Consider the following 288,358-nt stretch of genomic DNA (forward strand, 5'->3'; position numbering starts at 1 on the left):
TGGGCCACAGATTGGACACATCTGATATTTTCAGAAATTTTATGATGCAATTTTGTCTTGAATTGATTCTAAATATCTTGGTGTAGGTTTCATTTGCCTTTTAGTTTTATGTTTGATTTATTTGTGTATGTGTGTGCCACATGTGTGCAAGTGCCCACTGTGACCAGAAAAGAGGGTATCAGATGCCCCGTAGCTGGAATTACAGGCAGTTGTAAACTGTCTGAAGTCCACACTGGACTATGCTGGGAACTGAACTCTTACTCTCTGTGAAAGCTTGTTTTTGGCTATAATTAGGACACAATACATTTTGCTTTATGTAGTTTAGACACTCATTTCAAGATGGTAAAGGGAAGAAACAATAACAACAAAATGGGTAAGTGTCCTAGGATTGAGCTGTATAACAAAATAACACATCTCAGGCTTGGCTCTTATGGAGTCATGGATCCACGTCGCACAGCTTGGGTCCTTCCAGGGCCCTCACCTGTCCGTGGCCCTAGCCTCTGTGGGGTCATGGATAGATACTATTACACAGTGTGGGCAAGCATTGATGAATCATCAAGGAAAGTCAAAGTATTCATTTCACACTTTTGGAGAAGTGGAAGGATAGAAAGCGCACTAAAAAGTCAACCTTCAGCTAGTTGCTTTGGTTCTCTGGTAGATAGTAATCTACAATTCTTTCTATTCTACTCTAGCCTTACAGCCCCTAGACCTTTTTGACTTTTATTAGGCAGAATTAGCCCCAAGGGTTTCATGTCCTGAAGTTTAGTACCTTGGTTTGCATTTCCTCCCCCTAACTTTAATTTCCAGTGTAGAACTCAACTTTTACATTTTTGTATGTTGAATTTTGATGTAGTTTTTTTGAGGCAGGGCCTCATGTAGCCCAAGCTGGCTGCAAACTCCTTATCCTCTTGGTTCTACTTACTGAGTGCTGAGTTACCCAAACCCCAGTATTTCGGCACTTAAGTGGGTAGGGCACTGTCAAGGTCATATCCTTGTGTTTAACACTACAGACTCACTGTAGGTTCTCAGGTTTCCACCACTTACTAGTTGTCAGGTTCCTCATGTCATTTCTTGTTTACAATTCTAGACATTTTGATGAACCAAAAATTAAAATTGATAGAAGTTTAAAATCTTGGGCCTTAAATCTATACAGAGAAAGGGGACTTCTAGTGGTAAAGGGAAATTTAACTCTTTAAATCAGGAGTGCCATGGCTGGCACCTGAGCATCTTCTCAGGGAAGGGGAGGTGACTGTACACTACTTATGTCCATTCCAATGTCTGCTAATTGCTGGTCATAAAGGTCCCCTGAGTGTTGAAAAGATCCCTCAGCCCAGGGGATAATTGACAGACCCTGTGACCCTGTAACCCTGCAACCCTTACTCAAATGTATCTTGCTTAAAATATATAGTTACTGCTTTACTCTGTTCTTTGTATAACCTTAAGTAGCCATGGAAATTTGTGGCCTTCAACCTCATGGTCTTCCCCTTTAAAAGCTTCCTTTATGGCTGGTTGGCATCTCATTTCCCCCATCATGGAGTGAGAATCAAGCTGGCCAGCTTGACCAATAAATAAAAAATAAACTGTCTGGCTCCTTGGGTTGTTCTGGGGCTCTGCAAACCTGGCACAACACGGATGAAATGCCATCTTAGGACTTGTACTTACTCAAAATCGACTGCTCACTCCGTTTAGTACCTTTAAAGGCTTTGTGCTTTTTTAAAAGGCAATTTTAGTGCACCTTGAATTTTTAGTTTAAAATTCTCTGCAGACCTTCTCAAAAAAGTTGTGTCAATTTGCAAAGCCACCGAATGATCTGGTGACAGGAGCCTGATAGAGCTCTTGGGCCTGGGGAACATGTCTTGGCATTTTCTGTCTTAGACATGTATTGTGCTGTAGCAGCATGAAATGATTTTGTGCAGCTAAGAAATACTAAGCAAGTAGTCTTGGGGTTCTCAGCCTGCATGACCCACAAACTAAACTTCAGGTCATTCTCAACCCACAAACTGAGCATGAGCCTTGCTTCATTTTTCCCCTCAATCTTTGAGAACTGATTTGCGGTCCATGATAATTCCTGGAGAAGCTGAGATAAACCTTGTTTATTTTGGATTCCAAGCCTCTTCAGACTAGGATACAGCACACCAAGTTTAGGTACACGTTCCCTGAGCTTCACAGCGAGTTCTCTGGTTACTAAGGTAGCAGGGTAGGCGTCACCCGTCGCTATGGCGCTACTCTACCATGCAGCGTTGCCATTCCTGATTGGCTGAGCGCCTGGGGCTGTGGAGGAAGAAGTGTGAGCATTGGTTCAGTCCCTCTGGGCTAGGAAAGAAATTGACTGAAAAAACCAACAGGTGTCGGGGAGGGAGGTGATTTGAGTTCGCTGGGGTTCTGCTGTAGAATGAGGGAGATGACTTGACATTGGCCTGAAGGAGGGCTGCCCTCCTGTGCGGTGAGTAACCAGGGAAGTCGGGTGTCCTTATGCTCAAGGCTGCAGGGCCAGCCTCCCTTCCCCTGAGGCCATCTGAAGGGACCTTCCCTGAGGGGGCGATGTCAGCCTTGGGGTTAGTCAGCCAGAACCTGAGGAGTCAAAGTAGATAAGCCTGTGCTGGAGAGTGTGTGTTGGGAAGTGCGTTTCGCATTGTGTGCTCCTTCCAGGAGCAAAGGGCTGGGTATGAGTAAACAGCGCTTGTATCCGTCAGCTCTCTTGCCTCTGGAGGCTTATGATCTCCTTTGTGAACACACCCCTGCCTTTCTTTTACAGGGTGGGCTCTGCTCACTGCCACCTCAGTGTCTGCCTTTAGGTAACTTCTGTTACAGGTGTGAAGAAAGTTGTCTTCATCGCTTAGAAAGTTCCCTAAATTTAGCCAGCACCCACCACCCAGCTGCAGTTGTGACTGTCAGTGCAATCTGACCCCATCAGACCCTACTACATGGCTGTTTCCACTATCTACATTCCCCAAACCACATCCTTGGCACTGCCTCATGCCTCATCCTCTACAAAACCATCATCTCTACAAAGCTATCTCAGATTCCACCAATTCCTTGCTTAAACTGAATATATGTCTAGTGTTGCTGATTATAGTCTGTCCCTGTCCATCCAATCCACCTGCTCACCAATGTTAGACTGAAGCATCTTTTATTTTTTAAGTGCCAAGGAGTATTTTCCTTTCCTTCGAGAAGCCCATCTTCCCCACATCCCTATTTTCCAGTCTTTGGTTAGTCAGCACCAACTCCATCTTAGCTATGAACAGAACCCGCTTCTTGCCATATCTGGCTGTCTCAATTGTTCTTACCCTGCTGAGAATGTACTTCCTTTGTAGGGCAAGTACACTCACTTCTCCATCCTTGTCTCTGTGTTGCTGACTTCTTTGCTACCTACAAGTGTGAGAAGGCTGATTCATTCATGTCTACAATTGCCCACAATATGTACTTGAAAAAGAATGAAACTCTTAAGTAATTAGCTTTTTTAGAAGACTTTCATGACTTCTGGAAAAGTCAGAGATATCTTTAAAGTGAATGTTAATTTAGGGATCTTGCTTGAGGTGGGTAGGGCAGAGGGGAGGGAGACAAGAGCCTGGTATAGGGACACATGCCTGTAATCACAGCTTTGGGGAGGCCAAGGGAAGAAGATTCTAGAGAGTATGAGGCTAGCCTGGGCAACCTGGGGAAACTGTCACAGAAGGAAGGGAAGAGGAAGAGAATGAAAAGAAAACCAAACCCCCACAGTTCCTAACTGGCTGTTCTGGGGAATAGCAGACACTCCAGCCAAGCAATGCTCTGGAGGCCAAAGCCCAGCTCCTCCATTGCTGGACAGGGCATGCGTGGGTAACTTCTTACTCTTTTGGTATATAAGTTTCCTTACCTGTAAAATGGGGTGGTTATAACAAGTTTCGTAGACTGCTGGTTTCCTAGAAATACCAAGCTTTAACTATTTGTGTTAAGTTCTATGTAGGGGACAGAAGCAAGTGATTGGGGGCACAGAGCTATGGGATAAGAGAGACAGAGTGTCTGCTTAAAACTGTTCAGTTACGACTATCAGGAAGTATTTAGGCCTGGCATGGAGGAAAGTGAACTTTACACACAGTCAGATCTAAGATAAATCAAGATATTTTTTAAAAGCAGATGTTTTTAAAACATGGGTATTAGATCTGAGTGAAATGTACTACTTCTCACTTGTAAAAATACTTATTTTTTTAAAAATTGCTTCCTTTGTTATTTGAGACAGGATTTTGTTGTATAGGCTAGGCTGCCCCTTGAACTTACTGTATAGCCCAGGCTGGACTCAGATTCCCAGTGACCACTCTTGCCAGACTCTTAGCTGCTAGGGCTGCAGCCCTGAGCCATAAGAATCCTTATGTCAGACTTTCTCTTGTGTCCCCTAATATTGGTTAACAGTATTTTTTTATTAATTTATTTTTTTACATTTCAATTGCAGTTCCTTCTCCCCGCTTCACTCCCAATCTCTCCACTCCCTCTTCCTCCCATCTGCTCCATGGAGAGGTTAAGTCCTCCTCTAGGAAGTCTACTAAGTCTCTCCCATCCTCTAATTGAGGCAGGACCAAGGCACCTCTCCATCCCCCAAACCCCTGTGTCTAGGCTGAGCAAGGTATCTCTCCATATAGAATGGGCTCTACTAAGTCAGTTTGTGCATTAGTGTTAGATCTTGGACCCACCATCAGTGGCGTCATATATTGTCCCAGTCACATCATTTCACCTAATATTAAGGGAGTCTAGTTTATGCAGGTTCCCCATTTGTCAAACCTGAGTCACTGATCTCTCACTAGCTTGGGTCAGCTGACTCTGTGGATTTCCCCTATCATGGTCTTGACTCCTTCATTCATATTATCACTCCTCTCTCACTTCAGTTGTACTTATTCCAGGAGCTTGGCCCAGTGGTTAGTTGTGGATTTCTGCATCTGCTTCCATCTTTTGTGGAAGAAGATTCAGGCTTCTCTGGGGTTATGGATTGTAGGCTGGGTATCTTTTACTTTATATCTGGTATCCACTTATGACTGAGTACATACTATATTTGTCTTTCTGGTTTTGGTTACCTCGCTTAGAATGTTTTTTTTTTTTTTTTCTAGTTCTGTCCATTTGCCTGTGGATTTTACAATGTCATTGTTTTTTTTTTTTTTTAACCTCTGAATAGTATTCCATTGTGTAAATATACCACATTTTCTTTATCCATTCTTCAGCTGAAGAGTATCTAGGCTTTTTCCAAGATCTGGCTCTTAGAAATAATGTTGCTATGAACATAGTTAAGCAAATGTCCTTGTGGTGTAATGTGCCTCCTTCACATATAGGTCCAGTAGTGGTATTGCAGGGTCTTGAGGTGGGTTGATTCCTAATTTTCTGAGAAATCACCATACTGATTTCCACTGTGGCTGTACAAGTTTGCACTTCCACCAGCAATGGAGGAGTGTTCTCCTTTCTCCATATCCTCTCCAGCATAAGTTGTCATTGGTGTTTTTCATTTTAGCCATTCTGATCGGTGTAAGATGGAATCTCAGAGTGGTTTTGATTTGCATTTTCCTGATGACTAAGGATGTTGAACATTTCCTTAAGTATCTTTCTGCCATTTGAGACTGTTTTGTGGAGAATTCTCTATTTAGATCTGTACCCCATTTTTTAATTGGATTATTTAGTAGTTTGACTTCTAGTTTCTTGACTTCTTTGTATATTTTAGAGATCAGCCCTCTGTCAGATGAGGGGTTGGTGAAGATTGTTTCCCATTCTGTAGGGAGCTGTTTTGTCTTGTTGACCATGTTCTTTGCTTTACAGAAGCTTCTCAGTTTCAGGAGGTCCCATTTATTAATTGTTGCTCTCAGAGTCTCTGCTATTGGTGTTCTACTTAGGAAGTGGTCTCCTGTGCCTATGAGTTCAAATGTATTTCCCACTTTCTCTTCTATGAGGTTCAGTGTAGATGGATTTATGTTGAGATCTTTGATCCATTTGGACTTGAGTTTTGTGCATGGTGATAGATATGAATCTATTTGCATTCTTCTACATGTTGACAGCCAGTTATACCAGCACCATTTGTTGAATATATTTTCTTTTTTTCCACTTTATATGTTTAGCTTTTTGTCAAAAAAATAGGTGTTCATAGGTGTGTGGGTTGATTTTGAGGTCTTTGATTCTATTTAATTGGTCCCCTATCTGGTTTTATGCCAATACCAGCTGTTTTCATTACTGTAGCTCTATAGTAGAGCTTGAAGTCAGGGATGGTGATGCCTCCAGATGATCCTTTATTGTACAGGATAGTTTTGGCTATCCTGAGTTTTTTGTTTTTCCATATGAAGTTGAATATTGCTCTTTCAAGATCTGTGAAGAATTGTGCTGGGATTTTGATGGGGATTGCATTGAATCTGTAGATTACTTTTGGTAGGATTGTCATTTTTACTATATTGCTCCTATCCAAGAGCATAGGAGATCTTTCTATTTTCTGATATCTACTTTAATTTCTTGCTTTAAATACTTGTAGTTCTTGTCATACAGGTGTGTTATTTGTTTGATCAGAGTTACCCCCAAGATACTTTTATATTTTTGTGGCTATTGTGAATGGTGAAGTTTCTCTGATTTCCTTGTCAGTCCATTTGTCACCTGCATATAGGAGGACTACTGATTGCTTTTTAGTTCATCTTGTATCCTGATACATTACTGAAGATGTTTATCAATTGTAGGAGTTCCCTGGTAGAATTTTTGGGGGTCACTATCATATCATCAGCAAATAGTGACAGTTTGACTTCTTCTTTTCTAATTTGTATCTCTTTGATCTCCTTTTGTTGTCTTATTGCTATAGCTAGAACTTAAAATACTATGTTGAATAGATATGAAGAGAATGGACAGCCTTGTCTTGTTCCTGATTTCAGTGGGATTGCTTTGATTTTCTCTCCATTTAGTTTAATGTTGGCTGTTGGGTTACTGTATATTGCTTTTATTATGTTTAGGTATGTTCCTTGTATCCCTGTTCTCTCCAAGACCTTTATCATGAAGGGATTGTTAACAATATATTTAATGGACCTAAATTCTAGGTTCAAAACCATCAACAGAGCCAGAGTGACAAAATAATAGTAAGAAAATATCTACTATGAAAATTAATCTAAAATTAGATGTGGAGCAAACCAAGCCTGGGCCAGCAGCTCTGTGTTCATCATATTTTGACAGTGTTTGGGGTTAATTAATTTGAAAAAAATGGCTAGAAAAATGATCTAGTAGATTCTGGATCTCATCTATCACTATATCTGTCATGACTGTCCTGGCAGTCTAACCTGAGGGAGTCACCTTCTCAAATGTGTAATTCCCAAAGGTGAACCCTGACCTGCACAGAGAGACACATGCATGCTACACATGGTGTCTTTTCTTCGTGGAAGCGTACTGTGCTGTAAGGACATTTGAGGTAGCCTACATGTAACATAAATGTCATATTTTCTGTATCTATAAAGAGATTTTGCCAAGCCAGGACTGTAATCACTGGATAGTCATCAGCCAGGGCCAAGTTTTCATCTGCTGATGTATTTCATTATTTTCACTCTCATCTCTAGATAATGATGCACCAGTTATCCTTGGAGTGTATAAGCCATATTCTACTTGGGAATTTTCATTTTTATCTAGGGATCTCCTGAACCATCCAGGAGACGTGTCTCTGGAGAATTGGGTTAGGACACAGTGTGAGCAGCAGCTGGCTGCTGAGGCAGGGTCTTGGATCACAAAGAGCACCTCACCAACAGAAGGGAAGGCAACACAATGAGATGCTTCATTTTACTGTGGAGAGGGAGAAGTCACTGTAGTGAGAAGCAATGATGTAAGCTTGCACTAGGTCTTGGTCTTGAGACTAGAAAGAATCTGGCAAACAAGAACAATACTAGTAGAAAAGTAGTCAAGGCTTAATGACCAAATGCCAGATTTGGGGTTGAAGAAAGGGGGGTGGGATTCTATGCTCTGTGCCACAGGGCTGTCTGCTCTACTTGAAACTAACACTTAGATGTCTTCCTTCCACTTTTTAGTGGAAGGAAGTGAGTTCTATGATTTGTTTGGATTAAATCAGGTAAATTCCTCCTTAGACATGTTAGTTAGCAGTGAAGTAATGGAGTCACTCACATACAGACACTTTCTAATATCAGAGACACCATTGCTCCTACACCCGTTAAGCACTAGGAGGTCCACAGACAGGCCATAGACTCAAAGGCTGCCACTCTTCATTTTCTTTGGGCTCCTGTACTCACTCTGTCTCAACTCATCTTCCCAACTGTCTCCCAGATCACCTTCTACTCTACCTGACCTTAAGATGTGTCTACTGCTCCTCTAATCCTCCAGACCTTCTTCAGGTCCCCAAAAGGTGCATACTATCCAGAACCTTCCACCTCATCGTGACCTTCGATTTTGTTTAGTTTACAATCTTTTGGACATATTCCCCCTGATATTGTCATCTATATTGTTCTTAACTTCTTATAGTAAGCAAAAATTACTTTTGTAAAGTATAGTTATCAGGAGGCTGTGGTGGCTCCCTCCTATATAATCCCAGTGTTAGGGAGGTTGACACTGGAGGGCCACTGTGTTCAAGGCCAGGCTGGACTACACATAATGAGTTCTAGGTCAGCCTAGGTTACAGAGCAAGACTCTGTCTCAAAAACAACAATTTAAATAAAAAAGGAGCTGCACTTGGTGTCACAGGCCTGCAATCCCAGGGTTTGGGGGATAGAGGCAGGGAGATTGGAAATTAAGTATCGTCTAGCTATATAGTGAGTTCTCAAGTTAGAATGGATGGCATGAGTCCCTGTATGACCCTCCTTGCAGTCCACAAAGTTAAAAAGAATGATTCACAACAGTTTACTCTATATGTTCACGATTTTCATTGAGTTCTGTGAATAGTTTCCCCCATAAAACAATCTTTAAGAGAAATAGTAATCACTTCGTGATAATCACAGCCGATTCTTCAGCTCCAGCTGACTAGTGAAGTTCAGAGCGTCTCACAAAGCTGCCAATTTGTTTCTCAAGAAGCCCTTTCAGCTCCAGCTGACAAGCAGTCACAGATTCGTAACCCCAAATATTATACAAATAGCCCCACAGAGCCTTTGCTTTCCTTCGAAACTTCATAAGCCAAGCCTCCCTCATCTGCATTTCTCTCAACATCCTTATCCTTGAAGCACCCATAGAACATCCCATTAGGCTCTGGACATTCAATGGCTTTTCCATCTCAAAGTTCTAAATGTTTGTACAGTCCTCCCCAAAACAACACGTCCAGGTTACTTACAGCATTACCATGTGTACAGTGCCTTTCTGTTCTAGCTTGCTTTTCTTTGCTATGATAAAATACCATGAACAGAAGCAACTAAGGGGAAGAAAGTGTTGATTTGGCCTACACTTGCATGTGACAATATATTATCGAGGGAAGTCAGGCCAGTAACTCAAGGTAGGAGCTTGAAGAAGAAACCACAGAAGAACACTATATACTGGCCAGCTCTTTGCATTGCCCACTGCTAGATTTCTTACAGAGCCACGACCAACTGTGTAGAGGTAGTGCCACCCTCAGTGGGCTGAGTCCTGCCACATCAAACATCATCAATCAAGGCGCATAACCACAGATCAGTTCTTATCAAGGTTACTATTTAATTGAGGGTCCCTCTTCCCAAGTTACTCCAGGTTGTGTCAACTTGACAATAAAAACTAAATAGCATAAGGACGTAATATTTTTATTGGTGGAGTCAATAAATAAGAAATTATATTCATTAGTCAATGAAAATAACTGAAGTAGCATCCTAAATTAAAATTTCTTTCTATATTTTTCTGGTTTACCTTTCAAATATTATTGCTACTATATCCCCTATCCTTACACCAGCACCCAGTAGATTTGGACTAGTAGCCACAGCCTGCATAGTTAACAGTATTTCACACATCACCAATGACAATGGAGAGAATTCCTAGACTCTATATGGAGCTATCTCCCTCTGTAACAACGAAATCATGATAATTACAGTGATATCTGTTGTCATGTGCCCTAATTTTGGGCTGGTACTCACACTGACCTGGGTTCATCTTAGCAAACAAACGAAGGCCAGCATGTTAAAGAGCTCCTGCCATCACTACATGTAGTTGGAGGCTGCTACCAAAACACTTACCATTCATCAAAATTTTCAGTGGCCAAACTAGGAAGAATAAAAACAAAGTCTTAGTTTCTTTCCACTTTTTCTGTAGCATTGTTACAGTTTTACAGAAAACATTCAAGAGAGGCCAGGAAATATGCACAGTCTTTCAAAACTATTGCAATCCCTCCCTGGGAGCCTGCAAGGGATTCCTGGGAAAATGTCATGTGTTGGATCCATCATCTCAAAGCTTCAACAGCTAAAAAATGTCTCTTTTCAGTGTCTCCTCCCTTGCTTATGTATAACCATTTGAAGAATGAAGGGGAGAGGTCAGATTACTACTGAAATTTGGGTCTGCCTATCCCCTTCTATGTGTTTACATGGAAAATTGAAGTATAAACTATTTTCTCACACAGGTGTCAAGTAGTAAGTCAGAAGTAGGGCAGTGATAATATGTGCCTTTTCCTGGCCACTACTTCCTGACCGTGGAGGTTGTGCCAGCTGTATCTTTGTTTCCCATTGTATGAGGATATTAAAATACACCACCTACCCACTCCATATGAGGACCAGGATAAATGGATAGCTGTTTATAAGTTCCTTAGCATTCAGGAAATTAAGTTATGCAAACAGCAATTGCCTTGTCTTTTCCCTTTACAAAGAACCAGTTTCAACAGTTTCTTATCTTCCCATTATTTCAGAGTTTTTCATTGAACTGGGTTCTGTTTTTTTCTCTTCTAAAAGTACTGTGTGGTTTTGGTTAGATTCATTCTACTTCTGGTCCTTAGTTTGATCATCTGATAAATGATGGGTAGATTTCCTTTTCCTTCCTTTCTTTTCTTTTTTTAAATAGGGTCTCACTCTGTCTCTCAGCCTAGCTTGGGACTCACTATGTAGCAAGGCTACATACATACCTATATTTTTGTTTGTTTTGTTTTGTTTTTGCTTTTCAAGGCAGGGTTTCTCTGTATTGCTTTAGAACTTGTCCTGGAACTAGCTCTGTAGACCAGGCTGGACTCGAACTCACAGAGATCCACCTGCCTCTGCCTCCCAAGTGCTGAGATTAAAAGCATGCACCACCAACACCAGGCCACAACTAACTGGCTTTTTAAGAATAGAACCAGTGTGTTATGCTGCAATTTTTTTTTTATTGTTCTGCTTCATGTTATTCCTCAGGTGTGGCAGAAGCCATGTCTGCCCCTTTTCTCATTCCGTTTTGTGCTTGATGCTGAAATTGCTAGGCAGTGTGGTTTGAGGTTCTTACTTGCAGTAATGCCTTTCTTCTGCTACTCCACCCATATTTCCACTGAAGAAAAAGAAACCTGTAGTGTGTTATATGTAAGGCTAGAATGCCCACAGTCCTTTCTGAGCTGTGATCGTGTCTTCCATCTTCCAGTTGAACAACTGTAACTGAGCTCTCTGTATGTGGAGTCCGTACTTGGGACACACCTGGGAAAAGCTTGAAAGCTTGGAAAGATCCATTGTCACACCTCTGTTAGGAGATGTGCAGTCATTTTTTTTCTTTTGTAAAAAGGAAACCTCTGTTTTCAAATTGTTCAAGTTCCACATGCCTGTCACCCAGTTTTCCTTCTTAGCCTCATCCATTACCCCAATATAGTCATCAAATTAAGAAATCAGTCATTAGCCAATGAGCTAATGCATTGCAGTGTACTTGTTTTATTTGTGATGTTCTGTATGAATTTCACCTTTTAAAAACCTGAAAGAAGAGGAATACCTAGAACATTCAGTGGTTCTCAACCTTCCTAATACTATAATACTTTAAAACAGTTCCTCATGTTGCGGTGACCCACAGCTATAAAATTATTGTATTGCTCCTTCCTTACTGTAATTTTGCTATTGTTGTGGATCATAATGTAAATATCTGATATGCAAGATATCTGACAACCCACTTGCTGAGAGCCACTGATCTATAGTAAAGGAATTGGAAAGATTTGAGGCTTTTTGTGTTTTTCATTACTTGTTATGGAGGTGACACTTCTCTAAATTCCTTTAATTTGTCCAGTTGATTGGAGCTGGAACTGAACCTTGCCATCTGATAAGGAAGACTGACCACAATTCACCCAAAGGTGTCAAGAGCTAGACTCAGTAGGTGCATGTTTGTATTACACTAGAGGCGGAGGCAGGGTGATGGGGGTCCAAGGTCAGTCCACCTACACAAAACTAGATCTCAAAATCAAAGTGCAAATGACTGCAGACAGGGGAGGAGGGGGGAATATAATCATTATGGTAACACCTGCCGAGGATGTTTTGGTCTATTGGGATGCATGCTTACCTTATCTGCTACCTTTACTTCTTTAAGCCATACCGTGCTTCTGATTATTTTAATTTTAGGAATAATAATCCTATTATTTGTCTCATGTAAATGTTATGTCAGATGCAGTGGACAAAAAGAAAAAAGTCAGATCCATGTCATAAAGGTCAGGAGATTGTATCCAGTGTGTTTCCCTCAGTGGCTTTACCCATTGTTTCTCTTCAGAAGAATGCTCTCAGCCTCATTGCGTCAGATTCTGGGAAGGAGTCTTCCCAGCACTTCCAGCCATGCAGGGACAAATTAGGATACCTGGCCAACAGGAAGACTAAATTCTTGTTAAAAACAAAAGGCAAACAGCTGGTTGGTGGTGGTGCATGCTTTTAATTCCAGCACTCGGGAGGCAGAGGCAGGCAGATCTCTGTGAGTTCAAAGCCAGCCTGGTCTACAGAGTGAGTTCTGGACTACACAGAGAAACCCTGTCTGGAAAAAGCAAAAACCATCCAAACAAACAAACCCTGGCAAACCTGGCCCCTCTCTGCTAATAAAGCCATATCTGTGGGAAAGCAGAGGACAGCAGCCTGGTGTCTCCTGAGAGCCTGGGAGGCAGAGGAAACTCTGAGCTGCCAGTAAAGGAAAACAAACTTAGATTCTTGACTTGGGATGCATTTACATATCCAATAGGAAAGATAGTAGGGATTCTGTTTTTCTACAGTTCCTTCTTCATGATTTCTACTTCTTTCTTTGCCTCTTTCCTTCCTTTTGTGGTAATTGTATTAGTTTGCTTTTTGTTCCTGTGACAAGCACCATGACCAAAAGCTACTTGGGGAGGAAATGGTTTATTTCAGCTTACAAACCCCTATTATAGTCTATCGCTAAGTGAAGTCAGGGCAGAAACCTGGAGGTAGGATCTGAAGTAGAGACCTCTGAGGAGTGCTGCTTTCTGGCCTGCTTCCTATGACATGTTTTCTTACACAATCCAAGACCATCTGCCCAGAGCTGGTACAGTGAGTTGGGCATGCTCACATATATCATTAATTAAGAAAATCCCCCACAGACACTAGACTCAATTTGATGGAGATATTTTCTTAGTTGAGGTTCCCTCTTCCAAGATGACTCTAGGTTGTGTCATGTTGACAAAAAGCTAACCAGCACAGCAGTATATATGCTAAATGTATTTTCTACTTTCATACCTCACAAAGATATTTTAAAGCTCCTGAGTATGTTTTCTTTGCTTATGGTAGAATGGCATCCTGTGATAGGCTTTTATTTTCATTAACTTCAAACTGAGGTTAGTAAATTTTTAGTAACTAAGGTGTTATATCCTCACTAAACTCTAAAGCATTCATCTTGCCTCGTTTCTAGCTGTACATCAGTGACAAAATCCTTGGCCTCTAAATCTTGATTCCTACTCAATTGTTTGGTAGAAATATGGTAACTATCTTGAAAAAATTATTTTTAAGTCAATATACTGTATTTGTTCATTTCAAAACATTCAGTTTTCTAGATTCTGTTTCAGTGAAATACTCATCCATTGGCACTCCTTTGCCATTAAACAGCTCTAGATTTTCCCATGTAATTCTAAGACAATAGCACTTTTTTTTTTGTTCATGCTTGAATAATACACTGAAGTCTAATTGTGGCATGAAAAGAAATCAATATTATATTCAAATTTATATTTCTTATGTTATTGATACATATGTTTTGATATGAACTTTTTCATTCATGCAAACACTTTGTCCCCAACTGGTAGGACTGTTGTAGGAAGTTTGAAACTCTAAGAACTGGGGTATAAATGGAGAAAGCAGGTCCCAAATGGAATGGATCTGAAGGTTATGGCTGGTACTCATTTCTTTCTTGTCTCTGCTTCCTATCTGGGAGGTGAGTAGCCCACCCCTATAATGTTCTGCCTCACCAGAGGCATGGGGGGGGATAGAGTAATGAATAGAACCCTCTGAAACCATGGGAAAAAAAGAAAAGAAAACCCTTTATGTCTTAGTTAAGGTTTCTATTGCTGTGAAGAGACACCATAGCCACAGAAACTCCTACAAAAGAAAACATTTAATGGGGTGGCTTACAATTCAGAGGTTTAGTCCATTTTCATCATGGCAGGACATAAGAGCATGCAGGCAAACATGGTGTTGGAGCGAGGAGTCCTACATCTTGATCAGCAGGCAGCAGGAAGTGAACTGAGTCACTGGGCATTGTTTGAGCATATGAGACTTCAAAGTTCTCCTCCACAGTGACACACTTCCTCCAACAAAGCCACACCTTGTCCAACAAAATCATACCTCCTAATAGTGCCACTCCCTTTGAGCTTATGACATTCAAACTACCACAGCTTCCTTTTTAAAGGTGTTTTTGCCAGGTATTTTGTCACAGCAATGGAAAGTCTGTTGAGCACAGAAAAGTGGCACCGGGACCATAGATGTTGGCACTAAATCCAATCATGTGATTTTTAAACTCTGGTTTGTTGGAATTAGTTTGTGGGAGTAGTTTGGAAAGTGTGTACAGTTGGACTAAAGAAGCTATAATATGTTAACTAAGTATAATGATTATTCTGGAGGGATCTCAAAATGTTGACAGGAATATAGATAATAAAGGCCACAGTCATGAGGCTCCAATGGGAACATTGATTCTATTGGTAACTGGACTAGTGACCATTGTCTACTATTGTTTGTATCTTTAGACATTATGGAATGGTGATGGACAAGGCTTGAGGGATAGCTTATCTGTAAAGAGAGCTTAATGCTATTCTAGAGTACCTGAGTTTGATTTCTAGCACCCATGTCTAGTAACTCATAACCACCTCTGACTCCAGCTTCTGGGAGATCTGATCCCCCTGGCCTCCTCTGGCACCCTCATACACAAGCACATACACTTTTCTATACACATACATACAAAATTAAAACTAAAATAAAAAATATTATATTATAGACTACTTAATCTGAAGTAGGGAGCAAAGTTACCCTAACATTTGTGTGTGGAGCATGTATTGACAGATACAATTAGTGAACTTTATAGTGAGAATCGGGAGCAAATATGCAAATTAGAAAGACTTAAAGAAAAACTTATAATTATTGAAAAGCCTGGGGAAATTTGGAGTTCAGGAAGCCATACTTCCTGAAAAGAATAAAGCATGAAGTTAATGTTAAATACTTTGCATTGGAACTGAAAGAATGATTCCATGAGGACATCTCAAGAGCTGGCAAGACCCCCACACATACAGGCTAGCATATGAAAACTAAAGAGAACAAACACCGGTAGGCATATAGAGAGTTACCACAGGATTCATTTTACCATACTCAATTGCCAGGGTACTCAGAGGCTAACGTGACAGTAGTCCAGTGAGGCCTAGCTGTTGGTAAAGCTGGTGCCAGACCTTGGTGTCATTTATGAGGTGTTGCCTTTTACAGACATGCACAGTGCAAGAGTTAAAAGATCATCTAGGCTGCAAAGATCTTTAAAGGAAGCAGCCCTGAGACAGGGAAACCCAAATTGCAGAGGAGACCCAAGGGTGTTGGTGATGCCAGGAACATAAAATGTCCTTTGAGAAACATGGCAAGCAGTGTATGTGGGCTGCAAATGGTAACGCCTGTAGGGTGGTTGGAGCTCATATACCCTGGGTACTGGACATAGAGCTGGAAACTTCAATGTTTGCTCTACTGGCTTTCAACCACTCTTTGCTGGTCTCTTATCTCTCCATTTTGGAATGAGGATGTCTATTTTGTACCATTGTATCTTAGAGCTGAGTCTCTTATTTTGGGATATATAGACATTCATAGGTGTGAGTTGGCTTTAGCTTTCAGAGGAGACTTTTGATGATGAACTTTTCAACACTATTGGAACAGTTAGGGCTCTGGAGACTAGTGGAGATGGCTTAAATGACTTTTGCATTCAGAGATGACTATGAGCCTTAGTGGGCAGAGATGGAGTGTTGATCAGTCTCCAGCATAGGGAGTGAGGCCTGCAAAGAAAAGTCACTGGCTAAGGGGCTTGACTTTGAAGGCTGTATCTAGTGTCTAGTCACTGACTTTGAAGGCTATATATAGTGTTCAGTCACTGACTTTGAAGGCTGTATCTTATTCTTGGTCTCTTCTCTCTCTCTTGTCCAATAAGTTGTGAGTAGCTTCCCACATGCTTAATTGCCATGGAATTCTGCTGTGTGATGGCCCTGGAAGGAGCAGGGCTAAAGACTATGGATCTTTGTAACTGTGAGCCACAACCTTTCATCATGTAAGTTGTTTATGCCAGGTATATTGTAACAGTAGCAGAAAGACATGAGTATCTTCACCCTTCTGTTTCTGTTATGAAAAGAGTTGAGAATAAAAATCAATTAAGAGGGAAAAAAAGTCAACAATTTTGTGTTGGTGAACTCACATCCTTTGAGTAGAGAGAACTAGGATTAAGAATAACACTAGAACAGTAACCATGACAATATTAAAATTCTAAATGCAGAGTGTTGAAATGCCTATAGAGCTGTATTTCCAGGTAGGACACCTTCTTGCCAATACTCAGGTAAGTTTATGAACTGTGCAAGATTAGCCTAATCATAATTTTTTGGGGGGTGTGGTTTGAAACAGGGTTTCTCTGTATTGTTTGGAGCCTGTCCTGGAACTAGCTCTGTAGATCAGGCTGGCCTCGAACTCACAGAGATCCGCCAGCCTCTGCCTTCCCAGTACTGGAACTAAAGGCTGCCAGGGCACCTAACCATAATTATGAGTACTGTTAATAAATCCTGTTCAGATATCAGCTTTTACACTTTAAGAATTCTGGAAGGGAGCCAGAAAGATGACTCAGCGCTTCAGAGACCTTACTGACTTCACAAAGACCCTTGTAGTGAGATATTCACTTTGTCTGCGTCTGTGGCGCTGACCACGCCCATTGGGGGTGGAGACAGGGTGGAAGTGACCTGGGGAACTAGGTCTGAGGAGGAACCTGGGAGCTCTCTCTTGCTGGCAGGAAGTAGAGAGGAGAGCATCCGGGGGAACCTGCTGGTGTTCATCTGTCTAGGTTGTAAGTTATCTCTCCCTGAATAAATATCTATTCAGCCTATTTGTTTATCCTGATCCTTATTAAACCAAGATAGACCCTGGTTCCAGTCTCAGCCCATATCAGGGGGCTCGCACTGCTTCTAACCAGTTTCAGGATATCTGATGTCTTCTGGCCTACACCTGTTTGTTTGTTTTTGTATTTCGAGACAGGGTTTCTCTGTATTGTTTTGGAGCCTGTCCCGGAATTTGCTCTGTGGACCAGGCTGGCCCTGGTCCTAGTGCCTCTGCTTTCCCGAGTGCTGGGATTAAAGGTGCGCACCACCAATGCCCAGCCCTACCCAGGCACTTATACACATGCAATGTACACAATCTCAGGAAAGCACACAAACACACATTTTTAAAAAAATCCCTTAAGGAAAAAAAAATCTTTATAAAGAAAAATATAGTAATTCTGGAAGCTGAGCATGGTCACACTTAACTGCAATACCTGCACTGGAAAGGCGAATGCAGTAGAGTTCAAGCCAGCCTGGTCGACATAACGAGTTCCAGGACAGTCAGGAATACCTGACTGGTGAGACCTTGTCTTTAAAAAAATTCACAAAAAGTCAAGATAAAAAACTTCATAAAGAATTCTGGAAGTGTGGCAACATGGTGGCACTCACTGATTACTTATGAGTGAGTGTAGCTTCTCCCAGACACCTGGGGACACGGCCCATGACAGAGGACTCAGAATACTTACAGGGAAAGACAAGGGACGTTTCATAAAATTACTGTCAGTTAAGCTTTAAGTATTTGTTAGTTGACATGTCTTATAAATCTCAAAAACAATGTACAGAACAGTATCGTGAAAAATTAGCCTGAATACTTAAATCAAACATGTGCCAGAACGTTACGGCCTAACGTGACGACACGGCCTAAATCTATCCAAGAAAGGCTGTTTGAAGGTAAAGAGCCAGTAACATTCATTTTGCTACTTGCAGTTATTATTTTTTTTACATGTTTGAATAGACATCATGGATGAATTTTGTCTGTTTTAACTGAGAAGCCTTTGAATCACATAACCCAACTAAAAGCTGTCTCCATTTTCTTTGCAAGGAATGCAATGGTAATTCTGAGGCATTGATGTTTTACAATGCCGGATCAAGACAAAAAGGTGAAGCCCACAGAGAAATCAGCGGATAAAAAGCAGCAAGGGACCACCACCAGGTAACCAAGTGTTTGTGGTCATCCCCTAGGGCAGAAGTGTTGAGTGGATTTGATGCTTCCTGGAAATCAACTCCTGTGTTGCAGGGTTTACCCAAAACACTGGGCCCTTTCTAGAGTTTGGAAAGAAATGGTTGGCTTGCATGCAGTAATCTATGGAGGCCGGCTTCCAAGTGGCTGCACCATCGTGGTAATGTGACTTTGCCCACCTGGATTCTTCTCTGGGTTAATACTGTGCTGTTCTTTCTCCTAGGGACTATTCAGACCTTAAAAGACTTCGGTGCCTTTTGAACGTTCAGTCAAGCAAACAGCAGGTAGTGTTTTCAAAGGATGCAGCATTTGAATCATTACCACTTGCTTCTGAAAGGGTCCATTTCACATCCCTGTGTACACTCCCCTTGCTCTTCCATGGCTTCCCTGCTTCCTCTGGCCACTTCTAACCCCTGGCTCAGGCTCTGCCAAGACTTGACATCTGCAGACTTTTCATTTCTCTGCTTGCCACTATATATCCTATCCCAACCAGTAGAACTTGAATTCTTCAGTCGGTAAACAGCCGATTCTATCATCAAATGCCAATGTTTACCTTTTGGTGCTTCAGGGAAATTTATTCTCCAAAGCACAGTTTACTGCATCTTTGTCCCTGGAACCCTTTTCTTTAATAGAAAATGTCCCCAAAAGCTTCTCAAATTGCACCCCACCAATGGAGGTATGAAATTGTGGCTATTGGTGATAACATTTTTATGCTTTTATTAGTCAAGGAGGTAATGGCACTCCTGGTTGATCTCTAAACTTGACTTTTTAGTTTTACTTGTAGAAGAACTTGAGAGGTCATGAGAGTAGATGTTCTTGACTGGGGGCTTGGGAAACAACCTAGCAGTCTTAAGAATGGCAGCAGCAGACTGTCACACACTACTGCTGACTGGTCAGGGGTAGGGAATGTGCTTGACCTTGGTCTTCGGCCTCCGAAGGTTGTGTAAGATTTCATGAGATCGGTAAAGCTGCTGTGGTGATCTTACACATCAAAACTTGCCAGGGAATCGTGGCGTTCTTATCTGTTTATTCTAGAGAATGACTTCCTCAAGATTTGGTGGCATCTGAAGAGCAAAGAGGACAGTTCGTGCTTAGGGAAACCCTTGCTACCCACCAGTGCCTTGTCTGCACTTGTACCTTACTATTCGCAACATCCACTTTCACAGATGGAAAAGCCAAGGCATGCAGAAACGACTGTCCCAGGATGAGAGTCTGCTCATGGAATACAGTTCTGTAACTGTATATCTGCAGCCTTGTGCTGTATGCCCTAGCCATGGAGATGCCTTTAGATGAGCTGCAAAATTAACTTAGAGTGTAAAATACTTGAGTGAGTGAAAAATGTCCTTAAAATAGCTTTTCACTCTGAGCCCTTTCCTCTGTGTCATTCATGCTACAAGATCTCTGAGATTCTTCTAGTTCACTTGCAGCTCACTGCTTTAGGGTTCACACCAATAACTGGCCCAGATCACATCCTTTCTTCTGGGAGAGTCTCGAAGTGACCATGAATATGGTTTTGTCGTAGATCCCATTTTCCCGCTCTGTACATCCTCCAGTGTGATCACAGCATCCCAAGCTACTATTGGCTTGCTTTTTCTCCTAGACTTCTCTTTCCAATGAGGCCCAAACCAACTGTCCCATCCTCCACACGTGACTGCCTTCCCCAGCTAGAGCTCCTTCTCTAGAGTAGCACTTTTTTCTCTTGCCTTCTGGCCTTACTTCCTGATATGATCCATCCCCCTGCCAGCAACTTTGACTTTGCTTCTGATCCACTGTTTTATCTTTTCCGCGAGTTTGTGGTTGTTTTCCCTAAGTTGGACTTAGGGTTACCGTGTGCACGAGCAACTCCTGGCCAGGCAAAAGAAGTGTTTCTAGATTTGGTTTTGGGTGCCAAGCTTTCAATGTTGGCTACATGTATTTGGCCTCCATCTTACCACTCCCTTCTTTCTATCTGGCAGGGTTAATTAGAGTTAATTTAATCCTCCCGCTCCCTAGATTGGAATTCTCAATCGTTTGTCTGACAAGTTCGTATCTTTTTGCTAACTTTTTATACACAAATGATACGTATTCAAAATGCTTGAATTATTATAAAGCAAAGAGCTGTGAGAGCATGCCGTGACTAGCCTCACTTGGAGGAGGGTCCTAAGCTTCTCAAATTCTATGCCTCCTTCTGTTGTGGAAGTCCTCCTACCTCTGTCACCCTGATAACAAGAGTCACTCTGAGCTCTGTTCTCCTTTTCTGAAGCTATGTAGCTATGTGTGTGAGATGGAGGATCCTAGAATAGCTCAGACTTGTACCTACTTGTTCCAGGAAGACTGCAAGGAACACATAAAGATACACAGTATATGGAAGTTTAATATCATAAACCAAAAGCCAAAGATAAGATGAAAAACAAGGACTGAGTGAGACAGAGCAAGAAACCCCCTCTAGCATATGTGAGTAGGGACATGCTGGTTGTTATGAGGATGTTTTCCTGCCGGTCTTGTCCCTCTGCCACGCCAGCCCCAAATAACACACAGAGATGCTGTATTAGATATAATTCTGTTGGCCAGGTGCTAATTTCTTATCAGCTAGCTCTGTCTTAAATATTAACCCATTTCTATTAATCTAAGTATTTCCACGTGATCCCATCTTACCGGAGGCGGGGGGCGTTCTTGGATCTCCTCCCTACTACTTCCTCTCTCCTCCTTTGTCTCCTAGTCCCGCCTATCATGCTTTCCTATTGATCGACAGTGCTTTATTCATTAACCAATACTAGAAACATATTTACAGAATGACATCTCCCACCAGCTTGCTTCTCAGATTTTCAGTGGTCCTTTTAGGAGGGATATTTGTGAGTCAGACCACTTACCAGATCCTGCTGATGTGGCCTGTTTTGGGGTTTGTTTTAATTTGTATTTTGTTCATTTGATTTCTGGTTACAAATGGGCTGTGATAATTAGTTACTAGGAATTTCCAGGAAAAAAAAAAGTGCCTTCTGATTTGTGCAGAGTTGTTGAGAAGTGAAAGTTCTTCCTGATTCTCCCAGGGTTCTGCCTGCTAGCCTTTTATTGTGCTGTGTGCTTTGCTCACTGTCTTCATGTTTGAATAGCTGCTGTTTATTGGTTTTGTACAAAGTGCTAGGAACACAAGAACAGGCAGATGTGACTCCATCTTCAGGGTGACTGAATTTAGGGAGGTGGCAGATGTGTAGACTAGACAGCATACTTGACTGTGAAAAGTGCAGTGAGCAGGGTCCACTCTATGAGGAAGGCCTGAGCAGGCCCTACCCTGTATTCTGGGCTAGAGTCAAGAGCTCTGGGCTCATCTGACACAGTGGACCTGGGGTGCTGGGAAGGGGATGACAGGGGCAGGGAAACTGCTGTGAGTTCTGAAATGATGTTGATTTCACCTGAAGGAGCTGATTGTAACAAAGTTCTTATTGTCAAGTACCTAGGCCTTGCAAACATAGCTACCGAGTACAACTTACCTCTGCATCTCTCTGGGTTGATTCTTAGCACTGGCAACCTGCCAGTCCATGTGGGGTGTGTGTGTGTGTGTGTGTGTGTGTGTGTGTGTGTGTGTGTGTGTGTGTAGGGTAAGGTGCTGAGAGCCTTGTCCTGTCTTTCCTTTGAGTGGCTTAGACATATTTGCTCTGTGCTTTCTTTTTTTCTTACAGAAAATATTTAAGTGTTCTGCCAATGGCAAAGGGCTTTGAAATGCCTTAGGCCTAGGAAACCTACTTCCTAGTGTGTGTGTGTGTGTGTGTGTGTGTGTGTGTGTGTGTGTGTGTGAGAGAGAGAGAGAGAGAGAGAGAGAGAGAGAGAGAGAGAGAGAGAGAGAGAGAGAGATGACAGTTCCTATCTAACAGAAAAATGAACTTGTTACTATGACTTCATATCTAATGTCTTTTGGGTTATAAGCCCACATTTGGAAATCACCTAATTTGTAACGACAAACTTATTTACTTAGCAAATTTATGGTAGTGATTACCAGGCTTGTAAGAGTATTTATAAAGCAGTTAGAACTGGGCCTGCACATAGCAAGTGCTGTGTAAACAGTAACTCTCTTAACTCTCATAACCCGGAGTTACGCACTGCTATTCTTACTTCTATTTTAATGACATGGAAACCAGTGTACACAGAGATTAAATAAATCCTCCAAGGTCACACTGCTGGCTAATAGTGGATTCAAACCCACAGAACCTGATCGAGCCTGTGGTTCCATCACTAAACATTGTCTGTGCAAGTTCTTTTGTCCACTTGCTCACAAGGGGCACATATTGGTGCCTGAACTGATAAAGAATGGAATGTTTATTGTTGCTATTTTGAAAATTCAACTGAGGCTAGAAGATAAGGAAGCATCTTGGGGCTGGCTACTAAGCAATAACACCGTCGTAATGCTTTTTCCTACTGACAGCCTTATAGGGGGTAAGGAAAGCGCCTTTATAGAAGGAAATTGGGTTCTATATCAATTTCTGCACTCTAGCTTCTACAGCTGTGATTGTGCACAATGAAGTAACTTATTGAAAAATGGATCCTTGGTTGTGCTTTGTTTATATCATGTTCAATAATTGATTGTAGACCATATTTCACTCACACTTTGGAAAAGATGGGACATTTTCCCATATTACACCCAATTTCACATGGTGCCAAGAACAAATCTTAGGGTTGTCTCAACCGTAGGAACTATTGGTGTGAGAATCTTGATGACTTATGGAGCTGCTGGGTTGATCTTGTTAAGAGCAGCACAGATACACTCTAGGTATCCTGAACACATTTGTTTCATTATGGTAAAGTAGATATTCAAGTCAGTGTCTTAAGTCGTTCAAATTGAGCAACAGTGATGGATTCCTGCCTGTTCCTGAGTGCTGGGGCCTTGACGAACACTGTGAACACTGGTGACTGCAGGCAGAGGGACTCTCTTCCACACAGTGTGCGCTGTCTGGATTCACAAACTCTCCAGCTGCATATCTGCAGGCTCTCCTGGCCAGGCTCACCCCAAATCTCTGTCCTTCGCAACTGCCCAGGAAATATCACTGAACAAAAAATACACAGTTTCCTGCTCATGTCAATGTGAGACAGACTGAGCACAGTGAGCTATGGCCTGTGATATCACTAGTGATGAGAAGGGCCCAAGCTGGGGAGTGAATGTTTACATTAAAGATGTTTAAATCCTGGGAATGCCCCTCCCATTCACAAGGCTGAAATCTCAGTTATTGGTTTAGTGGCAAAGCCCTCATTCCTTTGTCCCTCCCCTCTGCCTCTCCTATTCTGTCACTTATTTTATCATGTGTTAAATGAACCATAAAGGCCATGAACTCTTTGTTTCCATTTCTGTAGCTTCCAGCCATTAACTTTGACAGTGCCCCAAATAGCATGACGAAGTCTGAGGCTGCCATCAAGGCAGGGGGACACAGAGCCCGCGGTCAGTGGCATGAGTCCACAGAAGCAGTTGAACTTGAAAATTTTAGGTAAGAAATCTCCCTTGCTATCAGAAGCCTATTAAATAAGTTTACTTATTTAAATGTATCACAGAAGTGAAAAATTTAAAGCCGGATATTCTTAGTTTAGTAATTTTAGCTAACATGGGAAATGTTCCTGGGGGAGGAAGAAAGCTGAAGTAACAGGTTGAGTAGGCAGGCATGGTGGACTTGTCCTGGGAGTTCAGGACACCTTGCTGACACAAAGGTCAACAGTTGTCCACTAAGGAAGTAGCTCCAAGATGTTGACATGGGTAAATCAGCGCAAGCTTGGTCTTAGCTTTTGTTTTGTCTCCAGTGATGAAAAGGCATAAAAGAATCTGTTGCTGTGAACAGATGTGGTGACTAAAGAAGATGTTAATTGGGATGCCTGGCAATATGGCTCAGTGGGTAAAGGGGATTGCCACCAAACTTTACAGTCTGAGTTCAGTACCTGGGACCCACATTGTGGAAGGAGAGAACCGACTTCTATCCTACACACTACACTACACACACACACACACACACACACACACACACACACACACACGAGAGAGAGAGAGAGAGAGAGAGAGAGAGAGAGAGAGAGAGAGAGAGAGAGAGAGAGAGAGAGAGAGAGAGAAGTGAAATTGCAGAGACTGTGTCTTGGCTTAACCAAGGAGTGTTAGTCTGTGTTTCTTTGTGTTGCTGAATAGAACTTCTAGAAGCATGCATTCTTATGGGCTACTCCCTTCCTGGGAGCTGGCCGTCAGCATTACATTGTGTTTGGGTCATTTGCTAGTAAATGCCATGTGTTCAATGAATGGCATAAAGCATCAGTGTGGATACTCTGGGACAATCATTACTTACTCAGTTTAGCTCATTTCTCTGATATTTTATGAACTTGAACAGCTCAGTAAAGTCATATGACATTTCACGCATTCATATTTTTCACTTATGAAAACTAAAATGTCTTGTTACATATTCAATTTATCAGTGATCTTTATACAAGAAACCATTGCAGCCCTTACCTGATCTCATAGCAATGTAGAGTTGAATGGTACAGAAAGTCCACTAAGACAGACATCATGACACAAGGCATAGAACCTACCTTTAAAGTGGTGTTCGTGTAATTTTACTTTATTTGGCCTTAATCTTAAAATTCACCATTTTTATGTTTATTTAGTGTGCATTTGTGTGTGTGCGTGCATGTGTGTAGGAAAACATGTGGGGGGTGGTTCTTTTCTTCCACCATCTGAGTTTCTGGCTTGAACTGGAACTCTCCAGGATGGTGGTGAGTACCCTCACCCAATGAGCCATCTCCTCAGCCTCCAGTTACCTTATGCATGAAAATCATGTCACAGACACTGTAGCAGTTTGACCTGTTTGTGTAATATCGTATGCTCTCCAGATAATAATGTATCAGTTGCTGGTTAAAGAAATATAAACTATCAATTAATCCATATTAAATACAAATGACAGCAGCTGAAATACATGAGACATTTGCTGATGTTAACAACTGGAACAGCCGATGGAGGGTAGGAGTGTGGGTGGACAGTGATTTTGAAGCTTCTCCTGTGTAATGAACAGCTGCATAGAGAAAAGCCCCCGAAGCCATTCCTCTCCCCTCTCTTCTTTCAGTTTGAGCTGGAAGTGCCTAGACAGGATAATTGCATTAATGTGATTAAGTGAAACATACGTTTGAGTTTAATTTTTGAATTAAAAGTGTATTACTATTGTGTGTGAATGCATACTCTGTGTGTGTGTGTGTGTGTGTGTGTGTGTGTGTGTGTGTGTGTGTGTGAGATCTCAAGTGGAGGTCAGAGGACAGCTTTGAAGAGTTGGTTCTTTCCTACTTTTATGTGGGTCCAAGAATAGAACTGAGGTCATGGACTTGCTCAGCAAGCTCTTGCACTAGCTGAGCCATCACCAGCTCTGGGTTGTAATCTTTATTATCAGCTTGACTGTTGAGTCCCTGTTTAACAGCTGTTGCTTGCCCTTGCTAATGTTTTGTCTCAGTATAGATGACCCTTGTTTTCACTGGTAACTTTGTTAATCCAAATAATGTTTATTATAAATAATTTCCCTGGTTTTTTTCCATCTTAGTATAAACTACAAGAATGAGAGGAATTTCAGTAAACATCCACAGCATCAGTTATTTCAGGAGATCTTCACGGCTCTGGTGAGGAACAGACTCATATGCAGGTAAGGCTGTGCCCCAAAATCAGACCTATACCCAAGAAAGGTGTGTTTCATGGATCCTGCATGGAGAATAGCACAGCTTACAAGGGAGTATAGTGCAACTGCATGGTTTAGGAACACACACACACGTATATGTATATGTATATGTATATATTCATATTTATGGCTTCTTTTTCTTTGTTATTACATATAAGTGTTTATAACACACACACAATAACAAGTCAAGAAAAAGAAACCATACATTTGTAAAAGAGTGGGGGGAGGAGTGGGGAGGTATGTGGGAGGGTTTTGGAGGGAGGCAATGGGAGGTGGAAATAATGTAATTATTTTATAATCTCAAAAAAGAAGTTATTAAATATACGCATATATATGTAAAAGGCAGAGAAAAGGCTATGTGAAAGGAGGTGGATGCGTTGTCACTGTGTGAATTCACTAGAATCACTTGTTGCATTCTGAACTTAGCTGAATTTGGTGACAGATAAGATGTGGGACAGCATTGTTTTCTTTGATGTGCTTGGTTTGAGTTTGGATTCTCAAGAAAGACTTATTCTGTAGTCTGTATGAAAGAGACATTGATTAGCACTGTGCACAGCATGACAACACCATTTGTGCTACACCTTTGCAGGGTTTAATTGGTCACAGTGTCAACTGTATGGCATGGACTTGGAAGGAAGAAAGGGTGAGCATGCCCCTCCAGTCTAAGCCCATGTCCTTTTATGGGTCACTGATGGGGAATCTTGGACTGCACATACTTACATTCTGGAGAGATGATGCTAAGCCCTCTTCTTTTACAGCATGAGAAGCTATTTAGGATGTCAGGTTTTAAGAGCTATGTCATTCTTGAGTGCTATAAATTTCTGTGTTCAGTTCCATTCTGAAATCAGAGTTGGGTAAAGAGTGTATTAAGTGATTAGGTTCCCTTTGTCCCTTACCTCATATAGTTTTGTTAAGATGGCAGGATTGTCTCCTCTTACCTTCTATCTATAAATAATTATGTCTTTTGGTGTGGCTTCCTTGCCCCTTCCTTTGTGGACATCAGGGTTAATGGTGGACTGAAAGACATAGATTCAACTCACTCAAACTGGTGAGCGTCTACCTTTTGCCAAGAAAAGCGGGGGCAACTGAGGAGAAGGAAGGCAGGAAAAAAATATCAAGGTGAATGCTGTGTGGTCTCTTTTTTTTCCTCAGCAGAAACAATTACCCATATTCTAATACAAGAGGAAGCATAATTATAACTTACAGTCAGACACCTGAAGACTGGGTGAGACTGGTAGGTGGGAACGTTAGACAGTGGACTAATTCTGGTTGTAGACACACCCACACATGTTTGAGTATCAATTTCACCCTGATAGCATAATGAATTAGGAACTGGACTGTGGAGCATAGCTCCTGCTTCTTCCCTTCTTTTCTGCCCAGTTGTCAGTGTTGTTTCTCTCCCCTCTCTCGCTCCCAGTGTGTTCTCTTCCCATCCACAGGTTCAGATCCTCTTCTTTAGGTTCTTCTAAGACTGACCTCCGGTTATTCCCTGTTTTGCTACTGAACTCATTAATACAGAGTCAGCTAGGGCAAGCCTGCAGGTCTTTCACAGTAGTCCTAAAGGGAAGTCTTGCCAGGACCCGAGGCTGGCTGCTTTGGATGTGTGTCCACATGAAGAAACAAATCCTAGCCTTCCACTTTCTTTCTGCCCTAACATGATTTGTCTGTAGTAGAGTGTGATACTAGAAATAAATTCATCTCATCTGCATGGTGTCTAGGACCCAGTTGTCATGCGGTTGTGCAGGGAGGTAACAGTTGTCACAATATCAGCAGGTTCTTGACCACATACATTACTCTTCTGTGCTCTGCTTCCTGTTAGTCTGTGTTTCACTGACTTATAGCTTCTTTATTATAATGTGATGTAATTGGCCTGTGAAATGAACTTGTACGTGGAGCCGGAGACGGAGGGTTTCAGGAACTGGTAGAATCTGATACACAAGGCTGTGGTAGGATTGGGACACTGACATCTGAAGATGACAAGATGGGATTCCAAGAGCATATTTGGAATAGTAAAGATGGAGGAGACTGGGAGACATGATAAGTTGCTCTAATATATTAACAAAAAGGAATCTTGAGTTAAAGAATGTCAGGTCATATAATATGACAATTTTAATAAATACAATATGAAATTTTGTCAACAATATTAGAATGTATCCTGTGTTACTAAATTTAGTGTTTGGTATGGTTACTAAATTTGGTGTTATTTCCAAATGAAGTCATTTAGCTGGCCTTTTCCTGGGGTCATTATTCTGGAATAACGAATAAAGCTCCTTTACCTTGCCAATGATAGTGTAGAGGTGAGCAGAATCCAGACCTTCTGCTTTAAGTTAGAAGGGACCTGTCCTACTCATTTGACAGAATTATTTATCCAAAAATACCCTTTACTTCCCCAAACAGATGTTGTCATCCTTATTATTATCATTTTACATCAGATTTCCCCAAGTATTTGCCACAAATTTGAAACACTTGGAAAATGAGGCAGTAGCATATTATTATGGAGATATGCTTAAGATACTTACTAGAGAGAATTTTGTGTGATATAATATATCTGGCCAACCCATGACCATCTTTTTTTAATTAAAAATTTTAATTTTTGAGAATTTTATTTATGAATACTGTATTTATATCATTTCTTTCTCTAACTCCCCAACTCTTCACGTGTCCTCTTCTACACCCCTTTCAAGTCCATGACCTCTTCTTCTATAATTATTATTTTTACACACATCTACACACACACACACACACACACACACACAGGTGTGCACTGTACCCTTCTGTTACTTTTTTGTACATGAGTTTAGGGCTGACCACTTGGGAGTGGATAATCTCATCAGGGACTTTTCCCTTACAAAGACTAACTCTCCCTCTCTTATTAGAAATTGGCTTTTTAAACAATAAAGTTTATAAAACTAAAATAATAATCATAGAGAAATTGCTATAAAAAGTGCCCTGGGAATGTACTGGATGTCCCTAGCAAAGAGGACTAATGCTGTATTTGGTTAACAATAGGACTTGTGTTGTCCAAGCTGACACTAGGGCCCAGCTCATGGTGCAAATGTCACTGTCCTTTTGATCGCCTGGTCCTCTGCTTGGGCTACGTAGGCTCATCACAGAGTGAGGGGACCACATGTCAGCATGCAGTGAGGGTCTCTTTATGATTTTATGTTCTTGAAACACATCAAGTTGATAGACAGGTGTTGACGGTGTGGTCTTACCTAACTGTCCTGTAAAGAGGCCAGTGCTTTTCCTCTTGGTCCTGGGTGCAGTTGGTAGCTAGGGCAGAACTTTGCCCCAGGTCTCAGGCTTTGTGGCTTCCTGTGCTTAGAATTTGTTAATGCCCAGTTCTTCTCCAGATCCTCTTACTCCTTCTTGGTCTCTTTCATTTGCTCTGTGGTACCCGTGATTGAACCAGGACCACACATGCTGAGTATGTGCCCTACTGCTGCCACAACCCAGCCTGTCAGGCTCATTTGTTGATGCTACCCTCTGAGGCCCTGTGCTTAAGAGGTCAGAGTTTGCCCCTGTTCCTCTCTTACTTCTGAGCTTCTGCCATGCTGCTGGTGGACTTGAAGCACTGCATCCTGCTTGTCTGTGGGCCCTCATGTAGCCTGCCCCAGTCCTCACAGTCTCATGAGCCTGGCTCTCATCTTCCTTAGTATACACTAACCCCCTGTAGACCAAAACCTGGTCTTTTATCCTAAACCCTAGCCATCGAAGTTGGTTTTTATCGCCACTGTCTTGAAACAGTTATGTAGCTCTTACTTATTTTTCACCCCTGAGAATGGAATCCAAAGGCTTTATACAGGCTAGGCAAGTGCTCTGTCACTGAGCTACATCCCAGCCATTGGTTTGTTGAGATAGGTCTTGCTGTGTATAGGTAGCCCAGGCTGGTCTCGAATTCATGATCCTCCCTCTTAGCCTCCAAGTTACAGGTGTGCACCACTATATACAGCTTTCTTACGTTGTCAGTTCTCATACAATGTTGTTTAAAGTTTTCCCTACACATGCCTGATGCATGGATACTCACACACATGCATGAACATATGCACGTACAGACATGTACACACATAGTACCTAACTATATGAGCACATACTCGAATATGTGAACACAAACACATTCACATGCATGCATACACATGCACCAAAGTCATAACAATTATGCGGGGGGGGGGGTGGACTCTAAGTAGGCCAAGCCGATGCCCTGGGGTGGATGAAAGGACTGAGAGGCAAAGAGGGTCCCGGCAGAGTCTGGGATGACACTCTTGCCCTGTGCCCCACTCAGTCTCGATTTCTTTCACAGTTTTATGAGCACGCTTTTAATGAAAGCTGATGAACTTAATTTGGCTCGAGGGCAAAGCATCTTTTTGGTAAGTGTGTTCTCTGTTGTGTGCTTGTGGCTTCTCATCCCAGAGAAGCCTGGCAGGCAGGAAGTTGAATTGCTCTGCCTTCCCAGGGAAGAACTGCTTGTCCTTGGACAACAGATCAGCACTCAAAGCAACCACAACCTGGCCAGGATCATCATATCTGTGCATGACAGATGTGTTTATAATCAACATGAGCTATTGAGAGCTAGGCAATGAGTAAGACTCCCATCCCCGGAGCCACACTTTCACAGCTAAAAGGTCATTTCTGCTCCTAGCCACTCCCTGTCCTTCTCCCCTCCCCTCTGCTCCCCTCCCCTCTGCTCCCCTCCCCTCTGCTTCTCTCCTTTCTCCTTCCCTCTCCTCCCCTCCCCTCCTCTCTGCTTTCCTTGTTTTTCCTCCCCTCCCCTCCTTTCTCCTCTCCTCTCTTCCCCTCCCCTTCCTTCCCCTCTGCTCCCCTCCACTCTTTTCTCCTCCCCTCCCCTCTCCTCTTCCATTTTTAGGATCTCATTTTGTAGCTCTGGTTAACCTTGAACTCTTGATCCTGCCTCAGCTATAGGCATAGACCTTGGCCACCCTAGCTTTTCCAGTCTCTGCTCCTGCATGTGCTTCATCTCCCCTGCTGGCCTTGCTCCTAGTGGCCTCCTTGCTCTAGTGAATCCACGTCAGTTTCACACGTCAATGGGCAGATTCTTCCCGCTTTGTCATTTTAATAAAGCAGGACTTTGGATTTTTCTCTCTACCCATGAGGGAACTTCAGGTCTAGTTCCCATTGTCTCCTGAGCCAACCCAGGCTGCTAGCTCTTCTGGCTCACACAGTTGTAGTAGGCTGTCTGGGTTCCCTGCTTTCCCCACGTGGGTTTCCTTTCTCTGGTCTCAGCATAGCTTGTGGAAGGATCCTTTCAAAAGCTCAGTCAGCTCATGTGAATCCTTTGCTTAAAGCCTTCTAGTACCTCCTTAGACTAAAAACTTCCCAAGGCCAGATATCTATTCTGCAAGCCTTAAGCTTCACCTGCTGTCTTCTATCTGACCACAGTTTCCATTTTTCTCTGTCTACTATTGTCTGCACAAACCCCAGGGCCTCAGCTGCAGGCTCTCCTGCTCTCCTGACAGGCTCATACAAAGCTCCTGCCCTCAGCCCCAGTGGAGCTAATCTTACAAGAGAGCCTTCCCTGTGTCCCAAAATAGCACCCTGCCCTAATGAACCCCGGTCCTGGTTGTTCTTTGCCATCACCACTTGACGGATCTACAATCCGGGCTTCTGTTTCATGTCCTTCAAAAGGGCCCTGGTTGAGCACAGGCCCAGGCCTTGCCTCTGCTGTACTCTGAGCCCACTCAGAACGTGGCTGATGGGGCGTGGTGATGGATGCAGGGAGATGCTGTGTGGTGGCCATCAGTTAGAGGAAAGCACACGGCCTTTTTTTTATGCTCCGGCCTGGGTGCTGTGGGCTTCATGGGTAACACAGAGGATGAGCAAGGAGCAAAGAAGTGAGAGGAATCAGTGGGGACTCCTGACAGTCCTCGCATGTGTTCTTGTTTCTGTTAAGTTTTAGGTCAGTTTTGATGTGAATTTACCTTTCCATTTATCCATTCTAAGAATGAGGATATCCATTTTGGAAGGTGGACTTTGCTTTTGGGGTGTGTTAAGGAACGCAGTGCCATATCATGAGGAAAAAAGTGTTTAATCTGAGCTGAAGCATGCAACAGGCAGGTCTGGGCAATAGTCTCTCTAGATAGCCGCCCATGTGTTTTCAGCTAATGGCTGCCTGTCGTTTGCAACGCTCCTGCCACATACTGGTTTCTTCTTCTGTGAAAAGATGCAGAAACTGCACTTGCCTTCTCTCTTTGCAAACATTTACATGTGCAGTGACATTTTCCTTTTCTTTTCATGCTGATGGCAGAAGGTGGTGTCTTGGGTAAGGGCGGTGGGAGCTGAACAGACCGAGTATATTAATAGTTCTGTGAAAGTGGTGGCGTCGGTTCAGTCACCAGAGAGGTTAAATACTTGCCCGCTTATGAATGTACTCCTGCATGGCTGCCATGTTGAGATAGCCTCCGGGGAATCGCTGTCACTGCAGACACATGACTTTCCAGGGCTGCCTCTAAGGACCTATCTCCTGTTCCCATGGCAAATGTGTCTGAAGAGTGCTTTCACCTGTGTTCATGTGGAACCCAGGCAGACCTGCTGGACTGCATCAGTCAAATGAAGACGGTCCTCTTAACCAGTGCCTGGTGTGTGTGGAGCTCTCTGCTACACTAAGTCCTGTGTTTTTTCAGTTCCCCTGACTCTTGGTGAGCAGAGGTGCATGCAGTTCCCCTCAGAGCCAGGATTGCATCCCTGCGGCCCCTCTGTCCTCCTCAGAGTTCCAGGACAGGAGCCAAGGAAGGTCTCCTTCTGAGGTCATTCTCGAGGGCCAGAATTCAGGGACTCAGCCATCAGGAATCCTATTTACAATAGCAGGGTTGTAGCCATGAGAAATATTAATAGCCTTGGGCTTCTGTCCCAACATTGCAAAGCAAAACAAAATGTGATTTGCATGGAACAGAACTTTCACCCTCGACTATTCTGGGTCCCTTCATTTGGTTAGACTCCATTAAGAATGAAAATTGAAGTCAACATTGGAATTCTAGTTTATTTTCTTGAGGGGTAAGGAGAAAAACAGAAAAAGACCTTTTAACATGTATTTTTAATATGGAAAAACCCCACAGGAGATGTCCTAGGCTTTCCTGTGGAGACTGGCCATGGCTGACAGGAAGAATACTGTATACATATTTGTAGCACAGATCCTGGCTTCCTGCTCTCCCCCTACTGAAATGGTGTTGGCATTCAGTGGCATCAGGTGGCCCATGGCTGTTACAGAGGGTCTTTGTGCTGTGAGCCTTTGCCCTGTACCCTCTTCAAATTAAGAGTATTAGAGTTAGCATATTTTTTGCAGGTGTTAAAATTTTCTATATTTTCATCAATGGAGAGTCTGAAGTTTGATGAACCACAGCCCTATGGCCAGGGTGTACATGCTTGTCAAATGTTCTACACTGAGCCACAGCCGACAGCTACTTAAAAACAACAACTGCTTTTTAATTTAACATACAAAATAATTAGTTTTATTCTGTCATTGACATACTTTGTTCAAATTTGCTCTTATTTTGAGACAGTCTCAGTAAGCTCCCCAGGCTGCCTTTGAGCTTGCTCTGTACACCAAGTATATAATCCTCCTGTCTCCACTTCCCAAGTACCTGGTTGACAGGTCTGTGCTTGAAGAGTTCTGGTTTCAGGCAGCCCAGGAGTTGGTTAAGTCCTGTTTTTATTTTCCCAAAGAAACTGGGCTGTGACCCATAGCAGAAGGGTCACCAATAAAGTGCCTGCTCTAGAGAGGGCCATACGGTTGCTGGTAGCAGATAGGTAGCTGTCAGTACCCTTGCTAATTGTAGTAGAGTATGTCCTGATGAGTGGTTATCATGGGTCTTCCCTTATGCATCTGTTTGCTAGGGGCTTGGACTGTAGGGGGCATGCATACATTATAGGAATAAAACAATGGGTGAGTGCCCTGCCAACCTCTGTCCATCCGATGGAGGGAATGGTGAATGCTGTTGCCAGGGAACGGGGGATGCCTAGTGCAGCCACCACAGTTGTCACCCTGACTCATTCACTTGGCTTTTAAATGTGCATGTTTAGAGGAAGAATTGAACTCCTCAGTGCTATAGAGAAGACAAGCCTGAATCTTTTCTCCAGAGTCCAAGAGTAGGTTTGAGACAGGCCAGGGGACAGCTGGCCTGGGTCTTCAGCTCAGGTAAGGGTTTTGTATGGCAGCGGTGTTTACAGTATTGTGGCATTGCCTTATGTGCAGCCATGTGAATGACTTTTATACTGCTATTTCCCCATTCCCTGTGGCGAAGGATGGAATTTCAGACCCTTTGTATTCCAGGCTTTTGTTAACTGCACCATGAATGATTATTGTTGGCCTAGCTTGCAGGGTGGTCTGGCTGGCCCTGCCTTTGGTGAACAAAGCCTGCCTTTACTTGCAATGAATGACAGGGCAGTGCTTAGCTGCCTTTTTCACCTCAGGAGGGTACCAGGCTGTGTAGTAACTTCTTCACTAAACATGCTCTGTGATCAGATGGTACAGGTCATTGGAGTCCTGGGACTCCAATTGGAGAGCCACAGGAGGCTGCCACTGGGAAGCTCCTTAGGCCCTGGCTCATAGACAACAAGTCACATGGCTGGAAGGGAATGAGGGGCTGTGGTAGGAGATGGGCTTAGAGGCATATAAGAAGACAGATCCCGCAGAGCCTTGTGGGCTAGAGGATGGACTGGGAAACTTTCATTCTTTAATATTTTAACCATATTTACTACCAGCCTTAGCTGCACTCAGGATGGCTGAGTGATGAGGCGTGTGCTCTGTGAGGCCCCTCAAGACTTGAAGAACAGAGACATTTGGACTGGGAGGGGAGGTTGTGGAGGGGAACACCCTGGGGAGCTTCTGTTCTCTTCCTCTGTGGTAACCAGAGAGGGGATGGGCTGCTGCTGCACTTTCATTGTTGTTCTGAGGAGGTCTCAGTGTAGCTCAGCCTGGTCTCAAACTCAGTATAGAGCCGAGGGTGACCTTAAACTCTGGATCCTTCTGAGTCTAGGCCCTTCAGAGTCTGCTTTCATGCCTGGCTCAGCAATGTGGTAACAGGACAATGAAGGCTTCTTGTTGTATGGCCAGGCTGGCCTTGAACTCCTCTTCCTCAGTCTCCAGAGTTCTGGGATCTTAAGTTCACGGCCAGCCTGAGAGTTTCGCTCTGTCCCACAATGTTTTTTGTTCTCTCAGGGTATGCATGTGTTCTTTTCAGGTTGACACTAGGTTGATGGGACACTGACACTTCTTAAGCCAGACCTGAGTAATGGAGGTTTAGCTTTTTGTTTTGATGTAGGGACACCATGAGACATTACTAAGTTAGTGTGAGTACTCAGAACCAGACTCATTTGGAGGGTCCTTTTACCTAAGGGTTGAAGATGGTTTCTATGTGTTCTGTACTGGTGTGGATCAAGGGTAAATGGCAAGTCACAGTCCCTTACAGATAAAGCAGAGATGGGCCACTGGCTTGGCTCCTTCACAGCATTCATTTTCCTTCATAGCTGTGTGTTCTTTGTGAAGTGTCTAAACACCAACACACCCTCTTGTTTTCTTCTTTCAGAGAATGGGTTAATCGAGCGCCATCCATTCATTTTCTGAGAGTGTTAATTTGTCTGAGGCTGCTAATGCGGGATCCATGTTATCAGGTTGGTTGGAAAAAGTAAAACTGTTTTCACTTACAACAAAAATAAAATAGTGAAATTAAAAGCTTGGTGGGCTTTTCTTTGAGATGGACTATGTTTCCTTCATGAGTCAGGACCTTCCAGATGTGGCACACAACTCACCTGATGTTTGAAAAGACTAGGAAGAAGTGATTTGCAGGCCAGTTCCTCTACATGTTAATTTGTAAGGGTCAATGACCGAGTTCTGGTCTACGTGTTCACTGCTACCAAGCCTTTGAAGCTATTTCAAGTTCAAGGAGGTACACCATAGTCCACACACTGAAGCATGTTTAAGACCATGAGGCTCACTAGGGCAAAGTCATCATTGACAAGAGGGACACTCAGCATGTGACTTCAGAGGTGACCCATGGGAACAGCAGGGCTGTAGCCTGTTAGCTGCCAAGAACCCATCTTCCCAGCTCTCAGATGGTAACTCTGAGCCCAAGAGAGCATGGGCTCTTCCTTCTATTGGTCTCAGGGGAGGGGCCTGTAGCCAGAATCTTCCCCTTTTATCACTAGTTATTGGGTGTATTGCCTATAGGTTACATACAGTCTCTTGCATTTTAATGTGTGCAGGAATCAATGGGGATCTCATAGATACAGATTCTTTTTCAGTAGGTGGAAACAGATGCTCCTCATTCTACATTTCTTTTTAGAGATTCATTTTCACTTATGTGCATGTGTATGTGGCTGTTCTATGTGTATGTTTTATGTCTTCCTGTGTCTACAGAGGCTAGAAGAGGGTGTTTGGGTTCCAGGAAACAAACTCTGGTCCTCTGCAAGAGCAGCAAGTGCTCTTAACTATTGAGCCTTTTCTTCAGCCCAGTTCTGCATTCCTAGTACAATTCAAGGAGATGTCAAGGCTGCTCTGCCATAGGGCCATAGTTTGCCTGGAATAGGAAGGGCTTCCTGCTTCAGCCATAAGACCTTGAAGAGCGCCTACCCAAGGGGTCTGACTGGAAGCTTTCTAGTCTGGCTTGGGGCATGGAGGGAGCTGCAGAGTGTTGCTGTTTGTCAAGCTGACTGTATTTCAGAAGAACCTAGAGGTGTTTCTGATTGGTGGGTATGTGGGCAGGCAACAACAGCCAGTTCCTCAGTAATAGTGAGGCTGCTGGCTGAGCTGACATGGTGTGACAGGCCTCTTGGCGGCTTCTGTTCAACCATGGTAATAACTCAAGCATGCCTGCTATTTGTACAGACTGTTGGTTTTTATTATTTTCTTCCAAAGGATCTTGTTTTATGCTGAGTCCTTCCGAACTACACTCACACCTGGATGCTCACACCACCCAGGTTCTTGTGGTAGATTGTTTCTTGCTTAAGCTACAATGTTTCCTTTCATCATCTTTGCCAAACTTAGCACTAGAAACAAAGTGTGTCTCGCCTTGATAGAGTTTTCTAGGGCTCTTGGTCACTGTATATCTTCTGTTTAGAGGCTGCACATCTTTCCTCACACCTGTCCTAAAACAGCTTTGTGTTGTCATATCCAACTGCCTCCCCCCCTTGGCATGTGCTGTCAGGGCATCCAACAAGTGGCATTCTCTCCTGGTTGTCCACAGTTATGTGAGCCACTGTGTAGAGCTGGATGGACCAAGCCTTTCAGAGCTGCCTTCTACCAAGCTATGTGAGTGGCATATGGATGGGGAAGCATGCGTCTGGCTTTTTTTCTGTCAGGCCAGGGTGTGCTGATGCAAAATATTAAAGAGTATTCAAGGAGGAACAGACCGTTCTTGGCCTTACAAGACATCAGCAAAAGTTTTACCTAGAATATCTTGTTTGCTGAAAAAGTTGGTGATTGTTGATCTGCTTTTCAAGTATTGCCTTTGATTGATTGGCAGAAGGTAGATTACACTCCTGTTTAAAGCAAAGAATGCAGTGGCTACTTTGTTTATGGTATTTTGATACATGCTTTGCCAGAGTCCCTGGTTGACACTTTCCATAGAAAGGGATTGTCCCTGAGCCTCTGCTCCTGGCTTGTGTCCTGAACAGAAGAACATATGCTCTGCCAGTTGTGTAATGCTCTGAGTGGCCAAGAATTCTTGGCCAAAGTCACAGGGCCGTGCTGGCCATTACTATCTCGTCCTCGGGTGAATGTCAGCAAACCTCTGCTGTCACTGCACTTTGCTCTCCTCTTGTCAAGTCAGTGTTGCAGGTCTAGAGTGCAACTCTGATGGTCTCCACTCTTCAAGCCCCATCCTCCTGCTGTATCCTTATAAAATCATATACTGAGTTTTGCAGTGGAGCCTGAAGCCATGCTGGTGGGAGCGTTCTTCTCTCTTCTTTGTTATTTGTAGTATTTGTATTATTGTGCAGCGGCCCTTCTGCCTTTCAGGAGAAATGTCCCTTCTGCTGGCCAGGTGTCATCTCTCTTCCCCCTCTCTTCTTTCTTATGGTGCCTCTCTTTCTGTTACCCCTCAGGAAAATGTCTTTTCTATTTTTTTTTTCCTATATCAGAATTTTCCTGTTTAGGCCAGACTAGAATGAGTTCTAGCTTAGAGTTTTGCACTATATAATACCTGGATACCTGGAAGCATTCCTTTCTTGGTCCAACTGCCCAGGTCTTCTCACATTTATACTGCATTTTTTTTCTCTTCAGTTTTCTATTCATTTACTGTGTGTGTGTGTGTGTGTCTTACATAACACAAAACACATGTGACTGTCACTGGACAGCTTGTGGGAAGTGTTTCTCTCCATCTACCGTGTGGGTCTCTGGGATGGAGCTCAGTCATCAGGTTTGGTAGCAGGTGCCTCATCCTGCCAGCCCCACACCTCAGTTCTTCATAATACCAAGCTCTCTACCCAGTCAGCTTGACAGACCTTCTGTCAAGTCCGTGTGCATAGCTTCCACACTGAACTTGTGCTTTGGAAGACAGTTAGCCAGCCAGCCCTGTGCTGCCAGGCCTCCCTCTTGATTGACAGGGTTTATAGACTTGGGGCTAACATTCTGAGGCTTAGGTAGACGTCTACTGGAGCTTCTAACCACAACAAAGACAGGAATGATCAGAGAAGCCATTTTTAAAGATATAGTTATTTAGAATTATTTGTGATTAGAGGATTTAAGTCAGGTTTTAAGGATAGGTGGAGTCCCCCACAGGATAAATGTTCCCTTAAACTAATTATAGGCATCTCAAACACATTGCTTGCCAGAGGCAAGAAGCGATCTTAAAAGCCTCCAAGCTGTAGTTGCATTAGATGTGAGGGTTGAGGCGATGGGTGATGGGAGGGTGGAGGGGTGAGGAGAGGGCTGAGGGGAAGGGGTGAGGGGAAGGGTGGTGGGAGGGGCGGGGGATGAGGGGAGGGTAATGAGAGAAGTTGGAGGAGTGAGGGGAGTGATGGTGGGAAGGGAGATGGGAGGGGTTGTGGGAGGGTCAGTGGGTGGGGCAATGGAAGGGGCCAGGGGAGGGAGGGGTGAGTAGAGCAGGCCATGGGAAGGCTTTTGTGTTTAACGGTCTTTGGTAGGAGGGGACAACAGCTACAGTGTCTGGTGGTTTTGCTGCCCTGAAGAGCCCTCTCTCTCACCTAGCACCTGCGTGCTGTTTACTCCAGCCTATTTTTAAATCTTGGCTTCTCCAAAATGTTCTCTTTCTGGTTACCATCGTAGCCAATAGTGCCTGAGTGCCTCATTTCGCCACCTACCATTTGCTGCTGTTGGTTTTTGTCCACAAGTTAGTATTTTTAGCCTCGCGGGTTTCCCAAGTCTACCTTTTTTTTTTTGGTAGGAAGAAGTACAGAGGATGGAAAATGGGAGGCAGGCTGCCGTTCTGATCAGATGGTTCTTAATTTTTATTTTATATCTCAACAAACAATTTTATACTTATTAGCAATTTAAGTATGAAATGACAAATACTAAATGTTCTGTGTTTATGTTAGAATGTGGAACCTAAAGAAACAATAATAACTTATACAACTTAGTAATGGAGTCACTTGTAAAATATGTACCTCTTGTCCCCTAAGATGCTCTATTGCTTTTATTTTATTAGGAAATACTCCATAAATTGGGTGGGATTGAAGACCTAGCTCAGGTAAGACTGCTTCTGTGATAGCTGGCCTTGCATTTACGTTCTGGGTGAAGTTCTGGGCAAGGTGGACTTGGTGCCTGGCTCTCTCTAAATATTCCCCCTTACTATGCCTCAGGTTAGAGGTAAGTGTAGTAGCTGAGGCATGAGGATGCCTCCCTGCTTGTCTTCAGAAGCAAGGAGGGGATTGGCTTTTACTGGAGCTCAAATCATGAGCTGCTAATGCTCAAAACAGCCAACAAATGCGTGCATGTCTGTGTTAGCTGCCTGCTTTTCAGAAGCACACTGGTTGGTAACTGGTCCTAAGACACAACACTCACAGGCAGGGAGTGATGGGAAATATTTTGATTTTCCTAATTGGCCTCATTTACTCAGCCCGTTGAAGTAAAAAAAAAAGGGGGGGCTATAAAAGGTTACATTTTTAATTTGTAGCATTTTAAAATAAAATCACAAAACTTTAAAAGTCAAATATCTTTAGGTAATGATGACAAGAAAGACTATTGTCATCATGATACACATTGCCTGTCCAGTTCACGTACTGTGATGTGGAGAAGTATGACGCCATTACATTTTCCCCACATAAAATATTTACTCTTCATTATAAGAGAGCAAAAATACAGTTTCTGGGCATGTCGTTGAGTTCTAATGGCTCCGTCTCACAAAAATCTGTGGTTAGAAAGGTGATATTTATTTATTTTTATCTTTTGAAGATAAGGAAGCTAGGCCAGCATTCCACCACCCAGCCCTTACCGTTTACTTTTTGTTGTTAACTTTTGGGATGTATCTCACTATGAAGCCCAGGCTGCTTCAAATTTTTTTCTACCTGTTTATTCTTATGTGTGCTGTAATCTCACCATGTAGCCCAGGCTGGACTAGAACTCCTGAACCATCCATCTGCTTCAGTCTCTCAAATGTTGAGATTACAGTCATGTGTTACCCTGACAGCAAAAAAGTAACTTATGATAAACTCACAACCTTGAAAACTCATTCTGAGTGATTAATGGGAGATCAAGCCTAATGGGAATGATTCGGTTTGAAGATGAAATTCTCCCGCAGTGTCCTGTATTGATGCTTGGTACCCAGCTTGATGGAGCTATGTGTGGAGTTAGTGGGGATGTTGAGAGGTAGGGACCAGCTGCCAGAAGTTGGCCATTGACCTGCCATGGAGAAGTTCCCGCCTCTGGCCCCTTCCTGTCATTCTTTCTGCTGTTGTGACTTGAGTATCTTTTCTCTGTGTCGCCTCCTTTCAGGGTTTGTCACTGAAAAATGAACACATATTAACACTGAATCCTGAGAAGGTGATCTAGAAAGTTCCGTTTTCTAGAAAATTTAATTGGAGATTCACCTCATTGAATGAAGTGAACGTCTATGGTTGTAAAGGAGCTTATTGCTTATCTATCCACTCCTGCTCTTATATCCTAGTAAATATTAGTAATTTTTATATGTATACTGGTTAAATATAATTTGGGATATTATAAAATGTTAATATATATGGTATGTTGCAAACATTTTACTGCAAGGTAAATCAAATTATCATGTATATCTTACATAACTCACACCATAAACTTGCTCAGTTACAAGTCATTTTGGGATTTTGAGGGCTTTCAGTGTTCCTTCAACATTTTGGGCATTCAGGAAAAAATCATGAAACACTAAACCCAGCATCCTGCCCTTGAGTACAGCAGGTCCAGGAGTACTGAGCAGTGGTTGGTTATCCTCTTGTGTCATCTGGGGCTCCTCTTAAGCCCCACACTCTTGTTTCCTGTGTACTTTTGGTGGCAGTTTTCTGACTGGCTTGTTGGGTTCATCTTTTGAACAGTACATGGAGATTGTGGCCAACGAGTACCTCGGCTACGCAGAGGAGCAGCACTGTGTGGACAAGTTGGTCAACATGACGTGTAAGTGTTGTTGCCAGGGACAGGGCTAATTGTGTGCACTTGCTGGGAATAGAGCATGATGTTTGCAGCAGGAGAAAGGACACCTGCTGTCCTCACAGGTGTTTCACTTGAAGGCTGTGCATGTTTGTGCCAGCAGACGGATTCAGCAACACAGGTGCCCATGTCTTCCCACCACAACTCCTCCTTTGGCAAGCATGTTTGTTTCAGGAAAGATAGCTTCCATACCAGCAACATCTCGTGAAGAGATCTACCTTTCCATGTCCGTGAAAATGTCAGACTTTAGTTTTTTTGCCCCTAAAATTTGGGTAATAATTATACCTATAATTTTACAAAACAAAACAAAAATCAAAAAACTGAGAGCCTCACCCGGAAAACAGTGAGGTATCATAATCATTCGTGTGGCTTCCTTGGGAAGCTTGACCACTTTGTCTTCCCACATCTTCCTCTACTTCCCCTCCACTCCACCCCTCCATCTTCCAGACCCTGTATCTCCACCTTCCCCTCTCTTCTCTCTCCCCTCTCCCTTCCAGTACCTCTAGGTGTGGCAAGCCACAGGCTTCCTGCTGCTAAGGGTGCCAGCTCAGGCCCTTTGTCTTTGTGTGGATAGACTGGTTTCCCATGCTTGCTGGCTGGGCAAACACTGGTTCTCCTATGCAGGGGGTGGGGTGGGGGGAGGAAGGGAGGGATGCCAGGCCCAGGAAGTTACTTTGAGGGCAGCTCTCTCAGTACAGGAACTTTCCCAGGTTTTAGGTCCTGGCTGACCTCCCTTCTCTATGAGAGTTGGGATATTTATGAGCAGGGTCTCTTAAGTACTTGCCTTGAACTCATAGAAGGTTCAGGAGCCTCTTCAATTCTAAATACACGGGAGTTGGCTTTTGTGATATTTTCATATCTATAATACTAGTTGAGAATGGGGGTAGTTCCTAGAGTTGAAACACATTGTTCCTTTTGTGGGTGTGTATGTGTTCCCATTTTTCCTTTCTCTACTTTCCCATGTTGTTTGAGGAATCGGGGTTTCATGGCTACTGCCTTTTTCAATCTCTGGATCTCCCTTTGAGTTTTTCTTTCTTCAATAGATATTTTTCAAAAACTTGCTGCTGTGAAAGACCAAAGAGAATGGGTCACTGCGAGCGGAGCCCACAAGGTGAGTAGACCCCCCCAAAAAACTAGTTCTTGAGTTCTACATGACCCTGTGTGGCATCAGTTCACATATCCAAGTTCCGGGCCTGGTGGTCAAGCTACATGTCATTATAAGTCATAACACTGTTCACCCAACTTAAAAAGATGGTTTCTCTACTCATCTCCTTATGTTCTTTATGAACATAAGGAATAAACAACTGGTACAGTTTATGAAGGATTTTATTTTGTATTCAGCTGAATGCATTACTTTAATGTTGTAAACAGAATGGAATTGTTTGCTGTTTATTTACAAATAAATGAAAGTCATCAAATAAAAGACATATATATACATATATATATTTATATATATATTCACATATAAACAAAGCCCGCCTGTTTTGTAGATTTTATTAGTTGGAATTTTTTTTTTTAATTGAGTAAAAGAAAAGAATTCAGAAAAAAATAGCAAAAGGTCAGTGTCTATATTCCTTAGGAGCAGTGCACCATTTAAGATGCTTTTAGGACTTCTGTAATTGTGTTTTCTCTTCCATTTTGCAGACATTAGTGAATTTACTTGGTGCCCGAGACACGAACGTCCTGCTGGGTACTCTTCTGGCACTGGCTAGCTTAGCGGAGAGGTAAGCGCATCTCGGTGCAGTCCAGTCCTCAGTGTGGCTGCTGTGACAGGGGAGGTGGAGGAGATGCAAACACACAGGCTGCCCGGTGGTCTGCTCAGTTAAAGCCCATGGGAAACAGCGTATGGGGAAGAGTCACCTGGTCAGAAAGCATAACTGAAAATTGAAGTTAGAAGGGAAAGTTTCCTTTTCCGACCTACAGTGGGGCGCCCCACTTGCTCTCAGGTCCCTTCTGCTGCTTGAAGGAACATCACTGCTGGTTCCCCTTCCTTTGGCCGTCAGAACAACTACATTCCTGTGCCAGTTGCATCTCCCCCACCTTCTTCCTTCATTCTCACGTATACATTCCCTGTAATATATAGGACATTTCAGCGGTAAAATTTGGTTTTGGAAACCTGTCCTTCTATAGTGCCATTATTTTAAATGGAACAGCTATAAATATACTCTTATGTCAATGAGCAGATGATTATGCTTTTGAGACAGTATATCATTCTTTATTTCTCTGTGTTCTCATCTCACAACTCCTTACAAAGTGTCTAAGTTACTATTGCTGTAATAGAAGAAATTATTTATTTGGGACTTACAGTTTCAGAGTGTGCATCCATGACTGTCATGGCAGGAAGCATGGCAGGCATGGTACTTGAGCAGTAGCTGAGAGCTTATACCTTTAGCTAAAACCACGACACAGAGTGAGCTAACTGAGGATTGCCCGAGTCTTCTGAAACCTCAAAACGTGCCCTCAGTGACAAGCAGCACCTCCCAATCCTTCCCAAACTGTTCCATAACCTAGGGCTCAGTTTTTCAAACCTATGTGCCTGTGGGGGCCGTTCTCAAACCACCACATAAAGTAATCTGACCACTAGGATAGAATAATGTGATCATAATAGAATATCTTTTTAGTAACTACTAATAATTTTGCATTTGTAGTCCAGAGTGTAGGGAGAAGATCAGTGAACTCAACATAGTAGAAAATCTCTTGATGATTCTGCATGAATATGACTTACTCTCCAAAAGGTAGGGTCTCATCCTCATGAAAATGCTTCTGCAGAGGAACATGGAACTTGTAGTAATTTAAGTCTATGACATTTGGCCATGGTCACTCAGATTTGGCTCCAGAATACTGTTCTCTCTCTATTGCTTAAAAGCTGTTTTATTTGTGATAAAAATAGTCTTTTAAATGCCATCTATATTGTCAATTGAGTATCATGAGTCAGCTTGGCAGTTCTTTTCCTTTTAAGGCAATGTGAAGATGCTAGGAGAAAGAGGTGCATAGAATCCAGTAGCATAATTTTGTGATTGCATCATTATTAATTTTGTTGTTGCATTTGTCTAAATAAAAAGCTTAGGTGAAGAGGCTTTAAATTCTCTCCCTCTCTCACTAGTAATGTTGTTAAATTATTGTGTGGAATAAGAGGAGTTGCTAAAAACCATCGTGTTTAAGGCAAGTGAGATAAGGTACTGATGACTTGTGTTGTGGTCTTATTATAATTCACAACAGAATTTGGAACAAAATGGATTCCTTTCTGCTTCCACTGTGATTGCTCTAAAGGAAAACTCTGGGAAGATGGTTATTAGGCATTTTGGGGTGTGTGCATCTACATTGTTTGGCATTAAACCACAATTTTCTGAAAAGCTACGAGTATAGAAATCCAAAGAATTGGGGATCTGATACTTGCAGTGATTTTTATTTTTATTTTTTAATAACAATTCCTTTTAAAACTGACTTAACACTGTTTTACAAGAGTGTTGGTATAGACAAGAGTCTGTGCTTTCACACCTGATGATCTGAGCTCACTTATGAGACAAGATGCCAGACACTACCACAGTTGAGTAAGATCAGAGTGTGCAGCATGAGGTAGGGGTAGGCCGGGAGAACTCCCTGGGTCCTTGCAGGATTTTGGTGCCATGGAAGATGCAATCAACAAGGCCGAGCACAGAAGAGACATTCCTGATCAGAGTGAAGGAAGATAGGAGGAAATATCTTGGCAAAGGCTGTGCTGCATCCTAGAGGCAGCCAGTGTGGGTGTGAGAGGAATACACTGGCAAGAGGCACAGCTAAGCCAAAGCAGGCAAACTGTCAGAAACTAGAACACTTAGTAAGTCCAAAACGTAGTTAATTGTGACCAGTTCTTTCTCTATATCAGGATGTTCCTTGAGCCCTCCCGAGTCCCTTTTATCTACATAAAACTCTATTTTTCATATTTTACTAATGAGAGTATCCAGGTTGTTAGAATGAGTTTTGAATGGTAAGATGGTGTGGATTTTCATGTGACCATCATGGCAACTTCCAGACTTTCCGCGCAAACACACTTACATTCCAATAGCACACGTGGAAGGAGGGTAACAGTGGGACACACCCACATGATGCGCTTAGAACACAGAGAATGTTTCTCTCATAGGTAGAAGATAAAGTGTGCTGTACACCAAAGAAGACCAATTCTTTACATTATTGTTTGAGACAGGTTGATAAGCAGCCCTCCCTAGACTGGTCTTCTTACAGTGACCCTTCTGTTTGCCTCTTGAAGTGCTGGGATTACAGACTTGACTCACCCCATTCTTCATAGAACATGTGTTCTTAATATCAGAGCTGGAAAGGCGGGGCAGAGGGAGAGACTTGACAGGGAGAGGAGCATGGAGATGTCCTCTGGGAATGGAATTGCAGAGCAGTGTGGGAATGTGAACCCTGAAGAGTGTTTAGGAGAAAGGGGGCATGAGCAAACACACTGCTCCAGAAAGGGACAGACATGGAACTAACCTTCAGAAAATGAGCTTCATTAGGAGAGAGGGGGCTACAGACCCATTCACCAGGGTCTGGACTTGAGGAAGAAGAACATTAAAAGGGGGAGGAGAGGGGTGGTACGTCACATCAGACAGGCAGTGTGACATCACACCAGATGGACAATGTGACATCACACCAGACATGGGCAGTGTGACATCACACCTGACAGGCAGTGTGACATCACACATGACAGGGCAGTGTGACATCACACTAGATAGGCAGTGTGACATCACACCAGACAAGGGCAGTGTGACATCACACCTGACAGGCAGTGTGACATCACACCTGACAGGCAGTGTGACATCACACTAGATAGGCAGTGTGACATCACACCAGATGGACAGTGTGACATCACACCTGACAGGCAGTGTGACATCACACCTGACGGGGCAGTGTGACATCACACCAGACAAGGGCAGTGTGACATCACACCAGACAGGCAGTGTGATGGTGCTGTGAGGTAGAACAGCATTGTAGACATTACCAGCTTAACATGAAAGTAGGAGCGGTAGTCACCATGGGTGAATGGTGTATGAGTGAGGTAAAAAGGTTGGGGGGGAGAGAGAGAGAGAGAGAGAGAGAGAGAGAGGAGAGAACCCTTGTCTTTACAACTTACCCCAGGATATAGGGAGCTAAAGGCAGTTAGAACATGAAGAGTTTCTGTTAGGACAGCAGGACACAGGGAAGAAAGAACCAGTAGGGAGTTAGCCAAGGCAGACCACAGCGGGGAGGTGGGTCTGCTTTCAAGTGATGGCCCAGGATCTAACAGAGAGGTGGTTGGCAGAGGTCCCACCCCTCACTCGTGATCAAGGATTCTGTGCCCGGTGGAGGCCCCATTGAGCGATGTCACTGATAAAGGATTGGTCTGATTCTCCCCTTGCTCCCACCACGCCAGACTTACAGCAGAGCTCCTGCGGCTGCTGTGCGCTGAGCCCCAAGTGAAGGAGCAGGTGAAACTCTACGAGGGCATCCCCATCCTGCTCAGTCTGCTCCACTCTGACCATCTGAAGCTGCTCTGGAGCGTGGTTTGGATTCTGGTCCAGGTGTGTGAGGACCCAGACACCAGTGTGGAAATCCGCATCTGGGGTGGCATCAAGCAGCTCCTTCATATTTTACGAGGGTAAGTAGGAGTTTGGGTCTTATACATTAGTAGAACATTCTAGTAGCTTTTGTTTGTTTGTTGTGTTTTGACACAGTGTCTTTCTCCATAGGCCTGGTTATCCTGGAAATCACTATGTAAACCAGGTTGGCTTTGAACTCACAGAGATCCACCTGCCTCTGCCTTCCAAGCACTGGTATAAAAGATATATGCTTCCTGTCTTAGTTAGGGTTTTATTGCTGTGAAGAGACATCATGACTATAGTAACTCTTATAAAGGAGAACATTTAATTGGGGATGGCTTACAGTTCTGAGGTTTAGTCCACTATTATGGCAGGAAGCATGCAGACAGACATATTGCTAGAGAAGGAGGTGAGAGTTCTATATCTGATCAACAGACAGGAGGGAGAAAGAGAGAGAGAGAGAGAGAGAGAGAGAGAGAGAGAGAGAGAGAGAGAGAGAGAGAGAGAGACATTGGACCTGGCTTGAGCATTTGAAACTCCAAAGCCTAGGCCCAGTGACACACTTCCTCCAACAATACCACACCACTTCCAATAAGGCCACATGTCCCAATCCTTCAAATAGTGCCATTCCCTATGAACCTATGGGGGCCATACCTGCTTTCTAGAAGCTTCTATGCCATGACTATGAAAAGAGATGGTTTATTAAAACAGTTTGTAATTGAAATTTCTTGGGTATATATTTCATTGTGACTATATTTTCTGAATTAAATATCTTGAAGTATTGAGTAGTAGTACATATTGGGACCATCTTTAGGGATGTTCAGTTACTTAATATTATTACAGAGCATAATACAGCTCCCCCCAAGGGTGCCAAGTCAGAGCCACAGGCATATATTTCTGCTCAAAAGAGATGGGAGTGCTTGTGTTCCCTGGTCCATCAGTAGAGTTTATTCTGTGCTCCCAGGAAGAGTGGCTTATTTGTTTTAACATCACCCGAGGTTATCAAATCGCTATGACTAAGACGTCGTACATATGATTCCTTTATGGATTTTCTCTAAGGGAATATTTCAGAGCATTAGAAGAGACTGCAGAGGTATGAACAATAAGCTTTAATAATGATTTCTGTGATTGTGAAAACAAAGGGAAAGTATATAGCTTGCTGACAATCTCCTAGCTTTTATAAAACCCTCAATTACTTGGGTGTATAGATTATAAGTATTTCACCAGTCCTGTGACATAATAGACTATTTCCTTGGTCAGAACAATTGCAAAGTTGTTTTGTTTGTGATTGTAGGGTAGAGATGATGGATGTAGTTATCCTTGGATAGTTGCTATTTTCTTTTCTTTTTTTGAAGTTCTAGTTTTTTCTTTTTTCCTTTTCTTTCTTTCTTTTTTTTTTTTTTTTTCCTTTTTTTGAGACAGGGTTTCTCTGTATTGCTTTGGAGTCTGTCCTGGAACTCATAGAGATTCGCCTGCCTCTGCCTCTTGAGTGCTGGGATCAAAGGCATGCACCAACATTACCTGGTTCTTAAGTTTTATTTTCTTAATGATGACTGGAATTTTATAATAGTTAAGTATTATTTAGAGTCAATTATAACACAAGGCGCTTTCCCCTCATTAGCTCAAGTCGTAGGTTTTATATCATGGATAGACAGAGAGAAGTTCTTTCATGTCTAAGACTCACATTCTACTCCCATCCATGAATGGTATTAGAAAACTTTTCCTTGAGAAGGTGACACATGCCAACTCTTACTGGATGTTTAAAGCAGCCAAGGTGATTTGGAAGGGCTTGTTCCCAGGTGGGTAAGTTCAGTCTGCCTAGGCCTATGCCTGCACTTGGCCACTGGGGCAGGTGATAGAGGAGCTGCTACCTTGTGGCTGCCTGGTGGCTTCTTGGTGGCTGGCAGAATTAGTGTTACAGGCTGTTTGCAGGGCAGTTTTTAGGAAACCCATTTAGGCTTGTACACATGCAGCCTCCAACAGCAGGCACATTGCTGTCAGGCTCAGTGATCACCACACAGAGTTCCAAGATAATTATGTCCACAGATAAGGCCATCAACGGAACTGCTCCTTGCCCCAGCTCAGGACAGAAAGAACAGAATGACCCAGATAGCATGGAAGGAAGACAGGGAGATTTCGCTTGAGTTGTGTGTGGGAACGTACAGATCCAAACAGCTGATGTCATGAGAAATAAATAAGTAAAGTAACCACATAAACCAAAGGGAACAAAACCGATAACAGACAGAACATCTGTGGTGGGAAGCTGTACACCCGGAACACAGTAGACCAGCTGCAGAACATGGATTTGTGAGCTGTGGCTAAAGATGAGTAATTGAGCTATAGAAGAGAGGAAGTCACACAGCCAAGACGGGGAATGAGTGATGAGTGATGAGCACAGTCCCACAGACTAACCCAAAGACCAGACAGCCCTGGAAGTAGCTAAATAAAGGGCAAACTTTAAAAAAGGTGCTTCGGGGCAGAGGAGAGGGCAGAGAACAGAGAGAAATGGCTGGTAAGGCCAGGTGAAGACAGGGCTTTAAACCATGCTCATGGAGACTCCTGTGGGGCCAAAGAAGAACAGCTGAAGATTCAGTAGGACTGGTTTTCACTAAGAGGAACTCGGAGGAACCCTGGCTGAGATGCAACAACACAGACTGCAGTGCCCCAAGAGTTTAGCCCTGGGGAGTACTGGGGAAGGTTGGGCAGGACCTCTCATCTCACACTCTATACCAGACTTGGTTTTAGCTGACTTTGCAGATGAAACAATTAAGAACATAGGAAACCTCACAATGTGGTGCCTATTTCTTTGCTTGTTTGTTTCTTATACAAAGTGTGGGTTTGTTATAAGATTTTCATTGTGTTTGAGGTGCAGAAGAAAGTGAATAAATGGTCTGAGCAGTAGCTTTCATTTTACAGAGACAGAAATTTTGTTTCTGACCGTTCCTCTATCGGAAGCCTGTCCAGTGCGAATGCTGCAGGCCGAATCCAGCAGCTGCATTTATCAGAAGACTTAAGTCCTGGGGAAATACAGGAAAATACTGTCTCTCTCCAAGCAGGTATCTGCCTCACATGATGGGGTTTTGTCACTTAGTTCTGTATTCTTTATTGTGTTGTTATTCCTTGTTATAGCATTAGTAGAATGGTGCTGAGTGAACCCAATTGCAGGATTCCAAATGTGTAACGGTGAATTCCCCTGTATGCTAGAGCCTTCTTGGTATTGCTGTTGGACTAGCAGGTTAATGATATGACAGATGGGATCACTGGATTAAAGCACACAGCTTGATCTGGGCCAGAACCATGCTTCCTACAGTTTCCTCGATCTGAGAGTATCCTACTTAATACAAACATCCACTCACATGGGGCCAGGGAGTCTTCCTCTCCAGACCAGTTTCAAGAAGGGAGAGGTGACAACTGTGAGTGGGCTTTTTCAAGGGAAGTGAAAGCTGAGCTGGATAACCCTTTTCCTGGTAGAGCTTCCTCCAGCTGCCACCTGTCAGGGCACCTGACCTTTGGGCTTAGTAGACGGCCAGCAGTGTGGGTGCTTCAGGGCATTCTGGACCCTCTGGCAGCCTGGAAAGGAGCAGACGGTGCTGGGGGTGAGTGGAACTTGGGGAGGCTCAGAGACAAGGAATGTGGTAGCAGGGGACAAGTGTTGAAAGGCAATGGCCACAAGACAGGCTTGCTTTCTTCACAGCTGTTTGCTACTGGAGAATCGAAGAGGAGTTTCGTCAGAGACATGTGAGGGCAGAGATCTAGATCTTCCTTCTCTTTGAAGTTTGTGTGTGCTTGGAAATGCCTCTTGCTCTCACAGGCTATGCTAGCCTCCCTGTTTAAAGGTTCCCCTTAGATGGTGCCAGCTGGTCCCAGAGCTCCCGGTACTCTGGGTGTTCTCAGAGTGGTGCAATTGGTGATTACAGTGGGACAATAGGGACAGACAGTGTCTAGAGAGGGATAGAGAGGCTTGGGGGCTAGAAACACCTAGGTGATCTGCTTGGTCGGATACCTAGGGCTGTACATGGAGCAGTCTTCTGGAGCTGTATACATCATATGGGTTTACTGGACATCACTCCTTTCACATCTAAGAACGAGAAGCCATTAGTGGAGTCTGGGTATTTCCTCCGTCTAGATGGATGGTCACATGTCCTTAGCCACATTTCTCAGGACCCTCAGGCTTCAGCTTTGCTCATGGGAAATATTGTTGTGAGAAGTACATGGTGATGTGTGGAAGTGTATAGCATAACATGAGGTTCAGCAGGAGGGACCATGCCTCAGTTACAACACCACCAGAGGCCTCTGGGGAGCAGGAAGGGCACTGCTCGGGACTGTGGGCCCCTGATGACTAGCAGTCTGTCACCTTCTCCGAAACTGTACAATACACTGTGATCACCAGGGTTTGGGGACTGTATTGAAGCAGTGATTGATTTACCTAACAGTTTATTGTATTCCTGGCAAATGCTGGGCGCATGCTGGGTCCTGAGGATCCTGACAGGCTTGATTGCTTTCCTCCCAGCTTGCTGTGCTGCCCTGACTGAGCTGGCGCTCAATGACACCAATGCCCACCAAGTGGTTCAGGTAAGAGCATCATGACCAAGCCCCTTTGGGTTGCAATTTGCATTCCAGCATATGGGTTTGAGGACCCATCATGTAACTTAAGAACATTTGAACATTTCTTCTTTAGCTTATAGAATTCCAGTTTATATTTTCAACAACCTCAGTTAACTACTCTAGCTTGTTTCCATGTTATGATAAGACATTGGCCAGAAGTAGCTTCAGAGAAGTAGGGTCTATCTGACATCTACTTCCAGCTAACAGTCCATCAGTGGGGGGAAGTCAGGGCAGGAACTCAAGGCAGGAGCCTAGAGGCAAGAAAGGAACCTAGAGGCAAGAAAGGAAGCAGAGACCATGGAAGAGTTCTGCTTACTGGCTCGATGCCTTTGGTATGTGCTCAGCCTCCTTTCTTATACAACACAGAACCACCTATCCTGGGGTAACAATACCAACAGTGAGCTGGACCCACCTTAATTAATCAACAATGATGAACACATACCATACACACTCAGTCACAAGCTAGGCCAATTGAGGTTAACACCCTCACTACTGAGCCTCCCTCAGGTAACTCTGGGCTGTGTCAAGGGGATAGCTGAAGCTAAACTGAACTTGGGACCGACTGATGTTGGTAGCTTTTCCCTGCCTTACTGCGGTCCGTTTCATTTGGGTTCTCTTCGGGTAACTCCATCAAGTGGAGTTTTACAGAGGAGAAGACTAATAGCTGTGCCTTCATCTTCAGAATCCATGGTGGCAATGGGGATTGCATAAAGCTCATGGGCAGCATGGCAGGTGGGGAAGCAGAGTGAAGAACAGCCAGATTGGGCACAGTTCCTGCTGTCGTGACTAGCTGCATTCACCCCCAGAGGGGAAAAATTGTTCTACCTCTCATGAGTATACTCACGAATCAAACAGAATTATAAAATAACCTTCAGGGTAGTTATAGCTATAGAAGTCAGGTTCATACAATCGTTCATAGCTGGCTGTGTATATCTAAGCAAGTCTAAAACAATGCTGCTTCCACAATTAACGCGATCTCTTTAAAGCCTGTCAATTTTTTTGGGTCATTTTTCCTTTACTTAAAACTAGTTATTTTAAAACAATGAATCTCTGAGCGTTCATTCTCTATCACAAAACAGAAAGGGAGAAAGAATCTGTGTTTTATAGTTTGAATTTGGTATTTCGGAATGTGCATGTACCTGTGTTTTCATGTGTCTGTTCATTCATGTTTGTGGCTGCACATGCATGTGTGTGTGTGGAGGTCAGAGGTAGCACTTATCAGGAGATGTCCACTTTTTAAAAATTAAGATTAAAAAAATGATGCATGCATAAGTTTGGTTCCGCCAGTGGGTTTGCAGGTGCCTGCAGAGTCCAGAGGGGGCATTGCATCTCCTGGAGCTGGAATTCCAGGTGGTTGCGAGTCACCAGTTTGGGTGCCAGGAACCAAACTCCAGCCGTCTGCAGGAGCAATGTGTGCTTTTAATTACCAATCTGCCTTCCCATCACTCAACCTTGTTTCTGAGACAGGGTGTTTCATTGGTACAGAACCCCTTGATTCAGCTAGGCTAGTGGGCCAGTGGTCTGCAGGCAGCCTCCTGTGTCTGACCTTTCAGCACTAGGATGACAAGTGAGCCACCTCACCCAGCTTAGTACTACTTTTTTAGCTTCAGTTCTGGGGACTGAACTCGGGTTTTCATGCTTGTGCAGCAAGCACATCACTGACTGCCCAATCACTGCAGCCCTATAGTTTGAATATGAAGATGTTTGAATTCCTTTATCCCATCCCTTCATATTCTTCCAGTCTTTGTTTTTATAATATTTAAATCACTTCAAGTTTGTGCAATTCATTATATAATTCTACCTTGGAAAAGTAAGCTTGTTTGTAGTCTTTGGCATTTAAAAGTATCTCATTGACAGTGTTAGTGTTGTCCTTACTATCTGTTTATGCTACTTCTGAATGCTTCTCTCTGTATAGTGTTCTTGCTGGTTGCTGACCCATGGCCTCTTTATTTTTCCAGGAAAATGGTGTATATACAATAGCAAAATTAATTTTACCAAACAAACAAAAGAATGCAGCAAAAACTAATCTACTACAGGTAACAAGGCTGTCTTTTGCTCTTTATCTCAAGGTGTTGAACTCTGGGGAGCCTTCGATAAGATAATGTGTACTTTTTAAGATTGTTTAGGTTAGCATTGTGCCCTATGTAGATGGTAAGGGACTGTGCTTAGTGATGGATTAGTATGAAAACCAGTGAGTGGCTCTAAATAGCATGAAAGGCCCAGAAACAGCTCCTTTGTGTGGGGGACTTACGTGGCTTATTGAAGATAGTGTTTGAGGGGATAGGTATGCTTAGGTATATTTAGACTTGCTTATACATTGTAAAATAAATACACATGTGCATGAGGACATCATGATGCCCCATAATTGTGTATACTTTCCATGTTTTTATCTATGTGTTCAAAAGGAAGGTCATTCTAAAAAGGACTTTAATATTGTCATCTAGCATAATGGCCGAAGTTTTGCAGAGTCCCTTGATACTACTGTGTGCAGTCAAGCAGGGGCTTTGGAGTGCTTCTGTGAGGACACAGGAAAGCTTGGCTTTCTCTAGTGAATCCAGGTACACAGCACAGCCAGCCAGAGCTGTCATGGCATCAGCTTTGTTGAGCCAAGAGAGGTGGAAAGGTTTCTCCAAGCTCTCATCTCCTTCATGTCCCTTTGTTCTCTGTCAGACTCTGGGCAGCTTTGTTTGGGCCTTCTCTGTTCAGATTGCTAATTTTATGAAATTATCCCAGGTTTCTAGAAGACTACAATCACCCCACCAGGGGTCTGGGTCACAAGTGTACCTGCTTACTGCACCCCTTCCCACTTGTCCCCCCTGTCCCCAGCATCCTAGTCAGGGTTTCCATTACTGTTTTGAAACATCATGACCAAAAGCAGATTGGGAGGGAAAGGGGTCACCACAGGAACTCAAATGGGCCAGGAACCTGAAGGCAGGAGCTGATGCAGAGGCCATGGAGGAGTGCTGCTTCCTGGCTTGCTCCCTATGGCTTTGCCCAGCCTGCTTCCTCATGGAACCCAGGGTCACCAGCCCAGGCATGGCCCCGCCCACAATGGGCTGGACCCTCCTCTATCCACCACTAATGAAGGAAATACCCTACAGCTAGATGTTATGGAGGCATTTTCTCAATTGAGGTTCCCTCCTTTCAGATGACTCCCGCTTTGGTCAAGCTGACATAAGACTAACCAGCACACCCCCCCCCATTTCTTTTCTCCCTTGTGTTCTCTTGTTCTCTCCTCCACTCCTCTTCCTTTCTCCCCTGAAAAATATCAGCACTTTCCTTTTTATATGAAAATATGTAAATACATTTATTTATTTGTGTGTGATCATGCGTGTAGGCAGTCATGCTGTGGGTTTTTTTGATGTCTCAGAACAGTTTGTGGGCATTTAGTTCTCTTCTTCCTCCACGTGGGTCCTGGGGATCAAACTCAGGTCATTAGGATTGACAGCAAATGCCTTTGCCCACTGAGCCATCTTGTTGGCTCCAGAAAACAGTTTTTCTCAGTTAAAGTGCCCAGGCCTCTTTGCAAGGCTGCTAATGATTGTCTGCCCACTGTCCTATTTGGAGAATGGTTAGGACTTTTATTCAGCAGACCAATCTGTCACATTTGAATCAAGTATGCCTGTTACTGTTTTTATATGCTGTAGTTTCTAGTGGGTAGAAACTGTGTGAACGTAGAGAATGAATCCCGAGTCCCTGGGAGTCTTTGGTTATGTGGCTTCCTTAGCAAAGGAATGCCATTTCTTATCTCTCTGCCCATTTTGTACTTTCTAGAAGGAGTCAGTGGCCAGTGTGGGGTAAACAGGGCCATATCTCCAGCATGTCACAGCATCACTGCTGAAGCTGGCAGAGGGACCCCAGGGCTGGTGGTACTTTTCCTGTTTGTGAGCTTGGCCTGCAGCTTAGGGCAGCCACCCATGAGGAGCCTCTGTAATGTCTACCCTGGTAATTCTTACTGTTTTAATTTGTTGTGCTGCCCTTTAAGAGTCATCTCTTTCATTTCCTAGTGTTATGCTTTCCGAGCCCTGAGGTTTCTCTTCAGTATGGAAAGGAACAGGCCGCTCTTTAAAAGGTATGAGCTTGAAGGGGCATACACGGTTAATGAGCTGAATCTCTTGTTAGGCCAGCCTGATTCACACTCTTTACTCTCAGGGGCTGTGGGAAGAGAATGGCTTCATGCAAACTATGCTTCTCCAGATTTCACATGCCTTTGCAGACTTCTTAGGGGCCACGCAAGCCATGCCTCTCCAGACTTCCTAGACTCCACTGATTTAACAGTTTTGGCAGCCCCTTCACAGGCTCTGTGACAGCTGACTGTACTGGGACAACTCCTTACAAACCATGTAACTGCTGAGGCTCTGGTTTTAACTAAGGATATTAACATCTTGAATGGATAGAATCAAAATAAATACTTGTTTATAACTATTGAGAAATTCCAAAGTTAGTCTGGTCATTTTGCCTTAACTGGTGAGTGTGGCAGGAAGCAGGCCTTACGAGGCAGACACATTACACATATAGGGCATGCACAGCATTTGAGCAAAAACATACAGTGAGCAATGACTCACCGTTCCCGAGCTCCACATTGAGTATATGTGCTTCCTGTAGACTTTTCCCCACCGACCTGTTTGAGATCTTCATCGACATAGGACATTACGTTCGAGATATCAGTGCCTATGAGGACTTGGTATCACAGTTGAATTTACTACTGGTAAGTCTTGAATTTTAAACACTTGGGCAGGCTGCTCTTTGGTCAGGATAAAATAACAGCAACCCGTTGTTTCCCTGTTATGACTTGGTTAGGAAGATGAACTGAAGCAAATTGCCGAGAATATCGAAAGCATCAATCAGAAGAAAGCACCGCTGAAGTACATAGGTGACTACGCTGTGTTGGACCATCTTGGAAGTGGAGCTTTTGGCTGTGTTTATAAGGTGATTCTGCCCAGGGAATGTTCTCATCCTTCCAAACAGACTTGAAATCACACTTGGATGTCCCTCATTTTAATTGGAGTCCTTGTCAAGGAAAATGAGAGAAAAATGGAGATACAAATGAGAATGGTTGTTTTTGTCCAACAGGGTGTGGTAATGCTGTGGACGTTGCCTTGGCTCTCAGCGCAAGTAACTGCTCACTGACTGAGACAGGGCATCTCCACCTGTCACTGGAGATTAGTCAAAACAGCTCGTCCCAGTGCACTACATAGTTTATAAATTTACACCAGTGTTTCTTCATCTGCCCAGTGAAATCCTAGTGAGTACTGTGGGCCCCCACCCCCCACCAGAAGATAACAGATCTGAGCCCAGTTTAGTGTAAACACAGCTAACAACTTTCCTAATGCTGTGATGTTCCTCATGTTGTGATGGTCCTGCCTTAGGGTTTTTATTGCGTGAAGAGACACAGCAATAAAATTGTTTAATTGGGGGCTTACAGTTTCAGAGGTTTAGTCCATTACCATCATGGCGGGACGTGGAGGCATGCAGGCAGACATGGTGCTGGAGAAGGAGCTGAGAGTCCTACATCTTGATCACCAGGCAACAGGAAGTGATCTGACAGGGGTGGCTTGAGAAAGGAGACCTCAAGCCCACCCCCCACAGTGACATACTTCCTTCAATAAAGCCACATCTACTTCAACAAAGCCACACCTATTCCACTAAAGCCACACTTACTAACAGTGCCACTTGCTTTGGGAGGTCATTTTTTTCAAACTACAACAACTCCCAACCATAAATTTATCTCATTAATAGCTACAATTTTGCTACTGTTACATTACTGAATTGTAATATGAATATCTGATATGCATGATATCACAACCTCTGTGAAAGGGTCGTTCAGCTGAGAGCTGTTAGCTAGAGTCTCCTGATATGGCTTGGTTAGATATGGCTTGGTTAACCATGTGATTTTGTTATTGCAGTTAATCTGTTTTTTTTTTTTCTTAACTCTCAATTCTCATCTGAGTAATTAAATTTTTTCCCCCTTATTTTAGGTTAGAAAACGTAGTGGTCAAAATCTCTTAGCAATGAAGGAGGTCAATTTACATAACCCAGCGTTTGGAAAGGATAAGAAAGACCGAGACAGCAGTGTGAAGAACATAGTTTCTGAATTAACAATAATTAAGGAGCAGGTAAATATTTGTCTTCTGAGATGCCTCTGACATAAATGTCATTGAGGCTGAGCTCTTGTGCTGTTCTTATCCATGCTGTTTATAAACCGTTCAGTGTGCAATGCTGGACACTGGCGCAGTGATATTTTTACCAGTGTTTTTCCTAAAGCTTGTTATTGAGCCATGGAAACTCTTTAAGGAGTTTATAGCGGGGCCCTGGATGCAAAACAATTGAGCTTACAAGGCAGAACACACCATGTTTGAGAAGCCCTTCTGTCTTCATCATGATCATGTTTAGTGCTTAGCTACCGAGTTACTGCATAGGGATGGGAGAAAGAATCCAGTCCCTGGTTACCAAGTTACTGCACAGGAGTACCAGACTTCAGTCAAGTAAAGGCAAACTGCTGACATGCCCCTCCCCCTGCAAGTCTGGCTTATTATTTCTAGAATGTGGGTTTTGTCTCCCTTTTCTTTTCTTGACCAGCCTTGTGTAGTTCAGGCTGCTCTGAAGCTTGCTGTGCAGCCAAGGGTGACCTTGACCCCCTCCTTCTGGCTCCCAGTCCTAAGTGCTGGGATTAAAGGTGTACACCACTATCCTCAGGGTTACTTTTATTAGCACCATCACTATAGCTGGTGTGAGAGAAGAGCTCAGTTAGCTGTGATCACAAAGAATTATTTGAGAAGAAAAGAATACATATCAAAAGTGAAATGGGATTTCTTCTTGCAGTCCAAGAACACGCTGGTTTCCTTTCCAGCCTTCCTTATTTGCACATTTTCTTTTTAGAAGTTCTGGAAAACTCAGTCTCACTGATCTCTCTTCAGTCACATTTGCTGGTGTCAGGGCTCGAGCATAAAGAACAGTGCCCTTGTGACCCCTTTTCCTTGAAACCCTACAGTTTGACATCACTAAGTCACAATAAAATGTATCACCAATAGCAGTGTAACTTTTATGATTCATGGATTAGATTTTAAGAAGCTATCCCATCCTTCCACAAAGTCGTCGTGTTCTGTACACAAGCTTACAATGTGACTTTGATCTGAGTCCATCTGATGCTTGATTAGGTCCCAGAGCTGGATCTACCCTTGCTCGTGAGCCAGAGCCAGAATATTGTTCTGTTTGTTGGGCTGATCCCTTGTGATTTAAAATTTGGAGTCACTTGTGAGCTGACGATGGTGCTTATTTAAGTGCCTTTCCTAAGAAAAAGTATCCATAAGAGGCCAATGAGGATGCTTCTGCTTAGACTTGGAGGTCACTCAAGATTGTACACTTGCTCCCTCACTGTGGGAACAAGCCACTTGAGCCTAAAAGGAGCAAGTCATGAAAGAGGCAGAAGAAACACGGCTGGAAAGAGAGATCCTTTTTGTTAAGAAATGACAATGACCCTGCAGTAACACAGAGGCTCCAATCTACCAGGCTTGTAGAAGTGGTCTTACATGGCAGCGGGCCACTTTTCTTACATATAATAGTCCTAAGAGAGTGGGGCAAGATGGTACTATTCCTGCTTCAAGCATCTCCTGGGGACATATTCACATCCCAGTGGGGAGGAGAAATGCAGAGACACACCCAGGGTTAAAGGTTCCCATTGCACACACAGGCTGCAGGTTCCCATTGCACACACAGGCTGCAGGTTCATCTTGCACTCACAGGCTGCAGGTTCACCTAGTACCCACAGGCTGCAGGTTCCCTTTGCACCCACAAGCTGAAGGTTCCCATTGCATTCACAGGCTGCAGGTTCCCTTTGTACCCACAGGCTGCAATTTCCCTTTGCACCCACAGTCTACAGGTTCATCTTGCACCCACAGGCTGCAGGTTCCCTTTGCACTCACAGGCTGCAGGTTCCCATTGCACTCACAGTCTACAGGTTCATCTTGCACCCACAAGCTTCAGTTCCCTTTGCATTCACAGGCTATAGGTCCCCATTGCACTCACAGGCTGCAGGTTCCCATTGCACCCACAGGCTTCAGGTTCCCATTGCACCCACAGGCTGCAGGTTCCCATTGCATTCACAGCTAAGCCTGAGGAACAGGCCTGCTCCTGGCTGTAGGAGAGGCTGAGAGATGTCACCTCTTCTTGGGAAGCCATATCCAGCTGCTCTGCTGCTACTGTTGTGAACTGCTGGGGTTCTTGGATAGCAGCTAGCTGGGCCCTGAGTAGGGTACAGAGAGGTGCAAAACACTTGTACACATGATGGCAATTCTTCTGAAATGAGACTTTACCTAAAAACTACCTTGTAAATAAATCATTGAAGCCATTTTGCATTAGTTTTATTTATTTTTAGACAGGTTTTCCCTCCATGAGTAGCTGAGCTGGCATTGGGGCAGAACATGCTAAGTGGACTTTTTGGTTCTAAAAGTCTGTACTAAGTTAGGAAGTGCAGCAGTTTCATTAACTTAAAAGCAACAAAATCTAAAATGGTAGCCAATGGTCTGAGACATAACTACAGCTTACAAAATCTAAGTGGTCATGAAAAAGCTTGTGCTTCAAAACAGTCTGACAAATGTTTGTTATTTGTTTCCTTATAGCTTTATCATCCCAACATTGTGCGTTATTACAAAACATTTTTGGAAAGTAAGTATGAATTGTGCTTCTCATTAAGGAAACAATCTTTACTACTTCTATTGTCAGAAAACAAACTCATTCAGCTATTTTCTTTATACTTTTCGTTATTTACACACATCCTTTTCTCAGGCAGTGACATTTCATAAGTGATGATCTGAAAATAGTTAAAATATTTTGATACATACCATAGAGAAGCATAGTGCAAACAAACCAAAATATTTAAATTATTGTACAAAAAAATGAACTGGATGTAAAGGAACGAAACAGTGATGGTTCATTTTGGCACACTTACAGCAGCTTCCAGATTTTTCAGAAGGTACCACCAGGTGGCGCCAGAGTCCTGATTGAGCTCACAAGTGGGTTGTTTGCTGCCAATGGGATGGAAAATGCAGTCAAAACTTTTAGAAAAAGCCAAACTCAGCCACTTGTTTCCAAGTGAAGTAGGTATTGCAGCTTAATGATCTGTAACATAAAATCCAGAAGTATTTCCACATGAAGGGAGCTCACTGCCTGCTGCTTTACCAGTGCTGATATCAACCTTTGCAAGCTGTTGGTGGTGGTGCACACCTTTAATCCCAGCACTCCTGAGGCAGAGGCAGAGGCAGACGGATCTGTGTGAGATTGAGATCAGTCTGGTCTGCATAGTTCCAGGATAGCCAGGGCTACACAGAGACACCCTGTCCCAAAAGAAAACAAAAAGTGTTCTGCGTGCTGGGACATTTGCTATGGTTTTACCCATTTCCCTTCTCTAGATGACCTAGGGTCACCCTTGCCTCCTTAACCACTAGTTCTTAATATTGGGATAATTTCCTGTAATTAAGGAGATCAGAATTAGCTTCTGACTTATACTGAAGAGATAAATACAAGTCATTACAAAAACAAAATGAAACTTTGCATTCAGGCATCTGCTCTGCCCTGCCCTTGGGGTTCTGACAGGATACGCCCTCAAGCTACAGCCACTAAGGGCGCCACCTGTGCACATTCACTATGTGCTCCCTTTTAAAAGGGCCCTGCCCACCTCTTATCTTTCTTTCCTTCTTTCTTTCTTTCTTTCTTTCTTTCTTTCTTTCTTTCTGTCTGTCGGTCTGTCTGTCTCTGTGTTTCTTCTTCACTGCCCATCTCTCTCTCCCTCTCTCTTCTGCCACTCCTGTCCCCAGAGGTCTGTCTCTGATCTCCTCTCCCACCTTTTCCAAGTCACTTTCCCCAATTAAAAAAAAAAAAAAAACAACACCCAAGCCTTGTTGCATGGCATATTTCTCTCATTCTGCTTTTAAAGATAACAACAGAAATACTTTAAAAAATGGACAGCTTCTAAAATGAATTGGAGACAAAATATATACAACATGATGTATCAGGCTATAAATTACAGTGATGACTAAAATGTGAGGAAATGAAAATAAAGCCACATCTAAGCATAGTGCAGACAATATACACATTTCTTGGCATTGTGAAACTTTGGGACTATTAATGTCTTCAAGAGAGACCTTAAACAACAGGATTTATCCATGTTGTGAATTTCCATGAAAACCAACAGGAAGAGTACAGGAGGTACCAGTCCTTTGTAAATAGTTTATGTATGTATTTTGTGTACACTCAACAGTCAGAAAAGACACATCTCATACCATTGTTAATAGTTCAAATTGGCTCTAGATGAAGGCATGCAAAACAACAACAAAAACCAAATAGCAATAGCTAGCAAAATCTTTGTAAACCATAAAACAGAAGCAGAGTCCAGGTCTCTCTACTCAAGAGAGACCTAACAACGGTCTCTGTCATGGGCAGTGTTTTAATTTGTGTCATTGTAATGTCATAGTGTGATGCTAGGGTAAGTGTCTATGCCATAATCCATGCAACTGCAAGAAATGCAGTTGACAATGCAGTTTTCTGAATATCTTATTTGATCTGAGGTAGCAAGAGGCAGGGCCTGTGACTTGGGACAGTTGGCATAGCGTCTTTGGCACCTTCTGACCATTCCTCATGATTACACTTGCCAATGTAAATGTAAGTGGGGAAAGTCTGGAGCCAGAGGATGTTGCTGCTGGGCTGTGATGGTCCCAAGTCCTGCGCTGTACCTTGCCAGGGCTGCTACCACTAGTTTCCTGTGTGTTCTTTGAAAACCATGGGTTCTGATTTGTGAAGCCTTCCCAGGGTGCTACATTGACTTCATATTTCTGTGACCCTTTTGTGCTTGTGCGTAGATGACAGATTGTATATTGTCATGGAACTTATAGAAGGAGCCCCACTTGCCGAGCACTTTAGCTCTCTGAAGGAAAAGCAGCAGCATTTCACTGAAGAAAGACTGTGGAGAATATTTATACAGGTATGCCCTTCATCGAAACTTTCATTCCACAGCACAGTTCTGAGCTGCCTTAGAGATGCACTGTTGGTTGTGTGTACAGTGGGGAATCATATTTGTTTTCATTCTTACTTCAAGCTCTGCTTAGCTCTTCGGTACCTGCACAAGGAAAAGAGGATTGTCCACAGAGATCTGACGCCAAACAACATTATGCTGGGAGATAAGGACAAGGTGACAGTTAGTAAGTATAAACATCTTAAATTTTTAACTGAAGGACTTCTGAATATTAGTTCAGGGTAGTTTCAGAGCAGTGCCATTGGTCAGTAGAAATCCATAGCAGAACAGTGGAGTAGGCATCAGCCACTTGACACTTTTGAGCAAGTGGGATGTGGCATGTGTGACTGAGTCAATGGCCTTTTAGATTTGATTTAAGTTTGGGCTGGGTGTAGGGATCCACAACTGTATTCCAACCTTTGGACAGTGGAGGCAGATGGAACTAAAGTTGAAAGCCAGCTTAAGTTACATAATAAGTTTGAGGCTAGCCTATGCCACATGACACCCTCATCAAAAAGCAAAAACAAAACAGAGGCAAAATGCTTTTTTAAAATTTTAATTACATTCCACATCCATGAGAGGACAGCGTTCACACAATGTTGGATAGTGACAATGCCGTTCTAAATGACTTGGTTTGCTCATATGAGGCAATGCAGTCCCCTTAGATGCTCCCTGTTTAATTTAACTCCTCAGTTAGTGCTTCCTGGGTGTTTTCTTTATAGCGCATACAGGGAAGCTTTGTTGATTAACACATTTTATCAGTCTGTCTTTCAGGTGACAGACTTACAGGGCTACAAAAGTACGGCCATTTGTATACGTTCACATCCTTTTGTTTGTTTGTTTTTGATTTTTTTGGTGTTTTCACATGTAGCAGAAAAGCTGTAATAGTAGATCATATTTCTTGATTAAGACAGGTTATGGTGGTGTACCCCTTTAATCCCAGCACTAGGGAGGTGGAGGCAGGTGGATTTCTTTGAATCCAAGGCCAGCAGGGCCTATGTAGTGAGACAATCTTCAAAAAAGAAAAAAGAAAAATAATAAAAATAAAAATTAAAAAATTTCCCCCTAAATTAGTAGGTTTATACCCCCTCCCCCTTCATTTTCCTAATCCTCCATGGTGAACTACTTTTTAGCTTAGAGTGGAGTGTTTCCTTTCTTCTGTTTTTCCTGACTCTTTAGCTTTTCATTTGAAGTAATTATGATTCACAAGGGGAGGTGCTGTTCCCATAGATTTGTAGTTTCTACACAGTTTTTCTGAGATCCCTATAGTCAAAGAATGTTTGAGGACACACTGCTAGAACCTGTAGGCTTCTCTATGTATCCCTGTATGAAGATACTGTACCGTGCATTTTAAATGCCATGCATTTAAAAACACAAGGAGGCTGACCATTTGGGATTGGATTAGCAATTAGTACACTGTTTGCTGGGACCACTGCTTCGCCCTCTCGGAGAACTCTTTAGATGCTTGTAGTTCTTTGTGTAGGGATGAGCTTTCCCTGTTTGTTTTTGATGTCAGTCATGATGGTGAGACCTGATGGGTGTAGCTTCTGAATTTCTTAGGAAACAGTCTCACAACAAAGTCCCTGATTCTCTGGCTTTCACAAATCTTTCTGCCCCTTCTTCTACAATGACCCCTGGCCTCAGGCGAAGGTGTTGTAGATGCATCAGTTGGGACTGGGCTCCATAACTCTTTGATTGGTTGTGGTTTTCTGTAACGTTACAAGATACAAGTAATGCTATCTAGATTGAGCAGGTGTGTGTGTGTGTGTGTGTGTGTGTGTGTGTGTGTGTGTATGTGTGTATTGTGTGTATGTGTATATAATGTGTGTGTATATATTTGTATATATATAGTGTGAGAGAGACAGAAAGGGAGAGAGAGAACACAATGTAAAAAGAATTTGAAAGAAACAAGGACGGGTGTACGGAAGGAGGAAAAAGAAAGGGGTAAATGATGTAATTTAATCTCAAAACCTAAAAAAATTAAAAATAAAAACAAGAGGGGGCTGTCAGTGGTTCTTCTGATTGTCATCACACCCCAGCATTTCCAGGCCCCAGCCCAAGAGTTCCTGGCGGAGAGCAGTCAATGTTCCCTTGCTTTCATGAGATAATATTTACTCAGGAGGCCATTCCAAAATGATACTTCCCAGACACACATACTCCCAAATCAGGATCGAAATGTACTGGCTAGATGCTAAAAACTAGGACATACTGTATTAGTTTAAAATTTAAAAAACAGCTTAAAATAGAAACTCTTTATATAAACATTCAATGTAAAGTTACTTGGAAGCATTTTCAGGCTGATAAATTATGAAATGATAAACCATGAGTTCAAACAATTGTGAACTTTATTTTAGGCAAACATTTGCTTAGTCATTTGAAATAACCACAATTTTGTTTACCATATGCTTTTTACAAACCTGACTTGCTTTTACTTAGATTTTACAATCTATAAGTTAATGGATATTATTAATAATTGCGAGCCTGAATTGCATAGGGAATTGTGCATATATCATAGGAAACCTCATTAAATCCCTCTTAAACTCTTACTCAGGTAATAACGATCTCTACATATTATGTTCTCACTAAATTAGCTGTAATTATCTTTGCCTATATTTAAATAAGCCAAATTTATTGTAGTAGTTTGATTCATTTTTAGCTTAGTTTCTGTATTTATTTAATAGCACATATTAAAACAGTTTGCAAAATAAAATAGTGTCATGATGTTTATGAAGTTACCTGGTCCACCTATCTTCAAATTCTAGTTCTGTGTTCCCAGAACAGGGGGTATTTTTAATTCTTGTTTTAAAACATTCATTTCCTATAGTATTTGATTTTCATTATGATTGGTTTAGTTTTCCTATTTCCTGTCATCCTGTCTGCAGTCCTGTCAGTACAGCTCAGGGCTAAAACCATACTCAGTGTTTATGTCATTGTCACCATGCAGTTTTTAAAATTTATTTATTATTTTTATTTTACATGTCGATCCCAGTTCCCTCTCCTTCCCTGCCTCCGTCTTACCCTCTTTCCCCGCTCACATGCACCCTGACCACCCTCCCTTCCCAGCCCCCCTTCCACATGTAGGGCTATGCCATCCAGGTGGGGTCATGTAACTCTGTCAAGTCATTTGAAGTAGGGACTAGGACTTCTCTCCTGTCTCTAGATTAAGGCAGTTATCCCTCCATGGGGGATGTGTTCGTAAGGTCCTTTTGTGCACCAAGAATACATCCTGGTTCCACTGTCTGAGGTCCCTTAGACTGCTCAGTCCTTCTGGCTAAGACCCATATTCAGGGGGTCTGAGTCAGTCCCATGCTGGATTCCCAGCTATCAGTCTAGTGGCCGTTAGCTCCTCCTTGTTCAGGTCAGCTGTCTCTATGTGTTTCTGCAACCTGGTCTTGTCCTTTCCCTCTGCATCTGGATTCTAGTTCGACTCAGTGTTTAGTTATGGGTGTTTGCTTCTGTTTCCAACAGGTACTAGATGAGGGCTCCATGATGGTGGACAAGTTAGTTGTTGATCTCATTATCAGGGAAGGGCATTTGTAGTAGCCTTCCCACTATTGTTCAGATTGTTAGTTGGAGTCAGTCTTGTAGGTCTCTAGACATTTTTTTTTTTAAAGTTCAGTTTTCTCTTCAGGCCAATAATGGCTCCCTCTTTTATGTTCTCTCTCTCTTTTCTATCTTCTATTCCTCCCCTGACTCAATCTTCCTAGTCCCACATGCTTTCTTCTCCTTCCCTTCTCTTTCTCCTAGTTCCCTCTCCATTCACTGCCCCTCTCCTCACTTCCCATGTGCTCTGGGGAACTTGTCCCTTTCCTCTTCTGTGAGGGACCTTATATGAATCTTTTATAATACACCTTGCATCCTAGTTCCTCTGGTGTTGTGAATTATAGGCTGGTGATCCTTTGCTCTAGGTATAAAATCCATATATGAGCGAGTACATACCATGTTTCTCTTTTTGTGACTGGGTTACCTCATTCAGGATGGTTTCTTCAAGTTCTGTCCACTTGCCTGCGAATTTCAAGATTCCATTATTTTTTTTTCCGCAGAGAATTATTCCATTGTGTAGATGTGCCACATCTTCTTTATGCATTCTTCAGTTGAGGGGCATCTAGGTTGCTTCCAGGTTCTTGCTATTACAAATAGTGCTGCTATGAACATAGTTGAACAGATGTCTTGGTTGCATGGATGTTGATCATTTGGGTATATGACTAAGAGGGGGATTGCCGGGTCCTGTGGTAAACTAATTCCCATTTTCCTGAGGAACTGCCATATTGATATCCAAAATGGCTGTATGAGTTTGCACTCCCACCAGCAGTGGAGGAGTGTTCCTTTTTCTCCATATCCTCTCCAGCATAAGTTTTCATTGGTGTTTCTAAATTTAGCCATTCTAGGAGGAGTAAGATGATATCTCAAAGTTGTTTTGATTTGCATTTCCCTGATAGCTAAGGATGTTTAGCACTTTCTTAAGTGTCTTTCAGCCTTTTTGATTTCCTCTATTGAGAATTCTCTCTTCAGTTCTGAACTGCAGTTTTTAATAGGGTTATTTGGTGTTTTGTGGACTAGTTTCTTGAGTTCTTTGTATATTTTGGAGATCAGCCATTTGTCAAATATAGGGTTCGTGAAAATCTTTTCCTAGTGTGTGGGCTGCCGTTTGGTCTTGTCCACTGTGTCCTTTGCCTTACAGAAGCTTCTAAGTATGAGGAGGTCTCATTTATTAATTGTTGATCTCAGTGTCTGTGCTCCTGGAGTTATGTTCAGGAAGCGGTCTCCTATACCAATTTGTTCAAGGGTACCTCCTACTTTCTCTTCTAAGAGGTTCAGTGTGGCTGGATTGATGTTGAGGTCTTTGATCCATTTGGACTTGAGTTTTGTGCATGTTGATAGACATGGGTCTATCTGCAGTCTTCTACACACCCTCATCCAATTGTGCTAGCGCCATTTGTTGAAGATGCTTCCCCCCCCCCATTGTATACTTTTAGCTGCTTTGTCAAAAATCAGGTGTTTGTAGGTGTGTGTGTTAATATCAGGGTTTTTGATTTGATTCCATTGGTCTACCTGTCTATTTTTGTGCCAATATCAGGCTGTTTTCCGAACTATAGCTCTGTAGTAGAGCTTAAAGTCAGGAATGGTGATGCCTCCTGAAGTTCTTTTCTTGTACAGGGTTGTTTTGGCTATCCTGGGTCTTTTGTTTTTCCATATGAAGTTGATTATCATCGTTTCAAGGTCAGTGAAGAATTGTGCTGGGATTTTAATGGGGATTTCATTGAATCTGTAGATTGCTTTTTGGCAAGATTGTCATTTTTACTATATTTATCCTACCTATCCAAGAGCATGGGAGATCTTTCGATTTTCTGGTATCTTCTTTAATGTCTTTCTTTAAAGATACAAAGTCCTTCTTATATAGGTCTTTCACTTGTTTGGTAAGCATTACCCCAAGATACTTTATATTGTTTGTGGCTATTGTAAAGGGTGATGTTTCTCTGATTTCTCTGATGTATTCTTGAATTCGGATTGCCAGTATTTTATTGAGTATTTTTGCATCGATGTTCATTAGGGATATTGGTCTGTAGTTTTCTTTCTTAGTTGTGTCTTCGTGTGGCTTGGGTAACAAGGTGATTGTGGCCTCACAAAAAGACTTTGGTAATGAACCTTCTGTTTCTATTGTGTGGAACAATTTGAGGAGTATTGGCTCTTCCTTGAATTTCTAGTAGAATTCTGCACTGAATCCATCTGGCCCTGGGCTTTTTTTGGTTGGAAGGCTTTCGATGACTGTTTCTATTTCGTTGGGGGTTATAAGTCTATTTAAGTTGTTTGTCTGTTCTTGATTTAATTTTGGTAAGTGATAGTTATCCAGAAATTTATCCATTTCCTTTGAATTTTCAAATTTTGTGGAGTACAGGATTTCAAAGTATGACCTGAAAATTTTCTGGATTTCCTCTGTGTCCGTTGTTACATTCCCCATTTCCTTTCTGATTTTGTTAATTTGCATGTTCTCTCTCTGCTTTTTTGTTAGTTTGGATAAAGGTTTATCTATGTTGTTGATTTTCTCGAAAAACCAACTCTTTGTTGCATTGATTTTTTGTATTATTTTCCTGGTTTCTATTTTATTGATTTCAGCCCTCAAATTGATTATTTCTTGGTGTCTACTCCTCCGGGGTGAGTTTGCTTCTTTTTGTTCTAAGGCTTTCAGTAGTGCTGTTAATTTTCTAAGGTGACCATCCTCTGTTTTCTTCATATGGGCACTTAATGCAATGAACTTCCCTCATATCACTGCTTTCAAGGTGTCCCATAAGTTTGGGTATGTTGTGTCTTCATTCTCGTTGAATTTTAGGAAGTCCTTAATTTCTTTATTTATTTCTTCTTTGACCCAGGTGTGGTGCAATTGCACATTGGTTTCCATGACTTTGCAGGTTTTCTGCTATTTGTGTTGTTGTTGAATTCCAATTTTAAAGCATGGTGGTCTGATAAGATACAGGAGACTATTCCTATTCTCTTGTATCTGTTGAGGTTTGTTATGCCACCTAGTATGTGGTCGATTTTAGAGAAGGTTCCATGTGGAGCAGAGAAGAAGGTATATTCTTTTGTGTTTGGATGGAATGTTCCATAGATATCTGTTAAACCCAATTGAGACATAACTTCTGATAGTTCTTTTGTTTCTTTGTTAAGTTTCTGACTTGTGGTCCTGTCTAGTAGTGAGAGTGGGGTGTTGAGGTCTCCCACTATAAGTGTGTGAGGTTTTATGTGAGGTTTGAGTTTTAGTAGCATTTCTTTTACAAATGTGGGTGCCTTTGTATTTGGGGCATATATGTTCATAATTGAGACTTTGTGTTGATGGATTTCTACCGCGATGAATACGAAATGACCATCTTCATCTCTTGATTAATTTTGATTTTAAGTCTAACTTGTTAGATGTTAGGATAGCCACACCTGATTGCTTCTTGGGCCCATTTGGTTGGAAGTTCTTTTCCCAACCTTTTACCCTGAGGTAATGTCTATCTTTGAAGCTTAGATGTGTTTCTTGTTTGCAGCAGAAGGATGGATTCTGTCTTCGTATCTATTCTATTAGCCTGTGTCTTTTTACAGGTGAGTTAAGACCATTAATGTTGAGGGTGAGTAAGGACCATTGATTGTTGATGCTTGTTTGATTTAGGTTTGTTGTTGGCAGTGGTATTGTGGGTATATTTGTCCTCTTTTACCCTTGGGTTCTGGTGAAGTGGGATTATCTGTTGCCTATGTCTTTGTGAGCATAGTTAACTTCCTTGGGTTGGAGTTTTCCTTCCAAAACTTTCTGTAGGGCTGCATTTGTTGATACGTATTGTGAAAATCTGGTTTTGTAACTAAATATCTTGTTTTCTCCATCTATAGTGATTGAGCGTTTTGCTGGGTATAGTAGCCTGGGCTGACATCCGTGGACTCTCAGTACTTGTAGACCATCTATCCAGGACCTTCTGGCCTTGAGAGTTTCCATGGAGAAGCAAGGTGTAATTTTGATAGGTTTGCCTTTATATGTTACCTGTCCTTTTTCCTTCACTGCTCTTAATATTCTTTCTTTATTCTGTATGTTAGGTGTTTTGATTATTATGTGTTGAGGGGTCATTTTTCTTTGGTTCAGTGTATTTGGTGTACGGTATGCTTCTTGTACTTATATGGGTCTGTCCTTCTTCAGATTGGGAAAGTTTTCCTCAATGATTTTGTTTAATATGTTTTCAGCACCTTTGAGCTGGGCTTCCTCACCTTCCTCTCTGCCTATTATTCTTAGGTTTGGCCTTTTCACGGTGTCCCACATTTCCTGGATGTTTTGTGTTAAGGATTTGTTGAATTTATGATTTTCTTTGGTTGATGAATCTCTATTCTCTAATTTATCTTCCCATCTGAGATTCTTTCTTCCATCTCTTGAATTCTGTTGGTTTTGCTTGCGTCTGTAGTTCCCAATCTTTTGCCCAGTTTTTCTATTTCCAGCATTCCTTCACTTTGTGTTTTCTTTATTTTCTCTATTTCAGTTTTCAAGTCTTGAACCGTTTCCTTCACCTGTTTTTTTTTTTTTTTTTTTTTCTTGGCTTTCTGTACTTTCTTTAAGAAGTTTGTTCATTTCTTCCAATTTTTTGTTTGTTTTTTTCTTCCATTTCTTTAAGGGATTTTCTCACATCGTCTTTGAGGGCCTCTATCATTTTTATGATGATAGTTTTTAAGTCATTCTCTTCTGCTTCATCTACTTTGGGGTGTTCAGGTCTAGTTGATGTAGCTTCCCTAGATTCTGGTGGTGTTATGCTATTCTATTGTTAGGTGTTTTCTTGTATTGCCATCTTCCCATAGCTTCTTCCAGTAGGTGTTGGTGGGGTCTCTCCCTTTCTCTATGGTACTCCCCAGGTGGGCTTATGTGTGTCAGAGGTTCGATGTCTGTAGCTCTGGGTGGTTCAAGTTCTCTAGGAGGTCTCTCCACAGGCAGGGTCCTGATGATGGGGGTCAAAGATCAGGCTCCAGCAGAAGACTGGCCATGAGGGTCAAAGATCCCAAAGGCTGGGACTCAGGATTTTCTATATGCTGATAGGCAGATCTAGCATGGGCCTGGCACTCTCCAGCTGAGGCCTCTTTGGCAGAGGCCCTGTGATGGGGGTCAATTATCCAGCCCGCAGGAATTCAGAGTGGCAGATCTCTGGGAGGGGTCCGGAACTCCAGTAGAGGACCGGCAGTGGGGGTCAGAGACCAGGCAGGTGGAAATTCCGGGTGGTCCCATGTAGATATGCAGGTCTAGTGTGTTCAGAGCAGCTCCAGGAAGTTCCCTGAAGGTAGCAGGATTGTTGGCTCCACCCTCTGTCCCAGGGCTCAACCAGAGCGGTGGGACAGTGGGCAGGGTAGGGCACAGGGTAGGGGGAGGGCAGACTCTTGGTGGGTGTGGCTGGGTGTGTATCAGAGATCCAAGAGCCCTCTCGATGGGGACAGGACACAGGGGCAGCAAGATCTGGGGCCAATCCAGGGAGTTCCCAGGGAAGGATGTGGGGGAGTTCCACAGGCATTTGTCCCAGACTCACCTCTGGCCATGGGGGTCAAAGACTAGGCTGATACTCAGGATGTTTCAGTACTGATAGGTGGATCTAGCTGGGGCCTGGCACTCTCCAGCTGAGGCCTCTTTGGCAGAGGCTCTGCAATCGTCACCGTGCAGGTGCAGTTTTTGCCCAGTCCTAATTACCTTTCCTCTCTCATAGACCTTTATATTTTTTTCGAATTAATAGTTGCCTTCCTTCCTGTTGTGCTGCTAGTTTTCTGTGTACCCGGTCTTACCTCTTCTCAGGATTTTGAGCTTCATTTGCATGGTGTCCACTTCCAATTTCCTATTCCTGGGCACTTCACACTTGCAGCTGCCGCCGCAATGTAAATTAGACTCCATTCTGGGTCTGGTAAATAGGCATTATTCTGGATCTTTCCATCTGCTTCAATGATTCCCTCCTGGATCTGGAGGCTCCAGACTTGAACCAGGAACTCCTTGGCCTTCCTGATTTTGAGAGCATTTCTTCATGTGTCTAGATCCCCACCTGGCTGTTAGGAACCCCAGTGCCATGAGCTGTGCAACCCATGAGCTATGGTGGTGTCTCTTTAGAGATTTCCAGGGTGTTCCCTTCACCCTTGGCGCTGAGCAGGCTTTTTTATTCAGAGTATCTGAAACAAAGTGTGCTCTGCGGTCTGGAGAGTGAAACCCGAGTCCCGGGACACATTCTGCACTGTTCTTTGCTGCCCTTCTGTCTTTCTGTTCCCTTCGCTCCACTTTCTATAACTCCTAGGCATACTTTGTTCCAGCAATCTCCTAGCTTTAAAGTTTATGTGTCTTTATCTCTATTAGTATTTCAGTTATTCAGACTTATTTTTTTTAGTCATTTTATTGAGCATTTGACTTTTGAATGTGGTTTTGATCTCCAAGTTTTTCATGCTGTTCTCTGTTTCGTCCTCAAAGGACCTGGCTTTTACTCCCTCCCAGTGTAAGATAGACTTGCTGGGTCTATCTCTGTCTCCCCTTGCTTAGTTTAATTTCTCTTCTATTGGATGCTTTCCTTATGTTTCTGGTGATGAAGGGATGCCTTTAATATTACAGAAGGGAGTGAAAATAATTGTTGGCAATCACTCTGTGTTCTAGCCAAGGCCATCACCTGGGGACTCATATAGCATGGTAGAGATTTCTTCAGTGATACTGAAGTTGCTATCCATCCAAGCCTTGCCCCATGGACTGTTGCTGGCCTGCTGCCATGTTGCTATTGTGGGAGGCACATGGTTGGCAGGTCTCAGGGGACCATATTTGATGTGGATTTCCACTGAGTTCCCTTGAGCATAGCCATCTGCTTCTTGGTGCCTAGTTGGCTGTGGTTCTTTGGACAATGAATGTGTGTTCTGTTGGTGTCCAATGCACTGTGTGGGTAGGAGGCACCTGGGACATCATCTTTGGCTCTTCAGGGTGAACGGCTTCCTTTGACCTTCTTCTCAGACATGTGGAAAGTATGCTCTGCCAGGCTCATCACCACGGTGTTTTCTCTTACCCTCTTCCAAGGTGTCACTGTGACACTGCATCCTCTGCTGTCACCACACCGTCTCAGAGACAGTCCCTGCACATAATTTAACAAGGCTTTTAGAATAGGAAGAGATAAACATGCATGATTAGTCCCCCTTTAAACTGGAAGCGGGCAGGCTAGCTATGTTAAGTAGGAATAAACATTAGCAACAACCTCCTTGTTTTATTTTTTATGTTTTACTTTTTTCACACCTCCTTTTTATATTGACTCTGCAACTTAAAAACATACATATTTTCAGTTGTGCTGGGCTCCCTAGAAAAGTAACTTGGATGTAGCAAAGTGAGCAATTCTTCACTTTCTTTTTCTTCTCCTGCCTCATACTTCTGTTCTGCTCAATCTGTTTATTTAATACTTATTAGAGTCTACATAGCAGTTATTAAGCTAAAAATGTTTCCCTCTTCCTGGACATTTTAGCCTGAGGGAGGAGGCAGCATAGAACTAGCCTCACAGAAGTGAGGAGAGGTGGCCCTCAGGGCAGAATCTACTGCACTGTCCTTTTTCTAGCACAGCGATGACATGACCAGGGCATTGCCATGATACCTTTATCGTGAGTGGAGGACGACTTCCTGACTAACATGATAGTCTAAAGCCTTTATGTAACTCTTTAACAATATCTTAAATACAGTAATTCTACACTAGCCTATCATTATCTGTCATTGTTGATTGAAATGTGGCCATTAGACTCAGTTTTAAGAGGGACTATGATTTGGTTAAAATATTATCACACTATTTTGAACTAAATAGAATGCCAACACTTTAGGGAGTTGGAGGAAGTATGACTATACTTGGCAGCCCTGTTGACACAGGGGCTGTAGCTGGTGAAGAATGCCACCACAAGGGGGCAGTCACCACCATGGAGAAGCCACCACAGAGCTTGCAATAGCTGCCTGGGTGGATTCTGCATGTTTCCACTAAGGGGCAGCCTCCCACACATTATTGTCTGTAGGGTGTTTTCTTTCGTGATATAGGAAGTCTATTTGCCTTCAGAAAAGAAGCATGCATCTGTCAAATGATGTCAGAGATGGATAGGGCAATGTGTATTGAAACAAAATGTAATCAAGGAAACAAGCAAACAAAAAAACCTTTAGGAAAATGCAAATGCTCTTCTGTGTAGAAGCTGGCTTGCGCTCATTTCTTGTAAGCCTGCCTGCTGGAGTTTGCTGTCATTTGTAACCAGAGCTCAGAGCACCAACATTCTCTCTTTGGTTTCCCAGCTTTGGGCGTCTAGCTCAGTGCCCTGGACAGGCTGCACTGCTCTGTTCCAACCCAGCCCCAATCTGTCTGCCTTCAATGTGTGAGTCTGTTTCTGTTTGAAAGCTAGCATGTGGACTTGTGCGACGACACATGTCCAAGCCTGGCTCCTGCATGTTTTAGTAGCCTTTGAGGCACAGGTGGGAACAGACCCTCAGTGACATACTAGGCAAAGCACAGTCTGCTCTTAGTGCTGCCACCTGCTTTGTGGCATCCATATTTTGCTGATAGAGTTGCTTTGGGGAACTCATGCCCAAACCCACCATTTCATATTCCTTAGCCTTTTAAAATGTCCATATTCTAGTGGAAAATTTCACCTTTCTTACTTCCCTGGTACCAAAATAAAAATGAGAGAGACAAAACACAAAATTCATACGATGACAGGTAGTAATTTCAGACATGGGCTTTTTCTTATGGCTCAGGAGGTCACATGTTCCTGTTGCAAGAGTGTATATCATACACGTCTTTGTCAAATGACATCTGGTTGCCATTGGTGGGAGGAATAAGGCCATACTGGATTCTGTATGACGCTTATCGAAAGCTGGCTGCTCATCACTTGCTACTGTAGAGTAGGATGGCTGTAAAGCAAGAGGCCACACCTCTCTGACTTCGCAATTATGTGGAGAAGTCTAGCTATCCGGTCAGCTAGCAAGACAAGCAGATTGGACAGGTCCCTTCCTCCATGAACTGGTGGTGATAGTTCATGGTGTAGGGAATGCCCACATCAGTCAGGATGGGATGGCAGTGGGGGTGGGGGTAGGAGGTGGGACATGGGCGTGGGGTGGGAGGAGAACGTGCAAAGAAGCACTGTGTTAGTCCAGATGGGGCAGGTTATGCTGTGATAACAAGGGGGCTGCAAATCCCAGCAACTTAGACCAGTGACAGACAGGAGACTGTGGGACAAATCCAGGCGTGTGTGTCTGCTGAACTATTACTGGTTCTCATTTTTTATTTTTGGTTTTTTTGTTTGTTTGTCTGTTTGTTTGTTTCTCTGTGGCTTTGGAGGCTGTCCTGGAACTAGCACTTGTTGACCAGGCTTGGTTCTCATATTTCTATTTGTTTGTTTGCTTGCTTGCTTTTAAAGAGGGAGCATGTTCTACAAGGCTAAAATGTTCGGTGACTAGACCTACACGAGAATGCCTTTCCAGGCCTAAGTTAAAGCCATAAGTTTTCTAATCAGATGCAGCTTGCCCCTCACAGGTCAGTGAGGGCTGTGCTGAATTCATGGGCCACACCTGCTTTTGTGTACAAAGAGTGAGAGAAGGCTCTCCAAACTTCCTCACAGAAGTCTGTATGTTTTTATGTTCAGTTTACTTTCATTTATTTATTTATAGGGACAAAGGTGTGTGTGTGTGTGTGTGTGTGTGTGTGTGTGTGTGTGTGTATCTGTGTGTGTGTGTGTTAGTGGACAGCTTGTAAAGTTGTTTCTCCCCTTCCATCATGTGGGCTCTGGGATTAAACTTGACCATCAGGTTTGGTGACAAGCCATTCTACCCTCTGAGTCATCTGGACTGCACAGATACCACTGATCAAAGTAATTCAGAGTTAACAGTGTTTGGATGTGTTCCTCCAGAGAAAGAATATGTGGTCCATGGTGACTGTCATCATAGGGCCATGCCACTCACTCTGCTAGAAGGATGGTAGGGCAAAGCCAGAAGTTTGAAAGTGAAGGCTTGGACACAGAAGGTGCCAAAGATTAGAGAATGCAAGAACACAGCCGCCCTCTGGGTGCTACAAAGAGGCTTGGTGTAGCAAGAGCCAGGGAGCTTCCATATTCACACTGCAAATTAAAGGACTAGAGTTGGGAGGCAGGAAAATGATTACAGTGTTGGGGCTGTGGGACTCAGGAAGGGCTGGAAGCCGATAATCAGGCTAACAATGGGTCACACTGTGAGACTGTCCAGCTATCTCTGAGTAAGATGTGGAGATGAGTGGGCCTGGTCGGGTTGGCAGCTCACAGAGGCTGGCCACCGTCTAAGCCTTTCTCTTCTTTCTCCTTTGTGTCTGTAACAGACTGACTTCTAGTTCGTTTGCTTGTGCTCTCATAGCTACAAAGATGGTTGCTGGAACTCCAGGCATCACTTCCAAACTCATAGGCAGGAAGCTGTTATGGTAAACACAGCAGTAAAAATGGCCTTCTTAGATACTGTCTGCTTCTGATCATTACTGAGAGTCAAGGATATAAGGGAGATGATAGTAGAAGGAGATAGCAGGGCAGAAGGGGCTAGCCAGTGGTGCTTGGAGTTCCTGTCGTTACTTTGTGTCACTGAAAGCTCTGGCACCCGTCCAGGTCAGGCAGCATGTAAGTGCCACATTGTAGCAGGAGGGTTACAGAAGTTTGAGAACCCAGAGGTGAATGCTCTGCTCCCAGTTAATGAAGCATGAGAAACGCTGGAGTCCCAGTGTGCAGAGACCGAGTGCCGACAGAGAACAAGGCAGGGGGATTGATCTCCAGTGGGTCCCCAAAGCTCTCTCTTTATGATGACCCACTTGTCCCTTGATCCAGCCAAGGATCCTAAGCAGACCGGGCTGTGCCACTGTCCCTGGGACTTCTAACACACCATCCCACAGCTGCTACGCTCCCTCTGTTTTGCTACCAAAGCCCAATTCTGCTCCTCCAGCTTTGTCTTTGCCACCCATGCCTGTCAGGCTGGCTGCCAGAGTGCCCACACTGCCCTCTCACAGCATGCAGAATGTGGTATTTAGGCATGAGGTGACTGCTGTTGCTCTCTTGAAGGGGACTTTGACTAAGATTCTCTGTCAGAACTTAAGAAGCAGGAGGGTAGAAAAATGAATACAGAAATGAATGAGGCCTTTAAGGTGGCTCAGTGTAAAGTAAAGGCACTTGCCCCCGAGCCCTACTACCAGTGTTCCATCCCCAGGAACCACAGGAGGAAAGGAGTTCTGTTGTACATTGTTGTCTGACCTCCACATACAAGTGCCATGCAGGCACATGAGCCCCTCCCCCCACCAAACAAATAGACCAGTGCTACAAAAGAGGAAGAGACAATGAGTGAAGTCGCGGATAGGATGAGTAAAATGTATGCAAGTAGAAACACCAACAAGAGATGAGGGTGGACGAGTTGCCTGGGGTTGAGTGCTACCTGAGAAGTGTGTTTGATGCAAGGGAAGTTGTTGGCTAGTTTGGGTGTGTTGGCAATTCTCACTATCATCATGGGCAGTGATCTGAAGCAAAAGTTTTCTCTCCTGGGAGAACAGAGACTGTCTGTACTTCTGCAACCCTTGACATTCTTTCAAGGGTTTGGAGATTTCAATTGTCATTGTTCACTGACATTTGCTAGGCTCTGTGACTCTTCCTGTGGCCTCTGTAGATCACTGGATCTAACTAGCTTTGAACCTACACTAGGGTCTTTTTGAATTCAAGTTGATGGAAAACTTCCTATGCCATAGGCATAGCCTCAGCAAATGCCCTCATGTTACTATGAAATTAAGAACATTTTTTTTTCTGCCAACGCTGTCTTTATCCTGGAATAATAGAGGGCCTGTCAAAGGAAATCCATCTATATCTGTTTCTAGGATGATAAGGGTGCTAAGAGGTAGAAAAGGGGGCTGCGGTGGAATTAGTTTGGTAGTTATGGAGGCTTCAAGGTCTCTGATGGACAGGACCTCAAGCTGGAGAAGTGCACAGCAGGAGCCGTAGAACCAGGGAGTTGTGATGCTATCAAATGAGAGCAGGGGAACCTTGCTGCTCACCAGGGACTGCCCTGGGAAGGGGCTCAGAGGGGCACAGTGTGAAGGTCAGGTTACCAGCCCACGAGCCTCCTCCTCAGTTTAGGACACTCCGTTTTAGACTCAGAATGTCATTTGTTGAATTTAAATAGGAAGTTGTCAGTATCAGCTGAACTTCATCTGTGGGAAGGCCAGGAAGGAGTCTGGAGATAGAGAATCTGTGACCTCTGGAAAAGGAAGTGCAGTGTGGCAGGACTCTGCTGAAGGGAGACCCCGAGCCCTTTAGAAATCCATGTTCTCTCCGGGTCTTGCACCGGTGATTGCGAGGCTGTGGGTGTCCAGACTGACAGCGCTAAAGAGACTGGCTGTTTGGAGCCGAGCCGTGAGGTGGGCTCCCCCTGCCACAGTGCCACAGCCATGCTCAGCAGCTTCTTTCCTGGGCATCAAATGCTTCTGACTATTACATTCCTGAAGCTGGTAAGGTCACTCCCTGTTTTCATGCTCTTTAGAGAATACCCAGCTTCTCTAGAGCTTTTGTTATGGTACCAAAAAGAGCATGTCTCTGATGTCAGCTGGGCTCTGCACATACACACGTGGATACAGAACCCCCCCTCAGAACTCCTCTCCAGGGCAATCGTCTCTGAAAGGGCCACCTCAGATTAAAAAAAAAAAAAGCATATTGAGGGCACTGTGGAGCTTGTGGTCATAGGTTGGGACAGGCAGAATGACCAAAGTGTGCATGGTTTAACCTGAACCCATTGGATAGGTCACATATTGGAGTGTGGCCTTATGACCTTGCAGCATCTAGCACTGTCCACTCCCTACATGCTAGCCTTGCAGGCTTCTCATTTCCTCAGTGGGTCCTGTTCATTTCACCACAGAACCTTTGCATATACAGACTCCTTTGCCTGGATGTGTCACACACCTTTCCCTTTTCATCCCTGTTAATTTCTCCACCTGATATCTACTTACTCACCATGTCATAATTCTCTCTCTCTCTCTCTCTCTCTCTCTCTCTCTCTCTATGTATGTATGTATGTATGTATGTATGTATGTATGTATGTATGTATGTATGTATGTGTTTGAGGGATATGCCACAGATTGTGTGTGTGCATGGAGGCCATAAAACAACATCAAATGTCATTCTCCTGGGGCTATTCACCTTGCTTTTTGAAACAGGCTTCTTACTGGCTGGAGTTTGCCAAATAGTTCATGTTGACTGGGTAGAAAGCCCCAGGGCTGTATGTGTGTTTGTCTTTGTAGCACTGGACTTGCAAGTGTGTGTCACTGTGCCCAGCTTTCTTATGTGGGGATTGCACTTAGGTTCTGAAGCTTCATCAAGTCCTTTATCAGCTGAACTGTTTCCCCAACTTCTACAGAGGCTTTTTCTGTTCTACCCTCAGCCCTGCCCTTGGGAGGTCTTCTCAAATTACAAGGAACATTTGTACCTTGTGAGTGATCTTTTATTTATCTTCAGTTCAGTACCTGGGGCACAGATCTTGACATCTCAGTGAATGAGCACTTGATGACAAGTCTTGAGGGATGGATGAGAAAGATGGATACCTTCTGGTGCTTCTGTGGAACCTCAGCAGTGGGGTCTTGTTGAGACCCCTGTTGCTGAGTGCTCCATGGGACTGAGGAGAGGACTTCTAATGGGGTACACGTGGGAGAGGAGGGTTTCCAGTACTTTCAAACTGTGGCAACAGGAATGAAAAAGATATATGCATACATGAATACTGGAGCTGGAGAGGGAAGGACCAGGAGTAGGGAAGAGGAGATGCCATCTGCTATCCCAGACACTTTGGATTTCCCAGACAACTGTGACTGATAAACTGAGTGTAGATTGAGAAATGGTAGGTGCTTTGTAGGACTATAGGAAAAAGCCCACAGGAAGGTTAGGGCTTGGTGGCTGGACTGCGGTTGGGGAGAAATTGACACAGCTGATGGTCAAACATCTGTGACCAGATGGGTCTCCAGGCAAAGTCACTCTCTATCCTCAGTGTGTCAGAGTACTTTGCATCTGCTGTCATTTAGCTGGAGCAAGTCCTGAAAAGCCTGCGGTGAGGGAGTGAGCCTGCATTGATGACCTTCCAGAGTAGCCGAGTAAGGGGTGAAGTGTCACAATACAGTAAACACAGCAAGGGCCTAGGGCTCCGCTCAGAGCTGGAGTCCTTGTTTGAGGGCCGGAGCTGCAGGCTGCATGTGAGCAATGCCCCTGTCACTGTCCTATTAAAGTGCCCCATGCTGTATTACAATGTTTTCCGTTGTTAGTGTTGAATTCCTGCTCAAGCACACAGATGTCTTCATGATTTCAGAAATAAAGCATTTCTTCCACATATGTTACCACAAATGAAGAAAGAGCAGCAAGAGCATCTCCTGCTGCTACCAAACCCTTCCCAGTGGCCAAACTGTTCATTTTTTGCTATTCAAGCATTTTCTCAACTATCTGTACTTTTTTGAATGTCTGTCTAAACTCATGCACTATCTAAATTAATTGGAGTGAATAAAAATCCCTTGGGTTTTTTTTAACCTTTTGAAACCAATTTTCCTAAGGTGATTTCCATAGGTCACTTTAGTTTTTAAGTTATCCAGGGCTTACATGTGCTCAAATTATAGTGAGCTCCCTAAAAATTTTACTGTAGTATATTTTTATTTGGCAGAGTGCTGACTTATTCTTACTAATTTTATCCAGTATATGCTGAGTCAACAAGCTATCTAGCTTGTGGATAACAGACAAAACTACAGAATGGTATGTGTACATATGACCTATGTACACAGGTATGTACTACATATGACATGTGCACACAGGTATGTACTTACCTCATCCAACAATGGCAGGCCTTTACTCTCATGGAGAATACCAGACCTAAACAAATATTTATATATTAACAAGTATAAGTAAAATAATTTCCAATTGCGACAGATACTCAATCAGATGAATGGATAGAGGCCTTTAGAGAGAGGGCCAAGTTTTGGTGGCATGTGACATAAGTACATCTCTGAAAATTCAGATCGCGTGTGCTCTTTTAACTGGGTTGAGTTTGGTATTTATTCTTCATACTTACGGGAGGTTTTGTAGAATTTCAACCTTGTCTCTAGTGTTTTTGGTGTGGAGAATTATGGTTGCAGGGGAGGGACAGAAGCCGGGAATATAGGGGCTGAGTTCCTGGTGCTGGTGACCCATCCATGGATGAATAATATACTACAGAATTAGAGGCTTAGAACAATCCTGTTTTTTTTTTTTTTTTTTTTACAGTTTCTGAGGGGAAGGGATCAAGGGTAAGCCTGACTGGGTGGCTTTGGTTCAGGGAAGGAAGTGGTTAGCTGGTTGCATTGTGGGAAGCCTTGAACAGTCCCAGAGGGTGGCCTTCCAGGGTAGCTTGCACCACAGTGCTGACACCACCTGGCTCTGGTTTGGCGTGAGTGTGAGTGCCTTACAAGGGAAGGGCCCACATGGCCCATCATTGGATCAGTTGGTCTTCTTGCTGTGACATCTTCAGTAGATTCTGACAGAATCAATGGCCAAGAGCGAGCACAGAAAAAATAGAATTGCAAGTCACTGTAGTCCAGCCTTTCACCCCACATGCTCAGCTTCAGTCACAAGTCTCCCTCTCCCCCCCCCAAAAAAAAAGAACAAAAGAAAGAAAATTAACATCTCCCTATTGACATTAAGAACCCTTTCAAAACTATTGCTATAGGGGAAGGGTTGCTCAGTTCAAAACTTGGTGATAAGTTGGTCCAACAGAGCAGGAAGCCCCCTGAGATGCTCACGCATTCCTCTGACCAGCATCAATAAACCAGCATCTCAGCAAAACTGAAGCTTTTGGCTAGGATGCCTGTGACATTAGCTGCCGGGTAGAGTGCTGTGAGACCTGTGGGAGCCTGGCTGGGTTCCAACAGAGAATGCCACAACTGTCCTTGGGTGAAGCACACCAGACACCTATGTTCACCATGCTCCTCCTCTTGCATCTCTTCTAGTATCTTCCACTGTAAAGTTCTCTATCAGGGTAGCTGGAGAGGAGAAACATTCTAGGTGCCCACTTCTACATTACAAAGCAGCTTGATGGTGTTCTTTACTATAGCCAAAAAGATACAAAAAATTAGTCATCTGGGCAACCTATGTAAAATTAAAAAATAAGTTATGATCGGAGAGAGATCTATATGAAAGACAATGTAAGTCATATAATTCCAGCACTATAGAGGCTGAAACAGGAGTGCTGAGTCTGAGGTCAGTCTGAGCTACAGTGTGAGACAGTCTCAAAAGGAGATGAAAAAGCCAAAACTTTACATCTATATCTATATCTATATACCAATAAACAGTAGGGGAATCACTGAGAAACGATTCACAGACAGCAAATAAACATGAAAACTGTCCATCACAGCACTCATTAAGGATATGCAAGTGGAAACTGCTCTGGGCTCTCAGTACACACCATGAGGACCCTCCTATGAGCACAGCTACATCTGGGGCCCTCTTACAGTTCCTCTAAAAGAAAACATCAACTTAGCATTTTTTTAAAAAAAAGTCAAACATACCCCTGTAACACCATGTAATCATTCTACTGCAAGAAAAATCAAAGGTTCGGTTCACATATTAATGCGCCTGCAATCATTGTTGATTGTTGGGCAGATTGTGAGGGGAGGGGCCAGCCCTGACTTTTTAAATTTTTATTTACAAGACAGGTTTACTGTGTACCCCTGAAACTATGATCCTGAAACTCACCATGTGGGCAGGCTCCTCTTGAACTCTCTATCCCCCTGTTCCAACCTCCCTTGTCCTGGGACTGCTGGCATAGGCTGTGGCATCAACATTCTTGAGTTGTTTGGAAATTAAAAACAAAATATTCAACCTTTCAGCGTTAACTAGTGTGTCAGCCATAGTTTTTCACACATCCCCTTATGATATCAGTGTTAACTAGTGTGTCAACCACAGGTTTCCACACATCCCCTTATGAGATCAAGGAGGTTCCAGTGTATTTCTGCTCTGCTGAAAGGAGTGAACACTGCCAGATGCTCTTTGTGCATTTACTGTATAATGACTGTGTAATTTTCCCGTGTGTGTGTACATATGTGTGTTTGTATGTATGCACATGTATGTGGACATGTGCGTGTTTGTGTGCATGTGTGTACATGTATGTGTGCATATGTGTGTACATGTGTGTTTTCACACATATGTACATGTGTTTGCATGTGTGCATACATGTGTGTGTGCATGCATGTGTGTGTACGTGTGTGTGCATGTGTGTGCATGTGCACATGTGTGTGTGTGTATGAATGTTTGTGTAGGCCAGAGAACAACCTGTCTTGCACAGTCACTCTTTGCCTGATTCTTTTAGGCATAGTCTCTCAGAGTAACTCGTGCTGACTAGCCGGCTGCCGGACACATCTGATGCTGCCTGTCATGTGTTAGGTGCTCATGCTGGTTCAGCAGGCACTGTATCTGACTGTCCCTCTCTCCAGCCCCAGCTTACTGTGGCCTGGCTATCTAGACAGGGTGGTTTCTAAGGGCTAAAGCAGCTGCTGGTATCACGTTCTGGTGACACTTATTCAGCTACTATGCTTTGGCCTCTGTGTTGCTGGATGTGTCTGTTTCTGTTAGTGGCTTATCAGTCTGTACCTATGCTTGGAGGTGCTGTTCTCAGTCCTGCTACATCAGAGCCATACTGGCCTAATGATCGATCATTTGTGTGTAGCAGACAATTCACTTCTTTAATATTGGATTGGATAGTCAGTGAAGCAACTGGGGCTTGGTTTTTTGTTGGCACCACTGTGTTTTGTTAAGAATTAGTTGACATCAGATTAATATCTGACTTGATTTCTCTCTATTAGATAATAAGCAAGCTGCTCAATGTCTCTGAGTCTCAGTTTCCTCACATCTATAAAATGAACACTATACTACATGACTTTAAAATATACTGCAAAGTTGTAGTAATAAAAGTAGCTTGTGATTAGCATAGAAATAGACAGAGTGGTGGATGAGTTTGCGTCTAGAAAGAAACCCATACATTTGTATGCATCTCGATTTGACAAAAGTGATAAGAACACATATCATAAAAACATAATTTGGAAAGGACAGTCTTTAAAAAGAAAATGAAATGGTGCTAGGAAAGTTGAATATATACACACAACAGAATAAGACTAGGAAGAACCCTCTCTCTCAGCAATTACAAAAATCAGTCCAGAATGGATAAAAGCTGCAAATGTGGAACAAATAGAAAAAAAACATGAGAAATGGTTGAGAACATTTATATGTTTAGGGTAGGGACCCCAAAGCACAGTAAGCAAATCAAATCTGACACATAGGTTCCAACAAACTGAAAGGTTTCTTCAAAACCTCAAACAACCCATGAAAACTTGGCATCTCGGGAGGACAGGAAGTTATGAACAGCAGGTGTTTTTAAAAGGTCCAACATCACTAATCTGCAAGAACATCCAAACTCAACCCCAAGGATATCATTTTGTCCCAGTAAGAATGACCGTAATAAAAGATTAAAGGTATTTTTGTACAGGAACTCAAATAAATAAACAAATAATTAGCTTACCCTCTCTCTTCTAGGGAAGGGAAGAAAAAAGGCGTTGACCAGGAAGTGGAGGAAGGCAGCTCTGCTAGAGGACATAAATTAGCACAGTGATTATGGCAAACACTAAGGAAGTTCCTTGAAAAATTACAAATAGAACTATTTTATGATCTGATCTGGTGATTTCATACAGAGGAAATGGAATCAGTGTTCACAAGAGATACCTGTACTCTCAGTTTATCTCAGCAGTAAGAAATGGAGACAGCCAGGTGTTCATCAAATGATGGATGCAAAAAGATACACAGTTGAATGTTATGAATCCTGTCTGTCCTGTGGCAACATGGATAGAAACAGATGGTTTAATGAAGTAAGCCAGACACAGAAGAACACGTGCCTCAGGAGTCATTTGTACATGACATATAAGAAAACTGACCTCATATAAACTAGGAAGAGTAGTGAAAAGCAGAGACTGAGGGGATGAGGGGAGAGAAGGATGGGTAAAATAAGTCAGGCTGCTATTTACATACTGTGAACTCAAGAGGCTAGAAGAACAAATTTTTAAATGTTCCTACCACAAATAAACATGTTTAGCCTGTTTTAAACATTATATAATATGTACACAGATCAAAATATAATATTAGCCCATTTAGATTTATAATTTTTGCTTTATGTATTAAAAGCTAATTTAAATAAAAGTAAGAAAAATACATGTTATCTTGATTTTAATGTATATGACATAATAGATATTGATACATCTATTTGACTGCCATACTGTACCCTATAAATGTGTAATTCTACATTACTTAATTAAAATATGTTGTTTTAGGGCTGTTATGTGGCTCAGCTGATAGAGACTTTCATGTGAGAGCCCTGAAGTCAAAGCTCAGCATAAATGGGCAGTTGGCTAATGTCTATAATTCCAACCCTCGAGACATTGAGGCAGGTCAGACCTTTACGCCAGTTAAATACTGTACTGCATGCACATAGTTTTATATAACATATAAAATTTCAATACTGAATTTTTAATTATACTTTTGCACTAGTTATCACTGTGCTTTGCTATTTTAATCCTTATTTTTTGCAGATATGGTTAGTGCCAACAGTTGCTATTTAATTTCAGGTTCTCAGATCTTCATATGGTTGTTCAGGCTTACTCCACTTTTACTGTTCTCTCTCTTTCCATCCCCTCACCTACCCTCTCCTTTCTTCCCCTCCGCCATCTTCTCATCCCTCTATTCTTCCCTTCGCCCTCCCTCCCTCCCTCCTTCCCACCCTCCTTCCCTCCCTCCCTCCCTCCCTCCCTCCCTCCCTCCCACCCTCCCTTCCTTCCTCCCTCCTTTCCTCCCTACCTTCCTTCCTTGAGACAGGATCTCACTGTGTAGCCTAGATTGGCCTTGAACTCTTGATTTTTCTGCCTTAGCTAGGATTTCAAGTATCTATTCACCAAGACTCAGCTGTATTTTAAAAAGTTGCCATATAATTTGCATACCTGCATTAATTAAAGAGTATGCATAGCATACTTACTAAGATTATTACAATTACTTGAAGAGTATATCATAGTACACTTAATAAAATTATTATAATTTCAGCTGTCCATTTTTAGTTGTTTTGATCATTTTCTTCTTTTATCTTCTTTTTGGTTGTTGTTTTGAGACAGGGTCTCACTGGTTAACAATGCCACATTTCTTGAGCTGGGATCACAGGTTAAGCCACACCCTCCCCCTCCAGTGCAGCTTTAAAGAAGCTATAAACTTAAACACTATAGTCTTCCTATTTATTTGAGAACTTTAAAGTAAAAATCACAAGGTCAATGAAGACTTCCATCTGCTTTAGTTAGCAAGACTTACTTTAGTTTGTTTTAAAAAGATGAGTCCCATTGTTGTATCAGAATATAGAGCACAGTGGTTCAGGGTATATATGAACTGGGGTTGGGAGGTCATGGAATAGGGGGTATTTGTGGAAGCTTAGAGAGGGTAGCTAGTTACTTTGCAGATTTTCAGGCTCTAGGCACTGCTGATCATGGGGAAAGACAGTAACCCATTTCTCTGTTTTGTGACTTATAGCTGACTTTGGCCTGGCAAAGCAAAAGCATGAAAACAGTAAGCTCACGTCTGTGGTGGGAACGATCCTCTATTCTTGGTAAGGAAAATTATTTTATGACTCTCAAGTGGCACACTTAACTATTTTGGACTTTTGTTACTGTTCTTGCTTGCAAAGGGAATAGAATTTGAAAAGGAAGCTTGTTTAGCAAGTTCTGTGTTTCTAGGTAGTTCATGGGGAAAGAATTATGTATCATTATGTGTGTTTAGAGCTACAACCACATTTATAGCTTATTAATAGCCCATCTCTATTCCTTTTGGGGGCTACTTTCTCTACCTTATGATTGAAATAATCCTGGACACACAAATCTGCAGATGAATGAGGGCACTAGCTGCCCCCGCCCCACGCCCAGGACACCAGGAACATCCCATTCCCTGAGTTTCATGCAGTGACTCAGTATCTCCTCCCTGGGGAAGGATTTCTGTGTCCTCTTACATGTCCTGTAGCTGGACGATGACAGGGACTGATTCAATGCTGCTGCATCTTGAGTAGGTGATGAGGCAACTGCTTTGACCCAGAGGCTGGATAAGTGAGTGTTCTGTGTGACATTTGTGACATATTGTGCACACTGTAAAGGTTCCTTTGCCAGCTGTTATCACCACATCAGACTCTTAGGCTACTTGTCACAGGGCACCTACCTTGTAAACATGTATGAAGTAAAATAACATATTTTTAGAGAAGTGTTTTGTACTCTCATTTAACAGACAACCAAAAAGCATCCAATTTTCCCCCATGTAGCATCCTAGGAAGAGAGTTAAAAATTATCTTGAGGGATGCTGGGAGCTTGTCAGTAAAGAAAGCTTCTTCACAATGCTGCCTTCAAGGAGCCTGCACCGCAAGTCTGCTGGGGGTGGGCTTCTGTCTGTTTTATGAGAACTGTTTGTGCTTTACTTTGGAAACTGACTCATGGGAAGATGAGCATCTACTGCTGACCCAACCAGCATTTCTTAAACACTTAACTTCTTAAACACAGGGCTGCCCCACACTGTACTCAATCGGGGATAATTTGGTCACAGAACATTAACTCTTCATACATCTTGTCTCTACAGATCTCACTAACAAATTTACAGGACAATGAGATACAGAGTTAAATTCCAGTTAGTCATATTTGATGTTACATTTTTATTGCCAAGAGTATATGAACCAAATTCAGCATGCTAATATTCTAACTAAAAGCCAGGATTTTAGTTAATATACAAAGTCCTGGATATTATTATGGCAGATATATGTATATATATACATACATACATACATACATACATACATACATACATGTGTGTGTGTTATATTTTTCCTTGCTCAGACTTGGCCCAAGTATGCTCTGTGCTCCTCATCCATTCCTTGCCAGTCTCCTCCATTACTTACATGTCTTTCTTTCTGTTCTCATGTCATATAGATGTAAGTGTAAATATTTATGTATATATAGTTGGATATAGAGTCTGCATATGAGAGGAAAGATTTGTCTTCTTACCTCATTACCCCCGTCTCGTTAGACCCCTTCTCCCCATCTCATAGTTCATAGTCCGCCTTCTACTTTTGTGCCATTCATCCATTTACTCATTCATTCTAATCTAGAGTTTGCACATGAGTGAAACCATGTGCTAGTCATCTTTGTCAAGCTGACCAGTAACGCTCTCCAATTCTCTTGGCTTTTCTTGCTGATAATGTCCCAATTGCATTCTTTACAGTGGAATACAATCCCTCCCCCACATACACATGCTGTACTTTTTCATCCATTTATCTGTTGATAGAGATCTAGACTTATTCCATGTTTTGGCTATTGTGAAGAGCATAGCCATAAAGATGGACTTGCCAAAAAAATTTCTTTTTGATGTGTATAAGTGTGTGCCTGCAAGCATGTACATGTGCCGTGTGTGCCTGGTGCCTGCAGAAGCTGGAAGAGGCCACCAGGCTCTTTGGAACTGCAGTGATAGAGGGTTGTGCTCCACCCCCAGGGTTCTGGGAACCAAACCCAGGTGCTTGCAAGAGCAGCAGGAGCTCTCACTGCTGAGTCATCTCTTCAGTCCCACCAAAGTGTTTTAAAATGTCCATTGTACAGGTCTTTCACTGCCTCGGACAGGTTTATTCCTGTATATCTTATTACTATTTTGAAGCTATTGTGAGAGACTTTTCCTCCTGATTTGCATCTTGGCAAGTTCGTTATTGGTAAATAGAAAAGCTACATTTTTTTTTTTTAAACAAACATGTTGGTTTTATGTCATGGTATTTGTTGAAAGTTGGGGAATCTTTCATGTGTTTCATTGGCATCTGCTAACTATACATAATAATGGATTTCATTCTGACATTTTCATTTATATAAAATGTATTTTGATCATGTTCTCTCTTTGATCCCCCCTCTTTCCCTCCTCCCCTCTGTGGATCCTGTTTGTCTACCCAGTCCATCTCTTTTCTGCTTTCACATCCTGGTTTTCTGATCATGAGTTGAGAGTCCATGCTTACAGGAGCATGGACTACCTACCAGTGGCTACGATGGCTCTCTCTCTCATAGCAACCATGAACTGCTCATCAGACCTCAGGGAGCGAGGAGGCTTCCTGAGCCCCTCTCTTCTCACAAATAGCACCTAAGTGTAAATCCTCAGGGAGAGGTGGGCCTCATAATCAGGAATGATACCTAGAGTTGTGTGCTTTGAAGAAGATTGTTATTTTTATTGTAATACATTTTCCTTCATCCTCCTCCTCCCCACTCATCGTTTCTTCAGATCCCAAAGTGCCCATCCTTTGGGGGTGGCTTCCTCTCTTCATTCTGGTTTCTGATCAGATGCCACTTCAGCCCTCAGGCTTTCTCTGATCACCTGTGTCCCTGTAGATCCCGTCTTGACATTTATAGGTGGACCCCAGTGTAGGGTCTTTTAACTTAGTGACAAGACAAAAATAGCATAGGTTCGGTGGGAACTGTAGTTTGAACTTCTCCTTTCCTGGACTAGTGATGTGCTCTAAGACACCTTTGAGATACTACTGTGTCAGGTCCTAAGGCTGGCTCCCAGCTTTCAGGGAGCCACACAATCAGGCTGGTTCTTTGCACAGTATCTTAATGCCATGACCCTTTAATACAGTTCCTCATGTTATGGCAACCCCTAAACACACATATTTTTCATCATTACTCATAACTCTAATTTTGCTACTGTTATGAATTCACACACACACACACACACACACACACACACACACACACACACATACACACACACATTGAGATAGCGGGTTATGAAAGGGGTCATGACCCACAGGGTGAGAACCAATGGTCTGAGTTTTGATGTGCATAAGAGAGGTGTGATATGCATTTTTGGCTTAAAACCTCTTTAGCTTACAAGGGCCTACGGGATGTGACCTTACCATAGGTGGGAAGCAGGCCCATTTTAGCTGCATGGTCATTAGATGTCCTACACCACTGCCTGCCTAGGGCCTACCAAGGTTCTGGCAGAATCTTAGTAAATATTTTGCAGTGAAGTGAACTAACTAAAGTTAGGTCAAGCCATTGCATATGACAGTGGATGAAAAGTTGGTGCACTAATTAAGTGGCCTAAAGTGAACATTATTATTCTGAGGATGTTGGCACCATGACAGCAGGGTCTGTGTTAGTTTATTTACTTATTTATTTTATTTTTATAGTTTCCACAGTTACAGGTACAGCAAATAATGGGATTGAGTAGGTTGGAAAAAATCATGGAAAAATTTGGAATTATTAAGACAATAGTCTTGTATAGTTCACACATAGTTCTAAGGGAAATTACAAGGGGGTACCTGCAAGATAAGGGTAGCGTACTGCTGCAGGCTGGCCGTAGGATAAGCAGACCGGACTCAGGATGCCTGGCTTTAGTTGGACTGTATATCGCTGGCCTCAGTTTCCTTGTATACGGTATGGGATAATAACAGCACTGCCCCTCTCTTTGGACTGTTATAAAGTCCAATGTGACACTCGTGTCTGGTGCCTGGCAGCCATTATCTAAGAGCTTGCTGAAGCTGACTTATTGCTATGACTTGTCTTGACCCACACCTTGAAAGAGCAGTTGGCACTTATAGGAAAAATAGGAGAGATGACACTGAGAATCACATTTGTTTTCTGATCATTACAGTTGGGGCTCTCTCTGTTCTGTGTTTGTTTGTAGCTCTTTTCTTCTCCCCCTCCCCCTTCCATGTATGTTTTGGGTCCCTTGGTAGATGCTTTAGGGTTTTTATGACAACCAGGCCAAGAAGCAGAGAATTTCAAGATGAAAGGAAGCTGTTCTCAGTGTGCAAAGACAGAAACCTGCAGGGTAGAACTGTCTCCAGTGGGGCTCTGAACTGGTGAGCAGGGAGTGTTGGTCAGTAACTGTCTCTGTTATGGCTGCTTTATTTATTGTATGGCAGGATGAGAGCATCTGAGTAATGTCACCTCTCTCTGGCCCTTGACCTCTCTTCATCTCTTGAAAACCCAAAGCACATGCGCACGCACACGTGCACACACACAAACACACACACACACACACACACACACACACACACACACACACACTGGGGTAAGGGAGAAGAGAGAAAGAGAAAGAGGGAGAGAATTTATTACCTGCCTAGGTTAGATAGCAAAGGATTTTGAGGCAACTCAGAATTTAATTGCACAAATTAAATTCTAAGTACATCTTAAAGACTCAGTGGAATAGGTCATGTGGTCCCCTGAATGCAAATAGAAGCTGCTAAGTAGAAACTGCTGAAGAGCAGCTATTAGACACATCCCTGCACTGAGTCTGGCCATCCACTGCTGACTACACAGCTTTGTTTACTGATACTGGCAACCCACTTGCATCCTTTTAACCCTCAGGCCTCTGATACGATCAGGGTGACACCCTCCCCCTCCCCCCCCCACACCTGTAACCTTAGGGGCAGACTGGCCTGGTGTGTCAGAAATCAAAATTGTATAACCCAACTGATGCTTTTCGGGGACAATTTTGGTTTGTTCCTTGGGGTATAGGCATTCCAGGTGACCTTCATAAATGGTTTTATTAGCTGTAAATACTCAACTAAAACTTTTTGTTTTATATTTTTCTAATTTTCATGAATTCCTCAGCTTTTTGGCACTTTTTCATTTTGGGGTGGGTTTTAAGTACAGACAGCAGTCATGATAATGTTCAGTGACACTTTCTGATTTCAAAATGAAAGGTTTGGCATTTATAGAAAAGGAAAAAAAACAATGCAACATCACATCACACCATTCAAAGACGGTAATCTTTGAATCCACTGACACAGAAGGCAGTGTGCAGATATGTGTGGGGGCCTTTAATACACTGGAAGATGCCCTTGCTTTCATTTTGTGTCTCTCTGGAAATGCTAGACACTGGCTTTAACCACATGTCTGCGTGCAGGTATACCATGCCAAGCACACTAGAGGTGCTGGGAGTCTAATTTGTTTGATGGACCCCAGGCACAGGAGGAGAGCAATGGTTTGCTACCCTCCACTTTCAGCCAATCCTGCTAGAGGAGGCCCTTGCTTTTTATTTGCTAGTGATTCAGTTTCTTGGTTTAAGTTTTGGTGTCCTTGCCTTTTGTAGTTTTTGTAAATAACCAGCAGTCTGTAAATATGGTGGTTGCTTCTCCTGAGTCTGCCCTGAGAGTAGCAATATCCAGTTATCAAGTACAATATGAAACATGGAAAGAGCTGTTTTCCTTGCTTTTATGAGGGTGAAAGACTTGATCCAAAGAAGTACATTGCTGGATTTGTCTCAGGTTAATTTAATGAACAATTAAGAAGTAAGTAGAATTATTTAATTGTGGGAGATAGACTTTAGTTATTCACTGCTAAATAGTATCCCCTCCCAACATTTATTTGCTTTAGATAACAAATTGGTGTGACTTGCTAGTCAGTTCTGCAGGTCCCTGGCAGGTAGTGTGAAAGCTTGACCTGGGCCATCTCTTCCAAGCAGCCATTGTTTATATTTTATGATAGTATAAGACAGAATTTCAGGAGATCCCAGTGGAAATACAAGACTCCTTTAGAATTGCCCTTGAATATCACTGGACACCCTTCCTGCCACAGCAATGCAAGGCAGCCTGGTTCTGGTGGGGATCCAATAAGGAGGTAGAAGTAACTCCATGGTTGCATGGAGAAGAAGACAGAAGGAAATTCTCCCATGCCCACTGCCTTTTCCTGGAGAGGTGTGAACAAATCTTTTCACCTCAGGTGGGAACCAGTGGCAGACCAAGGTAAGGATTCTACCAAAGTCCAACTTGGTGAGCTAGTACGTTTACTGAGGTTACATACAGAAAATGTTCGTGCGTGTGATTACTCAAAGGCATCACTGAAAATCCCACGCCAGCACTCAGAGGAGCTGTGCCCTAGAGATCAATGCAAATTCCATGAGTTAGGTCCTGAGTCAAATGAAGACAACTCAGTAAGCCAGTTAGAGGCTCTTCAATTTAGGAATGGCGCTCTGCACTGGTCACAGTATCTCTTCCTATATAACTTTATTGGACAGGTAGGGGGAAGAGTGAGGGTGAGGGGCCGCAGGGCAGAACTGAGGATTTTACATGATCCAGCCCTGCCCAGGTTTGCTTACTTCCCTAGTCTCATTAGTCTCCTTTGGTCTACCAAGAGATTACTACACGACTCTGAGGCATTCCAGGTGGAGGGAATGGATATGAATTAAGGAAGGTTGGATCAGATGTTGAGAGGGCTGTGGCCTCTGTATCAGAACAAGCGTGCTCTGGGCCAGTCTCACACCCGTGCTGTCTGTACCCTAGTCCATACTAGAAATTGCAGAAAACCCCTCTAAATACAGGGCGTACTACTGTTAAATAAGAAACACTTAGAAGGACTTCATTGTGGAAAGGAGACAGACTTTAGGATATGGCCTAGCATGCGATTAGACTGGACAGCTGGTGTAAGCAGGCTGTAGAATGTTGCATGCCTTTATTCCCTCTGATCATTGTTTTTTTTTTTTTTGTTTTGTTTTTATTTCTTTGTGGCTCCAACATTGGCTCCTCTAGGGAATGACCCTTGAATTATGAAAATTAAGTCGTTTTCTAGTTCACTTCTGAGTATGGATAGTATAGTTAGGGATGAAAAGGGCTTGATCTGGCTAGGTTGAGATTATGTTGGGACTTGGAGAGACTTGCACCTTTCCTCCGGGAGGTCACTTAATGAAACTGCTGTTTTCAGAAGATAAAACTAGAGAAAGAAGAGAAAACCCACGTGTACCTTGACACTGCAATGGATACCCCAGCACTGGCTTGTCAGGAGCTAGGTCTTTCCCTACGATGAGGCTCAGTTGAACTTGTGGTCACACAACACACACCTGCAGAGCTGCATACCAGCTGGGTGTGGCAGGATCCACAGTTAGAGTCCTGATGTGTAAAGAACTTCAGTCAGGCTCAAGGAGCAATCCCTAGGCAGTGTAGCGAGCTATGGATAGAACAGGCATCTGCTAATGCTGAAACAGAAAGGTGGCCCAGAGGGGGAGGGGTGCTTTCCCAAAGGTAATGTCCTAAGGATTATACAAAGGGATGTCTGTTCTTCAGATTGAGACTTCGATCTAAGCGTGACGAATAAAATGGCAAGAGAAGATCAGAAGAGGAAAAAACAAAAAAAAAGACGGGGTGAAAAAAAAAAGAGAGTGGGTGGTCAGGGAGCTTAACTGCTGGGAAATACATAAACCAAATTGTCATTCAGAGGAAGGGACAGAAAGAACAGCTGCATGGCTATGCTCAGCTAGTCTAGTTTTCAGTTATTTCTTTTATTTAGGTTTCTTTTTAAAGAATCATATTTCCACAATTTCAAATTTTAAAAATTTATGTGTGTGAGTGTTTGCCTGCATGTATGTCTGTGTGCCATGTGCACACAGCAGCCATGGAGGCCGGAAGAGGGCTTTGGACACCCAGGAACTGGAATTACAGACCAATGTGAGCCATAATGTGAGTGCTGGGCATTGAACCCTGTGCTCTTAACTGTGGAGCCCTCTCTCCAGCCCCTAACTTTGGTTTCTTGAGGCAGTATCTTACTATGTAGTCTTGAAGTCAGGAACTTCTTATGTACACTAGAATGGCTGAAAACTTCCAGCAGCTTCATGCCTCAGCTTCCAGAATGCTGGGAACTTTTAATCTCGTCTTATTCAGAAGGATGAACTACAGGAAATGACCTACTCAGTGGCAGATCTCTTTATTCCAGTCAATGTACCTTACATAGTTAATAGTATTCTGTGCTAATATAAATCTAACATCTTTTCAAATTAGTAAGTTTCAGTCTTGGCATTTTGAGCCATGCATTATACCCTGGAAACAATGGTATGGTACCTAAACAGAAAAATCTATTGTTTTTACCTAAGGGCACTTTTCCAACATCTGTACATCAGGGAGTTAACTTATGAATTTGGCTGCTCTCACTTAATGGTGAGGCCTGCAGGGTGGGGGATGAGTGTAGGGTGGAAGAGGGTAGGGCCTGGGGGATGTGGGGGGATGGTATTGGAGTGGTGGTATGTGTGGTATTCCCAGGTGGCCTTTGTTAATCCTGAAATTTGCAAGGAAAACCAGTTCCACCATTTTGTCCAAAATAAAGCAAACTTTTATTAAAATGTTAGATGGAATTTGGTCAGGAGCGTTACCTGAAAGCTTTCCAGGTGAGTGGTCACAAGGCTTGTGTTATTGGGATTTATATGGACAAAACCCATAGGTCACCATACTTTCCCATGAGGCTTTTTTGTTATTTTTAAGAACTACAACTCCCAGAATCCCAGGAAATTACCTGGTCCTTGGGAAGGTGGGGCTTACAGGTTAACTTCCAATCTAACATTCTCCCCTAAGTTAAATCTTGGGTCAAATCCTTGACTCTATGATGGTACCAGTTTACATTTGGATCTAATAACCATCAGCTTAATGGTATCCAAGTTGGAATGATCATTCAGTTAATTTATCAATGATGTAAGAGCCAATAGTAATTAGTAGAAGCACAAGGGCCAAAGGTCCTGTGATGGATAATATCTCTTTGTTCTGCATAAAGCTCATATTGTAGAGCCATTTTTGTTAACGTACCTCATGGTAAATCTCAGCCCATTTTTTTTTTCTGGTATATTAATTGGTGTCACAGGTAGTCATTTTGTCAGGGAGTTTCCTTTTGACTTAGCATTTGCTGCTTGCTATGGGGGCAGGGGCAGTGTACTCCCTTCTGTAGCTGCTTCCAGCTAAACTGGGGCATTGCTATCAGGGCCCAGAGAGGCTGAAAAGCCAGTCAAAGGCTGGGCAATGGGGCATTCATCAGAAGCATCCGATTAGCTCCATGTTTGCAACAAAACTTATAGGCACAGGTCCATTCATACAAACAAAATAGACAAAACTTTCCCTACCTCCTCTAGTGTTGGAATTTCAGGGGAGCAGTACCTTGTGAGCCTCTGAATTCAATTTTGGCAGTGGGGCTCGCTGCTGCTGGCTTCTCTGCTGGAGAACACAGCCCATTGGCTCTAAGTATTATAGTCTGTGAATCCCATGCCCCCAAAGCCTCACCATACCGATGCTTTTGGATATGAATTTTTATTACAGATCATGCTGCTCCAGTGTTGGTGTTGGAGCAGTGGCGGCTGAAGGTGCTACAGTTGAGGTGGCACAATACAGTTCCAAGCAGAACACATAAAGACAGAATAGACATGCCAAGACATGAAGCTGAAGCGACAACAGAAAAACAAACAACAACAGGAAATGTGGGACAATGACATTTAACAATTGAAGTTCTCTATTCCAAAGGTCTATCGGTTTTTCCTGTACAACCCAGATGCTAGGCACCCATCAGGCTGAACCACTCTGGGGTTCCCAGGCCAGCAAATCTAGGCTGGGCCCATTCACCAGTAGAATTACCATCATAGTTCTTAGGTGTGTTGAATCCCAAAGTGTCAACTCTCTCCAAAGTATAGTTGGCTCTTGGTCTCACCAGAGGGGTTCTTAGAACTTTAAGTTTAGGAGAGAAAAGTTTGGCAGCTGTAGCTGAACTCCCCAATTAACCAGAAATAAACCTATTTATCCCAGATGCTATGAGCCCATGAAGACAGACCAGAGACAACAAACAACAGAGACACAGTAACATTTAGTGTCACACAGAGCTCACCAGTCTGACCAGGATAACTTAATGATTAGGAAGCTGTTTGTTGCCCCCTTGCACAACTTCTGGACTGCCCCACATCCTTACATTGTCCTTTCCAAACTCTAATTTGGTGTCCAATGTTCTGGAGCATCCTTGGCTTTTGTTGTGCCACCTAGGCTTTGGAACCTTGATAGTGCCACAGAGGTCGGCCACCCCATGTTTGAGTTGGTCCCCAGCATTACCAGGGCATGAAATCAGAGATCCAATGCAGGTCAAAAACAGCTGGTGGCTCTAGCTGAAGTCCCAATTAGCCAAAAATAACCGGAGTGTCCTGGGATGTCTCCCTATGTCCTGGATGAAGGATTTCGTGGGTCTTGTCAGACCCCTTTCATCCCCCATAGGGTATCTCAAACCAGGCAGAAAAGTGTCATAGAGTTTTAAAAGTTTTCTGTAACTTACCAAAAATGAAAAGGAGGCCACCATAAAATTCCTTGCTACTTTCTTTTCCAAGTATGGCTATTCACTTCGGGGTGAGGGTGGGGTGGGGGTAGGGGAGTGAAAAGCCTGACTTGGAACTGAAACTCAGGGTGAAATATCTTGCTGGGGACTTCATGTGTTAATCCTAAATTCACCAGAAAAAAACAGTCCCATCATTTTGGCCAAATTAAAGCAAGCTTTTACTAAAATGTTAAATACTGACCAAGATGGAATTTGGTCAGAACCATCACCTGGTTTCTAGGTGAGTGGTCCCGAAGCATGTGTTATAGGGATTTATAGGGACAGAAGCCATAGTACACCATCCTTTCCCATGAGCCTTTGTTGTTCTTTTGAAGAACTACAACTCCCAGAATCCCAGGAAGTTAACTGATTCTTGGAAAGGTGGGACTTACAAGTTAACTCAGGGCTTTACATCTTCTCTGCTCCTGAATAAAGCACTAGCCTCTTGTCCTCTCTGTGCTGTCTCCTCTGCTTTCAGCTCTGATTTTAGTAGCAGAGATGAATAGTACCCTGGAGCTGCAGCAGTGGTCTAAGCAATTGGATGGGGCTTACCAGACAGTATTCTCTTCCCTCAGGACCAAGAGGCTGTGGTACAGATGCTGGCTGAATCTTTTGCCTCTTTCTTCAGTTGAATTTTTCTGAGCTCAAGTTTTACTCTCTGAAATGATGTATGTATCCTTGTGTGAATGAGAGAAGGAAGGAGGGAGGGAGGGAAAGAGAGAGGAAGTGTGTGTGTGTGTGTGTGTGTGTGTGTGTGTGTGTGAGAGAGAGAGAGAGAGAGAGAGAGAGAGAGAGAGAGAGAGAGAGAGAGAGAGAGAGAGAGAGGAGATCACTATAGTTTTACACAGTGAAATTGTTAAGAGATAGATGGATGGATGGGATGGTTGGATGGATGGATGAATAGGTTGGCTGGATTGGATGGATGAATGCTATTTATACCTTAACAGGAAGTCAAGAAATATCATTTATGCTGAAAACAACAGCCTTGTCTTTAGGGAAATGCTTGCCCTCCCCTTGACCCAGTCTATTCACACGGCTTAAGTGCTTGATAAGTCTTATTGCTTTGGGAATCTCACTTCCTTAGTTGTATATATGGGTGGACCAGCCCTAGCATTCTTGCCTCTGTTTGTGGCTCAGACTAGGCTTTGCCTAATCTCCTTTGAGCAGGAGTATTTGGTGCCATGGGAGGTGAACTCAGCAGGAAGAAGAGGAGATGGGAGGAGGAGAAGGATTTGTGGCACTGCCTGGGTCTAGGTTTCATGTCCTTTGGCTTAAGCTGCAGCTTGCTCTTCTGTACTTACAGGGACCTGGCACACATTCCTCCATTTCCTCATCTTTTTTTCCCCCTTTTATCATTTGACTCAGTTTGCCCTGAAAACATTCCCCAAAGTAAATGTTCACCAGAGTGGTTGATTCTAGGGGTGAATCTGGGATACATGGTAGAGGGAAGTGGAAAAAACAACAGATAGTAGCCTTCTTGGTGAGGTCTTCTCCACTCCCTTGCCTGTTGAAGAACACAGGAGCTTCTTTTACCCAGAACTATCCATCCCCAAAGGAGAGATAGAAGTGTATGTTCCTGTCAGTCACTAAAGGGTCAGTCCTGAGTCTATGAGTATGCCAGGCCTCTTAAGCAGCAGATACAGGGGGTCAAAGGGATTGGCCTTGTCTATATAGACTGCAAATTGTTGGAATTCTGTCCTCCATATTCAGGAGAATCAAGACAAAGGTGTTTGCAGGACATCCATGGCATTTGTGTTGACTAGAGACACATATTGATAGATACACTTGCACTTGCAGGGTTAGCCCCCAAGACCTCAAAGACTTTGGACATGACAAAGTATGATCCTTCTTTTCCCTGAAAAAAAAAAAGCAAAACTTTCCTCTTATTCTGCAAATATAGTGATCTGTATTGATAGGTGAACTTCAGCAAAGAAGACCCAGATAGAAAGTTACCCCAGTCCTGCTCACCTCCAGTGCTGATTTCCCTGGTCTGGATTTCCCAGGCCTTTTACAAGTGGCTATAGTGATACTGAGCAAGCTCTAGGAGGTGGGATGTCCCTCTGTCAAGGTCCCTACTCCTCTCAGATGCTGTTTATCAGTCTCAGGAAGGATCAAGAACACACATTTTATATTCAGAAAGGACCTTTGTATAATCACGTATTGTAATTGAGAGCCTGCATTTACAAAATCACCATAATTACTTTAGCTAGTTATGTACTTGATTTCTTTTTAGAAAGCTGGCAATATTTGTCTTGAATACAGATGAAAAGTCCATGATGTCACCTTACAATGCCAGCTGTCCTGCCCCCATTAAAACCATCCTTGGAGACAAGCAATTGATATACAATGAGAACCTTCAAGACTTAGGGATTGAATGTAATTTCTGTTTATGACGCAGAATCTGCTGGTCCTCCTTGACACTTGGAATCTGGCACTATACATGTGTCACATGCTTGCTAACTTACCACGACTGTGCTTTGCACTCAACTGGGCTTCCAGTTGGGTCCTTAGGGACTGTAAAACAGTAGACTAGAAAAGCCTGCTGTGTTCATTTGCTTAACCAAAAGCGGCTTCAAAAGTAAAGGGCTTATTGAGTTTACACATCTCAATCACAGTTCACTACTGAGGGAAACCAAGACAGGAACTGAAGCGGAGGCCCTGAGGAGTGTTGCACACTGGCTTGCTCTTCATAGTAGGTTGGGCCCTCTGGCATCAATCGTTAACCAGCATCATGTCTGGTAAAGGGGAATGTCTCTGAGTGAGTGGTGCTTTACACGCTCTAACTGCTTGAGGCCTGTGGGTGTTACATAGCCGAGAAGCTAGGGCATCTAAATTGTTCTAATGTCCAATGAAAGCAATAATAAGGGAAAAGTCAGGTAGATTGCCACTAAAATGTATTTTATGATCCCTAAAAATATAGAAATATTTGTAAATCAGTAAGTACTCCGTGACTTGTGCTTCAGTTCATGTCTCAGTTTGGTCCCTTGAGAAATTGGAGCTAGATTGGACTCTACAGGAGATTACATGTGTGTAGAGCTGGAGTGCGTCTCTACAGGAGGTTATTTGTGTGTAGAGTTGGAATGCATCCCTACAGGAGGTTACATGTGTGTAGAGCTAGAGTGGGTCCCTACAGGAGGTTACATGTGTGTAGAACTGGAGTAGGTCCCTACAGGAGGTTACATGTGTATAGAGCCGGATTGGTCTCTACAGGAGGTTACATATGTGTAGAACAGTTAGAGACTTGGGAGGGAAGGCAGATTCCAACACAGAAGGCATTGTTACTCTGGGTCACCACGAGGGAACAGATGGTGAGATGTGTAAGAGATAGAGCTTGAGTTAACAGACTCACAAATGTAGCAAACAGGTGTGTGTGTGTGTGTGTGTGTGTGTGTGTGTGTGTGTGTGAAGGATTGTGCATGAGAGTGCAGTGTCCTTGGAGATGAGAGGAGGATTTGGGTCCCCTGCAATGAAGTTACAGGTGGTTGTGAGCTGCTTGGTGTGTGGTAGGAACTGAACTCAGGTCCTCTGCAGGAGCAGAGTGCTCTTAACCACCTCGGTATCTCCAGTCCCTTTATTATGGCATTTTATATGCACACACATGCACCACACACAATATGAAATAATATTTTATATATATATATAATTTATATGTACATATGTATTGTGTACATAATAGTATTGTATATAAAATGTATTTTTATCCCAGTCAACTCCATTACCCTATACTGTTCACCTTGGGCTCCAGCTGATCTTCCTGCATCCCTCCTCCCTCTCTCCCCCTCTTTCTCTTTCTCCATTTTTTGATGACCCATTGGATTTCCTTAGAGTTGCTTAATGATCCTGGATGAGGGATTATTTACAGGAGTATGGGCTCCTTACTAGGCTATATTGGAGAAAAGCTCTCCTTCCCCAAGGAACCATTGACTGAATGTAGATATTAGCGAGATGAAACTTCATTTGAGTATTCCCCGCTTCCCAGTGCAGCTACCGTTATCTGTCTGTAGGTTGATGGGGAGGAGCTAATGCTCACTTACTCCTCCCATAATAGGATGTTGATAAGTCCAGTTTTGCACCAGTCCTGTGTTGATAATCACAATAGCTTTGAGCTCAAGGGTGTAAACAAGAAGGATTGGGAGATGGTTTTGCAAACATGACTGAAGTTCGAATCCCTTTCACTCACATAAAAAGCCAGGCATGATTAAACATGTCACACCCCTGTAACCCTGCCTGGAGACAGGTAGGTGCCAAGAGCTCCACAATCAGCTGCCTTAACTGAAAGCCCAAGAACTTCCAGTTCAGTGAGAGAACCTGTCTCAAGGCAAAGGGCAAAGAGCTGTGGAGGAAGATGCCTGACATCTTACTCTGGCTGGCAGATGGCATTGTAAGCTAAATGTCTCAACTCTCCAACCTTTTGACTGAGTAGGTTTGAATCACACTGTCATGCTTTCCCACCATTCTAGACTCTGCAGAGATAGTGACAAAATGGCCACACCATGGCACTCTCCAGGTGGGCAGGGCCTCTCTTTCTTAATCATCACATGTGCACATGCGGTTAGAATAAGACTGGCATTCTCTGCTTAAGTTCCAATCATGGAAATCAACAGTTTCCACAGTGTATTCATATTAAAGTTTTGAACTGTTGAATGACACACAAGCTACTCCAATGAAATGCAATGTTTACCATGCACCCTTTGGCTACATGTCAAGGCCAGCCTGGTGGGCAATGCAGGCATTATAAAGACCTGCTGTGGGATCAGGGAATTGGCATCTTTGCCTGTACACCAGGCTTTGTAGGGAGGAGGTACTTGTGAGTAAAACAGTATTTGATAAAATTAATTGCTGGAACAACTTTTAGGGATGTAAATGTTAGACTGGTTCATTTTCTTCTAGTAATCTCATTTTTATTTTCTTATTCACAAAGAATGAAAACTATAGTGTTACTATTTCAGATACAACTGGCTGGGTAGATCTATTAGGGATTTCTGGCTAATAGCAGATGATTTAACAATGGATCACATAGAATCTCCTTCTGTTCACTTAGAGTTTTGATTACTCTTCATAGTTAGCTAAGAATGACACAGGGTGACTCGGGTGTTTAGCCTTCTCTGCCTGGGGTTCCCCAAGCATTCCATAGATTTCAACAGCAGCTGTGTGGTCACTTGGTGACAGCTGCTGCTCAGTCAGACCCTGAGCAATGTGGAGGCCTAGATGGCATATTTTGCTAGAAATACTCAAGGAAGATTCTTCTCTCCTCTTTTCTAGTCTTTCCAGAATTGTATTTCCAAAGATATAGAGTAGCAATGTCATAGTTTCCAACTGTTCAGATTGAATAAAATTTTAATATTTGAGGGAAGAGAGATACCTTATGAATATAACTCCTGAAATCATCAAAGTGAAACCCTTTGCACCTTAACCTCAGCAGGCTTAACCTTGTAAGTAGAATACAGGAGAGCAGAGTTAGACAGAGTCCTTGATGGAGTAGAGGAAGGAGAGCAGTAGAAGATGACCGATGGGGTCTTGTATCACTGCCCATTGTTGGTGGCATGTGCTATTCCTGGGGTAATATAGTTATGAATGCTGCTTTCTTCTTTATTGCACAGCCTCCAAACATGACTCCCCCAGAGAACTTGTAAGCCCCTAACAGCCTTTAACAAGTGCTGTTTCTGTATAGGTGAACACTAGAGTTGTAGAACTTTTGTGGGGCAGTAATGATTTTTAATGTAACACAAGAGGAATTTAGAGAGGGGGCATTATGGATGTACTTTCTTCAGTTTCCTCATTCTCACCAGAGCAGGGAAGGAATGCAGATGTGATTATGGATCCCCCAACCTTTTTGATTAGCAACCATAGATGACATTTTCTGATCACCATCTATTTCTAAATCCTGTGCTTTTCGTGGTTGTAGGTAGTAGTTTTGATAGTTTGTGAGAAGAATAAACATTTGCTCTACTTTTAGTGGTTAAAGTTTGTGCATAGGCTTTGCTTGACTTGATACTTCTGGATCAGGCTAATCGACCCTGTAGGGAGTCCCAGGAGAGGAGCAGGGAGCCACCAGACAGAGCACTTGGTAGAGGCCATAGTGCAGAATCTTTGTAGTATGATTCACCAGTACTGAATGAGGAATCAGTTCTGATGAGCTAGACAGATAAATGTGCTAGGAGATAAGAGTCTCCATGTCATAAGCTGCCAAAGGCAGACAGGGAAAGAGCATCCTTGAATGGCCCTTGCTGTAGTCTCTACCCATCACTACACAGCATTGCCTGTGTCCCCTGCTCTTTCTGTATTGAATGATATGACAATGTTTATATAGGATTAGATGGACCCAATCAACTATGACCTCATGTTAATGTGATCATATCTTGAAAGGAAAATCACATTGATGGGTACTGGGCTTTGGGACTGCACTGGATCCTCTTAGCAGACACAGTATAGCCCACAGCACTTAGGAGACTTGGAAAGATGCTAGGAAACAAAAATAAGACATTTAATTTGGAATATGTTAACTTAGGGTTGTTTTTAAAATAATGAGGCATCATGTCTCAAAAAAGAACATAATGCAGCTGGGAAAATCAACTTAAAGAAAGTGCATCTTTGACTTGTAGTTACAGAGGTTTTGATCTGTGGTCATTTGACTTCAATGTTTCTGGGCCAGTAGTGAGGCAAAACATCACGGTGGAAAGCAAGTTCAAAGCTCCTCTCTTCATGGTGTCTAGAAAGCAAAGAGAAAGAAAGCAGTTAAGGACAAAGTATACACTTCAAGGCCCCCTACCAAGTGTCCACTGCCTCTCAATAACTCACTAAACTATGTGTAAATGAATGAGTGCAGGCATTGATGAGGTCAGGTCCACATGATCCAAGTATCTCCAAGGCCTCATCTCCCAACACTGCTTCACTACTGGCCAAGCCTTCAACACATTGTCTTTGGGATTTCAGGAGCCCTATTGACAGAGCCACCAGTATCTGTGGAATTTGCTGTGAGATGACGAATGCTGAAGACTGGATGGAGAGAGAGAGAGACAGAGACATAGAGATAGAGACAGACAGAGAGAAAGAGAGACAGAAACACAGAAACACACATGCGCATGCACGTGCACATGTGTATACACACACACACACACACACACAGAAGAGACAGACAGAGAGAGAGAGAGAGAGAGAGAGAGAGATCAGCTTAGCAGCTTGAGGGAAGAGATTGGAGGTAGGAAGAAGGAATGTTAGGAGAGGGCAGCTATCATACAAGATAGTTCCCATCAGGGAGCAGAGATCTTTGCTGAGTTCAATGGCAGCTAGCAGTACAGGCACCAAGCATTATCCTTTCCAGGGTAATGTTATTGGAACCCATGTCAAAGACCAAACCCATGGGTCTATAAATGAACAGAGATGTATTGATTGACCGTTGAGGTCTCAAAGGAGAAGTTAAGGGCTGAGATGGAGATGGGAAGCAAGGAGAGGTGATGTTGGGGATGCAGAAGGAGCTAAGGCCACAGCTAGCAGACGACTGACTGTAAGAGAATAAGCACCAGGTTAGTTGGAACCTGAAGACTGAGGATACTTGCTTTAACACAGGGAGGCCAAGAGGGAAGGGGGCGTTCCAAGTGATCCCGAGATGCCACCCACCTGCACTGACAATTCTCTCAAAAAGTATGCTTTTGTATTTTACTGCTAAAAGAGACTTCTAAAATAAATACCTGGACACTGTTGAATTAGATATTCTGGATCTTAAAAAAAAAAAAACCAAAACCTTTTAGCTATAAAATATAGCTCCACACAGGGTAATTTGCATGGGCGAGTGCACTCAGACAGTCCTGGGTTATTTGAGATCATGTTTTCAGAAGGCCCTTACTTGACTGAAATGACTGTGGATGCTGTAATTATCTACATTTTAGTTCCTGACTAGCTGTTAAAAATTGGAAATGTGTAAATGTTAGCTTTTAAATGTTGGTTTGCATTTGAGGGAAGGATATTTCTCAGCACTGAACTATTCAAAATACCTGTGGAGACTTTGATGCCAAAATGAGATTTTATACAGGTTCACTTTTAAAATTAATTAATTTTTTTTATTTTACATGTCGATCCCAGTTTCCTCTCCCTCCCTCCCTCCCTTCCTCTTTCCCTCTTCTTACCCTCTTCCCCCCCTCACATGCACTGTGACCACCCTCCCCTCCCGTTCCCCTCCCCACCACATGTAGGGCTATGCCATCCAGGTGGGGTCATGTATATCTGACAGGTCATTAAAAGTAGGGACTAGGGCTTCTCTCCTGTCTCTAGGTTAAGAGAGTATCCCTCCATGGGGGATGTGTTCATAAGGTCCTTTTGTGCACCAGGAATACAACCTGGTTCCACTGTCTGAGGTCCCTTAGACTGCTCAGTCCTAGCTGAGACCCATATTCAGGGGGTCTAAGTCAGTCCCATTCTGGATTCCCAGCTATCAGTCTGGGGGCCCATTAGCTCCTCCTTGTTCAGGCCATCTGTCTCTATGTGTTTCTGCAACCTGGTCTTGTCCTCTCTCTCTCTGCATCTGGATTCTAGTTCGACTCAGTGTTTAGTTATGGGTATTTGCTTCTGTTTCCAACAGGTACTAGATGAGGGCTCCATGATGGTGGATAAGTTAGTTGTTGATCTCATTATCAGGGAAGGGCATTTATGGTAGCCTTTCCACTGTTGCTCAAATTGTTAATTGGAGTCAGTCTTATAGGTCTCTACACATTTTTTTTTAAAGTTCAGTTTTCTCTTTAAACCAATAATGGCTCCCTCTTTTATGTTCTCTCTCTCTCTCTTTCTCTTATTCTTCTATCTTCTATTCCTCCTCTGGCTCAATCTTCCTAGTCTTAAATGCTTTCCTCTCCTCCCCTTCTCTTTCTCCTACTTCTCTCTCCATTCATTGCCCCCCCCCCATTCCCATGTACTCTGGGGGACTTGTCCCTTCCCCCTTCCGTGAGGGACCTTATATGAATCTCTTAGAATACACCTTGTATCCTAGTTCCTTTGGTGTTGTGAATTATAGGCTGGTGATCCTTTGCTCTAGGTCTAAAATCCATATATGAGTGAGTGCATACAATGTTCCTCTTTTTGTGACTGGGTTACCTCATTCAGGATGGTTTCTTCAAGTTCTGTCCACTTGCCTGTGAATTTCAAGATTCCATTATTTTTTTCCATAGAGTAGTATTCCATTGTGTAGATGTGCCACATCTTCTTTATGCATTCTTCAGTTGAGGGGTATCTAGGTTGCTTCCAGGTTCTTGCTATTGCAAATAATGCTGCTATGAACATAGTTAAGCACATGTCTTTGTCACTGTAAAGGTTCATTTTAAAACATATATTAATTACAGTTTAATAAAATACATTTTATAGTTCTTGCCCCAAAGTAATGATAGCTTTTGGGAAACAACATATATTGTATTGTTTATTATTGTTACAAAAGAAATTAATGTTGGTTGGAAGAATTTGAAAAATGCGTAAACATATTGAGGAAATAGCAAATTACATATATTTTTACCAGCTGCCGTTAACTATTAAATATTTTTCATTCTTTTATATTGTAAAATATTTTATAAGCATAACAAATACATTCCATTTTATTATATTTATTTAATTGTTTTGAAGAAAAAGAAAAAGAAAGCATGAAAGTAAGGAGAGGACACTGCCAGGGAAGAGGAGAGGAGGTTGGTAATCAAGGGGAGTTGATATAATAAATGTACATTATATGCATGTATGAAAATTTGCAGTGGGATCCAGGATTTTGTATAATTAATAGTCACTAAAATTTTCCCAGAGGAAATAATGTTATTGAATACTCACCACCTTCTATATTTCTCTTCCTTCCCAGAGAGGGACACTCTCTGGAAGTCGGTCCTCCCTTCCTGTCAATTTCTATATCGTGCTCAGCAAGCACTTGCTCATTATTAGCATACAGAAGTATCACCAGTGTCTTGAAGGCCACCCCAGAAGCTCCTATAGGGAAATGACTGAGCTATGCAGAATGGAAGAGGCTGTGCCTGCAATGCAGACAAGCTGCCATGCATGGCTGGTGAGATGGTAGAGGAATAATCGCTCTGGACTGAGACTGTTATGTAATGCAGACAAGCCTACATGCATGGCTGATAGTCTAGGGGGAAGGAAGAGCATCCTTCCCATGTCTGCTATAGAAATGGTAGCTCCATACCACTTGCAAAATCACCAAAGAAAGCCTCATAGCTGCCAGGGGTTCCTGCCTGAAAGATGATAGGTGGGAACTTGACCTGGCACTGAGCTGCTCAGTCTGGAAATTAGTACGATTCTTTTCAGGAGATGCCAAATTGTCTTCCATAGTGGCTGCACCATTTGGCTCCCATCAACAATATGTGAAGGCTCCAATTCCCCACATCTTAACACACTCCTGTTATCACTGGTCCTTTTGAGTGTAGTGACAGCAGTGGTTATGATGTTGACTAGTTAGGTTGACTGTCCAGTCATGTCTCCTGGTGTGTTTAATTGTGAGATGTATGAGGTTTTGCTTTTTTCTTAGTATCAGACCCATATTAGTTATGTGTTCTCCCATGCTGTGGATTCTCTTACTGTCTTCATACTGTTTACACGTGTTCTCCCATGCTGTGGATTCTCTGTCTTCATACTGTTTTTTAATTATGATGAATTCTAACTAACTGCTTTAGCTGCTTACACTAACAAAGTATGACATCAAACCTGTTTCTTTATGTGAGTCTTACCTGTTTAGCTCTTACAGTCGTGTTTGTGACTTGCCTAGAATTAGCTCTTTATATGATATGATGCAGGTTCATATCACTCTTCTGCCTGTGGTTATCCAGTCCTATCAGTTGTCAACACAGCTATTCTCTCCTGTTGTACTGTGTTGGCATCTTAGTTACCTTTCTATTGCTCTGATGAGACACCATGACCAAGGCAACTTATAGAAGAAAGAATTTATTTGAGACTTAGAGTTTCAGAGGTGAGTCCATGACCATCATGGAAGGGAGCATCACTGGGGCTCACATCTTGAGACATAACCACGATGCAGAGAGAGCTAACTGGCAACTGGTGAGGTCTTTTGCAACCTTAAAGCCCACCCTCACTGCCAAATCTCCTCCAACAGGACACACCTCCTCATCCTTCCCTAATAGTGCTACCAATTGGGGACCAAGTATTCCAATATATAAGCCTATGTGGGTCATACCCATTCAAACTGCCAGAGCACCATTGTCAGACAGACCATCTGATGGCTGTTATCATCTGTCATTTTGATTGTAATGGCAGGAGTGGGTATACCAGCTCTCACCATGCTTTTGATGGGCTTTCCCCTGTAACTAGTGACGTTGAATAATTGTCTTTGCCATGCAAATTTTCTGTTTTTTATTACTGAGATTTTAGGTTTGACTCTCAGTTTTATTTCATCTGTCCATATGTGTGTTCTTACATATGTGTGTTCATCTTTCCATTTGTTCTTATGTATGTCTTACAGTGTTAATAACTATACTTTATAGTATGTTTTAATACTGGTATGTATAAGCCCTCCAACTTAGCTTATATTTTTTAGTATTTTTGCCTATTGTGCATTCTGTTATTTTCAGATGAGTTTTTAGGATCTGCTTGTCAATTTCCACAAAATTCAACCATCTTAAATCTCAGAAAAGTGACCCCGCTCTTAAGTGTCCACATATGTGAATATGTTATCCAACAATGAAAGGGAATTAAGGTAGACAGTGGATTTGAGGGTGCACAGTGAAGTGACAGGTGCCTTTCAACATGGGGAATGAGGCAGAAGAGACATGAGGGCGAGTGTCCTGAAGAAGCCTTAATTGTAGTGTCTAGCTAGAATATTGAGACTCTCAGCTGAGGAGGATGGCCAATCCCTGGAAACCTACAGAACAGGGAAGTAGAACTCCCTAGAGCCTTCAGAAAGGAACTCAATTGTACCAACCCCCTGTTTTAATCTAACAAGAACTACTACAGAATCATCTAACTATGAATGTGCCTACGCCTTTAAAGGTCTGATTGTCACAGGACCTAGAGAAAACCAAAATGGCTGTTTATGCTAGCAAGTCATCAAATTTTTGAACACAAGATGCTTTCCCATTTCTTTAGGGCTTGAGAAAAATTTAAAAATGATGTTAGGTAGTTTTTAGTGTTTATATCATATCATTTGCATAATCCAAAATTTTGCCCTTGTGTTTTATTTTCACTGTCTCTTTCAATTTCTTCTTTGATCCATTATGTATGGGTAGTTTCTTTTCTAAATTTCATTACGTAGCCTTTATCAAAATGTGTTGAATTAATAAGAGAGTTTATGATTTATTTACTCTGTCTGTGTTCTGGAAAGGTCCTGATGAGAGCAGCTCACTGTGCTGTGCTGTTGCCATGAGAAGGAGGTAGGCACTGATGCTGCCTTCAAGCTCCCCTGTGGCTGGTAGCCGGATCCTCCATTGACCTCTGTATGACCCCTTCATGGCTACACTGGCACTGTGCTTTAAAGTTCTGGAATTGGGATCTGGGAGAGAATGCACCAGGAATTCTGACAATAGAGCACTTCTCAGACATCTGCTTGTATCACACTTACAATAACTTACTGCCTAAGGCCAGTCACATGATCAAACCTAGAAGTAATGTAAAAGGGCCTCATAATGGCACACAGACCAGTCAGTCTGGAATATTTTCAGAATACTAAGCGGTTGTCTATCATACTTGATATGCGAGGTTATAAATCCCTCCAAAAGTATGTGCTCTGTTTTCAGAGCAGAGTGTTCAGTATGGGTGCATTAATCTATGTATACTGACAACTTATTCAAATCACTAAAGCCTCATTTATGTATGTGATATATGACATTTTATTATTGCATGCTGTTAAAAATTACTTGTATACTCAAAAATAGTGAATTTAGTATTTTAATTCTTTCTGCTTTGTTTCTGTGGAGTTTTGTGTAAGCTTCCTAAATCTGTAATTGTCCATTTCACCAGCAGCAAATGGCTGCTGTGTTAGGGATTTTGCTCCCTTGTCCCGAATGCTGTATTATGTTAGCATAGTTTATTATTGTTTCCATTGCCATCCTCAGTCATTTTCAGTTTTGCATGTGTTGAGCCTGTGATGACCCTATCCAGAGCACCATCTCTCACTGATTCCCGGGATCTTTCTTGGGCAGGGTCTCCTCTTTATGCTTCTTTTCTTATCCATGAGGTGATTAGCTCTATAGTTCCCTAAACAATGCACAGCTTGCAAGCCTCAGTCCATGTTTACCTATCTCCTTTTCTACCATTTTAAATATCCCAGGAAAAGAAGAAGCAAAAATATCATTGGAGTAAATTTATGCTAGGCCTTAAATTTTTAAAAAGTGTTGCATTTTGCAGTTCCCAGAACTCTGAAAGGAAACTGAGAATTAAGCTTCCCTGGTCCCAGATGTCACTGTAGTATTCCCTCAGGCCACACAGAGCCTTGACTGTCACTGTATCATTCCCTCCAGCCACACAGAGCTGTGACCATCACTGTGGTATTCCCTTACCACTGAAAGAAGCTCATCAAATCTGGAGCTGAGTGAAGTGCTTTGTTTCCTTCTGTTCCAAAAATCTCCAGTGTCTGTGCTGGAAGATAGAATGGGTGATTACTTTCACAAATGCTGAGTGATGGTCATAGTGCTGTAGGGAGTTGGGCATATGGACGTCCATCCTGTAGGCAGGTGCCCTTAGAGCAGTGGTTCTCAACCTTCTCAACCTTTAATGCTGCGATCCTTTAAATACAGTTCCTCTCAACCATAAAAATAATTTCTTGCAACTTCATAACTATAACTTTGCTACTGTTATGAATCCTAATATATATATCTGATATATAGGATATCTGATATGCCATCCTAAAGGAGTCTCAACCCATAGGTTGAGAACCACAGCTGTTTGCTTTTAAAACCTCAGTTTCTAGTCAGGTTGATATGAATGGTAACTGTGACAAGCCAGAATGTCAGCAAAGCAGAGCAGCTTAATTTGTTATTGTTGAGACAGTCTCTCTCTGTAACCCAGACTGACCTTGAACTTGTAATCAGTTGTCTTGCTATGAGCCACTGCCTCAGAAGAAAGCAGCCTCCTGTTGGGTTAGAGTTACAGATGCTAAGGAACGATTTAGAAGGTTCTCCTGCCTTTGTTTTCCCATTTCTGTTTTAATCCCCAATCTAATCTTAGGAAGTTGCTATAATGATGCCTTACCAGGTGGCCTTGGACATTGTGCATGTTGGGCTATTGCCACTTGGCTTATCACTATCTGACAGTCATGATCAAACATACATATGCTGGCCCTGGGTTTCCCAGGCTTAAATCCCTTCTTCTATTTATCACCAACCTTCCAGAAATGTGTTGTGCAAGACAACTCAGACGTTTGCCTCAGGAGAGACCCTTGGGGATGGGATTTTCTCCATCCTTCTCAAACCACATGCATCTATGTTTTTGTTGATAATCCCTTAAGTATCAGCTTAGTGAATGGGTTGCCAGCAGGTCGTGGGAAGTTCGAGTGAAATCAGTGTGAGGAAGCTGCACAGGCACAGCTAGTGTCTCTTCCATTCTCAATTGATGAAAGAGCATGGTTTCCTGCGATCTTCAGCCCACAGGACAGTGGAGTTTATATCTATTCATCTAGTATTTACTGAGCAAATATAGTAACCATTCAGCTTAAGGCATCTTTTACTTGTCATGTAGAATAAGAAATTCCAAATTAGTTTAAAAATAATAAAATACATTTTTTTGGCAATGTACCAACTGGCCACAGTGGCACAGGCCTGAAATCCCAGCACCTGGGAGACTGAGGCAGGAGTATCTTGGGTGTTTAAGGCTTGCTTGGCTACATAGTCTTTTTTTTTAAAGCCCCTTACATTTTTTTTCATATTTACTCATATCCCCTTTAAATAAGTTTTCTGAGACCAAAGAATAGGGCAATGGCATGAGATAAACTTTATATTTCAAGGTAATCTATTTTCTTTGCAGCACTTCATATACTTTTGTCAATGTATTGTTAGCACATGCATTCTCCGAGGCCAGGGCTGTGTGCGGTCCTTGCTTGTCCCTGAGTAGCCAAGTCCTACTACATGGTTACTACTTGCTCAGTAACAGTGTTTGTTGACTGAGTGGAAGGATGCATGTCTGGAGGTGGTGAAGCCTGTCCTGGTAGAGTTTGCTGCAAACTTGCAGGGTAAGAACATGCTTTGCCCAGAGGTGGATCCTGACCTGGGCTAGAGGGTGGTGGTTCTGAGGATGAGCATACTTCTGGGTGATGCCAGGTGGAAGTAGTCATGAAGAATGCTGGAGATCAGGAGGGAGGCTGACCTGGATGGTGCAGCTGAGAGAAGTCACATACTGATCCCACACGGGGCCTGCAGGAAAGGAAGGATAGCTTGATGGCACTGTCACCCTAGCAACTTTTACATAGGACAGAGTCCCTGATTGGGGCCCTGGATTGTATAAAATAGAGGAAAGAAACTGAGCCCATTCTTTGCTTTGTGCTTCTTTACTGTAGATTAAATGTTACCAGTTCCTAGAGCCCTGTCCTTGTGACTTAGCTGCCATGATGTGCTGTAACTGCCCCTGCAGTACTTTCCTTATCACAGCAACAGGAAAAGAAACCATGACATCATTTATCTTTCTCCTGACAAGGAGTTTGTATTTCAGAAACATCCAAGAGATGCTCAGGGCACACCTTGATTATCTGTTTGATGTCAGCTTGTGCCTATGAGCGGAGAAGAGTCTGATGGCAGACTACAGACAGTGATGCCTCAAGGATAAGGCTGTAAGGACTGCTGACACACAGAAGTGCCAACCATCACTGTACCCAGCCATGGGTCATACTAGCATGACAATGATACTCTTGCTGGTCTAACTTCTTCCTCCATGCCTGTTTCTCCTGTCTCTGTGTTAAGGACACCACTACCCACTGGACTGAGACAGATACCTGGGAACCAGGAGGAAAGGCCTTCCTATCTCATGTCTAGTATTGCTAACATCCAGTGGTACCTCAGTGGTAGAGGCCTGCCTGTCTGCTAGCTGTGTGTCTTCACTCCTGCATAGGGTGGAACAGGGTGCCTTTTGCCTTCTGCTCTGGTGGGATTCATAATAAGTGGGTCTTAACAGAAAGGACAAAGACATTTTCATGATGCTTCTAAGAGTCTTTTTTTTACCAAGGTTTGGGTATCACCAGATGCCCAAGTGGTACACTCTTTCTTTCCAGAGGATGCACCCAGACCTCTGTTCCCTCTCAATGCCCCAACTTCTTTTCCCCTCATTAATTCTCATAGATGAATATCCAACCATGGTGATTATCTTTGATCTATTTCCCAGCAACACCTTATCCATCTCAAGCAAACACAAATATCCACTGAAGTACACATAAACATTTACATAAATGTAAGTGTGCACCTATATACACAGACACACACATTGTGTTGCTAAATATCCAACTGAGTTATCTTGAGTTCAAATTAAACATATATGCCTAGAGATAGCATTTATCATGTCACCTTGGGACTGTAGCATGAATAATAAAAACCCAGAGACAGATATTGGGGTTAAAGCTGAAGATGAGAGAAGCAAAGCATCAAGCTTGTATAGCTCTTAACCTCTCCCAGTGCTCAGACCAATGGGGACAATGAACCAAACCTCAGACTGCTCCCAACTGCATTGCTGCTCAGACTGCAATGCATTCCTGTCTCCTCCTGCCTCATATTCCTCTCTCCATCCAGCCATGTCACTCCTGTCTCCACCTCCCTAGCACTGGGATTAAAGGCATGTCATCCCAAGTGCTGGGATCAAAGGTGTGAACTCTGCTTCTCTTTTAGACTGATTCACTCCCATGTAGCCCAGGGTGGCCTTGAACTCAGAGATCCATCTGCCCTTTTCTTTGGAGTGCACCACCACTGCCTGACCTCTATGACTTTGGCTAGGTTTACACCCTGATATTCAGGCAAGTTTTATTTGTTATATCATAAACAAAATATTACCATAAGGACCCTTGGTCTTTGTGGTTGCATAGTACAGATTCCTTAGCTCTATTTTCCTGCTTGGTTTACAGTGATGTGTCAGTTAATTTCCTTGAAAAAAAGACTTATTTTATTTTTAATTATGTGTATCATGTGAGTGTAGTTGCCCATGGAGGCCAGAAGAGGGCATTAGATCCTTTGGAGCTGAACTTGTAGGCAGTTGTGAGCTACCCAATATGGGTGCTGGGAAACAAATTTGGGTCCTCTGCAAAAGCAGCAAGTGCTCTTAACTACTGAGCCATCTCTGCATACCCCTCCCCCTTTTTCTTTCTTAAAAACCATCAGGGGAGATGGGAGTGAGAATCAATACCTGGGAACCAAATGCACTTGTTAATAGACCCAGAATTAACACACTCAGTGGGATGTGAAAATCCCTTTTCTGTCTTTTCCCGATGCAAACATTATCAGGTGAATTACTTCAATCAAGAACTGAGCCTACACACACTCGGCCCTCACTATGTCCCAAGCTCCTCAGGGTCCTGTTTCAGCATTTCTAACATGTTTTAGGGAAACATTTTCTTTTATGAAGTCTCCAAGCACCACTTTCACAGCGCTTATCTTTACATTGTCAATGAGCTACGTTCTCACTGGCCATCTTCCAGTTTCTCTCCAAGTGCTAATTTCATTAATTTCCCAGTATCCTCAATAATGACTTGTCCCAGCCCTGTTATTTTTCTCTGCTTGTTCATCTTGAATAGTCTGGTCCTTAGAAATCTCTATCCATCAAATATGATCTTGTCTTCTGTGGGACGAATTGATGCCCAGAGGGTTAGGTATAGGCATGAGTCTTTAGTGTGAAGCGGGGGACGCAGCAGGAGCTAGGAATCCATATGAAATACCAGGTGTAGAGGAGATACTGAGTGCATCAGAGAAGTCCAAATGGGAGGCAGGGTCAGCGTCCTCCAGTGCTTTAGTTTAGGAACAAGCTACTGAGGCACACCTGTGACAACCTGAGAAACCACAGTGGAGGTGGAGAAAGGATGGGAATATTTCCTCAGGAAGATATGCAGAGGAGAGGCAGGCCAACCCAATGCAAGTGACTGTTGAGGGGATGTCCCACGGCATTTACTTCATGTGTTGGACAGGAAAATGACTAGGGAGGAGTCTTTTATCCCACAGTTCCGATCAAAGGCATACTTCCAGTGGTCCAGAGTCTCATACGAGGCCTGTGGCTAATATTCTTTCCTAGGGGTTAGATGTAAGCAACATCTAACCCTTTTCCATAGGTCACAATGCCAAACTGAGGCATGATTCTACCCAAGTTCATTATCAGGCGTTCTTACAGAGAATAAGTGAAGTGTAACTTATAGGGGTGTGGACACTCCCCCCAAACTGAAGAGCCTGGCCCAGCAGGGTTGGCTTTCCCATAGCTGATGGAGTACCTGCTTTAGTCTTCCCTCTCCCCGCTCCACCACAGGCCATGTGCAGAGTTGCCAGGAGGCAGAAAACAGCTGGACACTTAATTGGGAACTTATCCCTTTTTCTTCCTTCTATGGGGGTGTGAGCCATCAGCAAACCCAGCTGGGGTGACATTTTTCAAGGAGGCAGGACTAAATGCTCCAAGATGGTGCTTGGCTCTGAGAACAGTCACTTACAACAAAGCTTTGTGTTGTTTCTATCACTGCCCACTAGCATCAGGCTGAGGAATAAGCCTTCAACATGTAGGACTTTAAGGGACACTTCAGATCTGACCTGTAGCAAAAGGGGACAGAATAAAACAGAACAAGCAACTGTATGTAAGGGAAAGTTTGGGGATTTGGAGGGTATTTGCCTTCTCTCAGATTAGGTCAGGAAAGCACGTGGTTCCTACATGGGCCACTTGGAGAAGCACATGTCTTTGCAACAGGCCATTTCTAGAAACACAGAAGGCTGTCTGGGTTGAGTGTGAGATTATTTAACTGCTGATAGTTCATCAATAATAAGTTAAGAAGTTCAACATTGTCATGAGTGGTCCTTCAAAATGTTCACGTTGAGGCTCTAGCTGCCAAGATGGTGACATTTATGGGTGGGCCTGTTATGAGGGCATCTGATTTAGGGTTTTCATTGCTGTGATGAGACGCTATTACCACACCAACTCTTTTTTTTTTTCTTTTATCACAGCAACTCTTGTATGTAAAACACTTAATTGGGGTGGTTCAGGGTAGTTCACTTACAGTTTCCCAGGTTAAGTCTGTTATAATTGTCATGGGGAACAGGTGGTGTGCAGGCAGATGTGGTGCTGGTGCTGAGAATACTGCATCTTGCAGGAAACAGGAAGCCAACTGACTCACTGGGCAGTATCCTGAGCACAGGAAACCTGAAAACCCACCCCCATAGTGACACACTTCTTCTTACAAGGCCATACCCACTCCAACAAAGCCACACCTCCTAATAGTGACACTTTCTGTGAGATTATGGGGGCCAATCACATTCAAACTACCACACAGGGTGAACCTCATGGTCAGATTAGTACCTGTGTTCAAGCAGATACCAGAGAGATTGCTTCCATTCTTGTGCCTTCTGAGAGGACTCAGTGAATAAGAGTTGTCTTCAAGGAAGGAATAGAGACCTTACTGGGAACTTGAACTGGCTGGCACACTACTCATAGGCCTCTAGTTCTCCATCCAGAGCTATGAAGAAGAAAGAGCTGTTGTTTACTGTAGTCTATGACATGTTGTTAATGGCAGCCAATTTGATTAGAAGGCTACTTGTTGTTCAGACAATGTCATATCCTGCCTCTGCATCCCTATGGCATAGTCCTTTCATAATGAGGTAGTTATGTTTGCTTCTTTTGGTTTGAATAACCTTATAAGTTTTCAACCTTAGTCCTAGAACCAGCCAGTCCTGAAGTGAGCTCTGATTCTTTCTATTGAAGAATGGGACCAGAAGCAGAGGGTTGATGATGTGTAAACATTGCTGATGGGCCTTGTGTTTCTGTGCATACAGCCATCTGCATCTCCATGAAACTAACCAGAATTCCTACTGTAGTCTCTAATTATACTCCATTTCAGAGCAGATACCTCTACTCCATGATCCCCTCCCCCCGCCCCAACAGTAGCTAACCAGGCTTTAGATATGAATCACTGACTTGTTCTATTCTAGTGCAATTGTACAGCTGTGACAAAATGGCTACTCTGTACTTCTGTGGAAAACAACTTGAGTATATCATGTCATTTTCATGTATTTTTCTGCCTGGTTTATCTTAGTGCTTCTAAAACATCGAATATTTCAAATATATGTACATTGTCATGTGCAGGGTTCATGGCAGTCTTTGTTCTCTGTGTCACTCATCAGGTTATGAGCTTGTGTGTGTGTGTGTGTGTGTGTGTGTGTGTGTGTGCGTGTGTGCGTGTGTGTGTGCATGCGTGCGTGCGTGTGTGCGTGCGTGCGTGCGTGTGTGTGTGTGTGTGTGTGTGTGTGTGTGTACAATGAAATTTTAGCTACTGCGTGTTACAACTGTGGAAGAGAAGAGTTCACTTCCTGCACCCAAGGCTCTTAGCATGGATCATCTCATTTTGTCCACTTAGTTCCCCTGAGAAGAAAGTAAATTATTTAAAAGCTATCATAATGTACAGGTCTAGTATGCTTTGACATTTACTGAGATCCAACATTTATTTTCCTTGTTTAGTGAGTAAATAAGAATTACTTGCAATTAGCAGCTTAATTGTTTGAATATCAACAAGGGAACACACATGAAAAATTAAAATTAAAACAGTTTGTCTTTATTTCTCAATTAGATGGAGCCTCCTTCTCATTTTTCTCCCTGTTTGCCTTTACTTTCTGTGAAATCACCCCTTTGAAGGCAGATGTGTGTGTGTGTGTGTGTGTGTGTGTGTGTGTGTGTGTGTGTGTGGTGTCTGTGGTTCAGGAGAATAGTATCCCAGTCTCTCTTCAGAGGCAGCTGGATATGAGTTATGCTTATGTGTTTACTGGCATATTTCAGAGAGATATATGTAGCTCTTCCACATGAACCCAACACTACACTCCCTTTGGGTTTACTTGAATTGTTTTATAGTGTGTAAAGTACATTGACTACAGTTTTTGCACACTTTATAGAAATCTTTAGCAGAGTTTTACAAAGATTAAGTCACTGGCTCCAACTGACCCCAGCTGACCTGGAAGCACTCAGTGTTGCCAAGAGAAGCTGTCTGCAGGGTGTTTCCAACTTGTCTGCTTTCACCATTATTACTGTAACACATGCATGTACATCACTTGGAGCCAGCGCACAAGTGCATTACCTTGTGCACTTGTCTGCATTAGCCTAGGCTGTAAGAGCTGATTTCGTGGGGGGATTAGAGGGAAGGAAGTTTAGTTCTTACATTCTTCTCAAAGGCTAGAGTCAAACAGACTGATGCACGGTTGGATAGCAGGTCTGAAGTGATGTTGGGGTACATTATCAACGTGGCTGTGAGGGCCAGGGGAGTCCAAACTCCATGTGAGAGATGTTTTTTTTTTTTTTTATAAAGTTGTATCATTACAGCTCCACACTCATTTCTTTTGTGTTGGAAAAAACACTTAAATTAGGAGTGAGTAGTATGTATGTGAGAGGTGTGTGTATGTATGCATGTGCATGTGTGTGTATGTACTGTTTAACTTCTTCAAAAGCATTGCTAGAAATCGAAGGTTATTCAATTCACAAGCGATATGTAGTCATTCAACTTACAAGACAATGAATTATTTTACAGCTATTGTCTAAACAATAGCCACACACATATTTGCCACCTGACATATTTGCAAGTATGATTAAGTATGACTTCAGCCATATTTCCCAAAGGCTAGTTTCTTTTTGAAGATGAAAAATACATGATAGCCTTTTCCACAGAACTTATGTTTGTTTGCTGATGCTGCCATAACAAAATATTGTTGACTGGGTGGCTTATCAATCAGAAGTTACGGTCCTGGGTTTGACTGTCTTGTCTGCCAGCCTGGTTTCCTCAGAGATCCCTGTCCTTTGCTCAATACATGTTCACATAACTGGCTCTTCATCACATTCCTTGTGGCTTTTCTTATTTTTGTTTTTTTCTCATTAGGTAGCCCAGGCTGTCCCAGAGCTCTTGATGTAGCCAAGGCTGTTCTTGAAATCCTGATCTTCCAGTTTCAGTTTCCTGAGTGCCAGGGTTTCAGGTCTGAGTCACCACACCTTGCTCTTCCTCTTTTTGTAAGCATCATCAGACAGCATCATTTTACCTTACTCATTTCTTTACAGGCCAACGAAAGCTAACTTCAGTGAAAGTTAACTTGAGCAGACTATTTCTAAACTTACTGGCTTTAATGGGTTAGTTTGCCTCACCCATATACTCTATGCAGGCAAGTGCATTGGTTACAGCTGAGGCTGTGAATCACAGTGTTGTCCAGGCACTGTAGCCGCATGGCTGGTGTGGGGGAGGGCAGCGGAGGTAGCTATTCATCACTCAGCCTGCAGGCTGTGTGGCCATGTGCACAGGAATTTTAAGAGCTGGAAGAGAGAGCAAACACCTTGCAAGTCCTTTCCTGCATCACTTTGCCAAAGTCGATCATGTGGCCAAACTCAAGCACCAGAAGAATCTCCCAGCCAACTTCAGAGGTCAGGCCTGTGACCTGGGAATGTGCGGTGCCATCGAGGAAGACGAGAGACAACAATGAGAGAAATAAGCTGAGTGCTGCCCTCACACATGTGCACCACCGTGCCTCATAACTCAAATTCCTAGCTGAGCTACATGGTACAGGGTGCTAAATCTTACTAACAGAGCTACATCCCATCACACTAAATTAAATTAAAACACCAAACCTACAAACCCTCTCAGATAAGTGCCACTTACAGGTTGTTGAAGTTGCATGGCACTTTCAGAAGAGGTACCCAGGTGGATACTATCACGTCTCACAGTGTATGTGAAAGTGGTCCTGCTCCCATCCTAGTCTATAACCAGATGGCTAGAAAGGGAAGAGGCCACATCCATACATTTTCCCATTGTAATCCTGCATATTTACTCATCACAGAATCTCCATGACCTTCAACAATATGCATTCAACACATAAAGGTCTGTGTGTCAACAGACTTCAGGTCCTAGTTTACGGGCTCTTTGGAGAAGGTCTATACTGTGTATATTGTGGCAGGCAGCTTGTGAGGGGAGAAATGACTTAGGACATCTACTTCTGGTACTGGAATAGTTCCTCAAAGGACAGATGGAAGGACTCTCTGACTCTTTAGCTGAGACTTGGGCCTGATAATGCCACTTCCACACCCCTGTGTTCAAAGCTAGAAACACAGTTGAAACAGGAGACAACCCTGGGTGCTGAACAGATCTGGGCAAGAAGCTACAACACAAAAAGGGATGCTGGGAGCCAGAGTTCCATCTATTAAGGAGAAAGTGTGTCTGCCAGAAGAATATGACCTCAGGACATGTGATGGGTACCTGAGTGGTTTGTGGGTATTAGCATTTAAACTGTGTCCTAGTTGGGGTTACTATTGCTATGATGAAACACCATGGCCAAAAGCAACTTGAGAAGGAAAGGGTTTGTTTGGCTTATACTTAGTGTTCATCATCATGAAGGAGGTCACGACAGGAACTCAAATAGGGCAGGAACCTAGAAGCAAGAGCTGATGCAAAGGCATGAAGGGGTGCCGCTTACTGGCTTGTTCCCCATGGCTTGCTCAGCCTGCTTTTTCATTAGAACCCAGGACCATTAGCCCAGGGAGGGCCCAACAATGGGTTGGGCCCTCCCCCACATATTCCTAATTAAGAAAATGCCATACAGGTTTATGTGCAGTCAGATCTTTTAAATATATTTAATATTTTTTCTTATTTTACATATTGATCTCAGTTCCCTCTCATTCCCTCCCTCCCTACTTCCCATAACCCCCTACCCACTCCCATCCCATTCATCCCCCCTCCACTCTACAGGGAGGGTGATACCTTCCAAGAGGGATCACCAAAATCTGTCAAGTCATTTGGAGTAGGGTCTAGGCCCTCCATCCTGCCTCTAGGCTAAGGAAGTATTCCTCCATGGGGAATGTGCTCCCAAAGTCCTTTCATGCACCAAGGATACATCCTGGTGCCACTGTCAGAGGTCCCTTAGTCTGCCCAGGCCTTCTAACTGAGACTCATGTTCAGGGGGTCTGAGTTGGTCCAATGCTGGCTTCCCAGCTATCAGTCTGGGGGTCCATGAGCTCCCCCTTGTTCAGGTCAGCTGTCTCTGTGGGTTTCTGTAGCCTGGTCTTGACTCCTTTTCTTATCACTCCTCCCTCTCTGCAACTGGATTCCAGGAGTTTGGCTCAGTGTTTAGCTGTGAGTGTCTGCTTCTGTTTCCATCAGCTACTTGATGAGGGCTCTATGATGGCATATAAGTTATTGATCTCATTATCAGGGAAGGGCATTTAAGGTAGCCTCTCCACTATTGCTCAGATTGTTAGTTGAGGTCATCTTTGTAGGTCTCTGGACATTTCTCTAGAGTCAGTTTTTTCTTCAAACCTATAATGGCTCCCTCTATTATGATCTCTCTCTCTCTCTCTCTCTCTCTCTCTCTCATTTTTGCACTCACCTATTCATCTACCAACTCAATCTTCCTGGTCCCACATGTTTTCCTCTCCTCCCCTTCTCTTTCTTCTAACTCCCTCTCCACTCACTGCCCCCCCCCCAATATGCTCAGGAGATCTTGTTCCTTTCCTCTTCCGTGAGGGACTTTGTATTAATCTCTCAGTTTCCTCCTTATATCTTAGTTTCTCTGCCTGTGTGAATTATAGGCTGGTGATCCTTTGCTCTATGTCTAAAATCTGTATATGAGTGAGTACATATCATGTTTGTCTTTTTGTGACATGCAGTCAGATCTTACAGACATTTTTTTAATGGAGTTTTTCTCTTCTCAGGTGACTTTAGCTTGTGTCAAGTTGACATAAAACTAGCCAATTCAAGCTGAAATGCTTGGTTGTGCTTCTGGATTCATCTGAGGCAAATACAGTTCAAGAATACTATGTATTTGTTCTGCAGTGCTGGTGATTGAGTGTAGGACCTCCCACATGCTAGGCATGCATTCTACTACTGAGTTATGTCCAAAGTCTTAAAGAGACTCGTTAATATGCTTATTTGAAATAGTGATTAAGAATTTCAGATACTTATTGTTTTATTTTTAAAATTTTTACTTTTAAATTTACTATGTGTGTAGGGATGGGAGGTGGACACATGTGGAAGTCAGAGTACAACTTGTATTATTTAGTCTTTCTCCTTCTATCCTGTGGGTCTTGGCAAGCAAACTCATACCATCATTCTTGGTGGCATTCACCTTCATTGATTGCGCTATCTTATCAGCCCTCAAGTACTAGTGTTTTTTTTTTTTAAACAATAGTTTTATTAATTCTTTGAGAATGTCATACAATATATTTTGAACAAATTCATCCTCTCCCACCTCCTTCCATAACCACCTCCCACTTCCCATCCCTTCACATCCAGCTCTGAGGTTTCTTCTTTCATTATTCATTTTTCTTTTCCCATACAGTCCAGTTTGTGTTGCCCAGCTAGTCTTGGCAGTGGAATCTGCTGTGGGGTGATGTAGACCTAACAGGTATAATATCATTAGAGAAAACTCTGTCTCTCTCAGCATCTATCAAATGCCACTATCCTCCAGATAGCGGTGGGATTTTTGTGTCCACCTCCCCCTTCTATACTGGGATTCTGTCTGGCTGTAGCTTGCATAGGTCCTGTGCATGCCATCCCAATAGGCAAAAGTTCATCAGTGTATCTGCCCTGCTGAGTCTGGAAACAACTGTTTCTTAGGTATTATCTATGGCATCAGGTTCTTACAATCTTTCTGTTCCTGCTTCTGTGAAGATCCCTGTGCCACAGACTATTATTATTTGTAAATTGATTGGTTGAAGGTCTTTGTGTTAATTGCTATTTATTGCAAGGAGATGCTTCTTTGAGAAGGGTTGAAAGAAGTATAGGTATGGGGCAAAGTCATTAGGAGTCATTTTAATGTCCATTTACTTGCTTGTTATATCTATACCACCAATGTGAAAATTGGATTTCTTCCAGTGCTAATTTATTTCCTGAGTATGTCATAACATCCTTTATGTATTTCAGCCCAGAGGTCCTGAAGAGTGAGCCATATGGAGAGAAGGCTGATGTCTGGGCTGCAGGCTGCATCCTTTATCAGATGGCGACCCTGAGTCCTCCCTTCTGTTGCACCAACATGCTCTCCTTGGCTACTAAAGTAGGCCACAGGGAACAAAAGGGCTCCCTATAGCTAATGGCCACACCCTGTTCTTTATCCTTGTGATGTACACAGCTGTCAGAGCATGCATTGTTTATTTTCCTACACAACCCAGTCTATCTTATCTCTCATCTAAATATCTATCACACTACATGTATATTCCTAGTTGTTGTATTAATTTATCATATAAAATCAGAATATATTCTGATTACTGTTTGTGGTGGTGGAAATAGAGCCTAGGGCTTACCACTTGCTAGAAAAGTTCTCTGACATTGAGCTACATCCCAAAGTCCTGTCTTAGGTCCACAGGCCATCATATTATATTATTCCATGTGTTACTGTCTAACTGGCATTGATTTTCATTTGTTGGGATATTTTCATTCCTTATTAAAATTTGTGTGTGAAGATGTATTAACTTATTAGCAGTCTACATTGTAGCTGTGAATGTCTGATCACAGACAGCATGGTTCTTTGACCCTGTTGCTGTTTTCTGTTTGTCTTGCAGATAGTGGAGGCGGTGTATGAACCAGTGCCAGAAGGCATCTACTCTGAAAAAGTGACAGATACCATTAGCAGGTAAATAGTCTCACAATTTATAACACATAGCTACCATCATAAAATCTCTGTGTCATTATGGATGCACTACCTATGGGTAAATGCTCATTAAAGCTCCCCCGTCCCTCCGGTAATCCAACCCTATCAAGATGTTTGAGCATCCTTAGTAATAGTGGCTCTTTGGAAACCACTGCGACATCCAAGAAGGACTTGAGAGAGATGTACAGCTATTAGGCCTATCTATAAGGCCTTTTATCAGCATAAAAATGTGTATAGTGTGAAGTAAAACAAATAGTATGAAAATCTATTTTTTTCTGAAATAAGTAAAATATGCACTAATATGGGGAAAAAGGAACATGGAAGCTAAAGGGGCTGTGTTCAATGATAAAACTACAGGTACTTTTAAAAGTTAGTAATACTATATTTTGTACTAAGTCCTCAAAAAAGATGAGAGGCTTTCCCTATTAATACAGCAGCTTAATAAAGGTTGTTGGCCCTGTACACCCCCAGAATAGTATCAAGTCCCTCCTGACTGCAGGGACTGTCCTCAATCACCTCACGCTCAGATGGATCTGCCTGCTACTGTTCAGGCTCCTGCTATTGCCTTCTTGACCTTCTCCCTCCTGGTCCTTTTTTCTGAACCCCTCTCCTCTCAGATACATGCATGGTCCTTGCCCTCACTTCCTGTGGGTTCACACAGAAATATCTCAGATCCAGAAACCTACTCTGAGCACTCCACTGCCTCCCATGCTCTCCAGCCCACTTTAAAACCACAGCCTGTGCAATTCTGTGCCTGTTAGCCTTGTTGTCAATTTGAATGGATTTGGAATCTTCTAAGGGACACACTGTTGGAGGAAAAGTTTCCAGAGAGGTTGCAATGATGAGGGAGGACCCACCCTGAATGTGGGTAGTGTCACCATATGAGGTAGGGGCCCAGACTGAAGAAAAACAATTTCAGAATCCCCATTTTCTTAGTCTCATTTTCTTCAAAATATTGGTGCAAGATTATGTAAAAGCAGAGTTGTTAATAACTATCAGTGACTCAGCAAATTGTCATGTTCAGAGCCAGTCGTCTGCAACTAGCCAGAACCTTGGCATACAAAACAACCGCTATGCTTGGTAATAAGTTAGTGATTATTTTTTAAAATGTTTTGAGACAGGGTCCTGCTCTCCAGGCTGTCCTTGGGCTCTTTCTGCCTCAGCTTCCTGGCTGCTGGCATTCCAGGCTAGATTCAACATTCTCTATTCATTCTTAAACCCTGCATTATTTCCAGTCACGCATACCTGTCTCTAGAGTTTCCTAGCACCTCAGCTTTACTTTTGCACATTCTGTCAGGCACAACCCACAGTATTTGCATTTCTAACATGCATAGTCTTTCCCTTTTCCTGTTTACATGGTGTATTCACACATTTTGTTAGCAAAACTTTCCTCTCCTAAGCAATCTTTTGAAAATTGGGAGAATAATTTAGCAACCTGGAAGAGTCTGGAGCAACAACAGACTCTATCTTGCTGCTCTGCCTGGAAGCAGCCTTGCTATTTTTACCTGTCAGTGTGCTTTGGAGCTGCAGAGGCAACAGTGCTAGCTGGCGGCTTCCTGTCCTGTCCTTCCTTTCCCTTTTCTTTTCCAAGGAGGACTGTTTCCTTGTATGCACTAACTATTCCAACTGTGTAAGTTTCATTCTGCCTGGCTTCATGAGCTGCCTGCTGCTTTGTTTCCAAGCAGACACCATACTTAGAGACCTAAGCCAGCTGCAAGGATGAGGGAATAACTCACCCCACCTCCAACTCTGCCCCATAAAACACGAACTGAAGATAGCTGAACACTATCCCTTGCAGGGTTTTTTCCACCTCATCTCTGACTGGAGCACAACGTTGGAATATTCCAGCTTTTTCTCCTTAGAACATTATTTTATGCATATTTGATTAGGGAATCACACATGTGTCTCTGAAGAATGTATTTGAAATACCCATGCAAGCAATGGAGCTACATGGGAACCCCTGCTGGTGTGTTTCTGGAGGTCCACAAGCCTGTTAAGGTTGGTTAAGGATAGATAAACTCTTTAGGGGTTAGGCTACATTTCACTCATTCATTGATTCATTTGCTCATTTACTGAATACTTCTTGGGAGGGAGGTTCCATCTTAAATGCTAAAATCATTGTGAAGGGGACACACCCTTTTTCCCCTCAAGAAGTTTTCTATGTAGTGATGAATTAGAGCATTAAAATCCCATCATGCAATAGTTTATAAACTAAAGTGCAAACAGTGGAGCCATCTTGGTGTTGACTCCATGCCGTGTAAATGGCCTTCTGACAGGATCTAGATGAAATGTGAACAGTCCTCTCTTCAGTGTGCCTAATGCTATGCCCTGCCTCTAAAACCACAGAAACATTAGTACTCAACGTGTGGTGTTACGTAAGCAAAATTTCTTAAGAAAATTTGAGAGGGCAGTTTAGACATATTCCAATGAAGACTGTCTTTAACAGTGTATCCCAACTGAAATCACCCCTGTATTCCTGAAATTCTGCTATCAGAAGCAAAACACAGAATATTAGTGTAAGAGCCATGTCAGCAAAACCCAGTGAAATGAAAGTAACCAGGTACAATGAGTGAGCGTAAACAGCTCTGTTGGCCTTAAAAGGAGCAATAATGCTGATAGCCAGTCTCAAGAAAATCCGCTCAGCTTTATATTTTATCAACTTCTACACATTAGCTTTTCATTTTAGCTCAGAGTGTCTCGTTTGTGAACAGGTCTTTTGTATGCCCAAATAAGCAATAGCCTTAGAAATATATTTAAAAATTATTCTTTTTCTTCCTTTTTAAGATACTTTAACCCAGGTTGGCCTCAAACTCATGATCCTCCCAACTCAGAGTCCTGAATGGTGGGATTTTACTTTTGGCTCTATAAAAAATCTCACACCTCTAGGTCAGTGGCCTGTATTTTGTATTTGTCTGTGTTTTGTAAGATCCAGACTAATCATGTGTTAATATTGAGAGAATATGGTAAAAAAAAAATTGTGACCTTCCAGAAACTGTCCTTCCTTTACTTGCTTCAGAGAGGCTCTGCTTGTCTGCCTGACTAATGAGCTGGCTGTAATTGCAGCAAGCAGTCACACAATCAGACCCCTTCCTTTGCCCACGTAGAGGCCTGGGGGAGCCATGGAACCCTATAGCCCTGGGCTATGAGCTGTCCCTCCCCCAGGTTTCAGATGTCTTTTGAAGTCCTAATTACAGAGGTGTGTCTTATGCTTGCCCTGTCCCTGCTCTTGGGTGTAGACACTATGATAGCCCCTCAATTGTGCTGAACTTGACCTTTCCTTTCCCTATGCCATCCCAACAATGACCTCTCTTCTCTCTTGTCTTCTCCAAGATGCCTCACTTCTGATGCAGAAGCTCGTCCAGATATTGTAGAAGTTAGTTCCATGATCTCAGATGTTATGATGAAGTATTTAGACAACCTATCCACATCCCAACTGGCCTTGGAGAAGAAACTGGAAAGGGAGAGGAGGCGCACACAGAGATATTTTATGGAAGCCAACAGGAATGCTGTCACATGTCACCATGAGCTGGCTCTGCTATCTCAGGTAAGTAGAAACCTCTTGGGTCCTACATGAGGCCTTCTAATATTCTGTCTGAAGGCCTTCATTTTTGTCTTAAGGAAAAATTGCCTATACAGTAAGGAAAATAGTCAAAACACAAAATATTTTATCATCATATAGTTACATATTTGTATTCATTTTTATATTCTGCAAATGAATTTAAGTAATGCAGAATTGCTGATTTTCTACAACTTATCCATGATGTATTGTCTACTGTGAAACTGGAGCGTCAGGAAGCTCTCTTAAAAGTCCTCATGTTAAGCTAATGGTCTTATGTAGCACCTAATGCTTTTAAATATTTATTTTCCTTACTCATCTTGTTGCACTTTAGAATAAACATGTATGTTCACTCAGAGAACAACATTTACCTTTCCATTTTCTTACTGGTCTGTATAGGCTTTCTGCTTGCTGCCTGTGTTGTTGAAGCCTCAAATCTGAGTACTTCTGAGTTTTTCTTTCTGTAACCGCTTTGGCATCTAAGTGTTTCTCAGAGTGTAGTTTGGGGTATTCCAGAGCTTTGGGCTCGTGGCGGCTGGCAATGCTCTTGCTCTCTCCTACTTTCCTTTCCTGGACCACTGCAGTATGTTGACTGCTTCCGACACCCCTCAGTAGGCACTTGGAAATGCTGCTCCTGTCCTCTGGGTGGGGCTCAAGGTGACAGGACGGTAAGGCTCATTCCAGGTCATCATGTCTGGTCATTGATTCCTTACCACAAGCCTAAAGACTTGCTCTCTGTGAGGAAATGAAGCATGGAGTCAGACTCAGAGAAGAGACTGCTCTGACTCCTGGAGTTTTGGAGAACTGTTCTAGAGAGAAGGGAAACACTGTTGTAGAGTGAGCATGTCTGGAGGAACTCAAGAATCTTAATGTTGAGTATTCCATGTTTTTCCTTTTTGGGGAGACTCATCTTCATTACTTTAACTCCTGAGTGTGGCTATGACTTCAAGGCTGATCTACACTGGCTTTCTGATGTAGGAGGGGATGGTGTGGAACTGTGGCTGTCATTGCTATTGAGCCCCATGCTGGGAGCAGAACTTATTATTCTCTACCTGACTTCATAAACTTAGACAGCACTATGAGGCACACCCTTCTACACATATTATATGTTTTAGTACATCAAGATGAAAGAGATGTAGCTGTTTCTCTCTATCTTGGAGCCTAGCATTAAGTGCAACACTGCAAAACTCTCAGCCAGACCCCAGGTGGATTGGAAAGGGTTGTTTTCTGTTAGGTTCATGTGGCAGTGGGAGGGGTCCTTTCAAAATCAAACAAGAGAAACTCTTATCTTCAGAAAACACCTTGAGAAGGATAATTTTATATATTTATCATCACTTCTAAGCTATATATCCGTGGACAATCTCAAACATATCAGCAAATGGTTTTCTCCCCACAGCACCCAGCTCCAGCAATTGGATGCTCAGAGCTAATGTCTATCATTCTGTCTTGTCTGCTTCCCATGCCTTGCCTTTTTCAGATCACTTTAGCAAATCCCCAATGCCTCACGATTTGGCCCATCAGAGTTCCAAGGTTAGGTTCAGATGGAGACATCAGACCCTCAAGCTGTGGACAGAAAAACAGGGCAATCGCTCAAGTCAAAGAGAGGACTTTTGAGGAAGTACTATTTAACAGCTTCAGGGAATATTGGGATTACAAGTTTAATGTGTTCAAATCTACAGCACGACTTCACAAGTCAGAGTACAAGTGTTTGAAAGATGGGTCTGTCTTACATATGAGAATGATAGTAATTCTTCTGTTTAACTGTAAGCATATTTTTTTTCTGAAGAATTTACATCTTGAGGGGCTGTAGGTCTGTGATCTAAGAGGTATCTGAAATTATCAACCCACGTGACCTGCAGTTAGGCAGTACTCTTCACATAAGCATTGCAGTAGCATGCTTTCTGTTGGAAAGACAAAATACCCAGGACTCTGGCTAATACGGGAGAGAGGGAGCTGGGGCAGTGACTCAGCGGCCAAGACAACCTGGCTGCTCTTTCAGAGGACCAAGGTTTGATTCCCAGTACCCACATAGTGGCTCACAACCACCTGTAATCCCAGTACCAGGTCATCCAAGGCCCCACTCTTGCCTCTGTGGGTGCTGTCTGTAAGTGACACACAGGCATATAGGCAGGCAAAACCCCCATACACATAAAAATAACAAATAAATAAAATGATCAAACTTTTTCTTTAAAAAGGGAAACAGGACTGGAGAGACATCATTGAAGTGCTTACCTTGTAAACTTGAGGATCTGAGTTCTGTCCTGGTGTTGCTGAGCTTCTCCTGGGGAGAAATGAAAAGTGTCTTTGTACTCCAGGTGCCAACCAACAGCACAGTAAAGAAACGATGCCACCAGAGTCTGACTTGAGGAGCTGGTGGATTTACTCCGGTTGCTTCCAGGAATATAGGAGGGGTAGACATGCAGACACGATTCAGATGCAACTATGTCACCAAAGAGCCCGTCCCAGCATGGGTGACAACTCAGAACACCATGGCAGTTCCTAGTGTGACCTGCTGGTGGGAGAGTTTCCCCTTCCCAGCAGCCATCTTACTGCTTCTGTCATCTTGGGGAAGGGCATGGGAATCTTGTTGACTTCAGGAACTTCTTGCTATTTTTGCATTATTTACTCCCACAGTCTGTGAGCCTACCCACTCATTTCTACAGGAGATGTTTCAGTTCAGAGAAAATCAAAGCAAGTACTCACATAAAAAATAAAGACAAAACCTGCTGGTCAAGGACTGTTTGATGGTTGGGGTGGAGATGCTTGCTTCCCTAGTTTGTCAGCTTGAGAGTGATCCATGTAAGGTCAGATGTAGAGAACCGGACCCACAAAACTGTTCCCTGATTTCCATTTGCATACTAGGGGACCCTTCTGAGGACCGTTTATCTATACATATTATGTATAGATAAACACATGTATAAATAACAGCATTAAATAGCAACAACAACACTCCGAAGACACACAGCAAATGATTGTAATCCCAACATTGGTAAGGTGTAGAAGGCAAATCTCTGGGACACCTTGTCTAGCCAGCCTAGCCTGCTTGCTCAACTCCAGTTATGTAAGAGACCCTACCTCAAAAAATAAGATGGGGCTACTGAGATTCAGTGGGTAAGGGCGTTTCACACCAAGCGTGATGACTGGGGATCCTAGGGACACAAATAACAGGAGGAGAGAAGTGACCTCTACAAATTTTCCTCTAACCTCCTCATGCATACCATGGCATGCACACGTGGGTACACACACACGTGGGTATCCACACACATACACACATGGTAAATTAATAAAAGAAAGGAATGACCTGAGATTGTTCTTTAGCCTCCACACTCATGAACACACTTGTACACCTGTAAACACCCACACCTACCAAACACACAGCAATGATTTCAAAAGAAAGAAAAGAAAACATGTCTGCTGTGGTTGTAATGCTCATGGCTCATGTCCTGCCTGTGTGGCTACAATTTAAGTCCTATTAAATGTGTAGTACCTGTGTTAGATGGATGGTTCTAGTCTGCTGCTGGCTTGCCCACATGGCAGTTCTTCAGTAAATCACTGCCTGCCAGTCACGTGAATAAACACATTCGCTGAGTGTCTCATCCAGCACAAGGTGCTTCATGAAGGGATCAGTTTTTATGGACCATCGAGGGATAGTTGACTTCAAACCAAGCTTCTGCGACTGCCTTAAAAACACAAAACTCCCCTCCTTTAGTACTATCTTAAGCACATTAATAATCTTTCCCTTTCGAAATCAAATACTAAGAGGAAAACACAGCTTTTTTGAAGAACCAACAAGAACATTAGAGGGCATCTTATCAAAAGAAAATAAGCAGCTTGTCTGCATCACTCTCATTGGGCATCGATTTTTATCATAGTTATTATTATCTTCTCATTGACTTCTTTATTTGTTGTTATTTTTACTCTATTTTAATTAAAAAGTTTCAGGTAGCATGTGCAGAATTGAGTTTCATTATGGCGCCCTAAACTATCTTTTTTGTTGTTCTCTTCCCTCTCTGCTCTCTGTCCCATTACCCCTGGTGTCCTCCCAACTCCTCCAGTAGCCTCCTCTGTGCTTTCCAGTTGCAGTGTCCTATCGTCCTCTCCAGTGTTATTTCCTCCTGTGTTTTACATCGCCTCTGCTTTCCTTAAGCAATTTTACAATTGTTCCAAGAACGAGGAAGATTGTCTCAGAGCAGCTAATATCAATAACAGCCACACAACTCATTATGAATGAGTGCCCCAGGGAAGAGAAATCAGCAGACCACGGTAGATCCCCACACCTGGAAGGAGGTCTGTGGTGAATTGGTGGGACCCTGCAGATTAAGGGGTTGGCCAATAATAGATGGGAAACACTACAGACTTCCATCTCAGGAGGCACATGCTATTTACTCCCATACTTCAGCTTATTTGTAATTATGGGAGTTTTCATAATAGACAATTAAAGATGAATACACATATATATTTCAAAAGAGCCAAGGAAGCTTCACTAACAAACTACCTTCCTGCAGGGTACTACAGTTACCTACTGTGAGAGTGAAGCAAGGCGTTTCCTTTAACTTCTGAATTCCAAATGATCACTGATACAGAGAGCTTTAAGAATGAGAATAAGGTACAGTCTTTAATCAAATGTCTAACAATGAGAGGTATATGGGGTGCATCTGAGACTGTGACAGTCACATCTTGTTTGGGGTTCTGGCACTGATCACAATGCATTGAGCCCACAATCATTATGGGTACATTTTAGGTCTGAAACAGAAAATCACTGTGAAGAAGACTCTGTTTAGTTCTTCCCCCACCAAATGGGTGGAGGCCTTAGTGCTGGCATTGCAGGTATACACTCAACCAGGACATCAGGCTCAGCTTTGACTGTGGGTTCTGGGGTTCTGAACTCAGGTCCTCGCATTTGTGTGGAAAGCATACTAGCGACTGTGTTTGTACATTTTATTTCATAGGGGTTTGGGTAGAAGGTAGGCGTGCAGATTTGTCACTTGATTTTAGCTTCCATTCCTGCTGGTCACAGCCATAGGTATAACTACTATTGATTTTATCTGTCTACAAGGACCTAAACATATCGTTTCCATTTTGAGAGGTCTGTTTTCCATCTTCTCTCCATGACAGCTGGGTGCAGGAGGAGGCTGATGCCAGCTGAGGCAGGCTTATGACAGCGGAAGGCAGGGCTCTCTGGCTACCTGTGGTGGCCCCTGCTGGTCTTCATTGCTGTGAGCCTATTTTTATGGTTGGGGACACGGATTTTGTTAAGTGTTTGCGTCATATGTGCTCATGAGCCTTAAAGCCTCATCTCCGGCATGGGGGTCACTATTCCCATCTCTCCTCTGAGATCTGATTGTGGCTTCTCTGGCAACATCTGCAGTCTCACTGAGACACAAGAGAGTTTGGGATGCCTTTCCATGGCACACATATGCCATGGGGACCTCCCTGGGAATAGGAGGCACTATTTCAGTCCTGCCAATTCAAGTGCCCCTCTATTCATCCACCTTTCCTGCCCCAGGTGCCTGCCACTCAGTTATCCTTTCAACAAGTACAGACTAAGGGCCTCCTAGGCATAGGTAGCAACGATACCACAGTTGCTGGCCTCTGCGCTCCTGGGCCTTTCGATAATGTCCAGAGCAACTGTGTGGTCTGTAGCATTGTGGTGGGCATGTAGCTGATCTGCAGTGCCCACCTTCTCTGACCAGACTTTCTCAAACCCTTTCTGTATCTCTGCTAACACCCAACTCTGGTCTCAGGGTTCAGCTGTGCTGGAGTCGCTGAGAGGAACGAAGTCAGTGTCACTTTTGCAGGTAACCTGCCACTGTGCTGTCCCCGTCTTCCTCGATATCCAGACTTCTCCCGTTCCTCTCTGACAAAGCCACCTCCATCTGTCACAGCCTGTTCTATTCCCAGGAGTCCTTCACCCCACTTTCTTTGACTCTGTGGTTGCAGCATCATAGCCTGGTCTCAGCAATGTAAGAGCTTTGGAATGAAGGAGTACATAAGCCATTCTAAGACAGACGCATGCCTCACCATATGTCACAGCCAACTTGTCTGAACTGAGCCTCACCTCAGCAGGCTTCCACCTGTGGCCAACAGGCACAGACCTGTAGTAAGCCTCATGATGTGACTAGGCAGGGTCTATAGATGAACATGAGGGGCACAACCAATAGAATGTTTATATATTATAGAAGGGGTTCTATCATGGAAAAATAAGGATGGGGAAAACCGATAGGCTGAATAGATGTTTATTTAGGGGAAATAACTTACAATAGAGACAGATGACCGCCAGCAGGTTCCTGTCCCAAGGATGCCTCCAGATGCTAGATAGCATCTCTGACCAGGAAGCAAGAGAGAGCCTCTGGGGTCACCAACCCCAGACCTAGTTCTCCCGGGTCACATCTGTACCTGTCCCAACCCCAATGGGCATGGTCAGTGCAACAGGTGAGGGCAGGGTGAATATCTTACTACAGGGTTCTTTAGCTTGGTTTACACAAGAAGGTCTGGGTATTCTAACAACCATTGTCTGCAGTACTGAGTGCCTAAGCATTCCCGGTCTGACACTAAAGGCCAATACTTCAGCCAGAGTGCCAGGGCCCAGGGCCCACAAGGACATGTGCCAGGGGCACATGTACTAGGCAGTAATTTCTGCATACCACTGTGACTTTGGATGTAGGAGACCACTAAGCATGGCCACTAAGGCTCTCAGTACCCTGTGCAGCACAGGCCTGCACCAGCAGTCTTGTGAGAACTGTCTTATGTGCCTGGTGTGGGGCGGGCAGGGCAGGCCTTCATAAGGATGGGGGTGGGAGGAGCACAGTTGTACCTAGAAAGCTGTGGCCACAAACTCAGCCAGTTCCATCTACCCGATCTAGGATTTCTGTCCCTCTCAGTCTTCCTTCACATGACCACCAAGAGTACCATACACAAAAGCAGCCCTTCACATGCCCACCAAGAGTACCATACACAAAAGCAGCCCTTCACATGCCCACCAAGAGTACCATACACAAAAGCAGCCCTTCACATGCCTACCAAAAGTATCATTCACAAAACAGCCCATACACTTGATTTTGGCAAAATTACTCTATAGTTAAGATGACTAAGTGATTCAGCTTTCAGTGAATTAGAGATATTTATGATGATGTGATAATGTTAGACAGCTTAACTATGTCACACACAGCGTCATCTGAAATTCCACCTTTGGAGACCAGAGCAGCTGTTGTAGTGCTTAGCAGCAAGGATCATTTTTAAATTCACGAGTCTTTCACAAACTCGTGTCATGATAGGATTTCGATAATAGCTTTCTAATACAGCCCGTTTCACGTTCTTAGAAAACTTTATTGACAGAGATTAGATTCTTTTTCTTAAATTCTCAGGTGTCTTTACAGTTAGGTGCTTGAATTGAAGAGGGTGCAAGCATCTGGATGCTCATTTTTTCCCCCCTTAGTATACTTGGATTTTTGAAGTGTGCTATTTATTTACCCATTTTGCCTTGTTTTGATTGTACCATATGTCATTCACAAATGCTAAGCCTGCTGCTATAATACAAGCGTGTGCCTACAACCCTCTACTAAGAGATTAAATTAGCCATGCAGAAAATAATGTATTTTAAAAGGACAGTATTTTGGTGGACGATCTTGCCTTTTATAATCTAGTCAGTTGCTGACTAAATTTCTCCCCAAGACCTTGAAAATGCAACAAGTAATGGTATAGGGAAAGAAACATCAGAAATCAGGAAACCTCAGCTTGCTGGGAAATGTTCTTTGCTTATTAGGTTTTAAGAAAACAATAGTTTTACCAACTCCACTCTCCCCAAACCGATACAATTCTCTCATCCACTTTGCAAACTCCCCCTTTAAAATCAACATAATTTACATATACACCGTGTATGTTTAAGTGCCGAACTTAATGTGTTTTGACATATACAATCATCACCCAAACACAGTTCTGTGCACATCCCCTGAAAACTCCTTCACACCTCCTTAGGTGACTCCTACCTGGGTCTGGGACTGCAGTCAGTGGTGGACTTCATATACATCTAGCGTATGGATTCTAGCCATGTCTGAAAGAGTCCTCCATCTTGTTTGTGTATGTTAGTTCCATTTACATTAGGTTGTGTCCCAACTCCCATTTTTTTCTATATTATTAATTTTTATTTATATATTCCAATATATTGTATACTAGATACACACTTTATACAGACAGTACTTGTATGTGTAAATTAAACACATGCCACATTTTATTTTCATGTTGCTGAGTACTTATTTCCAGAATTGGAGTGTTTTAACTGAAACTGCTGTCTATTTCTCTTAGGTATTACATAGAAACAGAACTTCTGCTCATAAGTAGTTGTGTGGTTTACTACAAAAGACACTACTAGCTTTCTAATATTACACAGTTTAACACTGTCTAGAGCAGGGTACAGAATATGGTGGCCAGCTGAAGTCTCAGACATTGAGTACTTGATCCTTGGTTGTTATTTAGGGAGAATTAGGACGAATGGCTTTTCTGAAGTGGGTGCTTCACTGGGGGCAGGATTTGAAGTTTCCGAAGACTCATGCCACTCCGGGTGTACTCTCTGCCTCCCGTGTGTGGCCCAAAATGTGGGCTCTCAGCTGTATCTGCTGCCACCATGCATTTGATTCACCATCATGGGACTCTAACCCTCGGAACCCATAAGCCCAATTAATGCTTTCTTTTGTAAGCTGCCTTGGTCATGGCGTTTTGTCACAGCAACAGGAAAGTAAGTAAGATATAGTCCTTCCAGTTGTGGTATGTTTGCCAGCACCTGTGTCTTTGGTGTCTGATGTGTTTTCCTTTTACTTTAGCCTTGGTGTCTCCTTTGTGAGTTTAGTTTGCATTTTTCTGGCATCAGTGCTGTCAAGCTCTGACTTGTGCTTGTTGTCTGGTTATGTGTTTGTGTATGTGCATGTTTGTGTATGTGTTAAGTGTCTGCTTGAATATTTTTCTCATTATTCTGCTAGATTACTAGTCTGGTTTTTAATTTTTACTTTTTAATATATTTAACACTAGCTTTTTTCTAAGGGTGTTTTATAAAAATTCATAACCCATGGCTTACCTACGCACCCAGTAGCAGTAGTTTTTGAAAGCACAGAAAAGTTGTAATTTTGATGGAGACCAGCTCATTTCTTTAGTTTTTATTTACTTGGTTGTTAATGATTTCTATATCCTAGTAAAGGAAATATTTTGCCTACTTCATGTTTGAAGAAGTAAGCTCTTTTATTTTGAAATATTTTATATCAATATATTATTTATATATTTATATAAACATTTTAAAATAAACATAGCTCTTATATTTAGATCAGTGATTCATTTTAATTTTACTTTGTGTGTAGAATATTAAAGAAGTCATTTTCCATGTGAATATGCAGCTTTTCTTCATCATTTTCAAAAATTACAACTGTCTGTGTGAAATCATTTGACAAAAGTGAATAACTGTTTCTGAGCTCTGTTTGGCTTCAATGATCTGTTCACTGGCCAATTATCATTGTGTTTTGAATATCATAAAGTTGACATTTTTTTGAAAATGAGTGGTGCATAGTTATCTCACTTTGAAAGACAAGCAGTGTGGAATGTTTAAGGTGAGAAAGTACATCTTTTCCGTGTGGTTGTCGTCTTGTGTCTGCTCTCAGAAGTTTCCCAGACACAGCAGCACATCGTTGTAACTCCGGGCGAAGCCTGTGGGGCTGTCTCTTCCTGGCTAAAGCTCTGTCTCTGTGTGGGCACTTGTATTACTGGTGTTGAACTTGGGCTGTGTTTGTCCTCCAGCTGTGCTGCTCTTTGTCAGCTTTGGTTTGGATGGTGTGGGTCTATTGGATTTGAGGCTTTGCTTTTTCTGTTATTGTTTTCTTTAGGTTAGTTTACAGAGTGACAGGCTCCCGGGGGCGGGGGGGGGGGAGGCTTTTTGCTCATCCCCCTTCTCTGGCCCTGGCCTTGCTCACTCTCCTCCCCATGCTGGCTCTCCACTTCCTCTTCCTCATCACATGTATTTATTCTGTTGCTCTATTTTTTTCTCTCCCCAACCCTTCTTTAAGACCCCTTTTCTCCCTTTCATTGTCATCTCTCAAGTCACCTGGCCTGCATACCCCCCCCCAAGTGAAAACACAAATAGAAAATATTAAGTTGGGAATCCACATAGGAGAGAAACATGTTACATTTACCTTGCTGGGGGTCTAGGGCATTTATCCTAAGACAAATTCCAGTCCCTGCTGTTTTGTACAGATGTCACAGTCTCAATTTTCTTTGTGGTGAATGAGTCCATCCAGGGTACCAGATTTCCATTCCCGTCCCATCAGTTCACAGACATCTTCCATGGCTCCATTCCCCTGATGCTATGAATAGGGCAGCAATATGCATGGGTGTGCAAGCAACTCTGTGGGAGGATTTAGGGGCCTCTGGGTCCAACAAAGGTAGATGGACCACATGGAAGTTCCACTTTTGGTTTTTGAGGAACCTTTATCCTGGTGTTTACATTGGAACCTTTATAGAGGCAAGAAGCAAAATAAAACATCACACCAGCAAAGGGTAAAAGTCCCTTTTTCCCCAAACCTTTTCCAGAGTTTATCATTCTTTTCTTCACGATAGCCATTCTGGCTGGAGATGATCTCGTGTAGCAGGCTTAGTGTGCATTGTCTAACAGCCAAGGGTGTAGAACACTTCAGTGTTCATTGAACCCTTTATAGTTTTCCTTTGGGAACTATTGGGTCAATTTGCCCATTTATTTATTGGAAGATTAGTTATCTTGGTGTTTGCATTTTGAAGACTTTTATATATTCTAAGTATTATCCCCCAATCTGAACTGTATCTGATAAACATTTTGACCTGTTTTGTGGCCTCTCTCTTTATTCTGTTCGCAGTCTTTCTTGCTGGGAAGAAGCATTTAATTTCATGCAACTCCACCAGCCAGATCTTGACGTTGCTCCCTGTGTTGTCAGAGCTCTTTTCACAAGAATCCTTGCCTATGCTCACACCATGAAGTGTTTTCTCTATGTTTCTCTTAGCAGTGTTGGTGTTTCATGTTTTAGATTAACATCTTCATTCCATTTTGAAATGGGTTTTGTTGTTGTTGTTGTTTTTCTCTTGAGACATGGTTTCTCTGTATTGCTTTGGAACCTGTCTTAGAGCTAGCTCTGTAGAACAGGCACCCCAATCTGAAGGCTAGGAAACCAGCGTAGGACTGGCCCAGACCCCCCTAAATGTGGGTATTAGTTGGGAGGACTGGGCAGTCTATGGGGTCTCTGGTAGTGGGTCAGTATTTATCCCTAGTATACGAATGGACTTTGGCAGCTCATTCAACACAGAGGGATACTCCTCCAGCCTAGACACATGGAAGAGAGCCTGGGCCCTACTCCAAATGATATGACAGACTTTGAAGATCCCTATGGAAAGGCCTCACCCTCTCTGGGGAGCAGGAAGGGGATAAGATGGAGGTTGAGGGGACAGGGGAGGAGGGGAGGGTGAGGGAACTGGGATTGACATATAAAACAAACTTGTTACAATTTTAAATTAAAAAAGAAATTCTAGAAACTATTCTAAGTAACGGATTTATAGCCCAGTTCATCCTGGTCAGCCAGTCCTCCTGAAGTCTAGAGTCACCTGACTCAGAGCTCACAGCCTCACTCTACCATTTTCAAAGAAAAATGCCTTTATTTTTTTGTTTGTCTTATTATGTGCATGTGTGCTCATGCCTTGTCATATGCATGGAGGTCAGAGGACAGCTTGTGAGAGTTGGTTCTCTCCTTCCAGTTGCTGTCTGTTGTCATTTCCCCAGGGATCTTTTCAGGTTTGCCAATTTTCATGCTGTTGAAGTTAAGATGCTTCTGAAGAAACACACTTCTAACTTGATTTTCTGTAACTTGTCATCTAGCCAATGTCCAGGCTGCTTTGATGATCCTGGGTTAATTTTTGCTCTTCTTAGACAGGGGATGCTTTGGGTATTGTCTGCAGAGGCAAATGTGCTACACAGAAACTTCCCACTTAAGGGATTTCTAACATCACTGCTCTGCCCACACCTAGTTCCTAGTTCCAAACCTATGAGCACCTGCTAGGACCCAATATTTTCCTCAGCATTTTCTTTGTTGGCTACACTTGACATTTCAAATCCTTCTAAGGACTCTACCCAATATGTGTCGATGCTGAACGGAGGTCTGTGGGTGCAGACCTAGCATTATGCAGGCATTAGGTTCAATCCACAACACCATAAGACACACTGAGACATTTTCTTATTGCATCAATGCAATTAGATGTGAGCGTCTGCAAAGCCTGCAGCAATGGTTTCATCTGTGGTAAGAACAGGCATGGATAATAAATCAAAACTAGAAATTTTAACGCCAGTGAGAGGAAATTTTAACGTCATTGAGAGGGCTCAGCAGGTAAAGGCCTTCCCGAGCTTGATGGTTTGCTCCTGATCTATACCCTACCTCAGCTGGTGATCTTCAGCCTTGCAGCCTAAGCAGCTCTCCACACTTGCTGTAAATGGTCCCACAGGTATTGGCGACCTTTGGTATTATGTATTACTTAGGTAGTTTCTTTTTCAGTGTCGTCTTCTTTGACAAGCCCAAGTTGCTGGCCTTCTGTGTCACTAAACATTCTTATTTTTATTGAACCTGAGAATATTGAGACTTGGGCCTGATGAATGGCTTAGGTGAGGTCTCACAACTGATACACTTTCATCCTGCCTGGGGGCTCTGGAGGAGTGTGTGTCCATTTCTGCAGGAGGGAAGCCCGACTGGCTGGAGCCTTGAGTGACTGAGTCTTCCTCCCTGCTGTCCCTCACCTTGCAGTGGGTGTCATTGCTCATTCCTCATGGCCTGGCTTTGTCTGATACTCGTGGTCCTTGGAGAAATTCTTTCTCCACTGATAAGGGACTGAGTAGTTACCATTGCAAACACCCAGGAAGAGGCTCAAAGGAGAAGAATATCTGGATATTGTCATCTGGGTTCTATTCCTCAGACATACAGTTAGGTTACCCGTTCTCACAGGCCTTTGGTGGGGGCACCTTTGCCTCTGGTCTCTTTTGTCAGAATGTTGATTATAGATTTACTTCTTGGTGTTTATGGATTAAATGGGCCCAGTGGTGGGCACATAGGTGAAATTATGGGTGTCACTTCTGCATAAGGTACTTGCAATCATCTTAGACACTTCCATGTGCATTTTGACAAGTGTTGGGCGGTTCCTGCAGAGGAAAGAGAGGATGAAAGCTCAGAATTCTCCCTCCAGGAAACCTTTGAGAAGGCAAGCTTGAGCAGCAGCAGCAGTGGTGCAGCCAGCCTGAAAAGTGAGCTTTCAGAGAGCGCGGAACTGCCTGGTGAGGGCTTCCACACCTTGCAGTGTGGGAAGGAGGAGGACAGGACCTGCGAGGAGGCGCTGTCCGAGGACAGCTTCCACCTGGAGAGTGTGGAGAAAGGTGAGTTGCTGAGGCGAGGGCAGGAGTGCACTGGGGACCTTCTGTGTCCAGGCTCACCCCCTTCTTTCCTGTGTGCAGATCTGTATTCTGAGCTGGACGATGAGCTGGACATCTTGGACAACTGTAGCAGCTCTGGTTCAAGCCCTCTAAAGGAGTCTACATTCAGTAAGCTCACTGTGCAAGTTTGCCGTTGTGGGGCTGCAGTGGGGGGTGGGGGGCACAGGAGTGTTAGGGTAGATGGAGCCTGGGGCTGCTGTCTGAGGTACAGAACTCATAGGGATAGTCAGAGACCAGACACCAGGCAAGGGGTGCTTTCTCATTTTTATGAGCAAATGCAGGTCATGACTAGGGAGTTGAAATGACTAGGTTGCAGACAACAACATCCCCTTAAGAAGGATGGACATGGCATTTCATCAGTCTGTGGGTTAGAGCAACTAGGAACTTGTGGGAGAAATCAGCCCCGTGTAAACTAACTTTTGCACAATTTATTCACTCTTCTTATCCTAGTTTCATTTCTGCCACTGTGGTGAAACATAAACAAAAACAACCTAGGGGAGGAAGGGTTATTTTTAGCTCACAGTTCCAGGGTATCATCCACTGTAGCAGGAACTTAAAACAGTCACAGATGTGGGCAGAGCAAAGTGAATGAGTACATGCTTCTTGTGTTTAGCCCACTTTATACTTATAGAGTCCAGGGCCAAATCCAGAGAACGGTGCCACCCACAACAGGCAGGTCTCCCCATCCCAGTTACCCCAATTAAGGAAATCCCTCACAGGCACACCCTCAGGCCAACCGGGTCTAAGGCAGTCCTCACTGTGAATGCCTTTCCAGGTGGCTCTAGACTGCATCAAGTTAATGAATGAAACCGAGGATCACAATCATGTATTTATCACATCTAAGTAAAACAAAATTCTTAAATGTTTAGGACTATGAAAAATATGATGTGTAAACCCAGCCCAATATTAGTCTTAAGTTGAAATAATAACAAAAAATTAAAAAAAACATATTGAGGGATAAGAAAGAAAAGAAAATGCTATATTTAGATAAAATTTAAAGTATCAAATCAACTTGGCAGTCGTGAAACTGAAAGAAATGTTAAAATAGAAGTGGAGAAAAAGATAAATTTCACAGAGGAGTACGTTAGCTGGATTTAAATTTTCTAACTAGAGAGACCTTAAAATAAATGAAGTATAAATAATTCTGTCTGCTCAGTGATTATGCTATGAAAACCCCAGGAGAGAAGGCAGAAAATAACTTTGCTAAAGATCCACGTGGAGTGCCAAGGGTTTGGCCACGTTCCTTGTCTTTTCTGTATTTAATGACTCCATCCAAACAGTGACTGAACTTTCATATTTTCAGGAACAGTCACTATGTCCAGTTCTTTGTTCTATATTTCCTAAGAGTTCCTGCTTGAGAGACAAAGTGCCTTGATTTGCAGTTGGGGAATGGGGGACACCATGCAGGAGAAATGCTGCATGCACGCAAATGTGTAGCAAATTCTAGAAGCACTGCATTGGTTGGTGATGAGTGTGGTAGTATTCATCCTCAGTCACAATGCTGGAGATGGGCAGTGGGGAGGCAGAAAAAGAGACGGGATCTTGACATGGAGATGAATGCACAAAGGCTTGACGGTGAAAATGACACAGACATAGTGTTGTGTTTAATAATAATTTTCTGTTTATCGTCTTTCCTTTGGAAGAAAAATAGCCTTATACAAACCCATCGAGTGCATAGTAATTTTAACCGTATGTTTGGGCGACTTTCAAGAAGAAAACTGGTGGTTACTGCGAAGGGCAACTGTCAAGACAATAGAGGCTCAGCAGTTTAGAAAAGGGTTGTTGATGGCTCTGACACAGCTTGTGGCTGAGCACTGGCCCAGAACGTACCCAGTCCTGGACTCCCTCCCCCCAGCACTGGAAACAAGCCAAGGCAACACACAACAACAATGAAAGCCACAGTTCCTGGAGCAATAACTTACAGTTATTTCTATTTCCTCGTTTTAGGCATTTTAAAGAGAAGTTTCAGTGCTGCAGGAAGAGAAAAGCAGTCACAGGCCAGGTATGTCTGTTCTGAGGAGCAGTGTGCTTGGAAGTGCATTTGGTCTACACAGAGCTGAGCCACATGGGGCCAAGTTGCCCCATGACTGGCAGAAGTCACTGTGGGCATGCAGACATAGAAACTTAGCTTTCCCCAGAGGCAGAACCTAAACTGCTTAGCAGTTTAACATGCTGGAGAGTGCTAAGGTTCCGCCTGGACCCTTGTGTGTCTGCCCTCCAGGTCTGTGACATCAAACAGTGCTCCCAGCATTATGCTGGCCAAGGCAATAGAATCGCCTTGCTCAGTGAGGTCACCTGAGTCCCTGGATCCTTAGAATGTGGGTGTGTGATTCAGCTCCATGGCACATGTGGGCAAGGTGGAGAAAGGGGAGTTGGGGACACATACTTCTATGGATCCAGCCCGGATGCTGTGCTTGTGACTTCTGCTGAGACATATTTGCCAGAACTCCTTTATACAACCATGCCCATCTTAAAAAGATAACTTTCTCTTTCTCCTCTCTTTCTCTCTGTCTGTCTGTCTGTCTGTCTGTCTCTCTCTCTCTGGGGTTTTTTAAAATGTAGAAATTAGTTAAACATTTTGTATCAAATTATTTAGAATAGAGTTAGTATTTAGAAGTTCAGCCCGAAGAAGAGACACTGTGGAGTAGTATCTACTATGTAGTTATGAATCTGTGAACATGACAAGTGACCAGGACACTGAGGCTGATGCTTCCCCAAACCCTGTTCCAGGATGACTGGAGACTGCCCTAAAAGCCCATTTCTATAGCTGTGTCACGCATGTGGGACATGCTGCGTGACAAGCCACCATTTAAGATAGGCTGTTTTCACTGTGGGCATCCACAGTATAGAGTGAATAGGGCAGACGAGATAATGGTAGCAAACCGCCTGCACTTCATGCAAAGCACGAGGAAAGAAAACTAAACCACGTTTTACTTCTTTCCAGGTGACTCTGATGGCTTCTCTGAATTAAAATGAGATGACTTTAAAGTATAATTTCTAGTTATCTTAAAGGCATTAAATAAAGCTGAAGTTCTTTTTTTATTTAATTTGTTTAGGATATTCCTAGGCTTCTTGGTGTATTAATGTGAAATATGAGTTAATAAAATATGGAGAAACCAAATGATAAAACAGAAAAGGAGATCAAGATGCTTCAAATTGAGTAAAAATAAATGGAAAAGTAGAGTGAGCCTGTAGAGGTTTTGGCTTTTCTGTATCCAGCATGAACTAGTGTGATGGTGACAAAGAGACTCTGGGTACTTTTCAGAAAGCACCTTGGTCTGGGGTAAGCTGATGCCATAGTGATGCACAGTGCCTTCCCTAAGTACAGCTTCTGGAATTTAGAATCCAGGCATGGCTGAAGCTAAACAAAGCAGAGAGAAAGCATAGGTAAGAAATTCTCAAATTTGATCACCCCAGACAAGCAGGAAGAACCATGGAAACTCGACTTCAAGACCAACCTCTCTAAGTTAGGGTTTCTATTGCTGTGATAAAACACCATGACCAAAAAGCAGCTTGGGAAAGAAAGGGTTTATTTGGCTTACACTTTCGAATTGTTGTTCATCACTGAAGGAAGTCAAGACAGGAACTCAAATGGCAAGACCCCAGAGGCAGAAGCTGATGCAAAGGCCATGGAGGGGAGCTGCTTTCTGGCTTGCTTCCTGTGGCTTGTTCACCCTACTTTCTTATAGAATCCAGGGCCACCAGCCTAGGGATGGCACCACCCACCTCAGACAGGACTTGTTCCTATTGATCACTAATTGAGAAAATGCCTTATACCTGGATCTCAAGGTGGCTCCTTCCTCTCTGAAGACTCTAGCTTGTGTCAAGTTGACACACAAAACCAGCCAGTGTACTGGGTGATGTAGCAAGAACACCATCTCAGAAAATAAGTGATGGTTATTTATTATGGTATGCCAGGCTTAGGCTAACTAGTATGTGGGTGTTTCTTTTACTTTCCTGGTACAGCATGTTGCGTAGAGATGATGATCTACTGATACTGGTTGGATGTGTGTTCATTAGTAAATTAATGAGTTATCTCCCTGCAATTTCTGAGTTTCTTATTGTAAAGGACTGAAATCTTGCTCACTTCTTTGAATTAATTCATAGTGTTAGCTGTAGATAAAGGCCCACTTTTTTTTTTTAATTCTGTTGCTTAGGCAACAAGATTTCTCCATGCCTACTTGCCTTCTGTTGCCAAGGCAACAGGGTGTAGTTGGCTGGCTGCTCTGAAACATCAGATGTTTGCAGTGTCAGAGATTCCTGCAGTGAATACCTTCTTTGTGAACATGGTTTCACTACAGGGTGTGCTTTGTAAAGAGAGATAGCTGCAAAAGTTTCTGACCATCCAGCATCACAGATGTGACCAGAAGGACTGCAGCATTGTCTCAGGATGCACGATCCTTCCCTCCAGCCATGTCACTATTTATTTGTGGCCATTCTGCTTCCACTTCTTATTCACAACCTGTGTCTCATTTTGCTCTTATTGAATATGTATGCTTGATCACTGCTTACCAGAATCAGCCTGGCCTCTCTGCCAGTGTCACAATCCAGCAATCTTCCTAGCAGCATGACAACAACAAACAGTACTGAGCCATCAGAAAGTGCTTTCCCTTTTCTGTGGCAGTTCTAAGATTGCCTGGTTATTGCTCATTTGCTTTCAGCCATCAATACAGTCTGAAGGGAAGGCTACCTTCCTGGCACCGCCTCTTCATGGCACAAACTCTGTTAGCTTTGCCGTGGATGGATGAAGGCATTGATTAAACATGAGGCCAACCTCCCTCAATTCACCTGTCATGCTCATCATGGTCATGGATGTTGAAAGAGTCTAGTTACCTAGTATGTCATAGCTGCAGTAACCTCAAATGACATGTTCCTAGTATTGTAAGCCAAGCTTCCCATTTCATATGATGTATTTAAAGGATTTCTTTGAGAAAAAAATTCTAGAGCATTATCTCTTTCATGGCCAGGACTTTAATGACAAAATAATTATCCAAGTAATTCACGCTTTTCTGACAAAATAATTACCAAACCAATTCACACTGTGCATTCATCAATTCAGAGTAAAATCTATTTTAAAAGCCGCAGAGTTCAGCTGCATCCTCTGCCTTCCCGCTGACTGCTGAGGGTGGAGGTCTAGGCTTGCACTTGGCTCCACACATCAGTCTCTTCAGGCTTATGAAATGTGGACCAGTTCATGCTGGATGTGAGGGTGGCTAGAGGTCATGACCTTTGGAGTCCTTGCAGTTTCTGAAACACTGTCAACAGCTTCAGGAGCTGTTTGTGACCATTTAAAAACTTTCATCAGACGGAATCTTCAATATGCTAAATTTTCTAACCAGAACATAGGTTTGAAATGTCTCCCTGGGTTAAATCGTCCCCATGGCCAGCTTGAGCTATTGTGGGAATGCCATCATCTGGGATCACAGCTCTCCATAGGTCATAAGCATTCTGTGAACCTCATCCACACTTTCCTCAGGCTCTGTATCATTTCTACCATCTGTTCACCTGTGGGCCCAGCAATTGCCCAGGAAGAGCTGTGGTTCTGCTTGTAGTGGATCTACGCTACTTTGAAATTATAAATGACTGTCCATCTTTGTGGTTAATGGCTCATCTTCAGAGAAATTAATGGTTTTTCTGCTACACTGCGCAGCAACCTTAGGAGCTCTGGGACTATGAGGGTGATTTCTTTTCAGTCTGGTGTCTAACCCTGGGCCTCTATGGAAGGGATTTTGTGTGTGTGTGTGTGTGTGTGTGTGTGTGTGTGTGTGTGTGTGTGTGTAAAGAATGCATGTCCACAGAAGCCAGCAGAGGGTGTTGAATTCCCTGGAACTATGGAGTTATAGGTGAGTGTAAGTTTCCCTCTATGGGTGCTGGGAACCAAACTTGGCCTCTGCAGAAGTATGTGCTCTTAACCACTGAGCCATCTTTCTAGCCTCCAACTTACAGATTCTAGACTTATACAGAACAGCACATATTGTGGAACAGCTGAGGACAGTTAGAGGATCCATGTCATATCCGATCACGCATACTGATTAATAACAATACTTGCAATAAAAAGACCTCCCAGGATAATAAAAATGACCATCCAGCTATCTCAGTTTGTGTCTTACCAGCCTTTCCAGAATTTCCGTAAACACAAATGAAAGCTTTCCACAAGTTGTATTTTAATTCACCTTTAAGGTAATGAGGGCCATGAGGTGTTGAACCCAGCAGCTCTGTGCCCTGACTAATTAATGCCATGAGTAAGGGATAGTGACCAATGGATCTACAGAAAAGTCAACAAAGTTTAATATGGAGATAGCTGGGCACATGTGTTGACTTGAGCAGTAAAAAAATGTGGCTAGTGCAACTGAGATACCAAATGTTTAGTTTGATATTACTTTAAATGTAAAACAGTATAAAACATAACTCATTATAAAATGTTGATATTTGGATATATTTGATGAAAATATAAGATTAATTTTTTTTTAAACTTTTAAAAAATGTGTCTACCTGGACAGTTTTAAATTGTTGGTGGTATGGTAAAAGGAGGTGGAAAAGAATACAGGATGAAGTCATTTGTAGTGTAGAGCTTGGGGATTTTTCTAGCATGAACACTACATTGGTGGGCAAATGTGTGCCAACTTTGTTACGCTCCATAACTTAGATATGAGCTGCATGTGAATATTGACCGTCCTGTGGTGAAATGAAAATGTTGGGGCAGGACAGCTGCCTGTGTTTAGTGAGAGAAGTCCTCACACCTGGGGCTGCTGAGCAGACTCCCACCATGCACCTTGTTGGTGTTCAGTATGTACCTGTTGGATTGCATGGCGTCGTGTGACCTTTTAGGGAGCAGAAAACTACTAAAAAGTAGGTTTTGCATTCCAGGGGGGCAGAGTAAGAGGGAAGGTTGTTCACCAGTATCTCCAGCCACCCCCCAGGTCAGAAGGCTCTGGGACCAACTTTTAAAATGATTGGGCCATCTAGAATTTTGAGGCATGGAGGAAAGATGTTAACAGCACTGGAAAACCTACAAAAATGTAATTGCTACAGTGTGAAAATCATTTCCTCTCATGGAAATAGTATATGATGGTTGGTTTTTATTTGTACTCTTCATCTGAAGGACATATAAGAAGTTAATATTATTTTTCATACAAAAATCACAGCCAGGTGGGGTTTAGCTACATGGCAAGTTTGAGCCTAGCCTGAGCTATTTAAGATCCTATCATACACACAAACATAGTAAGCACTGCTTTGATTTTAATGGTACCAGAAGCACCATTCGGGATGCTGAGGTTTAGATTCTTGCTCATCTCCAAGATCTGCTCATCACAAACCACCCTGGCAGGACAAGGTGCTTCTGTCTGCCAATAAACAGTCCATCCTGCATTCAAAATGTTGGCTCTCTCTTTACAGCATACAGCAAAATGCAACTCTCAATAACTGTCACTAGGTGGATCTTTTCTAATGGCCCCTATCTGATTCTGTTTCCAGGGACTTCATTGGTGGCATAGGATCAAGACCAAGACCAGGTAACTCAGAGTTGACCCCAGTTGTGCCTTCCTGCAAGCTAATGTGAGCTTGTCACCTTCTTCCCTGTTCTCAGCTTGCTGCCTCTCTACTTGCCTTTGAAACCCAGACTCTGAATGCCCAGGAACCACTTAAGGGCAGAGTTAGTGGCAGGGTGACAGTCACACAGCCTGCCTGCTGGCATTCTCCACAGTCCCAAAGATCATGGCAGGATTGGTGAATCATTTGGTGTTAAGCACATGATGACACCCCAGGGGAAATTGTGCCGCAGATGGCAGGATCCTGTCTGACTTGCCCACCACTGACTGCTGCTTTTCAATGGCACAGAACTGATCAGACTATTATAAGCTATTTTCCAAAACTTGCCTTCCTGCCGTCATGAGAATATTAACCACTTACTTACTCTAAAAAGTATATAACTACTCCAAAAAGTAGTGACTGTTTTTATGAAGGTATTTATGAAAACTCAACCTCTCCAGTACCAGAAAGTGCATCTTTTTTTTTTTTTTTTCATTCCTTTTACTCTGACGCAGTTCATTTTCTAGGCACAGTTATTTTTGCCTGATTGAAATGAACTTGTCACATCATTTCTCTAAGTTTAAAATCACCCCTAGCTTGTATTTTACCTATATTACTGTGTATCTGTGCGGATGCACACCTGCTGTGACACACTTGTGGAGATCAGGGGACCACTTGATGACATCAGTTTTCTTCCACAGTGGTTCCTAAAGATAGAACTCTGGCTCAAATCTTACCAGCCCAAAACTATGTATCTTTAGGTGTAAATGTTTATACAGATGCAGTGAGACAAGAAGGATAGGATAGTCTTCTATTTCTACTAAGGATAACTAAGCAAGACCGGTGCCCAATAGTAAAATCATGAACAGTTCAGCAGATGCTTGGTTTCACTTTTTTAATACGTGAGTATAAGATTCTTGAGCAAAATGTTTTATTTTAGTATGTGGGTTATTAGGAATTATTGTTTGGTATCAGTTTTACTTTTCTCGTTAATTGATGTTGTTTGGTCTATTTCCTGTGTTCAGTGAGCACAGATAATGTGGATGAAGTTTCAATATTTTTTGGCTCTCTCCAGTTAGTAAACTTTGTTTTTTGAAAGTGTTATTGATATTTTAAGGCTGTCGCAATGTCGTTATAGATGCAAAACAAGAAAGTTTTAGTGTTAAAATGCCGGAAGTGTCATGTTGACCCTGGCTGCATACTGCTGTGAACAGTAGAAGTAGATATGAAACGGTTGTTGTTTTTGGCTCTTTAACAGTGAGAGCAGAACTATACACATGCGAGCAAGCCATGGGTCCCAGAATCATAGAAATCCAATTATTTTTGAAGGGTTGATTGACTTGGTATAGCTTAAGGTTTGATTTTAACCAAAAATAATTTACACTGCAAATTTACATGCAATCACTTTATACTTTGCCTTTTAAAATGTCTATTCATACATTAAAGTTTGAACCACAAGGCGCTAACACATTTTCCATGTCAGTGAGTGCCACCTTTCACTCAGAGAACAAGTTTCATTCTTACTAGTCAAGTGGAGCACACTCACCCACATGAGGACCAGGCTGCCTTCTGCCAGTCAGTCATTCTGCTTCTGAATCCAAATTTAGGATCTTTACTTTCCTCTATTTTAATGCAAGCTTGCCTTTCTACCTATTGTAAACATACTTTAAAAAGAGTTGCAGGTAAAGTTGGATAGCTGATGGTTTAACAAGTCACAAATAGCTGGCAGCAGGCAGTTTGTTGCCATGTAGGTGACTTCACTCCAGACACACCTTCAGACTTTACTCTGTGAGAGTAAAAGGGTGACATTAATGCCACACTTTACCATACGTGTTAGGACGTCCATTGTGGATTACATCAACATCATTTAGCTACGAAGAAGGTATACACAATGATATGTGTGAATGATTTGATTTTTAAGGCATATTCTATTATTGTATTTTGTTTATTTAACATTAAAATTAGCTTTCTTAGGTGGAGAGGAACATGCTTGAAATAAAAAATACCATCCACAGTCCTGAATTTCCTAATTGTTTTGTTAAATATAGCAGGGAAGAGAGCATTTGGTCAAACCCTGAGTACCCTCAGGAATGTGTCCAGCACAGGGGAGTCACTCTCCCTGTGCTGTGCAGGGACAGGGGTGACAACCATGAGTTTGGAATTGTGTGTCACTGTCTTATGTGATTGTGATGGGGTCTTAGGGACCTCTGAATCCATAGTGTGATAACAGCAGAACTGAGAGGCACCCCAGTCCTATAGAACCCTGCTGAACTAACCAATTGATTCTGTTAAAAGACCCCAGACTGTCTTTTCCTGTTAACTAGATTGTAACAATAGTATGTTAAACTCATAGTCCTTGGGCTGAATAATAGATGTAGTTGCCTATGTATAGAGGTGAAAACTTAGAATGACAGTGTTGGCCGAAATTGGCATGGAACAATGAGTGAGTAGACATGTTTAGTCACTTGTGATATCTTCTGCAGATTTTACTATACTTACTGCCATTTATGCCACTTCTCTAAACTTTATCAATTTCAACCTTTTTTTTTTTTTTTTTTTTTTTTACAGAAGTTTATATTACATCTGTAAGGTGAAGCCAGTATAGTGTCACTTGCTATAAATAGGTGGCAGTTCTAAACATAAATAAACATCTTAGAAAAACCTCTGACTTGCATGCAGATTTTGTTTTGCTCACCCTGAGCTCTGAGGCCATCATGAGAAGCAATAAGCTAGTGTTTGAGAAACTGGAGACATGTATGTGCCTCATTAAACTTCATTCATGATGTTATCAGTACAAAGAACAAAAAAGAAAGGAAAGAGAACTGGGAAATGAATATATTTTCCATGGTGCCATTTCACACTCAGTATCCTCACAACATGAAATTAGCTTGTACGAAAGAGCATCACATCTCAGGAAACTCAGGTCTTTATAATTATGGATTGAGTCTACTGCCCACATAGTCACACAGCTACTCATTGCCAACTATTCTCTTTTTGAGGTAAAGAAGATGGCATATATTTATGAAAAATAAATCATATGAAAATGTCACATAGGAATGCATTCCTTGCAACATATGTAGAGTACGCTATAATGTCATGAACACCATTAGTGTGGGTTGAATTTGTGTGTGTGTGTGTGTGTGTGTGTGTGTGTATACTTTATGAATGTGTTCATATGTGTGTAGGTATATATGGTGGATACCAAAGGTGTCTTAATTACTCTCTACCTTATTTTTTGAGAAAGGGTCTTTAACTGATCCTGGAGCTCATCCATTTGACTGAGGCTAGATGGCCAATGTACTTCAGGGTTCCTCCTGTCTCCACTCCCTATGACTGGGATTGCAAACATGTGATTCCATGCCTTTTACATGGACATCCAAATTCAGGTCCTCATGCTAGTGAGTAAGCACTTTACCCACTGAGCCTCCAGGCCTCCAAGTCAAATTCCTAAGTATAAAGTGCTTGCTGTCAGCTGAGAGTATGGCCTGGTGTGACTAGAGTAACTCTGGTCCTCTCTCCCTCCCTCCCTCCCTGCTTCCCTTCCTCCCTGCTTCCCTCCCTACCCCTTTCTTTGCTCCTTCAGTTTTTCATTTAGACATGACACCCAGGTGCTGAATTGACATATGAGGGTTCTCTGCACTATCAAAAGAAACTGTCACTTCATGATTGCTGGGCTCTTAGATAGATGACTGTAAATGACTGGGATCTATTTGTATACTTGTCCTTTGCCCATAAGAGTCAGTTCTGGATAACTCTGAAGATTCCAGAGTCACAGCTCATGTTCTGACCATCTTCATATGGGCACCTGGTTAGTTATTGCCACATGCTATGTAAATAACTTTCTGCAACGGCCGAATCATCCACACGTTTATCTTATTTTATCACACGCCAACCTTCTTAGCACATATGAGCTCATCAGATTGTTGTCCAAATGCCTATGCTAATGGCCTATACAAAGCAATTTGGCACATAATTATGTGCCTTTCTGTATTTCCATTAAAATTTGGAGTATACTGTTTAGATCTCTTAACTAGATGATAAACATCTTGAATAGACACTCTCTCTCTCTCTCTCTCTCTCACACACACACACACACACACTCACACTCCTATGAGGTCAGGTGTTAAAAATGATTTGTTGAGTAACCAACACAGACCCATTGCTGCCAAGTTCCTTGTTTCTCCAGAGCCTCGATTATTCATTGGTATTTTAGAGATACTTGTTTTATAAAATATTAGTAGTAAGAGGGCTTTTACGGAATAGTCAGGAAACCATTGAGAGAAGAAAGGGAGGGCGATAATAAAGGGATATACTATCCAATTACCTTATACACACATGAACATGTCATTGTGGCCTGACATTTTGTGCAGGTAATGTGAAGTTATTAAAAAAGTAAAAAAAAAAAAATACATTTGTCAGTGCTTAAGGAGTGTAGTATTGGTGTGGAGCTAATCTGGAAAATGTCTTAAGAGAAAGTGACTCTACAACAGATAAAGTGACATGATTGACAGTGCCATGATCACCAATCACTACTAAAGAATCTATTTGGATTTAATATTTTTTCTGCCTAAGGAAAGTTACTTACTCTTCAGTGTAGAAGATTCTTTGAGACTGAGTGCCGGCTCAGGTGAAGATGATGAACTGGGCCTGGCAGACTAGAGTTAGCTGAAGTTGCCTGGAAAATCCGTTGTTTGCAAGTGTTCCAGACTGATTCCCTACACACATGTCTCACTTTGAAGTTTGATTTTTTTTTCCTAATGCCTACTCAAGCCACAGGATAACATCCTTGTCAGACCCTGCCCCCCCCCAGGAGTCCTAAGCCCCCCACAGTGTGACAGCAGCAGGTACCTGAGAGATTTCTGGCAGAGTTTGGAACTTAGAATCACCTATTCAGTGTGTTAATGATGAGAAGTAAGTACCCTTTGGGTCAAAGATAAGTAACAGAGCATGTGGACATATGTAATACAATTCAAAGGGAATAGAATCCAGGGTATGTAAAGAACATTTGCAAATCAATAAAGAACCAGGATAAGCAATTATCCAACAGCAATGATAAAGACACCCAATAATTTCATTAACATTCAAAAGCTACAAAGTAGAAAAAGAATACAGATCGACACTATTAGAATTTGATAATAAGTAATTGGTGAAGATATGGAAAAACACATTCTCTCCTACTTAGAGTGTGGAAATAATTCAGTCACTTTAGAAGACATTTGTTTCGATGAGAAATGAGTATGTCTTTGGCCTTGGTAAACCTTGACTCCTCAGTGAGACATGCATTACAGCGTTGACAATCCTTAGAAACTGATGGCAACTGAGGTCCTGACCAAACAGAAGTTGCTAATCAAACCACAGGACACACAGGCAAACCACAGCCTCTTCCAGGGTCATAAGGAATGAGCCAGAACTGGTCTATCCATGACACACTGAAAAACAATACCCGCCACCAACAGTCCCTGGGACAACAATGTGTCACTATTCAGCTGAAAGGAGATGCCTTGAGGGGAAAAGTAGGAGAAACATGAAAGAGGAGGGAGGTTAGATATATATAAATTCTTCTTATGGTTTTACCTTTCAAATTCTGTTAGAAGTGGCCTGCAATGAGTAGTCCACTCTACCTAACTAAATGGACCTTTGCTGTGTGTGGTGTCCTCTGTAGCTTGCCAGTTCTCTTCCAATGCATTGCATTCATTTTTCACAGCACTGCTTATAACCTCTTCAACTAATGTCAGGGCTCAAAGATAGCTTGAAAGTTGCTTTTTGGAGTTCCTTGTGCTTGTGCATAAAAAGGATGAGTGTGGAAAATGGAAGGCATCTAGCTAATGCCAGCAGTTATTTCTGATGAGTGGCCCTTATAAGAGGTGGTACCCTGAACCTCCTCTGTAATACATATTTTTGTGTGTTCGTTTGCTTGATTTACAAGAGGCTTTTGCAACTTAACATTTGAAATTCTGCTTTAGGAGAGTAAGCAATCAAAGCTATTTCCGAAAAGTCTAGAGTTTTCTGGAACTGAGGATTGGTGTCTGATGGACTGAGCACCCAGTTAAGTTAAAGTGCATAAATGTGTGTTAAACAACAGACATCCTAGCTAATTCTTTGATTTTGTATTTAGGGCCACAGATGAGCACATTTGTGGTAAGGTAGGACCAAGCTTGTGTGGTACCCACTCAAAATGCTGTCACAAACCTACAAGTGCTTAGCCATGCTGTGAGAGTTTAGCTTGTTATCTACAAATGGCATGTCTGCAAATTCCAACAGACTGTCTAGCATGAAATGACACAAAGCTATGTCCTCCAGGTTTACTTCCAGTGTGAACTCCGTGCTTTGTACAGTCCTGTTTTCAGTGAGCTCAGGCAGGAGATTGCTCTTTAGGAGGACTTTGGGTGGGGGCACAGGCAGAGGTTGGGGCTACTGCGGGAAGCAGCCAGCATTATTGCTCAGTTCTTAGCTGAAGTTAGTTAATTCTTGAGATTTACTTGCTCATATTTTTGCCCTGTGGGTCATTTGTTAAATCACAATTTAATGATCCAGTAATTGATGCTTACAAGGAGTGTTCAAGAGAGATGGGCCTTTTATATCCAAATAAGAAGTTGGTGTCATATGGTACAGAGCTGGGTTATTTCTGCGAATTTTCAAACAAGTAAATAGAGATATCCATAAAGAGAATCATCATATTTTATTTTCCATTTTGTTTTGTGCCTTAAATTGATGATTTCATGTTTTAAACAACCACATTAAATTCTCTTTAATTTCTTTTAAAACAAAGCACTTATGGTGAGACACACAACCTTTTCTGAAAGCACATGTGTAAGAATCATCTTTAAAATCATAGTTGCTGTGGATGCAATTACTATAACAAATTTAATTTCTTCAACGCTTGAAATGGTGTGGAAGGAGGACAAGGAGGTCTTGGAAACTTAATTTTAATTAGGAAAAAAAACGCTTAAATGAGTGTTATTGCAGAAAATGTAGTATGGGGAGGGGACCCGAGGAAGAGGGGTGCTATGCTTCCGGTGTCTTCTATGCCTTCTATTGTGGTCTGTGCATGAGAGGAGGGAGGCGTGGCTGGCACAGGGAGTGAGGCCCTTCCTATGTTAGCTTTGTAGTCCTCAGGAGGAGACGGCCGTGGCAAGGAATGTGAAGTGATTGAAGCGGTTCTTGTGCAAACTGACAGGCATTAGACTGAATCTGTGATGGTGCGAAGGCGTTAGTGAGAATTCAGGCAGAGCAAGTTATCCTTGACCACTGAGACCCAGAAGGAAACCAGAGTAGACGTTAGGATTAACAGCATTTAAGGATTTGAACAGTATATAATTCTACTGTGAAGTTTTTCCCATTTGGTGTTTGTGTCTAGTTGTTTTGATAAGATCAGATTATAGCATGCTGTAGAAGGTATGATAGATTTCTTATCTAAAACAAACAAACATGAAACCTTCCTCAGAGCACCATATCTGAGGCATGACTCCCTCCTAATGGCAGCTTCCTGCATTTACAGACAAAATTTACAAGGGCACCTGGTCTTTCAAATATTATGCAAGGAATATTTTTGTTTCCTGGGTGCTTGAGGGGTGGAGGGGAAATAACAGCTTATTATATAAAAGACAGAAGTGTTACAGGCTGTCATCGGTAAGATGAGATCCCGGCTTCTTTGTCCCCCAGATTTTTCTGTTTTCCACGAACACCACTTTTAAGTGAACTTGACTAACTGTGGAATTTATCTCCCACAGCATCTGCAGGCATCGCGGTATCCCAGCGGAAAGTGAGGCAGATTAGTGACCCCATTCAGCAGATTCTCATCCAGCTGCACAAAGTCATCTATGTCACACAGGTCAGTGTGTGATGTGTCACCTCATCTATATCACACAGGTCATCTACGTCACACACATCATCTATGTCACTATGTCACACAGGTCATCTATGACACACAGGTCAGTGTCTGCAGTGTCACCCCTCGTCTCAGCCACCGGCCAGCACTAACACTGCTGAGAAAATACGGCCTGGTGGGACTTGGGTTACAGTGAGCATTGAATTGTTCCCCCTCTCCAATCACATGTATGTGTGTGGGGACACTTTGGCCTAGTAGTAAATGTGTTCGGCTTTCTTCATGGCTTCTTCCTGCATTCTCATTGTACTTAAACAGACAAGTGTGTGGAGTGCAGAGAGGTTACAGGACTTGGTAATGTTTTCTACCAGAAACTTTATTGTAAGAATGCGGGGAAATGCGATCTTTTTCTTCCCATCTGCTTTGACAACAGAAACTCAAGGATGTGAAAGCCCAACTCTCATGAAACCCAGGACCATTAGACATTCTGTTTGTGAATCTGAGTAATACTTCAGTACTGAGAAGTTCAGGGCTACAGACTAGTGTTATGGACACATTTCTGTTCAGTGCTGGACAGTTGGGTATTCCTTCACCTCAGGCACAACCACTTACTGGTAATAACATCTTCCTTCCTTCATCCTTTTCATCTGCCCTTCCCTCCCTTCCTCCCTCCCTCCATCCTTCCTTTCTACCCCCCTTTCTTCTCTCCTTCCCTCCCTCCCTCCCTTCTGCCCTCCCTCCCTTTCTTCCTTTCCTTTTTAAAGAAGAGAAGTGTAGATATTTGGATAAGAAAATAAGTACTTTGAATCTCGAGACATCGTCATCTGGAGGTTTTGTTTATTCTTTTGCTCATTTGTCTTATAGTTAGTAAGCACCTATCAAGTGCCAAATACTATTGTAGGCATCGGGAGGCATGAATGTCTTGTAGTTAATCTTGATTTCCAACTAAATGAGCATTAACATCACCATGGAAGGAATGTCTTGAGGGACTATCTAGACTGAGTTAGTTGACTTTGGAAGAGTCACCTTGAATGTGGCTGTCATGGGCTGGAACCTGGACTGAATGAAAAGGAGAAAGGGAGCTGAGCATGCGCACGATTCTAATGTGACTAGCTGTTTGCTGCTGCCACTGGGCTTCCCTGCCATGACAGGCTGTGTGCCCTAGAACTGTAAACCAAAATAAGTTCCGCTCCTCCCTCTCCCTCACTCCCTTCCTCCTCCCTCTGTGCTTCCCTCTTTCCCTCCCTCTTCCCTCCCTCCATCTCCCCTCCTTCCTCCTTCCCTCCTCTCTTCCCCTCCCTCCTTCCCTCCTTTCTTCCCCCTCCCTCCTCCCCTCCCTCCATCTCTCCTCTCCCTCTGTTGCTTTTGTCAATTTTTTGTTTTGTTTTATTTTTCTATTTATTTATTTATTTATTTATTGTCAAAGCGACAAGATCAGTAACTAACCCATGTCCTGGTTACCTTAAGAGCCTCGTAGCCACCATAGGAGCTGTTGGAGCCAGTTGTAGCAAGTGTATATACATCCAGGGTCTGCAGAAAAGTTCCGCAGGCATATGTACTATCCTCCTCCTGATAAGAAAAGGATATGCTCAGACTTCATTTATCTGTACCCATCTTGAAAGACAAAACAAAAAAAAAATGTTGATTTCTATAAGCTAAGGATGGTTTGTGACTGTAGGGATCACCACTGATTTATAACCAGCATCTACTATTTCTGAGAAGCCAGCATATTCTTTTCTCCAGCCGATGGTCACTTTGATAAATGGCTGCATGTTTTCCTGGGGATAGTGCCCAGGAAAATTTACAAAGAGTCCCATTGTGATGCTTCAGGATCCCTTATCCAGGGTTTCCAACTTCCCTCTTAGCCATGGGGCTTTGGCTGGGCCCCGAGTGGACTCAGTTCTGAAAACTGTGAGAGGTAGAGAATCCTCACTGAGGCCGTGGCAACTCGGGCCAGAACTTTGCCTATAAAATCTGGATCCCCTTTTCTGTTACCACAACAAACAAAAGTATTCAGTAGTACAAGCACCAGCTTCCTTTCTGGGAATGCCCAACTAGTTTCTCCGCCAAAGCTTGCTGAAGCCAAGGTGCTTGTTCAGCACATGTTTGCCTGTCTTTGTGGTAAATGCTGCAGCTCGTCACAGGTCATCTAGTTTTATCACTCATCCTGTGTTGTTAGGTCCCCTCGACTCCTGTTATCTTTCAGGGTCACATGGCCAGCAAAGGAGAGCAGCTTCACAGTTTGCATGGATGCAGGGCCCCCCAGTGCTATCCTGGAAGGAATACCTTGGAGGTTTTTGTTCAACCTCAGCTGGGGAGGGGTGTGCAGCCCACAGATCCACAGAATGGAAATCCACATCACCCTACCATCCCCACTTTTCTGCACCTCTGAAAATTCTATCCACTGTAAGCTCTGCCTTTTACCCCCCCCCCCCCCCCACTAAAGACAAGCTCACAGACAGCCAGACAATCTGCACTGATATCTACATGAACCAGCTCATCCAGTGCATCACGGAGAGTGTGTACTCACACCTGTGGGCTCAGCTGGATCCAGTACCCTATTTATCTCTCCCCTCATTACAGCCACAGGATGTTGGTAGAAATATCTGAAATGCCACTTCTCTGTGGTATCACTGAGTGTGGCTGAGAGTAGTCACCAACAACCTCTGGTGCCAGCATGTACTGACTACTGTCTGTTGCTGCAGCCAAGCAAGGGCACAGCATCCTGGGCTTGCAAGGACAAGTTCCACCCTCTTCCAGGCCTCTCAGCAGCCCCTACCTACAGAACTTAGTATCTGGTCAGCTAGCCACGGAGAAATGCCATGCTGTCCTAGCAACACAATCAGGGTGAACAGACAGGCACTGGCCACCCTACATTGGGGACCAGGCAGGCAAAGCCACCTCCTTCTTTGGTTCTGCATAGCCTCTGGATTCCCATTGTTTCCCTCGTGTCATTCAACCCCTATTTTGGGGCATCTTATACTTGGAGATGAGCGCCTGTCTTATCGGTTACTTTTGCCCCAAGTTCTTTTCAGTCACACTATCAACTGTCTTTCTGGATGCAAGATTCTAAGTTGATTTTTTTCTTACTGTTTTCTGATGTCTTAGGTAATCACAAAGAACTCTCTAACTGATTAAATGGAAGAGTGTGGAGGAATGCAGGGAAACATCTGGGAGAGAGCTAGATTAATGAATAGGAGTGTTACCTACCAGATCAGACAGTAGACATGTATTAAAATGGGTTTCCATTTATGTACTAGTAGGAGAATTTGGGGAAATACTCTTAGTGCTATAGGAAGATCTGCAAATAGCTCTCTAGTTACTCTAATTGTTAATCTTTAGGTTGAGAGAAATATCCTTTGAAATTTAGCATAATTTCTGTATGTAAATTCCTGTGGTGAATAAACTCTTTAATGGGTACATACCCCTTCCCTGTTGGATTTCCATGCATTTTAAAGCAAGAATGAAACTCTTATGAATGTGCCATTATTCCTTTAAACTGCTGGTGTGCTGGGCAACCTTGTACTCTTTGGTCAGTTACAGGCATTCATTTCATACTGCTAGTTGAGGCATAACAACTGTGGGTTTTCTAAAAGTGCTTTTAGAATACTTTCAACCTCATATTAGTGATTCAGCAAGGAAAGATTCCTCTCTGGGAACTTAAACGTACAATGCCATTCATGGGAAGGAGAGACACACAGCTGTGCATTTGCTGCATAGACCAGGCTGTGCAGAGGAAGCTTGTTCAAAGTAAGACCAACCTGAGAGGTAGGACAGCCCCCTTCCTTCTATCCTCCTGAGGACTGGAGTGGAGACTGATGGAAAACCTAGCTTCTGGTTGGTGGGGACCATTCATGTCTGGTTTCCATGGAGACATATCAGCCAATCTCATTTAATGGCAACAGTTCTACACATCTGGAGGTTAAGGTCCTTCTTCTTACCTCTATTGCACATCTGTTTTTCTCAAGATGGATTAGAAGTCTTGAGACCAGCATGCTAAGTAGGCAATGAGTGGCTTATCTCAGATGCTGGGAACCAGGTGTCTGTGAGCAGACAGTGATTAATGCTGGGATATCACCTTTTAGTTATTGCATAGCTAAGACCTGCATAGTTGAAGGAATGAAACCAGCTGTAATTCTCTACTATACTTCAATCATTTTGTTAAACAAATGCTTTGAAGTCATCATATAACAACTTTAAAAATTGTAACACATCTGTTCCCCAGAAAAGAGATAGGTAGTTTGGGGAGGGCTCTCAGCATTGCCTATCATGGGGTGCTATCAGCTGCAGATACTTTTCCCTGGCTGTGAGCCATACTGTGTCATGCAGCAGCAGTAAAGTACAGCCAGCCTGTTCATTCACTGGGACCCCTGGGTGCTCATGGCTAGGGTGACAGAGTCAACAGAATGCCATAGTCACAACATGACTGGATTTCTCATATTAACTCTGTTTTTAGGGACTCAAAATTCTGAGAGAAGTGTTAGATTTTACTTCTTTAAGTGGCAATCTTACAACACTTGATTTTAACATTTAGGGGGAATTCTTAAGCTGTAAAATGTCAAAATAGATTAAAGTACTATTTTTGGTCTACTGTTTATCCAATGGAGCCCTGCAAATTGCTGGTGTCTTGCTCATGTATTCCTGGGTAGAGAATCCATGCTTTTGGGAAGAATCCATATAGATGAAAGTTTAAGAAAACATACAGACTAGAATTTTTTGTTCTTTTCTCTCTCTCTCTCTCTCTTTTTGTTTTGGTACCATAGGACCTTTTAGACACATGAGTTAAAGAAAACATTATCTTTTCTAGAATCAGTTTCTTCAACAAGAATGGATGCTCTGAGAATGTTTATAACCTGTGAGATTCTCTGTGGCAGTGGTGTGCTAGTGGTGTTAGCTGAAGGGTAAGGCTGATGCAGAAGGCCCCACCTCAGAAGGAAGGTGTGTGGCACATTCTTTCCTCGCCTAGAACAAGAACCTGGCATGTAATTTTACTGTGGAAGAGATGCAAGGGTGTGAGCATACAGGAGTGATGGCAGTGCCCAGCACACATGTGTCATGGATTCTGTTTTATATAGACCATGTTATTATAATTCACTTCATTTACAGTTGAGTCCTCACCATTCTGTGTTGGTTTAAATTCTCACTGAAAGCTTTATGGATGGGACACTGTGCTAACGACACTTACCCCAGGGAGACACGGTAGCTTGCTTGTACTGTGTGAGGATCTCAAATGAGCTGTTAACACATTGAATTTAGGGGCAATGGATAAACCTCCAAGTTAAATAGAGGCTTATCAAGTTAAATAACTAGCAAGACTTTTCAGGAACTCTGAATTAATCTGGCAGTTAATCTGACATCACCCCCGCCCCGCATTAGGTTGAACCCACTTGAAGGAGACCCTCATCTTTAAAATGTCATTATAGCAAGCTGTGTGTAGTGTGCAGTCGTTCCCTTGCAGGGACATGATGCAATCAAACTGCAAGGTTGCTGGTTAGACCTAGGTCGCCACTGCCCTCTGCTGTTTGGTTTAGCGAGGTGGCACCTTCAGGTGTGAAGCAATAGGGAATTCCCAAGGCCTGTCTGTCCAGGGTGAGTCTTCATCCTCTCCCTGCTCCATCACACCCATTGATAAGAGACAAATACTAAAAGCTCTCTCCTTCACCTTACATGTTCCCCCTTTAGTCTATGTGAGTAATAACTGACTTTTGCGGGCTTTGCATCACCCTATCCCCTTGGTGGCACACATAAATTTATTGACCCTAAATAGTCCCGTGGTATCAAGCTGCACTGAGGGAGCCCAGGCGTTGGAGCAGGGCTGGGGCATGATCACCTCTGCAGAGCCTCTGCATGTGTTAGTGTTTGTTTTGAGTTTGGACTTTTCCATTTCTTATTAATTTTGAGTACTCATTTCATCTACCCTCCGCTCTTGCTTTTGATATCTATCCATAGTTTTTTGTTTTGTTTTTGTTTTTTTAAAGTTTGTCAACAAGATCTGATAAGTCTGATCCTACTTCCTCTGTGTTGTTTTTCTCCCAGACTTCACCTGGGCCATCAGAACTCTGATTCCTAGTGTGAATCCTGCCCACAAAGCCTTGCAATTCAGTGGTTCTCTCCAATCCCCTTCTTTTCTAAGAGTCTGCAGTAACTGCCCATGTATTTGTGAAATCCAATCATCCTATTCAGATCCTAATGCATGTTAACACACCCTGTCTTTCTTCCCAGTAATGCTGCTCCCTAGGATTTAGTTTCTCTCCAGATGAGGAACTCGTAGGTGGACATTTGTGTATGAACTGTTGAGTTTTTGTGTTTCCTGGTTCAGAGTATCAGATCCTTCTCAGGACTGTGGCTGTGGTGCGTGGCATGGTTCTGGCATGCCGCAGACACCTACACATGAGCAGAATAGACTTCCTTGTCAAGGCTGTTCTTCACAAAATGGAACATATGTGGGCATAGATGTTACATGAAGAGTTGTGTCAGCGATTATAAGCAGAGCCACCCTTAGGTACAGAGGATGGAAACTGTAGCATGCAATTCGCTAATACAGACTCTTCCTCAGCCTTGCTGAGTGTATATTGTTAAGTTGTATGAGTGCTTGCTATCAGGGGTGATGAAGTGTAGAGAAGATTGTTGTAATGACTGTCTTGTTGCTCTCTGCAGCTCCCTCCAGCTCTGCACCATGATTTGAAGAGAAGGGTTATAGAGAGATTCAAGAAATCCCTGTTCAGCCAGCAGAGCAACCCTTGTAACCTGAAATCTGAAATTAAGAAGGTACGTGTTCTACACGTGGGACCTGTCCACTGGAGACATCCTGAGGGTTCCAGTTCCCTTCTCCTTACTCCTTGAATCATGCATACTGTTGAAGGGTATTGCTTAAAATACCAAATGGCTCTAATTAACCTCTGATTTCTCATCCTTATTTCTGTGGCTATTATTTTCACGTGACTAATACAGCTCATTCCTTATTACTAAATGTTTTCCTAAAAATAAATGCCTTTAATTTAAAAGCATGAATATTGTAGCCTGCCTTTGAAGATTTTTGTCCCAGTATTTTTTTGACAAGGCTTTGCAGCGAGCCTCAACTGTGCATTGATTGCCTGTCTGAAACAGTCACCTGACCATGCAAGGCCACAATTTAATTATCTGTGGGTGCATAATGAACTTGTCGAGGTCCTTTCCATCTTCAGCATCTGCTGCCTTCTCATCTTTGGGTACAGCAAAAATTTCTATTCATACATCCTAAAGCTAAATTGTTACACCAAATGGGAAGAACGTTGTTTACCTCCGGCAATATAAGTTGGATACAGGAAACCCAGTTTGCCTTCTGTCCTGTCTGGGAAGGCCCCAGGCATAGGAAAGTCTAGCTGTCTTGGTGGAGATAATTTGGTCCCTGCTCCCACTTCCCTCTCTTCTTTCTCTTCCCCTTCTTCTTAAATGTCCTCTATGCTTAAACCTTGGTATTGTGCTGCCCATGAAGTCTTCCTCTGAGGTTTCTTTTTTCATTAGTGAGTCTACTTTTAGACACAAACTTACTCCCAGGCCCTTACACACACACACACACACACACACACACACACACACACACATCTACCTTTAAAAGGCAAGTGGCCTGTCTTTGCTTTGTTGGCTCATAGTGATATATATCACGAAGCAGCTGCAGGGAGTTAAACGAAGCATGACTCCATCCCTAAGAGAAAGAGAACAAGTTGTCCTTCATGTGTTATGTTGACGAAGGAGCCGGTAGAGATGAAGCAGAGGTATGGGGGCCTCACATTTGCCAACAGTATCCTAAATGCTAAGAAATATAGTTTCAAATGCCACAGTTCATCTCTTACAGGAAGATTACATGATGCTTGGCTTTTATATTCTTATTAAAGTGATATTGAGAATAAGCCATTTTGCATACAAATTCACTTTAGCAGAAATTCTGTTTTTATGGGATGGAAGCTTCAAAAGGTTGTGCAGAGGTGCAGTTGCCTTCCAGCTTGTGCCCCACCTGGAGGCAAGTTCCTCTGTGTTTCTTTCTTCCCTGATAGCAAAGACATTTTCTTTTGTTAAAACACCCCTCGGGCCATCCTTGGTTCCCACTCTGTGTCTGAGATCATCTCTGGTCAGTATGCTTGTCGGGGCATAAAGGTGGATTTTTGGGGTAGAGGAATTTGGGGGTCTCCAGTGAGAGTGCTGCCTAGTCAGCTGAGCCACACCCTCAACAACCCAACAAGGAGCCAAATTAAGAGTGAAAAGCAGATAGAGGAGACTTAGTCAATGTGGCCACATTGGGAAGAGGGACAAAGAAGTCCAATGACCCTCTCAGAGCCCAAGTGGTCTTCAGACTCCCAAGGGGAAGACAAGAGATGAGCACCAGTGTCTGGCTCTAATCTTTCTTTCAAGGTGGCCTGAGAAGTTGTCACCAGGAAACAAATTCCCCACTGGCACCAAATTTTAGCCTTTCCTTCTCCCAGCATGAGATTCCTGGGGCCTCTCAGTTCCTTGTTTTCAAGTCTGATAGACCAAGGTAGGGCCCCATCTTGCTAAGTTGGTTTCTAGGGCCTGGGGACAAAGAGTTGTCTTTAATTTCCACAGGATGGGAAGGCAGGGCACACTGTAGTGACTGATGCCACTGGCTCTTTTCTGACAAACTGGTATCAGCCTGTAACACACTCAATGGGGCCCCTCAGCTCAGGGAAGAAGACACTCAGCAGCTAGGGTTCAGCTGTCATCAATAAACCTGATGCCCCATTCTTCCTCCTGGCCACATAGCCAGGGGAGCCTGTGCTCCCCTGAACTACACATCACTCATCTCCTCCACAGAGGCCCTGCTGAGGCTTCCCTGTGCATAGCCAGTGTCCCCCTCTCCCATGCCCAGCTCACTTCTTCACTCCTGTGTTTTAAGCAGCTTCCACCTGCCCGTGTATCTCTGGGTGCAGCTAGTCTCTTCTACCTTTGATTTCCCAGCATCATGCACATGCTGGACTGTGGTCAATGCTTTGTGTACATTTAGTGAAAGTAGTACATACTATGTACTTATATATTCCATATGGAGGTCTCCGTTTCTTCAATTCTTTATTAAACTGTATGTTGATATGATCTGTTCATGCACTTTTATGTATGTGGAAAAATAGTTCATGACCCCTGTGTTGTCATCACTGTCACAACTCCCACCCCTTTTCTGGTTGTCTCTTTTTTGCAGTGACTTTTGTTCATAAATGGGCATTTCATCCCCTGTGCAGTCACAGAAGCCAATTAGACTCCGACTCTTACACCCTCACATCGACCAACACCTCCACCCCAGGTCCTTGACCTCACTTTCTTTGTCCTTCTGAGACCCAGGGAGCCTGTACCACATATCAGTAGCTAGTGTGGTGTGTGTAGGAGTCAAAAGATGGAAAAGCCCATTTCTGAGAACTGAGCTCTTTCTCTGTAGCTCACCTAAGTTGCTCTTTGATACAGGCTCCTCCATCATGGCTGGAATAATTCAGGGGCACCAAAGCCAAGCAAGTGATAGCTCAGTGGCCATGGAACTGGGAATTCCATCACTGGAAAAGGGAGACGCAAGATAGGAAAGATTAGTTCACGGCATTATTTTTACACAGCACAGTCAGCGAGTGTAAATTCATGGCAAATCTTTTCTTTTGAAAATATACTCACTAAAGTACTCTAGAAACTCATCAAGCACCATTCAGTTTCTTTCCATGTTTCTGAGGAGACATAGTTGATTGGCAAAGATCAGGGGTCAATAGCACAAGTTTGGACTGGGGTCTTTTGAGGTGTAGACACACGGCACTCCCAGGGACACCTGACGATGTGTCCAAAGGACTGGGAGCTGTGCCCAAGCTGTCCCTGGAGCATCACTGAGAATACAGCCATGGTATGCCAACAGCATTAAATCCAGGAGTTAATAATGACACTAAAGAAGAAAGTTGACTCATTACCCTCGGGGCATGCAAAATAACCCAGTCATTGTTTTAAAACTTGCTTTTGAAGGATATCAATAAATTGCTGATAAAGGGACATTTTATATGATAGATGAACTTCAGCTGGCACTGGATGTTTAAGGCCCAGGGCAAGAAAGGATACCTGACTGCATGCCATCTGATGCAGGCCACAGCCCTTTCTGTTAAAGGCTTGCAGCTGCATCTGAACAAACTTCTAAATGTGAAGTCAGCAAATCGTAACTCTCAAGCCAATATAGCCTGCTGCCTGCTTTTATAAATAAGGCTTTATTTACGTAGCCATATGCATTCATTTCCGTCTGACCTGTGGCTACTTTATCATTATAGGCAAAGCAGAACAGGAGAGTCAGAAACCCTACATCCTCCAGGCAGGAAATATTTACTGCCCACTCCATAGAACAGTTTGCCAGTCCCTGCTCTGGATCATGCAGCAAATATGGGATAAGGGCACATAATAAACAACATAGTTACCAGGGCCTGAGGTCTTATAACCTAGCACTGTTACCAGAGTAAACCAGGAGTAAGATTGATGGAGCAGACAGTTAATAAAAATCCAGGCAAGGGAAAGAATGGCATAGAGACTGCAGCCCTTCCCCCCCCCCCCTCTTCCTCCCTCCCTCTCTCCATCTCTCCCTCCCTCTCTCCCTCCCTTCCTTCCCTCCTTCTTTCTCTCTCATTCTTCTCACATACATTATGCCCTGACCAATTGCAGTTTCTCCCTCCTCCACTTCTCTTGGCACCCCCTTTCCCTCTTTCCCAGATCCACTCCTCTTGTGTCCCCCCCCCCAAAGCAGGCCTCCCAAGGATATCAAACGAATAGGGCATAGTAAATTATACCGAGACTGGGCACAGACCCTCATATCAATGCTAGATGGGGCAACCCTGTAGGAGGAAAGGGGTCCCAAGAGCAAGCAAAAGAGCCAGAGACAGCCCTCACTTACACTGTTAGGAGTTCCACAAAAGCATCCAACTACACAACTGTTACACATATGCAGAGGCCCTACCTCAGACCCATGCAGACCCATGTGACTGTCACTTTGGTCACTACAGAATCAGTGAGCCCTGATTCTGTAGACCATGATCTTGCTATGTTCTCAACCCCTCTGCCTCCCTGGGAAGGGGAAGAGAATAGATTTCCCATTTTTCAAAGGGCTGGGGCTTGGGGTACGATGGGGAAATATTCCCATGCTTGCCATTCTTTCTTCTTCCATGGATGCTCCTTTAAGGGCCGAGGCTTGTTCTAACTTTTCTTAGGAAAGTATATGTGAATGTCTTCAGGGATGACCATTGGGTACCGGATAACCAGTCAATGTGCTCTTCCCTGGGGAAGCTGTTTCTCCTGTTCCCAGCATTCCTTAGTTACCTGTAGTTCTTTGCCTGGAGCTAAGGCCTTGAGAGCTTTCCCCTTTTCAGGTTAGCATGTCTATTGGTGTCAACCTTGTTCATCTCGTGTTTAGTCAGCCACGAAAGACTTCAGGACATGTCTGTGACAAAATCTCACAGCTACTCTCTGACTTGCTTGTCTGTTACAATCTTTCTGCCCCCTCTCCTATAGTGCTCCCTGAGCCTGACCTGCAGTGCTCCCTGAGATGACCTGCAGGAGTTGTAGATGTATTAGCTGGGAATGAATGGACTCTACAACTATGAATTTTGACTGGTTGTGTTTCTCTGTTACGGATTTCAAAGAGAAGCTTCCTTTGAGGAGTGAGGACTGTGCTTAACTGTGGATATAAAGACAGATATTTAGAGTGTAGTTAGGGATTATGCTGGTTTTTAAAGTGGCTTTTATGGGTTATCCACTAAGATCCACAGATTCTCTAGTCATAGGTAGTTGGCTAGGTTTCCAATATCAGGCATATTGTTGAGCAGGTGTTAAATGCAATTAGGGAGCTGTTGGTTACCGCTGGGGTATAAATACCACTACATCATCCTTGGCATTACCATGCTATACTGATTGTTGATATGATTCATAGGATCATAGCTGGGTAGGATTGTCACTTCTCTTCTTGGTGTTGGGGTTTTTGTTAGAAGTCCTCTTTTGAGTTTTTGGTCAGGGTTGTCCAAGAGACTCCCAGAACATTATAGGTTGTTGCTATTGACATCAGTTCTCCCTTACTCCCCTCCACCACCCCCACCCCCTCCACCCCCTCTACACCCCACCCCCCGCCTTGAGGTGAAAGGTAATTCTCCAATGTTAAGACACAATGTACTTCAGAGCTGGATCTAACCTGAAAGCCTCCTTCCTGAGGACTAGCTTTGGCTCTCTAATTGCACTTAACACCTGCTCAACAAGAGGGAAACCATGCCTGATACTGGAAACCTAGCCTACTACCTATGACTTCTTCTGTATTCACATCTCTTCCCCTTCCCAACTAGAACTCCACTATTATTCTGATTTCCCCCCTTCAAACCACTTGTACCCTGCTATTCTCCTCTATTGCTCACCTGCCTGACAGTGGTCTCTTTTTATTTGCCCAAATTCTGCAGGCACTCCCTGTTTAGATACGCATATCTGAAGATTTGGAGCTAGGAGTTCAAATGAGAGAACATGTGATGTTTGTTTTTCAGTGCCTAGGCTCTCTCACTCAATATGATCTTTTCTAGTTCCACAAATTTTAGTAATAATTCAATAAAACAAAATACAACTCACCTGATTGTTTTGTTTTGTCAATAAGTCCCAGCTAGAGTTCTCTGAGAAGAGGAAGCCACAATCTAGAAAATGCCTCCATAAGACTGACCTAGAGGCAAGCTTATGGGACATTTTATGAATTAGTGACTGCTGTGGGAGAGCCCAGCCCATTGTGGGAAATACCACTGCTAGGCAGGTGGTCCTAGGTTCATTAGAAAGCAGGGCAGATAAGCCATAAGGAGCAAGCCAGTAAGCAGCATCCTCCATGGCTTCTGCATCAGCTCCTGACTCTAGGTTCCTGCCTTGAGCTCATGCCCTGATTTCCTGGGACGATGAACTGTGGTATGGAACTGTGAGCTGAATAAACCCTTTCTTCCCCAAGTTGCTTTTGGTCATGGTGTTTACCACAGCAATAGAAACCCTGACTAAGAGAGTAACTTTAGAAAGAAGCTTATTGTAAGACAGAGGAGACCACCTGTAGCAAGAGCGTGTCACAATAAAGAGTTGCGTGTCACAATAAAGAGTAGACAACCCCCCTCCCCCTCCCCCGCACTGTCAGGTTAGGAACTTTTTATGACTTGTGGAAGAAACTGGGTCGAGGCACAGGTATGAGCTGGTCAGTCTAGCTATCCTCCAAGTCCCTTAGAAAACAAGTTGATAAAAACAGTTTGTAATCTAAAGTACATGGGGGCACAGAAAATAAGTGTCTTAAAGAACTCAGAAGGTGATGATATCAAAATGCCCCCTTTTCTCAGCTTGCCCTGTCACAGAACTTGGACGTGACAGCAAGAGTGAGGGCACAGGGAACATGACGGATCTAAGCAGTGGTGGCCTTCCCTCTGGTGCACACTTGCTGGATTATGCAAGCAGGATCCAACTCGGGAACTCGGGGTTGCCGGCTTCCTGTGCAGCTCCCAGACTTGGCATTGGGCTGCCAGGAATCTGTGTGGTTCTCCAGGGTTCAGCTGTTTTAAATTCCTGTCATCCTGGCAGCTGTGCCCCTCCTTGCCCAGGCATGAATCCAGCTGATGTCCTATACAGCAGGTAAAGCATTCAGGGGCACTCTTGGCTTCTAGCCCCGGGGCACTATAAGCCAGGGAAGGAAAAGAAGAAAAGGGTTTGATCTGATTACCTCAGGCCATGATCAATATTTCTGAAAGAAAAAAGAATCATTTCCTATATCATGTGAGGGAGGATGAATTAATACTGGTTAGTGTCAGGAAAGGTTAAAGCTGGAGTCCTCAGGCAGCTTTGCCTCTAGCCTAAGCTCAGCTTACTTCCTGTGTCACACAACCTGGGATATAAGAGATGATGGGAAGAAAGACTGAAAGGGAGAGATGCCCCTCCCCACCCCAACTAACTTAAGGTCCTGGGAAAAGTGAAGGGGCAATGTTAGAAAAAGAGAGGGAGACATAGGAACTAACAGGCTACAGAGAAGGAGATGGTGAAAGAGGAGAGGGGTAGGGTATCACGGCTCCTCTGCTCATCATCCCAGCAGACTGGGAATCTGTACGACCTCTCGCATGGGATGAGCTCAAATCCCATGTGGAATGTAACACAGATTCCCGATCTGTTCACCAATAGGACACGGAACAAACCAGTGTCAGCAGCTGGATGGGGTGTCCTTGGGAGCCACAGAGCCATTGTCATCTCAGGTCAGCATAACTCAGGGTGAAAGGGCCCTGGACACTTAATGGCCACCAGTGAACTTGTGAGCTTGAAAAGTGAAGTTCACAGACAAGGAGAGGGTGAGTTTTAGACAGTAGTTGTTACCATAGATAAGCAGTGAAGAGGAAGGAAGCAAGCAGAACAGCTTTGAACAAGGAATTGCCTTTAAGCTAAATCTGTGAGTTAATAAACCTTTTCTAGGTTGAGGAATGAGGTGGGGTGGAGGCTGGGAATGAGCTGGGACTCCTGCTGGCCTACCCATGAGGTGTCTGGGTATCTGCATCCCAGGCCTCTGGACTGGTTATACCCTCATGGATGGGAGGACTAGAACCCTCCATGGAGACCAAGTGATTTCATCCTCCTGAGAGCAAGCATAAGTTCATGTAAGAGCTCAGGATAACAAACCCTAGGCAGAAAATGAGAAGATGAGAAGCCAGCCCAGAGAGGAGAGCCCGCCATGATGTGCCAGCATTTCTAGTCTCCAGTTAGTACATTAATGTGTGAGTGTGTATGTAAAGGCCAGAGATCAACCTTGGGTGCCATTCCTCACTATGGTTTTGTTCTTTTGTTTTGTTTTGATTTTAGGTTCTTTCACTGACCAGTTAGATAGACTGGCTAGCAAGGATCTGATAGTCTCTCCCTCTCTGGCACTAGAATTACAAGCTTGTACAGCCACTTGTGCCTTTTTACATAGGTGCTAAGGATCAAACTCAGGTCCTCCTGCTTGTTTATCACTTATAGTCTAAGCCATTTCCCCAATTCCTTTAAAGTAGTTATTTGTTGTTTTTTTGTTGTTTATAATCAAGTGTTTGTTTCTGGTATTTGTGCCAGGCTCTTCCCAGACAAGGCCTGGCCATTGACGTTTGAAATCAGCTCTCCACCTGACTAAGCTGACACTCAGAAGTGGACAAGCTTATGTCCTATGGGAGAGTTGGGGTGAAAGGATTGATCCTCTGTGACAAGAGTTGACTGTTCCTGATTACACAAAGGCATGGCACCATGTGATTCTAACTTGCCACCATGGCTTCTCAAGACCCTTGCATTGCAAGCTTCAATCATGGTCTTGATGAGTGATGAAAGCAAATTAAAGAACTGAGGCCCACCTGGGAACTAGTTAGCTTTGTAAACACTCAGCCATGTGGAGGACTTCTCATACTTTGCCATTCATTTGACTCTCCTAGAACTTCTAAACCTTCTGACACTCAGGGTTGGCTTTCTGAGGGCTGGAACCAGGTACTCAGCTTTGAGAGGCTCCCACATAGCTCCAGCACAGGACTCAGGGACAGAAATTAGTAGCTTGGTAGGGACAGTGTTTCTTCCATTTTACTGTGCCTGTCAATCATAGGGAATACTGTAGCTTGGAGTGTGGCAGAGCTGATGGACTGTTGGCTTGTGAAAGAAAACAAGTGAATATAGAATTGGTCAGTTCTGAGAACAAAGAGCTTAGGAAACTAAAAGAAGCTGTAGATTAGAGATCATGGGGCATTAGGTAATGTATTACGGCTTTTAACAGTGATATTCAGTCTCAAAGGACAAGGAAATTAGAGAAGAGTAGCAGAGTGCAGAGTGATGGCCTGTGCTGTATATTTTCTTACTTCTGGCATCTAGTTTCATTCATGCTTGGCTTCATTTCTTCCAGAATTCTCTTCATCGGTGGGGTGTCCTTTGTGAGGCTGATTAGCAGAGGAGTAGGCTTTCTGGTCTGGAAAGGAAGATAGAGTCTGGGAAGCTGAGTGATGGCATTTGTAGTCTTTTCTTGCTTGCTTCTCTGTAATTTCTACCTTAAGCCATTTATTCTTAACTGACTAGGTGTTAAAATGGCTCGGTACCTGCCCCAAATCAAGGATGACTTAGAGCAGGGTGGTGACAGCCATAATCCATTCTCTCAAATGTGTTCCCTGACTTGTTAGTTCGTAAAGTATATGTGGTCATTTGCACTTCAGAACAGAGGGTGCTCACTGGTGCAGAGGACAGCCCTTATGTGTCATTCGAAGAGGGAAAGCATGGAAAAGGTAGTGTACATACAAGCTGAGTGCTCACCATGTCACCATGGGACCACTAACCACCCATAGCTTCCTCTAGCAACAGGGGCTGCAACTTGAAAGACATTCTTTGTTCTTATGTCTCCACCCACTGGGCAATAGTGACTGCCATCTGTCATATCCATAATTAGAATCAGCTTTGCCTCCCATACCCACATCAGGACCACTAGAAACATCCTTTCTGCTCTGTCTAAATGTCAATCTCTTTGTACTGTTCATCTTTGTACTGAGTTACTCAAGTCAAGGAGGAGAAGGTTCACTTGAGCCTTCTTTGTGGAAAGCCCTGGGCTCTGGGCAGATTCTACCATTGCTGCTGTCTCCTTTGGCAAATGGCTTCTCCAGCTTGCTCATCCACAAGATGAAGACAATGTTTACCTTACAAGGTAGTGGTAAGAGCCAAATGGAATGACAGAATTTGCCAGACTGTCTTAAGAACATAGTCAGTGGCACTGAGTTCTTCTGTGGTCACTAAGAATAGTCCAGCCTCTTCTGTGTTCATTCCTCTTCCAGTGTCTCCTGGGTGAAGCTCTCCACCATTCTTTCCTGTGCTGGCCAGTCTCCTATTTTCCATGGCACCATCTACTATTCTCCCTCTTGTTACACATGCATCAGCTATACACTCCTCTAGATCTACTGAATTGCCCATTGTTGCACAAGCATTATGTATTTACACTCTAATATCTACTCCTGGTCATATTGTAAGTCTCATGGTCATTTCCGAATCCTGTAGCTCAACTTAAGACTTTTTTATTTTTATTTATTTATTTATTTTTTTTTGTAACTTGATTGAACAGCTCTCAAGTGTGAAGTCTGTGGATAATAGCATCATGCCACAGTGTCAAAAGTATGGACACTGTAACACACAGTAAGTGGGTGGGATGAGGGGGTTAGTTTTCTGAAAGAATATTTACACCTAGAACCTAAACTACAAAAAGAATCTCTAGAAAGTTCTGGAATAAAAATAAATATATCTGAGTTCAAATATAAGACTAGTGAATTTTGGGTCTGGCTGTTGTTTCTGTGCCATTTTCTCCCTCTGGGAACCTGAGGGTCTCAAACTAAAGGAATGTGCCAGTATGACTCAAGCCTGGAAGTCTTAAACAGCATGCTCTTCAAGGCTGAAGACCAATAAAAGTGCCACCTTACCCTGGCCACCTCAAAATAGCAGTCTTGAGGTCCCTGCTCACAAGTCTTACTGGAGGATTCAAGCCTTTTAGTGGCTGTGTAATTTTTAGGATCACAGGGTACGTAGGATAGCCCACTCCCTTGCTGGAATAATCCCATGCAAAGTCATTCTAACACAGGAAATGGTTTTCAGGGTTCTAGGAACTATTGGGATGCTTAGCCACAGTGACTACTCTTTGCCAGACTGTAAGAAAGGCAGAGCGCCTGGGGCATCAGGTCCTTCTGCACTGAAATACATCAACATCTGACAGTCTTGTAACGCTACCCGAGCTGTCAGTTATCACTGAGGAATAAGCACACTTTCAAGAATGAAAAGGGACAGAATCATATTGTCTTCTAATACGTGTGTGTGTGTGGAGACTGGAAAATACCTGCAATATGTACTCATAGTATTTGATATGCAATGATGAAATAGTTCTGACTTGTTAACTTACAATGTATCAAGATAGTGCAGAATGTGTTTGCCCATATATCCTCAACCACAGCAATACTAACGGTTCCTCAGGCTCCATCCTAGCCACACCATATCTCTGCTGCAGGGTCATCAGACTCCTGATTCTAGCACCACTCATCGGTTCTGCTGGGTTGTGAAAATGCACAGAGCAGAAGCATTCTGTTGTCTCGCCCATGTCAGGCTTGATTTGTTCACTATACATCCACACTTTGTGTGTCAATCATTTGTTTCATTGGTTTGTAGAATCCACAGTGTGAGCACACCATGATGTAGCTTTCTATGTGGACATTTGGGATTTTTCCAGTTTTTAATTATTATAAATATATGATATCAACATTCTTGTACATTATTATTTTGATAGAAGGAAAGGGAGGACAGAGAAGATAGGTCAAGAGAAGATAGGGTCATGTGGAAGGAGGAGGACACGGACACACACTCAGACACACACAGACACACACTGGAGACAGCAACCACACATGGACACACAGACACGGACACACACATGGATATACTCACACACACAGACACACAGACTCACACATGGACACACACACTCACACACTTGGACACACACGGACACATTCACACACACTCATACACACCCAGACACCAAGGTTCACACATGGACACACACACACAAACACATGGACACACAGACACACAGACTCACACATGGACATACACACCCAGACATACACATACACACACACTGGGACAGGAACCACACATGAACACACACACACACACACACATACACATACACACAGACTCACACACACCCAGACACACATACATACACACACACACACACGTGGACACACACACACAGACACACAGACTCACACATGGACATACACACCCAGACATACACATACACACACACTGGGACAGGAACCACACATGGACACACACACACACACACACCCAGACACACACACACACACACACACACACGGACATGGACACACGGACACGGACACACATGGACACACACACACTCATACACATACACAAGCCTTTCAGGTTACCCAGTGGTACATGTTGTTTAGTTGTGGTTTGTTCTGCCAGTTTCCTCAAGTGACTGGAAATAGGCGTGCTTGACTCATGAACAGAGTTTATAAATCCGAATTTACGACAACCACCCAGTTCAAACAGTGCTGTCTGCTTCTGCTTTATGAATATTTGACATTTTAAGAGTAAATTAACTCAGGCACAAAAACTTGGCTGATGCAAGTGTTGGGTGAAATTAAAGGTAAAAGGAGTTGGAAAATATTTATAGCCTTAAATTCCATTAAGAAATTCCATTTAAAAATTCAGCTTTACAGAAGACCATTAAACAGTTGGGACTTAATAAATTCTGCCATTGGGTGAATAGAGCCGTTAGAAACCAGTGCATGGAGAGCCAAGTTAATTAATAGTAATTTAGAAAAATGTATTAAGAAATTTGGTTGCTGTGGCCCAACAAGAAGCTCTTGTTCAAAGTAGGTGATGAAAAGGGGTTTTGATTTGGACAAAGAACGTTGTTCTGTTGAATAACTGGGTTTATTACTCTTATGGCTGATTAAAAAGAACACTTTGATGGCCCAGGCCCATGTCATTATTGTTAAACTTTTTATCTTTGCCTTTATAAAGCATGGTTTTCTCATGTGACTGTGGAATGGTCTGACTTGACTTGACTGGAATTTTCTGCTTCCAAGCCATCAGTCCTCTGGAAGCAGGATGTTTCTCTGTTTACAAAGAACCACAGAGCCCCAGTGTTCTCTCTCTGTCTCTCTCTGTCTCTCTCTCTGTCTCTCTGTCTCTGTCTCTGTCTCTCTCTCTCTCTCTCTCTCTCTCTCTCTCTCTCACACACACACACACACACACACACACACACACACACACACACACACACGAGTTCCTGAATGGGAGGGACCACCTCTCCACCTCTCCCGGAAGCTGCCTGCCATTTGCCTCTGATGTGCTCTCACTTTCCCTTTTCAGTTATCTCAGGGGTCCCCAGAACCAATCGAGCCAAACTTTTTTACATCCGATTACCACTTACTACGTCATTCACTGGCTGCAAACAACTGGTCCCAGAGTGACCCCACAGGTAAGAAAGAGCCATTTTGTTCCTATGTCCTAAAACACCACTCCTGCCACACAGAACGTAGGGCATTTGTGTGGTTTGGGGTACAGTGACTAGGATTCGAGGTTCCAAGACTATGTCCCAGCACAGGCAGCCCCCTCCCTTGCCTATTGACACAGTAAACAAACAGCAGGATCTCTGTGCATGAGCTGTATTTCCTTTTATTTTTTTCTTGGTTGCCTGCTGAAATCAAATGTCTAAGAGCATCTAGGAAGATAAAAAGCAGAAATGGAAGACTTAAGTATTCAAAATGAAGACAACTTGAGAAATATCTGAAGGATCCTCAGAACCCACATCTGGCATCTGACAATTTTTTTTTTTTCATTTTAGAATAATCCCACATAGGGATCCTAGGTAGCATGAGATCACAGACACAGACTCCAGAAGCCTGGATTTCAGATTCAGAACTCAGCTCAGTCATTTAGTAACTGATTACGGACTGAAGTTCAGTGTCTCCCGTAAAATGGGAGTAACCGTAAGAATAAGATAATAAAATGATAAACAAGATAAATGTTGGATAGTATTTGTGTGATGTAACAGGAGCCAAGCCTTTGGAGGGTCTCAGTATGACCATACTCCTTTTGTGGTGTTTGAACCCTGAGAAGCAGCTTCCCATTCTTCTGGGTTTCAGAGTTTCCCAGAACCGCAGTGATGGTACCGGACCCAGCAGCCTTAAGTGAGGCTTTCCCAGTTAGATAAATACACGATAGCAATATTGTCTAAGGAATCATGTTTGCCTGTCGTCAAACTTTGTCAATTTTTATTCCTGTGATAAATCAAATTCTGGGTGGGTTTGATGTCATTTAAAACTGAACCCTGAAAAACTCCCAAGCTCAAGATACTATACTGTACTGTCTGAAATCATTGCCTTCAGCAGCTGCTAAAGGTAAGGCCAGTTCACCTGGTGGTCAAACCTCTCATCAAAGCAACTGAGATGAACTCTGATAAGTTTCTCAAAAGCCCAAGACTGGCTTAACTAATTGCATCTTGGCAGCTGGCTGCTAGGCCCCAGAGCCTGCCGGTATGAGGGCAGTACCTTTAAACAAGGCTATAAAATGAGTACTCTGTCTTCATGTCTCCCTTCTCTTGCCTGTCTCCAGTGGGGCCTCCTCATAGGTCAAGGGGAACTGACGGTTGGTTTGGGCAGCTCCTGAGTAGGTTGAGGTGCTATGTATCTGGAATCACCATTCACCTTAACACACATGCCCTTACTTTCCTTGATTGGTTTTCACTAAGTTTTGCTCCTAATTCTTCATTTATTGCTTTGTAATGGCCTTACCCAGAGTGACCAAGCATGGAAGAGAAGCAAGGCCAACATGCTTTGAAATTTACTTTTATTTTTAAGTAAATTTATTTGTGTGTGTGTGTGTGTGTGTGTGTGTGTGTGTGTGTGTGTGTGTGTGTGTGTAGATCATAGGACAACATCTTGGAGTCTAGGGAGGGATCAAACTCAGGTCATCGGGCTTGTGAGGCAAGTACATTGGCCTGCAGCCACCTCTCTGGCCCTGGAGTTTGTCTTTGAGTCTTTATGTATAAGAAACTGACCCTATTTGTGGCAATTGAAGTATCAATTGCCAGTAATGTATAGTGACATAGCTATGAACCGAAGGTTGAGCTCCTGTACCTCCTGTGTTTCAGGTCCCCCCGGCAGCCTTGAGTTGGAAGAGGGACTCACATATGAGCAGATGCAGGTAGTATTTCTGCAGCCTTGGGTGTTTTACTTGTATTGCTTCGAATTCATATTAACTGGATTGTCTGTCAATTCCAGACTGTGATTGAGGAGGTCCTGGAGGAAAGTGGCTATTACAATTTTGCAACCAACAGGTGAGAGACAGAGTTCCTTTCAAAGGGGGAGGATAACTTGAGATAGTTGGACATTAGCTCTGCTTTCTCCATCCTTGATCCAGAAAGCTTTACTTCTACAGACTGATTTAGAATACCTTTATGTTTGCTTTGAGTAGACATAGACATGAGGAAATATGTGTTTCCCAGCTTCTGTGGAGACCTCACTACTTTGTTCTACAATGAAACAAAAGGTTACTGCCTTGCACACTGGCTGCTTATTAGACAATGAGCAAGAGTTGATGGGAAAATATTTCTTGGTTGACTGGTTCCTTGCGTTAAATTTGCTGGGACCATTCTAGAAGATCTGGAAGCTCAAATATCCATTGTTCTCACAGCCAAGCAAACCATACTTTAAATGACTTTAAGAAATAAACTATTTGATAAGTTTAAATCTAGTTTAGATATCCTGTAGTTTTACTGTTAGGCAAAGGGGTGGCAGAATAAATTGAATTGACTTAGTTTATTTGATAGGTGGTTCTGGAAAACACTGACAAAGATGATGAGGTTAGTAAGATTTCACTGTCAAGCTAGCTTCCATATTGGTTGTCTGAAGCTTGGGCCACTGCACCACAGTCTGAGAAGCCTAGGGTTCCCCTATTTAAAGGGAAGGAGCTGGATTAGTCATCTTCTAGCTTTTCTAGTAATTGCTGGTTGCCTTCCTCAGGAAGTACCCATGTCTGCTGGTTCCTAATAATAGACAAAGAACTGAGTAATCACCAGGGGAGTTCAGTGGAAAAGAAGTCAGGTCCTGGCATTGGGGCATTGGCCAGCCCCATGGAAGTACTGTGTATGGAAGGCCTTAGGCTATGGTAGCAGCAGCTGACAGAGGTGTCCCTCTATGTTCCCAACCATCCACATCCAGCACATAACCCAGGTGCTCAAACAAGCTTCATCTGGCAGAAGAACAATTGCATCTGCAGCCAGGAAAGCTGCTTTGTGATGGCTTTCTAAGTTACTCTGGAAGTGTCCCTTAAGGACAGGAAGTAGTCTGGAAGCAAGGACTCCAGACTGGCTCGCTAAGGTCATTACAGAGAAATTACATTCTCCTCTGAGCTCAGTTCAGTCTCCTCCTTTTCTCTTCTGCTCCCCTTTCAGGGAGCCTTTTTTTATGAATCACACATGGGATTATTCAACCACTTGCTCCTTTGGCTTGATAACATAGTTCTAAAATATAACCTTTGCAAATTTAGCTGCTTGTGGTTTGAGACTGCAGAGCCAAGATGAGTAATCCCCATGTTGCAAGGGTAAATTGCTGATAAAAAAATCATCGTCCTTGCTGGTGCTCTGCTCACACCATCTCCGGGAGATGTTCGCACTGTCACTTCTTGTTCCAGTGCTAAGTGCATGAGCCTTCTGCAGGCAGTGTGTACATCTCTGTTCTTGACTTCCAGCACCTTACTATTTCAAGTGTTCTTGGCTTGAAGTAGTGGGGCAGAGGTTCTCATTGTATGACTATTGTCATTTTGTGTGTATTTCCTCAGATGGTCAGGAGCAAGGGAAGTGAATAGCTTCATATTTTTTCAGAGAATCAAATTGTGTATCAATGAAAAAAATAGGTGTATGAGTTTGTAGAGGCTTATGATTGGCATTATTGGTTTATTGAATTGTACCTCTCCATTGGAATTTGTGACTCAGTGTCAACCCTGGTAGACACATACCAGATTAATGATTCAGTGATTGGCCAGGAGATCTGTGTGTAAGTAAGGAAGACTCTTAAGTTCTAAGTGTGGAGCTGAGGAGACAGCTCAGTGGGAGAGGGCTTGCCCTTCAAGTGTAAGAACCCCAAAAATTAGTTAAAAAAGCATGGGGCCTGGAGAGATGCTCAGTGATTCAGAGCATTGGCTGCTCTTCCAGAAAACTTGGGTTCAATTCCCAGAGCCCACATTGTGACTCATGACTGACAACTATCTGTGACTCCAGTTCCAGGGCATCTGACATCCTCTTCTGGCCTCCAAGAACACCAGGCAAGCAAGTGATGTACAGACATACATGTAGGCAGGCAGCATGACATACAATACTTGTTTTTTATAAAATTTAGAAATAAAGAAAGAAGAAAATGGGGTGTGGTGGTATGTGCTTGTAATCCCAGTGCGGGCTTATCCCTTAGGATCACTGGCCACTCAGCCCAACCCAATCAACCAGTTCCAGGCCATTGAGACCCTCATTCAAAAATCAAGGGAGACGGTGTCAGAGGGACAACACTCAAGTTTGACCTCTGGCTACAAACACACACACACAAACACACACACACACACACACACACACACACACACACACACACACTTCATACACACCCCACACACAAGTGAGAGAGAGATTATCAACATAATAATAAAGTTATTACATAATTCTCTACAGTGGTGCTAACCTGAGATCATTTAAATTTATTACATTTCTGAATGTGCTGCTGTGTGTGAGAGAGAAAGGAGGGATGTTCATGAAAGATCTAAGGATATGTTATGATAATAATAGTGGAATGTATTGAGAAGAATATATAGAAGTTAAAAAGCAATGCACATCGAATCTTCTTGCATTGCTTTGCTTGTCGAGACTGATGAACATGTGATACAAGTAGACGAACACAGACATTCATGTGTTTATCTTAGTTTCTATTGCTGTGAAGAGATGCCATGACCGTGGAAACTCTTATGAAGGAAAACATTTAATTGGGTGGCTTACAGTTTCAGAGGTTTTGTCCATTAACGATCTTCATGGTGAGGCATGGCAGCATGCAGTCAGACATGGTGCTAGAGAAGGAGCTGAGAATAGAGAAAGAGCTACATCTTCATCTGCAAGCAACAAGGCTGAACTAGGTGTAGCTTGAGCATAGGAGACCTCAAAGCCCACCCCCACAGTGACACACTTCCTCCAACAAGGCCACACCTACTTCAACAAGGCCACACCTTCTAATAGTGCCAATCCCTGTGAGCTTATGGAGGCCAAGTACATATAACTATAACAGTGTGATACAGCTAAATTAACACATTCATGTGACAGAGGTAAATGAGCACAGAGGTTCATATGATAAACTACTTTGAATGGGGTTGATTTCCTACTATGAAGAATCACTGGTTCTCTTTGTGCTCATTACCTGAGAAAAATCCTGTTATCACCAAGTTTCAGCGAAAGGCCAGGGCTCTCTAAGACTTCTCTTTTTATTAATTAGTTTTTATTTGTTGTGGTTTATTTATTATAACTATTTGCTCAAGCTGGAACTATTGAAATATGTCAGTTGGACAGAAATGTTTGTGACTCTGTGGCATTCTTTCCACTTCTAGATCTTCTAGATGTCACTCTTATCCGTGGGGGACCAAGAATTACCCAACCAAAAGATAAGAGCATTGCATTGGAGCAGATGGTGTCTTCCAGTCAAGTTCAAGTTCTGGGCTTCAGCCGAGACTGCAAGCTGCCCGGGACTGGCTGCTGCCTGAGTGGCCTAGGCAAGATGAAAACTCACAAAGCTGCAGGAATGCTCGTATTCTCCTACAGGGGTGTGTGACAACCACAGTGCTGGGTCGCTGTCCTCTGTGAGCCTTACACACACAGCGATGGGCTAGCAGTGTGCTTTCAGGAGAAAACTCTGCAAAATGGCTCCCAGGGTAGCAGATAGAAGTAGCACAGGACTTTCCTTTAGGTTAATCATAAAAACAACTTATATTTTTCAAAGGAATATTTTATACTCATGATTGCTGATCTATGCTTAAAAGTATCTAGCCTTCCATTTATACAAAGTAGTTTCAGATAAAACTATTTCATGACCTAATACAAAGTACTGTGTTTTCCTTGTGTTCCCCATTTTTAATCTTAAGAGAAATTCAGAATATGATAGTTTGTAAATGAAATGTTTGGTTCTCTCTGATCCACTTGGGTGCTAGAGGTTCTGAGATGTGACACAGTGTAGACAGTATTTGTAACCTTGCACACATCTGGGAGCAGCTGTCAGATACCCTGATTGAATCTACTGGTGTAGAACGTGTGTGCGTGTGTGTGTGTGTGTGTGTGTGTGTGCACGCGCGGGTGCATACACACATGCACATGTCCAGGGAAGGAGGGAGGTCTGATTAGGTGATACTTTGCTGCTAATCAAGTTTGCAATATTTCTAGACCACTTTGAAGAAGTCATAAACCATGAAAGAGATGACAGCCCTTACTCTAGATCTTATATCTAAGATAAATGTTTATTGTTTGGGAATCCTCCCAAATTATAAAATGAAATATAAATTCCTTCTTTACTCATTGAAATGGCCCAAAAAAAGAGAAATCAGAGTGCAAAATAGCATCCCACCTCTATTGAGAGAGGATTTACCAGGCCACTGAGTTCAAATTCTTCCTTTTCAAGTGGCTTCCAATAATTCTAATATAGCACCAACACAAACTGTACATGTCCCCATTTCAGAAGCAATTCATTGCATGTAATTAGAAAGTTGGAAGATGAAATTACACACTTAACTTCCCATTGATTTCTGTTGTCTTTAACTACATTGATGTATTTTAGCATAATTGAATAGTGCAATGTATTGGCAGTCATTGAGACACAATATAACTGTCCTGAATAGTATGCAAATCATCCTACTTTTTAGAATTAGTATGTTTAACATTTAAATTATATCCCAGTTCCCTTTTATCATAGACTAGCTAGTGCCGTTCGTGGTTGCTAATGAATATTTTTTTTCTTTAAGCCAAGATTACAGTTAAAATACACTAATTTCAAATATTAAATATAGTGATGAAAAATTTCAAAAATTCTCAAAACAATTTCATCTATATATGAATTTCATATACAGAATTCAAATACCATTATTGATTAGCTTAAGTAAAGTTTTATTTCTCTGCATAGTCATTTTGTAGATCACTTGATTTGTGACAGGAGGCCTAGGCCTAGAGGGGTATGGACTTGAGTCACAACAGAAACCCTGATAAAATGCACTAAGATGTGGGTGAATACTCAAAACTATTGAATTCTTTCTCAAGTGGTAATATATAGAAAGAATGGCATCCATTGCCTTGGTAAAGAAAAATATTAATTGAGGTATTTTTTAAAATGAGTGCAGTCTACAGATAGAAAAGGAAAAATCCATAGTTTCTTCATATTTCTTTTAGGCCAAAGCAATGGCATCTATCACTGAACAAGCTAGTAAAATTAGCAAAGAGAAGCCAACACATCCCCCTATAACAGGACTCAGGACATCCCTGCAGTGGCTGAGTGATGTTGCTAAGGTGCTTGCTGTGTGTGCTCCCCTTGAGTTCTCTTGAGTCTCTGCAGTCACTGACCCTCATCCTCCAAATATTGGAAAGCCCTGGAAGGCAGCCCCTCCCCAGCAGAGAAGTTAGCCTTTCCAAAGTGCTGCCTGTGACCTTCAGACAAGAACAAGAACAGTCTTTTTGTCTTGATCAGCTGAATTGTCGTTAGTTCAAAGAAGTAGCTACTTGAGATTAACGCACCCCAGAATCTATTCTTGATTGCATTTACATTTCTTTCTTTTTGTCTTGTATAATTTTTAATGATTTGCTGTAGAATGAAATCCTGTGAATCGTTGAATCCATCTCATTCCCAGTGACCGAATATTGTATGGGGTAGAATTTGAATTAATCTCTTCACATAACTTTTGGTTCACAAATGCTTTGGCTAATTATGTTTTGATCCAGCATCAGTGTGTATTTGAACTTGAAACTTCCATGCACTCCTTAAAAGAAAAATGTCCCATTCTCAGGAAACTGGCAACAGCAAGGATTTGTCTTAATCTTGTGGCAGATATGCAGTCCTTTTGGGGGAGCACCACAAGGATAGAGAGGGACAGACAGATACAGCTGGGGGAAGAATTTTAGAAACACACACACACACACACACAGACACGTATGGGGGACATTTTTATGCAGTTTGTATAAGTTAAGGTCTTCCTACATAAGTGCCACCTGGAAATCATTGAATGCAATGCATTTTAACACTCAGGAACAAATAGAGAACTGGATGACTATGTCCAATCCATTGATATCACCCACTTATTTTAAACTTAATCTTAAGATTTGTGAAGGCAATTATATTGACTAGTCAAGTCTATCAGTATTAATATGCATAGAACATAAACATTTCCCCCTTTTTATTCTCTCTTCTTCTCTGGAATTGCATAAATTGAACATGTTGGGTTCCTTTAGAACCCACCGTCTGTCCATCTGAAGATAGAAAAGACTGTTTTTAAGCAACTTTGACTATTCACCTCTTACTTTTTGAAAATGTTGGTTTTCACAAGTACCCAAATTACCTGCTTGGTAGTGCAAGGCCACCTGGGTGGGACAGCTTCACAGCACCCAGAGCATGCAGCAGTGAGAAGAAGCTGGAGGCTACCACACTCTGACCTTAATCCTATGTGAAATTCTGTCTGAACACCAGATCTCTACCTTCAGGACCTGGATATGATACATATGCATTTGTTGTCTTCTGGATTGTGTTAATGCTCCTTTGGTATAAAGTGACAGCTTTTGATAAATTGTTTATAAAATTAAAATGTGCTGCTGGCACATGACATGATTTGATACTGTTTTCTACATGAGTTGCAAGTCACTCCATGAAGAGAGTAATGTTAATGTGCACTGTAATGTAACATGCAAGTTACATGTTCACATGACTACGTTCTGCTGATGTTGCTTTTGGGATTTGTAGGAGAGACAGGAAAGATTCTGCAGTATTGACGAGGTGACAGATGGACACTGACAGTGTGTGCATCGTCTGGGTCTTTGGGCAACAGTCATTGCAAAAGTAAGGACAGCACACCCCAAAGTCCAGTGGCCTCTTCACATGGGGAAACACTAGACTTGACACCCATGCAGCATTTGGCTGACTATATTGAGGTGATTAAGTTCACTTCATATTGTAAAAGTGGCTCACCTTAGTGGAAAGTGAGTATTACTTTTCTGAAAGCAAGATGATTCCCCTTTTATCTCCTTATAGCCCATGAAGCCGGATGTGCTCTGTGTCTGGGTACTGTGGTCAGAATTAAGAACAACATACAAGAGCAACATGAACTTTTGAAGGTATCTTATCTGCTTCTAAACAAGGTGTTTTATAGTTATGGAAGTCATGCCTTGCTGCCCTTTTGATGATCAACAGGCAAGGTGTCTGTTGGGAGTTGATATGGTAAGATCACTAGTGAATGCTGCTAAGTATTGGGGAAATGTCAAGAAAGAATTGTTCCATCAAACAGAGAACTAATAATCCAAAGAAGGCAATGTCTATGGACTTGTCGCTGTGTAAACATTCAGTGAAGGCCCCTTACAGACTATCTTATCCCACCATTTAGCTCTACACTTCAAGCACCATTGGAGCCAAGGTTCTAAGGAAAAAAATATATGAAACATATGATTTTCAGCTAAATACCTGACATTCCCTGTTATGTTTATTTCACACTTTAGTGGATTTGAGCAAAAATAGCACTGTTAGGGGAGCCTCATGTTGTGACAGGACAGAGTGTTCGCGGGGACCCAAAAATCCTGCTTTGTAAAGATGACAGATCTTCCAAGGAAGTTATTCAATTCCCAGACATAATCTTGCTGCCAGTAATTGGAGGGCCAACATTCCCAGGGCAGGGCATCACCCAGAACTGAGGAGCAGTTGGCAGAGGCAAGCCTCTAGGTAGATCCAGAGGCCCTAGTGATCCTTGCTGCTGGGTCTCCTGGGACTAACAATTGCCCATGGTCACAGCAAGCTGGCCTCCCAGACATCAGCAGAGTCCCTTAAAGCCCCATGGCATGTTGGAGAATCCTCTGGGCAGGTCCCAGAGAGGCATAGAGGCTTTGTGTTCCCTGTAGTGCTGCTGCTGCTGCTGCTTTTTAGTACTAGGGACTGAGCCCAGAGCCCTTTGTTGTGAGCAAAAAACAAGCCCCAAAGCAGTTTGATCTGCCTGGAAGTGAACATGGCTATGCCCCTGGGGTCTAGTTTTCTTCCTCTCCTTCCAACTCAGGCTCATTTTATCTGACAATCAAACTTTTACAAAACAATTTGAGACGAATTCCAATGGGTAGATGCAGAGACATGTGAGCATGGTTGCTCAGTCAGATTGAGAAAGGGACATTGCAGGCATTTTCATGATATGCCAGTAGATGCTGGATGATGAGTTTCCAAATTGGGAAACAGAAGAAAAGTCTTTTCAGTATTTTGTTTGCTGACATTTAGTGGATAAGACCTGAACTGTAAGGCCTCCTGAATTCTGTTGTGATGGAGTGAAGATGAAAAGGAAGGGTGCTATCCTAGCCTCTGCTCTCCTGCTGCACAGAGCTGATGGCCCTATGCTCAAGGCAAAGGTTCGAGCCTGCACCAGGCACACATGCTCCCAATGTACCTTCTTCTCCACTTATCTCTGAGATAAGCTCTTGTTTTGCCCTAGGACCTCCCGTCCAGGTCACCCCGCCTTGTACACCCTCCTGCCCTCATTGCAAGGAACAGACTGGCCCTCCGGAAGGGGGGCTGCATTTTAGGAGGATGTTCGTGGTCCCCCAAAGCTCCCCACAAACACTGTGGGTCTCTAATGCAACCACCCAGTCATAGGCAGAAAAAGGGAAAGAAATGCTTCTATAAAAGACTCACATGAAAGATGAAAACTTTCATTTTTGCTATTGTATAAATGTATTGTGTAAAAGGCTAAAGAAAATAAAAGCATATTTTCAAGTTATTGGGAAATAATTTTGCTTTTGTCAGGGGTAAGCATCATTCGTTTTTACAAACTTTCCCATTCTCTCCTTTTGCGTTTTTTAAGTCTCCCTCTCTCCTCTCCTTCCCTCCCTGGCTCTCTTCTTTCTGAGACCATCTCCCTAGTCAGCTCCAGCTGGCCTGGATCTTGCAGTGTGCCCCAGGCTGAACTCAGACTTCCAACCTCAGCCTTCCTGTTGATGGGATTACAGGTGTGCTTTACCACAATAATTCTGCCCAAGCTGCCATGTGTGTCCTGTGTGTCTGTAAACTCTGTCTCTGGGCTGTAATTGGTGGATTCTCAAAGTAATTGTCCATTGATACAAATGTTGCATAAGGGCTGGCAGGTAAGCTAGCCACCAACCTGGACCCTGGAGAAGGCAGGGTGGAGGGAGAGAAGGCCGGCATTTCTCACATTCCTTCTCCTCTGGTGTCCCCAGTAGTATCCATCCAGCAAACAGATGCGGTTTTATGACAACAGCAAGAACTAAAGAGAGAATTTGGGACTTCTTTGCCAAATTCCAGAGTGTGTCAGACTCTCTTCATTCCCCCTGGGCCAAGCAGATCTCATGATCAAAATCAAATGGGTGTAGAAGATGGATCAGGTGCTGAGTGCTCCATAACAATCACTATGAACCAACATTGCTCTATACTGGTGAGAACTCTAGGCACAGTTTAGCCGATCTGCTAAATGTCTCACTGCTGGAATCAAATGCTCACTAGAGTCAGGACCCCACCTGCCAAATGCATGAGGTCATTGTCACTTTCTGTACTTTGATGATGCCTACAGCTCCTGCCGTGTGGCTCTCAGTCTGTAGACAGTTCACCCCAGATGCCTGGCTTTCTCTGCAGTGGGCCTTACCAACAAACTAAGCATGTGGATTATACTACACTGTTGTCATGCATGGTGAGCAGGGATGATGACCAAGGGGATGAGTCTGAGGTAGTCTACAGGGCTGGCTTAGCAACCCAGGACCTTTACCTGCAGTGAGGTACACACATACCCTGCTCTAAACAAAGTCATTGGTCTAGCAACTTGCCCTTGTAATCAGACGCATCTTTGGATCTAGGTGCAGTATGCCTTCCTAGCCTCGACTGGTTGAGGTATATTGCTGTAAGACAAGTCTTCAAAGTGAACTTTTAGAGTGAATCCCCACACTTGCCGCCTTATGCCTATGCATGATTGGAGAGGACTGCTTAACTTGGTGAAAACAAAGAAGCACCTATGTCATCATGGTGCTAACAGCCGCCTGCCACTCCTCCAGGACACACAAAAGGAAGCCCTGAGAAGGAATCACTGGTTCTCTCTCTCTCTCTCTCTCTCTCTCTCTCTCTCTCTCTCTCTCTCTCTCTCTCTCTCTCTCTCTCTCTCCTCTCTCTTTCTCTCTCCCCCCCTCTCTATTCTTTTTGTTTTTTGTTTTTCTGGTTTTTGAGACAGGGTTTCTCCGTGTAGCCCTGGCTGTTCTGGAACTCACTGGTAGACCAGGCTGGCATCAAACTCACAAGATCCACCTGCCACTGCCTCCCAAGTGCTGGGATTAAAGGCGTGCGCTGCCACTGCCTGGCTTCATCACTAGCTCTTGAGTAATCTCCCTTAAGCCCACTGCACCCTGGAAAGTATACCCATCCTGTACATTCACTTGTTTGTTGCCTTCTCAAATTGCTGCTGCTTAGCTATTTGTGTACATTTCTTCAATTAAGATGCATGCACATGCCTGCTCGAACACACGAATGCTGGAAACACCTGGTCCAGGCACCCACTAGTAACAGACACTGTTCATGGGCACAGATCAATGATGTTACACTGGAGTGTCTGTTTCTGTCTCAGAGTACAACACTGAAGACTACTGGCAAGGGCCAGATTTCCATCCCCAGCACAACACTCACACACATGCAGTCACCTAGCTCCTAGAATCCCCAAAACGTATTTGCACATGCTATAAAAAGTGAATATAGTTAGGAATTTGGCTCCCAGACTTTGGTTCAAATGCTTGCTCCCTGATTTTCTATGTAGAGTTCAGATTAAGGGCTCAATTGTCCTAAGTCTTGTGTGTTGATAATTGGAATTTGCCCCAAGGAGAACTTATAAATCCCCAAAAGACCCCAAACGGAGGCTGGAATGTGGAGAAGGGGTATGCTAAGAATGAGGAGACTCTTACTTCTGCTTAGAACGCCGGGTGTTCACACATCACCACACCGCACTGTAGATGAGTCCCATTGGGTCTGATGGACCCAGCTTTCCTCCCTTCCTGGAGCCCAGAGCCTCACCCTTTCACTACAGTCCTGTCTTAGGCCATGGACACCCTACCCAAATAAGATTAATTTCTCATATATGGCTTTTTTGGGTGTGTGTGTGTGAAATGACATTAAATGGACTGGGGGTGGGTGGGGATGGCAACGAGGGATCAGGTAGGGGTGCGCAGGGGGAGAGTACTGAAAAGGATGACTAGAAAAGAGGGGCATTTCACAGTGAGGTAGAAACCTAACGAAAGGGAGACTCCAGGGAGTCTATAAGGATAACCCCAGCTAAATTTCTACCAGTGGGGGATACAGAGCCTGAACTGGCCATGTCCTGTGACCAGGTAAGACTTCAAGTGGAGTTACTGAGACACCATGCCAGTCACATAACCCTTGATCTACAGTCTGCCCTTCCCATGGGATGTGCTGGAGTAAGGGCATCACAGAGATTGTTGAAGTGGCCTACCATTGACAGATTCTGCCAAAGACCCATGCCACAAGAGTGAGTCCACTCCTGAGAATGCCATAGAATGCATGGCCCAGAATCCTAGGATAGAACCAAACAGGACTGGCAAAAAGAAAGAAAAATGTTAATGTAGTGATGGCTAATGACAGTTGCTGTACGCCTAGACTGGTGCCTAGCCCAGTTGTTATCAGAGATCTTGACCCAGCACCTGATGGGAACACGAGAGACCCACAGCCAAGCACTAAGCAGAGCTTGGGGGGCATACTGAGGAAGTGGGGGAGGAAGGGTTATAGGAGCTAAAGGGGTCAAGTGCATAACAAGAAAATCTATGCAATCAACTAACCTGGGCTCATGGAGGCTCACAGAGATTGAACCAATAACCAGGGTGCCTGCATGGGACTGACCTAGGCATTCTGCATATATGTTGCATTTGTGTAGTTACATTTGTGTACACTACATTGTGTAGTTACATTTGTGTAGTGTGTGGGACTCTTGACAGTAGGAGCAGGGGTTGTCTCTGACTCTTTTGCCTGCTTTTGGGACCTTGGTTCTCATACTGGGTTACCTTGTCCAGCCTTAATACAAGGGAGGTGCTTAGTCTTAATGAAACTTGATAGGCATTGTTTTGTTGATATCTGTGGGAGGCCTGCCCTTTTCTTAATAGAAACAGAGGAGTGGTCAGGCCAAGAGTAAGTGTGGGGGAGGGACTGGGATGAACGGAGGGAGGGAACGTAAAAAATAAATAATAAGTAAATAAATGCCAATAAAGGACATCTTGTTAAGCAACTTTGACTTAGCTCCCTGGAATGGGTTGTCTTCTCAGTTTAAAGGGGCGGGGGGGGGGGATGATCACATCTGATCAACTAGAATGTTACAGGAAATTAGGAAAGCTATTATCAAGATTAACACCAGGAAGCTGAGGATGATGAAGTCCTTCCTAACATGGGCATCATCTATGAAACAGAGCATCCTCAAACAAAGCAAAACAAAACACCCAGAGACACAAAATGAGGGCAGTAAGTGGGGTGGGTGTACAAGACCACGCCCCCTGTGTGGGCAGATGCTTTGGGGTCTCTCTCCTTGGTTCAGTAGTCCACTTCCACTCTTGGGAGTTTCTCCCTTTGGTAATAAGCTGGCTATTCTGTGCTCACAAGACATGACTTGTCCATCTTTCACCCTGGAGGCTACTGGGATTTTCACCTCATTTACACTGTGGGTTTTTGTGGTGATATATTATTTATGATTTATAAAAGCTTGCCTGAGGATTCAGAAAGCAAAGCCAGCCTTAAGCTATAGAGGTCAGGCATTGGTGACACACACCTTTAATCCCAGCAGCCAAAAGCTAGGAGATGGTGGTACACACCTTTAATCCTTGGACTCAGGATTAAGAGGTAGACAGATTCCTGCTAATTCAAGGCCACACTGACTACATGAAAGTGCTCCAGTTCTAAAAGAAACAGCTCACAAAAAGTTGATCTCAGAACCTGGGATCACACACCTTCAATCTGAACACTAGGGAGGTAGAGACAGGAGGATATGGCTGAGCTGAGAAAGGAAGAAAGCAATAAAAGGAGGAGAAGACAGGAACTGAGCCTTTTACCTCTGAGGATTTATGAAGACAGGATTGCCCTTTCAGCTAGTGGCTGGCTGGCTGCTTTGCTTCTCTGATCTTCAGCTTGAAGCTTGAACCCCAATATCAGTTTCTGGGTCTTTTAATTTTCATACTACATTCTTTTCCTTCTGTTCTAGTAAAACTGTCCTTGAGCTTCCTTCTAAGTCTGTTTCTAAATTGTTTTTTTTTTAATGATGCTAAGACCCCCAAAGGGAACTTCTACTTCCCTGGTAAGAGGTTACTGCTTCAATTTAAACTACTGTGACCTCCACATCTGCTGAGGTCAATTTATGGAAAACACCCATGACCCATGGCCATGGTTTAACAGCTGTAGGAAAAGGCTAAGGACTAGAGACAGCTTTCTGAGTCACTAGCTGAGGGCCACACAATGTCAGTGTCCTGGCTTTCTAACCCATATCAGTGTGCTTGACACACTGCTGGGACCAAGATTGGCAGAGGTGGAGGCTGTCGGGATTGAAACACTTAACAGACCACCATGAGAAGTTGAGAAGAAGCTGCTGCCACCACTGTTTATTACACAGACTATTGGGCTTATATACCCAAGCCAGGGGATGGGCTAAGCATAGGAGGAAGTCTGCACCACCCACACCTGGGATCAAGGCACCTGCACTGAGCACCAGAAAATTTTGAAAACAACCTTGTTTGCTCAACCTTGTTTGCCCTGAAGTTCTTCCTCTGGGTGGGGAGAAGAGAGCTGTAAGGGACAAGTACTTAAATTTCCCAACAACACACCATAGCAGAAAGCACTCTGAACAACTAATGGTTCTGGGTCATGGGCCAGTACTGCAGTGACAACCAGAAAGATGCAGAGATGTGCTCAGTGGCTCTTCATTGTAGAAGAAGGCCAGACACAGAGGGCCAGACTGTATAGAAGGCCCTGCTTGGCACAAAGATGGCCGGGGCTGGGCTTCTTTCCTGACTATTCTTTGGTAATTCACAGTTTGCTGTGGCCTGTCACAATGCAGCTCTTCAGACTTTTGATCTGGATGAAAAGGACAAACTGGAAGGTTTTAAGACTGCCTCTGTTACCTGGCCATTAGAAAAATTTCTCTCCGGAGTGCCATTTTTTAGAGTAGTGTATCCATTTCTAAGTTTTATTCCCTTGCCTCTAGGGAAAGATGAATGCAATATGAGAAAAGAGGGGCAAATGCACTAACCATCTTATTATCTGGAGCATTTCTTATGTTTTCATGGTTGTTATTATTCTTTAAGGACATGCTTTCAGCCAGGTGTGGTGGCGTTTGAGGCAAGAGACTCTAGAGTTGCAGACTATAGCCACCTGATAACATGTTCTCTCAAAACACCCAATGACACTTGCTTTTTAACCTCACTTTTCCTACTTGTCAGGAGAATGTGGGCATCATGTATATCAAGGAAACTTTGATCTACATCTGGTTTCAAAGAATCTATGGTGGAAAGTCTTCCCAGGTGGTTTTGTAAATAAAGTTTTATTGAAACACACCCTTACCTTTCTTTGTGTTACCTCTGGCTGCTTTTGAGCCCCAACGGCAGAGCTGAATAATTGCAACAGAAACCTGCCTTGCCCTTGAAGGCTAAAATGTTTACTGTTGTTAGCCTCAAGAAAAAAAAAATTCTGCAATCTAAGCTACAGGTCTCATTTTGATACTGGAGAAACATTGAACATCAGGGTTTTATTGCCATTGTTCAGTCAGTTCCTGTGGGTGGATAGTTATATTGTTTCACTTTAAATTTTGTTTAGATTGTTTGTCTTTGCAAGAGACACAGGGCTGGACACTTGCACCATTGTTTACATCTTTATCTCCCACAGGGACACACTGTAAGGATTACTTCACAGGGCTAAAGACTTTGTTCTCAACCCCCTTTGGTGCTAACTGAAATGGACTCTTCACCCACTCCATTCTCTTGCTTATATTCCACAAGGTTGTGTTCACATAGCAGGAGTGATTTGAGCCATGCAGGCCACTTTGAGCCACATCAGCAACCTTAGGAACCACTGGACAAAGATCCAGATGTTCTAAGTCCCCATGATTTTGCTCTTTATTCTAACTCAGACCATAATTCTTGTAAAAAGAACTTCATATTTTTCTTTTTCAATTTATATGTGATGTGTGTTTGTTAGCTGGTGTGCAGGTAGATGAGTGTGCATGTCTGTATGGAGGCAAAAGGCTAATGCTGGGATTCCTCACCCCCTTTTCTACCTTATTCACTTTGGATGCAGGGTCTGTCAGTCAAGCTCAGAGCTCACCAATATGGCTAGTCCCTCTAGCCAGCTTGCTCTGTGTATCTCCTATAATGAAGGACTAGAAGTCTGGCTTTGAATGTGCTGTGGTCCTCCTGCCTCAGCCATTCAAGGTGTGGGATTACAGTTGTGAACCCTACCTAGTTGTTTCACTTGTGAGACCAGGTCTCTGTCTATGGTGCCTGAAACTATGTAGCCAAGCTTGTCCTCCAACCCCTGCACAATCAAATTCAAGTGCTGGGTTTGCAGGCAGAAGTCCCCTCACCCAGTTCATTCATATACTAGGGATAAACACTAGATCCATTACTAGAAGCCTCATGAACTGCCCAGTCCTCCTGACACCCACATTCCGGGGCTATGGGTTGGTCCTATGCTGGTTTCCCAGCTATCAGCCTGGGGTCTCTGAGCTTCCCCTTGTACAGGTCAATTGTTTCTGTGTGTTTCTCCAGCCTGGTTTTGACCCCTTTGCTCATCACTCCTCCCTCTCTGCAACTGGAATCCAGGAGTTCAGCTAGTGTTTAGCTGTACATGTCTGCTTCTGCTTCCATCAGCTAATAAATGAAGGCTCTAGAATGGCACACAAGGTAGTCATAAGTCTCATTATCAGGGTCTCTCCACTCAGTCTACAAACATGGGGGTGGGCCTAGGCCCTGCCCCAAATGATATGACAGACTTTGAAGATTCCCCATGGAAAGTCTCACCCTCCCTGGGGAACAGAAAGGGAATGGGCTAGGGTTTGGTGGGGGTGGTAGGGGAGGATGGGAGGATGAAGGAACTAGGATTGACATGTAAACCATCCTTGTTTCAAATTTAAATAAGGGGCAAAAAAGAATTAGCAAGTTAGAGAAGACCAGATATTTTGCCTTCAGACTTATTCTATTCTCTCCTCCCCCCTCCCTTGCCCAGTACCACAACAGAACACCAGCTGCAGCCTCCCCTCCCCCCGTCTAAACCTCCTGAGGATCTCACAGACCATCCCTGTATCTCCCTATCACTGTATCCCATCTGCTAACTCCAGCAGGCACACCCTGTTCAACCACAGGCCACACCTGCCAGATGACCAGTAGACTGCCTATTCCCTTGAACACAGCAGCTCAACAGGCAACACACTATCTGCAAATCCACAAAGAAAAAGAAACCAATGGACAAAACATCCACCCAATGAAGACAAATGCAGAAATAGGAACCCAGAGTCCTAAACTAGATGCCAGTGTAAAAGCAGAATCAGAATGTCACTACCAGACCCCAGCTATCCTAACACAGGAGGCCTTGAATAATCCAACACAGCTGAAGCACAAGGAAAAGACCTTAAAACCAAAAATATGAAGATTATAGAGGTCCTTAAAGAGGAAATGAGTAAATACCATAAAGAAATCCAAGAAAAAACATAAGCAAGCAGTTGAAGAAAGCTAGCAAAATTGTCCCAGACCTGAAAATGGAAATAAAAATAAAAAAGAAAACACAAACTCAGAGAATTCTGGAAATGAAAAATTTAGGAATGCAAACAGGAATTACAGACACAAGCAACACCAGCAGAATACAAGCAATGGAAGAAAGAATCTCGAGCATTTAAGGTATGATAGAAGAAATAGATACATTGGTAAGAAAATGTCAAATATATAAAAAAATTCCTAACACAAACATCCAGGAAATCTGGGATACAATGAAAAGACCAAACCTAAGAACAGTAGGAAGAAGAAGAACCTCAGCTCAAAGGCCCAGAAAATATTTTCAACAAAATCATAGAAGAAAATGTACCTAACTTAAAGAAGGATATGCCTATAAAGGTACAAGAAGCTTACAGAACACCAAATAGTTTGGCAGAAAAGAAAGTTCCCCCACCACATAATAAACAAAACACTAAGTGTACAGAACAAAGAAGGAATATTAAAAACTGCAAAGAAAAAAGACCAAGTAACATATAAAAGCAGACCTACTAGAATTACACCTGACAACTCAGTGGAGACTCCAACAGCCAGAAGGACCTGGACAAATGTGCTACAGACTACTATACTCAGACTATATACTCAGGAAAACTTCCAATCACCATAGGTAGAGAAAATAAGATATTCCATGGCAAATTCAAATTTAAATATCTACCTACAAATCCAGAAAGTGCTAGAAGGAAAATTCCAAACCAAGGAGATAAACTACAACCATGGTTGTACAACTACAACTCACACCAGCAAAACCAAAAGAAGACACACACATACACACACACACACACACACACACACTCCACATGTGGTGATTTGAATAAAGGTGGACCCCATAGGCCCACAGGGAGTGGCACTATTAGGAGTGTGGCCTTGTTGGAGTAACTGTGACATTGTTGGAAGAAGTGTGTTACTGAGGACAGGCTTTGAGGTCTCAGTCGCTCAAGCCAGGCCCAGTGTGGCCACTCTCTTCCTGCTGCCTGAAGATCTAGATGTTGATACCAGAGTGGGGTGTTGTTGTAATAGACTTCTGTGTGCTTCTGTTTGGAGGAATATGAAGTTCCAGACTTAGGATTAGAAAAGCAGCTGAGCACTTTAAATGGGGCTTAATGGGACATTCTAGAATGAACATAGAGGACAGTGCTGCTGAGGGTGATTTGAACTGCGGGGACATGGCTCAAGAGATTTCAGAGAACAAGAATATTTATATGTGGCCTAGAGATCATTCCTGTAATTGTTTTGGTTAAGAATGTTACTGCTTTTTTACCTTGTCTGAAAATTCTGCCTGAGGCTAAGTTGAAGAGTTTTGGACTAATGACATTAGCAGAGGAAATTTCAAAACAACCTAGCGTTGACTCTGTCATGTGGTTATTAGGGCTCACCCTCATGAAGACCTATAAGGAATAGGAGCAACTGAGTGAGGAAAAATGCAAACTGTACAGGCCAAGGAGAAAAGGGGCACCAGGAAGTAGAATGGAGCTAAATCCTATGTTTAAGGAGATAAACACATTAAAGAAAAGCCTGCCATTAAATGGAATAAAGGGAGTGGTGACCTTAGATCCCACCCAAGTAAGCTTCCTACTTGTGGGAGGGGATTAATGAAAATCTTAGTGCCTGTCCCGGAGGGTTTAATCCCAGGACTTCAGAGGAGGCAGAGGCAGGGGGATCTCTGAGTTTGAGGCCACCCTTGTCTAGAGGTCCAGTTTCAGGGCGGCCAAGCTTAGGCAGTGAAGGAAACCGTCAAAAGCGGAAAGCTGGGGAAGATGTAATTAACAAGTGGACCTTGTAAGCAGCAGAACTTGGCATCTTTCACCACTTGGTTCTGGCTTTAGAGTCAAAGATAGAAGAAAGGAGTTAGGGAATCTACCCCCAATGACTAAGGAAAGAGGCCAGGCATATGTCAAGGGTTCCCTGCATGGACACCTAGAGATGCCATTGTGTGAAACTGAAAATGTAGCCTGAATTGCCTTGGAGACCCCAAGATTTCGGAGATGCCAGAGCCATAGGTTACCTGTCAAAGAAAACGGCTAACTTCACTATGTTTCCTTACCTCCCTTTTGGAATTGTAATATATATCCTGTGTCATTATGTGTAGGACGTATGTGATCCGCTTTCTGTTTTACAGGGGATTACAGTTCAGAGATTGCATGAATTTCAGAAGAGACTAAACTCTGGAGTTCTAAATATTGTTGAGATGGTGACAGATTATGGGGACTTATGAAGTTGGACTAAATGCATCTGCATTATGAGGCCAGGAAGTGGAATGTGGTGGTTTTAATAAAAAGGACGCCTACAGGCCCATAGGGAGTGTCACTATCAGGAAGTGTGACCTTGTTGGAGTAGGTGTGGCTTGTTGGAGGAAGTGTATCAATGGGGGTGGGCTGTGAGGTCTCAGATGCTCAAGCTAGGCCCAGTGTGTCATTCTCTTCCTGCTGCCTCTGCTGTCTCTGCTGTCTCTCCATTACCTACATGCCACCATGCTTCCTGCCATGATGATAATGAACTACCCTTCTGAACTGTAAGCCAGCCCCAATGAAATGTTTTTATTTATAAGAGTTGCTGTGATCATAGTGTCTCTTCACAGCAATAAAGCCCAAACAAAGACACCATATCTATTCATTATAGAACTTGACATCTCAGCTAGAGCAACAAGACAACTGACGAGATTAAGGGGATACAAGCTGGAATTGAAGAATTGAAAGTATCTTTATTTGCAGATGATATACTAGTATACATAAGGGACCCTAAAAATTCCACCAGGGAACTCTTACAGTTGATAAACACGTTCAGCAAACTGGCTGAATACAAGATTAATTAAAAAAAAAAAAAACAAAAAAACAAAACCAGTAGCCCTCCTGTATGCAAGTGACAAACAGACTGAGAAAGAACTCAGGGGAAATAACATCCTTCACAATAGCCTCAAATAATATAAAATATCTTGAGGTAACTCTAACCAAGAAGATAAAATACTTGCATGATAAAAACTTCAAGAATTTGAACAAAGAAATTAAAGAAAATATCAGATGATGGAAAGCTCTCCCATGCTCAGTAGGAGGGAAAGTAGGAGAATCTGAGGAGGAAAGAGATACTGCAAAATCTTGGTTATGGCTCCTTTGGAAGCTTTGTTATTGTGTCTACTTGCAAATCAAGCAAATACCCAAGAATATTGACATTAACAGATAATTGTTCTTGTGCAAAGACCTTTTATTTCTGCTTAAAGGGAGTAGTGTTTTCTGCCACTTAGATGTGGAACTTTCTGGAAAATTGCATCATGCTACTTTGTGAGTAGCTAGACCCTCTAGGCTTTCAGACATAGTCTTATTGTGTTTGTCTGATTTCACAATAGAGCTTATGATTTCAAATGCCTGCCAGTCAGAAAGGGACTGGAGAGAGTCACACAAGTAGACAGGCTTTGAGAACTCAGGCTGAGACTTCTGGAACTTCTGGGCCTTCCTTTGCTTTATTTTGGCAATTAAACATAAAGATCTAACATAATCTAAATAATTCCTGCTCCTTCTTTATGACTTGAAGCCTCTAAACAGTTCAGGGTAAAATGTCACTCTCAAGAATCACTATGTTATCCTTGATTAGTAGTAAATGCTAAGGAAGTCAGCAGTCAACCCTTCTGGGATTCAAGCCTGCAGGAGGACATACATCATCCTTGCCCTGGATGTCTATTTCCCACAGGGCTCATTTACCAGATGTGTGCAGCTATGTCCCCAAGACAATAAGGTGCCAAGACCAACAAGATTTTGGCTACTGTCTACAACAGACAAACATTAACCTTGTTTAGATGAACTTGTCTTTCTTACCTACATTTTTCATCTTTTATTGGTGATTACCAATTAGTTTCATAGCAGCTTTTAGTCCTTGAGACAAGAGTAAATCAAAGTGAAAGATTACTGCTGGTGCCAAGCATGACTTTGCCAATCATAATGAGGTGAATATAGAAGCCTTCTACAAATTCTTGGCCATTTTGTGCTGCACAGTGAGTTCCAGGCCAGCACAGGCTGTGGACTGAGTTCAAAGACAGCCTGAGCTGCATTTCAAGCAACATCCTGTCTCAAAACAAAACCCAAAAAACATCTGGCCTGAGTCCTTCATTTTGTAGAAGAAGTACCAAGCATTAGTCATTGTTTCCTGGCAACAGGGATTAGCAGGTTTCACAAAACTCTTCTAAGGTGGTGTTGGGCAGAACTCCATAGAGGATTCAGAAATGTTCTGTATGTTGACACAGAATAACCCTCAGCCTTCAAGTCAAAACTTGTCAACTTGGGCTGAAGGAAGTTGTATTGATGTTATTGTGGGCAAATTTGGGACTTATAATTGGTATTGCAGACTTGAAAAGCTGAAGGATGGGCACTTACATTGTGTGTGTGTATGTGTGTGTGTGTGTGTGTGTGTGTGTGTGTTGCTTAAGAGGACATTTCAATTACTGTCCCTTTATCCTTTCCTGTCTTCAGAATTGTGGAGATTCTAATTGCCCAAGGCCAGTTGCAAAGATCAGTTGACTCCTGTAGTGCATGGGAAGGTGCTATTAAATGATGCCATTCTTACTAGACAGCACTCAGGCTCATCCTTGACTGCTGTCACTATTCATGACCTGGAAAGGCAGATGGTACACAGTGGAGTGTGGGACACCCTCCAGTCTACATGGGAAGTTTGTTCATCTCCTAACAGCTGTTGGATGCTGGCCCCTGACCTCCTATCCATATGGACCCTAAGCATCCATGTGGTACTAATTCCCCATCCCTCCTCTGCCTCTTACTGGTACACTCCTCAGTGATACAGGAGAGATAGAGCAGCAGAGTATACATCCTAAGTCCACAGTGGTCATGAAATGTTTGCTCTCTGCTCCTCTAAATGCTGAAGTTCTTATAGAGCATGCCTTTCCTTTTCAAAGCAACTGTCTTCTCCAAAGTCTATTGAAGGATATTGCAAAATCCAAAGATATGCAACCACCCTTTCTCTCCCAAAGAATTTGTTGCTGTAGTAACAGTAACCCGTGGGCTTGCTGTAGGACAGGATGTCCTACTTGTTATGTATATAGAAGAAAGAGTGGATGACTGAGCAGTGCAGAAGACAACAATGGTGTCCTGTGGTCACTGGTTTGTCTCCCACCCAGATATCATTACAGAGCAATCCGGAGGGTAGCAGTGGCAGCCATATGATGGACTAGGTCATCGCCTGCCCAGGATTTATGCTTTCATTGTTTCTATCAAGTGAACTGAACTCCAGCCACATTCAGGGTTTGTCCTTAGAACCACACACATCAGTGAAAGTGAACCTTGTGCCTTTTGCTTCCTTTTACCTTTGAGAGATGAGGGAGTATGTTGGTAACTCTTCCTGGCTAGAGGGAGCTGTAGAGGAGCTTTCCAGTAGACACTTGGGTGTGGTTACTGAAGATGCTATAGTGTCTTGCTACACTGAGAGGGTACAGCCAGCAACACAGATGGGAGAGAGAGTGTAGATTGCAATTGTGGCATCGCTACAGTCTTGAGCCAGCCCAGACTGCTCTGCCTTTGAACTCCCTCTTGCTGATTTATCCGGTTTGAGCAAGTACTCCTGTTTCTTACAGCACAAAGAATCAACTTGATAAAAAGAATTACTGGTAATACCAGATAAGAGCAAGGCATTTAAATTATATTTTCTTTTCTACTGCCATGAGAAAACACCATGGCCAATTTGTGGAAGAAAGGGTTGAATGCTTTTAATCCTAGCACTTGGGGGGCAGAGGCAGGTGGATCTCTGTGAGTTTGAGGCCAGCCTGGTCTACAGAGTGAGTGAGTTCCAGGACAGGCTCCAAAGCAATATAGAGAAACTCTGTCTCAAATAAACAAAAGAACAAACAAAAAAAAATCAAAACAGGAGAAACAGCAGAAGAAGAAAATGGAGAAGAAGAAGAAGAAGAGGAGTAGCAGTAGTAAAGGAATGAATAAAAAAAAGGAAGGAAGGAAGAAAAAAGACAGATTTCATTTGACTTACAGTTCCTGAGGGGTAAGAGCACATCATGGTGAGGAAACATGACAGACAGCCACAGGCATGGCAGCTGAAATAAGAAACACATCTTCAAACACAAGCACAAAGGAGAGCTCTCAAATCCCATTCCCAGTTACATGCTTCCTAAAGCAAGTACCTAGCTCCTAAATCTACCTTTAAAAGTGTCACAATTAGGAAACAAGCATTCAAATACAAGAGCCTTTGAGGGACATTTCTCCTTCAAACCATCACAGGCACAAATTGCTTATTGCCCTCATGGACCTACCTGTAGGTTGGATCCATCTTCTTAGACCCTGGCAGGTGTGTTCTCCATGTGTGGCTTGCTGTTGAATCTCAGTGTTTTCTGTTTTCAACCCTTCCTAAGCTATGACCACCAAGAAAGAAAAGTGCTTATGTGTGTGTATGTGTATATGTATATCTATATACATGTACCCACATATATGTATGTTTGTAAGCATGTATGTTACACACATATGTGTGCTTATAACTGTATCCATATAAATCTATTTCTATTTATCATCTATCTACTTGCCATCTATCTATCTATCTATCTATCTATCTATCTACCTATCATCTATCATCTATCTACCTAGGTATGTGTGCATGCTTATAAATTGTTACCACAGTTATTAAGGTTTGAGCCTGTGCAACAAGCCAGGCTTGGCTACCCATCCTCAGAACCCAATCAAATAATCAAATACAGATATAAAGCATCAAAAGGAGATTTATTAAATGCAGCTACAGGGAAAGAAGAACAAAGAGGCTTAGGATCCTCTGAAGTACAGCTCTGAGGTCCTAGCATGAGGCTAGGACTTAAACAGAATGCAAGAGGTCTCACAAATAAGCAGTCCTTGCCAAGGACTGCTGTTTCACTGTAGCCTGTCTCACAAGGCAGTCTGATAAACAGTCAGAATGGTGTGAAATCTATTTTTAGGAGACAACCACCCCTCCACTCAACATCAAAAGTCCAACCTTTTTCTGCTGCCAGCTTGAGATTCCTGGGGAAATTCCTATGTCTTAGAGTCCATCCTTTCGGTTGTCAGATAACACAAGGAAGGCATGGTGCTTTTAAGACATATTCATAGTTGCCAGTGGCTACATTTCTTCACATCGGTTTTAACGCCTCATTCTTTTCTTCCCCAATAAATATTTAATGATTATGGACTATATGCTGCAAAATCTGCCAGCACCATGGAAAGCACAGCAAGTTGCAACCATGGGCTCTGGAGACTTTATATTATACTGTGTAGAGATAGACATTAAATACATAAGCAAGAGAAGTGTGTGGCTTTTTTCCTTTACTCCATGTGTTCTTCTGACCTTGCATTTTATTAACTTCTAATTCATTTTTTAACACTTCATGCTTGACGTGAAATATGCCTGTGTGTGAAACAAATATGGCAAATAGCTTATAAATAGGGGGTGAGATTTAAAAAATACTCTATTAGTGTCAGGCTGAGCCATCGAAGAACCAGTTTTCTATCATCCTTTCCTTGGATCTGTTTACTTCTGGAAAGGCTGGAACAAACAACCCCATCTTGTTGCTGGTTTGAGGGAGGGTCTGTCTATGAATCCTAGACCACCCTCAAGTCTACCAACTTCTATCTTTAGCTGGGATTGCAGGCCAGTGCTACAAAGCCCACCTTGGCATCTTTTGCATTCTGATAGTGCCCTCTTCTTTGAACCACATTCTTGGAGTGCGTTGTGACTAACTGCTGGGTGGCTTGGTCTCTACTTTCCCTATGGATATAATTTGATCCAGGTCATGGCTATAAGTGACCACTGTCAAGGGGTTAGTGCCAATAAACCATTTGTGGCCAATTTAAGGTGACTCTGGGGTGTACAACAGCCTGTGGAAGGTCAAGTATACCTGGAGTTCTTTCTGTCTGTTCTTGGGCAATGGCCTAGCATCTTAAAACTACGGCTTATACACAGTGTTAAGAGACAATAGAGTTTGTTCTTGGAGACACTGATGAGGGTGTCTGTAATGGAGCTTTTCTCTTTCCAGACTGGTCCTCCAGCGGTTTGCCCCAAAGAAACACACAGAGATTTATATTATTATTAAACTGTAGGCCAATGGCTACAGCTTCTTATTGGCCAGCTCTGTCTTAATTTTTAGCCCGTAATTACTAATCTATGTATTTCTACATGACCTTATCTTACCGGAGAACATCTGGTGTGTCCTACCTTTCCAGTCTCTACATGGGGTCCCTCCATGGTCTCCCTCTGCCTACCTTTCCCAGAATTCTCCTTGTCTCCTAGTCCCACCTATTTTTCTGCCTCCAAACAGTGTTTTATTCATCAACCAATAAGAGAAACATATATACAGAAGGACATCCCCTATCAAGTGTCAATAGACACTTGATTCTGCCAGGCCCTGGGGAGGATTTCTTTTATGTTCTTATGACACACATACTGTGTTTTTCCTTTTAGGATTTTGCTGCATGTTCCTTAATTTATCTATTGTCTGGCTTCTTGGACCCACCAGGATTACCATTTTCTCTTCTATTCCTCCTTGATGTTTTCCCTTGGTCTGCTCTGGGTCAGATATTTTCCATCATCCTGGTTCAAGATATCGCTTCAATGTCCCATAACTTCCTTCCTTTGTTATCAGGATTCATTTTCTGCCCAAGGTGTCTGGGTTCATGTCCATCAGGATTTGTGAGATGTTTCAAACAGACACACTGTCACCACAGCTATTTTATCACAAAGAACTGAAATGTGTCTGTACTTATTTCCAGGCACAAATGAGATCATCCCACTAAAACTACCAAATGCATTAAGAACCACTGGAGTATAATATTAGTGACACAATGTGTGTCCGAGTCATCACACAAGGAACCTCTCTTTTGCACCAGCTCAGTCACCCTGGGATTTGTGGTCATCCCTGATCAACATTCAGATGTCCTGTCTCTCTGAACCACCAGGTTAGGGAGCCCTCAGGTTATTATGATCCAGGTATTCTCATGCTGTCAGTTTGTTTCATTTCTTTTCCAAAATTAACACAGAAAACTGGAACTCTAGAAATTGAGAGCTGCAGTTGTTTGCGACAGAAAACAAAGAATGTCAAATGTGTCATCTATCCGAGCAGGACAGACATTGACAACTCCATTACATTTCTGTAATTAGGGAGTAGTAATCCAGACTTAAAAGAGTACTATAATTAGGTGTCCTCAGCTGGGAGATGGGTTAAGCCAACAGTTATCTCAGTTGGGTTGAAATTTATTTCTTAAGGTTAAGTCAGTGTTTAATTTTAGTGGCATATTATCTCTCAAGGGGAAAATAAACAGCACAAATTTCATATTGGGTCAAAAACAATTCCTTTCATGAATATTACTTTATGATAATAGTGCCACAAAATTTAGTAACAGTCCTTTCTGCTAAAGAGATACACTGACAGTTGCATATCAAGGGATATGGCAGATGACCCAGAAAACAAGGAGGCACTCGATAGAGAATCTTCAAACCTGCATGGACAATAGTTTTATCTTCAAATGCTTTCATCTAGATATTAATTAAATAGACATTTAATCCCCCCTTTCTGGCTTTTTTTCTGAACTATGGGAAGCAATATAAAGGGTCATGGGTACATTTACTGAGAAGAGGGAGGTTTATCCCATTCAGTTCTCATCAGCTGCATTGAGAGTCTGTTGCATGTTGACTATTTCCTGGAAGATTTTTCACAAACTCCAGGGAGAGGGCTGTGTCCCACACCAAACCCCTAGCACTTCATGAGGCCCTGGCGGGAGGGGTTTTCCTGAGGAGTGGTAGACATGAAATTGCATCTCATACCTGCCCACCTTGCATGCTGGCACCTGTTGGGCAGGATCGAGTTGCAGAGACAAAATCTGAATGCAAATCTGCTCTGGATTGGTCCCCTTTCACCTGGATGTAGCCTCTCACACTCAAGCAAATAACCCTCATTCTTCCATTCATCCCAGAATTGGGAATTAAATTCAAGGCCCTTGCACATGCTAGGCAGGGGTTCTACCACTGAGCCACACCCCATCCCCTCACTGGGGGATTCTAGGCAGGCACTCTACCAATGAACGGCATTGCTAGCCATAAACTGATATATTTAAAGCTATCCCAATATTTATATTATCACTTAGTTGATTTTCTATATAATATTATTTAAAATTTTGTTTTATTGCAGTTGTGTCTGAATTTCTAGGAATTAGATCATGGTGACAAGGCAGTTCTGCCAACTGCTGGGGTTCTTGAAGCAATGGCTGCTTCCCACCCCAATCCCGGCCAGAACCCTGAGGCATATTCAGCTATTCTGGAGCTTTCTTATTCTTTGTTACATGTTCTCCTGTGGATACATATAGCTGTGGCATGAACACAATTTCTTGTGTCTTCCAAGGATTTATATATTGATATTTGATCCCCATTAGGAGGCATTAACAATGTGGAAATGTGGAACTTAGTGTAATGAGGCCATGGTATTGAGAGGTGAGGCCTGGGGAGATGGTCAGATATATACAACTAAGATCAACAGGCTTGAGCGCCTGTTGAGTCTTTGTAGCTTTCTAATGTTATGCAAAGAACAGAGGGTGCAAACATATACTCAGCCTGTGCTCTTGTCTCTTCCCATGTGTACCCCAAGAAGCCACCTTGTATTTCCAGGAAGAAAGTCATCTGTAGATCAGAGCTTTGAATCTCCAAGTCTGTGCACCAAAGCCCCTTATTTCCTCATGCAGTCATTCCACCACAGGCATTTTGTTACAGCAATGAAAAACTGGACAGTGCACACTCCCTAAAATGGGTGCTCATGGGTGCCTGCCAAGCTGTGCCCAGCTGAAGAGCATGCCACTTTGCTCCTCTAGCTGAGGCCTGCAGGTGGTAAATACACCCTTGCCTGCTCCTTTCCTGGTCTGCTGGGCAGTGATCATTGGCATTTAGATAAATAAAGGGATGTCTTCTTGGGTCTGTGTAGCCAATTTCCTCTTGTCATTTATAAACCTCCGGAGATTGCCTGATGTGACAGAAAACATTCCAGGCAAATCTGAACTTTAAGGAGGAAATGAAGCTTGTGTGACAGCAGCTGGCTAAAAAAAAAAAAAAAAAATGGGCTTCATGTTCTGGTTCTATCTGGAGGGAGAGGCCAGGCCACTTAGGCTCCTTCTCCGTTTCCTCAGGTTTACCTAGAGCATTACCTGTAGTGAAGGTAAAGGTGTACAGTGGGAATGGCAGGGACTCAGGGGGAAGCAGGGCAGCACGCACAGGGACAGCTATAAAACACATCTTACAAAGATAGGTAGATACCAAGCCAGGCAGCAGAGGACATACCTCCTGTTTCCCATCAGCCACTTTGCAGTGGACCAGCCTTGCAGGTTGACAGGTGGGCCAATGCCAGCCAGTTCAAGCCATGGGTCTGCCTTGTCCCAAGGCCTTTCAAGAGCACAGAGCTCAGGGTGTTTGCTTTGCAGCCTGTTTCCAGCCTGCAGCGTGGATGCGCTTGGCTGACGATGAAGGCAGTTGGATCAGGTACCCTCCCGAGCCAGTGGATAAGGATTTTCTGCCAGCTTAATTTGAAGTGCACAGGGATTCCAGAAAAACAACCATGCCTACAGGGAGGTAGCTTCTCAGAGCTCTTGGTCACTGCCTCATTCTGGGGATTGCCTGGAAGAGGGAGCTGTGTGTACAGTAGGAGGTCGTGCAGGCAGCCTGCCACCATTGGGGGAATAGAAAAACATCATTGAAAAGATGGTAAACACAGTGGGCCCTGTTCTTGGTGGACAGGACCATCTTAAGACACAGATGGACTTGCGACACTAACCCAGGAGTGTCACCAGGGGATTAACTCAGCCTTTCTAGACACTGTACCTTGGCAGGCATGTAAGAGCTAAAGCAGCAGCACCCCCGGTTTATTGCCATCAAAATCACTGGGTGTCCACAAGACAGACACCTAGCTTCGCCCACAGACTCTGTGATGCAATGGGTCTCAGAGAACTTTGAACTTGCAGCTCTAACTAGTACCCCTATAATGCAGCCAGTGCTCATACAGGAAGCACAGGAGTTTGTTTCATGGGTAATTACAATGCCATGCACCAGACACCTGTATAGACACTGGGGTCCCAGAAGTTATGATCATAGTCCTGTTCTCATGAAATTTATGACTAGTTGTGAGAGACAGCAATAAAATAACATGAGGATATTAAATGAAATACATATGCAGCGTTGCAAGTAATAAAAAAGAGGGAGAATGTAAATCAAGGGACAGCAGGGGCATCTCTCTACTTGTGAGGGTCAGGGTGAATGCGCTAATACCCCGACAACTGAGCACAGCTCTGCAAGAAGGGAGCGAATCTGCCTTTCAGGTACTGGAAGAAGAGCATCCAGATCAGAAAGAGCAAGTCTAAAGGCTGAGGCAGGCGTGTGCCATCTGCTTTGAACAGGAGTAAGGCAGAGCTGTGAGTTGTAGAAGGACTGGCCACTAAAAAACTATGAGCTACAACACACCTATCTTTTTCTGATTTATTCTCTGGCATATTTTGTCTTTTGCCATATATATCCCAAGTTACTGAGGATATGAACTTTGAATCTCTATAGCCATGGGTAAATCACCTTTTTTTTTTTTTTTTAAATAAAGTCATTCAAACTACAGGCATTATATGACAGCAGTGAATAGTTGACTCCCTGAAATGGTATTTTGATCCCAGCTACTCAAAATAAACTAATATATGTCATACATTGCTGCCAATAAGTGTGCTTTCCTGTGTCTGCAGACTAGAGCCATGCTGTGTTTCCAGTGTGGTTTATGGTGACAGAGTTTGATCTAGAGGGCTGGAATCTGAGGCTCCAGGATTGGTACTTGGGTGTGTACTGCATGCTTTCTCAGTGGACATCAGTAGAGTCTGTGATCTTGTAGGTCCAGCTGAACTTCCCTGGTTTGCAGAATTTCCTGGGATTCAATGCCAGTGCTAGTGAACTAAGCCCCTGGGCTAGTTTCCATTCACCCTTTTCCTTTGCTGACTCCATCATGTAAGAATCTGCCATGATCCTGTTGCCTGAGCACAACAGATTTGGATTCCACAAAGGATTCTAATAAATCAGCAACACACCAAATATAGGGGAAACTGAGAACTTGACCTTGGAACTGTCAGTGTGAGGTAGCTATTGGACAGCTAGATGCAGGCATCAGTTGTAGAGCTGGGTGCTTGGAGCTCAGGAATGTGAGCTGCAAGCAGAGCTCAGAGAAATGGTGGCAGTGCAGAATCTCTAGCTCTTGCTAGTGAGCTCACTTTTCAAGCACTTGCTTTGGGCTAACAGTAGCTACTGGCCCTTTGACGGGTGATATCTAGCATTTCGCGTTCTCTTTCTACTGATTTAGCCTCTTTTTAGGAACATTTTTCTATTGGGTAAGGTGGAAAGCTTGGTGCTCTTATGAGGGTGTGGCTGGACCTGGGGCTGTAATGGCCAGAGAAAAACTGAATGCACCTGCTGATCTAACCTCTGAAGCTTAGCATCACACATTGTTCTTGCCACCTTCCAACACCACCCCAGACATTCGACTGAGGGAAACCAGCAAGTGTCAGGAAGACTAAGGACTTCCTGTTGGCCAATAATAACAAAAGCTTGTGTACAAGCATGACTGTGTTTTAAGTATTTGTGAGTTAAATGCCTTTTATTTTCAGCACTGCAAAGTCTATTATATGGACAATCAGGCTCTTTGCCCATGCTCACAATCATTCAACACACATTCCATGACAGATGGACACAGGGAACCCCAGTCTGTGGACAGATGGACTGGACACAGCATCAGGAATGGACTCTCACCTGTGAGGCTTAAGCCTGTTCACCCCCAGGATGACAAGCATCTGTGGCTTTCTCTGACTTACAGATTTCAGTCCTAAAACCAAGTCCCAGACAAACTGGGTGAGCTGGTCACTCTAGTTTACCCCAAAAAAAATACACTTGACTTTGTTTTCTTCCTCTCTAAGGGACAGAAATGATTCCTACTGTCCGTTTCATGAGTGAGGAGATAGCATGGAGAGAATTTTCAGCAGACATCTCCTCATTCTTGGAACTTGGCTACTTACACAGAAATGGGTGATAAAAATAGGCTTTGTCCATTTTCCAAAAGAGAGGGCCCTAGTGCACACCCCCTCCCCAACACACACACAATGTAGTTAACAGTTGTCTGGAATGTCTGTAGAATCACCTCTAACAACGCCTCAAGTCTTGTGCTGTGCTTAGCTGCCCAGAACTGTCTTTTATTATATTTGCCTACTAGATATAAATCAAAGTTCTGTTTATTGTAGTTGATTCCCATGATTGCTGGATGAGGGGCCAGGACTTCCCACCAGCCTCTCTGTAAGGTTATAAACACCCAGGCTGTAAGTACACTTACATGGATACAATAACACAGCACACATGAATGTTCCAGTTTTCAGTAGAAGGCTTTTGAATCAGAAAGAAAGATGTCCTGGAATTTCAGTGAGTTCCACCTTTCCCAAGGTCAGATGTGTCTTATCCTCCTATACTAACCCAGAGAAGGACATTTTCTGTCCAGAATCTGTGCTTACACCTTTTATTGTTTCCTGCATTAGATTCTCTCAAAGAACAGAAACAACAGAACAAATATAAATTACAAGTGGGATTTATTAGATTGCTTTACACAATAGGGGCTGTGAGGTCCAATAGTAGTTGTGTGCACACTGGAAAGGCTCAAAATCTGTTACCTGTTCAGTTCACATGGCAGGCTGTCATAGTAATTCCAATCTGGTTCTAAAATCTTGGAGAATTCCTGGAGAGTCCATGTTGGAAAATTAAAGAACTTGGATTTCTAGGTCATTGGAGGAAGACAGCTACAGCAGACACAGAGTAAGTGTGCTTACTCACCAGCAAGGGGCAAAGATGGACAGGCAAAAGCAGTAATCTTTTCCCTTAACCTCTGCTGCTGGTGGAAGGTGCTGCCTCTCTGGGGAGGAGCTTCTCACTCAGTAAATTCTTGTAGAAGTACCCTCACAGAGCAGTGTAGAAACACATCTCCTGATTGATTCCCAAATCCCATCAAACTGACAAGACAAACATTCCCTGAGCTTCCTTTTGTGAGGCTCCGGAAAGTTAAAAATGCCTTTTTGATTTCCTGTGAAGAAGAATGATGGGCTGCAGAACAGTGAGTCTATCAGGTGCTGACATGTCTTTTCATGAACCAGATAGAAGCACTTTGGGTTCTAAGGGTTATAGATCTGTGCTGAAACTGTTCAGGTCAGCTGCTTCTGCATGAAGGCAGCCAGGAGAGTAGCGATTGGCAGGCATGTCTATGTCACAATAAAACCTTATTTACAAAAACAAGGGGCCATCATCCCTGTCCCGTATCACCCAGCCAGTCCTTGAACTGCACTGAACATATTGCATGAGTCATGAGCTGATTTATGTACTTAAAAAAAATAGATGCTCAGACAGAGAGATAATGACATGGACTACCCTGATATGGTCATGGCTTTGGGTGATTTGCTTGTCTTCTGTGTTAATTTATAATCTCCTGACCTTGTCTGTGGTTATGGTAACCATCATAACCATCAGAGCTTTAGATGAATAATCACTGCACAGCTGTGACTTGCCAACACCACTGGTCTATCTGTGAAAACTCGTGTTGCCTATGCTTGTGGAAGGGAAGACTTCTGAAATAGACCAGGAGAGAACACTCATTGTAGGTGGGCTGCTCAGATTTCTCCATGTGGAACTGAGAAATGATGAAAGTCTGTCACTTTTAAGGAGCTGCTTTTGGAAGCAGGGCTACTTATAAGGCTGACTGGGCAGTCCTTGGGGATGCAGTGAGCACGGATGCTTTTTCCAGAAACAGATGAGTAAAGCATGCAAGTGATGCCAGCCCAGTGCTGTGGAGACTATGAGGCTCAGGGAGTAAGATGGAGAGAGTTTCTAAGCACAGAGGCAGTCAGTTCCTAGAGCCCAAGTACCTAGTTCTGCACCTGGATCCCACGGTGTTCTGAGGTGTGCACCATATCAACTTGATCATAACTTTTCCTCAAATGCCTTTCTGTTCCCTGTATCTTTATAGGGGATTCTAAGAGTCTATCTCCTCTTTTTCTTTTTTTATTACTTCTGTGTTTTCAAAGCCTTCAGTGACTTCTGCCTGCTGCGACTACTGACACTGGAGTCAAGTTAGAGAGGACACAACATCACAGGAAATACAACACTGGGGTGTGAAAAGACCATGGGTTTGAAATAAGAGGCATGTGGCTTTGGCTTCAGACTCTTCCATGTGTCAGCTTTGTGATCATGGACTAGGAGTGTGACTCGGTTGAGCCTAAACATCCTTGTCTGTAAACCCAGGCATTAGTATCTGCCTTATTGGACTGCAGTGGAGACAAGAGGAAGAGCTGCAGGTAGACATCATGGCATGGTGGTTTACCTCCATGTTTGGGCCGCCTGCAGATGCCACTGCCAACACTCAACATCTGAGGTAGGAAAGGAAAGGCTGTGGATTGGTTTGGTGTTACCAAAAAAACATATCTGAGAAGGCCCAAGAGTTGAAATCTTCAATAGGATGGAGAAATCCCTAGGAGAAGGAACTCTGTGTGTAAGAAGAAAAGCAGGTTCTTAAGACCTGGGATAAAGATTTTATCTGAGTAGTGTTTTTTTTTTTTTGGTGTGGATGTGGGCCTGCCCTCTCAGCCTTCCTGATACACAGGGGATTGCTCCTCTCTGCCACCCCTCCTTGCCCCCTCCTCCAGCTTTCTTTACTCTGTAGCCCTTCAGTTGTGTTTCTGTCCTTGTAACTCTGTGTGATGTTCTCCATCTGAGGATACACAACACAGCATACCTTGATCCACCCCTACCCCAGTCTGCAAGAGACTTGGCATTTCCATATTTTCTATCCTGGATCGAATGATGACTTTGTTGGGCCTTTGCAATGTGCAGTCTGTAGAACCAAATCTTGACTATCCTGCTTGCTTCACAGCCCTCTGAGGGATCAAGTCATGACTACCCTGCTGACTTCCCAGCCCTCTGAGGGACCAGGTCATGACTATGCTACTTGCATGTGTATAACAGAACCCGCTCTGCTCAGGTATCTGTCAACTGCAGTGTTCCCAGTTGAGAGATCTCCTTTTGACACTTTGAGAACAGATCAGACTCATCTTCACAGAGCCATAATGTTCTTAGTTCTTCAGCCAAGTAATAAAGGGTAGTGTTTGACCCATTTTTGCCCCCAAGGATGAGAGTAAAGACTGCTGAGCTCCCTCACAAAAGGAATAGAGTGTTAAGCATTGCTCAATGACCTGGACCTGCCATTTGGTGGCATCATTGCTTACTGAACCTCCTAGAATGTACCCACACTCTCAGGTTGGGCCTCTGGCCTTTGGCCTTTGATACAACCAAGAGAATAGTCAATATGAACTTGAATGGCAGGATTTTGTTGTCATCCTAACATAGTGTACTGTACTATAACAGTGTAACAGTACTGCCATCCTAACATAGTGTACTGTAAACATTAGGTTTGTTTGTATTTAAGTAGCATACTCTCTTAGCCTCTGGAACTGGAGCCCAAATACGTTGCCTTAATCATGAAATCTTATCACAGCAACCTTAAAATTACTAATACATTGACCTCTAACTTTTATTTTCCTTAGCCTTGTTCTTGTGACATGGTAGGAAGCTCCTACTGGTTTACTCTTCCTAAGGCCAGGGATGGTGTGCTCGTAGCCCTTTATACAAAGCTGATATCAACTGGATGCCCCACAAAAACTGTTAACTGACAGATGGGAGGTTAGTGTGTGCCTGAGCGCAGCAGAGTGGCTTTGATGCAGGGAAAGCACGGGGACACAATACATCCTGTATCTGGATGTGGATGGGTATCCTGATCAGGACCCCAGGAATGTAATCTCAATAGCCCATTCATGCCTTCCGGTCTAAGACCACCCTGGGATCTCCTAAGGTTTGCCATAGAGGGGAAAACAGACAGAGACAAAATGAAGTTCAAGTGCCCATCATTAGTGCTTGCCTCACATAGGCACAGCAAGCACAGTGAGCTAATTAGCACATTAACGAGCCCCTGATTTGAACAAATGTTGGGCTTGATTGCACACACTCATCACTACTGCACACCCCAGTGAATCAAAGTTGAGTAATTTTCATGACATTGTAACATAATGAACTGGACCTGTGCAGCCCTTGACTGACTCAGCCCATCCTCCTACCAAGTTCATCCCCTTCTCCAACATGAACCATAGCTTGCTGAAGCCCAAGGACAGAAATCTGTCCCCACATGGGGTAATTCGAACCCAGGTTGGGAATGGGTTTGGAGGGGTTTTCTGTCTTTGTTCAGCGTCCTTCTCAGTACTCAGGAGGACTTCCTGACAAGCAGAGAAGCACACTGTAACTTAAGAGGGACCTTTTGCATCTCTGTATCTGTTTGGAGGGCAGGGCCTGGAGTATTCAACTCAGCCCAGTCTCTGGAAGTATTCATTTGAATTTGTTCAATGAATGACTGACTGACTGAATGAATGGATGAGCAAATGAACAGAGTTCAATGCATGAGGAGAGGTGCTCAGGGAATACCCACATTTCTTGCATTTCTAAGTTGAAGCCATGAGATCACACATCTTCCCACTATAACTGTGAAAATGGTGGGACGTGCTGCTTCCTCCATGAGCGGTTCCTCATTGCTCACTGTAGGACCTAAAGGAGTCAAATGATTCTCTTTGCACCTTCTTCCTCCTCACCAATGGGAAGAAAACATAAACACAAAGCACATAGCATTTAACAACACATCAGAAGTGCTGCTTGCAAACTGAGCTACTCGGGTGATGCTGTGTCCCTTCCTTAGGATTTCTGAGTGCATGAGTGGGAGGTTGAAGGGTATTATTGGGGAGGTGGGGCTAACATTGATAAGTTCTAGATGCAAAGATGTAGTTATTTTGTTGTTACTATTCACTCCTTAGTGCCCCAGAGCACTGGCAGCCGAGAGCAAGACAGGGCAGTCACTGAGCTGTGTCCCGATGAACGGTAGTGAGAGAACTTCTGGCAGAAGGTGACATCTGTCACCAACCTTCTCTCTGGGTGGTGGTGCCAGGTGAAGAAAGCCCTGCCGTCCCAGCATGAAGTGGGGAGACACACATGGACATGTCTTTTGTGCCAGTGTTTGAGGTAAGGATGCCCATGACACTGCCTTGTACTGTCTTCTTGAGGAAGACAGGATTGGTCCCACCTAGGTCTCTGCAGGGTCTTGAGGTCTTAAATTGAGAAATACAAAGGATCTGCAAAGAATCACAGAAAAGAGTGATGGTTGAGAGTGGGTCTGAACCATGCCTCATCTGAACTCTACTCCGCAGGCTGTGCAAGGGATGAAATCGAAATCACAGTGGTGAGTGAGGCTGGGGGTAGGGCTGGTGGTGTGGGAAGATCCTGCTCAAAAAAAGCAGAGAGAGGGACACTAGGAAAGCAAGCTGGATGGTGGGGATGCCACTGCAGAACATGGCAGCCAGAGGCAGAAGGCCTGGCCTGAATCTGTGCGATGGCTTTGTCATTTCTCACCCCATTTGCTGGTCTCTATTTGTAATAAGGTATTGGTGTGTGGTTGAGGGGAATAGAAGGTTGTTGCAGAAAACTAAGTAATCAAAGAAAAGCAGGAAAGTTCATAAGAAGAATAAACAGAAGTCTATCTGTTTATTTGGACTGAGGATGCCTTTGGCTGAAGGAATTGCTGAAACATAAAGATCAAAATAAGCTTTCAGAGTGCTAGATCAGAAGTCTTTTGGAATGGGTGTCACCTGCTCACTTTGTGGGAGAAAGCTCTTCCTCTGCTCCCAGAGCCTGAAGGCAGGAGAAGCCCCTGTTGGCCAGTTGGAGCTGTCCATCTACCGCAGCTGGCAGGTCTACAGCAAGGTCAAGAGGCATTTTGTGTGACCCTCTGATAAAGCCAGAGAAGATTTGGTGTGAAGATGTGTTCAGATATTACAATAGATAATTTAACATTTATTGAACTCTCCAAATGAAAGGAATATTCAAAGGGGGATATACATCACCATGCAGCATCAACTTTCAATCCACTTGGATGCTGACAAATAAAAGGTCTCAATATGACTCTGTCTGTCATCCACATATCATGTGTCTTCCTTTACACCCTCCTTTTACCATCTTTAAATTTTTATTAGTATATATTTTATTTGTACAGAATGAATTCCATCATTGTTTTTCCACATATGTATTAAATTTTTACATTTACTTATTTATTTACTGTATATATAAGTGTGTGTGTTATGGGGGGGAACGAAAACCATGTACCACCTGTGTAGAGACCAGAGTACAACTTATAGGAGTTGGCTCTCTTCTCTTACCACGTGGGTCCTAGAGATTGACCTCAGGTTATCAGGCTCAGCAGCAAGCATCTGGGCAAGCCATCTTACCAGCCCAACATAATACAGTTAACGTGAACACTGATCCTACCCCCTGTATCTTCACTAACAGTTTTCATGTGTATATCTCTGAGGGATAAAGAGGTTAAACATTTTCCATCATGTATTTATTTAACATTTTTACTTTTCTTTTTTTCTCTCTCCCTCTCTGCCACCCTCTTTTCATGTTAAGATCAAGCCTAAGATCTTAATTATGCTATAAAATGCTGCCATCAAGCTGTCTCCAGCTCTGTGTAAGTCTTTTCAAAAGTTTCTGCTCAGTTCATTTATCCATTATTTATGCTTTGTTGATTTGGTATTTGGTATTCAATTTTTGAGTTCTTTATGTATGCTGTGTATTAATCCCCCTTGGTGTGAGTAGCTGGTAAAGATTTCCCAACCTTTCTTTACTCCGCAGAAGCATTTTAACTATGTAATCCCGCTCGTCTGTCAATTCCCACAGCTATTTCCCTTTTCGGAAAGTCTTTACGTCTGTCTGCAGTGTCTGTGTAGTGCTCAGTAGCAAATGAGATATCTATACTCCCTCCCCACAAGCTTCAGGAAAGGTGACAGAAAGTTTGCATGTAAGAGGCAGAGGCCGGGAAGACCCAGAGGAAACAATGTCTTCTGACCATGGCTGAATCCATGAGCCCACAAACTCACAGCAGCTACTGCCTACCTGTACCCTGCTTCTTGGCCCTCACTTCAGGGTCTATTCTGTCCTGTGCTTGATCTCATGGTTGTTTCTGATTTCCTCTTTGCTGTCTTTACATGTCTTCTACAGTATTGGCTTATGGTTATAAATTCCATATATATATATATATATTTGGGAAAGTCTGCTTTTCTCCTTCAGCTTGCTGGATATGGTGATCTAAGTTGAGACTTATTTTCTTACATTATTCCATTGTCTCCTGGCCTTTAGTTCTTTCATTGAGACATATGTTATTATGATGTTTGCCTTAGAGTCATCTGGGAAGCCTCAAGTGGGACAATGCCTCCATTGGAGTGGTCTGTAGACAAATCTCTGGGAGGGTCCAGTCCCCTGTGTGGAGGGTAGCACTCCTGGGCAGTGGTCTTGGGTTCTATAAGAGAGCAAGATTTTAAAAAAAATAGCCATGGAAAGCAAGACAGTAAGCTGAATTTCTCTGTGATATCTCTCAATTTTTGTCTCCAGTTTCCTGACTTGAATTCTTGCCTTGGCTTCCCTCAATTAATGAACTATGGTCAGGATATGAAAACCAAATTAACCCTTCCCTGCCCAAGTTGTTTTGGTCATGGTGTTTTATTACAGTAATATAAATTCAACCGGACAGTTTGCAAACCCTGAAATATTTTGTGTACACCCAGCTTGTTGGTAAAACTTTCCATTGGGCTTTTGTCTTGTTTTGTATCTCCAAGGTTTTTGTTTGCTTCTTATTTCATAATCTTCAACTCTTAGTTAACATCTCTTTCATATCGTGTGTCATCTCCCTTAATATATTCAGCTATTTTTCTTGGAACTCATTGAGGTTTTATAAAATAGGTCCTTTAAATTCTTTGTCTGGCATTCCATTCAATTCCATCTCATTGGAGATAGTTACTAGAGAAAGGTGAACTTTTGGAGGACATGTTTTTTCACATTTCTTGCATGTGTTAGTTGATTTTTATACATTTATTTGGGTGCATAAATTTTGTGGTTTTACATGAAAATTATTGTTGTGTAAGCCAAATCAATCAGCCCGTTATCATGTGTAATTATTATTTTTTAAAAAATATTGATAGAGTCTTGCCTCCCAGAGGGGTTGTCTGGGCAAGAGTGGCTATATCATTCCCTGACATTCTGCACTTGATTCCCTATCTTTTGTGATTACACTGCACCCCTTAGAAAGCAAAGGCTTGAGGCTAGACCTGGCCCCCTTTCGTGGCACTTGTCATCAGTAGTTCAGTAGGAGTGGTTTGGGAATCCCAGCTGACTGGAATACCTTTGCTTCCCTGTTGCCTCCCACAGGTATAATGAGACCAAAGTTTCCTTGGCTGGAATTTACTTTGAATAGCGTATATTGGGTCCCTTGAACCCCTGGGCACTGAACTAGGTTCTGTGTCTGGACTGACGCCTCATCCCATGTATCTTTTTGTTTTGTTTGTTTGCTTCTTATTTTTGTTTGTTTGTTTTTGAAACAGGGTTCCTTTGTGTAGTACTGGCTGTCCTGTAACTAGCTCTGAAGACCAGGCTGGCCTGGAACTCACAGAAATCTGCCTGCCTCTGCCTCAAGTGCTGGAATTAAAGGTGTGCGCCACCACTGCCCAGCTTCACCCCATGAATCTTACGTAAATGTTGGGGCAGCAATCTGGACTGTGAAGTGGGGGGGACAGTAGGGCCCATTATTTGCAGTGTCCAAGACTACTTTTCTGAGACCTAGTCCCAGTAGGCAAACCCACTAATGGGCTCAGCCTCAGACCCTATTTATCTGGCAGTTGGAACCAGAGCTTCAGGAGGAAAATGACCTCTGCTCTGTTCCAGGTCCTCATTCCTAGTCCCATTGTACAGATGAACTCTTTTCAGTGGTACCCTACCAGTGTCACCGTGTGTCACAGGGTAGATGCTGGCTGGGACTGTGGAGCAATACTCACGATGCGTCCTAGAAGAAAGGGGAAGAGTGGGATGCATGTGTTCCAAAACAGCTGGCTTGGCTGTGACCTTCCCAAAGTGGCTCCCGTCCTGGCAGCAGCATTCATGTGGAGACATGGAAAGTTCTTTCCTAGTGCCAGCCGACTGGGAGCTCCCAGATCATCAAAGTCTGTTGTCCTCTGGCCTATGCGTGTTTCTGTGTCAGTTGTGCTCTGTGTCTGTGTCCCTTTCTGCTATTCCCCTCTGTCATTGTCCCATGCTGAACTTCAGCACATTCCCTCAGCCACTCATCTCACTGAGAAGCTGCATTTTGTCTGTGTTTACTGTGAGCTGAAGATTTCTGCTGTCTTGCAACTGGCTGTCTTGGCTCCTCGGGTAGATGTCTGTAGGAACGCATCTGGATTAGCTCCTAGGCCCTGGAGAATATGAAACAGAATGTGGAATAGCACTGAGCCCAGTTCAGATCAGTTTTAGAGGACACTCCTACAAATACAGCACCCATGAGTGTGAGGTTTATTCATGGCGGCTGAGTATAAGTCTTCTGGAATGGGGTAGGAGGCATAAGGACCATGAATAGAATGGGACTAGTGGGGAAAATCTCAACAAACACATGGAAAATTCCACCATCATTTATTGGAATTTGGGAAACTGGGTGAAACTTTATCTTCAGGAAGCGTGTGAAGCTTTGCATCATAAAAGTACTGAGGAAGCCTGGAAGCCAGATATGTCAGTTTGCTGTTACCACATACCTGATGGTTGTGCTGTCAGCAACCTGTTGGTCCCAGGGTATCTCTCTCTCTTTCTGTCTCTCTTTCTCTGTCTCTCTCTATGTCTCTGTGTCTCTGTCTCTCTTTGTCTCTGTCTCTCTATCTCTCTCTGTTTTGGTTTTGGAAACAGGGTTTCTCTGTGAAACAGTCTCGGCTGCCCTGGAACTCACTCCATAGACTAGGCTGGCTTGGAACTCACAGAGATCTGCCTCCCAAGCGCAGGGATTAAAGGTATACACCACTACCACCCAACAGTCGCTGGCTTCTATCTGTTGTTGTTTTAATAAGAAGCTCAGTAAATTCTTTTATTATCATGTGTTAGTCACACAAAGCACTAAGTTGCATTATGAAATGTAATGTACTTTGATCACATTCACCTCTCACTGATGTGTCTTGCTTTTTCTTTCCTTCCTACTGGTAGCCCCTTTCTTCCTAAACAGTCCACATTCTATTGACATGTTTTTTCTTTTAATTTAAACTCCACATATGAGAGAAACATATTTTTTTTTCTGAGTCTTTTTTTTCCCTTGGCATTATGATGTCCAGTTCCATCCATTTTCCTGCAAGTCACATGATTTTATTTTTTATGGATGAACAAAATTTCCACTATGTATATACACCACATCTTAAATTAAGTTATTATCTATGGACAACCAGGCTGGTTCCACCATGAGGCTCTGAGAACAGTGCAGCCATAAACCCAGATATACAAGTGTCTCTGTGGTATGCTGAGGTATGTACCTGGGTATATACACAGGTGTGGTATAACTGGGTCCTATATCACTTCTAATTTTTGTTTTGTGTGGGGGCATCTCCATGCTGATTTTCATGCTGATTGAGTGGCTGAACCAATCAACCTTTCTGCCAGCAGCATGTAAGGGTTCCTTTCTGCATATCCTTTGTTCACTTGATGATGGGCTTTCTCACTGGGGTGGGGTGTCATCCCAGTGAGGTTCTGCCATGCACTTCCCTGATGGCTAACCATGTTGAATGTTTTGTGTTTCTTTTGAGGAATATCTGCTCCCCCACTTACTGGGCTGTTCTTTGTCACCAGCTTTCTGTCCCTATGCTATAAACTTGGGTTTCACCCATCTATTTGTTTTCTGTGTTAATGTCAATCTGTGTCAGCCAAGGCCTGATGTTCATTCTTATGAGCCCTAAATGATGGGTTGCAGGGAAACACGGAATTTCATAGTTCCAGAAATGGAAAATCCAAGTGCAAAGTGATTAAACTCGATAACTAATCCATTGTGGAGAGATTACTTTTTAATTTGCTGAAATGTTAGAGCACAGCTGGCTGCCACAGCGGGAGGAAAGCGGCCCTTGGTGGTATGAGAGTCAGAGGGGTTGAACCAAGAATGACAGCCGCTGAGTGCTCTGTGGGGGCGGGGCAGGCTGGACTGAGTGTCTGGTGTGCTGTTCAGTACTACAGAGACACAGACACAGGCTGTGTCCCTCTCCTCAGGTTCTAAGGCCATCGTACAGTGAATATCCTCCCTGTCTTGATCACAGCTTGCAAAGCATGACTTTGACAGTTACTTCTCTCCAAGCTGTGCTCCGCCCCCATAGGGAGGCTTGATCTGGAGTGTGTTCTGGGTTGAAACTACGATGCTCAGAAGGTCTGGTTAAGGAGAAGCCATATGCAAAGCATGGAGGAGGACCAGGAAACACTTGGAGGCTGAGTGGAGCCCTGGGATGGTCAGTGGGAACTCCTGTTAGCACTGTTCTTGGTGAAGATGTGCCTCCCAGCATGAGCTCCCTGCCTGTAAGACAAACTGGGAGACCGATTGTCTTGGCAGGAGCTGCTGTAGAAGGGGAGGAAGGCAGGGTAGAAGAGAAAGGAGTAGAAGGTACACTCTGGCTACCAACCCCTGGGTGGCTCCCTTCGGTGGTCTTCTTTGGTTCTGTCTTAGCTGGCTACATGCATAGCACCTTCCCGGGGTCGGAGAAAGCCACATCTGAATCCCCTGTGTCACTTTTTCTCTATGTCACCTCATCGTAGACCTTCGAGCTACATCTCCAATATAATGCTTGAAAGTCAGTATCTGCCTCACATATTCTGAGTAAAAGCTGAAACTATACAGGCAGTGAAGGATCTCAGCTTCAACCTGGGCTCAACCCCTGGCAACGGCGCTGTCTCAAAGGCAGTGCCATCCAGGAGCTGGCTCTATGAAACTGCTGTAATAAACATGTGCCTTACGGTGAGATGGAGGCAGGCTTGACAAACTTGATTGTGTACAGCAGTGAGAGATCGTTAGTGAAAAGGAGCTGCTTCGGAGTCTAAGGGAGTCAGCCCTATAGTTCTAGAAACTTACAAAGTGGTCCACTCAAGCCTGAGCCTTTGTGTCTGCAGGGATGGCAGCGGAGACGTCAAAATGATGCATCAGAGACCAAGGGAAAATAAAAACCCATAAAGATGAGCTGGAAGCCACGTCTGTTTCTCATTTCTGCCCTCAGTGCTGAGGGTCCTCTGCCCATGAGATCAATGTTCTACCCTGGACCACATCTTGGTCCGGGACGGGGAGAGGTTGTTGGAAATTGCCTGGTAGGACCAGAAAGAATAAACCATCTGCTGCTCTTACTCAGTGGCTGGGTGAGTCTGTCCTTGGAACACTGACAAGGTACATGGCTAAGCACCCAACCCCATCACCCCAGAGCTTAGCAGAACTGCTGTGGCCATATTTATAACTTTTATATCTCAAATAACTTTCTCTGTAGTCAAACCAGACCAGCATAAGGGAGTTTGGGGTGTCATCAGCTGAGCAGGCAAGCAAAACTCCTCTGTTAACAAAGCTTTAAGAGGCTGGTCAAAGTAACAGAGCAAGGGAGTCACAGCCTGGCTCCCTAAGTCACTAAGGATGACAGGGAGCACAAAGTGAGTGAGTTCTGTCTACTGGCCACACAGTGGGAGCTCTGGCATCTGTGGGCAGGGTGCAGCTTCTCTGCCAAAGCAGCTACAGAGCATGAAGTGGGCTCACAAGTTGGGAGTATGTGGACTTGACCCCTAAAGAGTAGGTGTGTTTGGTGAAGAAAAATAGGCTTGTCAATATGTTTCAGAAATACAATTATGAAGATATTATTTTCCATAATCAGAGGGCCATTCTCAGAGAGGAATTTCTTCTGCAGCTCAGTGGATGGAAATTAATAAAGAAAGGGAACATATAGCAGTCACCACAGCACAGGGCACTCCTGCAAGCAGACCATGTCAGGAGTGCCCTGTAACTTGGCAGGTTTAGGTTTGTGTGTTGCACACCTGTAACCCCAGCATGCTGGATGGCAAGTTTGAGGCCAGCTCAGGTCACACATCCATTCTTATCTCAAAAAACAAATCGAAACACAAGCAAAAAGAAAAAGAAAAATGCAAGTGTTTTCAGTAGACAGTGAAGGCACAGGAGACTAAAGTGGAACAGTGGTCACAGATTCACTGGGATGCTGTCACAGAGTTCCCACCCGAACTTTCCCACAGATGCATTCCCTGGGATGCCCTAAGTGACAGATGATTCTGGCTGCACTGAAAGGACTCCTGATGCAGACAAATGAGGGCACTGCAGGTGCACCATCAGGGCTCCAAGGATGCTCCAGCAAGCTTGTCTCCGGCTACAAGCACATGACTTACATTACCGCCTTCCGTAGAGGAACTGCCTCTGGCCTCAAGAGACAGCTCACATAGAATGACCTGTAAGGCTATGCCACCCATGTGGAGCTGCATGGGAAATGATTAGCTGAAGTAGGCTACATTATTAAAGTTCCCTCGCCTTCTGGGAGGCTGCTCTGTGTCTGTCCATGCCAGAGCTTGCTGGGAACTAGGTAGAAGAGGCAAGGAGACAGCTCAAGCCAGATCTTGGCATAGCATGTTGTCCCTATCTGTCTCTGATTCTGCTGCTGCCCCACAGCTTTCTTCTGGAAGAAATCCCTCTGTCAATCACTTGCCCAGTCTCAGCTTGGGTCTTGCTTCTATGTCCCAAGGAAGTGGTCAACTGACAAGACAAGAAAATAACAAGGAAACAAAGAGAGGCACACTCTGGGTTTTGACCTGAAAATACTAATGGATAACTAATGTAGATTTTGTCAGTGGTACATCAAAACCACATGGGTTTATTTCCTAAGCACTAGTAAAGCTTGATGCTGCAGAGTCAAATGCTCCTGGTCATAACTCAGAAAACAAAAGCACCCATGCTGATATCATGACAGTAATATGCTTTAAGGAAACATTTCTTCTTTAATTTCATCTTTTATACCTGCTACGTGTCTATTAGGAGCCAAGTAGCTCTTCCTGTTCAGGGATTCTGCTAATCAAATAAAGACAGGGCATTCCTACAACAGAGTTCCATTTGAATATGTGAATGGTCAGGCTTAATTGGGAGAAAGTCTTGAAAGGGGGACCTGGGAAGAAAATGTATTGTCTCCTAGCCCTCTGTTTCTGCTTCCAATTTGGGACACTGTAAAGATCGGAGCATCTGTGGGTGGAGTTCCAACCTGACAAAGTAGAGTAGAGCTCATTAGGGATGAAGAGTCACATATAATATGCAATATGTAATACATAATAATATATGATATAAAAGTATACAATGAGCTGAGAACAAGGAGTCCTGGGTTTGCAAAGATTCCTCCTGTGAAAGAAAGGACCCTACATGCTGAGTCCTACCTGCTTGGGAGCCCAGCTCCTAAGGAAGGCCACACTAAGTGACAGCTAGCATATGATTAAACTTTCACCATCATTAAAAGTATCCAATAGACACACTTTATTATTATAATTTTGATAACTACTTTTTCTTCTTTTGTTGTAAGCAAAACAAGTTCACTTTTTTAAAAAAGAAATAAGAGGCCAGCATTGCTAAGTAATTCTTGCATCTTTGAAAACACACAATTACTGTTAGATTTCTGAGGTAGTGGAAAGAGACAGTAGGCAAAGAGTGTGGAATTTGACCTTCAACAGCTGAAACTTTTGTTTATTAGCATGCACAATGAGGGGAAGCCTCTCTTCCTTGGAAAATGGAGCGGTCTGCAAGGGGGGAAAGCTGGCTGGGATCCTTAATAAGGGTGGGGTGAGGGACTTGGATATGATGAAACTGTAGCTGTAGGGGCTATGTGGGGGTTACTGAATATCCTTGAAATTGTTCACCCAAGGTGAGGCAGACTATCTCCAGAGATAGGCTGTCCCAACAGGCATTCCTTTCTGGGCTAACAAGAAGGGCTGAACAAGGCCAGCTATGCTCTTGTTGGAGTCCTGCTTTTATAGCTGAGTCATGCTATCACTTAACCATTTTGCTGGTTGCATTTCCTTCCAGGTACTCTTAACTTGTTACTAACTACTGAGATATTGATTTTTTCCAGGAGTCTGGTGGGGGACCTACCATATATTATATACATGTCATAGATGTGAAATGCAATGTGTTATTTATTACATATTATATTATTTCAAAACATTTTAGGAACTGACATAGAATATCCTCTTTGTATTCCAGAGTGCATTTCTGCACAGCATTTAATGATACCCCAGTGTTCTTTGGCAAGGACTGTAAAACAGCTCTCGTTAGATATTTGCATGTTTTCAAGTTCTTGTCGCTAGAAAGAGTGCTAACATGCAAATATTGGGGCTTAGTCTTTTCTTTTTCTTTCTTTCTCCCCCCCCCCCCCGAGGTAAACTCTGAGAGTGGAAATGCTGAATCAAAGTTTGAGCACTTTATAAAGCTACTATGTTCATCACTAATTTGCTTTTGAGGAAGGTAATGCCAACTACTGCCCAGTAGAAGGAAATGGGCTTTGTCCTAAGATAATTCCAACAAAAGCACATCTGTGATCATTATTCACACTACACGGAATGAATATCTGTCATCTCTAAAGTATAATCTTCCAACACCCACCCACCCATGCTAACATCTACAGGGCAGTTAGCATTTCAGCCAGGAAGGAGGAGTCACAGTGGCCTATGTGTGCTGAGACTCTCTTGCAGTTTTCTGCAGTGGTTCATAAGGGCAATAATGGAACTCAAGTCTTAGCAACTTTAGCTAAGGCCACAATCTCTCTCTCTCTCTTTTTTTTTTATGTCATTGTATGTTCTGAATGGAAATGAAAGGATCTATAACATAGAGTCATGTGGAATTTAAATAAGACATGTAAAGTATACAGTGTTTGGCCTGCCATGCAAAAAGTGTCGTGACTTAAAAGTGGCCAGTGTTACTGCTTCAACTAAGGAAAACATAGATGCCGGCAATCTAGAAACAGAGCAAGCCCTACATAGATTAGTTGTTAACTACGTTTGCCAACCTGGGCCGGAGTGTGGCATATACAAAGTCAACACCATCTTTCTAATGTCCATAAGCTTTTGCTATGCAGAAATGTGAAGAAAAGGAAGGTGATAAGGCACATATCAAGACAACAACAAGGGCTAAAGAAGATTGGGTGGGGTGGGGGTGGGGTAGGGGTGGTGGGGTAGTCTGATCTCCCTCCTGGAAATCGGGACAAACTTCATAGAGGGACAAGTTGTTAGTGTGAGGTAGTGTTGGGGTGGGGTCCGGTTCTGTGAGTGGGAAAACCAAAAGCTGTATGCAGATAGTGCTTTTCAACCCTGAGAGCCTGGTGGATGCTGTAGAGCTCAGTGCTGAGACTCAGGGGTGAGGGACGTGCTTGGAGCTGTTAGCAGGTTGGGATCAGAAGAGATGGATGGTTGAGCAGAGACATGAACTCTAAGGTCACACTCACAGGATTTGGAGATTTCAAGGGTCACTGGCAAAAACCTGGGCCTCATGTTACCTTGACAACCAACTATAGCCAGTTGATGTAATTATCTTGGGAACAACCACTTCATCCCTCTTTCTTGCCCTCTCTTCTTTGTTCCCTCTCCTTCCCTACTGTCTTCTCGTTTCCAGTCTCTCCTCCCTCATTTCCTTCCTGCATTCCTCTCTCTCTCTCTCTCTCTCTCTCTCTCTCTCTCTCTCTCTCTCTCTCTCTCTCTTTCATTTTTCTCCCCTCAGTTATGGTTTAGGTCAAACAAAGAGAAGAATGACTGAATGCCTGTCAAACAGAAAGTAACCTTGATGTCAATTAAAAGAATGCTAAGGCTGTGAGCCAGCTGCTTTTTGCCTTCATGGTTGGGTTTAATTAGAGTCCTACAAGGTTTTTATGATGGGGCTGGACTCACCAGTGAAGAGCACAGAGGACTCCAGTTCCACTCACATCACCCATGTCAGGTGGCTCACCACTGTACTCCAAGGGGACCTAATACCTGTTTCTGGCCCCAGAGGGCACCCAGAGGGCACACACACACACACACACACACACACACACACACACACACACACACACACGCATGCATGCACAGAGGTTTTATTCTTTTTAAAGTCTTTTCATTTTGAGGGAACAATCTTAAGTTTCATAGAAGAGTCACAGAGAGTGGACAGAATTTCTATGCACCCTCAAACAGTTTCACCACTGCTAACACTATGAGTGACTAAGGACTGTCAAATCTGCCCATCCAGAAACATTACACAGAAAAGAGCAGGTGTTGTTAATCCCACCAGTTAAGAGTAAAACCAGTACCAATTTTAAAGCCAAATTTGAAGCAAGCTTTAATCAAATAGAGATCAGGTTTCACAGAAGAAAAAAATGGCACCAAGTCAAGTTTTACATGGGCTTAAGAAGGCCAAACCCCAGTTCACATTTCCCATTGAGTCCAATCAGGGCAGGCATATATCTTGATGTACTTCCTGCCTGTGAACCTCCCACCCACATGTGATCAAGCACATCCTGTGCACATGGGTCAAACAAACATGTTCAGGGGAGTGAAAACACATGGCTTGTTATTTCCCATAAACAATAGCCTCCAGCTTTTCAGGAACTATCCTTGGGCAAGGGGCTTGCAGATCAGAGGCATTTTTGTTTCATGGATCTATTAGGCACTGTAATTAAAACTAAAAATGTAACTTTGGCTTTTACAATGTCATTGGACCTCACATCTCCCACAAAATTTCTCTCTACCCCCCCACCCGTGTGTGTGTGTGTGTGTGTGTGTGTGTGTGTGTGTGTGTGTGCGCTGCGCTCATATCTCCCATTTCCATTGGTCCGCATAGATTCCAAGGCTTTCTTAATTTTTCTCTAGAGTCTTGAAAACTATTAGCTAGGTGTCTGTAGCATGCCCACTCTAGGTTTTCCTACACAGCCAACCTCCACCCCACACCACCCCACCCCCTCAGGATAGAATGATGTTATGGGTTTTAAGAAAACCACAGATGTAAAGTGGCCCTCTAGATGAAGCCTGTCAGCACATACCTAGTGAATGAAACAAATGAAATAAGATGGCCCCTCACACCTGCGTAGATAACGGCCACCAGTTCTTCAATAGCCATGGGAGAGTACGTCCTTGCTTTAACGACTCAGTCAGACCAGACGCACACCACAACGCAAGAGCTGCTGAGTGGCAGCAGCAAGATCAGAACCAAACTGGGCTAAAGCGGCAACCTCCCGAAACTGAACCAGCTCCAGCTTCATGGTACCAGCCACCTGCTTCATGGCCCTAGTCTGGGCAGTTTGAGAATGCTTTCTTGTCTCATGTCGTCAGCCAGCACCAGTCTGCTTGGGCAATATCAGGGCTGATGGGAAGCTCTCAGAACAATCAGATGCAAAGCTGAAAGAGATGGTAACAAACTTCTTGGCTGGGTTTGAACCATAAAGCCCGGTGAATCCATGTCAAACACTGCTTTAGTTTTGTCATTTTTTTCTGGTAAAATGAGCTCCATTTGTAAAAGGACTGCTCTCGTATTCCTGGTGTACAGAAATCACATAAATAACGTTCCATATCGTGAAAAAAATGAAATAAAAGGAGGAGGACATGAGTACTCTTAAAGTAGAGAGAAGATTTTGATTGTAGATGTAAGGGAGAAAGCAGGCCCAGGGATTAGTCAAGGCTGAACAGGGTCAGCAGAGTTATCAGCTGACTTATCCTGCTAATACAGGGATCGGGCTGGGGGAAGGGAAGCAGAAGTCCAACCCCTGGGAGGGAAAGGCTTAGGGGAGGAGACAGGGGAGAAATGCTGGGAGGAGCTATAGGTACTGAGTGAGACTTATCCCAGGTTTCCTGGAGACCTAACATGGTATCTATTTAGTCAGAAGTCAGAATTACATTGATTGCCTCTGTCATCCAGAACACTATGTCCCATCAGAATTGCAGGTGCATTGCTGGTTCCTTTTACTTTGCTGGGAGAATGGGGGGTTCGCAGGAAAACAAGAAGTAAAGAATTCTTGGGTATTGGAGCTGAAGATATAAGTTCGAGGTTTAGAAGAAGCCTAAATGTGGAGGTGTACCTCCTAAGGAGGAGAACTGAGTTCTTGACATCCAATGAGGCAGCCACTGGCCACTTCTGAGGGCCGAGCAAGGGACTCTCCCTTTGAAGCCTTCTCTCAAGTGGTCCCTTTAGCCAGACATCCACACAGAGGAAGTTGTATGAAACGTGGTGGAGGCGGCACATGCCTTTAATCTCAGCTCTAGGGAGGCAGAAACAGACAGACTTCTATGAGTTTGATGCCAGCCAGGTCTACAGAGCAAGTTCCAGGATAAGCTCCAAAACTACAGAGAAACCCTGTCTCAAAAAACAAAACAAAACGACAAGGAAGTGCTACTATAGCTCTGTGAGGTGCCCAGTAGGGTCTGAGGGTGGCTCTTATGGCCTCTCCTATGTAGTGTTGCCTCCAGCTGCTCCTTCCTGCAGGTGGGTGGGTTCAGACTAAGACTTTAGACCCTTGCTCAGCATGCTCTGAGCTCACTACTCCACTCCTATGACTGCCCTAGAATTGTCCCCTTAATACTCTGTCAACTATGCACCCCAGCAGAGACATCCTCTCAGATTCTGAATAGAGACCAAACCATGCTGGCTTTTTTAGGTTCTCATCTGAGTCTGAAGCTAGGAAGAACTCCAGCAGTGGTCCAAACTTGGCATGTTCTCCTGGAGAGTTTGGCCTGAGTTCTAGAATTACACAGAAAGTTAAAAGTATCTTGGATGGCTTCCTAAAATAACAAAAAAGGAGAAAACAGGTCAGAGACCTCAAATTAGATCTCTGCACTATCTGTTGTGTACAGAGCATGTCTTCTTTTTGTCTGGATCCAGCTGTCTGAAAATTTGAAAATAAAACCTCTAACCTGAAAGACAGTATTCTGGCATTTCTCATTTTTGGTTTCACCTCCCTGTTTTGCCAAAGAAAACAAGAGGAATGACCTCCATTTGCATTTTGTGAGTTCTTTAATTTCTGTCTCTGTAGAAGTTTCTGGATTCAAATAATCTACTTTTTCTGCTGTGCTGTGTTGTTTTGGTTGAGGCATATGAAAAAAATTCATGAAAAAAAAAGCCTGGCTTCTTACCATCACCTCACAGAGGCCTCAAAGTATTGGTGTAACCCCAATGAATGTCAAATCCATGCTGAAAATGAATATTCTAGCAGCCAGGAGACAGGAAGGCTCAGATTTGAACATGGAAGATCCACTCTTTCAGAATAGTGAAGGTCTCACAGGGAACCTCCACAGTTGGCCAAGTACAGGGCAAAGACCTGCCATCTCTACATAGGAGGGGTCCCTCAAGTTGTAGCTGTTAGCATGCTGGAAACTAATGACAAAAGGCATACAATTATTGTTAGAAATGAGTATGAGTTCCCAAGAAAGTGATTGCACAATTAAAAGTATTTTGTCAAATCAAAAATTTTACTTTTGCAGAAGACAAAGCCCTTACAGATTAGTCCTTTTGTCCACTCAGCAGAAAGTCTGTTCGGTTTCCACTCCTTACCCTGCCCTGCGGGTCCTCTGTCCCATTCTGATTGGTCAGAACTAGGCCTTGAATTTTTACATGACTAACTAAAAAGAATGGTGAAGTTTCTAGGGAGAAATGAAACCTAAGCATATATTTTTTATTCCAGGTATTGCTGACTCAGGTAAGATTTTTAACAAATAGTAACAGTGTGACCTCATTTTAGGTGGTTAGGTTTGTAATATCTGTTTCTAGGCAGGGCTGTATTCTTAGGTTCCAGGAAGGGTTTGGGTTGGGAAGAAGGTATGCTGTGCAAACCCGTATAGGTAATGTCTTAGTTAGGGTTTCTATTTCTGTGAAGAGACACCATGACCACAACTCTCACAGTTCAGAGTTTTCATCTATTATCATCATGGCAGGAATCCCTGGTACCACATTGTTCCACATCTGGATCTTCAGGCAGCTGGAAGAGAAACTGTGAGCCACTGGCCTGGTTTGAGCATCTGAGACCCCAAAGCCCACCCTCAGTGACAAACTTCCTCCAACAAAGCTACACCTACTTCATCAAAGCCACACCTCCTAATAGTGCCACTCCTGAGAGCCTACGGGGACCATTTTCTTTCAAACCATAGATAGAGCTATTTGGTCCTCATTTTGTATATTGATAAGCCTCACAGTGAAAAGTTAAACTTCCCAGGGTCATACAACCAGTGATCACCGATCCAGCACTCAAACACAGGACATGAGTGCCCAGGGTTGATGGACTTAGCCAGTGTGCCACATTGCTTCCTATAAAAAGAGTGGCTAAGGATTAAATTACCAATTTTTGTCGGGGGACACTGAGTTCATTGCAAGCTGATTTTCAGGGTAAATCCTTTTCTAAGAGGACTCTGGTTCCAAAGTCCACGTAACACATCTGGGGTCACAGAAAATGGTTGACTTCCAGTCAGGGAGGACTTGGACAGGACTATCCAGAATGCCAGAATGTACAGAAGCCTGGCTCAGCAGCCACTGCATCTGCCCACATTTGCTGTTGTGCCAATTTAGCAAATGAATGGCTTAACATGAATTTTTTATCATCCAATTTGAGGCTAAGAAGTACAAAATAGTTTCCATCTGGTTAAAAATCAAGGTGTCACAGACTTCAAGGAGACATCTAGTCCCTGCCCTTTGCTGGTCTCTAGGAGCCACTACAGGTTCCTTGCTGGAGGCCTGCTCTAGCATTGAGACCAGCAGTATAGCATTTCGTGGGTTTTAACTGTTCTGCCTTCCTCTGCTATCTCAGGGTCACTTCTGATTGTACTGGACTAACTCAGGAAGTCCAAAATAATCACACTAGCAAAGTCCCCTGGCCAGGTAACATGCCTATCTTAGTTTGCTTCCCATTGCTGTGAGAAAACATTTGGACACAAAGCAATTTGGGAAGGAAAAGGTTTATTTGGCTTACATTTCCGTGTTACAGCTCCTCATTGTGGGAAATCTGGACTGGAACTCGAGTAGAGACCCTGGAGGGGTGCTGCTTACTGGCTTGCTCCCCACAGTTTGCTCAGCTTGCTTTCTTACACAACTCAGGACTGCCTGCCCCGGGGTGGCACCTCCCACAATGGGCTGGCCTCTCTCGAATCAATCATTAATAAGGAAATGCCCCACAGCCTGGCCTACAGGCCAATCAGACGGAGGAATTTTCTCAGTTGAGGTTTCCTCTTCTCTGATAGACTAACCAGTTCAGTGGCATAGTCCCAGGACTTGGGGATCAGGATGTGGATATCTTTAGGTCACTTTCTGCCTACAGCAATGCAGAGTGAGTTGCAGGGGGTGGGAGGTGGCAAGTGCCTTGGGGATGGTAGGGCTTTGCTGGGCACAGGAGTTGTGAGTTTGAGTTAAGTTGTTGGGGGAAGGATCCTTGTCATGAAACATAGTGTCTGACTCAGGCCACTGACCAGTGCTGAGATGTGAGGTGTCAAAAACTTGGGATCAAGTTGGGAAGGTTCAACTGGGAAACACAGGGCAGTGCCTTCCTTCCTCAATAGCCCTCAGAATGGGTACAGTTGTTCTCAGCCAGATGCTAGGCATGAGCCAGCAGAACTTCTAAGAGGCAGTGAGGTCTTAGTCCTGGTCTTTTAATTATGAGTTGACTCAGGTCCTTCATCCATCAGACACAGCTGGCAGAATAGGACAGAGCCTCAGTGGGGGCAGGGCACATATTGGGAGTAGAGTAAGTGGGGGAGTGTCTGGGAGTCTGCTAATTGCATAGTAACTGTCTCAGGATAGCTGTACTTCTGGACTGGGGAACTTGTCCTGAATTTATTGAAACAGGCAGAGAGAGGGAGAGAAAGAGAGAGGGGAATGGGAGGTAGACAGGGCCCTTTAAAAAGGAAACATATTTAATAGGCACAGGTGATGTCCTTAGTGGCAGCAACTGAAGGCATATCTTGTCAGGCCAAAGGCAGGCCAGTAAAATGCCTAAATACTAATGGTTAACTCTGAAGCATTTGTCATCCCTGAGCAACCCAGACCCTGAAGCCCCACCTGCCCACAGTGTTTCTCTGATTGATGTTGGATGGCTTACTGACCCAGTTTCCCCCATCTCCCTTACACTGCTCTCCCTGTGGGTGTTTGCTAGATTACATCCCAGATCAACTTCTTCTGAACCTTTGTCATGGAGGAACTTAGACAAACTAGACTTTCACCAAACCCCAATCCAATCTCTTTAGGGGCAAAAATAAATCAAGGAGAGGGTGTTTACTAGATAAACAATAGCAGAAATGGGTATAAGGAAAAAGGGGCAAAGAATGCAATACATGATGAAAATGGTTCTAATTATGACCATTCAAAACCATAAATCTGAGCCCACATTCAGGGCAAGTGCGACATAGCAATGGAGGCCTGTCAATCATGAGAGCCCCTACTGAGAATACTGGAATGTGTTCTGAGTTCCTAGCCAGTCCGGACAACATTGTAATTTGTATATTGGGAAGAGGGTGACTGAATTGTGGCTTGTGGATATTCAGCTTGCCTGTCAACTGTCACTATCATATGAGCAAGGATGCTTTCCTATGGAGCCAATCACCTAGGAACTCTCAAGGATGACCCAAATGGGTGTTCTCCTTCATGTTACCTGAGAGCCTTCCTCCCCCATGGATTGTAGGCAGTGGGCACATAATAGTTTCCTCTCTGCTTCATGGGTCAAGGCCTGCTCCTGACATGTTTCTCTAGGAATTGACCACACCATCTGTTACCAAGAAACACATTACTGGCACCTTCTAGTCTGATCTCTTTTTGGAGCCTCAGAAGTGCACAGCGATGTAACGTGTGGAACCATCATAGGCAATAAATAACCATGGTGTGAATTCCATGCACAAGGTGATTCAACCCTAGAGAATCACTGCTGATATCAGGGATATCTGCGTTCAGGCTCAGACTGACCATGGGAAACTACCTTTGTTGGTTGTCTTGTACCTAGTATTGGAGTTATCTCTAGCTGCCTGGCAGCACATTAAATAATAGACAGCACAGAAGGTCAGAAGGTCCAAGATCACTATGAGATCAGTGTCATCTCAATATGTTCTGCAGAAGAGTCAGGCTGTCTGAGCTTAACTACTGATGGGGAACTCTGACTGCCTGAGGGAAAACAAACTGGGCTTCACAGCTGGCTTCCTCCACCAGGAGATTGCAGGACTTCTCAAGGGAAGTCAGGAGCTGGAACTTTGCTGGCCCATCCTCAGCTTGCCACTTCCTGAATGGACCCCTCTTCTTCTCCATGCCCTGAATATAAAATGGGGAGTCTTGCCTGTGTATGAGAAACTGCAGGCCATTCTACCTAAACCTCAGGTGCCTAGGCCAGCCTGCATGAATATACGAGGCAGGTACTTCCTCCCTGAGCTAAGCCTGCCTCTACACCCAGAGACTGCTGATGAAGAGACACCTGATTGGAGACACCAATGAAGGAAGGACAACGCAGCAGAGTTATCTGTATGAGCCAATGGGACCTTGGGAGGTGGTATAAGGGCAGGCCTAACTTCCCTAATAAATGAATCTTCAGCAGGCTCTGCTACTCACTGGCTCCCAGATCCTGAGTGGCTGGTACTGTGTCTTCTCACTCCTCCCCCAAGGGGTTTCTGAGCATGGTCACCTGCAACATAACTGTTGGTTGCCATGGTCAGTACTACCTTGTTATCCCCAAACACAGATGTCATTCTGACAGTAGCACAAGAATTCTCTGATAGCAATGGTCAAACAAATGTATGTCCATAAAACGTTTATATTAGTGAAAGCATTCCAGTATCCCACATGTTAAGAAAGCATGGCAAGTTGGCTAAATAAACTTATTTTTTAAAAAGAGTTACTGTTTGAGAAAAATTGAACAGTTGACTTTGTGGTGTAGGGTCCAGAGTCCAGATTTTATTTACAGTTTTTGTGTGTCATTCTGGGAATCAAACCTATGGGTGCTAGGCATGTCATCACTCACAGGGAAATACCTACGGCCCAATTATCATTCTTATTTCAGTCTTTTGTTTTAGGGAAACTAGTGAATCAGATGTATAAATGAATTGGAGAGAAGTTGGGGAAATCTTTTGAGTGTGTGTGACTTCTGTTTAAGAAGCCCAAGAAGGGGAATGTGTGGGCGTTAGAAGACGGTGGATGGGTTTTGGGAAGTCCAGATGATTCTGTTGAGGCTACTTCACTCTGAAAATGCAAACTTCACTGTGCGTTGACAGGGACCCACTGGGGATTTTAAAGAATATGAATGGCATGATCCATATGAGAGTATGTCCCTCCAAGGGAATTTTCCCACTGTCATTCACATACACCACAGGACAGAGTATGCTGGACCATGTGAAATCAGGTCTGACTGACTGCCTGTGTATATCAAAACACACACTTCAATTTAATGCACTTCCACCTAGTAAATTCTAAGTGAAGCAACTGGAACCAGCTAGAAACTTCCGGTTGGGGACAGAATCCAGACTGTTCTTCCTGTGTATCGACAGCTGCTAAGTGGTGGGCTGACACCCAAGGGAACAGCCCCAGGAGGGGCTTCCTTTCCTGCCCTGCCTGGTAGAGCCAGCTTTCAAGAATGTTTCAAAGGACACATGCTGTGTTAGGTCCAGTTTCCAGCTCCTTAAGGGGAGTCAATGACAGCTTGTGCCACCCTCTTCTGCTTCCTGGGAGGGCAGCTGGCTTGTCAAAAGTGTGCCTGGTTCCCTGTGGGATCTCCCAGAGCTGTCATCAGCCTCCCCAGCATCAGAAGCAGATGGCCTTTTAGGAATCCCTGGGTGGGCTACTGTGTCATCTTCTAGATAAGCGAGGAAATAAGAAAAAAGGATAGAAAAGCAAGGGAGAAAAAAAAAAAAAAGGAGAGGGGAGGCTTTGGAAGAGATTGGAGGTGAAATTAGGGGAGATAAACTGCCCACGTCCCAAGCTAGAAAATAATCTGTTCAAAGATTTACTGATTGGTTTTCTATAGATTTGTTTGTAAAATCTATAGAAAATCTATAGAAAATCCTAAAACATCTCAAGCTTGTTGCCTGGGCATTCCCACTCCCCTTCCTCCTCCTCCTTCCTTTCTCTGGAGACAAGCTGGCCTGAAACTCACAGTTCTACTGAGCTGCCTCCTGAGGTACTCACAGGCATAAACCACTACAGGTGGCTCCGAATTTTCTTGTAGTTGATCACAGAGCTGTTTCTTCTTCCTCCCCTAACAACACCATTATTTCAGTTGGATGACCCAGCCATACTACTTGGTAATTGAGGACAATGAGGCTGAGGAAGGAGCTAGCAGGGAGGAGGGGCTAGAAGGGCAGAACAGAGCTCTGGCTCCCACACAGTGGGAGGACCTTGGTTCTTCTAGAAACTGAGTCTCTTGGGTTTTTTGTTTGTTTGTTTGTTTGTTTTTGTTTGTTTGTTTGTTTTCTGGAGCCTTTGGACAAAGCCTTTTTGTATCCTGCCCTCACTTTACCTCAGAGCGACCCCCAACTTATCCACATGTCCAAACACTTCTATTAGCTCCTTTGCCTAAAATTCAGCCAGCTATTATCTCATCTCCTTCAGTGCAGACTTCTCATCATTGATGCTAAAAACCAGAAAACAAGAGTTTCTGCTAATAAAAGGTATTCCTTTTTGTTTTATTTATTTATTTTTTTTTTTCTCTAAGAATAGCTGGTAGGTATGGCCTGAAATGTAATGGCATGAAAATAAGACTTCAGACAAAAACAAATGAGACTGATGGAAACACTGTCCATGCCCAGAATCCAAGGCATCTGGTGGAGTGTCCCATTACCTACTCCTTCACTTGAGGAGAAAGATTCATTTCTGCTTTCTCTGAGCGCAGCAGAGGGAACGCTGAGGTTTTGCTTGAGAAAGCACTCTTATTATCTGCCCCTATTTTTAGAACTTTTAGACGTCTGACTTATTGATGTGAGTTTATAATTTAGGCTTACAACCTTCAGAAATGAGTCTTCCCTTCAAAACTTCTCATGCGTTTTTAGCCCAAAGGAAAATTCTAGGGAAAAAATTCTAGGGAAAGAACCTGCCTGGGCATTATAGTTACAAAGCTTTCACAGGGCAAAGAGTGTTGGTCCTGCCACTCCCAGTGCCATTTTGAAGGATCATGGCATGTACATGAAATGGATTATGATGGGTCAAAGCTGTTCCTATCCCAAGACAGGCCTCCATCACAGAATTTTCTGTCAAGAGCTGAGGCCTTTCTGATCCTTGAGGCTTGCCACTGACCACACTGGTAGTTCATAACCAAAACTTGTCTCAAGATTAATCAGCAGCAGACACATGCATCCTCTAGGGTCTAAGGACTATGCAGGCTTCAGTGGGCCAGTCTCTTTTATAGCCTCTTTACCTGTCCAGTCAGCTCCCTTGTCTCCTTCATGGCCATTTTCCTCCACCAACTCCCCCATGCAAGAGTCCTTTTCATGGATTTAGGGACCATAAGCTAGGACAGCACTATTTAATTAATATTCATTGGTGAAATAAGAAAATCAAAACAGTATACAAGTATTTGGAAGGCAGCTGGATACGCTATTCGTCAACAGAATGGTGGCATTGTTTTAGTTCTGTGGATCTGTGACCTCTCTAGGCACAGGTTCTTGGTTAGATTTACCATCAGCATCAGTTCCCTCCCACTGATTAGGCCTTAAGTCTAATCACTCAGCTGTTGGTTACATTCCTGCCACTGTTTCCCTGATGGGCCTATTGTGTGCAGCTGATGGCTGCTAAAGGAGGCAAAGTCAGTTTCCATGGTTACAGACCCTGTTGGGTTACCTGTGCTCAAGTGGTCAGTCCTTAGCACATGTGGGGAGTACTAACTGGACTCAGTGGGTTTTATATAAATGATAAAGTTTATAAAGGATGAGGATATAAATTTGAGAGGAGAGTGGGTATAGATAGGAGGAGCTAGATGGGAAGGGAGGGATGGATATGGCAAAAAACAATACACTATACTCATATATGAAATTCTCAAAAATAAAAGTAGTAAAAAGAAAAAAGTAATATGTAAGTGTTTAAGTAAAGCCTCCCTACATGGAGGCTGCAGCGTGGACACTTGCCTTTGGTCTGGAGAGGGGTAGAGGCCTCACAATGGCACGCAATTCACACATAACTAAAAGTTGCCCAGGAAAAGTCTTGGCACCCTGTTTACTATTTCAAATCTTTCTTTGTAGTTATCGTATTTAGAAAGCCAAAACAAACTGGACAATGTAGAAGCCAGGCCTTATTGAGTCGCTGTCCCCCAAATAAGGCAATCAAAACATAATTTACACTCCCGCTTTCCCACTATATTTTCAAAGATCAAAATACTGTCATTTTTAATAACTTTCCCTTTTCACATCTGTTAAAAAATATCTCCCCAAGGCAAAGCAACATGCCATGTCACGTGTCTGTACAAATCACATAACTGATGGAAATTTAAGAACATGGGTTCTTTTTATTTTACTACAATGCTAATTTATGTTAATAGCCACAATATTTAACACTTCAAAAGAAAATAAAGGATAGCAACTAATAAGAGAGTTACAATGCTACAGATCAGACTGAAGCTCTCAGGCCACCAGTACTTCTCTGGGACATCTGGGAAGACCCGGAGCAGGTATAGAGAGGCCCTGGGTCTTGTTGTGCAGGGCTATCAGAAATCAAATTTCAGTAGAGTGTGAGTCAAGCTAAACTTTTAGTAGCTCTGACTCTGCCCAGGTCCTGAATGCTCCCTGGAAGAAAGAACTCTGGTACAGGCGGTGGGATATTTTATATTTGTTCAAGCTGAATATAGGGGAATTGGGATAAAACAAAAATGTTTCTTAAGTAACACCAGCTCTTAATTAACTTCACATGGAAGGGTAAAACCATCAAAACTAAACATTTTGTTATGTTCAGTAATTAGTAACAGTTCACAATCTCCAGCAACTATGTGACTTATCATAGAGACAATATTCAGTGAACAGAGAGCAGAATGGGAAAACACTTCTTAAATGCATCTGTGTCTATACTTTGTGTCCTCGTAGTAGATAGACATCCCTCCCTCCAGATAGTTTCAGCTCACCCCCCAAAGGGAAGGAGTCTGTGTTTTCACTATCATAAAAGTTACTGAGCTGGAGAGATGACTCAGCAGTTATGAGCACTTGCTACTCTAGAAAATGATCAGAGGCAGGCATATCTCTGTGAGTTCAAGTCCAGCCTGGTCTACAGAGCTAGTTCTAGGACAGGCTTCAAAACAATACAGAAAAACCCTGTCTCAAAAAAAAAAAAAAAAATCTTAAGTTTCTTAGTTTCAGTTCTCAGGACCCACCTGTGGCCCCTGATAATTGCCTATAACTCAGGTGCAGGAGATCTGCTACCCTCTTCCGACTTCCTCTGGCACCTGGCACTAACATACACATGCAGACACACACACACACACACACACACACACACACACACACACACGGGGGGGGGGGGTGGAGAGAGAGGTAGAGGGAGGGAGGGAGAAGAGAGTTAGACAGACAGAGAGAGAGATTAAATAAAATAAATCTTTTAAAAAGTTTATTGTGAGGGCATTGGTGGCCCATGCCTTTAATCCCCGCACTTGGGAGGCAAAGGCAGGTAGATCTCTGAGTTCAAGGCCAGCCTGGTCTACAGAGCTAGTTCCAGGACAGGCTCCAAAGCAATAGAGAAAAACTCTGTCTCCAAAAACAAAACAAAACAAAACAAACAAACAAAAGTTATTGTGACCAGTATTACTGAGGCTGATTCTGGTGCATTCATGCATAGTTGTGGCATTTTGTACGACACAGGCATTTGACTATTTAGAGAGTTGGTAAATACTGCTGCAACCCTCCAGTGGCAGGCAGACTGTGCTATTTTGGTAGTGGAAGATGTATCTTCCATCACCTTATCATTGCTAGTATTTTCATTTTTGCAAGAAAGATTTAATCTCAATATTTTAATTTCCACTTTTGCTACAAGAGGCTAAATAAATTTTACGTTTCTATGGACCATTTTCCTTTTTATCTGTGGCTTGTCTATTTATAACATTTAAAAATCTTTGAATTTGTATATGATATAATCCTGCACATGAAACAGCATCGAGGTGTGTAAATCATTTTCTAATGCTTAGAAAAGTGTCAGGACTAGAAAAATTCTGAGAAAGAAATCCTTGGTGTGGTCTCCACCTATCTCGAGAACTTCAAGGGCACCGGAGGCCCCTGCTGATAATCTTCTGCTATTGGCTTGTTTGGTCACCTTTTGAGGTCTAAGCCTTTTGAGGAGGCCTGTCTAGTTGGAGCTGAAGTGTCACAGCCTATCACAATTTCCCTTGAAAGACACCTTGGCCGGGACCAACAAGGGGCTGCCTTGAGTGAAAATGCTGAATTGTTTTCCCTTTCTTCCCTTCCCTCATCTCTCTGCCTCTTTGCACGTGCAGAGTGAACAACAGCTCTCCGGAGGACCAGCAGCCACCTCCCATGTTGTGTGAGTGAGCACCAAATGCATATTTGAATACTGTCCACCTGGCACATTTGCTTCGGATTTTAGTCCTAAAGCTTAAATGATTGTTAAGGCTCCTTTGCCAGTGTGAATTTGATTGCCCATCAAGTGAACACCGAGGTTCTAGAAGGAGTTAGGATTTATGTAAGGCACTGCAAATGCAGCCCACCCTTCTCTCTGACTCCTGTGTCTTCCAGGAGTCAGAACTCAGCAGGGGAACCAACGTTGAACTTGTTTTCTGGTGGTATCACCAAGCAACCCTTGTCACAAGGCAACTGTGACATGTGCAAACTCTGAATAATCTGAGACCTTTAATTTGAAGTTGATAATTTCATGCTTCTCTGATGAGTTTATAGGAACCTCATTGGCTTTTGCTTATCTAAATTTCTGGTAATGCATTTGTTACATTGTGTATTTGTCTCTGAGTATAATTTAGTCCGTTTCTTTTATCCCTTAAAACTTCTCTCGTTTCTGCTTTTTAAAGAGTTTATTTTCATAGGAAGATGTTATCCTTTGGATTTATCACTTCTCTTTCTACAGCATACATACTCCTTAAATGTGGGATCTGGGGGTTGTTAGACAACCTTCAGATAAGTTCTTAGCCAAATAGGAAGTCCCTCCTGAGACCCACCTTAGCTTTCTCTTCCCCACACTAGTGGGAGACTTGCTTAAGAGCAAGCCCCAGAACTTGCTTTTACAAGTCCTCTTGAACAGTGTGTCCTTTGGACCATGCTCTCTGGATTCTGCTTTGAAAATGCTATCATTTTTATTTATTTATTTTTGTAACATCATCAAGTCTGTCAGAAGCTTCCTAATTTCTGACTTTGAGAGAAATTACTCTTGATATCTGAAGAAAGCTTAAAACAGAGTTTGGAGGACAATAGCTTTAATAATAATAATAAAGAAAGGATAGGTGCAGATTAAGATGGAGAAGCCAACTATTTTACTCTTTGATTTCAGTTAGCTATTGGATGGGGCCTATCAGCACTGGCCCTCTAGCTATCAAAATCTTTAAAAGGCCTTTGCTTTTAAAATTTTCGCTCAGCTTTCAAAAAAAAAAGACCTACAAATAATGGAAGGAACTAAAATATAATGGAAAAAATAATTGACTCACACACAATTGCTCCCTCTGTATGTTCCTTTATTCTTCTTCTACACTCTTTCTCTCTTGTTGCTCTCCTCCTCCTGTTTCTGTTTCTTCCCAGTTCTTGGAGGTACATTTGCAACAGTAATTGTTTTTACAATACAATGTGAGGCTCCAGTTCCTCAGGGTCAGCAAGGCAGATAAGATTTATACACAGAGCAATAAACTAAAACTGCTAGGAGAACGTTTAACATCAGTTGCTTAGGGCTGTAGGTCAAAGAGATGGACTAAGTTTAATTTTCACAAGAAACAGAACCTGGCTCCTCCCAGTGCTCTGACCTTAGTGGTGGCACAGGCCTTCTGGAAAGTTTACTCTTCCCTGAGTGAGCAAGTGGGCTGATTAGCTTTGTCTTTATCTTCTCAGGGGAAACAGGAGGGAACAGTAAATCTCTGAGCTAAAATCTTGAGTTAATAAAACAAGAAGTTTGAGAATCATTTAGTGCTGACTTAGTTTAGATTATCACTTCTCTATCAGCGAGTGAGGTAAAATCAGGGCATGCTTATTTTTCTATCCATCTAGGCAGCCATCAATAACTTTGGGGATTTAGTAATTCTATGTCCTTGGATATCTGGGAATGTCTTGGGATGTTTTTTGCCTGGGCCCTAAACATTGACCAAATGCCTGTCATTAAGGATAATTGCAGGAAGACATATCTCTGCAGTTACATAGGATAGGGAATAAGGACCTGCTTATGGAAAACAGGTCTTATACATATCTAAGAAATGTAATCAGTAAACTAGGACTTGGTAATGGAGAACAGGTTTTACACATAGCTAGGGAGTGTAATCAGTAAACTCCAAATGCAAGTGGGGGGGGGATTTGTTCCCTGTAAATGATCAGATTGTGCTAAACTGTGGGAAGTAAATCCCAAGTTTGTTGCAGAAAGGAATATGCTATAGCAAGAAATAGTCAATTCATTCACAAGTTTATAATGCCAGGTACAGCATTATATGAGTTTCATCTATCGAAAGAATCCTTAATTCTTCTGAGTTATCTCATGATGCAATAGCTGTATAATTAACTGTGTGATCTTGTGGCTTGTAGCACTTGGTGATGAAGTTTCATGGAAACTGAGGATAGAGCCCAGTACTTCCTTCTGGCTCTGGTACAGGACATTGTTCGACTCTGTAGACACTCGGTTATTCACCTAGCTCTACATTTCCAGATGTACCTCAATGGCCACTAATGGTTGCAGAATGATCTTTTAGGAAGAGGGGTCACAGCAGCCATTCATTCTGCTAGCTTTGAGTTGTGATGAAGAGTAACTCCCATGCTTATTACCTACTCTCCAAATGCTAGGAAATTGGCAAGTGTTTGTTCACATATGTGGAAACTGAAGCTCATCAGGATGAATAAGTTACTTGGCCAAAGCACTACACTTAGTAGGGGCAGAACTTAGGCTCTTTTAGACTCACTCACATGGTACCTGCCCAGAGTCTTTTAAGCTGTTGTGCTCATCACCATGGTAAGAGTTTAGTATCACCAAACTTCACAGTTGGCAGTTTCTCTACCACTGAGATTGCTGTCTCCAGTGAGGGTTCTATTCTGAATTGAAGCTTTTTCCCCAAGGCAGAAAGATAATGGATTGATTTCCTTACCCTTCTTATAAGATATGGAACACCAGTTGTCCATAACTCCTATCTCCATGACCTGATTGCTTCTAACCAGCTCCATCTTCCAATACCATCACATTGGCAGTTAGATGTCAGCATATGAGGTCTGGGGGAGTGACATTTGTTGTCCAGCCAAAAAACTCTCCTGTAGCCATGCATTTTTGTTCTTTAAAGACAGCAAGATCTCTCACTTCATAATGCTCTGTGTAATATGACATTGTCAGTTCACACTTTCCAGAATTGGAAAGGACCCACACAAAGGCATAACTCATTAGGGATTATATCACATTATGTTTGTTTTTGGAATCCAATATAGAGAGAATGTATGTATTAGGTGACAGAATGTCTATACAGGTATGGGCCCAGAAATTACCCCTTATCTTGGGGCTAAAGCCAAGATTATAATTATAATGTGACCAGGATTAAGCCCCAATAAAAGAGGTGGCCCCATCCTCAAGGACCCTGATTTCTTGAGGCAAGGCCTAACCTGGGCATCAAATCTTACAAAACATCTTCATGATATAGCCAGGGAAACTAGGTCCCTCTAGGGAAGGATTTTAATCACAGCTACTCAGGAGGCTGAAGCAGGAGAATAATAAATTTGAGGCAACCCTGGACCATAGGGTGAGTTCAAGTAATCCTGGACAACTTAATGAAACCTCATCTCGAAATAAAACATTAAAAATGATGGGGGATGTGGCTTTGTGAGGGAGAACTTGCTCATTTATGAGGCCTGGTTTTAACACCAGGGAGTATTGAAATAGTGTTTGTCAGTTTATGATGCCCTGGTTTAATACTAGGAAGTATTTAACACTAGGGAGCATTAAAAACAGAAATAAAATAACAAACACAGATGAATCTAGCCAGGCTAGGAAACACTGATCTGTTGCAAATACTTTATTTCACAGGCTTCAGAAGATTCAAGGCCCAGGTAGATTGTGTCTTTTTGGCATCTACGTCTAAAGGATACCACCTTGGTTTCCCGGCTATGTCATGCATTCCCAGAACTGAGAAGAATATACTTGTCAAATTTGTCATGTGATCCCAAAGGCAGGGAGAACCTTTTTGTTGTGCAGACAGCTTGGTTTGACATGACATCCTGGACTGGACTATTTGCTTTTTCCAAGCGTCAAGAAATGGAAAACATAAGGAAGTAAAACACATTGTAGAGTTGATAGAAAGATAGTCTCAATGTTTGGGAGGAAAGTATTTTTTCCCCACTGTGACTTGGCCATATAGAATTTGATGTTCTATAGGAGGCTGCTCATTACATGATGTGGGTCGAACAGCTACACGGACTGTGTCCTTAGAAAGGCAGGTGAATGTGTGTTTACAGAGGACTGTCTTAAATATGCATGTGCTAATGATGCCCACGGAGAGCTGCTGGATTCTGCTCTGATGACTGGTGGGTAAGATGCTTCCCTGGTTTGTCCTTGCCTCCTTACTCATGCCTCAGCCACCTGTGCAGTCTGTGCTATCATTTAGCACATATACTTTCTGTATTCAGGAGGAAAGTGCTGGCCAATGGAGAAAGACAGACTCTTACAGATGCCATGTTCTGTTGTCACCAGGGTTTAAGAAGCCTGTGTCCTGTATTCACCTATATCCTGGATACAAGTCCTTCCTGGCTTGAAGCTCAGTCAGGAGCAATCTAGGAAAGCTGCCCCATGCTTGGCCAGTGTGGTCTTCCTATGCTATGCCAGAGGTGATGGACTCCCCTGGGGGTTTAGCACAAAGATGACAGAGGCCTAGCCACAGAAAAGGACTGTCCCCCAAGCTTGTTCCTTTAGCCGCCAGCAGCAATGGTCAGGACCTAGGAAAGTGACTTCACAACCCTTGCCAGATGGTAACAGTGAAACTGGTTGTTCTCAAAATTTCCCACAGATGAGCTCAGAAACATCGCCATGTGCTTGAGATGAGCACAACTGCATGAATTTAGTCTAAGAGCAAGAGTGTGTTTGTTACCTCTTTTGGGCAGCAAAGTCTTACAGCTAAGCTGAAATATGTTTGCAATTTCCAGAGTCCTAAATATACAATTAAACAGCAGGTAATCATGACAGTCACCATGGAAAGTGGCGTGAGATCCCAGTAGCCTGAAGGCCATAGCAATTATGCTCCTGCTGTTTATTCAGGGATTTTTTCTCAATATGGCAATTTTCTCTCCTCTTCATTAAAATAGTTACCAGTCACTGAGAAAAGAAGTGCAGCCTCACTCTGGAGGGATGTGTGAGTCAGAGTGGGAGCCCTTTATATAAGCAGCTCTCTGGCCTGGTGCAAGGCAGCAGAACTGGGAGGCTGAGAGCTGTCTCTCAGGAGATCAAGCTGTGATGCAACCTCTACAGTATTTTACCCTGTGATCACCTTGTCCCTTGTTATGCTGCCTTCAGAATTGCAGAGTGAAAACACAGAGCATCCGGAGAAATGTCTATTCTCCTGAATAAAGGTTGCTGCAGATAAACTTGTCATAGAAAAGGCAAGTCTGCTCCAATTTGTCAGTATAATAAGAAGGGTCATCCATAATCTTCTGATGCAAATGGGAAATTCGTAAAAGTTAGCAAGAAAACCATATGAGGGGCCAGTAAGATGGCTCAGAAATTAAAGGCACATGGTGCCAAGCCTCATGACCTGAGTCTAATCCCTTAACTCACACGATGGAGAGAACAAATGTCTTCATCTTGTCCTTTGACCTCTGTGCTATGGGATGTTCATGCATGTGTGTGTGTGTGTGTATGTGTGTGTGTTGTGTGTCTGTGTGTGTGCCTTCTGTGTATCTCTCTCTCTCTCACACACACATACAGTCTCTATTTCCCTTTCAAAAACACAAAATAACTGTATTAAAAATTAAATAAAACTTGCATGCATCCACTTAGTGCAGTGTTTAGATAATGAAGATTTGATAAAACTGAATCATTGCTGATGTGACAATGGCAATGTACAGTGTTAATGACAATGACTTCTTTTTTGCATACCAGGATCTGTGTCATAAGCATTTAAGCTATTTTTAACATTCCAAACAATCCTACAGAACAAGTTTTTGATAAGAAAACAAGGCAGAGGAAATTTAGTGGGTTGGCCACCACAGAATCAGCTCAAAAGAGGATTTCTCATGCCCGATGTTAGAGTTGTCATATGGTCTTTGGCTCTCGGAGGAAGTATTGCCAGACCAAATGAAAAACATTCATTTGAACTATATATATATTGATGTACAGATCTATGTATCCTATAGTTTTAATCAGGTAGATAATAATAGTATGATTCTGTATGTCTTTCATATATCCTTGCTATTATTTTACTCACTTTCTTCCTCCTTCTATATTTACCTCCCTCACTCTTCCTAACTAGAGTCCCTCCCACCCCCGCCATTTTTCTTGCTGATGAAAAGTTGGGGAATCCTACCCAGATAGCCCCAAATCCCCACTTTGCTCTTAGGCAATTCCAACCCTATTCTTTTACTTTTTTCCCATCTTTATATTGTCCTTCCTTTGCTGGTAGCCTTATCTTTTTCCAATCTTACTCATGTTTCCAAGTTTTTAATTTATTTTTGAGATTGTAATATAATTATATCACTGGACCTTTTCTTCCCCCCCAACCCTTTCATATACCCCTATTTGCTCTCTTTCAAATTCATGTCCCCTTTTTCATTATTATATGCATATATGTACATGAATATACACACAGAGACATACACAGATACACAGACACACACACACACACACACACACACACACACACACACTGCAGGTGACCCTGCTTGGACATCTCTTGGGGGAGGGGTGACTCCCAGTGCCACTCAGGCACTGGGAGTCAGTGAGTAGCAGATCGTGCTGCAGACTGGCTTATTAAGGAAGTTAGACCTGCCTTTATACCCCCTCCTAAGGTCCCATTGCCTCAGGCAGCTGACTCTGCTGTGTTGTCCTTCCCTCATTGGTGTCTCTGGTCAGGTGTCTCTTCATCAGCAATCTCTGGGTATAGATACAGGCTTGAGTCAGGAAGTGCCTGCTGCATATACTCATATGGGCTGGTCTGGTCACCTGAGCAGGGCGACTATAGCTTGAGTGGGCTGGCTGGCAGTTTCTCTCTCTCTCTCTCTCTCTCTCTCTCTCTCTCTCTCTCTCTCTCTCTCTCTGTCTGTCTGTCTCTGTCTCTCTCTCTCTCACACACACACACACATACACACCCCTAAGTATAACCTGCTCAGTTTTTAGAATGTTACTTGTATGTATGTTTTGAGACCTAACCATTTGATACTGGATAACCAATTGATGTGATCTTCCCATGAGAAAACTATTGTTCTTGCTTTCAGCTTTCCTTAATTGCCTGTAGTTCTTTGTGTAGGATGGGAGTCTTCTGGGCTTTCCCCTGTTCACTTTGGCATGTCTATTGGTGTTGTCCTTGTACAGCTCATGTTTAGGCAGTCATGTCAGAGAGGTTTTATGGGTGTAGCATCTGATTACTAGGAGAAGAATCTCACAGCAAATGCCCTTAAGTTCTAGCTCTTGGAATCTTTAGACCCCCTCTTCCACAATGTTCTCTGAGCTTTAGGTACAGTGGTTGTATGAAGACAGAGTTTCTGTTCATCCTGGTGCCACAGTCATTTAGTTCCAAATAAATACACAGAGGCTTATATTAATTACAAGCTGTTTGCTGGGGCATATTATTGGCTAGCTGTCTCTTAATTATTAACCCATTTCTATTAAACTATGTGTGGCCCCAAGGCTGTGGCTTACATGTAATGCTCTGGTATGTTACTCCTTCAATGGCTACATGGCATGTCCCTTGGTCATTCCTCTGAGCTCCTCTTCCCAGCCTTCTCCTAGTCTGGTAGCCCTGCTTATACTGCCTGGCTACATTCTGCCTGCCCATTGGCTGTAACATATATTCACAGCCTATAGAAGGACATCCCCCATCAGTTGTGTGTATCCATTGAGACTAGGCTGCACAACTCTCCATTTGTTTGGTTGTAGTTTTCTGTAATGGTTTTCATCTGAAGTTTCCTTGATGAGAGGTAAGAACTTCATTTATTTGTGGGCTTAAGGATAAATATTTAGAACCTAGATGGGGATTGTGCTGGTTTAATAAATTGGTGGTTATGGATTTTCCTCCAATACCCATGATTTCACTATCCCCATGTAGTTGATTAGGTTTCAGTTACCAGGTATGATTCCTCTTGTTCTGCAGCTCTTAAGTCCACCTAGAGTGATCTTGGTTACTACCAAGGTATGAATGCCACTATTGTACCCATAGGGTCATCATGCCATGCTGGTTGTTATAATGGTTCATAGGCATCTTAGCTGGAAACAACTGGTTGTTTCTTCCCTTCTTTGGAGTTTGTATGGCACCTTATGGTACCATGAAATCTCCTCAGGGAGGAGACTGTCATGTCAATTCCAGCTTAGAGGCCTATGGACTGGGTCTGAAGCACATGGTGTCTTCAGCAATAGGAAGTGCCACACCAAATCCAGTAGATTCTGTGTGACAAGTTCCACAGACTAAGATGATAACTTCAAAGGAAGGAGGTCTCATGGAAACGGTTGTGGAACTCTTGGCCTGAGGAAAATATTGAGCCATAGTTCTCTTGGCAATCTCTGTTCCTCTATTCTTTTTCTCATATTATCAAAGCCTATACTGGCATTTTAAACAAAAGATATAATTGTCCCCCAAGACATGGTCACTGACCATGACCTCATCTCCACGTAAACCAGCACTTTTTAAATCATACACATCATTCAAATAAGTAGGAAAATATTGAGCTATAGTTCTCATGGCAATCTCTATCCTTCTATCCTTTTCTCATACTGATACTAATGAGAAACCATTCTCTGAGATGTGGTCACTGACCATGACCTTGTCTCTAGGAGAGCAGTGCTTTCAAATCACTCACATAAGTACAAGTAGTATCAATGAAAACTTTCCCAACAATAAAATTTCGTATGGCTGTATATGTGTAACTGAGAGCAGGTTTAAACATTTGGTAAAGAAAGCCTTTTGATAGGAAAAATTCAAAATAGCTTAATATTTTAAAGATTCTTAAGAGCTAGGCAACAAATATTAAACAATAACTGACCATAAAGATTTATTAATCTAATTTTAGAAAATAGGTGGTTAGTTGTGATTAGCCTTGAATGATTTTCTGATTTATTGTTAGCTTTGAATAAGTTGTAGGTTACTGTACCTAACAATGATGATGTAATTTGTTCTATCTGGATTTGCTTCAATGAACACAATCTCTGAGAAGCTATTCTACATCCTGGATGAAAAGCCTTGATTGAAAGCTGCAAAATACACTCAGATTCAAACTGCCTCTGTATTTGTTTCTGTTTGTCACCGCCAAATCCTTACCCACCTCGTCTTCAAGAACCTTCATCCCAGGGATCCCCACACCGGGCTGGGGTGGTCCATGGCAAGGAGCAATATTGCCCCCGGAGGCAACCAGGGCAAGATCGTCTATAATGTTTTGGGAATCTCTTGGAAAGCTCTGACCAGCTCAAAAGAGGATTTCTGATGCCTGATGTTAGAATTGTTATGTGATCTTTGGCTCACAGAGGAAGTATTATCAGACCAAATGAGAAAACATTCATCTGAACTATATATGCATATTGATGTACAAACAAACCTATGTATACTACAGTTTTAATCAGGTAGGTAGTCAATATTATGATTCTGTATGTCTTTCAGACATCCTTACTGTTATTTTACCTACTTTCCTCCTCCTTCTGTATTTACCTTCCTCCCTCTCCATAGCTAGAGTCCTCCCTGTTTTTATCATTTTCCTGATCAGATTGCTTGTACCCTGCTACTCTCCTCTTTATCGTTCTCCCAGCCCTTGACAATGGTCCCTAGTGCTTTCCTGGTTTCTGTAGTTACTCTAGGCTATGTACTTAATATCAAAAGATTTGCAACTAGGACCTCTGATGAGAGCGAACATGCAACATTTGTCTTTCTGGCTCTGGGCTACCCCATTTAATGTTTTCTAGGTCCATCCATTTACCTGCAAAATTGGTGATTGAATTTTTCTTTGCAGCTACATAATGTTCTGTAGTATGTACCTACTGCGTGGATTCCCCAGGTCCCTCATTCATTCTTTACCTGTCACTTAACAAATAATAATTGGATAGATCTTACATGCCACATACTTACTGTTGAAGGAATTGAGATTAATGATGTGGTCCAGACTCAAGAGCTCATGATCTAACGATTGTGTGGCAAATGCTATAGAAAAAGGAAGAAAAGATTGTGGACACAGAGAGAAACGGGTTAAGAAAGGCTTAGGGGAAGAATGTTTGAATGTTGTTGACCCAAGGAGACCCACCCTTCCTTCACCTTTATTCCACAAGGTGGCATGGGAAATGCAGGTTCAGGGGAGGCAGAGGACACCTTGCTTGGATAGCATTGGCAGCTCTTTCAGGGCAAAGGCACTGTTAACTGATTTGAAGGGACAGAAGAAAAGCTGCAACTTGGCAAGGCATAAGGTCATTGGGAATTGGAACCTGTACATAAGAAAAGAACAAGGACCCCTCTTTGCTGGATTGTGAAGAAACGATGTGGGAACATGGGCCCCTCTTTGCCAGAAAAGTGATGTAGATTAGAACTGAGAAAGCCGAGTCCTGCTTCTGCCATTTCTAATCAAGCCTTTGGACATTATCATTAAATATACGTAAATACAAACACATTTGGGAATCTGAGGAAGGAATATAAACAGTGGAAGAGAATCTGTGTTACACATGAAAAGCAATCTCAATGAAGAGGATACAGAGATGGTGGCTCTGACCCGAGTGTCTCTGGAAATGATGGACTCTGTAAAATGGAAGGCTTTGCATCAAAGGCGAACATCACTCTAATGGAGAGCAGCCCTCCCTCCTCCTCTCCCAGGGCCTAATATATGCCAAGCAAGTGCTCTACCACCGAGCTACCCTTCACTAGCCCTGCATATATAATTTTTGGCCAGTTGTTTCTCACACAGGCCAGGCTAATGGTTATGATGCCATCATTCATCCAATCTACACAGGAATGGAAGGATGTTGAGTTAAACAGATAGCAGACATCAAGGTCCAGTTTTCTGAAGGATGCAGTGGGAGTTTACAGATAGCAGCAGGGAAGCTGCTGTGATTGGTGTGGTACTAGAGTTGAAAGTCATCAGAATAAGTCTTGTTTGGCTTAGTATCCAGATGCTCACATATGAGCCATTTGCAGATATGTATATGACATGACTAAGAGGACTCAAAATCTGCATAGCAACCAAGTTTCTCTGTATCCAGGTCCTGGTTTCTAGTGTCATTGTCCAAGGAAAAGAGTCAGGGGAAGCTGAAGAAAGGACTTAGATAACTTGGGAAGAAAATATGAAATATGAGTCTGTATTGTTGTGCAGCCCCAGATAACAAGCAAGGACTGTTCAAAAGCAGAAGGATGGAGCCCCCTGGGAAAGCCCCCAGCAGCCAAGGCTAGATAACCTGACAAAATAAATCACCGTGTCTGTGCTGATAGAAATGTTTGAGCAAGTTAAAAAACAGGGTGGGGAGGTGGTGGACAGAGTTGCCCCCAAAGGCTCACATGCTGGTTGCTGGTTCAGCACATGGAAGCAGCAGACACTCAGCTGTGGGGATGAAGGCAGTCACTGGGGACTGGGATCCTGAAGTGTAAAATGGTACCCTAGTCCCTTCCTGTCTCTCTGCTCCCTCACTACAACTCTGCCTCTTCCTCAGCCTAGCTCAGAAACAGCACAGCCAAGGGTCCGATGTGCTGAGGGAACACAGAAGCCTGCAACTGCAGAGTAAATACTGACTTTACCCCTTGACTTGTTTATCTCAGGAGTTTGTCTCAGCGAGGCAAAGGTGGGAGATAGGATGGTTTCCTGGTAGAATTTGAGGTAATTGTGCAGACAACCCACCCTGAAGGAGATGGAGCGGAAACCCCATGGTGACCCAGGTGCAGCTGGTCCAGGTGACTCCATTAAGTGTTGGCTCAGGTGGGGAAGCTGAGCCACCCCAGGCCTGTGGCTTGTCATTAAAATAACCACATTCATCCTCCATTCATTTGGGAAGGGGAAGACACAGGGGAGGGTAGATTGTTCTAAACCTTTTCATATCTTTAGGAACTGAGTTTCACTTTAGCACTGATCCCCTCTACCCAGAAACAATACTGACTTAGCCAGTCTGCCCTTGCTGCTTCCAAGCAGAGTGCAGGTTGGGGTGGGGGCAGTTGGGTAGCCATGGGAACAATCACAGATGGAGTGAATGGATGTGTATTAAGGTAATGAGAACAATGACAATTCTGCAGGGGAGTTTGAACCCGTCCTTGAACTCAGCTTCCTGGGCTCATGCTCTTTTCCCTTCTATGAGATCTAACCACGTGCTGCAAAGGCAAGGAGAATACTGAGAACGGGGGCACTGACATGGCTTGCTCACCTTCAGGCAACAGCAGCCCAGTTGGCTTAGATGCTTCTGTCAAGTGTCATGTTGATAAGCACAGGCAAGCATTGTCTCCCTTGCCTGTTGGAAAATAATGGCTCCTAGTCTTCACCCCGACTCTACTGCATCAGAAGCCTGGATCTTATTAAGCTTCTTTCCCACACACACACACACACACACACACACACACACTCACAAACATGGTACAAAATGGGTTCTTTCTGACCTAGGATTGTTTCTTTCAGGTCATTACAACGCCTAGGATGTTCTGGGCTTTTAAACAAAACAACAACAGCAACTAATAATAATAATAAATAAATAAAATAAAGAAGTAAAACTTTAAAAGCCAGCATGACTAAGTAGGATTTTTATTGTTTGTGTGATACAGCCTGGAGAAGGTGGCCATTAAGATTGATCTTACCAGTGACAACAGATATCATCATTTTAAGTGTGGTGATTTTGTTACCTTGTTCAAAGCAGCTACAGCAACTCATGGACAGAGTCTAGAGGCTGCAGCACTGGAGCAAAAAGGACACCGTGAGCTGTGGGGTCACAGACCCTTCTGATTGACTGATGGGAAATCTTCCTCAGACAATATTGCAGGCCACACTCTTCCTTGGTTCTTATTGACCCGTATTGGTCTCATGCGTGTGCCTTACCTGCCATAGAAAATGCCACCAGAATTTGTACCATGAATAGTTCTCTGCCAATAAGGAGGACAAGGGGGCACGAACAGGGAAGATGACCAAGCATGTACACCCTGTTGTGTGACCCTCAAGGCATCCTGGATGTGAACAGAACCCTGGAGATCTATTTAACACTGTTCCCTGATGGTAAAGCTGGAGTGCCTGAGATCAGAGGACCAGACAGCCAGCCAGTCTTGCCCATGCTTTGTTATTGTCACAGTCAGTATATTTTGTAATTCAATGGCACTTACGGCTCTCATTCCTTCTGAAATTGGCTGGAGAGCTGCAATAATGCTTTGAAGTGTTACAGCCATATTGAAGGCCTTTGACTCAGGAAATCACAGGGAGAAGTTATGGAAGAGTTTCCTTTATTATGCAAATAAAAACTCACAGGGAAAATACTTTTGCTACCTTTTCCTTATTCAGAGGTGGAATGTGACTGTGCTAACAGAAACAACAGCAGTCATATTGCAACACAAGTCACAGGAAAAGGTTGGTGTGTGTGTGTGGGGGGGGGGTGGTGAAACCAAACCCTCAAGGAAGCTGTGTAATCATTGAGGCGATGCCTGGTAACTTTTTTGTCTTATTACAGAACAGCTAAACTGTCAAGTTTATTTTAATTACATTCCAATTACAACATGTTGCAGGATGTAACACCAACCTCTCACACAGATTCTCTAACTTCTCCAGAGTTTAACATTGGAGGACATCAATGTCCTATGAGAACCATCTTCTTGCTGTAGGCTTTCTTCCGAGAAGAAACTGACAGACACTAGCAACCAGGTGGAAGGGTGAGGCCCTGGGTCTCAGCAGGTGCACTTGCTCTCACAGCCTCAGAAAGATGTGTTTCTCTTTCTGAAGCACATCGGTTAGTAGCAGTCCTCTCTTGCTGATGACTGGGGCTTCTCCACTCTCAATGGTCCGCTAAGGTCTGTGAGAAATGCTACCAGAGGAGCTGGCCATACTCTCTCTCCCAGCTGCTGGGCATGCGCAGGCCCACGGTCTTTCCCTGGATGCATTCAGAGGTTTCTTGGAGGAAGCTCTTGATGCTGGGCCTGGCTGACCTCTTTCCTCTCACACAAAGCAACGGGTGAGTCAGCGACTCAGACAGGTCCTACTTGTAACTGACACTGCACCTCCGTGCATGGAGCAGGTATGGTCCAAGGAAGAAGAGAGTCTGGTTCCCAGGAGAGTCGCTGTCGCTGCCCCAGCTGGCAACGGTGCAGGACCCTTAGCAACTGGCTCTTCAGTTCTGACCCCTGAGAAGTTCCCCGCGGCTTTCTATGGCCAGTGGGTTGTTGTCAGAGGTGAATTTGGCAGATGTGTAAGCAGTGGTGCTTTAGGCTCCCACTGTCGAATCTTCACCATCCCTATGAAGACTTCCCCAGGGTCCAGACACTGTTAGTTACTTTTTCCTGGCTGTGACCCAAATACCCGAGACTACAACTTGAAAGCAGAAGAGTCATCTCACAGTTGCACAGAGGTCAGCCTAGGGTTGCTGGCTTCCAAATAAGGGCAAGCCCTTATGTAGTGAGGTAGTCCTTCTGTAGCACTGACCACGCCCATTGGGGGGTGGAGCGATGGGCGGAGGTGACCTGAGGAAGGAGGTCGGAGGGGGCCAGGAAGGTGCTCTCTCTTTCTGGCGTGACTCGGACAGGAGAGGATCGGGTTGAATTTCCTGGTGTTCATCTGTCTAGGTTGTAAGTTATTTCTCCCTGAATAAACATCTATTCGGCCTATTTGTTTATCCTGATCCTTATTTACCGCAATATCTGGTGTCAGAAGCGGGATTTACCTGGGTTTTGCCCCCAGGCGGCAGAAGCCGCCCCCCTCCCCCCACCTTCCCCAACGGGCAGGGTTTAACCAGGTGGACTCACCACAGCTTTGGGACATTTGCCTCTTCCTTACTGCAAAGGAGATCTTTGCCGCTAAAGCAGACCTGAGAAGGCACTTACCGCTTAACATTTTTTGCCCATTTCCGCACGGGACTTTGCATTCGCGCAGAGCCTCTCGGCGGCACCCGCCCGGCGGCACCCGCCCGGCACGCATTTCGTCTTGTGTTACAAGTAACTCCAAAAGTCCCCTTTTAACAAAATTCTGCTTGCCATAGTTTGTTAAGAACATTTTACAGGAACCGGGATCAGACGAGCCTGGGCGGCTAGGTGCTATTTGATGACACACCTCCAGGCGTAGCTACCACAAGCTGAGATATACAACTAAAAGCATCAAAGTTCCAGGACAGCAGAATTACACCTAAGGTAATTGTAACATCCTTTGCAATTTAACCTGATATAAAATCTGAGATAAATTGTTCTATAACTATGGCAGATAATTTTACTATGCAGAACTTTAGGAATTATTTTACTTCATATGTAGAAGGGATTTTAGCAGAAGAAACTTATGACTGGACCAATATATACTTTTATTTTGTAATAGCAATGGGTTTCATCATTAACATGATATTCTTAAAGAAATGGTTTGAGATTACAGCAAACAATAAGGAACTTGTACAAACCATGGGAGACTTAGTAACAAAGATTCGAAACATTGAAAATGATAGAATTCAAAGCATAGAGACAAGGATTCAAAACATTGAAAATGATAGAATTCAAAACATAGAGACAAAGATTCAAAACATTGAAAATGATAGAATTCAAAACATAGAGACAAAGATTCGAAACATTGAAAATGATAGAATTCAAAGCATAGAAAATATAGAAAAAAAGATTCAGAATATTGAAGATGGCGTTGGCGAGCTGAAAGGTATAATTTGTTTAATGTCAGATACTTCAATAACCAGAACAGAAACAATGCAATGCATTAACAAACTAGCAGAAACAGCCCACTCCTGGTCGGAGGAAGCTACTAATAAGTTTAAAAAACTGGAACATCAGATAGAAAGACTAGATGACAGAATCTCTTCCATGTCTGAGGATAATGGCAAGCTAGCAGATAGAACATTGTTTCTGGAAGGCAGTTTACACGCCATTCAGATAATATCTAAGGATGATAAGATTAAAAACATGGAATCATTTGTAGTTGGAGAAAGTAAGAAACTGACTGATACAATGAAGTCTCTAAAAAGTTATTTGATTCAAAAAGTTCAGACACTCAAAGAAACAATGGTGAATAGATTTCAGGCTTTAGAAGACCTTCAGTCTGATACATCAGAAGAAGAACTACAGGTAACAGGGCATGAAAAAGATTTAAAGTTTTCCACACCATTTAGGGTCAGGGGAGCTTTCCCTGTATCTATTCATGAAAAGCCAGCAACGAAGAAACATCCAAAAGGTGTCGTTGCATATCAGTGGGAACCAATACGTATGAAAGATTTAAAAGGTATAAAGGAAGCAATAGTCTCTTATGGCATGCACTCACCTTATGTGAAGCAATTAGTAGAATCATGGGCATGGAATAACAAGGTAACCCCTAAGGATTGGGATCAATTAATATCAGCTGTCCTTGAAAGCGCCTCTCAAATAGAATGGAGGGCTTTATGGAGAGAGGAAGCAAAAGCTCTTGAACTTCAGGGCTTAAAGAAAGGGTATAAAGCTCCCCAAGATAAAATTCTTGGTGAGGGTCTCTATGCTGACCCAGAAACCCAAGCTGCCTATGATGAACACATCTTGTCTCTATGCAATACAGCAGCTTTGAATGCTTGGGATAAGGTTCATGAATTAGGAGAGAGGATAGAACCCTATACCAAGATAAAGCAAGGACCTAGAGAACGTTTTAGTATCTTTCTAGAAAGATTATCTAGGGCAGTACAATTAGAGATAGCAGACATAGATGCTAGGCGAATACTCATAGAATCTTTAGCTTACACGAATGCGAATCCTCAATGCAAACAGGTGCTTTGGCCTTTAAAAATGCGATCAGCACCCTTGGATGAATGGGTCCTATATACAGGCAACATTGAGTATAATGACAATAAGACTGAAGCATGGATAGGAGAAGCCATATCTAAAGGTCAGAGAAGATATCAAGATAACAGAGTTCCTTACTATGGTGACTTAGAAGCTTGGGTAGGAGAAGCCATCCCCAAAGGTTTGAAAAGATATCATAATGTCAGATGTTATAACTGTGGTAAGATAGGACATCTAAAAAGAAATTGTAGGCAAAGCTTCCCTAGAAGTAACACCCCCAGGAATGAATCAAACAGAAGGCCTCAGCCTCCTGGGTTATGTAGAAGGTGTGGCAAAGGCAGACACTGGACAAATGAGTGTAGATCGACCAGAGACAAGCAAGGAAACCCTTTACCATCGGGGAAACTCCTTGGGGGGCCTCTCGAAGGCCCCCACGTCACAGGTGGTTCGAACATTCCCAGTCACAGTGGAAGACAATCTCCCACAGGACAATTAGAAAATTCTGTGCCTATTATAAAAACTCATACTGCTCTGGATGACGAACTAGTGACGGAAGTTGAATCAAACATGACAGAAGAAAATGAAAAATGTATATTTTGGCAAACTGCTATAAATAGTCATAGGCCTAGATTGATAGTTAAGATGAATAATAGACTGTTTGAAGGTCTGGTGGACACAGGAGCTGATGTAACTATCATATCTAATAAATCTTGGCCTCAAAGATGGCCCCTGCATGAGGTAAATGTTCAATTCTTAGGGATTGGAACCCTGGCTCAGGTAAAACAAAGCACGAGATGGATTGACTGTATAGGACCAGAAGGACAGAGAGGGAGGTTGAGACCATATGTGGCTGATGTAGTGATAAATTTATGGGGTCGTGATCTATTACAACAATGGAATACACAGATTAACATTCCTCCTGTATTAGATAGGAACCATAGACGACCTCATGATTGTGGAAAGAATACTGTTAAGTACTATACAAGACAGAGACCAAATATCCAGGCAGTACAAAAACAAAATACAAATGCTGAACAAACAGAGGAACCAAAAGCCCTACCTTTAAAATGGCTAACAGAGGAACCTGTCTGGGTAGGACAATGGCCTATGACCTCTGAGAAGTTAGAAGCTTTAGAAAGCCTGGTTCAGGAACAGCTAAATGCTGGACATATTGAGGAATCAACCAGCCCTTGGAATTCTCCTGTATTTGTGATCAAAAAGAAATCTGGTAAATGGAGAATGCTTACAGACCTGAGAGCCATCAATAAAGTTATCCAGCCAATGGGCTCTCTACAGCCTGGAATGCCCTTGCCTTCTTTGATACCCAAAGAATGGCCTATTATAGTTATTGATTTAAAGGATTGCTTCTTCACTATACCTTTACAAGAACAAGACAAAGAGAAATTTGCCTTCACGGTACCTAATTATAACAATTCTCAACCGGTGAAGAGATATCAATGGAAGGTTTTGCCACAGGGAATGCTAAATAGCCCCACCCTGTGCCAATATTTCGTACAAAAACCGTTAGAAATAATTCGTAAACAGTTTCCACAATCCATAATCTATCATTACATGGATGATATATTGTTAGCTGACTCTAAAGGAAAAATATTAGAAAAAATGTTTGAGAAAGTAAAGGAAGTTTTACCTCGCTGGGGATTACAAATTACACCTGAAAAAATACAAAAAGGAGAGTCTATCAACTACTTAGGATATAAAATAGGTCTACAGAAAATTAGACCACAAAAAGTACAGATCAGAAGAGATCGCTACCAGACTCTTAATGATCTTCAAAAATTACTAGGAGAGATTTCTCAACTACAAACCATAATTGGAGTAGAAGGGCATGATTTGAAAAACTTAAAAATGGCCCTAAAAGGAGATAAGGACTTGAATAGTCCACGAATACTATCAGCTGAAGCTGAAAAGGAATTAAAATGGGTAAAAAAGAGGATACTAGAAGCACATGTGGACCGTGTGGATCCAAACCTAGACTGTATTCTGGTTATATTACCATCTAGAGAATATCCTTCAGGGATTTTGATGCAGAGAGAAGATATCATATTAAAATGGATATTCCTACCACATAAACAGAATAAAAAACTAAAAACATATATAAAAAAGATCTCTGACTTGATTATAAAAGGTAAATTAAGACTTCGTCAGCTAATAGGAAGGGACCCAGCAAAAATTATAGTACCTTTAACTAATGAGGAAATTTCTTCCTTATGAAAAGATAACGAATATTGGCAGAGAGCTTACAGTAACTTTTTGAAAACAATTAGCAACAACTATCCCAAAACTGAGAGAATCAAATTCATAAAGAAAACGATTTGGATTCTTCCACACATTGTAAGAAAAACACCTATTTCTGGAGTTCATACATTCTACACTGATGCAAATAAATCAGGTAAGGCAGGATATAAATCAGAAAATATTAACAAAATGATTCAAAGCCCTTACAATTCTGTACAAAAGGCAGAATTGTATGCCATTCTCATGGTACTTATGGATTTTAAAGAACCCCTCAATATAGTTACTGACTCTCAATACGCAGAGAGAGTCGTTTTACACATTGAGACTGCAGAATTTATTCCTGACAATACAGAATTAACTTCATTGTTTATACAGTTACAAGATACTATCAGAAAGAGGACTCATCCTATATATATAACACACATCAGATCCCATACGGGTCTGCCAGGTCCTCTAGCACAAGGCAATGATGAAATTGATCGTTTATTAATAGGAAGTGTGCTAGAAGCCTCAGAGTTTCATAAGAAACACCACGTGAACAATAAAGGTTTAAAAAAGGATTTTTCTATCACTTGGGAACAAGCCAAGGAAATAGTAAGGAAATGTCCTACTTGCTCATTCTATAACCAAACTCCTTTACCACCAGGCAGTAACCCTAAAGGTATAAATAGGAATGAAATATGACAAATGGATGTGTTTCATTTTGCAAAATTTGGAAAATTAAAATATGTACATCACACTATAGATACATTTTCAGGGTTTCAGTGGGCTACTGCTCTGAGCTCTAAAAAGGCTGATTCTGTTATAACGCACCTTTTAGAGATAATGGCCATTATGGGCATACCTGCACAAATAAAAACTGATAATGCTCCAGCATATGTCTCCAGCAAATTGAAAGAGTTTTTTGAGTATTACAAGATAAAGCACATAACTGGTATACCACACAATCCTACAGGACAAGCAGTGGTTGAGAGATCCAATCGTACTTTAAAAGAAATGCTCCATAAACAGGCAGGAGGAACCAAAACACCCAAACACAGATTACATAATGCTTTATTAACATTAAACTTTCTTAATGCTGATGAAAAAGGAAAAACAGCTACAGAAAGACATTGGACGATAGAAAAAACTTCTGAACTAAATCAGCCAGTGTATTTCAAGGATGTACTGACCTCAGAATGGAAAGCAGGATATGTGTTACGTTGGGGTAGGGGTTTTGCATTTGTATCTACAGGAGAAGAAAAACTATGGATACCATCTAAGTTAATCAAGATCCGAGTTGAACAAGAGAAACATCTTAATGAAGAGAAATGACAAGTCATCCAACAAACTAGGTCCTATGAGGTGTGCGGAGGCCTCTCAAAGGTAGGGGAAGTGTTCTGTTCTTGTTTTTACAGGAAAACAGAGAAAACCTATCATCAAACAGCCAAAAGACACTGAACATGTAGGTGCCTACAGAAGAGAAGACAGCTCTTCAGAAACAATCACTTAAGGAAGCAGAATCTGATATATGGTTAAATATATATATATATATATATATATATATATATATATATATATTTAATTGTAGTAAACTATTTCTATATAGAAATCTATTTCTCTCTACTATCTAGTATTCCTGAAGTCCCAAATTTTGTAAACCAATGCTGGCTTTGGAGTTGGATTTGGCTTTCCTTCTCTAAATTCAAGCATGTTGTTAAGATTAAATTTGTGGTTTCTGCCTTAAATCAAGAAGCCAATTGGTGTAAGGCAAAAGAAACAAAATCTGGGGACTCATATCTTATGCAATTTTCTCTCTGAAATCCTAATTTTCTCACATACTTTTAATGCTTATTGTTGTCTTTCCCTAATGCATACCTTAAAACTTGAAAATTTTACTTTAATATTGATGTGTAACTTTTCCACAAGGAATAATAATGATTCTTAACAACAGTCTTTAAACTTTCCGGAAAGAAGATGGGGCCCCACATCATCATTTCCACTTGACTCAACCTGATGCATCGAAACTACAAACATCACCCTAAAACCGGTTTGAGACTGTTTTGCTCGAGACAACTCATGACTAGCTAGCTGTAATGGTGCACCTTTTTATTACACCCTGGCCAGTTTCAAATAGAACTACAGTCAAAAATTTTCTGCCACACAGTGCCTAACTACATATGTCACAGCCAGTTCTGTTGAGAAATTTGGTTGCTAAAAATTTTCTTCCTACAGGATCCATTGGAGCAATCATCGTCCCATTTCAGCAGGAAGTAATCTTAATATGACTACGCCCCCTTTCCCTACCCTTGGAATTTTGGGATAATAGTCATCGTCTTTGGGTTGGTTTTAGTTATTTGGGATTGGGTGATGCTTACACTCGGGTTTTTCTTTTAGACAGGAATAGGGAATGGTGGGTAAAGGTATGGTTTAGATGGGATATAAGTAGATTAGCCTATTTCCTTGAGAATTTGAGTATGAATGAGATAGTATTTTACAGCTTACATTGTTATGTATTCCTATGTGGTAAGCTATGTAAAATTAAGTTTATATTTTGTTATATTGTGTTAAATGTTTCCACTTATAATATTTACGCACATTATTTTTTACCATATTCTATGTATGTATACTTTTCCTGTATTCAAGACATTTTGTATATTGATACAATTTGGGATATTTATCTTGCTGCCCTTTATAGTTCTACCTCTTGTCTTGACACTTATACTCTACCTCTATTTTAGGGATTTACATGTAGGTATATGTAAATAGTTATATTGTTTAAGTATTTGTTCCTGCTTTACTCAGAAAAGTTTTAATCAGTCTTTTAGCTAAGTTCCCGAGTATTACAGATTATCTTCACTCACATTTCCTGTACCTATGAGATTAGTCAGATTTAGATGCTTAATCTTCAATCACTTCATAGACATGCAGAACATGGCATTTAAATGTTTTAATATTAGTACTCCATTGACATGAGACACTGTTGCTCCTGACAGCACCGTGCACTTTCCCGAAAATATGTTGGACACTGTTGTTGCTCCTGCTGGAATTCAATCTCGCCTCAGCTAATGGCCTGTTGGGCATAGAATTGCCCCCACCTTGACCACTGATTTGGACATGCAGTCCTATGTGCTTGCAGGAGACAAATATAAAAGACTGCTTGACCTTGCCAAGTCAGGGTAAGACAGCCATTCTATTTCCCTGCTGTTGTTGTGGTCTGTCAAGTTCTCTTGGCCTTAGCCAAATCTGGGTGTACCAACGTCGCTGTGAGACCTAGGGTGACTGTTCAGGTGGCTTGCTGTTTCTGTCCTTGCTGCACCGTTTGGAAGTTGTCCATCCGCATTTCCTGTCTACTCTAGTATTGTTATTTTCCTTCTCAGGTCTTGATGAGGTTGAAGATTAAACTATCACAACTATTATTCTCTCTTCCTAGTTAGATATATTAGGTACTAGACTTACATTTTCCAGCTTAGGACAACTCTATTGTAAACTCCATTATGCCCTCACCCTAGGACTAGATATGTAGGTCATTTTGTTCTCGATTTTCCTTTTCTTAGAGCACACTTGTTATTCACTGTTTTGTATATAGTTTTGTATTAAGCCTAAATCTTTTCTTTAGACTAAAAGGGGAATTGTAGTGAGGTAGTCCTTCTGTAGCACTGACCACGCCCATTGGGGGGTGGAGCGATGGGCGGAGGTGACCTGAGGAAGGAGGTCGGAGGGGGCCAGGAAGGCGCTCTCTCTTTCTGGCGTGACTCGGACAGGAGAGGATCGGGTTGAATTTCCTGGTGTTCATCTGTCTAGGTTGTAAGTTATTTCTCCCTGAATAAACATCTATTCAGCCTATTTGTTTATCCTGATCCTTATTTACCGCAATACCCTTACGGTGGTGGAAATGTGTGGAGGCAGATGCTGTTCACCTGACACCAGATGGCGAAACGAGACAGAGGATAAGACATACCTTCAAAGTAACCACCAACTAGTGTGCTGCTTCATTCAGTTCCTTTCTCCTACAGCTCCCAGCACCACCCATGATAGAGCCGCCAGCTGGAAACTAGGTATTGGAGACATAGTCAGTGGTGTGGGGACATTTCAGAGTCCATCTGTAACATGTTTACAGGAGGAGGATTAGGAACACCTGGTGTCTTAGAGTCATCAAGGCCCAGCCAATGTAAACATTCAAGACAAATAATTGAACATCCTCCATTACACAGCACACACCTGCTGTCGTTAGCCCTCACTTTATGAATCAAGTCCAGTTTGAGGCGTGAGTTCTCCATGCATGCTCTCTTCCTGTTAACATCACGTATCGGATCCCTGGCTTGGTAGCTCCGAGATAATTTCAAGCCAAGCCTGGCATTTGTCACTTGCTTTCTCAAGTCACTTATGCATGCTCTCCAATGACTTGAGCTTATGGAGGGGACAGTAAAATTTATGGAGGTGATAATTGCATCTAATGAATTTTTCAAGTGAAATTTCCCAGGAGGGTAATTGGAAATAGAAGCGACATTCTTTTTCCCTTGAAAACCATCAGGATTGGCAAAGCTTGGAGTTTTTGCCTCGACTGCGGTGAGTTCTTGGGACTTTTTTCAAGTCCTCTGATTTGTCCCCAGTTGTTATTCTTCTTGTACTTATTCATGGCTTTCATGTCTGCATCTTGAAGTAAACAGACAGAGGCCCACTTCAGCATAGCTTCCTGCTTCTCAGGAAGTGTCCATCTTATTTCCTTTATATAAATAAAATGTTTTGAGGAGGCTGGAAGATACATTTGGGAGGCAATTACATATAGATTCTAGATGTATATTGATGGTGTATGTACTATGGGTGGAGTGCAGACAGACTTCCCCCTCCCACCCTCCTACACACACACACACACACACACACACACACACTTTTTTGAACTGATCTAGCTGTGTTCTGCTTAGATTGGCTTGGGGTCTGTTCCTAGTTACTAGAAACATGTTCATTTTCAGGGTTCTAGTTATTTCCCAGCAAACTGAAAGGAAGGTTTGCATTCTGTATTCTGAGCATTAACTCACCTCCTAAACTAGTGGAGTGTTTCTGTTGCCTGGGTCTATAATACGCCCACACATTGTTGAGTGCTGTCCTACTGTACATTGATTTTGGACATAGGTGGACAGCATAAGATCACAAGAAGAAAGTTTTCATGGAATGAAATTGTTGTGACTAAATTCTGAACCCCCAAATCACCAAGAGACCTATTTCGAAGTAAAAGCAAAGAGCCTTTTATTGTTTAACAAGTTAACTGCCTTAACTTGTTCCCTTGTCCATACAACACATCAGTTGGCATGAGAATGACCCAGGGGAACCGTGAGGTGGGAAATTTATTGGGCAGAGTAAGAGGAGTATCTACGGGTATGCAACCGTCTCAGGACTGATGTACTTTTGGACTTGGGCAACCTGTCCTGTGTTGATTGGTCAACTGGTTGCTATGATCTATAATTCCTCCCAGGGCAGTTGCTATGCTCTGCACACCACCGTTAAGTCACTTTTACCATCAAGCATGTTCAGAGTCTGCCAGCTAACTTTGGATTGGTTCCTTGCCATGTGGACGGTATCTGACCTCCTAGTGATTAGGGCAGTTCCTGTAAGGTCAGACATGTGCTGAGTCAGAGGCCTACATCTTGCTGGGTCTTTTTTGCAGCCTGTCATGGCTGCTAAAGCAGGGAAGCTGGGTGAGAGTCTGGTCCTTTCAAAATGATTGGAAGGACCTGTGTATTTTAATTCCTTGTTTTCTAAGTCAGGGTCAAGCTCCTCCGGGGCCACAGGAAATGCAATTTCCAGGCACACGGGAGAGCTTTAGCTGGTGAGAGATAAGGCATTGAGGAGCAGTCACTACTCAACCCTTCCTTCTTCAACATAAACACACTTCATGTTTAACAGAAAGCTGATAGTGGTATTTATTGATATCTTTTAAATGTTTATTAAAACCCCCGATTTTCTCAAAAATAGATGAGATACAAACATCCCAGTAGGTACGAGTATCTTTAAAGAGACACTTGTGGCCTGCTACTTGTCTATCAGACTATTGAAACAAAGAAAGTCAAGAAATTGGAATTTCCCATGGCAGAAGGAAAAGGCTGAAGCAGGGTGCCAGCTAAAGGGGAAAAGAACCCCTGACAGTTACTCTGATAAGGTAGGTAAGATGGGAGTACAGACAGTGACATGCAGCATCACACCTTGACCAGGACTATGTGTGGGACCACACTTTAACTGGGACTTTGCCCTCTATTTAAACCCAATCTCTATGTTAGGGACCCCAAGGTGTACTTGTAGGGGTGTTACTGGACATCTTTGTTCCTTTTCCATTGTGGCCACATAGAATAAATCTTTACCTGCTTTTTGGTATCTTCTATTTAGTAATTGAACGATTGCAGGCATGTGTGGCTGAGCCTGGTTTGCTGGGGCTTACCCATCCCAGGCTCTGACCCTAACAACCGGTAAGAGGAGCAGTAGCTAGAATCAACCTTCACTGCTTGACTAATTGGTATTCATTTCTACAGATACCTTTTACCTGTGCCAGGTGAGACAGCAGTGTCTTGTAGAAGTCATGTAGAGGAAGCAGAAGTCATAAAAGTGATGTCCATTAAGGTGGTAACTGAAACCAGGGGACACCGATTTAGTTCTATAGGGATGAAGAGTCTGCTCCCTCACACAAAGGAACTTGGTTTCCATGGCAGTGATACCTGGGGAGTTGATATTAACATCTTTGAAATGGTGCATGATCCATTTTTACATAGGTGAGTTAACACAGTATGCTGGGAGTAGTATAAACTTTCACAAGGACTAGATGAATGAATAGGAAAAAAATGCAAAACATTTAGCTATTCCTAGGTATGGTGGAGGAGAAGGTTTATTGTAGATATGTGGGCAAGCATAGTCAGAAGCAGGGACATCTGGGAGAGTTCAGAGTGGACATGACCAGACTGAGCTGTGCCATGTGGGGAGAGGAGGAAGGGAAAGGAGGGAGAGAGACAGAACCAGGTGCAGTAGTCAGGAAGCCAAACTTCCAAAACAGGGGAAGAGAAACCAAAATGTCTGTATTATGTAGGGAAGAGATTATGAAGGAAGGGCAGCCCAGTCCCTGGGGGTATGAGAGCCATGCTTGGAGAACCTGTTGGCCAGGTCCAGCTTTGATATGTTAAATAGGTACCTTAGCCAATCCCAGCCTTTTTGTTGATAATAAATGAATGATAAGGGACAATGTAATCATCTATGACTACTTCCTAGTGACATAGGAGCATCATTGGGAATTCCAAAAGCTGCAGTGTTGGCCAAGTTCAGAAAGAACAGGCTGTCTCACTCACTGTCTAGGGGCTAGTGACATACAGTTTCCACTCTTTAATTGATTGGAAATCTGCTGGAAATTTTATACATATACATACACATACACATACACATACACATACACATACACATACACATACACATACACATACACATACACATACACATATACATATACATATACATATACATATACATACATACATACATACATAATTAGGTGAAGAAGTTAAAGCGTTTAGGAGGAAATTTTTTATTTTTAGGTATGCATTTGAAACTTTTACACCCATGGTCCTGGTAACTGGGGAAGTGGGTCCTAAGACCAGAGAAAGGGGAAGATATTCCACCCTTAGGAATAGGCAGGTGGGGGAATAGGTTGTTGATAGACAGTATTTATATAGAGTCCATTTGCCCTGTGAGAGATGGATCCAAGCTTACAATAATTTTTTTTAAGTTGATAAAAAGTGGTAAAAGTTTTGGAGATGTTTTTCATCTGTACTGAAATCCACATTGTAGAAAAGACAGTAGACTCATGACTGTAAATCATAGATTTTAAAAGCTTGGGGACCCTTCCCCCATCTCTCTCCAAACCCTGCTGCTGCATCTCAGACAGCCCTCAAATATTGACCCCACCCCCAGAGATGCTTAAGACCACTCCCACAGGGTATTTATTCTGTCACCCAGAAAATAGACTCTCAGTTTTCAGTACTCTCTTTCCCATCTCCTCTGTGGGAACCTGGAAGGCCATCGGGAGCATTGTGTCTGTTAAACATGGGCTTTTAAAATTCAGTTTGATTTGATCTTATTTGGATTGCTGCGTATAGAAACTTCATTTTCTCCATCCAGAAGACTGGTGTATATAGATTAGATAATTTAGCACAATGAGAAGCAATTTTAAGTCTGTACTAAGAAAGCAACCAGAGGGAATTAAAAATCTTGAGCTTGTGACTATGATAATAGTAGTAGTGCTTTATCAGAGCCAGATTAATAGTTTCAGAACTGCACTGATTAATGTTAAGACCCTGAACTTGTGAAGTCTTACTACAAAAGTAGCATAGCAAGGGAAAGAATTCTGAAACATTTTTCATTCCTTTTATATACATTAAATCACGGTTTTTTAAAATTAGCACTTAAACTTTCACAACCTCACACCTTTATAACTTGCATTTACACACCTTAAAACACCTTCTTAGACCCTCAAGCATTTTTTTAGATACTTACAACTTAAGCTTCTTATCCTCACATATGTCTAATTGTTGTGCTCAGACTCTGAATCCCCCAAATCACCAAAAGACAAGATCCAATGCAAGAGCAAAGAGTCTTTATAATTAACCAGGTCCTCTGTCCACGTGACACAGTGGGTGGAGCAGGACCCAGAGTAGCAGTGGGATAGGACATCTATTGGGGTAGAACAAGGGGAGTGTCTGGGGGTCCGCTAGTTGAATAGCAACAGTCTGAGGATTGGTGCACCTTCAGGCTTGGGCAATGTGTCCTGAGTTGACTGGTCAGCTGCAGCTGCAGAAAGGTTGCTATGCCTAGAGGCCATCCCAGATCAATTGCCAAGCTCTACATTCTACTGTTATCAGTAAAGCACATGTAGAGCCCACCAGCTAACTTCTGATTGGTTCCTTGCCACATGGAGGTTTTCTGGCTTCCTGGTGATTAGGGCAAGGTTGGGCAACGTTAGGGGCTCAGCACATGCTGCTGAGTCAGAGGCCTACATCTTACTGGGTTTTTCTGCAGCCTGCCATGGCTGCCAAATTAGGAGGCTGGGTGAGGGTCTGGCCCTTCATAGTCATTTACCAGGAGACACAAGTGGTTGATTACCGAGGGCAGTCATTGTGGAGTGAGTGCCTTCAACTAAAGAAACAATAAAAAAGTTACATTGAAATCTGTTTTTATGAGTTTATCTCTTTTGAGTCTGATAACAAAGATAAACTTCATCTAGACCCAGCAGTAGCTATAGGGGAGTGAGGCCTGTGCCCTGAACTTCACACATGAAGAGAACTGAGGAGGCAGTTGAAGTCTTGAGAGAGAAGCCGGGTGCTTGCTGCTTTTAAAGCTACAGTCAGTCAATATTCTCAGTGATCGGAGAAGGAAAAATTATAACTGGATATGTAATCTGAATGGTCCATGTATCAATTCAAATGGCAATGACACATCACATAGATGGGCTGCCTTAGGCTCTTTCAGTCTTCATGGTTTTGTTGGCGTCAGTAGCTATAGGTCTTTGTCATACAGAGCAGCATAAAACTTTGGCTGCTAGGCCTAGGTCTGAAATTTTTTTCGTAGAGGCGCAACTTGGGGGAATGACCTTACTTTGACCAGGCAAAGTAGGGCAATCAACACAAAAGTATCCACAGTGTGAGCTGAACTGTGGCAACATGGGGAAGTTTTGCCCAGTGGTCAGTGTTATCACAGTACAGGTTTAGTTGTTGTATTCCATCTATCTTCTTTGGATACCTTAAGGGTTCCCACTAAGAGGGGGCAGGACTCTTTATTATGGGAAGTGTAAGTATTTTAAATGACATGTTCTTCAGATCTTTGAAACATTTGAGGATCATCTTTCAGACATCTGAATAGACACACTTTGCTTAACATTGAAGACATACACAGGGGACTAATTGAGGCTTATTCTTACAATTAATTATATTAGTACTTAACATGACTATATTTATAGTTCTGAACACATTAAAGTATGTAGTCATTTACAAGGTGACTAATCATTAAGTTGTATTTCTTAGCTATCGTTAACAGTTTACAGTAAGTATCTTTCATAAGACTAAGACTTTTATGTTGCATCCCTATTATGTTTAGTCTTAAAAAATAATGATTTTGAATTGAAGCTCTTCTAGCATCAAAATGAAACTCTTAATCATAGATGCAGTCCCTAGAGAGACTGGCAACTACTGATCCTTCTATAGTGCTCCATGAATAAAAGTGGGCTCAGTAAAGAAACCAAAATAGATTCTTCATGGATGAGAAGGGAAAAAGTGTATTCCAAGTGCAAGGTTGTCTCCAGGGAAAGCTAGAAGAAGAGACAGGGGAAAGCTTTTGGGAGTTAAATGGAAGAGGGGAAAGGCTTGTGTGCAGGCATGGGGCTTGTGGGCAGGAATTAAGGGAACTTAGAGGCTAGCATTGACCTTGATAAGCCAATAGGAACCAAAGTCTTATGTTAATAGAAGGGCCACAAGCTCCTTTTGGCAAAATTAAGAAGAATGTCCCCCCTTTTAGCAAGCAGGAACTTTCTTCAAGCCCCTAAGAAAATGCTTTTGTCTAAGTGCTCGACCTTTGGAAAAGGACTATCTTGTGGGACCAGACACACACACACACACACACACACACATATATATATATAGAGAGAGAGAGCTTAGTTCATCCAAATAGCTAAAGCATAAAGTGAGCAAAGATAAAACTAGACAAATATCACTATGAACTTGAGTAGGCCTTAGGAATTCATAAAATTTGATTATCAAATATACCTTAACTATCAAACAAGTCTCTTAAGTTTTAATTACTATGCCTAAGAGATCCATAAAACAGAAGTGACTCTGATCTGCAAGCCTCTTGCCCAAGGACAGATAGTTCCTGTAATGCTGGAGGGTATTGTTTATGAGAAGTAACAAGCCACATGTTTTCACTCCCCTAAACAAGTCTGCTTGACCCATCTGCACCACATGTACTGGACCACATTTGGGTGAAGGAAATACATCAGGATGTATACCTGCCCATGATTGGATGTAGGTAGGAGGTATGTAGGCAGGAAATATATCAGGATGTATGCCTTTGGTTGGGCTTATTGGAATATGCAAATTATGGGCTTGGCATTTTAAGCCCCTGCAAATTATGAATCAAGGCCATTTTCTGGAAACCCAGAGATGGACCTAGTCAGAACCCATCCACCTGGCCAATATTTAATTAAAACTTGTTTTAAATTTGAGTTTAAACTGTGGTAGTGGCTTTATTCTTGACCAGTGAGATCAACATTTTCTGGAGGCCCCAGGGAGATTCAGACCACCCATCCAAATTCTAAAGCTGGACCTTCACTCTGGAATGCTGGCGCTATTTCAGGGGGCATGTGTTTTGATTCATTCCAAAGCTCTAAGGCTGCCTTCGGTTTGAAGACTATTGGAATGAATTGTTATGCTAAGAACAGCAGCAAGCATGTACAGAGGCTTCCTGGTGAGTCATAGACTGTTTCTGTTTTGGGGGGTCCTTTTCTGTTATATGAAGGAAACACATATTCATTGGGAACTGAATATCCTTCTATCCAGAGCATATAGTGAGACATTGCTTGTCTACCTGCTTCTGGATCTGGTTGGAAAGATTTTTCTCTGCTTCCTGAGAAAAGTTTTGTTTGTCTTATTGGGAAGTTTTGTCTATTTCTTGAGAATGTTGTGTCTGCATGTTTTTTTTTTGGAAAGTTTTATCTGTGTTTTCTGATGTGTCTGTAAGTTTTGTTGTGAAAGACCCACAGAGCGTGGACCTTCACACTCCCATTCAGGAAAGGGGACACCTCAAACCACTCACAAGAAGCAGTTTTGATGTAAAAGCATGAGGTCTTTTATAGTCCAAGTTCACTGGAGTCCACAGTCATGCACCACGCAGGGGTAGAGGACTGAGGGCCCCAGTACAGAATTGAGACAGCTTTTATAGGATTACAACAAAGCCTGCACATCTTAAACCAATCATCTCATAGCATCCAGAGCCCACAAGGTGCGGACCAATCAATTTAACCATCCAAGCCCGTGCTTTATAGACCAATCAGCTTTCTATAGCCCTGGAGGTCTGCATTTGTGTGGGCTCCTAGGTGGGGTGACAAATGGAGGTTAAGTTAGGTCACCGGGGCGGGGGGGGGGTTTCACAAGCAGTTTACAAAGTCAGGTAAGGGGCAAGGAGTGTGACCTTTTGCCTATTTACTGGCTGAGGGCAGGGTCTGGAATTTAAGGTATTTAGTATTTTTATACTTCTAGCTTCCTGGGGTCATTGGAGAGTTAGGCTGTATTTTTCCACCCTTACAGTTGCAAGCATGTTGCTGAGGTAGAAATGGGTGGGATATCTTTGCTGTTTCCGCTGCCTCCAGCCATTAGTCACCACTGCTGACATGGCTGCTGTTATGACTGGGTCTCAGAATTTACCTCTGAGTTCTTTGGTCACTGGATTTGGGTTAGTAGGAGTTTATATGTCTTTTGGGTTTGGATAACATTAAAATTGTTTTACACTGTTGTAGAGTTGGGAATTGGCTCTTCCTTCTCAAGACCCAGTCAGGCTTACTTAGAAGTTTCCTCTATATCCTTTGCCTTAATTTGCCTAACACTGTGATGAGGAGAAGAAAGCAAAGCAGAACAGAAAAAAAATAATGGTTTATGTAAACATTCTGTACCTTAAGATTTATAGGTTTATTTTGTTGGATATGGTTAAAAAATCTATAAAATCTATGGAAAAGATTAACTTAAAACTAGTAACATGTAGTTGATAGTTAATATCTATACATAGGTAATCTTAAAGGAACCATGTTTCATGATTCCATTTTGGGATATAAGCAACATGTGGATTGCCACCAACCATTTTTTGTCAGCTAAAAGGCTGGCAGCCATCTGTGCCAGAGCTGAAAAGGGCAGATTTCATGTCACTTCACCATGTTTGGGCAACCATGTGGCTGGCAGTCATCTTTGCTAGGTTTGGAGAAGATGGATGTCATATGACCTCATCACCATCTTGATTAAAGATGATCAAGTGACATGGGCCTACTCTAGGGAGGCAACAACAAGTCTCAGATATTTCAGATTAGGATGGATTTTTTTTTTTTTTTTTTAATATTAGTTCTGTCCTGTCCTGAAAACAAGGTTTATAAAAGGTTGGATTGAAAAACAATATATTTAATAATGTGTTACAGCAGCACCATCATCCATTCATATGCAAGAATGTTCTTGTGCTGACAGCCAAACTTTGTAGCACAAAAGTCACCCAGGTGGTATTGAAGAGTTCATAGGGAGCAGCTGAGGTCCTGCAAATATGTGGCAGGGCTAGGGTTTGTCGAGAGAGCCCAGTTGCAATGGTCGACCGTAGCGGTTTTAGAAATGCTGGTGCCATGTGACAGTCACCAGAAGCACTAGCCACAGGCTGGGATCTAGAGGGAAGGCTGTGTATACAATGCTGAGAGTGGGGCCAAAGAGGTGATCCAAGTCCTCAGGAAAACAAGGCTTTGTGAATGAATCCCAGACAGTAGGCTTTGGATTGTTTGCACTGTTGGAACTTGGTTTGACCTTATACAGATAGCGATTGTGCCCTATATTTTTCATCTTGACTTAAAAACAGGTACTTTATTTTTGATATTTCAGGAAAACACAGTTTAGAAATTTAAAAATTTTTTTAAGAGGAAATCTTGGAGTTTTACAGAAAATTTTAAATTAAAAAATGGATTGTTTTTTAAGGAACAGCTTTTAAAATACTTAAATTTATAAGGCTATGGGACAGTTTAGCTTTATAAAATGTTTTATATTATTAGTATTAGAATTTTTTTTAAAAATAAAAAGGTTAAAAATTAGGGCCCCAATTATGTGCACCAAATATTAGACAATAGAAACTTGGATATTCCTATCGTATGATACAGTAAGACAACAATGACTTAAACAGTCTGGAAAGGGCTTGAGTGCTTTTCAACTTATGGAATATCTTTCCTTATCTTCATGCTTAAGAATGAATGCCTAGCCTTGTCTTTGTGAACTTTGTGAAGCTTAAGCTATTTTGATAAACTAAGTCATATAAACAACTGTTATATTTTGTATGGTATACTATAAAAGGATCAGGAAATTTCCCAGTTTTTATGTAGATTGTGTTTATGAGCTAAAAGTTTTTTTTTTTTTTTTATACTAAAAGGAGCTTAAATTCAGAAATTGTTACTTTTGAAGTCTTAAAGTTAACAGAGATAAAGCTATAAAGTGATTTTTTCAAGGTCAGACATTTAGACAAAAGCCCCCATTCCCTCAGGGGCTTGAAGAAAGTTCATGCTTGCTAAAAAGGGAGTCATTCTTATCTCTGGCAAAAGGAACTTGTGACCCTTCCATTAACATATGACTCTGGTGCCTATTAACTTGTCAAGGGCAATGCTGGCCTCTAGGCTCTCAGTCCCTGCTCACAAGCCAGACACCACCAAATCTTAGTCTTATAAAAGCTAATAGTTGTAAACTGTTAGGATGATTAAGATATGCAATGATCATTACCATACAAAGGAGCAAATTTAATGTGTTCAGAACTGTACCTGTAGTCATATTAAATATTAATATGATTGATTATAGGAAGAAGCTTTATTTAATCTATATGTGTTTTCAAGGTTAAGCCTAGGTTTGTTTAGCTTACATATACCTAATAGATAATGGTCCTGAAACTTTTCAGAGATCTGATGAATATGGCATTTAAAATGTTTAATGGAAAAAGTTTAATGTGACAGAGACCTGCCCCAGCCCCCAGCTCCTAGCAGTGACCCCAAGGTTTTCAAAGAAGATGTCAGGGCACCACAACAACTCCACCTGGATTGTAGTAATGCTAACCACTGGTCAAGACTGTCCAATGTACAACTTGCTGCCAGGACCTGGCCTAAACTGTGAGCATGCAGGGCACTGGAGAGCTGATTGCCCCACTTTGCCCAGACAAAATAAGGTCAGCCACCACCACCCCCAGTCCCTGCTCCATAGGAAAGCCTATTCTGGGCCTGGTAGCCAAAGACAGATGCTGTCCTGGTACCTCTACCTCAATGCCATGTAGACCATGGGAACCTGGCATGGCCATCTGTGTAATGGACTAATCTTTGTCATTTTAACTGACACACAGGCCATTTGATTTGGATTATACTTCATGTGGTAATTTATCTTTCTTAGGTCTCTGATGGCATTGACAGCCAGGCTAACTTTAGCTTTGTCACCTTATCAGAGGTAGGCAAGCAGGTCCTTCCCCAGGACTACAGCCTCCTTGTTAGCTCATTTCATATGTAAAAATTAGGCCTTGCTTTTTCCAGAGCTACTAGGCATCCTATTGAGAAAAGGCAGACAAGAATACCTTGCTAACAGGCTTCATATTAAAAGATAAACAGGCTTCAAATGTAACTTTCCACTAAAGGAACATAAAATAACCGCTCTTAGTAATAACTACTTGTGTGCCAAGTAACTGATTACATGAAAAGAAAAAGGGTTAAAGTCTATGCAGGTTTTGAGGATAAGAAAATGTTCTAAGGTATATATAGGTCTAAGGATCAGAAAACTTAGGTAAATTCTGAGGGTCTCAGAAAATGATTTAAGATGTGTAAATGCAAGGTGTAAATGTAAGGTTTAAGGTATGTGTCAAAAGGACTCCAGATCAGTAAGGCCTAAGCTTCCCTACTTGTCTGTCCCTGAGGATAGGGTCTCTCTCCCTCTCTCCTGGTCTTGGGACTCCTCCCCTTCCCCAATTACTAGTACTATGGGCCTTAAAGCTCTAATGTAATATTTTCCTTTAAGTTCCTAAATTTGAACTTCCGTTCATGATCTATATCTGTCTGGGCAGGTATCCATTTGGCTGACAGACACCATCAAGGAATCAGCTGCTGACAGCAAACCTGCACCAAATGACTATGAACCTTGAACTTGCTGAAAGCTGATGTGGACCAGTCCAGCCTATGTGAATGCTCTCTGTCTCTTCAGCTGGGTCAGTGAAACAGATAATTCTGGTGAGTTCCCCATTGCCTGAATTCCCTCCTTGCCTTTGTCTAGCATTTCATCCCTCCTGACAACAATGTTTTGTTTTCAGCAGGAAATAATTACAAATGAGAGTATATCACTCCTTGTCCCCCAACATTCTGGAATGTTAGATCAAAAGGAAACTCCCTGGCATAGGGGACAAAAAGCTACCTATAATGTCTGTTGGCATACCAGAAGGGGTATCTGTTTAAACCAAATAGACCCAGATTATCAATAGGAAGATTCATTAGCTTCAATAGTTCTCAATGATAGGGCACTTAACCTGCATTATGTAAAACAGAGAGGTTATTATATAAACCACTCAAAAAAATCATTAGAAATAATCTTGCTGTATTAAAAGAAAAACAAACAACAGCAGAAAATCATTAAAAAACAAACAAAACAACAACAACAACAAAAAAATGGCGACCTGAGATGAACTAAATATTTTGTCCCCATTCTCATTTCCAGGTTTCTTCTCGATAGTAATACTGATGCTAGTCATCACAGGGCCTTTTGGGCCTTCTGCTTCTGGAGTTGCTCTTGACTCTTGCATCATTGATACTTTAGCTAAATGATAATTACTGTCTGGGTACCATTAAGCTGATGGCTATTAGATTCCAATGTAAATAGGTACTCATCACAGAGTCAAGGATTTGACTCAAGAGACAATTCAAGGGGGGAATGTGAGGGCCAAAGTTACATTTTAAGTTTTAATTACTATGCATAAGAGATCCATAAAACAGAAATGTCTCTGATCTGTGAGCCCCTTGCCCAAGGACAGATAGTTCCTGAAATGTTGGAGGGTATTGTTTATGGGAGATAGCAAGCCACAGGTTTTCACTCCCCTAAACAAGTTTGTTTGACCCATCTCCATCTGCACTACATGAGCTTGATCACATGGGGATGGGAGGTTCACAGAAAGGAAATAACAGCAGGATGTACACTTACTTCTGATTAGATGTAGACTGGAGGTATGTCAGGATGTATGCTTGCTCTTGATTGAACCTAATGGGAAATATTTAAGCCTCTGAAAACTGTGACTTGGGGCCATTTTCTAGAAACACAGAGATGGACCTGGCTAGAGCCTATCCACCTGCCCAGTATTTAATAACAGCTTGCTTCAAATTTGACTTTTAACTGTGGTGGTGGTCTTATTCTCAACTGGTGGGATTAACAACATATATGGCTTACCTAAATTTTTTAGCAACCTGCTGTTAAATATTTAACAGAGACATAAATAGTCAGGCATTTATCTTAAGTCAGATTTTGTTAATCTGAATAGGCCTTTAGAACCTCAAAAGTTAACCATAATATATAATATATTCTAAACAAGAGTTGAGTCACATATATAGTATGTTGTAGCAAATTAAAACTCCTATGTATAGGTTTTAATTATGTTCTTTAGCTGTAAGTTTTAAGCCAAATTTTGTTACAGGTTTTATAGATTCTTTACCTACGCACAATGAACTAACAAGTCACTCCTGAGATAAAGCTTGTTTTCACAATAGTCTTAAAAGATTTCTTGAAAGCCAGACACAAGGCACTTTGGAATCATTTGCTTGTGTGGTGGCAAAAAAATGTTACAATCGATATGAATTTGAAACTCATGAATTTGAAACTCAAGTGTGCCATCTTTGGCCACTGAGATATACTGAGTCTAAGCCATTTCAGTAGGATAGTGAGGCTTTAAGAAAATATGAGTCCAAGAAAGGAATTGAATCATGGAGGAAGGGTCCCAAAAGAAAAAGAACACCATAGGCAGAAATAGGCAGTTAAGAGACAAAGAACAGTGTAGCCATAAGGGACAAGGAGGAACAAGCAGGAAGTCTAACCAAGGGAGGGTTCCAATATCACAGAAACCACAAGGGCATAGAGAAACTGTAGGACTTAGCAGGCTGCTTCTATGGGGAGGGAAGGAAACTCACAAGATATAGGCCCAGGAAGTCACTAGGAGAGATAGAACAGGTAGTTCCATGGGAGAGGGGCAAGGAAAAGTCATAGGACCTGCAGTATGTAGGCAGCACCTAGCAGAGGGTGAAGAGTTCCAGCTAAAGGAGGCTATAAGGGAGCCATGAGCAGTGATGGAGCAGAGGGGTAAGTATCATGGTAAAAAGAATTTCAGTCTGGGGTGTCCCCAAGGGGGCTGAGACTTGTAAGAGAGAGGTATACCAAATAACAAGAGAAAGAGGCATCCTTTTCCACATTATGGGGGCCTGGTAGGGCAAGAGGAAATTTCCAGACACAGGGATGTGGCTTTTGTAGTAAAAGTAGACAAAACAGGGAAACAACCAATGGAAGGAAAGAGACAAGTAAGTAGATCTGGTTGAGGAGAAAACAGCTGGAGAGGCACAAGTGTTTTAGTAAGTAGAATTGCTCACATAGAATTGTCCACATGGTGGAACCCCAAAGGACATTGCAGGGAGTATGTTCTCATGGTGTGTGGCCCAAAAATGGCAAAAGAGGGAGGTGCCCATTTTGTGACTGGCCCAAAAGGGCATAGAAGGGATATGCTCGCCTTATTATAAGCATCCCTACACTATGGGTTGGGCATACCAGTTGGAGAGTTGCCAGTGTGTGTATGTGTGTGTGAGAGAGAGAGGGGGGGAGGGAGAGGGAGAGAGACAGAGACAGAGAGACAGAAAGAGACTCTTCTCTTAGGTTTTTATTGCTGTCAAGACACACCAAGACCATGGCAACTCATTTAAAACAAACATTCAATTGGGGTGGCTCACTTACAGTTTCAGACATTCAATTCATTATTATTATGGGGAGCATGCATACAGTTATGCCCAGTTTGTGGGAGCCCAAAAAGTTGCCACCCCAAGGAGACGACTCACCTGAGTGCAAGAACAAAGGTTTCTTTGTTGTCATGCTGCAGCATGGATTCTGCCCACTCAGGAGCAAGCAGAATACAGATGCTTACAGATGATTGGGGTTTTTAAAGGGAAAGTTCAAAAGACTGAAAGTCTTAAGATTACAAAGCTTCCATGGTTACAGAAGATGAAGCAATAACTATATTTGGGCAGGATACAATTAAGCAGGATACTGTAGGGGAAATAAGTTTGTTAATTATCTCCTGGGCCAGGGATTTTACAACTGGGAGTTGAAGACTGTCTGATCTTCTTTAGAACAGAGAAATGTTGACATAGCTGGGGTGTGTTACCTGGTCTCGGGTTTCTAGTCATGTAGCCAGTTCTTTGTTTAGCCTCGTCTGTCGGGCTGCCTTTTGGGAGTTCAGAGGGAAAAAGAAAGTTTTCTTTTTCCTATATGGGCTTTGGAATCTAAAGTTTTAGACTCTTATTATTTTTTCCCATTTCAGTACAAACATAGTGCTGGAGGAACAGTTGGGAGTTTTACATCTTCAGTCAACAGGAAGTCAACTGAGGCACTGGGCAGTATCCTGAGCACAGAAAACCTCAAAGCCTGCCCACACAACAATGCCATACCCATTCCAAAAAAGTCATACTTTCTAATAGTGCCACTCCCTATGAGATTATAGTGGCCAATTTCATTCAAACTGCCACAGGGCTTTAGTTTACAGGTGGAGAATTATGGCAGTTTGGAAGTTTCATAGATTAGCCTTGATCAAGGTGTTGTTCAATGAGATGCAACTATTAGACATCCAAGTGGTTTAAATAATTTTGGGGTCTTCTACAGCAATGATTAATGTATAATACATAAATATATTATCAGCTCGAGGAGAAAACCTTAGTCCAGTGTACTTGGGTACTTTGTCCATTTTCAATGGTAGAAAGTGGTAGAAGCAGGATCTGATAAGCCTCAGACAGAAAATGGATAAATGTCATGAAACAATTAGACTATGTAAAATAAGAAAAATTAAAAAAATTCAAAATTTCAAAAAAAAGAAACAATTAGACTATGTGTTTTTATAGATTAATAGAGTACATATTTCCTGGTATCATAGGAAGTAATACAGTAGAGGACTGGAAAATGGACAGCATCCTACCTGGGTTGAAAAGGTGACTCTGTCACTTCCCAGCTAGATGACTTTTAAGAATTAAACAAGGAATTCCTGTGAGCATGATGAACATGCTGTGGAGAAAAGAACATTACACATTAGCCAGTAATGGTATAACATTGTTGCTGCAGGTGACTGGGTATCCAATAAATCTGCTTGAAAAATAAATGATGTTTGTAGACTAGTTGCTTTGAAAACCTGGGAATTTTGGCTATATTTATTTCTATCCAGTGAATCTGCAGCTATAGTTCTTGTCTTGCACAGTGGTTCTGATGAGTAGGTGTGTGTGTGTGTGTGTGTGTGTGTGTATGTGTGTGTGTGTAAGAGAGAGGAGGGGAATTCCATGATAAATTTTTATAACACGTGACAGAGTTCAGCTCATTTAATAATGAAAAAACAACATGGCTTGTAGTGAGAATATTCTGTGTGAGATTTACTTGTATTCTGCAATGTCTACTGAAGAATTCAAATAAGCTTTAAAAATAATTGTACATATGGCATAGTCTTGATCAGGAAATTAGTAGACATATACAGGACTATTCCCATTTGACTGAATATTTCAGCCAAAATTCTTGTCAAGGAGCTAGCATGACTTCTTCAATTATTTCTTGCCCTGACATTCCTCTGCATAAGTGGTGTTCATGTAATTTCCATCTGCATTTTTTAACCATTTTTTCCTAGCTCAGATAGTATCTATTTATTTATTTATTTATTTATTTATTTATTCATTTATTTATTTATTTCCTTTGATTGAAAGTAGGCTTTTTGTCACATAATATATCCTGATTATAGTTTCCCTTCTCTCTGTTTCTCACAGTTTCTCCTCACTTCCCTTTTCATCTTGGTCCACAACACCCATCTGTATCTCATTAGAAAATAAATGCACACAGCTTATGCTGGAGATGTCATAAAACAAGGAAAACACTCATCCATTGCTGGTGGGAGTGTAAACTTTTACAGCTACTATGGAAATCAGGGTGGTGGATCCTCAGACAGATGGGAATCAGTCTACCTCAAGATACAACTATTCTTTGGCATATTCTTTGGTAGGGTGCTTCTTCCTGCCACAAGGACACTTGCTCAATCATAGTCATTGCTGCTTTATCAATAACATTCAGAAATTGGAATCAACCCAGAAGTTCCTCAAATGAAGAAGGCATAAAAATGTGGTGCATTTATATAATGGAGTATGCTAGCTGTTAAAAATAGTGACATCATGAAATTTTCAGGGAAATGGATGGAACTAGAAAGAAATAATCCTACGTGATGTAATCCAGACCCAGAAAGTATGTATTTTCTTACATGTGGATATTAGCTGTTAAGTAAATGATAACCAAGCTACAATCTCTAGACCCAGAGAGGTGAGGTGTACAGGAAGGGGCTAAGGGCACACATAGATCTCCCTTGGAGGGGAAATTGAATAGATTTTATGGGTGGACTGGGGGGTGGGGAGACAGGAATGAGAGGATCAGGTGTCGAGAAAGAACGGGTGGGGCTGAGGGAGGGAATTCAGGGAGAGACAGCTAGAACTGAGGGGCTTTTGAGGAGTGATATACAAACTTAGAGTAGTGGAAACTTCCTAAAATATATGAAGACTATCTTAATCATGTCTTTAAATTATGAGGGAGATGGAGTTCCAACTGGCCATCTCCTGTCACAAACAAAGCTTCCAGTACTGGAACTAGGTTACCTCCAATTAAGTTGTTGGCTAAAAAGCTCCCATGGAAATCCCCAAACAACCCAGGATATTGCCAAGACAATAAGTTTCTCTCTGTAAACTCTCAGCAATGTCTATTGCTGAAGACAACACCCACAGAACTCACTGAACATGTAGTGGTCAAGCTTGTGCCTACATAGAATCTCCACCTCTATGTTCTATTGTCTTTGGTATGGAAGGTACTTTATTAGGTAGGCCACCAAGAGAGAAATGTAAATACCAACCCAACCAAATCTTTTGATCTACAATGTTGTTATGTCTATGAAATATGCTAGGGCAATGGTGGCACAAAGCTTGTGGGAGCTGCCAAACAATGTCTGAATTGGATTAAGGCCCACTCCATGATATGGAATCCATACCTAACACTGCTTGAGTAACCAAAGACTAGAGACTAGAGTGCCCGGAGACCTAGAATAAAACCAAACACTACTGGTCTTAAAAATGAAAAAAAAAAAATAGTGATAAAATGACTCCAAATGATATTCTGCTGTACTTTATTCATAGATCAGTACCTTGCTTAACCATCATCAGAGATGCTTCCTCCTGTAGCAGAGGAAAACAGATACAGAGCCCCACAGCCAGACATTACACACAGAGAGAAACCTTGGAAGGCACACTCCTTGCAAAATGTCTCCATCAAATCCCTCCTCAGAGCACAGGGAACCCCACAGCAGAGGAGGTGAAAAGAATGTAAGCGCCAGGGGGGCAGGAGGACACCAGGGTAACACGGACCCCCCAATCAACTGAGCAACCCTCATATTATCTCAGAGTCTGAAGCAGCAAGCACAGGGCCTACACTTTCCTGCAGCAGGAACTCCGCCTATATATTATAGCTTTCAGTTTAATTTTTGTGGAACTCCTGAGTGTATGAGCAGGTGGATCTCTGATTCGTATGTCTTTTGTTGGGGCCCTTTTCCTTCTGGTTTGCTTTGCCAGCTTTGTCTAGCTTCAATGTGATTGTTTTCTTTTATCTTATATTTTATTTTCTTAGAAACCCATTCTTTTCTTTTTGTGGCAGGTGACAGTGCTCTTGTTATAAAAAAAAAATAAACAAAAAAAACCCCTTTTTTATTGATTCTGTGTGGATTTCACATCATGCATCCCTTAGCCCATTCTTCCCCCTCTCCCTTCATGCCCACCCTCTGCCCTTGAAACCTTCTCCCCCAAATAAAATTAAATACAATTTAAAGAAAAACAAACCAACAAACAAGTCTTGTCATAGATGCTGTAGAGTGGCACAGGTGGTCACACAATATAGCCTTTAGCCTATACATCTTTTTAAAAATTTACTTATTTTTAAAACAATCTTACTTTACATACCAATCCCAGTTCCCTCTCTCTCCCACCCTCCCACTCACCCCACCATTTCCCCATCCCACCCCCATCCATTCCTCAGAGAGGGTGAGGACTCCCATGGGGGATATTCAAAGTCTGTCACATCATTTGTGGCAGGATGGAGGCCCTCCCCGCTGTTCCTAAAGCCCATACATCTTTATCTATAATAGTGCTCATTGCAATGAGTCATTGTCTGGTTTGAGGCCTCTCACTCCTGCTGTACTCTTGATACTGGGTCCTGACCAGGACTCCTCTTGGATATCCTGTTGTTGCCCTGTGTCATGGAGATCCTGTAGCTTTGGATCTGCAGGTCTGGCCCCTTCACATATTCCAGCCATTCATAGATAAGGTGAATGTTGGGGTGGGCTAACTCATGACACCAGTTTTGGGCCTGGGTGGTAGCTGGGTTGGTCACCTGCCAGCATTCCCTCATTGTCACTATCAAGGTGATTTCTCCAGCACTGCCCTGACCAGCTCACCTAATACAGCAGACAACAAGGAGCAGGGCCGGCTCTCATGCTCTCAAGTCCTCAGATTTGGGTTTACCCATGCCCACACCACCAGGACCTGCCCAGGTATGGTGCAGGGCCCCTGATCTCCCAAGTGCTGCAGCCAGTGAGGGGCAGGGCCAACTCTGTGCAGCCCTATCCCCAATGCTTTTAGTGGTAGCAGGAACCATGGGCATCAGTGCAGACTAAGGCTGTGACCAGGACCATAGACTGAGTCATGACCAGCAGCCCAGGTCCAGACAATACCATAGCCCAGGGTGGCAGTGTAGGTCTGTATGGCTCCAGCAGTGGCATGGCCCTTGTAACACTCACCTCGTTCTGGATGGTGGCTCAGACCTGGGACATCTCTGTGGCCCTTGGTGGTAACACAGGCAATGTATATTGACAAGACCCTTACATGGCCCTTGGCAGCAACCCAGGCCTGGACATCATCATGGACCCAGGTGGCAAGCAGGCCACCCATGTTAGCCCATTCCTCACTTTCCTCGCTTCTTCAGACCCACCTCTTTTCCCCAGCACATGAACTGTTTTGCCTCACTATCTCCCTTATCCCCTTGCACACTCACTCATCATAATTTGGGTACCAGGTACCCAAATACCTGGTACCACAGGTGCTAGGCTGGCTTGTGGTTGATTTCTGCCCACCCAAGCCAAGTGGCCTGAGGCAGAGCTGTGGCTATCCTCACACCCAGGGCCTACTCTTTTCTAATGGGAGACAGAAAAGGAATGGATTTGGATGGGAGGGAGGTGGAGAGTAACTGGGAGGAACAGAGATAGGGGAAACTGTAATCAGGATATACTGTATGGGAAAAGTATCTATTTTCAAAGGGAGAAAAAAGAAAAGCAAAATAAATAGGCATCTAAGGGATAATAATAAAATAATAAGATGTAGTATAATAAGATAAAGCAAAAGCAATCACATTGGAACAGGACAAAAAGAAACAATCAAACAAATGGAAGGAAAAGAGCCCAAGAAATGGCACAAGAAAAAGATAGAGATGCAGAAACCCATTTGATGGCATACTCTGGAATCCTATAAAAATGCAAATCTGGAAGCTATAATGTATACACAAAGGACCAGAAGGGTAAATAAAATAAGCATAAAAACATGATTTTTAAAAGCAAAAAAGAAGAGAAAAAGCCCTGACATGACATTCTGGGAAAAGGAACCTCCAAATACGTCTTTGAGTTCATTATCTTGGCCATCTACTTGGGCCTATGGCCTACCCTTGCAGTGAAACACCCTTGGAGGAAAATACAATTTCATTTGCAAGTGTTCATCAGTTTGAGATAGCTTCCAGGTCAGGATGGCGGCATGTGTCCACTTCCTTCAACTCTAGGACCTTATCTGGTACAGATCCTGCAGTCCTTTGTGCATGCTTCCTCAGTCTATTTAATTTCATGTGTGAATCAGTTTTGTGTTTAGAAGACCATGTTTCTTTGGTATCCTCCATCCCTCCTAGCTCTCACACTCTTTCCAACTCCTCTCTAGCAGGTTTTTAACTGCTCTATGGGGAGGGATTTGAATGAGATATCTCATATATGGATGACTATTCCAGTGTCTCTAAATCTCTACATGTTGTCTAGCTTGGGTCTCTGAATGACTAAAGAAGGGATTGGTCTACAAGTATAGTCTATACTTGTATATACTTGTATCTATACAAGTATAGATTGGTCTACAAGCCATTTAATTGCTACATCCATTTTGTACAGTGTTTTCACACTTACCAATGCTATGATATTTTATTACAATTCCTTATGTTTTAGTGACCCCCCCAACCATAAAATTATTTTCGTTGCTACTTCATAACTGTAATGTTGCTACTGCTATTGATTATAATATGCAAGATATGTGACAGCTGTGAAAGGGCCATTCAACCCCAAAAGGGATTTTGACCCAGGTTGAGAACACCTGCTTTAGAGGAACAGTAGTATTTGGCTTTCTCCTAAGACCCTGGGATATCTAGACTCATGTTTTTGGTTACCCAAGTGGTATCAGGTATGGGTTTCATCTCATGGAGTAGATCTTAAGTCAAATTAGATGTTGGCTGGTTACTCCTACAAGCTTTGCACCACCATTGCCCTAGCATATCTTGCAGCAGGACACTATCATTACTAGATCAAAGGATTTGTGGCTGGGTTGGTGTTTATGTTTCTCCTTTGGTAGCATGCAGAACACCTTCCTATAACAAAGACATTAGAATGTAGGGGTGAAGGGTCTATGTAAGCACCAGCTCAACTTTTCTGTGTTCAGTGAGTTGTATAAATGTTACCTTCAGCAATGTGGCCCGACCATCAGTTTGTGGAGAGCAACTATAGTCTTGGCAACAGCCTGGATTGTTTGGTGATTCTTATGGGACCCCTTTGGCCAGAAACTCATTTAGATGAACCCATTACCAGTATTGGAAACTTCATTTGGTGACAAGAGATTGCCAGTTGGGACTTTGTCCCATTATTTGTTACTTTATTTAGGTTGCCTTCACACATGTGTTTATTTTAAGAAACTTCTACTAAATTAGGTTTCGACAGCACCACTTAAATGACTCTTAATTTTAGACATGTCTCCCCATATTCCCTCTCTCTTCACTTTCTCTCCATAAATGATCTTCCCATTCCAGTAGCACCCCCCCCCCACACATATACACATGGTCATCCACACTATCCATATACTTAACAGCTAATATCCATTTGTAAGAGATTTTACACCACATTTATTTTTCTGGATCTGTTATGTAGCACGAATTCTAGTCGGTCTTAATAATAAAAATTCAGAGTCAGCTATCAGTGGGTGGGGTGAAAAGCTGAAGGATCAGAAAAGCAGAGCAGTCAGCTACTAGAGTTCTTACCTCTATTAATGCTCAGATAAAAGGGGCAATCCTGTCTTCATACTGAATCCTCAGACTGCATCTGTCTTATGAATGCTCAGACTTTACTGAGCTCTTGTCTCCTCCCACCTTATATTCCTTCCTCTACCCAGCTGTATCACCCCTGACTCCACCTTCATAGTGCTGTGATTAAAGACATATAATTCCAAGAGCTACAATCACCTGTTTCTCTTTTAGACTGATATGGTGATATCTTGCTTTTACTATTAAAACTTGTCTGGTGGCTAACCATAGAAGTCTGGAGGTATGTATAGACAGATAGGAAGTGAGATAGATGGGCAGAAAAAGGGTATAAACAGGAAGAAACTGGAAATTGCTCTCTTGTCTGTTGAGATGCTTAGGAGATAAGGTGTGTGTGGCTTGCTCCTTCTCTCTGATCTCTCAGAATTTCCTCTATATCTGATTCCGGCTTTTTATTATCTAGACAAAGTAAGAACTCCATTTACAGACTGGATCAATTTTGTGTAGCCCAGGGTGACCTTGAATTAACAGAAATTCTTCTGCCTCAGTCTCCTGATTTCTGGGAATAAAGGTGTGTGCATCTATTGCTAACTAGTGTGACTAACTTCACTCTGATCTTCAGGTAAGCTTTGTTATAGCATAAACAAAATACCACCACAGTGTTACATCATTTAGGATGGTTTTTTTCTAGTTCCCTCCATTTATCATTGATTTTCATTTTTAACAGGTGAGTAATATTCCATTGTGTAACAGTACCATATTTTCTTTGTGCATTGTTGATGGACATTTAAGTTGTTTGTGATTTCTGGCTGTTATGAATAGAGAAGCAATGAACACGGTTAAACAAATGTCTCTGTGGCAGGACAAAGTACCCATGGGTATATGCCCAAGGGTGGCATGGCTGAATCTGGAGGTAGATTGGTTCCAATTTTTCTGAGTAGCCACTGAAATGGGAAAAATGAATAAAGTCTAAAAAATTAGACAAAGTCGACATAGGAAAAAAGAAAATTTTCAAGCCTCTCTAAGTTCCCAATAAACAGTCCAACAGATAAGGTTAAACAAAGGTCTACATGACTTGAGGCCTTACACCAGATAACACACCCTCAGCTATGTTACCATTCCTTTATGGTAAAGAAGACCAGATAAACATCAACTTGTGTTTGTAAAGACCTCTGGCCCCAGAGATAATTAACAAACCTATATGTCTTGCCATAATTCTGCTCAATTGTATCTTACTTAAACACATGGCTGTTACTTTACTTCATGAAACCACAGAAACTTGTAATCTCTGGGCTCCCAGGCTTGTGATATGTCCCTTTAAAACCCCCACTTAGCTGTAAGCCTAGCCAGCAGAATGCAGGCTGCAGCTTGCCAATAAAAGAAACCTTTGTTTTTACATTCAGTGAGTTGCTTCCTTGTGAGTGGCCAGTTTTTGGGTCCTGTGAACTGGGCATATCACCACCACACTGACTTTTATAGCACCTACATAAGTACCAGCAATTCATGAGTGTTCCCCTTACTCCACATCCTCACCTGCGTGGACTGCCATTTGTTTTATAGATCTTAGACATTTTTACAGATGTAAGATGAAATCTCATGGTAGATTTGATTCCCATTTCCCCAATAGTTACTAAGAACTTTGAACATTTTTTAAGCCATGTGAATTTTCTGTTTGGCTTTATAATCCATTTTCTAATTAATTTATTTGTTTTCTTGATATCTAGTTTTTTGAGTTCTACACATATTTTGAATATTTGTACTCTATTGGATGTGTATTTAGTAAAAACCTTTTCCCATCTTGTAGGCTGCTCTTTTGTCTGAATGACTGTGTCTTTTGTCATGCAGAAACTTTTCAGTTTCATGAAGTGTTTATTAATTATTGATCTTTGTGCCTTTGCTAATGGTGTTCAGAAATTGTTTTCCTGTGTCAATGAGTTCAAAGATATTCCACACTTTGTCTTCTACCTGATTCAGTGTATCTGGGTTTTTGTTGACATCTTTGTCTAATTTGGAGTTGAGTTTTGTACAGGGTGATAAGTGTGGTTCTATTTGTATTATTTTACATGCAGACATCCAGTTTGACCAGTACCATAGGCATGCAGACTTATGCCTGGGTCTTCAATTTGCTTTCACTGATCAATGTGTCTGCTTTTGTACCAGTACCATGCTTATTTGATTACTATAGCTCTGTAATGCATTTTGAAATGATGCCTCAGGAAGTTCTTTTATTATTCAGGATTGTTTTAGCTCTCCTGGGTTTCTATTTCCACATGAAGCTGTGAATTGTTCTTTCAAGATCTGTGAAGAACTGTCTTCCAATTTTGATGAGGATTGCATTGAATCTGTAAATTGCTTTTAGTAAGGTGGGTGTTTTTCTGTGTTAATCCTACTGATGTATGAGCACAGAAGATCTTTCTTTCTTCAATGACCTGAAACTTTTATAATTTATGTTATTTGAACCTATTGTGAAAGGTGTTGTTTCCCTGATTTCTCTCTCACAATTGTTATTTGTATATAAGAAGGCTACTAATTTTCATGTGTTATTCTTTTCCTGCTGCTTTGCTGTGTTTATTAGATGTAGGAGCTTCCCAGTGGGATTTTTAGTGTCACTTGTAAGTAATATTATATCATCTGCAAATAAAGACACTTTGCCTTTTTTATTTCTAATTTGTATCCCTTTGATCTCCTTCAGTTTTCTCTCTGCTCTTGCTAAGGCTTCAAGAACTGTACTGAATAAGTGTGGAAAAAATGGACAACCTTGTCTGTTCATTTTAGTGGAATGTTTTGTGTTTCTCTCCATTTAAGTTGATGTTGGCTGTGGACTTGCTGTAAACTGTCTTTATTATGTAGAGGTATATCTCTTATATCCCCAATATCCCCAGGACTACTATCATGAAAGGGTGTTGGATTTTGTCAAAGGCATTTTCTGCATTTATTGAGGGATCATGTCTTTTTTTGTTGTTGGTGGATTAGGATTACATTTACCAATTTATGTATATTGAATTATCTCTGAGATGAAGCCTACTTGACCTTGTTTGCTCCTGTTTGACTGACAGGCTGGTAGGAAAGGATGGGGGTGAGATGCAGAGAGTTGGATCTAATACACATTTCTGTTTGCTTGGTTTGGGACAAGGCCTTAGAGCTTTACCCTCTAAATCAGTCCTAGGTACCATTTCTGCTGTGTGGAAAGATCACATTTCCTGTTGATAAAAATTTTATTGCTCTTG

At 42.8% G+C, this 288,358-nt stretch overlaps 1 protein-coding gene across 2 annotated transcripts; it reads left to right on the top strand.

Annotated features, from left to right (window-relative positions):
• The first annotated feature begins 2,354 nt into the window (after nt 1-2,354).
• Nek10 (NIMA related kinase 10) lies at nt 2,355-182,597 on the top strand. Of its 2 annotated transcripts, XM_051206811.1 has the most exons (36): nt 2,355-2,443; nt 18,429-18,539; nt 18,790-18,850; nt 23,886-24,016; nt 26,090-26,188; nt 35,761-35,845; nt 39,838-39,879; nt 41,693-41,771; nt 42,848-42,915; nt 43,449-43,528; nt 44,453-44,539; nt 47,200-47,424; nt 50,282-50,421; nt 51,876-51,937; nt 53,929-54,006; nt 55,978-56,042; nt 56,576-56,678; nt 56,771-56,899; nt 57,949-58,086; nt 60,589-60,634; nt 62,824-62,945; nt 63,060-63,162; nt 87,051-87,126; nt 123,660-123,789; nt 124,295-124,365; nt 127,714-127,927; nt 141,167-141,353; nt 141,432-141,518; nt 143,358-143,412; nt 148,884-148,921; nt 156,668-156,768; nt 163,420-163,530; nt 176,674-176,782; nt 178,457-178,509; nt 178,587-178,642; nt 181,942-182,597. In XM_051206811.1, exons 2-36 carry the CDS (start codon nt 18,466-18,468, stop codon nt 181,997-181,999), a joined length of 3,363 nt encoding a protein of 1,120 aa, XP_051062768.1. In that variant the 5' UTR covers nt 2,355-2,443; nt 18,429-18,465; the 3' UTR covers nt 182,000-182,597. The 2 variants fall into 2 exon arrangements, with proteins under 2 accessions (XP_051062768.1, XP_051062770.1); XM_051206813.1 differs by lacking the exon at nt 18,790-18,850 and having other exon boundaries at nt 2,406-2,443.
• The last annotated feature ends 105,761 nt before the right edge of the window (nt 182,598-288,358 follow it).

This window comes from Phodopus roborovskii, unplaced genomic scaffold (assembly GCF_943737965.1).
Source record: "Phodopus roborovskii unplaced genomic scaffold, PHOROB, whole genome shotgun sequence".
In the NCBI taxonomy this organism is placed as follows: domain Eukaryota; kingdom Metazoa; phylum Chordata; class Mammalia; order Rodentia; family Cricetidae; genus Phodopus; species Phodopus roborovskii.

What these genes read in the sequence shown, in the direction of transcription:
- Nek10 (XM_051206811.1), top strand. Translation starts at nt 18,466, where the DNA reads ATGCCGGATCAAGACAAAAAGGTGAAGCCCACAGAGAAATCAGCGGAT. An exon ending in AGGAACAGACTCATATGCAG is followed by an intron (nt 26,189 to 35,760) that starts GTAAGGCTGTGC and finishes TTCTTCTTTCAG; the next exon opens with AGAATGGGTTAATCGAGCGC. An exon ending in TACAATTTTGCAACCAACAG is followed by an intron (nt 178,643 to 181,941) that starts GTGAGAGACAGA and finishes TTCCACTTCTAG; the next exon opens with ATCTTCTAGATGTCACTCTT.